The 205,925-nt window shown below is 39.8% G+C and overlaps 2 protein-coding genes across 14 annotated transcripts; both read left to right on the plus strand.

Annotated features, from left to right (window-relative positions):
* Nucleotides 1–17,255: 17,255 nt before the first annotated feature.
* rptor (regulatory associated protein of MTOR, complex 1) lies at nucleotides 17,256–179,318 on the plus strand. Of its 5 annotated transcripts, none has more exons than XM_018678495.2 (36): nucleotides 17,256–18,398; nucleotides 19,872–20,046; nucleotides 34,260–34,362; nucleotides 35,839–35,921; nucleotides 75,165–75,323; nucleotides 77,257–77,403; nucleotides 84,251–84,426; nucleotides 98,598–98,657; nucleotides 111,741–111,841; nucleotides 113,874–114,018; nucleotides 120,628–120,703; nucleotides 122,440–122,541; nucleotides 126,139–126,222; nucleotides 126,957–127,067; nucleotides 128,028–128,102; nucleotides 128,280–128,345; nucleotides 130,705–130,896; nucleotides 134,050–134,190; nucleotides 134,703–134,823; nucleotides 135,595–135,735; nucleotides 138,401–138,556; nucleotides 143,852–143,970; nucleotides 148,366–148,469; nucleotides 148,941–149,118; nucleotides 149,376–149,486; nucleotides 153,710–153,815; nucleotides 157,600–157,714; nucleotides 157,853–157,977; nucleotides 159,029–159,154; nucleotides 162,941–162,988; nucleotides 171,445–171,551; nucleotides 172,770–172,897; nucleotides 174,426–174,512; nucleotides 174,605–174,721; nucleotides 175,111–175,240; nucleotides 176,598–179,318. In XM_018678495.2, exons 2-36 carry the CDS (start codon nucleotides 19,879–19,881, stop codon nucleotides 176,664–176,666), a joined length of 4,077 nt encoding a protein of 1,358 aa, XP_018534011.1. In that variant the 5' UTR covers nucleotides 17,256–18,398; nucleotides 19,872–19,878; the 3' UTR covers nucleotides 176,667–179,318. The 5 variants fall into 5 exon arrangements, with proteins under 5 accessions (XP_018534011.1, XP_018534009.1, XP_018534012.1 ...); XM_018678493.2 differs by having other exon boundaries at nucleotides 17,257–18,421; XM_018678496.2 differs by having other exon boundaries at nucleotides 17,257–18,421; nucleotides 159,029–159,130.
* A 1,604-nt stretch (nucleotides 179,319–180,922) lies between these two features.
* pecam1b (platelet and endothelial cell adhesion molecule 1b) lies at nucleotides 180,923–200,120 on the plus strand. Of its 9 annotated transcripts, XM_018678499.2 has the most exons (14): nucleotides 180,924–181,093; nucleotides 181,201–181,236; nucleotides 185,482–185,778; nucleotides 186,207–186,488; nucleotides 186,571–186,837; nucleotides 188,245–188,511; nucleotides 189,922–190,197; nucleotides 190,535–190,813; nucleotides 191,103–191,204; nucleotides 195,138–195,191; nucleotides 195,403–195,492; nucleotides 196,050–196,106; nucleotides 197,106–197,128; nucleotides 199,884–200,120. In XM_018678499.2, the coding sequence occupies exons 1-14, from the start codon at nucleotides 181,051–181,053 to the stop codon at nucleotides 199,977–199,979; spliced, it is 2,169 nt and encodes a 722-aa protein (XP_018534015.1). In that variant the 5' UTR covers nucleotides 180,924–181,050; the 3' UTR covers nucleotides 199,980–200,120. The 9 variants fall into 9 exon arrangements, 7 of the variants coding, with proteins under 7 accessions (XP_018534016.1, XP_050926828.1, XP_018534015.1 ...); XM_018678500.2 differs by lacking the exon at nucleotides 195,138–195,191 and having other exon boundaries at nucleotides 180,923–181,093; XM_018678501.2 differs by lacking the exon at nucleotides 196,050–196,106.
* Nucleotides 200,121–205,925: the final 5,805 nt, after the last annotated feature.

Here is a 205,925-nt window from a genome sequence, read left to right on the forward strand (position 1 = left end):
TTTTGAGCACTATGTGGCGATGGGATCGGTCCACCTTAAATGAAAGCCGCTCCCCATCCTTCAGAGGAGTCTGTCCCACGGTCGGAGTCCCCCCACCCCACCCCCACCACCTCTCATCTTCTCTCTCACTCTGGCACGCGCTCCCACATCGTAAAACCATCCATCCTCGCGCTGATGGTTGACAATGGTTACAGTGTTTGCCTGTCAGTGAGGTTATAGAACAGCAGGCTCTTCACGTTTCCCAGGATTGCATTTGACTTATTGTGTAGCCTCCTCTATAACGAGAAAAGCTTGTTTTCTGCTTAAGTCAGAGGTGTTTGAATGTTTGAATGTACAGACTTGTCTTCCATACCAAGAGAAACACAAAACGTAAATTTTCAAAGAAGAAGCTCAACAAAATCTCTACAGCAGTGCACATAGCCTGACGGAGATGCTGTGGGCTCCTCTGTGCTGATAGTTATGTTAAATCCCACCACTACAAGACGGAGGCGCTAAAAGGAAAGTGAAATGTTTCCAAATAATTAAACAGACTGTTACGTAACTACCCCCGCGGCCTTGGCATTAATGAATAAGATGCACAGCGAGGGAAGATCCAACACTCTGACACAGATCATGTTGGGATAGCAAATCACCAGCGATGGCAGTGACGTGGGAGGGACACACCAACTGCGTGGAAACAACTTGACCTAAACTGACTTCATCTGAACTTCAGCTAGATCTTTGGCCTTACAGTGCGCATTGTAAGGACGGGACAAAAAACCTGATACATATTAATGGGTAAGCATCTCTAAAATATGTATCCGGGGCCAAAGCTTCCTCTTTAAGCAAGAACATAAGAGTAATAAGAAGGAAATAAACTATTTCTGCAATAAGTTTTTCTCTAATCTTTGCTTGTTTTTGTGAAACACTTTTGCCTGTGTGAGGGGGAATCATTCCTCTCACACATCATACCTCATTACTCATAGTCATGTAACCCTTGTGAAGATGTCGGGGATAGAAAGTGATCACTCAAAGTTGTGAACCACTGCCTTAAACTACAGTGTATGTGCTTTTTCAACCAAGCTCAAATTTGGTGAGAACAGTCATTGTTTCTCACAGAATCAAAATGGGTTAAATGTATGACCAGTGTTAAAATGAAATAGGTCCAGTTCATTTTGAATCTTTATTCTTGTTACTCAGACCTTCATATAAGTGAAAAGTGCAGTGGACTGTAGGATTCAGTCTCAATCTCACATCTAAACGTCCGACATGTTGCCCTTTTCCACCTCTGTGAGTAACAGTAGGTTATACTGCGTGTCCCAGAACGGAGTCTTTGTAGAAAGTCACAGCTTTTCTGCCTGCTGAAAGATTGCTGCCTGCTCTGAAAACAAATGACTTTTCCCCTCCCTGTTGCATCAGCGTGGCAGAGCGCTGCGTAAAACTGTGCCATCAAATGGGGAACAAATGTGCAGTTCAAACGTTTTCACCGAGCCCTTCGTTTTGTTCGCTGTGTTTCAAGAGGGCTTTTAGACTTGTTCGTGACGTCGCGGCAGCCGCTGGCTAAGATGGGATGAAAATTGACCCAGCAGTCCGCTTTAATTTGTTTAATTATCGATCCAGCGCGTTGTAATCAGCAAGGTGCCAAGCTGAAGGCGAGTAACAGCGGATATAACAAATGGTTAATGGCAGAGCCTAATTGCCGGGGCCCAGGACAGGCATGGAACAAATTCTCCTTATCTCAGCACATGCACATTAAAGACCAAGCAATACTTGCCATTAGTAAGTCAGACATTAGCCATAGTCTGAGGGGCTGATCAACAACTAATGCTTCATTCATTTCCAACAGACCAACAAATAGAGAAGCTTTCAGTGCTTGTGGTGTGCAGAATTTAATGATAATGATCAAGCTGAGCAGTGCCTCCCACTGGGAGACAGCCCACCTCTGATACAGCCAGGTTACAGTAAGGGATGAGCAGCTTGCCACATATATCTATTCAATATTCATCTCCTATCCCACGCATAAAAAAGTGCTTCAGCGCCATATGTTCGGCCATGTTTTCTCTCATTCTCACCCTGTGCCTGCCACTAAGTCTGCTGTAACACTGAGAAAAATTGCATTAGATGTCAATCAACATTCCAGAGTGCAACTAATCTAATTTGTTGCCAGGAAATTTGGAAACTGTGGCAGTCTTGCAGGCATATGGTTAAGGTCAACTTTATTTTTACAAACCCATTCTGTCTTTCTGAAAAGCAAAGTATGCTTATGGGACTGAATATTTTGCAGCCAGATTTTGGTGTGTTCTTCTTTCATGTTTGGCTGGGAATACACAGAGTCTCGAATCTGACCCGTTCCCTCTTCCACTCCAGCGTTCAGACCACAAGGTCAGATCTGCGCATGCATCAGCCGGGCAGGCCAAGCTGGACTCCAGGGGTTGTGTGGAAAAGGGCTGAAATCCATAATGATCAGTCTCTCAGGCTCACTGAATAATGCAAAGCTTTATAATAGAACCCACTCTCTAATGGCAGAGATAGATAAGAACCATTTCACACACTGGCAGCAAAATGCTTGCTTATTTATCCAGCATCTGCAATAGCAGAGAAAGAGAGAGAAGATGCAGGGAGTCAGGTGGGGTGGGGGGGTGAGTGACTGTATAACTGACAGTGCAGCACAAACAAAACAAGGAAGCAAAATGGGTTGTAGTGAGGGCAGGGAAGGCCTGTTGAGTTAGGGTTTGTGCAGGTGTATGCACTTCTATACCGTATTTCAAAAGACCTGCTTTTGCTCTGATCACACTCCTCTTTTATTCTCTTTTTACAGCTCAAAGGGACAGCAATTTTAATTGTTAATTCACTCTCTTTGTTTGTTCTGTCCAGGTTCCTCAAAGTAAGCTTTACTTTCCCTCTGTGCACACTTCACTACTTCACTTCTGACTGCTGAGAATTAAGATGTGCTGCCAGTTAACTAAAAGCCTCAGCACAACAGCTCCACTGTCTCTGCTCCACTGACATCTCCATTTCAGCCATCCCACAGAGAGGGAGATGAAGGGGGAGTCAGGAGGGAGTTGTCCAATGGGACGCCTGCACGGTGGAGCAGTCTGCTGCCATGCATGTACTCCCACTGGGACCAGCATGGAAGAAAGGTGGAATGGAGCAGGAGAGAAAAAATGCAGACAGTCTTCCAGTGAGGAGAATTAAGTCACGTACACACACACACACACACACACACACACACACACACACACACACACACAAAGTAAACATAGTAAATAGCTTAATCTACAGGCCCATTATTTCCCTCTCCATGTTCATGTATGTAAATAAGTCACAGAACTGAATGATTTTGCTTTGACCTTCAGCTTCATAACCAATGTCTCATAACTTCTCAGACAGGAACATTGTTTTATTGCTGTCCAGTGAGTCATTCAGTAACTTATTCCCCTCTCATTAAACCCAAAGTGACATAAACAAATATTGGTGGCATTATGTGTTCCACCAGGCGCTAAGCTAACCTCATCATAATTCTCCAAAGCTTACACATTAACGCTTTTGCTACGACAGCGCTGTTCATCAAGCCTGCTAGCGTTGGCCTTGTTGGACTCCCTCCAGAAACAACATTTAGCCCATTAGGCCTTTGCCTCGACAAGTCTGTAGCCAAAATGTGTCCAAAAGAGGAAGTGGGTTTAGTCTGTCTGAGCGACTGAAATGATGGTTCTGTTTTTCAGCAGGCCTGTGTGTGGAAGGTATGTGGGGGAAAAGAGATGTTCTAAGTTGCTGGAAGCATTTGTATTTCTGTGCTGTAAGATTTTGGAAGGAGGAGTGAAAACATGCTGGTCTGTGGTTTTTGATGCAGTTTTAAACAGTATCCACCTCAGAGACAGGTCTGCTTATGATAACTTTGCATTAGTGGGAAGAAACTGAAATAACAGAGTGTAACTGATTAGTAACTTGTAACTGTAACTGTCATTACTGAATTTCAAAGTGTTGTCTTCTATATTACTCATTACTAAAAATTATAATTACATTACAGTAACCATTACTAAGGAATGCTCTACTTTATGGCACTGGTAACTAGGTTATTGGCTTTCTGCAGTAACCTGACATATCAAATATCTTAGACCAGACAAAACCAGTTTTCATAGCTGGGGTAGGGGATTAGAGAAGCCTGATTTCTCTTGGAGAGACCCAAGGGATAGTCTGGATCCAGGACTACCAGTCAACTCAATGGCTCATCTGTGCAGACAGATATGTAAAAGTGTGTAAAATAGTTTCAGTCCATTATTTCATTTAGAGAATCAAATATAACATATTACTTTAGACCTAATAATTCCTTATCACAATTAATTGATGGTATGACAGTAACTTAACCTCAAACACAATTATAGTCCAAACCCACTCATGTATCAATAACTTAACTACTACTGAAACTTCAAATCATAAAGCTGTTTAAGATAGAAATGAATTCCTTCTGAAACTATAAAACAAACTTAAATATAATTTACACAGTCCAAGCTACTGAAGGGTGAGACATCCACATGAGGCCAACCAGGTCTTTTTGCTCACCTCGGGTGAGCTGATTTTCTGTATAGGCCAGGTAGAGGTAGGCTGGAGAGGGTGGGGATTTTCCACATAGGCCATTTATATACCTAACTGGGTTTCTGATTTTCCTTTTACAAGTGCAGGACAAATTCTAAAGACAGGGAAAGTGAGTGGAGAGGCAGCCTGTAGAACTCTAAAGAAGCTGGTTTCCACTGCTGAATATCTAACTGTTTGCAAAAATTAAGACACTTCTGCTAAATTTGCACTGGCAGGAAAAGTTGTATGCATTTACTATAGAGTCGGCCATCTCAAGTTACAATAAGTAAGAAATGCCTTCAAAATAAGATCGGGAACAGGAGAGAAATCTGATATCTGACCTGTCACATGTATACAAGGATTTATAATAACCAGGATACTACAGTGGATGTAAACAAGTTCTCTGATTACCTGTGGTGAATTGATCTCTGTGCATCAGAGGGGAGGTTTCAGATGCCATAAGATAATCCAACAAGCACTCCATGTGAAGCATACTGACTCTGATTGATGACAGATCCATGTACTTTTATTAACGTTTATTATCCTATTAACTCTCTAAACTTTTGATCTGAGGTCTGTTTAGGTCCTCACATGGCTGAGGTTTTCAATATAACAGGGTTTACAGACCTGTTATATGAAAAAAAAAAAAAAAAGAATTTAAAACAGCACCATAGGGAGGTCTCACAGCCATAATGTATGTTTGAGGCAGGGTTGTAACATTATTAGTCTACAACACTGTATTTTGCTTCTGGAAGGTCACTTTTTCTCCAGGTATGAAAATGTCACCATTTGTGTAGACTACATATGACTCAGAAACACACATAGTCTTAAATCTGACCCATTCTGAGTAGTATTACAGCATCATCTTGACAGAAATAAACATTAAGCCTTCTAAAATTTTATACAGTGCTATAATGGAGCAACAGATCCCACAGAGCTTGCAGTCTTAAAGACAAGCCAAAGCACTTAGCATTTAGTGGCAGAGCGAGGCTGTCACGCTGTGGGAGCAGGTGTGTTTTAGGACTCAATAACATTGTGAAGATGAAACCCTGTAAAGCAGAAGGGTCTGGAGTGGAAGTGAGTAATAGGGAGAGTGAGCTCTCTGCACATCCCCTCTCAATTACATCAAGTGACCAAAGCATCTCCTTGTAAAATATAACTTTCTCTGCCGCTGTCCCTCCTTTGTAGTGGGTTATTTTCTCCCGGAAGGAGATTAAATTTTGACTGAGGTTGAAGTGAACCTAGTTTACAGAGAGGAGAAAAGAGGGTAGGATATTTCATCAGCAATTCATGTTTCTCTATTTGCAAGTGACTGCAGTATTATTATAAAATTGTATTCAAGATAAAAGCAGATTAATGTCTCACAGCACTTGTCACAGTCATGTTTTCTGTATTGTATTGAATGTAAGATGTAACATTATCTACACAGTTGATTAAAAAATAGTGTCTTCATAATTCTCATTTGATTTAGGTACATTTATCTATATTATTTATAACGTTGGAGCAAAGCTTAGAGATCTCAGTGTTGTACCACACAGTTTATTTATATGCAACAAATGAGGAGTAGCGATGAACTGCACATGAATAATAAAGAGGCAAGGGTTTCTTGATGTGTGTTGTTGTGAGTTATAGGCACGTTTGGGCTCACAAACCCACCACTTAATAACCAAAATGTCGTTTAATTCTCTGTACTAATAAAGTGAGATCTCCTGATGCTGTTGCTTTTCACTGAACTCACACCTTTAGGGACTGTATATTATTACAATCCCCTTTCGCCAATATGTGCCAGCACTGCTTAAAATTTCTCCCATTTTACACTCGAGTGCAGCATGTCCTGCTGGATCTCTCTGTGTTCAGCTACATTTTCAGCATGTGTGAGCATTTAAGACCCTGAGCAACAACATGTGAGCCTACAATTTGAATTTCAGAAACATCTCCTTTAAATCAGCCCGAGACGTTGCCTTTATCATGTCTCTTTGATGTTACTCACAAGGCCACTTGACAATCTCTCAGTTTCTTTACAAGGAGCTCCCTCTGAAGCCAGTACAGAGTACAACTGATTCTGGATGCTTTGTTACACTCATGTCTCATTAATCTTTACTGGTGTCAAGCAGAGATCACTCCACTGGAATTTAATTTCACTTATTTACACTGTTGTTATTCTTCATGGTATCTGTCCATCTGTGTATATATCTAGCTTGTTAACTGGTTGGCTAGTATGAGAAAAATGTGTTTGAATTATCAGCACGGGGTGAAAAACCAGTGAGTGAATATAAAAGATCTTGTCCTCCACTTGAAGGACATTTCTAGGAGACTATGTCAGTTGTAAAATAGCCTAACTTTTCAGAAAACCTGTCCTCTGCAGCATCTTTCATCTCCAATTTTGTCCTGTTACAGTTCATGTGTGATGGAATAGCAGTCAACGAAACTGCATGTCGAGGTTTTGAGGTACAAGCTGATGATCGTTCTTTTCAGTGTGTGCACATACAACAGAGCCTCAGGGTGCCATCTCCAAATCCTCCCTACAGTGTAAATGTCCAAAAGAGGCAGGGTCAGCGGTCATTGACAAGAATTTGTTGTAAAAATGTTTTCCACTAATAACACAATGTCGAAAATTCAGCTGTCTGTTAGAGAAGGTTTGTTTGTAAAATGTGTAAAAGTTATTACCAAAAGTTTGTGTTTATTATTCTTCATATTTTACTTTTTATCTACTTTTCTTACACCTTAGAATTTGGTCTCATCCTCTCACTCAGTACAGTGGTAGTTTGACATTTTGGGAAATGAAAATTTTCACATTCTTGCCAGGAGTTTGATAATAATATAGGCTAGGTGTTTTATACTAAGCTAAATCCAGCTAACTGGCTGCTAACACCTGTTTACTGTACAGCTAAGGGAGTGGTATCTGCAGGGGCATTGTTATACATTTCTCTCTTTCATTCATTCTTGGCATCATTTTACTTAATGATTTCCAACCCTTTACCATAGTGGCTATGCAAAAAAATAAGACTAAAATAAAGAAATGCATTGAAGGCTATTGCTTTTTCCCCTTTGTTTTATCAGAAATACTCAGTGACAGGGTGCCCCCATAGCTGAATGGTTGGGGCGCATCCCACATGGGCCTTAGTGCCCTGAGCAGCTGGTCCCTGGATCGACTTCCGGTCCGGACCTTTACTGTATGTCATTCCCCTACTCTCTCTCCACTGTCCTGTATAAATAAAGGCAAAAAAGCCACAAAAAATAATCTTAAAAAATAAATAAATAAATACTCAGTGACAATGTATATTCAGGTGCAACAGTTTGCATAAATACACATATTCAATATCAATGAAAAGCCTTTTTCACAGCCGACAGAAGATCTGTCGCTGTAATGTCCACTTTCAGGGCTTTGTTGCATTCATTCTGTTCAGGTGATGATTCAGTGCTGCCTGCCCTTTCATAAAACAAAAACCATCTCAGTCAGCTGAAGTGGTCTGTACTGATTTGCTCTCAGACCCAGGTACTTCACACCGCCCACACCTCTCAGTGTGTTTGGGAAGGTGAGCAGCAGCCCCTATTCAGTATTATGGTAAATGCTCCTTGTGCTTGTAGTGTGCGCTTGTTCAGTTAATGAGTGTAAACATGTGGCTCTCTGGTCTCCTCCAAGGAAAAAAGCCTGAGTGCTGGCCTTATCACTGGCCTGCTTGTGTGTGTGTGTGTGTGTGTGTGTGTGTTGTGTGTGGTGTGTGTGTGTGTGTGTGAATGTCAAAATGGCCTTTTCTATGACTGTGATAAGAGCTGAAGCCTGAAGTGTCAGCGTCTGCTTCATCAAACACAAAGTGACATCAACATTATTGAAGACTTCACTTCAAAACACAAGGTCAAGGTCAATCAGTGCTTTTCTCCCTCCTCTTCCTCTCCCACTCCCTGTCACTGTTGATCTTTCTCTCTCTGTCACATGTGTATGTGTTATCAAGTCTGCCATTCAGTAGAAATGGTGAGACAAAAGCAAGGTTTTTAAAAAAGCACTGAGTAAGCTTCTCATAAAACAATGAGTTCATGAATTAAAAAACATATTTTCCCAAAGTACGGCTTTCCTAACATGCTGACACTGTGGCAGGTAATCTCTCAGTGAGCATCATGCACATTCATTTTCATTCAATTGAGTCTAGTCTCATATGAACTCATTGATCAAGGGTAAATGGAGACATGTCTGGAGGATGTGTGCTCCATGATGCCTGTATGGTCATGAATGAATAGATACCTGTGTAAGTGGCTATCGATTATCTTGTCAGGAGAAGCTGCTGGTGATTACAGAAGAATTGCATGAACACAGAGGCAATTTACATATCTCTCAAAGCTAATTATTGACAAAGTGGTTTGGTAGGTTCTGCTAAGAATGCTGTTGTCAGATACATTTATGATTTAAAACAAATTAAAATTGTGCATGGTCGCCTAACAGGACTCTCAACAGTGTGACAGAAAAATGTAACATGAGGCAAGTAAACATTTTCAAATAAAACATCAATTAAATTTGAATTTTAGACTGTTTAGCATCACTTTTTCAATTTTTAGTAGTCCTGGTTGCATCATTTTCAATGATTTCTGTCACAGAAAAATCTTCAGTGACGATTGTTTTGAACTGACCTCTACCAAAGATCTTCTGACTCCGACAGAACAACTGCATGGAAAATGCAAGATTATAAGGCTTAAAAAGAAAACACGCTTTATTGCCATTTAGGATATCATAGGCCATAAAAATATGCAGCCAACAGTGATATTAAGTAAATATCAGAGCGTTTGACCAAAGTGAACCCTGCAAAAACTGTCTGAACATAGTTTAACAAACAACCTCACATATTTCTGTAGAGCTGGGACATATAAATACAAAATAGTATTACAAAATTATTCAATCCTTTGTCAATATAAATATTTAATTACTTAGAATAAATAACATTTAATAAATACCATAGGCTTTGTCCAAACTAAATATTAGGTCTGTAAAAAATATGTATATTTAGAAATATTTTAGTGCAAGATTTTGACAAATTGAATTAAGTTTATAAAAAAAAATTTTTAACTGAAATACACAATGTAGGCACAATATAAAGCTTTACCTGTGGGCCTTTCAGTTCTAGATGTTAATTTTTCTTATATATATATAAGAATATTAATTATGAAACTGCTAAACTGCTGTCAATAAGACTGATGGACATGTTTTCTATTCGGAATAAATAAACTATAAATAAATAATAAAATAAATAGATTTAAATAAATAGATTTTTGTCAAATAAACACATATTTTAATGATGATAATTATTGTTCCCTCCACTCTTCACAGGTACAAAAGTGGGCGTCCTCGGCCATATAGTCTTCAGCTTGGACGAATGATAAAACAGCGCCTGTGAGAGAAACTGAACCATCCACGAGTCACCATACAAGACAGTAAGGATGGACTCCTGAAAGTAAATGAATCAAATGGAGAAGGAATCTATCCACCATTTATAGACATGGACATCTCTGGTGAACTGGACCCACAGGAGCCCTGTGGGAACAAAGCAAAGCTAAACTAAATGTAGTGACTTTAGTACATGAAATAACTGCAAAGTATATGAAATCATATTGATCAAACAAATTAACTTACACAAAAACTGAAAACAGCTATTAGTTTAGACCATAGAAATCTAATTAGCCAGTAGAACTTCACATCGTGAATTTTAAATCATCCATCTATGGTCCCAGTTTTTCATCAACATCTTCCAGGGGCCAGCCACATCTTCATTTGTTGCCATTACCATCTGCCAGCCAACTCCACCTGCAACCTGCTGTGTCAGACATCCAGCCGTCCCATCTTCATCTGAACCCTGCAGCTGTTGAAGACACCACCACCACCTGTAGTGTCTGTCATCCATCTACAGTCACATTCCCCAATGAGTACCACCCAGTGTGCACATCATTGTCCCAGCAGCCCTCACCTAGTCTGTCCAGTTTTTGCTTCAGTCTCTACCTAAAGCCTCTTGAGCCAGTTTCTGTTGCCATCTGATGTCTAACTACACCTGCAGCCTCCAACATCAGCCCTACTGTGTCTGACATCCAGCTGCCCCATCCTCACCTGAGCCCTGCAGCTTCCACCCTTAAAGACACCACCTGTAGTGTCTACCAGTCAGTCCACAAATTCAATTCAATTCAATTCAATTCAATTCAATTCAATTCAATTCAATTCAATTCAATTCAATTCAATTCAATGTTATTTATCTAGTGCCGAATCACAACAAAAGTTATCTCAAGGCACTTTTCATATAGAGCAGGTCTAGACCATTCTCTTTAAAATAAGTAATTACAGAGAGAGACCCAACAGTTCCCACCATGAGCAGCACTAGGCGACAGGGGCAAGAAAAAACCTTCTTTTAAGAGGCAGAAACCTTGAGCAGAACCAGGGTAGACGGCCATCCACCTCGAACCAATGTAGAGAGGCTAACACAGGAGAAATATGGTCTCTTTTCCTAGTTCCTGTCAGTAATCGTGCTGCAGCATTTAAGAAGTCTTTACCAACAAGCACCACCCAGTGTGTGCATCAGTCCTCCAGCAGCTATCTCTGGATTAAGCTCTCACCTGCTCCGTCCAGTTTCCAGCTTCCACCTAAAGCCTCTTTTTCTGTTCAACTTCCAGACAATATTCAGCATCAAGTAGAAGCCTCCACCTAAAACATCCTGGAGGAGATTGCAGCACTGGTCTGCGACTACATCCTCTGACAGCCAGCCTCAACACAACGCCCTGATTATGCTATTTTATTTGTTGCACTAATACAGTGATGTTTGTTGTTTATAACCTAGCTTTTCTCAGGACCACAGCACCAGCATCCAACTAGAGCTTCTTTTAATAACACGTGTATCTTACACTTTGACTTTCACAGTTCCTCAGCATCAGTGCAGCTCCACTCTCAGCTCACAGCCTCTGTTCTGTCACACATAAACTGCATGCTCCCTCCAACCTCAGCCTCTGACTATAGCTTCCAACAGCACAGCCTCGTCCTCTACTTGATATGATATGAAATGACAAGCAGTAAAATCACATTCAGTAATTCCTACAGCGCAGTCTATGGGAAAACATGGATATGAAAATGTGGTTTTATTAGTTTCATTTACAGTATGTGCTGATTTTTGCCAACTACAAATTTGCTTTTCCCAGGACCTCAGTGCCTGCACCCAGACAATCTAAATCAGCCTTTGCTTCAACTGTCACCAGTTCCTTCTAGTCTCATCCCAAGCCTCTGCCTAAAGCCTCTAACAGCATGCTACAGTCCACTACCTACAGCCATCAGTTTCCAACCTGCAGCTATGGCATGTAAGTTAACATACAATGAGAAGAACATCTTTAAACACAGTAAAAAATAATGAATACTTTGAATTTGATATATGAATACTATAATTGTATTTGTTTAACTTGGTTTCAGAAAAGCCACAAAATACGCCTACATCTTGCATTAGCAAGCTGCAGACTCAGCCACCACCTGTTCCTGCCAGCTCTAGCCACAGCTTTTGCCTTCAGTATCTGACAGCTACCTGCCTCCTGAGCCACAACAGCAATCCCTCAGCTTCAACCTGCAGCTCCTGCCTGTAAGTTACAGCCTAATCCCTCGCCTTTAAGACAAGTTTATTTATGTGTTACCTTCCAACGTGCTTTACATAAGGCATAAGGTATTACAGTGTAAAACACAAGGCATACGTAAAAAGACATATAAATACGATTTAAAAGAGTCAAATAAAATAGAGGATAAAGATAAAGCTAAAATAGAAAAAGACAGATTAAACAGCAAGAATAAAAGTTACAGAGCAGCCACAGTGCAGTGCAAGACATGAACAATGGTTTCTGGCATCCAACTGCAGCTTAATTCTTTGTCTGACTTTATAGGGCTTCCAGTCTCAGCTACAGCCTCTATGTGCAGCTTCAGGACCAGCATTCCTCGGCACCAGCCTGCAGCCAACTGAAATAAAACCAAAAATGTACCTTTCACTCTATAATCTCTCAGGTTAATTATTTATGAAACATTTAATTCTGTTGTGTAGATTATTTGCTTTATGGGTTAAGATTAATTTAATTTCAATTCAATTCAATTCAATTCAATCTTATTTATATAGTGCCATATCACAACAAAAGTCATCTCAAGGCTTGGGGTGGGGGGGGTAGAGAATAGCAACAGAAGAACATAGCATAACACGAGTTCCATATATAAATGTAAGGTGATGCCAGTAATACAGCAGTAGTAATGATAGTAGTGATAATTAAAGTATTAACTACTAACACAGCAATACAACTAATAGCAGTGTAAGTAATTTCTAATTCTAGCAGCAGGTGTTGAGTGGAGTTGTAGGAGCAGCAGGAGACTTGTCATCACAGATCAGACTCTACAGCTCCAGAGGCAGAAATACCTGCAGAAAGAGACAGAAGAGGAGACAGAGACAGACTTTAGTCAGTCTAAGTATTTAAGTATTTAAATATGTTAAATTTACATGTTGTGCATCAAGCACAGTTTTTTTTTTTCAACTTCAGCATGAACAACATCTTCATATGAGAACATATATATATATACTGTACAACAACTGATCTGAGATAATTCTACATTTTTAAATATGGACAAAGCTTCTCAGTGTTTTGGTCGTGGTTTATCTCTAACTCGACACTGAAAACAGGATGTGCATTTTAAAATAATCTTAATGAAATTTTAAATAAAATTCTAAGGAGTTTTAATTAATGAGGAATATGAGCTCTTAATAACTGTTCACAAAATTAACTATTCTGATAATCAATTAGTCATTTCAGTAATTTCTTCAAGAAAAAACATTTAATGGCTCAAGTGTGAGACTTTTGGGACTTTCTTACATTCAGTAAATGATATTTGGAGTTGGACATATGATGACATCACCTTGTGCTCTAGGATATCATTGGTGGTCATGTTTTACAGTTTTCTGTTTTATAAACCAAACGATTCATTGATTAATTAAAAAAAAAAAAAAGCTTATTAGTCAGTAATGAAAATAATGATTAGTTGCAGTTCTACTCCTGACTATAACTCCCAGGGACTGCCACAGCCCCCACCCTAGAATCCAGCTACAGTCTTTGATGGCCAACACCTACTGCCCCCAGCCTCAACTTCAACATGCAGCTATCACAAGTCAGCTGCAGCCCCAGCATCCATCTGCAGCCTCGGTATCTGCCTGCAGCTTCTGGCAGCCAGTAAAATAATATAATGTCTATCTAAATATCTACATCAACCTCCAGTGAATATCATTTAGAGTGCACACTCCAGCAATCATCGGCTTTCAAATTTCAGTTGGGGTCTTGATGGATTTACAATTCACAACCTCAGTCAACCTTGAGTGTGAGTTATGAAGGCTGAGGCTTTCACTGGAGCTGCTCAGAGGGTAAATAATAACCAATATGCAATGGAGTACAAAGCACTAATCAGTGCAGCAGTCTTTAATCAATATACTGTAAACATGGCTTGAAAACAGTAATTGTTGTGATTAAAGTGGACAGAGCATCTCGCCTTTATTGTGGACAAGAAAGTTCTGAGTAACCTTATATCTGTCTGATGTATTTTAGAGGGTTAAGCTTGTATTATCTATCTGTAAAATATTTCAAATCTTGCTGAACTTGATTAATGACACTGGAGAGTGAAAATAAGTTGCTGAGTGGTAAAGTTCCTGTAAAGTGTGTGTCTTAATGAGACATGAGAGCACAAGAAAAGAGGATTAATGCCCCATTGCAGCTCTGGTGTCTCCAGTTTCCCTCTTGAAAGGAATCACTGGTCTGTTTGTGCTGGTCACATGATAGCATGGCTTCCTCTCATGAAACATTTGCGTCCTTGAAGCAGTCCATCCATCATTGTCTTTTCTCTCCTTTCTTTACCTTGCCTTTTTTGCAATCAATCCTTGGGAAGAGGATTTTAGCCTTTTCCCTGCCCCTGTCTTATTTGGCTCCAGCTTCCAGGATCCAGCCCAGTTGGTCATGTCATTCTGTTCCCTACATGACAGAGGGGGCAGATGAGGAGAAAAAAGTAGACTAATCTTCTCTTTCCTCTCCCCTCTGTTAGCTATCAGCTATCCCAGGGTCCCAACCTCTATCACACCTAGGAGATTGGATTGGTTTCACCCCCTGTAGTGGACACTGGGAGCGGAAGGCAAGAGGAACAAATTCAGTCGGATGTACCTGACTTTCTTACACACCAGATTGCTCCTGCGCTGTTAGCACGGCAAAGCCAAGAGCTGAAGAGATGATTGCTACGCTGGCAAATGCACTGAGAGGAATATTTTCATGCTCCATCCATCTGGTGTAGCATTTTCATGTTTTCTGATGAGCTGACAGCCCAAAGAAAGCTGTTAGTCATCTCAGCGCAGCATTGTCCTCTGTGCTCAAGACAGACTGTGTTGTGCTTGATTAAAGTCATCAAGGCCTTAGAGCAAATCTCTTCGTTGACCAAGAACAAACTAGTAAACATGTTGATTGTACTGTCCTAATTAAAGGGCTCTCAGTAATGTCATGGCTGACAGCCTGAGTGCGTACACACAGACTGGTGTTAGATTTTGACTCTGGGACAGATGGGGCAGCTTGTTTTTGCTCTGTGACACTTCTTTCACAAACAAACCTTTAGCTCCTGCTGTTTGAGAAATGAGTGAGAAGCCTGACAGCAGAGGATGCTGAAGAAAAAAATCATGTGTAAATACACTTTGTTCACTTGATTCCAACAGGTGCTGAGAAAAGCAAGGCTGTACACAGCAAACATCACCATACTGTCAAACAAAAAACGAATACAACAAGTATAATTGTATTATCAAATGATTCATTTGCACTGACGAACTGATCACTATGAACCTGAACCTGCAACTTTGCTCAGCTTTATGGAGCTTTATAGTGAATTTCAGCTCAGAAACACAACTCCAACTGAATGATAAAGTTGCTCTGTAACTGATGGATGCCTGAACACAACCCTGACATTCTGTTTCTACACAGCAAAACTGCAACAGCAAATATGTTTTGTAAGAAACATAATTGTGACCAGATTTGCCTTCTATTAATGTAATGAGGATATGCTGTTAATTGATTAAATTTGGAGAAACATGAATACATTGGTACTGAATGTATGAGTAAAATAAACACAGACAATGTATGTGTTTTACACCAAAGTATCTGATCTGGCAGTACAGAATCCTCTACTGGTAACTCCAGCATTATTCAGTTTTTTAATGGTCATGTTTAAGCACTCACAGCACTTGGTTAGGGATCTGGTCTGCATTGTTGCCTACCTCAGACAGGACTGGGGATATGAACTCCTGTCTTTGATGTGATGGTTGTGCACTTTGTGTACCTGCCCTCCAACTCATGGTGACTCTGGATGTAATCTAGACAACAATTACGTTTCCTACAAAACATATTTGGTGTTGCAGTTTAGTGGTATACAAACGTAAACTTGAGTGGACAGCTGGTAAACAAGCAACAGTTTGCTAACAAGTTCACTTTTTTTTTTTTTTCAGAACAGCAGGGGGGCAGCTACTGCTTTACAGCAAACAAGACTAAAAGTCCACAGCCATATGGCTGTGTGAGGCTGTACTTAAACACAGCAAAGATTTGAGTGAAATGGTAGTATGCATGGTAACATGCTCACAATCATAATGTTGAGCGGGTATAATGTTCAGTATGTTCAGGTTAGCATGCAAACATTTTCCAATTATCAGTAAACAAAGTCAGATGAGGAAATATTGAAGGGAAAAGTAAAAGCAAAGGGATCATTAACGCTTCAAAGGAAATTCAGGAGACATAGCTGTCATTGGCATTCACCGCCTGGAGGACAATAATGTCTGTTCTGCTACTAAAGCTGTTGAGATATTTGTATGGACCAAAATGGACTGACAGAATGACCAAAACACCAGCACTGTTATCTCTAGAGCCAATGCCACCAGTATGGCTAAAAACTGTCTGTATACCACCTGCCCAGCACCTGCAGACAGACAGAGAGAAGAGCTGGTTGGTAACTAAAGAGTCCGATAATTCCCAGATTGTCAGAGACCAAAGATCAGATCCAAAACAAGTGTGAGTAAATATTTGATTTACTTTTGCAAAATGGCCTGAGACATGACTCCAAATAATTGTAGCATAATGCTGCTCCATATTTGCAGTACATGCCAATGACCTGTGCTTTATTAAAAGATGATCTGTTACTAACAACCTCAGCAACTGAGTCACCAGTTTGAGGGCACATCTCTGACTTAAAACACAGCACAGGCTACTTCTAAAACACTTCCACATACAGTGAGGTGCTGCTCCCCTGCTATTTTTTGATAGATGCAGCTTTCAGATTAACTGGCCCAGGATACAACACATCACACAGAGGGGAGACATTGTGCACATCTTCACTTGGCTATTAAATCAGCCAAAGTCTATACACCTGACACTAATGATACTGCTATCCCATGATTGGTGGAAAAAAAATGAAATGATAAATGTGGAATACATTCTATATAGTATAAGATTAGAGGAATGTTCAGTGTAATTTTGTATAATGTTTCCTGGTTTCCTCTATGTTTCCTCCCACAGTCTAATGACATGCAGGTTAATTGGTGAACCTAAACTGGCCCCCAGGCTCCCACAACCCTCAAAATATAAGCAGTATAGATAATTGATGGATGGATGGATAATGCTTCCATGAGACTAAACTGTTCTTCCAGACACATTTCATAAAGAGTTTATATGCAGTTCATTGAAATTTCCTTTTAATGAGTGAGAGTATGTGGAACATTTGTTCCCTGTACACAGTCTCTTTTCAGAATCATTGCACATAAAATCACAGACACAAATACTACAGTGTCCTCAAAGATTTTCTTTGTTTCTTCAGCAGCAGCATTAAAAACAGGAAGAACATAAAAGCTGAAGAGGCAAGTCACAATTACATGAACAGACATACAATTAGAATGGTACTCAATAGAGAAGATACCTCTGCCAAGGCCAAACAGTCCTATATATGTCTATATATGATTCCTACCTAAATTCAATGGCTTCTTCCCTCACAAAACAATACATAAGTAAATGAATGAATAAAAGAGTAACATGGTCTTTTAAATTGACATTTGTTTAAAAATAATACTAATTAAGATAATAACATTCACAGTGAAATGAATTATGGAGGCCTTGAATATGCACGTCTTTAAACCAAAAGATATGCATGAATTACTTCTGTTAAATATGGTCTCTATTTAGGAAAGGTAGTATACATCCATAATAACGAAAAGTGACATGAAACCATATATCTTATCTAAACACATCAACCTTTTCTTTAGCTCTCCTCGGAGTTAGTGTGTGTGTGTGTGTGTGTGTGTGTGTGTATGTTTATATGAGTGTGTGACAGAAACAACGGCGGTGACGTTTCACGACAGCCTCGCCGCCCCAACAGTGCATTCTGGGTCCAACCCAAGATGGCTGCGCCCTTGCAGAAGTGCTGAAGAAGTGCTTCTCCGGAGAAATTCTCGGGATTGTGTGCGAGTTCCACGAAAACTATCTCACCAGATCAGCTCCCAGAGTCGCTGGTTCGTAGACGAAGACCATACGACCCCAGTCATCGATAAGTGTGGCCGGTGCTTCGTGTGGCTGTGGCAGACTGTCCGTGTGAAGATGGGCCTCGTCTCCAGCCCCTTCCCATAGCGAAGAGCCGTGGGGAGAGGAGCCGCAGATTCCCCTGCAAACACGCACCCGTCCAACTCGGATTTGACGGGTTTGACATACTGTACAGGCTGTGGACGCTTCCCTACAATTTTCTGACCAGGATTGTTTGTGCGACTGTGTCTGTCATCGTCCGGAGGCGGAGAGGTTCCCCAACCCGGGTAGATAATCCCACAGCACCGAGGTCCGCATCTGCATCTGCACGCTTCGCTGCCACCACCAGCGCCATTTCTTCACATCTGCTCTGTCTCACTTTTCTCTTTGCTTTTAAATAGCACTCGCTTCTCGTGCAGTCTGACGGCCGACCGTAGGAAGAGCTGTCAAATTAGCCGCGCTAGCTTGGCTAAGGGTTAGCTAGCTAGCAGGTGTATTTGTTAACTGTCGTGCCAGGTGCTCGCTGTGAAGTCAGGGGCGACTACAGGTGCACACAACCCATAGCTCCTCACCTGTGGCTCAAGCTGTGTTAATCATGACATCATTAAGGTGTTGCTTTCTGTTAGAATGTGACAACCTGGGTGCCACACGAGGGAAAGTCAGGCAGCTAGTCAGCTAGCAGTGAAGCTGAGTGGACCCAGGTGTGAGTGTGTTTGGTTTCAGTTGTTGTTGTGGTTTTCATTCAAGCACGAGGTTCCACAGTAGATCATCAAACGTGAGTCATAATCGTTATCCCATGACCTGAGGGGAGTTTTTTTTTCTCTAAAGGTCATAAACTTGAAAACTCAGCAGCCATTGATTCTCACATTTCACTTTTGTGTCAAAACACCGATTATGTAATTTTTTCGACAGCCAGCTCAAGTGTATGCACCACTAGCTTGACATTAGTACAAGAAGCAATAACAAAGGTTTCCACGGCAGCAGTTTCCTAGAGAAAGCGTTGCTTGCTTGAAATATTACAGCTGCATGAAAAGCCGGTCAGATGGAAGTTAAGTCATGTTGTTAAAGGTTTATGTTGTTGGACACTTATTGATATTAGGGCCAATAAGATACCAGACCTACATTACTGACCGTTTACTGCAAAGATTAGAAATGTTTCTCTTCAAAAAAGGGAAAAGTTCTTTAATGTTAAACATTGTCACAACACAGGCAAAATAACTTTGTCTACATAAAGCACTCATCTAAAATGAGCAAAATTCTGATTTAAGCCAGGAACTGTTTGATTTGAGAGTGAGTAAATAAGATTATGACAGCCTGACCTTGGATGAGTCTGACCATGTATTGTCATTACTTGACTTTTTTAAAATTTTGTCACAGAGATATTGGTTGGTACCAAAAGACATTGTGATACCCCCTCCCCGTTGTTTACTGTTTGATTTCTTATTTTTGGTCCACCGGCCCATTTACACAACTGTATGTGCATTCATGTCTGTAAAGACTGTTACTGACAATGTTGTGCAATATCAACAATAAAATCAGTTTCTGGTAGTAACTTCAGTGACTAATCTGAATCTGGTGATGACAGATTTTGATCTTTAGGGAAAAACCCAATAGCCATTTTCATTGTTGATATGAAATTAGAGAACCGACCACAGCTAAAACTATCATGTTGTGCGGTGTTATAGTTTCCCATCTGGACTGCACAAGAAGTCACAGAAATTCATCAAATCTTTGTTACTAACATAAGCCTTCCTCTGCAGGGCCCTGATGAAAATGGACTCAGACTTGCTTCATTCGCCGGCCATGGGCCTCGCTGAGGAGGAGGAGGCCGACATGAATGACTGGAAGCTTCCCCTGGCCTTCATGAAGAAACGCCACTCAGAGAAGATTGAGGGCTCCAAGGCTTTAGCGCAGAGCTGGAGGATGAAGGACAGGGTGAGTTTTCTGCTCATCTGCTGTATGTCAGGAGTGATGCAGGATGTTAAGGATGCCCTGTGTTGAGCGGTGGTCTGAGGTTGGAGATGATCCTCCTGTCACTCTAGTGTATAACTCATTCAGATTCATGCATGAGAGATTATTTGACAAATATGCAATTACAAGATGAATCATGATTTAGGAATTTTGAATTCGTTTTGACTGTAAAAAAAAATCTAAAAATGATGATGATGTGATTTTTGCTGGGGTTTCCGGCAAACAACGATATTCCCTTACATCTTGAGAATATAATTTGTAATGTGATGCATCTTTATAACACCAGCACTACATTTATATAAAAAAAAAACAAATAACAAAAAAACAAAAAATGCAGCTGCTGGAATTTGATATTGCACTTGGCCATATAGATATTTTGATGATATTTTGGTGAATTATTCAGCCCTAAATAGGTGCATTTTCATGTTCAAATAGCTCTGGTGGGACCATGTTCATTTTCATGGGCGGAATCAATGACAGAGCTATTTTTATATATTACAAATGAGAAAAACTCCAGAAATTTTCCATTTAGATTTTTTTAATCATATCGCATATAAAAAATAAATAGGTACTTTCTGTTAGTTTTAACAGATCTGTCTGATGTAGGTGTGTAACGATTCTCCAAATCCACAGTTCAATTCAGACCTTGATTTTTTTGTTCTGTTTTCGTGGATTGGATGACTGGACCAATAGTGACGTGACACACTGAGTTGGAAGACAGTAAAATAAGTGTAAAGTGTAATATTTACAGCTTGCCCTAGCTTAAAGATAATAGATAATAATCTTATGATTTACATGTGTTATAGTGTTAGTTGTGAAATAAAAAATGGGTTTTGTTCTGTTAGTAACGTAATGAGAGCTCAGCAGGCTGAACCTGCAGTGGCGGCAGTGGGTTAGGGGATGCATTGTGTCATGGGAAGACGTATCAGTGACGTTTGTGTCACGGTTTTTGTTCCTGGTTTCAGAATGGTTACACCCATCGTTACGCTAGTCTGGTGATATTCTGTAGTTTTCTTATCTTTTAAACCCTCCAAATACAGTAAAATGGCATCATGATAGTTTACAAGGTCATAGCTGTTTTACCTCTGTTTTCAGTCTTTATGCTATAGTAAGGTAGCTGCCTGTAGGTTCATATTTATAGTGCAGGCATGGGAGTGACATCAGTCTTCTCATCAAACAACTCATACAGATGTTGTGCTTAGCTGTCATTGGTGCATTAAAGGAAGGGGCATAAGATTGGTCAGTTAGCCATCTACAGTGCCAGTGCTTAAAATTTCAGTTCATTAAAGAGACAGATCAAATGCGCCCATGCTACACACTGTGCTTTAAGAGGACATCAGTCTTTAAACAGCCAGGACGCAGCAGCAAATCACTGGCTACCCTCGTCTTTATTACAGTGCCAATTCATTTTATTCTGCTGGAGGCTACCCATGCTGCGCTTTGACAGGAGAGCCTCAAAGCTTTCCCTCATGAATGGCCACAGTGTGTTTCAGCTCTCATAAAGCTGTCGTTTGATCCACTGCAGTGCTACCAACCTGATTATTTCATTGCCTCATGGCTACAGAGCACTGCCGCTATAATGATGGTAAATGCCATGTAGTCATACATAATCTTCACAAACTCTGCACCTGTTGTAGAAATTCACCCAAATGAAAATTTAACACCTCACTGTTGTTAGGACATCAGTGGAATTACACCGCAGTGGCCGTTGAGGTGTCAGGCCAAGGGGAAATGTTGAATAAGAAGGCATCATTAAATGTGAGGCTGCTGTTGATTTAAAAGAGGTGATAAGGGCTGTGCTTGAATGGGTATTCCTGTCAGGAAGTCACGCTAAATTGACTGTGTAACATTTTTCATCACTCTGAGCATTTTCAGGCCGTAGCCCCTCATTTGTCCACTTGTGAGAAGAATGTGTCCTTTCACATTTCTGGGCTCGGAGAGCTGGGACTAAAAAGAGCTTTTTGTGTTTTATGCAGGAAGAATTTGGCTTTGAATGTAACTCTGGCTTGGGGTTAAATCAGTAATTGAAAAATGATGGATTTGAATGCTTTTGGTTTTTTCAGTTGTGCATGTGTGATCACATACAGTGCTTGCCTTGCAATTGTGCTGACTGATTTAAGCTGATGGACAGTCTCTGCAGCAGTTAGGATATTGAAGGGTCAGTATGCAAAGTGTTAAGCCTGGCAAGAGAAGCGTGCAACGTGAGGCTCAGAGTGGACTGTAAATGATGTTCTGCACTGTGGGAAATCAGAGAGACATGCAGAGACACGTACTGCAGCATGTGCGCGCACACACACACACACACACACACACACACACACACACACTCACACTCACACTCACACTCTCTCTCTCTCTCTCTCTCTCTCAGTATGAAGACAGGAGAGAAGAGGAGTCTGTACAATTACAAGGCCCACTGGTCAAAATGGTGTGTTTATTCCCCTGTTGGGCCAATGACAGTTATCAAGATGTGTGTGTGTGCTTGTGCACATTTGTGTCCCACTCTATGTGCGTCATGATTGTGTGTACAGTCGCTGCACCTGCCAGTGGAATCACGAAAACAGTTTTCAGATACAGCTGTATGAATGCCTGTCAGCATTGTACAGTAAAGTCCAAGGTCTGGGCTAACTAGATGAAAAATGGCCCTCTGTAGTTAACAAACAGTTAGCTTACTTATCTGGTGATTATAAAACTATTCAACAGTCATAGAGTAATATTTTTTGACATCAATGTTAATTGCAGTAAAAAGAGATAAGATCAGGGTGTGGCTAGACCTGGTCTAAGTTGTTTCCTTACTACTGTCAGATTCATGAATTAGGTTGTAATGATTTCACATGTGTTTAATAGGCTCAAATTAATACAATGAACAGATGTCATGACTTGTTATTTTTCGTTTTATTTTCGTTCACGCCGACAAACTTGAACCTCGACCTGATTAGATAAGTGATTGCAGTACATGCTTTGATCATAAATGATCCACAAGTCGTTCACTTGTTCTTTGCCCGATAGTTCACAAACATCAGCTGAAATCATTACAATTTGTAACACAGTCAAAACTGGAACAAAAATAACAGTAATATTGCTTGAGTAGCCCATATCAATAAGATATTATACTGTCAGTACCTCCGTAATGCATTCTTAACCATAGACTGTAGGACAAAGCTTTATTGATTTTGTATTTTGCCAGAGAGGCTGGGGACCTCAGGAAGTTTTGAGAGTTTTTGGAACCAGTGTGTAGTGACCATTGATGAAATTATAGAGTAGGCACTTCCACATTGGCTTCATTCCTATCCTGTGGTGTTGACAGAGGTAGCAAAATATAAGAACATAGTGAAATGCAGTGGTGTGATTCTGAGCATTGAAATGTATGCCATTTTACTGCATTATGAGGGCTCGTAGCAACTCTAAAGATGCATTATACATTATGGAATACACAGAAAAGAATAAATAAATAAATAAGAATCACTGAATACGTTTAAGTTGACCAAAGCTTGTTTCTTCACTTTTCTTCTGTAGGAAAGATAAAAATGTGTTTGTGTGTCAAGCTTATACTGCCTCAGATGTTGTTTCAACAGTATTTTTCTGTTTCTTTATATTTACTTAAAGAAGTGTGTTTTTTTTGTAATGATGGAATTAACACATTGACACCTTTTGGTGTAAGAGAATTGTCAAAATGGGCAAGATCAGGCTTTTTTTCACAGTAGACTATTTGACTTGTCATTGTAAGAGAAGTGCAGGTGTTACTAATAACAAGTAAGCCATGACAGTGTGACAGTGATCCAGCATGCACAATACTAATACTCTATGCTTAAAATCTAGCCATCATTCATTTCATTATTTACACATGTGCCTTTTCGCCTGTGACATGTCAAAATGTCTTCAGTAAAAAAGCCTGTTTTGAACAGGTTGTTAGATATGTGTTTAAATAATGCTTGTTAGACTTGGGCTCACCATTTGCCATTTTAGCCAAAAGTATGTCACAGCATCAGGGCTTTAACCATATTTTGAATAAATGAACCTGTCAGGGAGCTGGATGTGAGCTGACCTACCTTGCATGCACAGAAACTTTTCTCTCCCCAGTTATTATTATACTTCACAATCCCCTGTGGAGCTGTAAACTGTATGACGTCAGAGTTGCTTGACGCAACAATGATGCAACAACTTTATGTCCATCCCTTCCTAGTCTATCATTGTAGCCTCTTTACAAACCCTGCCAGCGTCCTGTCTCCCTCTGATGCACATTCATCCCGGCCTGATATCCTGTCAGACATAGAAATGCATTGTTGAGGCTTATTTTTAGGACTCTGTGCGTATGGGAGCTGTTCAGCTTGTTGAGCATGAAGATGGATCAGAACCGATTTTACCTGCCAATAATAAATGGACAGGAATTGTGTGGAGACAAAGGGATGATGTGGTATGTTTGTAATAGACAGTAGGTGGGCAGCAAGGTGGCCAGCCAGATGTACAATGTAATCTGTGCTGCACTGGGCCAAAGTACACTAGATCAGAGATCACAGAGATCAGGGCACTAGCCTATACATGTATACACAGTCAGTGAAAGGTTTCTGAACACCATGTTTTTAGCATTTTTGGTCACATGTACAGACCCTGAAATGAGAGAATGTGTGCAGTAAGTATATAAGATGGGAATGTTTGTGACTTTGTTTTTTGGAAATTACTTTGATACTTGAACTTTATCTTGATCACTTTAATGAGGCACCTGTAGCAGACAATACACTAACACACATACTGTAGGGTTACTGACCTCTCTATTGTTCCTGACTTTAATTAAGACTCCCATTAGGATCTGAGAGCAGATTAATTAATAGTTCCTTGCATAAAAAGATTAATGTTGTATAATGAACACACTCAGCAGTCACTGTGGGGAGTAAATGTCAGCTCAAAACACAGAAAACTGCTTATTATTGTCATGAAGAATGACACTAGTGTCTAACAAAGAAATTACAAGAAAAATCAACTTAAAATCCAAAATGTATTCTTTCAGGCTGTTGTCTGCTAAAGGGTCTAGTGAAGCTGGTGAAGGTCTAGAGTAATATCTAACAGAAAAAAAGTCATTTCTGTATTCACCTGTACCTTAATATTGTATTGAAAAGCTTGGAATACACTGTAGACTGAGTCTCTGCTAACAGTGTTTTCATGCTGGTGTTTTGCAGGTTTAATCATTATCCTGGTTATAAGAGTATTTTGTCCATATTTATGTAACTTCATTATAAAATGTGCGTGAAAGCATTTAATGTGGGCAGGTGCTTCCTTAGCTTAAGTTAAATTAGTTGTTAGCAAAACAAAAATGGAAGATGGGAGTGTATGAATGACAAGATAGCACCAGAAACACATTCCACTGATCTTCTGAACTTTATTCATAATTCTTAGACTTAGAAAAAAGTGACAAAAACATACACCATGACTATTTACAGGGAATAATAAAAATGCAAAACACAGACAAGGTCACACCAACAGAAACTTTGACACTATTTGGAATTGTGTGTACAGGGAAAGGAAAAAGCATGTTTCTTCTATTTTCTATGTAACCGTCTTAACCAACATGATCAAACCCAGAATAAGACAAAAAACTGGAACATGTCTGTAAACATACTTATTTCTTCTCACTATCTGACACACAAGCACAACAAGGCTTTACTTCAACTATGAATCACCATATCCTCCTTGAAATTCTATCACAACATTTTAGTATATCCCATTAGTGGCCTAGTTAGTGCCTTCATTTTCCCTGATGCCCACAGCACTGTTGTAATTAACACAGTGACAGCACATTGTTGTTGTGATACTTTAGTACAGCAGAATGTTGAATTGTCAAAACAGTTTGAAGCTGTGTGAAAATAGCCTGTATTTGTCATATACGTGACCTCCATTTTGGGCTTACACAATAACTCAAGCAGTTTTTCTTTTTGAGGACTGGGATTTTTTTTTTTAATTATTAATTATTATCAGGTTGACATCATGGATGATTTTCCACGGAAGCCACTTTGGCTTGTGGTGGTTGCCGTTTCTGGACGGTGGTTGATCACACACACACAGACACACACACACACACACATGCAAGACTCATTTAAATTTGTCTCATATACTTCCCTGCTTGTTTTCACACATGCACTGCCCGTTGTGTTTTTCGATTTAGGAGTAATGAAATCAATAAGTCATCAATACCCAAGCTCATTGTAATCATGTGGAAATGAGACAGGTGGTCTGTGCTGCTCTATCTTCTGCATCATTAGTTGAATTCAATCAATGTATACAGTTCATTAGGCAGCATATAGACTTTCAGCTCCGGAAGTGTGAAAACAAAACTTGTTTGCAAGGCACTAAAAATAATTACATGCTAGTGATTTTATATCTTTGTTGAATTATGGCAGCAAGTTCACTGTGGAGAGTATGTGGGAAATGTGCTTAAATCAGAAAATGTACATTCAATTCTCCCCTGCTGCTGAAGTGTCCTTGAGATAGGTAGATACCTGACATAGACTAAGATGCTTAAACAAAATGCAGTTCTGTCAGTGGCCTTGGTCTGAACTTTGAGGCTGTGTCAAGCTGCAGCTGATCTCTTGTTCATATGCGTTTGACAAAGATTCTTATACCCCCGTGGGATTTTCTGGATTTCCAAGAAATTTCTTGTATCCTCACCAGGGCTGCCCTGAATACCATTTTTGGGGCTTCAAAGGTTCTGTGAGAATACCTGCAAACATCCTGCACCAACATCGGCATGATGAAAAAAAGGACATTTTAGCAGAACAAGATGCTCAGCTGTTATTTTCAGTTTCAGATGTGTATGTATATATATATATATATATATATATATGTATATATATATATATATATATATATATATGTGTGTGTGTGTGTGTTTATCAAGCCCATTAGTTGCAAGGATATGATGCTATCTCACTTTATATTATCTTTCATTTCCTCTCTATATCACTGTAATTAATGGAAGGATAATGCTGATGGTTTTTATTGGGAATGAAGATTAATCTACAATAATGCTCCTTGTCTCCTGGTAGAGATGGATAGTAGAGGCTTCGGGAAGTGAACATTATCATGTAGAAAGCTATCTGAGCTTTTCGTGGTTGTGGGAAGCACCAAAAATTGCAGCCTGTATCACATTGGCCAAAAGTTTTGGAGATTACTGAAGTTATTTTGTGTATTTTAATGTGTGTAACTATATGAGAAAGGAGCAGGGTGTTGCTTGAAAAATAGTTGTCCCTCCCTGGATAAATAAAGGTTACTTGTGCAGACAGACAGCAAATATTGTAAGCATACAGTATGTTTACAGTATATACTTAGTGTCTACTTGTACATTTATATTTTCAGTAAGTCACACACACATCCATTGGTTCTTCTTTTGGGAACTTGACAGCAGTGTGCAGGCTGAAAATGAAGTGCTTGTCAGCATTTCACAGTGTTTTCCTATCAGACAGCAGAATGAGGGGGTAACTTTTCAAAACCAACAATCCGATAATGACACCATCTTTTATAGTCATTGACCAGGTGTGTGGAGGTGAGAAATTAGGCAAGGTTTGCAATTCTTTCTCAAGTTTTCTGTTTTCATTCTTCGCACAGCTACACCTGTCACCTTTTGTGAAACAGCCTAAATGGAACTGAAACTCCCCATTTGTACGATGCATTGTGTGTATTACAAAGACTCATGGAGAAAAGATGGAGGAGGCAGCCAGGAAGATGCTGTGACATTTAGCTTTTGGCCCAAACTTTGACCGAGGACATTTGTTTCAATCACACTGAGCCCTTAGTAAAATACAGCATTTGCCACATCTATTTTTTTTCTTAGGTATCCCAAAAACAATGTTTATATTTCAAGAGTAGGCCAAATGCACAACACTTCTTCTCTGGATTTTTAGCTGGTGTCCAAATTCTGACCTGTTGCTGCTAGCGAGCCATGGCACGCCCACAGGAGATCAATGCTCTCCACCATTTTAATAACCTTCATTTATTGCGGGCCTAACAAATGGGGCCATTGATTGACGCAGTGAGCAGAGCTGGGGGGCTGTATGGCAGTATTAAAAGGGTGCTGAGGGAAAAGGCTGGGAAATCCCCTGGAGTCCCGTGCAGTTGTTAATGAGGGGAAGACAGGCAACCAATTATGGCATGCACACACACTGCATTTCAGTTTATCTTTTTCTTCCTCCTTCCCGCTGTTTTTTTCTGATTCTCTTTGCTGATCTGTCTTGGTTTTTTTTGTTAGTCATAGCAAAGACACTTCCTCATTCTTGAATTGCCATCTCTTTCTCTCCTCCTCATCCCCCTCCCTCCTCCATTCACCTCATACAGAAGAAGACTTTGTGAGATTATTGGAAATCTTTGAGGATCAGAGCATACCTGTATTAAAATCTAATTTTGTTCTGGCTCTCCTGTCAAGTTAATGCTAATAGTCAAATTAACAGGCCGGGGCTGCCCATTTGATAAAGAGCTACTTGTTATGGGTTAGAAGCTTTGTTTGTGGTAGGAATCCTTGCTTATCCCAGCTCTCCCTCTTCCTCCCTAACACAGTGTAATTTTGATTACAGTCTGCTGAGCATTTTTCCTGTTTTACTTAAACTGTATTTCAGATTTTAAATTGAGTATTTTTGGATTGTTTGTCATCCAAAACAAAACATTTGAAGATCTCATTTGAGACTTTCATCATTTTTTTTCACCATTTTTACCAAACCATTTATTAGTTACATACACATTAATTGCTAATGAAAATAATCATTAGTTGCGGCCCTAGATTCAAGTGAGATAGGCAGATGTGTCGAAATCAGACTTTGACATAAAAAGTTAGTGTGTGTGTCAGTTGGTCTCTACACTGACCTGCTTATCTAACAGCTGAAAAAGACTAGTCCTGGCCTGTCTGCTTTCATTAAAGTCCATTTTATCTAAATGGAAACTACACACAACTAAAGCATATTAACAAGGTCTAAGGTCTGACAGTTTTCCGTGGGGCAGGAACTAATTCATTGCTATAAGCTATGCAAATAGCTCAACTCCTGCCCAACAGATTTACAAGCATTTTCAGTAATTTCCAGACTTGGTTGATAAATGGACTACCTGTTTTTGTTTTCACTGAGTGCGTGAGGTAATATGTGGAATAAACAAACAGATAAATCAGCGAGAATAATGTGGACCACATCTGTGTGCCGTCACACTCAAATGCCACGTTGCACCGAGATGATGAGCACTATCCCTCATTCATCTGTATTATTCTCATGCAAATGAATATCAAATGTATTATAAATTGCCTGCGATGGATGCTGGACGGAAACAAATAATTTCATCAGGGCTGTTTATATTAGGATGTTAATTATTGTGCCAACTTGAGCCACTTAATTATAATCGTGATTAACACCAGTGTGATACCATCTCGGTGCCATTGATGTAGTTTCCTGTCCTCACTGTACCTTTGCTGACAAATTTGACTGCTATTTACCCAGGTTCCTACCCAGGTGTCATTTTTTAATGCTGGTCCATGTTGAATTGGAAAAAATGAAATGATAGTTTACCTTCAGCCCCAGAGAGTCAGCAGTTTTCTTTGACATTTTAGCTGCCATGGCAGTAACATCTTTTCTCTCTCTGTGGACTTTGCATTAATAAGTCTCTGAAGTGTGCTGTCATTTCTTCTTTTTTATTTAAAGGGCAAACCTGCCCTGCTTCTTCCCAGTTGAGTCTGTGTCTTTGTAATATGTTTTAGATACAAATGTCTTTTCCCAGCATAATGGCGTAGATATTTATATATACAGCCCCTGAAGAGCTGACAGAGAACAGGCATACTTACATGCATATTAGCAGCAAAATCATCCAGTTGAGGCACTTGAACACATCTCTTTCAGTTTTTTAAAAAAGCACATTTGTATTTATAATGACAGATACACATGTGTATTACATAAGGAGAGCCTTCTGTTCAGAGCTAACTCAGAATAAAATTACTCACAATGAGATGTTCTTTCTGTTGAGGATCTAACTGCATCACCCCTTTTTTTTTACCAAGTATGAAGGAAAAATGCAGTAGTTCAAACAGATACTGGGAAACGCCTCATAGTGCAAAGTAACAGAATATCATTAAGAACTATCAAGCGCCTAATAAGCAGTATGGCCACCCTTTACCTTCCAAACAGCTCGAGTCTTCATTGACTTTTCTGTCATTTAGGTAGGAGCTGTGTCAGGGGACATTGGATCATTCTTGACTGAAAGCCTCCAGTTCTTTGAAGGATGAAGGAGGTGAAAATCTTTACAGTATGTCCCATGAAGCCTCATTGAGTTTTAGATCTTGTGTCTGGGGAGACCAGGATAGACCTTCAGCCTTTTTCCAGTGTTCATGAAAGGATGCTTAAGCTATCATCAGGTTTAAAGGTACCATTACACATCTAAAAGCTGTGAATAGACAAATGTATATTCAAAGTATCCTCTGGCTTTCTTCAGATTTATTGTGGCAAGAAAATATATGAGAACTGAATTTTCAGGGAGAGTAGCCACAGAGCTACGTCTTCTCTGTAACCCTTTCCAGCATTATGGTAATCTTTGAGATTTTTGAGATCTCTTTTTTTGTGAAGCATGGTTCACATCAACAGATGCTTCCTGTGAATAGCAAACTCAGAATGTTTGAGTGTTTTTTTTTTTTTTTTACACAGTGAATGTTTGACTGATGTATTCAATGTAGAACAATACAATACAGTGGTTTGTGCATGATTAGTTTAAATAAATTGTGTTTGTTTGGAATTGTAACTTAAATTAAGACATTTTGAGACAAATTTATACATAAGTAGAGATTTTCTAAAGCGTTGACTTCATGCCTCGGTATGTCAGATTGGCTTCTTAATTTCACCTCTACAATAAATAGAAAAAGTCTTTTCTTTTTTAGCCTTTTTTTGTTTGGGGAGTTGGTCTGCCTGTCCACCACTTTAGTCCAGACTAAAACATCTTAACAAGTCTTGGATGGGTTGCCCTGAAATTTGCTGCACATCCATGTCCTTCTCAGGGTGAAGTGTAATAATTTTGATGAGCCCCATCCAGCTCATTTTCTAGTTTTGCTGTACTGTACTTTATTTTTAGTGCTAATGTTAGCATGCTAACACACGAAGATGGTGAACTTGATCAGTATTATACCTACTGAACAGTAGCATTTTAGCATTTTAACAGACCTGCTAGCATGGCTGTAGTCTCTTAGGGTTGTTTCATTCTTCAGTTTCCTGGGGTGTTGTGTGCATACAGTTGTGTTCCCAAGCAGAAAATGTGTGCATCAGCTCCCACCTGTCAGGAATAAATGGAAAGTTTACCAACTGTGCAAGAGGGAAAAAGGTGAGGGGTGAGGAGGTCAGGTGAAAATGAATGAGGTGATATGCTGCAGTGTGCATGTGTGTGCGCGGATGCATGTACATGTTGAGTCTTGTCCTGCTGCGTCCCACTAGCACACTGACCTTTTACTCTGTCGGTGGGAAAGCAGAGGGCGCCTTAATTACCCTCACAGTAACAGGCTTCCTAACGCTGCTCAGCCATGGGACGTCACATAACCCACTGTACACACACAACACATGCTCTATAGGTCTACGTTGCACACAGAGACTGCATGTAGCGATACCTTCAAAAGGTCACTTGGCGCTATTCCATTGACCTACATGGACGTGTTGTACGTGTATATACTAACAACTACTATAGCTCTTAATGTGTTTTTATACAGCTGTTTCGGTGTTTGACCACACAAACAGAGTGGATGTCAGGGCAGAGAGAACGTGGAGAACGCAACATCAAGTCAAGAGAAACATAGACTAATTATTGGAGTTGACGATAGCTATACTGGTCAATTTGCGTGCAATAAAACCTCACTGAGTGAAAAGCCAACAAGAGTCATTTATCAGAACACCCATTAAACAAGTATAAACCTCAAGAAAATCTATATTTTCTTCTCCCGCAGTCTCCCATCACCCAGCGGTATCCTGTATTTTTGCCATAGCAAGCTTGTTAGGGCAATAGCTAATTGCTATGAACAAGCTAAAATAAACGCTAACTGTATGTACCTTAACTGTTGAACCTTATTTGCCACATATATTAAAACTGACCAAGATATTTTGGCTGAGGCAGCAGCTCCTGTTCCCAAGCCAGCCCATCAGCGACAGTGCTAACCACAATTAATTCTATTAATACTATTAATTCTATTAATACAATTAATACTAATTTGATACTGGATGTCAAAATGTCATCAAAATCCAGACCTATTTACAAAAGACTAAAGTTAATCAGTAGACTCTGTGCTGTTTGTAACTTAGTTCATTCATGAAACACAATGTATCTCAGTCCTTTGTTGTAGTCCCTAGTGCATCTTATGTTTCAGAATTCCTCCACATCCAATTCCTCTAAATCTCCATGTTAAGTCTTATTGCACCTGAGCAGTATGCATACTGCATTTTTTATGTTAAATGTCTACTCTTTAAAAGAGAAATGCACCAACATTACTTCTTAAAATTATCTGCCCCTAGATTGTGTGTAGAGCCCTGCTTGATTTGACCTGACTTAAGCAAAATTGTAGCCAACTAGCTGTAAGAAGGAACTAAGCCCTGTATGATTCAGTAGGTAGCTGACCTACTGTTAATTAAGCCAAGTGAACACACAACGCTTCATGAAGTTCAAGTGCCATCTGTCCCAGAATAAAAGCTATCAGGCTTTGATTCACAAAGTGACATGATGATCAAACAGTGACTCGTCAGTTTGGATCAAGCAGTTCCATTAAATAGACAGTTGTCCTGCTGAGTCCATGGACCAGTAATCCAGTGACTGCACTTTTTCACATCAAACCTTTTAATAACACAACAACAAACTTTAGAACAACACTTTTCTGTCTTTGTAAAGCAGCGTCAATGTTGGCACCAGGCCTACACGAGATATGGTGTCACTAATGTACATTTCTTATTAGAATGCTATATCGATCCAGAGAGTATATTCATGACTAGCTGTGAAATGTTAAAGCTTTTAATGTTATAAAGACATTGATTTGTCAGGAAAAGTTGAGCTAGGTTAAACTTTTTTATTGACAACCCTATGTTATTTGGACAGAGCATTGCTGCATTGACACCTCAGTGACACTGGCTTGATTCAGATAAATGAGGGGCCTGTGTTTTCCACACAGAGCTTAAGTACATGTTTTTTATTCCTCAAGAAGTCACAACTATCATTTACATGATATATTCTGAGCATCTAACAAGATGATGTCAGATTCACAGTGGTTGAAAATGACACAAGTTGAACATGTCGGAAAAGTCAGAGTACTGACTAGTTATTTCCTCTTGTGGAGCTGCACATATGTGTTATTAATCACCCAGCTGTCAAGGCTTGTCTTGTGAGGTGGTGTGTTCAAGTGCAAGTTTTAGGGGGGGGACTTAAGGCGGCTGATCAGATGGCCTTTGTCGGAACAAGTCTTTTGCAGTCAGCTTGTTGTGTCACTGTCCTCATTAATTAGAGCTACAGGTTGGGGCAACAAGATGTCACAGTGGCTGACGTCTGCTGTCCTGTGCAAACAAAAGTGTTTCTGAGGTGTTGACAGTGAAGATGGAGTGTTGGCTTGCTGCAACTTTAATTTGTAAGTTGTAGACCTGTGCTGCCCGGTCAAGTTACCGTGTGCCTGTGTGTGTTTGTGTGTGAGGATTTGGTGCTCAACACACGAAGTAATGGTTGTTCTTTTTCAGTGACCGCTTTTTTCCCCTTCACTTCCTGTTACAGTGGTCTGTTGCGTCAGGGTTTATTACCTGGTGTGACCAGTCTGTTGTTGCAATGCTGCTGTCTCATTTTGCCATTTATTTATCCAAACATGGACCTTTGCTTGATCTGCACAATTCTGCTTTAAATTCATACTTTACAGTTACAGAGTCCTCATTGGGCATGAGGTGAATAAATCTCTTTTGCATTAACTACTGTTGAGTCTCCCTGGGTGAGACTGGATCCTCATTGGCCAGGAACAGCAGAATGCTGTTTACTGGGAAAACTCCTGGAATGGACCTCAAATACAAGCATGCTCAGTCCAGTTTCTCAGATGAATAAAGATTTCATGTGGTTTTGAAAAGCATCATCAGTGAATCCACCAGTCTGTTTTGATTTGAGCACTGATGAGTGAAGTGAGAATAATGCTGTGTCCTGTGTCTGTGCTCTGTGCTCTCTCCCAGATGAAGACTGTGAGTGTAGCGCTGGTGTTGTGTCTCAACGTGGGAGTTGACCCTCCTGATGTGGTAAAGACATCCCCCTGTGCAAGACTGGAGTGCTGGATAGGTGAGTGGGTCCACACAGAGCCCAAACATGATGAATGAACAGGCACCCAAACATAAAACTTTAGTTTTTCCATTAAAACTCCTCTAGAACATTAGTACAACTGACATTCATTTCACAGTACTCCAAAATAGCAGTAAATGTCACATCTAGTTAGGACAAATAGTGCCTATGCCAAAACCCTGTAAATATATCAAAAATAACAAAAAAGCAGAGGTTTCAGAGGGTTATTAAGTAGTGGTAAGCTGTGCAACACTATTGTCAACTTCAACTTGACAGTAAAAGTTTAGCTTTCTCATGGGAGTTCAATTCATAAGACCTCTGTCAGCTAAGGATGAAGCAGTCTGCCCTCACCAGAACCACTTGACGTAACACAGAACAATAACAAAGGAACCATCTTCACTGAATGGGAACCTCAAAACCACTGTTTAGCTCCCCTGGGAGTCCTTCACTCTTAAGGAGTGAGGGAAGCACAAAAAGTGAACACAGTTCTTAAAGTTTCTGAACTTTCAGAGCAGCTTCTGAGGACACTGACACTGTGCGGTCCCAGTGTTTGGGAACACTAAGAGGTAAAGGCAGAGGTGATGTCCTAAAATGCACCATAGTGTTTAATTTGATATATGTGCTTCTCCTACAGCTTGAGGGACTTATATTTGCTATTCAGGGGCCATGGTGTGGATGGTTGTTTTAAAAGTTCTTTTGTAAAGTGAGACCATAACAGGAAATAGTAAAGTTGTGCAGGTAGAGGTCTTACTGTTGAAATAGCCTTTTGCATGATGATAGGTTTCATAAAAGACACTATTGTATCACACAATTTATTAAATAATTCTCCATGTCTATTTTGAGAAAAATAAATGATTCTAGATAATTTGTCAATTTAAAAAATGTATTTTTGTTTATAATACAGACAAACTTCAATTTTTCCTTGAAAATGACGTTCAGTGAAACAGAAGTTATTGTTTGACCCATCAAACACATCATTTTGTCATGATAATGCATAGTAAGAAGGCCTCATTCATCGTTATAGCAGTGGTTTGGTTCTCTGTATAAGTATCAGTATCTCCTGCAAACTTGCCAATACGTTCCTTTCTGCCTGCTGAGCGCAATTTGATCTGTCCTGAATCTATATTCTGCTATTCTTCATGCCATATTGATTTGCTCTCATCAATATTTCAACTTGAGGGGCTGCTCTTATTTTTCCGAACCCTGCTTTTGATTTCATTAGAAAATTTCCTTTGATGCTGAAAGGAGAAACTATAACTTGCCTTTGTAGTCATGGTGTTGGTAGTGCCTGAACCAACATTGTTCTGGAGAAGACTGCCCTGCTAAAAACCTAATACCATCATGTTAATGATTGTGGTGGATCATAACAGTAAGGCTGGTTTGTCACATACGGATTGAGCGAGTATGGTTTCACTTCAGTGTTGTGTGTGCAGGTGTGTGATTGCCGTTGTGTTTAACTCTGTGTTTGCTTGCCAGATCCTCTGTCGATGAGTCCTCAGAAAGCCCTGGAGACCATTGGGGCAAACCTGCAGAAGCAATATGAAAACTGGCAACCCAGGGTGAGTGGGTTCACATGAACCAGCCTCCCTCTTTCGTTCTCTTCGTGTTCTTATGATGATTCTGTGAACACATACACACACTCACAACCCTGAATATTACAGTGCATACACACTTGAAAGAGACACTTTCAATAAATGAAATAAAAGAATCATAGGCAAGATCCAAGACTTGACCTGGGTCATATCATATTATCAGTTGGTTCATCTGGCATCAATTAAGCCATTTATTTTTTTAAAGGTGGTTTAGAAGTCGTTTTGTAGATTTTTGCAGACTGTCCTGACCGTCCAGAGTGGCCTTCAGGTTTTTGCCAATTCTCTGAACCTAACTGATGTAGACAGTAGTTCTGGGTCAGAGGAGGTTTTCTGGATAGTGGCAGCTATTGATCCAACACATTTCCTGTAGCTGCCATGGTGACTCTGCAGCTTCTAATTCACTGTGTTTACATTTAGTGATCATTTGAATGAGGTTGAATGGATTTATTTTAGATAGCTCATTGTGTCAGCTCTAATATTCTTCCTGTATTTACTGTGCCAACAAAACACCCACATGCTCTTGACAGTGATTCATAGTTTTTTTTTTAAACAGATGCATCATGTGTTCTTGTAAATTCAGCTGTTATAAGTTTATACGTGTGTTTACATAAATTTGTATCATTGCCAGCAGCAGTACTTCTCCTTGGTCCTAGTCCTAGCTGTAAGTGAGCTCAGTGTTTTCCCAGAGGCTCTACACACTGTTGTCCTCCTTGAGCATCCCCTTGGCCTCTGAGCATTAGAGCCTTGGTGCTGGAGCAGATGGCAGGGGCAGCCCCTCTATCACTCCTAAGCACACCCCCTCTACATTAAGACAACTGATGATCTAGAAGAAGAGAGAATTTTAGGCTTTCAGGAGGAGCAGTGATGGAGAGTAAATGATAAGAATGGAGGAGAGGAGGAGACAACAGACAATAGCTCTGAAACCTGCTCACACACTATGTGGACATAGAGAGCAGGGAATGAGGATGAGAACCTAACTGTGCTCAGACAACAGGGAATCTGATCTTTGTGATTGACTGTGCACAGTGACCAGTGTTTAGACAGCATTCTGTCATTTGCTGTCATTCCACCATTAGATGTCATTGTAATGGTCCATGCTGACTAGAGGGCAGTCTACACTGCCAGCATTTTTTGAATTGTTTCAGATTTCATTGCTTCCTTATTGCTTCATGTGCGTCATGATTTATTTTATAACTCTGTCTCCATTGTACCCAACCTTTTGTTCTTAGCAATATATCCACTTGCAACTCTGCCAAAAGTTTTTTTGCAATATTTTGACTTTTGTTTTTTCATTTCTACTGAGCTTTCTTAATGCACAAATTAAAAATGCACATGAAAATAGGTGGCTGGAAACACACTTTATATGTTGTGAACATGTTCTTATGTGCTTACTAGTTGCACTGTGTGTGAACAGAGCAATAGATATAAACACTTACAGCCTACTCAAAAGCTGTTTTCATCCATTGAATTTCTGAGATGAGTTTGCCTGAGGAAGACAGTTGTGCTGCTGAAGGGACGTGTGCAGGGTTCCCCCCAGGAAATCATTTAGCCATGTTGTTAAGCCACCCTGATTCTGAAGCTTCTCACCTCGTGATCAGTTTAGCTAGTAGATGACAGCCTAAATAACAAACAGTCATACTCATTAAATAGTGTGGCATTTACTTTGGGAAATGGTGGCCCTGCTCTTTTCCCTGAAAGGTTAATGTTTCATTTCAGCAAATTGTATAAATTTTTTATTATATCAGTGGTGGTGGACAGCCTCTCATAAAGCACTGTGGGGAATTCTGAGCTGGGTCTCAGAACAGTGACAGCTCTAACTGAGATCAGTCTGTGAAGGCTGAATGGATGGATGATTCTTTACTGTTACTGCTGCTGACGTTTTTGCATTTGATGTGAATTTGGGCTAAGAGTAAATCCTCCGACGAACCTGGTAGTAGTAACTAAGCATTATCCAAGAAGACTCTTATTTCAGCTGGTTTTCTGTAAATATCCGCATCGGAGTACAGAATACATTGTGGCATATGACAACAGTGCAGGGTGGTGTTTACCATCTTAGCTGGTGCTGGACTCGCATTTCAACTCTCCTCCATATTTTTTTCTCTCTGTGCTTCTTGCCATGTCAAATATGTGTCTTGTGGAGAGTGATGAAAAAAATAATAAACACTTGAAATCTGATCCGAACAGTTGAGCCACAGTTGCATTTGCAGATATTGGATTTGAACTGCATTTCAAACCACCTGCAAATATGTTTTCAAGGACTGGATTTAATCATGCCCCCTTATTCTGTTGAGACTTTGTAACAAAATGTCTGTTTGGTACTAGATATGTGGGAAAATAATCTGATTTCAGCTGTCTGAACATGGCCTCTGAGGAGCAGGTAGAGGAGGATGGCAAGGAAGGCAAAACTGAAAGACAAAAGGTGAAAAAGAGACAGGTTGGTAATATGCAGGTTAGCTTTAGTGCAGTAGTAGCTTGTGAGTTGCCTCAGCATCAAAATGGACATCATCTTGTCGCCTTGTTACTGAGAGCTGTGGAATCCTATATGGCCACCAAAACATGGCTGTTTGGTAAGACAGTACAAAAGTAACACATACGGTAAGAGGAGGTAGAGGAAGAGACGTCCCAAGAGAGCGCAGCTAAAGGAATGTAGGCTTGGGCTCAGCTGACCTGAGAGGTCAGCAGCAAATGGTGGGAGGAGTGGGAGGGTGAGAAATCGGTTCCTTTTTTTCTCAGCCTGAGGATTCACAGCTCTGCAGCACCACCACTGAGCAGTTCGCCAACACACCTTACATAAACTGTTGACAAAGTGTTCAATTACACCACAGCTATTTACCTGCTTTGTCACTGCAGACAAAAAATCTTGTAATAAGTTTGTTTCGGATGAGAGGAGCTGGTAAATATTAGACCTAAGAGCAAATCTAAAATCAGTTTCCTGCATGTTGCCTGTGGTGTTGGTATGTTAAGAACAGTGTTCATAACATTTGAGCTGCTCAGAGAGTTTAGCTGTGCCAACCTGCGGTCACGAATTCACTTCTCTGTTTGCCTGTACTCTCTTACATTAACCCTCATGGCCAGAAAACACAGAGAGAAAGGCAAATACCGTCTTTGCTGCTGCCCACTCATTTTCTCTACCAACACTCCCTCTCACTCTTTTTTAACATCTATTTCATTCTCTCTCTTTCTATGACCTTTCTCCATCATGTTTTTCTACTACACATCAAGTGATCAAGGCTCTCTTGTGTCCATACTTACTTTACGTGTGCATGTTTGTATCAGGCTTCTTTGCCTGTGGATTTGTTTTTGTGTGTGTCTGCGTATGTTTTGCTCAAGTGAAGAAAAGATGTTATGATACCTCTTTTAGAGCTTAGAGCTAATATAATACATGCTATACAACATTCTGTGCAGTGCTGTCCCACTGCAACCATCGCACCCAACTTGAATTAGCTGTCAGTCAGAACCACCTTATTCATTTATCTCATAACTCGACAGAAAACGACTCAGGCTCCAAGTCCATTCATATATTTTAATGACAAATCAAACCTGTCATATTGTCGTAGACCTTTTACATCACAGATATGCAGGTGTGAGTATGTACCATAAAGATTCAGAGAGCAAGGCAAAATAGATTTGACTAAAATATAACAAATGTTGTCGACAAGCAAAAATAAAGTAAATTGATAAAATAAAACAATGACAACCATAGATTACAAGAAAAACATACACATCATTAGGTCAGCGTGTCTACTTATGAATGACATCATCAAAAAGAAACCACACTCCATTTGAATTTTGTAAGTGATCCATTTAAAGTGAACCCTAGTTTCTCAGCTTGAAGACGGATGCACGGTATAAAAGATCTAATGAGGAATCAGTTGTATTTCTGATGGAGCTGTTATCAGCGATGAAATTAACTGATGCCAAATAAACCAGGACTGAAATCTTCAAGATTCTAAATTTAAAGCAACTTCATTTGATTTATTTTTGTAACTTTCAAAACCCAAAAGCAACCAATCTAAAATGTTGTCAATCATTTTAAACCCTAACATTTGAAAAAGCTTTGTTTCGATAAGCAACTGCAATGATGATCAATTAATCTGTCAGCTATTTCAGCACTAGTATTTAGTGCTTGAGTTTACTTGTCTTCTTTCTGTATAGCTCACCTCACACAGATATTGTTCTCTGTTGTGTGTGTGCTGTCCCTGTAGCATTAGTGTAGCATGCTAGCAGGCAGTCACTGATAAAGAGCCTGATTGAAGGCGATACCTGACAGCTGGCAGTAGGACTGATGTGTGTGTGTTGTCAGCTTTGGGCACACAGACAGTTAATTTTCTCATACTCTTGTCACACTGCCACATAATAGCCTTGTGCCAGTTATGACGCTCAGGTTTGATATATTTAGGCATCGTGGTCTCTTCATGGTGCTTTTTAGCTCATTGACAGTTTGAGCTTGAGTGGGCCTGGATTTGTTTTCCAGTATGGGTGTCATTTAGCCTCATAATGGCAGCCAAATGTAGCCAGTGTTTCATTTATAAACTAGTAATGCCTGTCCTGTTCCATGTTAGAAATAGTGATGTTGTGTATTTGTGTGACCAAGCTGATTGTGGCCACAAATGGATGAGTGCAGAACATCATGTGGAACGCATTGGTCAGCAGGTTGGGAACGTGACACTTGCGATGGCTATAAAGTCAACATGTGGCCACGTGCCAGCATTAAAAAAGTTTTTGTAATTTCAGTGCCCTTACTTCACTTAGAAACCCTCAGCTTTTTTTATTGTTCTATTACAGAGCAGCTCTGCTGTGTCCATTCCTCACCATCATCCTTTAATTTGTCCGCCATCTTTGTTGTTGAGCTTCATCCAAAGACAGCCCTTGCTCTGCTGTCTGTGCTTTTATTGAATGTGCCTGTATTGTGTTACATTAGAGCCCAGATTGGATTCAACTGAGGACTGCTTTTGTTTCATGCAGAGGCATCAAGAAGCTACAAGTTATTGAGATACCTTACTTCGCTTTCAATTTCTCTTTGAGTTTTCCAGCCCAGCATGCCTCCTCTGCTTTTCTATTCTCTTTTAAGCCTCACTTGTTCTTTTTCATTTTCCTTCTCCATGTCACCCCTTTTTCACTTTCTCCCTGTGTCCTCTGTTTGGGAGTGTAGTTTGAAATTCTACCCTTTTGCCTTGTTAGAAGTTTGGTAGTTATTGAGATGAAAAGCAGCACACTTGTCTTGTCAAATGGCCTTTTCAAGGCCAATGCAGTGTGGATTATTTGCTGAACATGTTGCAGCTGCCAAACAGGTTTGCATCATGTCTCTGGCCAGTATAATTGTCATTTCTCCTTTGGTCTGTCTTTCTCTATCTGTGTGCTGTCCTCCATCTCTCCATCTCTTGCTGTATCTTCCTTCCCTGCCTGGCTGCAGCCTGTGAACCCCTGCTGTCCTCTCAGCTAACTGTCTCTGCATTATGTATCGGTGAGCTGCAGCTCAAACACTTCACTACTGATTTGCTTTGAGGTTTTGTCTTATCACCCTGGAAACACCAAACTGCACGGCAGAGGAAGCGTGCCAGTGATGGTAATGATGCAACACACTTTTTAGGCTTGATTAATGTACCATTATACTGAGAGGCCATAACAACACTTTTCACTCTTTTTCAGTAATGACATGATGGACATGAGTGAGTGGGTCATCTGCTGTGCCAAATACATCAACATTTAGAGATGCCACTTATTTACTGTAACAGCAGCAACATGGCAGATCTTATTCTGTATGTAGTCTTTCTGTTTCCAGCCTAAATGGAAAAACAAGAAAGAAGTAACAAGTATTGTTAGGATCTTATCAGTAAGGTTTTAAAGGGGCACTCTAACATGACACTTGTCATGTTATTCTGGCCATTGGAGCCACTTGCTAACTTCATCTGTTTTGCTACAGTTAGCTCACTCTTGAGAACATTTGAACCTGTCCACTTAAGGTGCAGTCCACACAGTGTAAACAGAAGCACAACACAGTAGCATGATGCTGTTTACATCTGTTTACATATTTGATCCATCTGATGCTGTGACTGTGCCTTTTCCGAACTGCTGTCTTACTGTGCTATGATAGAATACACTGTATATATTGACCCATATGCACTTTTTAATTTAATTTTGCTATGTCACTTTGGAGATGCTCAACAGAATCTCAGTAAAGATGGACCAGTTTTCCATCTACCAGATGGCACTGACAGCAATTTACCAAACATTGAATATGTCATGCCATGCTTATGCACTTGAAATAGTAATGTTTACCTATTAGGTTAATAACCAAGACCATAATTAGGGTTATTGTGTGCCAGTTATGGAGACCTGATTTCTATGGAGTGATAGATAAGGTATCCTTTTTGAAAATCTTGTGTTAAAGAATCTGATTGATAAAAAAGGCCCTTGCTCCTACTGTATGGCTAAATGTATTTTGAGCATATATTAACTATTGATGTATTCATATATGATGATACCATAGATCTCTACCCTCAGTACATTGAGCGCTTGTTCAGTGCTGACAGCATAGACCTTTCTCACAGCACACATACATTTGATATGGCATAGCAGGAAGAGCAGAGGTGTACTTGATAACATTAATAACGAGTGAGTTACTGGTACGCTTCATGGAACTGAGGCCTCATCATTACCTGTTAGACTGGTGCCTTTTAGTGTTATGATGAGTCAACATGTCTGCAAAACAAAAGGTCTACTCAGAATATAGCAGCTTCTACATTATGGTATGGTTGTGTTGGCTGAATTTATACTACAAGGAATTTGCTTTCTTTGCCAACAGAAACCAAGACACAAACATGTTGAATTAACAGGGGGATTTCCAGCTGTGCCACACCCATGTGACTCGAGGTAACCCCTGTCCTGTCGAGTTTGTGAAGCGGTAATCATTGTAAGAATTGTAAATGTAATGAGATTATTATCATTTTCAATGAGACATAGTAATTCAACTCACATGTCCTGTGTTTGGTGTAAAGGTGAACAACTTTCCATTCTTGTGCTTGATGAAAAAATAATAGTCAGTGGTTTGAGATAGTATATCAGGTGGAAAAATCATGTGAGATAATAACAACCCAAATCATGTGATGATAACAATGTGGAGTTTTGTGCAGCTATTGCGTGGCTAGCAGTAGGGAAATGTGGTTTGGTTGCATCTCGTGTGCGAGCTTGTGCTGACAAAGCATTCCAGCTCAGTGTAGGAGTGAGTGGCACACGCTGTCACAAAATGGAACCAAATTCAAATGCAGAAAGAAATTGGCAAATAGATGTGGATCATTTTCACACGTTGTGATTTCAATTTTGAATCTTGGACAAGGAAAAAAAATGTCTTGGCTTATCCTGTGAAAATAAGTTGATAATTTCTTGGCTTTGGCGGTTACAGAACATCAGTACTTCCTGTCCACACTTCCAGTGCAACAACCAACAGCACTCTACCCACTACATTATTCCTTTTGAGGACCCCTCACAGCATCCCAAATCAGTTGAATCCCATTTAATTTCAATTGACAACCAGTGTGTGCGGGAAGCTGCAGAGTGAATAACGCGATGCAGAAACTGTCTTAATGATCTTCGCTCGCCTCTCCTCATGCACTCAGTCCAATAGGAGCCACAGAGAAAACCATTAGCCCACTGGAAGACTTATAGACATCCCACCGATACATCTATAAACAATGTGCTTATGAGGAGGGCTACAGTTCACTGTGGCCATTTCCTCGTGGGGAAGAGAGAGAGGGTGAGAGTATTGATCAGTCCTTTCACTGATTTGGATCACCTCATAAACATCCCAGTGAACAACACTTTGGAGACCTCAGGCCAGCTCGTGTCAGTGGTTAGATGCTAAACTAGGCATTGGGACCCAAAATGGGCTTGGGATTTGTGGCAAGTGGGTCCTCGTGTGAGTGAAACAATAATGTTTTACTGATCATTGCTCCCAGGAGAAGAGAGTTAATCTCATTGTTTTTAAATGGTTTGTATCTTGATTTCTCTTTTCTTTTCTGATAAAAGGAAGAAGAGAGCTTTAACATGTTCTGAAACAGCATGGATATTTAGCAGTGTGTGAAATGCACATCATCATGATAGATTCACGACGTCTGCATGACTGAATGTTGGGCGACTAGTCATGAGAGATGAGACAGCACACCGGACACATTACATTTGCATGTGTGCGTCACACAACAGAACGTAATTATAAATGATTGATGTATGTTTGAAAATATGCTCCAGTGCTGCTTGTTGACTGTTACAAGTTATGTCCATTGTGTGCAGCGTGACAAACTCAGAAACGTGAGTGAATGAAGACTGATACAACAGCATTATCTCAAATCATACAGAATAATCAGTTAGTTATTATCTTTTATTGACCACTGTCTGTCGATTGTGTCTGTGCTTTGTGTAGACTGGATGTAGGAAACTAACTTGTGGTCTGATTTTCTCTGCCACTGAGCAGTTGTTAAAGCAAGCTTATGTAACCTTTGTTGAACTGTGGCCACAAATGTTAAAAATCCAATATTCACAATCACTTTAACTCTGTTTTGGTTTTCACCAACTCCCGAGGAAACTATCTGACTGTTAAGCTGCTAAATTCTCCATTATTTGCACCAGCCAGTCACTAACTTTGTCTGTCTGTTTTTTGATGCTGTGCAGGTGGTGTACAGCAAATAGGCTGTGCTGCATTGGCCTTGAAAAGGCTGTTAGACAAGACAAGTGTGTCACTTTTCATCGAAACCCATTGTAATTATTATTATTATTATTATTATTATTATTTATTTTTTGTTACTGAAAACAGTGACTTATTGATAGTGACTTGCATCTGGAAATTAGCTTCATGACAGTGGTGACAAAATCAGGTGGTAATTTAGACATTAGTAATTTCATTATTGCAGCTTTAAACAAATCACAGACAGAAAAGAGGATGAATGCAACTAAGTGTGTTTCCATTAGCTAGGATGAAGGGGACAGAGCAAACACAGGTGAGAAAAACAAAGAATTTTACAAGAATTCAGAACAAGAGCCCAAGGCACACATTGATAACATTAATAATAACTTGGCTGTTAATGGCTGTTATTGTGTATCTCACTGGCATGGCATGCTGGGACATTTTAAAATTGAGCCAATATTGTTGAGCATAAAATAAGTTGTTATATTAACAGAATTTTTATTTCCCACAAAAAGACCAATTAAGTGAAACAGGATGAGACTGTTCTTCAAATTGTAAATGCAGCCTGTCAGTAAACTGTGCAGGTGTTTGTACATATGTGTCTCATCCTGCGTGGTAGTGAATTGCTCTAACATACTGCTGTCTCCACCATGACTCACCTGTCTGTGTCTTCACTTATTAAACTGTGCTCAGAGACAAATGGCGAGTATGTGACTATTATTATTACATCCTGGCTCTTTGTGTGTGTGTAAGCATTGAAGACCTTATTAAATGTGCATCCATGTGTTGGCATGAATCTTCTGGAGAGGATGCAGAGCAGGAGGGAACAACACAGGAGGCCAGGATGTGACTCAGCAGACAGAAATTAAAGATACACCACCCACCTTTCATTCAGCTATTTTTTATTGTAGTGATGTGTTGCATGTGCATGCCAATCTAACAAGCTTCCAGTTGAGCAGTGCAGTTTGGGATCCGGTGCATGGGTGTGTTGAAGGACAATCATACAAATTCAGGGTTGATCCAATCAGCATAGGAACTTTCTGAATTTGAACTGTGGAGGAGCAGAGCAATGACAAAAAAAAACCAAAAAACACCCATCCGTGAATCTGAGTCACTTCACTGCCCTGTCACAGAGCTTTTTCCTCTGCACACTGATCATCCAGAGTCTATGGTACTATCTTTTATTATGAATACAGCACTACTGAAGCTTAGTGCTGTATTCATTTAGCTACTGAAGCTTTAACATTACATTCAGAAGCCCTTCTGTGCTTTTGAGTTCAAGTGCCTCTCAAAATTGGTCAGTCCCCAGGGGAATGGCCAATGAAAATGTAGATTGTTGTGAATGTCCCATTGTCAGTTTCGGACACTTATAAAGCCCCCTACTTTCGACAATGGAATGGTCTGAAGCAATTTGTCCATCTGATAAGCACTTCTAATGTGTATCAACTGCTTTAGACTTGACAGCAAATCTGTGCTGTTTACATATAGAATATCACATTCTAGGGTGGAATTTCAGGGCCAAAGAGTCCAGTAGTCAGGTTATAACCGTGCTTTAAGACAGTATAAACTACTCTGCCAAAGAGGCTTAGTTTTCCGACAGTTGCGACAAAGGGATCAGTGCAGCGAAGACAGAGGAGGGTCACACTCAACAACAAGAGGTCACTTTTTATATCTTCTGTCATTATTAATCCACATGCTGAGGATAACACACCAGTTTTTCTGTGTGCGGTGGAAACTCTGAAATAATGGAGTCAGTGGCACAAATCTGCTAAATAAACCATGTGAACTTACTGTCTGCTCAGCAACAAGTTAACTGTTAGCTAGACAGCTAACTTTGTGTGCTATTGTGACCTACTAGTGCTAGCATTTCCCTGTTTGGCTTGCATGTAGCAGTTAGCTTAGAACTAGAGTAGTTACTATGTTACCAAGCTTTTAGTACCACCTAATTCACAATACATTTCGCTGTGCCACTTTCTGGTTTGATTAGGGCTCTAAGGCATGGACATATAGGATTTTAAAACAGTGAAATTTCACATTAACATAAATTCATTCCAGTGATCAGAAGTCCCACCAGTTACTATGCTAAGGTAACCAACTAACTGCCCCTTAACATGCTTGTTAACTTAGAGAGCTTTCCTTTCCCTCTTTTCTCAGAACAGTTGAGAGAAAATAGAAAGAAGCTCTAAAAGCTATTGTGACCAGTAAGTTAATGGTTAGCTTGTTAGCTTTAGAATTTCATCAACTTGGTGATGAAGTGAGGAGTCACTGGCCTGATTCTCGTCTCACTTTCTGCATCTGGACGAGCAATGTGACTTTGAGATTGTGAAAAGAGCTGCAACTTTTTGTGCCTGCTCTGAGCAAGCTGCAAGTTTTTGGTACTATTTCTTAAATGGTTAAATTTCTGTAGCTCACTTCCTTTTACCTTCTGTCTGACCTGTGCAGCTCTCTAGAAGAATGGCACTGTAGCATTTATCTGAGCCTTTGAATAATGTTTGCTTGCCATTTGTGACACAAGTGAACCTCCTAAAAACCAGATAGTTTTGTACAAAATTCTCCCTTTTGCTGCAACAGTACAATTTGTTCCCCTTGTCAATAAAGCATGCTAATACAGACTAATGTCTTTGCTGCAGTTATACTGACACACAAGAGTCTGTGACACAGACACATTCATTATCAGAGGGTTCCATTGAGTGTACTGCATATATACAGTAATGTAGAGCAGGATATTAGTCAGTCAGTTTTTCCTATTGTTTTTTTTTCTCTTCTTCAATAAGATATATGAGAAAGAACTGAGAAGTAGCTTTAGCCCTCAGTAGCTTGACTAATGCATTATAAATAATGAGCTGTTTGTCAGTCAGCTTGATGTGGATGTGGTGTTTTTACTGCTGTAAACAATAATTGCAGTAGAAACAGAAAATGTACGGAGGGCTCCTTGTTCATTTAACTGTAGTTAAAATTATGAGGCTGCATAGTCCAATAATTATTGCGTCTTTTTTTTTTCTAAAGTAGCTTCAATTAAAGAGTGAGTTCTTCCAATTATGCACTCCACAGATTGTGATATCAGTCTTCACGTCCCCTCTCTCATTAGTGCAGAGTATAAATTCTTCATGTCACAGCATTGAGATGTAGCTGCTCAGTCAGCTGTTACCCAGCATCCTTCACTACAAATTCTCTCCCACTGTCAGTCAACTCCACTGTCCTTCACTCTGGCCCTGATTGCCTCTGAGTGCTAGGACCTGCTCCTCTCACTCTGCATTAATTAGTAGGACAGCTGTCTGTATAGATCATTAGTGTCCCCCTCTACCCGTTAAGTCTTTGGCTAATGGCTCCCCTGTCCCCCCTTCTCTCTCTAATGGCCTACTCTCCTCTCATGGTTTCTGTCTGTCTCAAGGCAGCGTGGGATATTTGTACCATTTGTGACCTGACCACCGGTGGCCTTTTAATGGGCTCATTTTATAACATGATTTTTATCTTGCTGTCCATCTTTAAATGTAATGACACTTAACCCCAAAATAAAAAACAACTTTTTTTTCCAATGGCAGATGGCCATTGCTTGTTGGAAGGATCTGAAGATGATGTGGGGCAGATTTCATTACCTTTTCTATGAGGGTAATCAAACACCCATCTGAGAAATGCTGTCTGCTGTGTAGTGCTGATACTGTAAGTCTGTGTGTATTTTTTAGTTTTACTGCAACAGCAACATACCAGAATAAATGAACATTTTTTTCAGTCTTAATGTAACTAATGTGGATTTGAGGGAAATCTGTTCACTTTTATATGGGTTCTCATCTGTATGCTTTGGGGAAACACTAAGTCTTGCTAATACTTGCACTATTACAGTAAGATAACTTATGGATATTTCAAATTTTAAATCGTCTTGAGTGAAACAGGTAGGTTCAAAGTCACCTAAATTATTGAGCCCAGTAAGGATTTCATAAAGATGTTTGTCTTCTTCACAATTTTATCTGAGAGACAGAAGTTTCAAACTCTTGTGAACCCATAGCGACATTGATAAATAAAAACAGCACATTTTGGAAGCTCTTGAGATCGAAAAGTATTTGGTCAGTGCAAAAATTATATGCAATGGAAAAGATGACAGCAGAGGTGTGATACTATAAAAAAGAAACCAGCTGTAGAAGATGCTCCAAGGGTATCTGGAACTTAGGTTTGATATCAACTCCAGACCAGTGCTGAAAAGAAGCCATCCCCACGCCATCAAATTGCAGGGGATAAATAAGTCGAACCTTTGACTGGATACATATCCACAATGTCTACAGTACCCTGTCGAATGCACAGCCACTGCTTGTGCTGTGGAGGAGCGTTTATATGAGTGACTCCCCAGTTTATTTGTATAGTGTATTGTGTATTGTGGATGCAATAAACATTACTGCTAGAGCGGCCATTTTTTAAAAAGGTCATGGTCAAATGAATTCAAACTAACTTGTAATTCATTAGAATTCATGTGAATACAACCATGTTCTTGCCATTTACCGTGTAGAAATCAAATACTTCCACACATTGCTTCGACATTGTGATTATCTGATTAACACAGCTTTGCTAGCTAGTGTCCACCTCCATTTTAATTATCAGTTTAGTTTACTGATAAATAGTTTACTGGTGAATAGGGCAGCAATAAGTGAAACTGAATTTAAAGAGTGCCCTCTACTAGACCTCAAGGCAAGCTACTTCAAACACCCTGCTGTGCTCTATAGACTGTACATGACATGTGACATCGAACAAGTCATTACAGTTCAAGTATTTGGTTTTTCAAAGAACTGCTTGATTTTGTATAAAAAGTGGCAGCCCTGCTTCCTGCTGAATAGAAGTAGATGAACTTGATGAAATGAAATGAAATGTTGAATAGGCTCTGACTCACTCATCTTTTTTGACTGAATCAAACAGAGCTGTGAAAGGCTCTACTTCAGGGGTGTCAAACTCAATTTCATCTTGGGCCACATCAGCATTGTGGTTGACCTCAAAGAACCAGTTGTAACTGTAAGACATAACATAAATAAAATAGATACATAAATGTGTCTATTCTCTCATTTACATAATAATAATCAATAACTGTGTGGCAGTTGCTTTTTTTCACTTTCACCAGTCAAACCAAGCCAGTTCCCTCACCACACATGGCAGGCTCGCCATCGGTAGCCCCTCCAACTTCTCCCAGGGTAATTTCATTTTACTTATGGACTACTCCGCCTCACTGAAGATGCCCCTTTCCCTTGTCATCCCGTGCATGGTGGTCACATCCAAGAGCTCCTCACTCACGTACAAGTCTGCCTTCACGCCTCTTAGAAATGGCTCTATGCCCTGTTTCAGTATTGTCAGTGCTTTCGTCAATGGCTAATAAAAAACTCAGGGACCTGTGCGCTTCTTCAGCCAGAGTTTCTGCTAGCTCCCCAACTCTGTCTGCCAGAGCGTTTCTCGACTAGCTAACATTGTGAAAAGCCTTTCTCTGGTCACATACCATCAGCAGACACTGGTTCAAAAATGCACCTCCTGAAAAACACTTCTAGGCTTGGGGTGATTTCCTCAGCTACAATAAAGCTAGTTTTCACCGCTACATCGTTTTTTGCTGTAACTTCTGCAAACATATTGTGCTGGGAATGCAGGCTGCTTTTTAATTCTTGGACCCTCTGATGCTTTTCTTGGTGGCTAAGGTTAGCACACGTAGCTCCATGCTTGGTGTCTAAGCGTCGACGCAAATTGTATTTCTTGGACACTGCCACTGCCCCGTAGCAAAGAAGACATACCAGCTTGTCTCCATTAAACACAAGCATGTATTAGCTTTCCCATCTCTCATTAAATTGCCATCCCTCTGCATAAATTATTTTTCTCTTGGACATTTCAGGTCTATTTACTCTTTTCCCACGACCCCATCACTGACTAAAAACCCCTGTAGGAAATGGCTGATATTGAGACACTGCCACCCAGTGACTAGATGCTGTCATTGCACAGGTAACAAAATCGAGATGCATTCACTGTACTTATGTAAAGTGGCATAAGACTGTATTTTATGATAATCATGGTCTTTGAAAGCTCTCGCACATAAAATGAAGTAGCGGGCCAGATTTGGTCCGCGGGCCTTGAGTTTGACACGTCTGCTCTACTTTATTCTTCCATAATACTGTTATGCATGGCCTTGATTCTTTAGCCACTCTATAGGAGCAGATCTAAGCCTCCACCTCTCCAGTGATACCGTGCAAGGTATACGTTTATACCAGGACATTATGCTGATTATACAGAATTACATGCGTTCACACAATAACACCTACTGTACTGACAGAATTTGACCAAAAAAAAAAAAGAGCTCAAACACACAGTCTGTGAAGTATATTACAGCTTGTCCTAGCATAAGAGAGTCAGGGAAATCCTCCAAAAACCATAAAGCCCAACCATGCAGAGTTTGGCAGGGTTTCTTTCTTCTTCCCTGTCCCTCAGCATCGTTAAAAGGAAGGGAGAGTCTTTTCAGGATTAGAGGGGTTTGTGGACTGCCACAGGCTGTGGACAATTGATCATTACACATCTCTGCACTCCACTTCTCCACGTTCCCCTCCCTTCTCTCCTTTTACTCACTGTGCTTTTCTTTTAGGCAATGTCCCGACTAAAATTCATCTCTCTCTCATCCTCCTCTTCCATTCCTGGCCTATTCTCTCTTCTCTCTTTGTCTCCTCATCTCAGAGCAACAGAGCTTTAATTAAAACCGCTTGTGAAGACATACATAAAGCTCCAACATCTCAGGGGGCAAAAGTGTGACTGAAAGAAGAAAGAGGACTTCCTACTTTTTTTAGGACGAGATGATGCACAAAGTATTGTGAGACAGTATTTGGTTTGATCACAAAACACAATTAAGGACCAAATTGGTTCATCACATCAATATAAAATGGAGATAGTAAAGAATGTAATTGAGTTGACTTGTGTCTCAGATTTAGTGAAGCACCAAATCAGTTCAGATTTGGCATCACAGAAGGCAAAATTTCCATTTTCCATGTCATCTGTCCACCATGACCTCCGTGAGAGGTGTCATGATATTTGTGATCTAAATTGGATTGTTAGTTCCTTCTTCATTCAAAACCATACCTCAGTAATCTCTCCTGAACACAAAATGGGAGAACACAACTGACTTGTGGACCAACATCTGTAAGAGTACATTTTGAACAACAAGAAACTCTACCCTCACACAATCTTATAAAGTGATTTATTGGACTTGTGTCACACTGAAAACCAGCTCCAAGGTTTGTCAAAATCAAACACTTGCTCACTTTTCTTTCCTGACACTGTTAATTATTGCTTGCTCACAGTCTGGAGTTGCTCACCCATACAGCTTGTCCGGAAAGAAATCACCAGTGTCTAGAGGTAAAAAGTCAAAGGCAACTGAATTTTCTGTTTGCCTTGAGACTGGTTGACTGAGACTTCTAGATATACTACAGACATAGATACTGCACAATAGGAGAGGCTGTTGGTTCTGGAAGTGTTTTTCCCCATGCTGTATTCCCATTTTAGTTTTTATTTTTAACGATTTAACGACCACAATTACTGAATTCATCTAAAATTGACATAGAAATTAAAGGTGAATTGATTTAAGCTGCAGTTAATAAAATCAGTTTACTCCTCACTGTAAGTGTAGTTTTGACGTGACAGAATTTTAAGCTTGGTGAGTGGATGTTTCTATCCCTAATTCATGTTGGGAATTGCAGTCATAACATTTACCTCAAAATTATTATGTACATAGGCTTTGGCCGTTGACTTTTTATCAAAGTTTGGGATCTTTGATCTAATCCTCTTGCTTATTGAGTGGCTATTCGGTGCTGCCCAGAACTTCTCTTCTGACCTGACGTTGTATGTTTGCATTCTGGACCCTGAATTGGCAACACAACAGAGCATAGAAGCCCAATGAAGCTGCAAGTAAGATTGGACCCTTGTATTCAGTCTTCCCGTTACTTCACCTATATAAAACATGACATGAGTCACACTGGGTAACCAATATGCACATGGCAGGGCTGTTTATGTGTGTATATGTTTATGTATAGGTGTACTCCACTTGAGATATCTGGTGAGATATCTCTATAACGGTTTCACTGCACAGTTTCTTTTAGAAGTAGTAATTTTAGAAGGGGTTGGCTTCTCCAGTAGATATGACACTTTCATTTATATCATGCTGCTGTGTTATTGCAATAATGATTAGATAAGTACTGCGATAATTAAAGCCATTTTCATTAAATTATGAATATATATTATGAACTGTTTGTACAGTTTTAATTTTACATTATGTATTGAAGAGTTATATTTGCGGAATCACAGAAAGGCTCGCTAGTGGCTGTCAGCAGTCACACTGCCTGCTATAACAGTCACAACCAAAGTGGTCTGAAACCAAGCAACTGACCAGCTTTGCCATGCTTTTGGGACAGATGTTCATTTAACTGTCACCTCTAACTGTCACCAGATAGGAGCAGAGCTTAGGTCAAACTGTCAGAATACATATTTGAGAAAGTCTCTTTGCTATACCTCTGTGAGGAGTACAGCCCCTGCTCTTTCCCAAACCATCTGACCGTGACTTGTGCAAGTCTCGTTCGTCAAAAAGACTTGACATTTGCTTCAAGATGGCTCTTGACTGTGTCACAAGCTTCCAACAGTCTCTGTCTTCAATATCTAAATACATTAAAAACCAGAAGAAATAAATTCAAGTTTTAGTTCTTCTAGAGACTTGGAGGTTTGAGAGAAATCTTAAAACAAGCTTGTGTAACCATAAACAAAGTGAGTCTTGTAATATGCTACCATGTGGTCATACTCCTCTTCCAGTGTGCCTGCTGTTCTGGTATTAAGGTGTAAATTACACTCAAGAAATTGGACATGGCTTTGAAATATGTTGCCGTTGGATTTTTTTTTTTTTTTTTTGCCAGGGTTGTTCAAATTCATCAGCACTCATATCTACTGACAGAATGACCCTGTAAACATTTTGTGGATTCGTTATTATGTACAGCTCAAAATATCATATTTTACCAAGAATCACACTGAGTGACTTGTTCTCATTCCATCTGTATGTGACCAAAAGCCTGTACACCTCAGTGGAATGGTCTTGGATTTGGCCATGTGTGTGCACAAATAAAAGGGAACAGAAAGAAAGAGAGAGGAGGTGTACAGAGGAAGCCATTCATCACAGCCAATACAAGCGTAGCCAGCTTCATGAAGACAGATAGTGGCCCTAGCTGTCAGCACAAGAGAAGCTTATCTCTATATTAAGCAGTCCCACCATTAGAAACACACTGGCCACATGTTAGGAGATTGATCTGGAGCATTTAGCGACTGGGTGAACACCCTAATTAGGCTGAGTTTGACACCACTTCTTGTTTTTCTTTCTCTCCTCTCTCCCAGTGGTGGGATGACCTTGTCGCTTCAGTCACAAGAAAAGAAATAGTCCTTTATCTTCTGCGGAAACTTTAGTTTCAAGAAAGGTTCACATCACCTCCTCCCACCTGCACTCAGTCAGTGTTTTCACTGTAAATTGCTCTGAATAAAAGCAGCAGCTGTATACCCAAAACATTTATACTGAGTGCTCGTGTCAGCAAAAATGAAACCCAGCAGCCTTGTCACAGTGGAAAAATGTTAGAAAGCTATTAGAAAGACCGTCCAGTAAGCCATGCTCTCTGACCCTGAGTGTCCTTGGTGTCATGTGACACTGTATTGATCCACATGGAGAAATTCCATTTTGGATTTTCCTCCCTTTCACAGGGGGGTCAGAGGTCAGGGTCAGGTACACAATAGTGTCTCATGAGCTGGCAGGGATTCATCGTCTGCTGCAGATAATAGAACTTGGTGAGACACTTAATTTCTCATCGGCTCAAGGAGATGCACTGTGGTGACCCTTTGTTCAGACCTCTCTGCAGAGGGAAAAATGACTTCCACCCCCTTTGGTTAAAGAGTATATTAAAACAAAAAGTCTTGGTTATTCTCTGTAAATGCCCCACATTACTTCCAGTCCAGTATGTGTACAGGGATCCAGGTTTTGAGTCTTATAGCTTTGCCGCACCAGCATTTAAAACACCAACATTTTGATGTGGATTTGCTCATTTCAGTGGAATCTCCCAAGATTGGCAGATTCACTTACAGGAGTGACCAGGAGTGACACATCAATTTTTGTAAACATTTACATGTGAATTAAAATCGTCTTTACACTTCTGACATTTGGGAGGGCTGCATGTTAACTCTGCTGTGAGCCTCCATGACCTGCAGTTCCCCTAACACCATTCTCTACATAGGTTTGCAGAAGTTTATGTCTATCTTCAGAAAAACATAATCCCAGTTTAGGTGGATTGCAGACTAGCTTGGACACTACCATATTTCTGGCTGGCTAGCATGTTATGAAATCACATGCAAGCTACAGTAGTGTGTCATCAAGCTGTGGGAGTAGTCCCTACTTCACCAAGCTTCTAGCACCAGCTATTTTGCAGCAATGCACAGATTCCTCTTTTTTTGTTTGGCCAGATCTTTCCTCTGGTTTTGACTATATTCTTAACCTTTTCGAGATATACCCTCATACCCTTGTGTACATGATCCCAACATTACCTAGGTTTCAGCCTGTGTGCTGGTGTGTCCTTGACCTCACCACATCTTCACAGTTTGCCATTTCTGTACCAACTGCGTTACCTCATTTCTTGAGGATGAATGCAGTATTACCATTTGGCTTTACGCTTTCAGATCCCCAGTATCTGAAGATAAAAGTACCAAACTGTTTCATACTGCCACAGCATTACTGGTGTCAGATTTCCATTTTTATTACAGTGTTTAGATCAGTATTTCATCGTTTGACGACATATTTTGTATTTTTGTGTTTCTGTCGGAGCACTCCATGTATCTCCAGCATTAAGGTTTCTCAAACCTATATAAGGGTTTATTCGGCTTCTAAACTAGGATATGACGTTCAAATGCAAAATCCTGACAATAACCGGAACACCAGTGTGCACACAAATATAAAATTTGTGATGTAGCTGTCAGAATGAAGGAAACATGTTGTTCTCACTTGGTAAATCTATTGGATATATGATGCTCAGTTAACTTTTAAATGTTCACCTTCCAGCCTCTTCTGTGTTCTTTAAGTTTGCTCTTATGGTATAGAAGGATAGGATAGGATATTTTTTCTTAAAAATGTGTTTGACTAAATAAATGGGTGGCATTCTGTGAGAGTAGTAACACAATAACAGGAGATTATTGTCTAATGAGCTTTTTGTTATCTAATACAGCACTGCCTCTTCTCCATCTCCCTCCTACTCTCCTCTCATACCGGTTAAATACATCACCTCATCCTCACAGACTATCAGCTGTCTCCTTCAGGATGTTCGAAGCAGAGCACAATGATTATTCACTTCCTGTCCCTCCCCTTCATCTTGCTCTTCACCTTGTACTTTGTTTCTTATGTTCCTCAACTTTCTCTTCTTTTGTTTTCACCAACATTTTTTTCAGTCTTAACATTTCTTTCTGCCTGTTGATGTGATCACACACAGAGAAGCAAATCCACACAAAGCTTCACATCACTTGGACCCATTAAGATCAGAGCGTTGACTTGCATATCCCATTTTAATATTTTATAACCTAAAAAGACTATTTGGTGGGCTTCAAGCCAAGGTTATATTTTGTGTGTTAGTTGCTGTGGAGAATACATCTTACTTTTAGAAACTCGCCTCAAGGTTTAGATTTTTATTTTTTTGTCCTTCTAGTGATCACGGTCTTAAAGGACCAGTGTGTAGAGCATCTAGTGGTGAGACCGCAGAGTGCAACCAAGTGAATACCCGTCCATGTCCAAGCATGTCAACGAGTCTGCGGTGGCCGTCACGTGACAAAATGGCGTCAACTACAGCAAAGACTAGTCTGTCAAGTGAAGAGGTTCATTTATATGACTGTATTTAGATATTGTATTTCGTGTTTAGTCTGTAAAACTTGGCAATAGCTGATCTCCTTTCTTCTGTATCCAAGCTGCAACATCAATGGAAAGACGCGAAACGTGTTCGATTTGTCTTTTCTGGGCTATGGTAGAAATATGCCACCGCAAGATGGTGGATTCCATGGAAGAGGACCCACTCCCTATGTAGATATAAATGGCTAATTCTAAGCAAACAAAAACACAGCAATTATTAGTTTTAAGGTAGTATACACTAATGAAAACATACTTATGTATATTACATTTCAATTTTTCCAATAGATCCCTGTAAACGTGCTAATGTTTTGGATACTGCAGCCGTGCACAGCAGTACGTCAGTAGGAGTGAGATAAAGAGAAAATGACAACAGAAAATGTTAATGAGTGACAGTGTTACTGACAATGATGCCCCAGTGGACACAGCCCCAAATGAGAATGATAGGTACAGAGAGCCAGTAGAGATGGACACAGCTGATAAAAACTCTGATATTTGTCTCAGTAGAAAATACAAATACAAATCTGACTTAATGTTAGCTAGTTCATTCTTCTATTTTCTCTCTCTGTCGCATCCTTCTCTCTCTCCCTTGCGGCTCAACCGGTTATTTTGCCACCACTATGAAAGGTATATAGCAGAGACACTGCAGACATAAAGTTGGTGTCTTTGATAAGATTTTTTTCTCATATCGCCCAGCCCTAAATTTACCCTGTTATTCATTTTTTGTTGGAGTAGAGAAGGATGTTTACCTGTTTATTGTTTTGTTTATCATGTAATATAAAGTGAAGGAAACATTCAGGAATGTAGCGATGTTGTCCATCTCCTGAGAAATATCAAACAAATGCACATTATGTGTGCATTAAGTGTTTTTTTTAATGCTGGTGCACTGCCTTTGTTATTATTGATGTTCCATTTCTCCATCTGGTAATTCAGACTCCCAGTAGTTATATATAAATATATTATATATAAAATACCACCAAGTTTTTTCAACCAGATTTCTTATAAGGGCAACATAACAACCCTGCCAATGTGGGAAACCGAACAAGTTGATGTCAAGGATTTTCTGCGAATGCTTTTAGGCTACCTCGTCTTTTCCTTTTCCTGACAAAACACAGTGCCAATCCAATAAAGCCATCTTGAGATTCTTGCTCAATGTCATTAAGGTTTAATGCAATATGAATGGAGCCTCTTGAGCAACCATTATTCCTTTCAACAGGGAGAGATGCTCTCTTACTCACTGCTCATACACCACAGCTACATCATAGCTACATTGAAAAAGGCCATTAGATTTGATGATATGGGAGCTATTTTTAGTGACAGATGGCTTCCTGAGTTTTCCAGGAATGAGGCAGAAAATACACTCCAATGTCCATTTCCCAGAGCTGGTTGGACTGGGGGAAGGAGGAGGAGGAGAATGAGAGGATGGTAGGTGGATGTGTTTTCATCTTGAAGAATATGTATACACAAACACACACACACACACACACACACACACACATGCTGGAAGAAGGTCATTTCCATGCATGCTCAGTGGGTTTTAATGCCCTGAGGGCCTGAGTCACAACTGCACACACACATACACACACACACACACACACATACACATACAAACACACACAACCAATTCATTAATCACAGCAACGAGGGCTCACCTGACATCCACATGCTTACATCTCTCTTTCACGTTTACACATGTACACACACTCATACATTACTCACTAAGCAGACACAAGGGCACCACAATTAGAGGTGTTATTTGAACCCCCATTGAATAAGTAGTTAGTGTGGCCTTGCTGTGAGCTCTACCACACACACTTAATATTACACTGATTGAGCATATGCAGAGGGGCTGTGTTTTTGTCCTGCAAGGTGTTAGAGGGAATCAGATTTTTTGTTATTTTGCTTGTGAGTCTAAAAAAATTAGTCATATGGCGAAAATTGTAATAGAGGGGTTGAAAAAGTGTTATATATGATTATCAACCATTTTATTTATATACTAATGTAGTCTAATACAACAGCCCTGTAATAAAGCCGGCAAACATTTTGTCAGTTACATAGGTGAGGGGAACAGAAAATCAGAAACACTTCTCAGTATAATGCAACCCAATCTAATACCATTATCTACAGCCTTAAGAAATGATGGTGTTCTATGTGTGGTGAGGTTTAAACTGTTCAAATTTAAGTAAATAAATAGCAATTGTTAAGAGTTAAGTATAGGGAAATATATAATTTAAACATGGTATTGTAAAATAATAGAACTATTAAAAATAAAGATTATGAAATGATATTTCATATTAATTGTATTCAGAGTAACAGGTTATTTAAGGTTGTAATTTTTTTTTTTCATTCCAGCAGTTTTTATTTCAAAATGTCTTCCTTCTGAAGTCTGTTTAATTTCACATTGCAGTTTCCTCTACTGGCTATAATTTCATCATAGCACCTTTCATCACAACATCTTCTGTAAATCAAGACAAGTAAGGTAGAGCCTGTTATGTGAGCTGAGATTTAAAGTTTCTTGGAATGTTTCACATTTCACACCAGTATCCCACATTTAAAAATAAATAAAGTCTTATTTATTTACTCTTTGGCACTCAATAGTAAATGACCATTAAGTTAAATCAACAAATCTCTGAAAAAGCTTTCAGAACAGGGACACAACATTACAGCCTTCATCAAGACAGGATTCTTGCAGGGCTGTTATATGTGATTGCACTCAATTGAACAGGTCTATCTAATAAACCTCTGGTGGTAATTTTTGTTGTGCTGAACTGGGCACGTGGCATGTATTTCTGTACACAGATAACACTTTGCAGTGTTGATGCATGCTGCTTGGTTTCTGCTTACAGTAATTGTAGTTTTGTGAAGAAATTGACGCCTTTATTGATTTTATATTTCAGTCCATTAAGCAGAAACATGGAACTGTATAACTCATTTTCATCTTTGGGTAAGAGGATGAAAATACAGAAAATGTGCTGTTGGACTGTAATCAGGCCACTGATTTATTTTAGTAAAAATATATATATATATATTTATATAGAACATAAATACAGGTAAATAAGCACACAAAAAAAGTAACTTATTGGCTCTTGTCCAGCTCTTTTTTCCTTAGCTCATGATGCATGCTGAGCTATTGACACTGAGTCGGACCACTAATGAGGAGACGGGGGAACCACACTGATGCACATGCATGATAAAAAATATGAAAAAAAAAAGAACAAATACACACAAATGGGCACAGATACACACATTTGGATACACACTTACACAGAGAGGTAATGTGTCACATGCAGCTCAGGTGTAGATATAGAGCCATTGATCCAGTTATAAATATGTCTTGTGAAACCCCTCAGCACCCCTGCTGAGTTATAAGAAACTAATGTGGTCGATACAGACTTGGAAATGAGGAGAGAGAGAGATGCTCTGTTGTGTGTTGTCGATCTCTTGTCTCTGCAGTCTTGTTTATGTAGTCTATGTGCAAGTATTAATACCTGTATGTGGGTCATACACCCTACCCCTCTCCAGATGACCTCTGGATTGAGAAAATACTTCCTTTATTGGAGCACAGACATGACCGACATCCTGTGTCAAATAACATGAATATGTTTGTGGTGGATCTGCAGTGTACAGAATTACCAGTTATTTCTGAACTGAAGTGGATAGATTACATCCCATCTGAGCAGGGCTCTGTTTGTGTGTGTCATTCTTCACATTACCCCTACTGCTCCACATTCTAAAATTAACCAAGGAACCCCAAACCCACCTTTTTTTGGAATCTCCTCACTTACATTCACAGGGGTTGTGAGATGTTTCTTTTCCCCGTATCTAGGGCTTGAACTAATGATTATTTTCTATCTATTAATTTGCTAATTTAAAAAAATTGAGACTTTAAAAGACCAAAAAATGGTTATCACTATTTTTCAAAGCCTAAGATGACATTTCAAATAGCTTTTTCTTTGACCCACCATCAGTCAAATACCCAAAGATTTTCAGGTTACGCTGATGAAAAACAGGAAAGCACTGCACTCACTGTTATTGCTAGCTGATTCTTTCAATGACTGATTTTGTGACGACAAATGATTTGAGCTTTTGGACTTAGGAACTAAAGAAAAGAATGGGGAAGTACAGTGAAACAAAATGATAAAACATGGCATGCCATGAAATGTTCAGTTCGGTAGTGGTGTTTAGTTTTGTTTATCTGCTTTCATTGACTTGAGCCTCCAATTGGTCACATTATGCAATTTCAGTGTTAGTACTCCACAGATTTAGCATAGCACTCCTGTGCAGCAGAATTGGAGATACTGGCTTTCATTCCACCCATTCTTCTTCCTTGTCAAACTCTGGTGCCTACATTACCCACAGTGCAGCTCGGGGCAGTGACTGTTCAGTCAGAGGGTCTGGTGTATTTTGCCAGTGGCGTCTAATGTAATCTGAAGCCTCTAGCTTCCAGCAGATATGAGGAGTAGCTACAGAGGTCTTGTAAACTTGCTTGTTTCCAACCTCACAACCCCAGAATTTTTTTTATTTTCAAACTTGTAGTCTTTAGCTCCGACTGACGCCGACTCAAGTGACATCACTTGGAGCAGTTTATCAGACTTCTTGCACCTCCCTCTGCAGCCATAAAAGGCTTGCATCAACTGTTATCAAAGAAACTAATACATATGTGGCCCTTAACATTTGAATTTTCTTTTATGTACTAAGAAGTTAGTAGAAGTTAGAGGAAACATGTATAGAACTTTCATTTGAAAAGGCAGTTGTTGACTGATTGTTGTTTCGTTACTTTTGGTTGTTAAAGAGGCATTAAGCAGGATTCTTCAGCTTCCCACAGCACAAATGACGATAATATGTCTGTGTGGGTTTGTTTGGGTTCCTGATCAATACTAAATAACTCACTACTCTACCTGCTGCAGTCATTTCTAGTAGATGAGCTGTGAGGAAGCATCCAGCATCACAAGACAAATGATTTCTGAGTCATGAAAACAAATGACTAACATTTATTATTTCTGTGTTTTGCATTGTTACATTCTACCTATTCACTAGACTTCTTTTAACTGAATCACTACTCTAGCTCCTAAGCTTACTTATCTCTGTGAGGAAGATGTGACTTTATTATACACATCAGCTACAGCAAGCTGCAGGATGAGCTCTTTGATATCAAGACTCCAGGTGATAATGAAAAGATTTTAATAAAACTTAAATTTGACTTTGAGTAGATTCCCTGACTAAGAGTACATAGACACACACAGTCACGACATCACACAGAGTCAGAGACAGCAGCGGTCCCTGAGCTCTGTCTCCAGGGTAATGGTTTGTGGCACTCTTGCCCGCTCCAATCCCTCCTCAATCACCAACTGGTGTAACTCTCCCTGCAGGTGGCTGGAAATGAGGGCAGCAGTTGATTAGAGCAGTGGAGAGTGCTGTAATAGGTACCTGGCTGCTTGGGATAATGGCTGCTTGAATGTATCTGTTGAACCACAGGTTACTGTGACTTACTGATGCTTTCAGTGTATCCACATGCACATGGCCTTGTTTACAAAGCTTCACAAGTTTAACAGTCTGAATATTCACTAATGTATTACAGTCATTAGATTTTGGATTTTAAGATCACCCTGTCCTCACGTCTTGTTTAGGGACGCTTGTCACCATGGAGGGAATTGAGTCTGTGACTTTCTTGTTATATAGTTATGTCGTGTTAAATATTTTTAAATAGTCGCTGGACCATTAAGACAGTTTATGCATTATGCACAGACAATTTGCTGACTGTACTTCCACCTTATGTTGTTGCCATCTTATTCGGATAGTGAGGCTATTTACTAGTGATGCTGCTTTACCCCAACATATTGGGTTCAAAAAACAAATGGTTTGAAGTGCTGAGACTCAGCTTTAAGTGTGTTTACATTCACATCAGATAAACCATGAACTGTAGCCTTTTAACATTATTAATATTCATTTACTTAAATAAAGTCCTCATATTGAATACTTAGAATGGTTCAGTGAAATTGGTCTTTAAATTGCTACTGTTGTCTACAAGAATCCAAAATGTATTATAATATAAAAGAGAGAAGCAGCAAATCACCACATTTGAGAAAATGAAAGATGAAACTAAACTAAGAAGAAACTAAAATGATTAATCAGTTGTCAAAATAATTGCTGATTCATTTCCTCTAGTCAATTCATCATCTAATTGTTGACTATCTTAAATGTACTTACCACAGACATTAGCACACACTTAGTGTCTTAGCAGTGATCTTCTGTCCAATTTTACTTTATTTCCCACTTGTTTGCCTGTAGTCTGGTCATCAGCAGGTGAAACACTTGTTCAATAAAACTGAGATCAAGTGACTGTCTGGACCAGTCAAGAGCATTCCACTATTTTAGGATCATTGTCGAGCTACATTATGATTCAGAAAGGCACAAATCTTGTAATGTTCACCAAAGTGACAAGAGGAGCCACACTTAAAACTGAAATTTAGAGCTTTAACCTATATTCATTGTTATACTGTTAACTTGTGCAAGAGCAGAGCAAAACGGTAGAAAAGGCATCACTGTGGGAATACACATACACTGCACTCTATTCCATTTATTCTTAATGGCTTGCTCAGTGCTTTTCAGGTTTCAGTTTTCATCACCTCCTGCCCCCACATAAGGTAAAATTACTAAATTAAAAATATGCGCACACACACACAAAGACTTCTAAGAGCAGCTTGGAATTCAGCTTTTAATTGGACTGGTGCTTTAGAGATCTCTGTGCCCCTTCTCTATCAAACACATGTAACTACATACACACACACACACACAAACATACATAACATTGATATTCACCTAGGGTTTTATATAATACACCCTATTAAAGCCTCCTGAATCTGACATATATGTACAGATATGTATGCTCAGTGTGAACATGCATGTGTTCCCCTTGTTATCAGTTTTGGTACATTGGAACCATATTAAGAGTTTTGAATTTAAAGAAGAAAAGAAAAATCTGGCTATAGGAGCCTTAAGAAGAATATGGATGATTACCTGCTACTCACCTTTGGAAGTGTTGATTGTGTGACATAATTCTGCTATGTTCCTCCTGCTCAGGCAGGCTAGAGTAGGACATTGTCTGTCAGTGTGTGTGTCTGTGGTTGAATAAGTTTGGTTGATAATGACCATGTGGTATCTGTAATGACTGAAATGAAAGCTGGGTGAGTTTTTTTTCATTGTCTCTTCCTTGCTTTCTAATAAACACATCAAAAAAAGGAATCAGAACTTAATCTCCAGTGCAGTGAATATTAAGAATGCTGTAAGTTCTGTGGTCACACATGACTCTGACATTGAATATTTCCAAAGCATCTACAAGTTAAGGTGTATGTGGGGAAGAAAAAAATGATAAGGGTATGATTAGATGTGTAAAAGTTGTCAGTAGGGGAAGGGGAAGTTAAAGTGTGCTAAGTAGTAAAAGGTTTCAGGAAGTGAGGTTATGGTCAGAAGAGAGGAAGCATTGATTTCCCAGCTCATGTTCCATAGAGACTTAGTGCCTGAACACTAAAGATGATGACCAAGGCAGGATGTGTTTCAATAATAATTTTCCAAAAGTCACATTAAATAATTTGTTCACTTGTATTTGAAGAGATTTGTGTATGAGATCTGTTTTCTCTTTTACAAACACTTAGTGCATTTGGACCTTCTGCCAGTTACATAACCCATGTCACTTAGTCAGCTGCACCAGCAGTGTTCTGACTCCTGCTGCTTTCTTTTGGCATCAGATTCCTCTTAAACATGAGAAAAGATGAAGGTGAAATGATGAGTGTTGCTGTGCCATCAGTTATTTACCGTTTTGGAACACATAATTCCTTTACAAAGTTATAAGTAACAGGGTGTCAGTCTGTTCCCCTCCTTGAAAACACGCTGAACTTTGGGTGCTTATTTCTCATCTTAAAATGTCTATATGGAGTTTTTGACTACAGCTTTTCAAAAGTGCAGTCGTCCACACCTTTGAAGCTGTAGTTTTGAGACTGAGAAATGGCTGCGTGGGTAATGTAGTCTCAACAGGAGGTGTGTACTGGCAGGATGGGAGGGTGATGTGTCATCTCTCCCTCTGCTCCATCCGACCTGCTGTGAACTGAGTCAGCCCGGACACACTGGCCCCAGCAGGACTGCTGTCACTGGGGAAATGACTACCGCCACACAGGCCTGCTCAACCGAGTGCTCACTGTTATTTATCATACTGGCTGTACTTTCTCAGCTTTACTGCTGGAATCTGTAGTGTTTTGAGTTTTACTTTTCGTACCTTTCCATAAGAAATTGCCAACCCATAAATGTAGCAAGGAACATCGCCATCTCTGACAGTCCTTGCTGATTAAACCCTTTATTTTGATAGACTTTCATGATCACATTTTTGCTTATAAAAGAGGTGATATTAGGACTTGAATATGCTGTAAGTACAATATTCAGGGCAAAACAAAAGGAGATCATCAATATCATTGGAGGTAAATGGGTCCCAAAGGGGCACATCCATTTGTACATTAATTTTCCACCGCTTATCCAGGTCTGGGTCATGGTAGCAGCTGCAGCCAGGCCCATACATTTGTTACCCTAACTATATCCTTCAGCTCTTCTTGGGTGATCCTGGGGTCTTGCCATGGCAGATTGCAAATGTAATCCATCTAGGGTGTTCTGCATCTACCCTACCCTCCCAGTTGGATGCTCCCAGAATACCCCCGCAGGAAGGCATCCAGGAGGCATTTCTGTCAGATGCCTGAGCCACCTCAGCTCGCCCCTTGACATGACAAACTTCTCCTGGATAGATAGATATCTCCTGAGCTCCTCATCCCACTTAAAAGGATGAGCCTATCCATCTTACAAAAGAAATTTTATATTGGAAATCTGTGTCTGCAATCTCATTCTTTCAGTCATTGTCCAAAGTTCATGATAGTAGGTGATGACTGGAAAGTAGATTTCCCTGTTAATCCTAAGTATAAAAAACGTGCAGACTGGATGGACAAACTCCAATGACCCCTTCAGAATCCCTGCAATCATAAACAGCTGGGTAACTGTTACTGTGCAAAACCCAACTAGTCTTCCCCTGAATGTTCACCAGTCTCCTGGAGCATGTGATAATAACATGCGGCAAAGCTGTCTGTCTGCCCACTTGTCATTATCACCACCTGTAGTGTGCTGCTCTTTCCCTTGACTTAGACTGTGACTCACAGTGTCATCCTTGACGTCATGTTATTGACTTTTATACTCTGCGTGTGTGTGTGTAGAGTGAGACCTGTTCATGTAACTCATAATGGCCTTTTCAAAATCTCATTCTGTCTGACACCGTTGTTGAATCACTGTAAGTGTGTGTTCCTGTGTTCTTCACTGCCTGCGTTGGGACTGTTTAGTATTGACAGTGTACAGGTGAGGCTCTGGCTGAGCTCTGTTATAGGTTGTGTGGTATGTTTAGTATGTAGTGTCACAGTAGCCTTGTGAGGATCAATGAGTGATTTGTGGGTGTTAAAACTAGGCATAAAGCTGTGAGAGTTAAAGGTGTCTTATGTAAGATTTCTACACTCAAGGTCATTCATAAGTTAAGGTATCGCTCTTCTCAGTGACACAGTGAGGGTGTCATTAACACAAGTATGTCTTATATTGTTTAAGTACTTTGGAAAAGTTATGTCTCCTGCACTGTCCTGTAGATTTTTGTAAAATATCCATGGAGAGAAGAGTCAAGGTACCTCATCACATTGATTCAAAAATACTGTATATCCACTATTGTCATACAGCAGTCTTCAGTGACTTGCAGCATTACCTGTAATGGCTTCATACAACCAGTGATTGAAGGGATAAATGCCATTATATGACTAGGTGTCTGGCAGTTTACTGATATAAAAATGTGTCCTGTTTGTCTCCTAATCATGGTAGTCATTTCCCCCATTAGGTCTGGAACTCCTTCACTCTGATTCTAAGACTTTCCTTGTTATTTACTGACAGTTGAAGTCCAGTTACAATCTTCACTACTGCTTATTTCTGCTCTTCGTGACTACCACAGAAGATAAGTAAATCCTTCAACTGCAGCAAAGCTCAGCATGATTTACTTCAGTCACCAGAATAAATTCACAGTAGTTTTTTCCCCATATAGGTAAAGTAGTGCTGAATTTGAAGGATCAGTGACTATAATGTCCAGTGACTCAGTTGCCTGTTAGTCCGTGTGACTGCATTTCAACTCTTTTTCTACCTGTAACACATCTGTGTGAACTACAGATGTAAAAATAAAGGCTAAGTGTCTTTTTTGGGGGTATGGACCAAGAGAGCCAAACTACATGTGAACACAGCGTTTGTTTCATTTTCACTGTCCATGGCTTAGGGTTTATGTTTGGTAGAGTTTTATCAAATCCAAATCCAGTAAAGAATCTGGTTATGGAATCCAAATCCTTTTATATCCCTCATCAAATCTAATTAGGTTTAGTTTTTAACAATGGACAGTAGCTAAAGTTCTAAATAACCAAATCTCAGATATTCAGTTTAGGTTTCTAATCCCATTTTGTTAACAGAGAAGGCAGAAACTCCACTGTTTAAAGTGGTAACCTTTAGCTGCAACATGAAAATTAGATGAGCTGAAGGGGATATGAAATGTTGACTGAATACGTATCTGACACATGGAAGTAATGGGCGTAGATTACTTTAAAGCCTTATTTTTTGTCAAGTACCTGCTTCAAATACTAAACACGTGAAAGTCAGACTGGAATATTTTCCTGGAACGGACGTGATGTGATCAACTAATTGCTGCTGTAGAGAAGAGTCATTGCTCAGCTGGTCTTGTTGGACTACAGAAACACAATTTCACCTGTGGAGTGGTGTTACAGAGTGATGTCCGTTTTTCTTCATGTGCAATACCTGGCTAGAGAACACATTAATCATTTATCAATCACAAAATGAACATCAGTTAAAGCTGCAAGCAGCATTGAACGGGCCCTTGCACCCCGCACCTGTCGGGGGACCAGCGGCTGTGGGGTTCCCGCAGGTCGAAGGACTGCGTGAGCACCGGGCACAGAACAAATGAGTCAGAAGTCCCTTACTGCCCCCATCAGGTGGCGCTATGACTGTACCTGAATATTGGCACGTAGATGTGTTCAAGCCATGACACTTAGCATATGTCAAGTTTGGGGTATATTGGACAGTGCATGCAAGAGTTACAACAACTTCCTGTTTAACAGCAAAGGATCGAAATTTGCCATGGCGACACAGCAAGGGCGTCCCGTGAAGACTCACAGTCTTCACAATTTGGCACCATTATGATCTTAATGCTTGTCTGACCACATTTGAGGTCAATCAGATCAACCTACTTAGATAAAACACATCATTTCTTGTTTCCACTAGGTGGCGCTATGATCATATCTGTATATTTGAATGTAAATGTGTTCAGGACAGGTCTGTTGTCAAACCTGTGAAATTTGGGGCAGATCAGACAAAGTATGCATGAGTTACATCAACTTCCTGGTTAATGGCGAAACATTGAACTTTGCCATGCCGGCACAGACACGCCCTTCAGCGGAACATTTAAATTTTCACAATAAGGCATCATGAAGGCCTTAAAGCTTTCCTGCCTGGGTCTGAAGTGGGTCACGTCAACCTGCTAGTAACAGGACGTCAAAGTCTAAAACATGTCATTTCCTGTGGCCAATAGGTGGCGCTATAACTTTTTGTGAATATTGACATGTGGGTGTGTTCATGTCGGGACCCTTATCATCACTGTGAAATTTGGGGCTGATTGAACAAAGTATGGCTGAGTTACAGCAACGAAGTGCTTGGGCCCTAATTAGCGCCAGTTAGAAATGAGAAGCCTGCTAACTTGACATGAATGTTTTTTTCTGATGCTCTTTATTGGTTAAAAAAAAAAAGATAAAAAAGAGAAAGGATAGAAAAACAATTTAGTTAGACAAGTTTGATGTGCCTGACTCTGTGTATTGATTAATGGTGGCAACTGTGTCTCTAGATATTTAGAGGTACAAAACATAAGAACAAAGATTCAAACATCTGATGAAGGTTTTCTTGTGATGTAGCAGCCAGAGGTTACAAGGCTTTGAAAACTTCCTCTAATCCCCCCGCTCCCTTTTTTAATTTTCTTTTTCCCTGCCTTTAGTACACTTCACATCTAAACAAGCCCAGTGTTTCTCACATGTTGATTGGTGACTGAGAGGACAGAGGTTGACTTTGCTCATTTCCTGTCTCTGACAACAAGTGCCTGCTGCTGTCTCAGTCATCCAAGTTGACATCCCCTGGGTTGTATTTTTCTTCACCTGGCAACTTGAAGCTCTTTCACCTGAATAGATGAAAGGCACGCATTTCATTCAGACACACTGTGCATATTTGAATATATCATGTTCAGAAATGTATCTTATAGTTAATGTTCCCATTTGGGGTTTTAACTTTCCATGGGAATCTTCTGTGTGAGTAATGAGAAATTAAATGTATTTACACAGAGTTATTTTATCTTTAAGAATGAGTGCTATATCATGATGGTAATTTGAATGAGACATTCCAACTTGCATCTAGTTGTTTGCCGTCACTACAGACACTACAGCCTTTTTTATTGTCTACAATGCGGCCTGATGTGTGTGACAGCCAAAGAGGCTCCTGCTGCACCTTACAGCTTTAACAGGCTGTATTTTAATTGCATCCTGAATGTTTAGGGTACTTTGAAAAGGTCGCCTGTTCTCAGGAAGTGACATGATGATAAATGGCAACCGAGCCAGCACAGAATACACCTTTAAGAAGAGTTTGTTTCCTGTGGCCTTGATGGGTATATTGGAGTTGTTTTACAGAGGTGGTGTGAGGGGGAGAAAAAAGCAACAGACAGCTGCAGTTGCTGAGAAAGTTGGTCCCCACAGGAGACTGGAGCTCCCCCTCCAGGCCATGGTGGATAATGTTAGGAGATAAGTCAAGTTTTATACACAAACACACGCATCTCCTTCTGCCTGAAAATTCTGATTTGTATATTTAAATGGACTCTCCTAGGTGTCTTCCTCATACATATGAATCTGTCTTAATCTCTCTATGCCACTTGAATTTAATATGCCCCACTGTCATGAATGTAAATGAACAGCTTTGCTAAAGCATCTAAATACAATTGGGAATCATCTGAAATAATAACTACAAGCAGGTAAGTGTAAACACTTGTCCCACCTGCCTGCTTCCCCCTCTCTTTCTCTCTTTCCTCATTTAATTCAGCACTTTTCTTCAAAGTTATACCTCCCCACCACCTCCTCTCCTATACCATCTCTGATTTCAGGCACTATACTTCCATCACTACAGGTCCCTCACTAACGCCATTATGCCATTCAGATACCACTTGATATCATCAGGATGAGCACTGCGCCTCTCGGCATTCAGGCACTCTTATCTGATTATGCCCAAATTGAATCAACTTGTGAGCCCTGCTATCACACTGCAATTCAAACTCATATAGATGCGGGAAGCTGAAATGTGGCATCTTTGATCAAGGTCTGTTTAGTTTGGCCTCTGAAGGAAATGTGGTGATGAACTATGAGCAAGTGATAGTTTTATTCTGCAAATCAGGATTATGAATCACAATAAATAATTAGGATTACAGTATTTAGTATCATTTAAATAATGATTGAAATTACTGTACAGCAAGAGTCATAAATAGAGGTTATATGACAACTACATCATAGATCTGCTGCTTTCATTTTCTCTGCTCGACCAGAGATACTGTTTTTATTTACAAATTATTTTCAGTCACTTCAGCTTTGCAGTTTTATTAAGTGTGGCTTAGTTAATCCTGACCAACAGCTACCTAAGCCAAGACATACTAGATGGTTTGTAAGGACGTTTTTTGTTGAATTTAAGGGAAATATATTTGTCTTTATTGTTCTTTGCTGAAGTTTGAGAGAGTAAGATGAATAAATTTCCCAAATTATATTTAAACAAAAATAGACAGATGCTGGAGGGCTTTTAATGTGACACATCAGTATAGGAAGTGTTTTGTTTCAAGTTTAATAGATGATAGTTTAACAGAGATTGAACGAAATGAAATCAGCCAGAAGCAAGTGGAAATACCTAAAGAATGAAAAGCGTTTTTTCTGTTAGAAAAGAGAAACTCAGAGCTGCAGATGATGGTGAGTTTGACATGACTGTGTTGTATTGATGAATTAGTGCTGTGACTACGTATAACATATTGAAACATTAAGGAACATTAAATATTAAGGGAGTTTTTTGTTTGTGTAAAAGTGCACAGCAGTGTCAGGTTTAAATGGAAAAATCATAAAGGAATATGATAAGGTATACCAAAGTTAAACAGGCAGTTAAACAGGCAGTTAAAAAAATAAAGACCTGCCTCTCACATGAACCTGTTTCAAATACAAGCCTGCTAAGTACAAGTCCGAAGTAAATAGAGACATACAGTGGTGGAAAAAAGTTTTCGGACACCCCATGCATTTGTGAAATATTGCATTAAGAATCACTCTTAGGTCTTTAAGTGCAATTTCTTTTAGTACAGTCACAGTCGAAATACTGAACAAATCCTAAAAAAGCCATTAAAACTTAAAATTGATTGGTTCCATAAAAATACATAAGAAATTTTGAGTATTGGGTCATTTTGGTACCAGTGATCCACTAATGAAGGTCGTGCTTTTTATTAAAAGACACAATTTTTGTCACCGTGCTTCATGTCTATATAAAGCCAGCACATTTGAAAGTTCTTCAGAGACAAAAATGGCTAAAATAAGGAACCTAACGCAGGAAACAGGCCTGAAGATACAGATTCTCAGCCAGGAAGGGTATAGCTGCTGCCAGATAGCCAGGAAGTGCAGATGCAGTCCTTCAGCAGTTGAATACACTCTGCAGAAATACAGACGAACAAACAGCTTGGAAGACAAACCAAGATCTGGGCGTCCAAGGGTTTCTTCAGCAAGAAATGACCACATCCTGATCTGCATGTGCAGGGAAAACCGCCGAATGACATCACAGGAGCTTCAGCAGCAGTGGTCAAACCAAACTGGTGTCCAGTGTTCCACCCGCACTGTACGTGGCCGACTTTTAGATCATGGCTTAAGGTCCTGGTATGGTTTGGGGATGCATGAGTGCTTCTGGTGTTGGTCATCTCACTGCCTGTGATGGAACATTGGACTCTGCCAAGTATTGTGCCATTCTCGAAACTCACATGCTCCCTTCTGCATGTGCACTGTTCCATCGAGGTCAAAACTGGATGTTTCAACAAGATAATGCCCCTCACCACACATCCAGGGCCAGGAGAACTTGGCTGCAGGAGCACTGTATCCAGGTCTTAGAGTGGCCAGCTCAGTCCCCGGACATGATCCCCATTGAAAATCTGCGGTGGATTATCAAAAGGTCCGTTTCAAAGCGTAAACCAAAGAATGTAGAAGAATTAAAAGCAGTAATTCAAGAAGAATGGGACAGGATTACCCCTCAACAGTGTGAAAGGCTCGTGGGGAACATGCCAGCCAGGATTAGAGCTCTACTGTGTACTAATGGCAGGACTACTAAATATTCATTTGATGATGTAATGGTTTATTTATTTTTTGTTCAGTTTTGACTGACAATGTTGAGAACTGACATATTGAAACTGTCAAGAATTTAGTTTTGTTAGTTTTTTGGGTAAACAATAAACAACAAGTATATTTTGTATTTGTTTGTGTCTGTGTAATGCAGCCACACCTTTTGAAACACAAAAAAGATTTTTCCCAAATATTTCATGATAATATTTGATTTAAAATTTTAAGGGTGTCTGAAAACTTCTTTCCACCACTGTATTTCCACCACTGTATTTGTTCTAAGAAGAGGTTCTAATGGTCATTCTCTAAAGGTATGTGTTATTTTTAATTGATTGATATCTCAAATTAGTTTCAAGCTTTCCAGTCCTACCATTCCATTTTGATTTGATGGGTAGGCTCTTCTCCCACTTCTAACATTGTCAGAATTTGTCTTGTTATTTTTCATTAGTTTCAGTAGCTGGAAGTTTTGTAAGGAGTTGAGGTTAGAATATGGCTTCTCCTGTGATTCAAAGCCATTTGAGAGGAGGCAGGCTGTTTGGTAAAAGGCATGTTAGTTATATAACAGAAGGGCCTTGGTGAGTGTGATAATGATTCAGACTGGTCCAACCGGGTGCTTTTCTGTTGCATAACTAGTTGACACCTCTGTGTCCCTTCCATCCATGCACACACAAACACTATTTAATGAACTGAAGAAGCACAAACAATGCACATGTCCTCCGTCTCTTGTTGTTACTGCTTTAAAGTTTCTCACGCAGCTTTCCCACCATGTATATACACATGGGTACAGGCACGAGCATCACATTGACTTCACTCTTACAAAATCACTCAGACTGGTGAAGTGTGATCTTAAGTAAGCAACAGGTGGCAGAGTAAACAAGTTGACAGCAGTAAAGCAGCAGTAAGCAACAGTAGCACCAGTGGTCTGTGTTTTTTATGTTTGTTTATGTGTAGAATATCAGCTACTAGTGTTTCATTGTGAAACAAAAACACTCAAAAAGCACTGCTGTGAAGCCTGTAAAACTGCATTATACAAGAGGTTTGCAGAAGTTGTATTGTATTCTGTTGTATTTTTACCTTTCCTTCCATCAGTTTCACACTGAGAAGTGTAAAACCTTTAAGAAAGCCTCCTTGTTTACCCACCAATTAAATTTAGCTTTTGTGGCATTTGTGTCTCTTCAAATTCAGACCAACTAACAACCTCATGGTTTGACATCTACAAGTTTCCAGTTAAAATCACTATTGTTGGAAAACATGAAAGGGCTTTTAAAGGTTTCACATCTTGTAAAGCAGAATGTCTTTGTCTGAGTCAATATAATATTGGATCATTGGAAACTAAATGTCTCTATCTGATTTGTCAGCTTGTTAGTCACTTCTTAACTGATTCAGAGCCTTATTTTCAGGCTGCTCAAAATTGAAACAATATCTTTCCCCATGCTGGATGTCTAATATTTAATAGGAAAACGTGTATGAGGTTCTGAATTTGTACATCAATATACTTACTAACACATAGTGAACCATTAGGAATGGATGAGACTTCCTAGTTTATAGTAAAATATGTTATATATTTTATATATTTTAACCGCTGCCTGCATGACAAAAACATACAGTTTCTTTTATATAATGATAATCCTCAGGCTGTATGAAACTGGTCATGATGCAGGAGCTCGCAATGTTTCTGTCCCTTTAAAACTGAGAATGTAGCAAATCAAGTCAAGACTAGAGATTTAGCTACAAGATGTAAAATGCATCTACTTTACATATACATCTACAATGCATACACTACTCTGGTAATATTAGAACACAATCCACTTCTACAGTTTATTGTGGATTTTTTGACAGAGGCCATGTAGTACATCAAATCATAACCAGATTTCAGACATGCCAGAAAACCAGGCTATTTCAGAGTGGTTTCAGCTGTTAAATCTTTTGAGGATATAAAGAGTATACACTAAGAGACATTGTCTGATTGTAAGTAATACCAACATGGTTGGTGTTAATATTATCTGAATATTATCTGAAATCTCATGCCATAAGGAGAATTTAAGGCTTCAGCTGATATATTTATTGATTTTTTGCTAGAGGAAAATTGTAATTTAAACCTTCTTCAGTTTTGAACGTTAGCCCACTGCTTTGTATGAGGATTTACTGTTTTGCAGTTTACTCTCTTCTCTATTGTTTGTCATTTCCTTGAAATTTCAGATGTCTTGAACAAGAGCAAGCTCTTCTGTGTCTCTTAGCTGCATGTGGGTCAGCTTGACATGTCAAGCTGTTTACCTCTATGCAGCACTTTACAGACGATTAACGTCAAACTGTACCTCTCAGCTCGAAAATCTATTAGTAATGTGACATGTCAAATATAATACTGTTTGTTTATGTTGTAGAGAAATGTAGAAGCTGTAGTTAAAGTATAAACCATGACCATGACGTAAGGCCCAGAGTGTGTCATTCTCCCTCAAAGAAAGTTGGTTCTTGTGTCTGTTTACTAGTTGTCAGCCACAGACATGTACCTAATTAAGATAAACAGCAGGAAGCTGTGTTTATGTAAGTCACTGTTTTATCAACCTGAGCCCTCAGTTCCTCTCTCATACGAAGGCTTGTGACGCACACAACATAAAAAAATCTGTAAAGAAAACCAGCAGGATCATCCCCCTCATGGCTATCCAACCTAGTTTCTCATAAATGTACGTCTCTGTGTGTTCTTCCATGCGTCTTTCTCTCTCCCAAGGGCATTGTTTGCTGTGTGATATATTAATTTAAACCCCACCAATACCAGCAGATACTGCATCATCTAACATGATAAATAGGGATGTAATGAGTAGTCTACTCTTCTCCTAGCATCTCTTAGGATTTGTAGGCATGATAAGTTGTCAATGTGCAAATGTGATGTGTACCTTTGCTTATATTAAACCTTACACATTTTCACGACACCTTTGTATTTATTTGTGTTGGTTGTTCTGCTACTTTACATGAGCAAAATGGCCAAACATTATTATGGTATGGAAAACACTACTTCAAGCTTGGGAGTTACTGTATAATTGAGTCCCTACTTCTGTCTTAGAGTGCGTAAAATGCCCAAGACATGAATTTCAGATGTAAAACATTTTCCTCTCTCGCCTCCTGTTTTTCAGGCACGTTACAAGCAGAGTCTGGACCCCACAGTGGATGAGGTGAAGAAGCTGTGCACGTCGCTGAGACGCAATGCCAAAGAGGAGCGAGTCCTCTTCCACTACAACGGCCATGGGGTGCCACGACCCACAGTCAACGGGGAGATCTGGGTCTTTAATAAGGTACCACACACAAAGATAGAGTTGTAGACCTTCACTGGAACAAATTTTCAAGATAGATTTATTATATGTTGTTGTGATCTCACAGGCTGTGTTGACTTGTGCAACAAAAACACAATAATCTGAGTAAATCAAAGCCCATGTTAACACCATACACTCATCAGATTAATGCTGCAAAGTCTGTGGTCACAGAGAGAGTCACTGACATGCTCCAGTTTTATTCATATAGTTATACAGTGGTTGCATCAGCTGAGCTAGGCCTAGTTCATTGTCATTCGTGTATGTAGAGGTAAAGATATGGTATGACAGGAATGAGCACTGTTGTTCAGACTGGATTCCTGCTACTCACTCAGAGTATATGAACAAACTTAATATGAGCAGTTAAATTATGGTACCATACTTTAAGACGGAATAGACTGTTGTATATTATTTGGCTTCTGAATTGTATTATGATACACACATTAACATAGCTGCTAAAAGCTTAGCAGCGTCATGTGACACATAAAGCAAATGAAAAGCTAAACACACTGATTTGTTTATTTTGTGAGACATTTATTGTCAGGTTTACATATCCAAAACATTTGCTTTTGCCATGAAATTACATTGTGATGTGTCTTTACTGTTAGTCCATTCTAGAGATTATAGCTGGTAATTCTAAAAAAAATGCTCAGTTACTCAATCCTTAATTTTTACTAGTAAGTTTTGGGAAATAAAGGAGCTAAAGGATTTTACACATCAACATAAGTTTGGGTCTTATACTACTGCTTATATTACTTATACTACTCAGAAGGCCTGTGTTTTAAACTAGAAACATCTGGGCTTATATCAGGCTATTAACAATTAAAGACAGACATTGTCGTTGCATTATGGATCCACAGTTTTTTGGAACCTTTGCCGTTACTGTTCTTTTTTAAATATGATTCTTTTGAGTCCCCCAGCTTTATAGAATTACAATACTACATTGCAGTAACTTATTAATAAATAATTTTGAACATCATTAATAGTAAAAGAAATCCCAGTATCTAGAGCTGATATTGATACCAGTGGAAACTGGTGTTTGCTTGCAGTCTGAATGGTCTGAACAGCTACTTTAGCAGCTTTAACATCTGCTCTCAGTTTGTACTACATACTCAACCATGGCAGTGGCACTGACCATCCTTGTATAGTTAGAACTTCTTGAAGCTTCCTCCCCTGAAATTGGACTTCAGGTCCTGTGATCAAAATCCATGCAAAATATGTGAACACCTGAAAGGTTCCTGAGTTCCACGAAAAAGATCTTGTGGTCAAAATGATTCCACACCCAAACATAACAGCTTACCTACAGGCTCTTATCCAAGGGTCTAGCCCCACTGCGGTGTAGAGAGTCGCTGATTTGCAGATCAGACATAAAATCTTGAGTTGTTCATTGCCTTGTCCTATAAGTAAGCACCCACTCACAATGATGCACCACTGCTGTCTAGGCTTAGCTGTTGGTACCTCGTCTCCAGTACACCCTCGGGTCTTATGTCCTCTTCTCTTTCTCTGTTCTCCTTTCTTTCCCTCCACATTTTACTCCTCATACTTCACTCTGTGTCCTGTGAAATGAAGCTGCTGTGTCACTGGATGCTGAAGCAGGAGATCAGTGGAGATTTGGTGTTGAAACAATGTCAAGGAACCACATTTTCCATGAAGTACAACACCTTTATAAAACCATGGTTATTAGAGTTATGACTGCATGTGTCCCTTCCATCCTCATTTTTCTGTCTTTCTCATTATAATCTTTTCTTTTCTCTCTTTTCAAATGTTTCTCTCCTCTGCTCACACTCTCCATCAAACAGATGACTAGTTAATAATTAAACACAAATCTGTAAAAGTGAGTTAGCAGCAATAATATGACGCGCTATCTCTCCCATTTCTTACTCTGACATCTCTCTCTTTTTTTCTTTTTTTTTTTCAGAACTACACCCAGTACATACCGCTGTCCATCTATGACCTGCAGACGTGGATGGGGAGTCCATCCATTTTCGTCTACGACTGCTCCAACGCGGGAATCATCGTCAAGTCGTTCAAACAGTTTGCCCTGCAGAGAGAGCAGGAGCTGGAGGTGGGCAGCCAAACACACAGACAAACACACTCATACTTTATGGCATGTCACAACACAGAAAGTAATTTGAGAGGAAAAAAACACTTCAAAGATTAAGACGAGTCATACGAACGCACACAGTTGGCATGCAGGCAAACACGGTGAAATGGTGTTTAGGAGTTATTAGTGGCAAAGTGGGTGATTGTCACTTGCATACATGCACACACTACAAAATTATACACAAATATACACTCACTCTCACACACTCTGCTATTAAGTATTTATAAAGGAGATCTAAGTGGTGTCAGTGAGTGTTGAGTCATGATTCTCAGCTTGAATCCTCTATATTAAAATTCCACAATGTCCTCAGTCCTGTGATTCAGCCAATCAGATGGGCAGCTGGCTTTAAATGATTGAGTTTTGGTTTAGTCTTGGGAGTACATAAGCACACCTCCAACACACACACACACACACACTCACAGACATACACAACATGCACACCACTACCAGCCCCAGTCCTTTCACTACTTCATCTTTTTATTACGTTTTCTCTCTCTTTCTCTCTCCCGGCTATGGCATGTTATGTGAATTCCTAATGAGATGGTGCTGTCATTCATCTCAATTATTCATGGGGAGGTTTCAGCCAGACTGTAGATTAGCTGGAAAACTAGAGATAGAGAGAGACAGAGAGAGAGAAAGGTACAGGATGAACAGTACAGAGCAGAGAGGTGGGAGATAGAGCGAGAGTGAAGAAGAGCTGCTGTGAAAGCTTCGTTACCCGTTCAAGTAAAGGTGAAGGCAGCAGGCAAACTGCTGAGTTGCCGCAGTGTTTGACAGAACTCGTCACAAGTGTCTCTCAATCTTCAGTCTCTCCTGCTCTTTCCTGTGGAACTTTGCAGAGGTCATGGCAGGACTGCAACTAAAAATCATAAAAAGAGATTTGATTTTATTTTTATTCTTACCAAGGTCCATATTAACAAAGAGGAATTTCATTGTTTCCTTGACTTTTTTTTTTATTGTCGCACAAACTTTTTGCTGGCCATTGTCTGGGTTAAAATCAAATCATCATTCGTCAAAATCATCATTCTCCAAAAGACAGACCATGGTTTGTCTTTATTAGATGTAGAGCACGTCATGGAGCTGGTGTGTAATTAACTCACACATTTACATTTAGTGTTACATTTAGTGTAAAAAGTGATAGTGAAATTGATATATGCTGTTTTTCTTTTCTTCACAAAGGAAGAGTTTTTGCATGTTAACTTCAAATAGAGCAGAGCTGAAACATCCAGCTAGTTTTATTTTATAGCTAGTTCTCTCAAGGCAACAGCCAAGATAAAGGTGTTAGATACTGTTGTCATTTAAGTGTAATTCTAGTCAGCCTTAAGGCCTGGGAGTAAAGCTTGTGAAGTGGCTGTGGTCATTGTTAGCTGCTGTGTGGCTGAGACAAGAATGGACAAGTCATTTTTGGAGACAATATCGTACTTTTCTCATAGCAGGGCATACCATGTACTCCAAAGGCATTAGCTGCATCGTCGCACAAAGAACATTTATTTAAAGGTGAGAGTTTTGGGGTTACAGCTGGGAAATAGACAGAGGAGGAGACCCGGTTAAATGCTGGGGAAGTTGCATAACTTTCATAAGCAATCTCACTTTTCCACCTGAGTGCCTGGCCTTCTCACCCACTCACACAGGAAGTGTATGGTGGGGAGGGGTAATGGAAGATGAGGAGAGAGGCAGTGATTTCCAGAGACTTTTTAATCATGCAGGAGATGATCCAAGCGGGGAGTCCCCCTCCTCGCCCACGCACTCCTCCACCCGAATCCCTCCGTTGCCACACTCTGCGCATGTGGGATCATGAAATGATAACACACACACACACACACACACACAGTTTGTCATTTTTAAATGCGTACCGTTGACTCACGTTTCACATACACGACAGACCTGATCTCACCAGGGACTGTATTATTTGGAGATGCACTGATAGAGATGAAGGCAAGAGCATGGAGGAGACAAGTGAAAGAAAGATATGAAAAAGAGGAGGAGGTGTTTTATCACTCCTCCACAGCACCATATGAACCTCCCCCTGCAGTGCATTCAGTCAGTCAGTCAGTCAGTCAGTCAGTGTGTGTGTGTGTGTGTGTGTGTGTGTGTGTGTCCGTGTGTCCGTGTCCGTCCTCTGAGTGCTCTATTATAGGGCCACCTGCTTCCTTTTAAATATCTCATCACTTCCTGCGTGCACTCAGCAAACACGGTCATTGCATTAGCTCCAGGGCGGAGGGGGTGTGTGTGTGTGTGTGTGTGTGTGTGTGTGTGTGTGTGTGTGTGTGTGTTGTGGATTAGGTGTTTGTGTTGTCGGGATGCTCGCATTAAGCCTCAACCAGCTCCTTCTATCATTTTAATGAATAATTAACGCATGGCTGTAAAATTTATTGCCTGACAAGAGTTGCTTTTTGGTAGCCCTGTGTGCACGTGTGTGACTGTACTCTTCTGTCATGATTACGTGTTCCATGTGAAATCCCTCTCCCCTGTGGCATTCGTCTCATAAATTAGTGTCACTTTTTTGTCTTTGTTTTTTTTAAAGGAAATTCTCAGCAGTTAAATTGCACCCTGATATACTCTGTGGAAAAGAGAGAAAAGAAAGCTGTCGTGGTTATTTTCATGATAATTTGTGAGATTACAATATGCTAATGTGATAATTACAGTGGATGCTTGGCATTAATCAGCTTCTGCTGGCAATGTTGTCGTATTTACCGTCAGGATTACTGCGGCACACTTTCTCCGAATTTCTTTCAGGAGACAATGTTGTTCTTAGGCTGACACCACGAGAGGCTTTAGAAACACACGCTGCTTTGTTTGTGATGTCTGTCTCTGTGAGCGAGTCGACATTTTCCTCATTAGAGTGAGAGAGATGAGGAATTATGTTACAAGGAGATTGGCACAGCTCCATCCACGCAGCCACAATCAGGCACCCACTCACGCCTGCGAACATTTCAAAGAGAAATGAAATATGCATGTTGATAGGAAAAAAGACACATGAACAGTTATACACATTATCACACTCTCCCCCCCATTAATTAAGATTATTCCTCTGTATTTTTAATATCATGATTTATTCATGTGTGTGTAGAGCCCCTTATAGAGCGGCACTGTAAATACATAATGTCTCATACTGAGATCTGAGCTTCGGATGCTGTTGCCTTTTTTCCACCACTTATTATAGAGTCAACTAATGAGTTATTGGACTAGCAGAGAGCAGAGAGGGTATGTAGTATATACGGGGGGTAGGCAGGCATTACATAAATCTACACTGCCTCATCACAAGCCTTTTTTTGCAGTTTGATTAGCTTAACTGGAAACAGGATTGAGCACGTGAATGAGGCTATGGCAGCTTCATGAATAAAACATTTTTTGTTGCTTGTGCGGCCTACAGCAGAAATGGCACATTTTCTAAATTGTTCCTGTCTTGTTCCTTGTTTTCCTTGTGTTTCCTGGGCAGCCCATGGATCATTTGTTGCATTTGTTTTCCCATCTCATCTGTAATTGGCTCTTCTCATTCTCTGGGTTCAGAAAAATGTGCACGTCCCCCCGTTACTCACCTCAGGTAGTGTGGGTTTACCCCAGTTTGCGTCAGATGCTGAGCCAAAGCACACTGCAAGCTGGGAGGCCTGAGAAGTACTTTTGATTCGGTAGCTCTGGTGCATTACTGCTGTGTTTGTGTTTAGGTTGCTTCGTGGCTTTATTGTACATTGTATGTGCCCATGTGAACATGTATGTTCTCAGATATTATATTCTTGCACACTCACATAATCGTCTGTATTTGTTTGTCACCGTAGATTGATTTCCAGGGCTTTTAGTGTTGGTGCCAGACAGTTTGAGGATTTCTCACACCCACCTCCTGCTCAGCCTCCAAGCCTGTAGCCCCAGCAGTGTTTGCAAACACAGAAAGAGTTTTAGCGCTTAAATCAACATTTTCCGCTGAAGTTAACAGCTGATCAGGGTGTCTACAGCTCTTCTAGAGGCCTTTCAGTATCATTTTGCAATTTATACCAAAATGCATATCTACAGTCAGTACCTTACAGCCTATTTATGCATCTCACACAAATGCCCTAGATTATTGGACACATACTCAGTGTAGGTCTTCCTCTGATTGTTTATACATGTGCATATGAGCTAATATTCAAGATGAATACCAAGTGATCAGAATTAAGGAAAGGCATTCTGTTGCTTTACTATATCAGCACTGTAAACTCTTTGCGCTCAAATTTATTTCAGTAAAGTTACAGAATGAGGTTTCAGTTTTGGTCCCTTTTATTGAAATGCATTAGGACTTTGTTCTCCCCTCTAACTTTAGAAACATACATATCCTTTTAAGGTATTTGATGTCTCTTTTGTTTTGAATATTTGATGCTGCCAAATGTTTATGTGCTTTATACATTATTTATTTAATTCACTACTATGATCAATTTGATTATTAAATTTTAATGTTTGTAATTTATAAACTGCATTAGTTTGTTCTTTATGATCCAATTTAGTGATAATTCTTATAGCTCTTTCTTGTAATATAGTAAGGGGTTTGTATGCATTTCCCAATATTGATTTCAGACTGATCTGTTTAGAAGGCCACAGTAAACGGTGTGTGAGTGTGTCTGTGTGTGTTTGTGTGTTTGTTTTATGCACTGCCAAGCACGGACAATGACATGTCAGACATTTGCTCCAAAGATCTTTGATTCTTAACCTAACTTTGTTCAACTCTACTACTCTAATTCCCTCAGTTGTGATTAGGTTCATTTTCCTTTTCTTTACCTGCCTTTTACTTGTAAATCAGACCCTTTGAAACAACGCCGATGTTAAGCTGTGTAGTCATCTGAGTCTTTTGTCCTCAGGCAGTTTATTGTGGATTTTTGCCGGTGAAACAACCCTGAAAGAAGAGCAGTCTAGACTGTAATCTGACATGTCATCAACACTCTCCACAGCTCCTAACACCAGCAATGACTTAGATTCCTGATCATGGACATTTTCAGGTGCAGAACTGTTGGCAATGTAATGCATCAAAATGTTTTGGTTGAAAAAAACAAACGAAAAACCAACACTGTCAGTGAATTGTTTTTACTGTCTGTTTAGATAAAAGTGTCTGCCAAATGAGTAAATGTAAATGAAGTCAATTTAAATGTTGAGCAGCTGCTGCTTTCTTTCTTGGAATAATAGAGGCTTGGTTTTGCAGAAAAGAGGCAATAATAATAATAATAATGAGTAGATGAATAATAAGAATAATAATCATCATCTCCCTCCCTAATTTCTCAGTAAACTTAGACAGGGCTGCAGAATGAAAGAAACAAGCCACAGCAGTCAGCAGTGATAAAGGGAATTGTTGGATTGCTGCCTCATACTGAACTCCCTGCAAACAAATCAACAGTACAATGAGCACATAAATAGTCAAGACTCCAATTATAATTAAAGTTTTACATCTTATGAAAGCCTCCCCCGTTTTTCACGTTTGCAAGTATTGACTGAGCCATCCCAGAGTGTCGAAACACCAGACTATTTCTGTTCTTAGAATAGACAGGAGGATTGTTTACCACTGAGGACCACCTGCTAAGGCGAAAGCAAGAGGAAAATTTCCTCACTGGGATCAATAAACCATCACTTTATCATTACGTTCTCAAAATGTCCCGGGCAAGGTGTCCATTGTAATGTTTGGCCTTGAAGCACAGGGCAGCAAACCTGGAGACAGCACTTGTATGTATCTTATGCAATCAAATGATCTTCCTGTTTTAATACAGCAGAGGGAAAACAAAACAAAAAAGGACTTTTATGGCTCATCTCATGCTGTCCATAACCAAGCAAAAAGTTGAACTCAGAGGATTTTGGGGTGATTTAGAGATGTATTTATTTTTTCATGTTTCAATTTTAATGTGGTGGTAGATTAGCTTATGAAGATTAAAGTAGCCCACTGATGGACAAGGCTCAGCTGATATTTTTAAAATGAAATGAATTTAGATTTTTCTTTGTAGAGAGGTTTTGCTGGAGCGATTAGAAGATGTCAGATTTGATGAACACTAACAGCTTACAACAACAACAACAACGGCTTTCGCCTGTTGCCACTGCTGGACATTTGCACAAACTCACACTTGGACTTCTAATCAGTTTTTCTACCAGTTTTCATCTTGTCTTCAGTAATGTTATTTCCTCTTTGAGTTGTCTTTCTGTTATTTCACCCTTCCCTGCATATCTATCTACATCAGTCTGGAGCTGCTGCTCTTAAGTCTGTCTCTGACCTTTCATTCCATGGCTTATCTGCTCTCCAGCTTGAGATCGGTGTCTTGTCTGCCTCTGTCATCCTTTCACCTTGCTTCTGTCACTCCATCTAAACTTTAACTACTTCGAATGCTGCCACAATGCCAGCTTTCTGCCTTTGTTACAATGCAAAAATTCAGTTTTCTTCAGCCCAGGCAGCAGCTTTACTCAAACCTTTATTTTCGCTAAATGTGTGTCAACAAATAGAGCTGTCACAAAAGGATGCTCTCTATACCTGTGTCTGCTGACACAGACAGACAGTCTCTGACAGACAGAAACACTAGCCACAAACAAGTTTCACCTCTTTAAAGTCAAGATGTCTGTCACTCAGTTTCCCATTTGTCTCTGTCCCTCTGTTGTTTTTTTCCCCAGACACTAACTCAGGCTGTGGAACAGTTAAATAATTCAGTTTGGGTCTGAAACCCAGATTCCTACTGAGATCATGTCCCTCCTGACTGGATATTTGAAAACAACCTGTTCAGTCTGTTGATGGATTGTATTGGATGTGGCTCAGGTGGTCACTGCATCCAAATGAATGTAAGCAAACACCATCACGTTTTTGTCCGTTCAGGTTGCGGCCATCAATCCCAGCCACCCTCTAGCCCAGATGCCCCTGCCACCCTCCATGAAGAACTGCATCCAGCTGGCAGCCTGTGAGGCCAGCGAACTGCTGCCCATGAACCCCGACCTCCCCGCCGACCTCTTCACCTCCTGCCTCACCACGCCTATCAAGATCGCCCTCCGATGGTAACGTGTCTCTCTCACAATTTCTTTCCCTTCTGTCTGCCACAGTGCAGCTTCTTAGTACACATTAAAAGTCTGAAACATCAAGCTACTCTTAGATATGTGTTCCACATGATACATTCTGAATATGTCCCAAATTCACTCTGGGGGAGTGGGGATTTTTGTCACCTAGATGTTAACATTTAAACAGAGTTTTCCATTAGTGAGGCCAAACAGGCTATAAACAGCAGGAGAGGAAACATTAGATCTGTACACAGGAGCTTTATGGTTATGGTTGTTCTCAGTGGGTAAGAAAAAGTAAAAGGAATTTTTCTACTTTGGAAGAATTTGAGTAACTTTTCTTCTCATGATCTGCTCAGTCTCGCTGTGGCTTTGAATGTTTCAATCAAAAATCAGCACAAACACTCTCAAAAGAATGTTTCAAAGTTGTTATACTTAATGTGAGTTTTGATTAAAATGTTGAAGTAATTTAGAGTTTATTTTAAGATATAGTGGATTAATTCTCTGCTAGGTGATGCTTTATTTTTCTATAATAATCATATAAAGGAACAGACATTTTCACTTTGACCAAGCAGAAGATGGTGTGTCAGTCATTCATTTGTAAAGCCTGTTGACAACAGGTTGGATCAGTGCTTGGACACTTTGAGGACACAATGATGTGTCCTGAGCAGAGAGCAAACATTCCTCTGAGCTCTGACCCTGCTCAGTATTCAGCTATGATGAGAAATACTCAGCTATGATGAAAAATATAAACCAACATCATCCATAGCGATGCAGGGATGATGATCCCTGCAGAGCACGCTTCAGTAAAATAGGTGAAGGATATTCAGGCGAAATGAGTTCATTTGGGAGACTTGGCTGATACAGTGGCCTGATGTAAATGCACCATGATGCATCATTCAGAGGACTGTACTGATGGAGCTTCAAGCTAAACCACAGGAGCACATCAGTTGCATCAGCCAGTCAGCTGTATGTGGAGCGCTCCAAGCGTGTGGGGCTTGCACACCCAGGCAAAGGTGATTGCATCACCTCCGATCCCCTGTCAACACAAAACACACACATACATAGATACGTCATTCCTATTCTACATACACATTTACTGTAACTCCACATCTCTGTATGGCGTGTTAGTTCTGAAACAGAATTCTGAGGCATTCAGAGAATTAGGTCATTGTAAGTGTTAAGTATCAAACTGAAGTATGAAAGAAATTTTTCAATGGCAGTAGTTTTCAAAAATACCAACAGATTGACTTTGAATGCTTGTTCAGATTGTTAGATTCGTAGATTTGTTCATTTGTTCATAATATATTTCCTAATTCCTGAAATCAGGAAGTCCGATCACTCAGCAACTTTCTCTAGATCAAGTTCTTGTGTGGCTATTTGTGTTAAGACAGCTTTGAACACTGCGGTATTAAGAATTTGGCAAATTTTGGTTAGATTACAAAAAGCCCCATTTTTTCCATTGTACAAACATAGGTATTTAAAAAATGATGTTTCATTTCAATACAGAAACATGCAAGATGTAAGCAACAATATTAGAAAAAATTAAAATAGGATTTTAAAAAGATCATAAATCAAAAATAAGGCCTGGTTTGTAATGTGAGGCCACTGCACTTGTGAAAACTTAGGCTAGGCTGCTTTTAATAATGTGTTTAGAGACCATTGGATCGTTTGTGTTGATTTGCCCCAAACAGCCAATGCACCCACGGGATGTTAGCTGTAAGCTAGCAACAGAAGCAGGGACTGTGTGTATGGGAGTGTGTCTGTGTACAACCTGTGTTCAATTTAGCCTCTGACTCTTAGTTTGTTGTTGGTGCACTCCTGGATGAATCCGCATCTGATCGCATCAGTAGGTTTAAATCATGAAAATAAAGATGGCTGAATTCAATTTGTTTCCTGAATAGAAGTCATCATTAATGTTGTTATAGTGTTTTAATCCTACTATGACAGGTGTGTGTTCTAAATAGGACCCACTGGATAAAAGTAAAAGGATAAATTGTGAGTAAGACACCACCACCAACTCAGACATCACTGACTGGATTTAAAGAGATTTCCTGTTATGTGATGTTCAGTAAATGGAGGCGAGCACTTCATTCTCCATGCACTACACTACGCCCAGATACAGTTTCTATCTGCAGTGTACTAAGTCTCTTTGGTGACATAAATCACTACTTGCCTGTATTGTTTTTTGCATTTTAATGATTGAATTCACTTTGCACACATTAAAAGTCACAGGGATGATTTACTAAATTTTCAGCTAAAAATTTGAAAGAGGTGGAGAACTTTTTTTAAAGTGTGTAAGTAAGAATGACAGGTTGCCTTCAGGAGGTGTCATACAGCTGGCAGAGTGTTTCTTCACTGCCGTGAAAGTGTTTCGTTTATCTTCCTCTGCTCTAAATCCACATCCTGCCATGACCTTCAGCATAATGAGGTCTCAGTGTTATTCCATTAATATTGATATCCTTTACCAACATCTCATTTCAGAGAACAAGTTAAGGCTAAAAGCCTGCTGGATAATATTGACTGAACCATTTGTTAATACCCTCTGCCTCCAAAAATGAATGTTGTGGCTTGCATGGGACTGATCTTTCCTTTTACGGACTTAGTACGGTCAACCTTCAGTGGTGTGTATTAATGAATTTAACTGGTTGGTTGGTAATGAACCAGGGGAATTTTAGTCATGTATCATATATGCATTATATATGAAATTTCCTTACTTAGCTCAGTTGAATTTGATAAGCTCATTTAGCATAAATGCTGCATGAACACCAAAGCTTCAAAATAGAAAATCAGCCTTTATTTACGCGTGGAAAGAAAAAAAATATAGAATGATAAAATAACTAGATCCCTCAGAAAAGTATATTATTATTCATGTTAGTAGAAGTAGTAATAGTAGTGGTGGTAGAGGCATTATTTATTTTTGGTCTTCAGTTTTTTAAATGAAAGCACAGCTATGTGACTTTTGGAAGTGTAATTAATACATTCATCCTCAAAAAATAAATAACTTAATTTACAAGGAATAAAATTCACTTTTCCACAATTCATTACACTCAGGGGTAACTTATGTATCTTAGCTTATGTTGGCTAACAGTAGCTAACATTAGATACTTGCTGTGTAAGTGACATTACCTAGTCAGTTTTGACTCTGTGATTCTTCTATACTCATGTTGCTGTTCTTCTACACTATAGAATTTTCTGTTGTCTTATAATTGTTACTTATGGCCACCATGACCACTGCACACAGCAAAAGTTAGAGGCTTGCTTTAAAAAGGCCTTAGAGGAGGTAGTTCTGTGTGCTGCTGGGAGGGACATTACTTATTCTAGACATCGTGTACAGCTGCCATTCAGTATCCGCCTGCCAGGTTTGGTAGAGAATAACAATTTGATTGAGAAGAGACCAGAGTAAACATGTCAGCTGTGGCCTGCATGTCCATCAACCTGCTCTCCATCTTGCACTGAGACACAGAACTCTTCTAAAATCTCCTAAAGTGATGCAGCTCCCTCTCACCACTTCTTCCCTCCTCCCATTCTTTGTAGAGTTAGTTGCTGTCTCTCCTGTTTGCTTATTATTTTCTAAATAAAGACATGCCCAGCTGTCTGCTCCTTAATTTCACACAGCCCCAGAGTGAGAAACTGGGAAGAAAATGAGCAATGGTTGGGGAGGAGTTTGGCATGGTTAGAGTGGGCGGATGGAGGGATTCACTGATGTGCTGGCTTACCTTGGCTTTAAAACTTTAATGAGATGCATTGAGGGATGGATGATGGGGTTTACAGAGAGAGAGGGAGAGAGAGAAAGAGAAAGGGAGAGGGGGAGAAATGGTTGAGTGCCAGGCAGAATGAGTGTATGTGTACCTTTCATTGCTCAGCTGAGCAGAAAATCATTACTGATGGAGCGCCATCTTCAAGGGATTTCCCCACTGCTGCTATGTATGGGGGAGGTGAGCATCTGAAAATAGAGACAGAGGGAAGAGGATGAAATCAGGGAGAACAGAGAGAAAGAAACAACAGATGAAGGAATAAAAGCTCCTGCTGCGTGTCAAATTTTAGCCGTGCTATAGGAGGGGCTCTGGTGATGGCTGTTGGTAGGTCAGTTGTTTTGTTTGATTACCTAAGTCCAGAGTGAAATATCTCAACAACTATAATGTATTGCCATTAAACCATTTTCAAGATCCAAAGAAAATGAATCCTAAGGATTTTAATGATCCCCTAACTTTTAATCTTGCTCAAGCAGGTGAAGATTTTTGACTATCCAGTGTAGTACTGCCACTCCCACTAACTATATGGATCAGGACAAAATTTGGTACTAGACCTGTCACCCCAGCTTTATAAAAAATCAAGTTTGAATGAATAAGAAATAACACTTTAAATAATATAAATGATTTCAAACACAACCCATGTAGCATAATTGTTGTCAGCTGCATCTTTAAAAGGCAGCAAACAGAAAAGAGCACATGCAATAGATAAAAATGCATTATACAAACATTGCCTGCTGCAGAAAACTGTGAATTTGTTACAGTCATTACACACGTAATAGTGATTTTTCTTTCCAATGTTTGAAAGGTATATCTAAATTCACATGAAAAGTGATGGTCTTATTTGGGTAGCTATGATTGGTTTAGGTCCCAAACAATATATTGTAATGTCTTTGGAGAGCCCCTGACTTTTGCTGTTGCGTCACCACAGTGCTGACGTTTTTGGCTCAAAATGAAATGTCTTTACAACTAATGGATCACAATGAAAATTTGTGCAGACATTCATGTTCCTGTCAGGATGAATTGTAATTATTCAGGTGATGCCTTATGGTTTCATTCAAAAATTTCTCCAATTCTTTGGTATATGACTGAATACCCACAGAACTAATGATCCCTGCTAGTCTTAGCTGCACTTTGTGGTTAGTTGTAATCAGCCAACATCAGGATGTTATCATTGTCAGGTTTAACATGTGAGCACACTTACATTAGCATTTAGATCAAAGTACCACTGTGCCAGCAGTAAGCTAAGCCTCCCAGAGCAAGTAGTGTGGTTGTAGACTCTTGTTAAAGAGCTAAATTTGGCCATTCAAGAAGAATAGAAAGATTATCTAGGAGATGTGAGGGTGCATCACCTCTGTCATTCAGCCCTTTAGGGAAGAAGCAGGCAGTAGCAATGAATCTCTGTGGAATGCAAAGCAGGTTGAGCCAACTCCTCAGCAAGTGCCTGCCTCCATCTCTTCAGTATTGCACCAAGACCACCAGTTCTACACATGCTAACCCTTCCCCCAGGGTGCCATGTTTTCCTGCATGTATGTGAATAATCACATATGCACTTATATACAGGAGGTGCATACACGCTGTTAATGTTGATGATGATATATAAGCTATGTAAGTCTTTCAAGCTTGCTGCTCAGCTCTGACAGGTGCGATGGTGAGCTCAAGAAGCATCTCATGTATGTGCTGTAAAATATATATGCACCTTCAAGAACAGGAGCACAGATGAGATTTTAATGGAAATGCAGCAGTGAGGGCGCACGCGCATGCGCATGCGCACACACACACACACACACAAATACAAATGTAGCTGTGTCCGTGTCTTCTCATTTCCAGCTTCTATGGGTGGAATGAGTAGAATTAAGAACAATTGGTATTTATAGCCTAAACACACACCCCTACACATACCACTCTGTTCTTAATCTGAAGCCTTGGCTTTAATAACTGAAATGTAAATTATGTGTAAAAATGTTGACGCATTCATCCTCCCCATCGTGTTTCCTGATGTAGGGTACAGAGGAAACTGTTACATAACACTGCATATGCCTTAGCTGTCTAGTTTCTGGAGACCTTGGTGAATCTAAAGAGAGGCTGCAGGTTTGCCTCAGAAAACCCCATCATACATACATCTGAGAGCTTGGCTCTGTCCTGTTCTAAAGCTTCGAGTGTCAGACCAGCTCACGTCACACCATATTTTTTATAGCAAGTTTAAAAATGTTCCACAGCCTGATCAGGAAGAAGTCTCTCACTGCTGGTACCAGTTGCCAGAACAGTTTGTGCACTTCATGGTAATCAGCAGTCAAAAGTTGATAACAAGTTATTCACTAACTTATTCATCTGCTGTAATACAATCACTGCATTATTATCTTCAGTGCTGCTTGTCATAGATTCTTAATTCTCTAAACTCTACTATTCTACAGAAAGATTTTTAATGAGTAAATGAGTTTGAAAAAATAAGATTTTTTTTTCATTTAATTACTTTTTTGGATTATTATTATTATTTTACAAGAACGCAGAACATAAACATTTTTGGTAGGGAGTCCTAATTTGATCAAAAGAGAACTGTGGAGACTCAGCGGGCACAACATTTCAGAGTTCAGAGAAATAAACTTGTCAGTGCTCTCAGTGAAAAACCTATGTAATGGAGGGGATTTCTATATTACAGTAAATATACTTTTGGCTTTTCTGTACTGCAGTTCTGTGGTTTTTGTTTTTATTTAATTTATTTTTTATTTTTATTTTTTTTTTTGCCCTCTTGTAAGCAGTCACTGAAGATCCACCTCATTAAATAACCTGAGCATATTCAAGTTATTTGAGAGTTACAGTTTTGACAGTTAAATCAGTCTATACAAGCATACACAATAGTCTACCTAAGTAATGATGTCATCAGGTGGCATCTGCTGGTTACTATATGTCCAGATGAGTATAGTCTGAATGTCAGGCTTATTACAGCTGTGACTCAGAAAATCATGCTTCAGTCCTGAAAAATCACCATGGCTGCTGTCATAGTGTCAACAGTTGTTTTAATATTCACTGTGGGAGCTGCTCCAGGATTTGTCTCTGGGTGACATCAGAAGTACGGTCTGTCTCTGTGCTGTTCAGCTGAAACAGAAATTCACAGATTAAAAATGTACCAGTGTGGTGGTATAGGATATAACATATTTCAACATATTTCAACACAGTTCTTTAGGATTAATTTCCATTTAAACTGTTGTGCTGTGGGCTAGGTATATCCTGTATGTTCAGGAAATGTCTTTAATTAGCAGAATACGTCCAGTATACCACTAGCACTACACTTTGATGTTAATTTGAAGTGAAAGCAGTAATGAAGCATGATTCTATGCTGATCAGGCAAGACCTTCTCCATCTTCACATTTGTCTTATTAATGATCAAAAAGAGCATATTAATCATAATGTATCATAATATAAGTGTTGCTTTGGAAAAAAGTAGTTGTATTGGAGCTAAGGAGCCCACTGCCACGTAATGAGCAGTTTGCTGTGAAGCTTATGTAACAATGAGAAATGTGGTGAGAGGCAGTTGGACTGCAAATATTCTTTTTTTCCTCACAGTCTTTTCTTTACATATTCTACTACAAAATGAAATTTACACATACAGGCCATTTACCATTGTGAAGTGAGGACATTGTATTATCCTCATCAGCTGCCAGATTTGCCATGCAATATTAAAGGAACACTTACCAACTGCACAATTGAAGTGTTGCTTGGAAAATTTATCAGCTTTATCCTTTTCTAGCATTGTAGCTTTTTTGGTAGACTGAGAAGGTGTTGTCAACAATTGCAATGAATTCCAGTCGTAACCTTGAGTCATGGCAGATGAAAAGTTTCAGTATAGCCCATGGGCGTTGCCAGACCTCGTGACGTGCCCCAGTATAAATGTCACGATTCATTTTCAGCAACAATAAATGTTTATCATTGCATCAATTATAATATATAATTACATTATATAATTAAATATATAATTACAGTATACTGACTGGAAAAGAATAGATGTATTTCTACTCAAACGTGTAGCAAGAGTGTTGTCTCCAAATAGAAGCTACAGCCCACCAGCAGTGTTTCTCCTACCATTGTCTTGGCAGAGCGGCCCGTGAATGCGTCAGTGCACAGGAGCGGAGGAGCCGCAGAGGAGACAGGTTGACAACTCACCAGGTTAAGAGCAAGCGTTACAAGTCTGTAAAATCATAGATGGACAGACGCCGACCCCAAACGTCGGAAAAGTCCGCAGTAAACTCAGTATAATAAACCCCCCTCTGTCGGACAACCCTGCCCCCCAATTCAGTAATTCAGTTTTTTTATGAAACCAAATGACTTTATACTAATCATTATTGATTAAAAAACATTATTACTAAACATTACTGCATGACTTCTGTAGATGTGTGTTTGTTATTGTTTGGATGTAAGAATCTGATTTTTCTGCCATAGAGCATGTTGATAGAGTTAAAATGTGTTAAGTATGTTCATACACTCATTAATAATACATTTAACCTTTATTAGTAGTCGATTTAGTTGGAGCTGTGACAGTGGGATGAGTGGGTGTGTGATTTTTTTTTTTGGGTGGGGTTGGGGGTGGGGTGCCCCAGTAGAGCTTATATGCTTAGCAACGCCCCTGCTCTAGTCACTAACCACGAACCCTTTAACTCCAAAAGACTTATCGACAAAAATGACAATTTGTACAGACCAGACATACGCACAGGAGGAAAACCTCAGGATATCAGTCACAAAGAGACAAGATATGCTGAGAGAGGATGAAGAAGTTAATTGCAGAGAATGTGATATAAGAACAAGCAAAGACAGAGCAAATGTGAACTTGGCTTAGAGACATCTGGATGAAATATTAACAGAAGTCAACTGACACAAAGTCCTGGGTAAAGGATGCAGACCCAGGACAGAAAGAGAAAGAGAAAGAGGACTTGTTAATGAAAAAGTTGACTATAGCTGCCATCCTCTACAGAGGAGCAAGCTTTTTGAAACTGAAACTGATGCTCAGAAGATTTCTGGTAGAGTATTCAGAAGGCAGACATAGAGTTACTTGTATTCAGACTATTCCTCAACAGGTTGTGAGAGTGTATTTTAAAACAGCGGTTTGAAACCACAGGGTCCTACGGCCAAGATATGAAAAAATGAGAGAACAATAAGAATCAGAAATCTTCTTAATCACAAAAAACACAAATAAGCTGTATTCCTCATATTTACAGGTACCACGGTTTCAGTCAAGCACAAAGTGTGATCTATCTGAGGTATATTGTAGGTCAGTGACAGAGCAGATTTGAGAGCACCCAGCAGCCCCTCCAGCACATGACTGATGGAGATGGTGACTTGGGACAGAGAGGCTGATTGAGGGAGTAATGAGCTGTAGATCCAGGACCTGGGGGGACCAGAGGAGACACTCTGCCCCACCTGCTCCTCCTCCACCACCTCCCACGCTGGGAGCAGTATAGTAGTTTCCTCGCACAAGATCCACTTCATTTCCCTCCTCATAGTTTAATATGTACAAGCCCACTCCTACCCTCTCCTCTCAGCGCCCATACACTCACTCGCTCTCATTCACAGATCCAATTAAAGTTTGGCCACCTTGCTCTCTGTTCGTAATAATCCTCCAATTTCCTCTTCATCTCTGGCCTCCAGCCCTTCTGTACTTCTGTCAACTTATCTGTGTTCTCCTCATCACAGGAACATTTAGTTCACTAGCCGTAGCTGTTGGTGCATCCCAAAGTTCAGCAGCCACTCGGAGTAGATGTCATGACAACAACCAATGTTCTTTTCTTGTTTTGTCTTTATCCCAAAAGACATAACTTCTTACACATATTTCTCATGGTGTTCAAAAATGTTGACTCTATTTTCTATATATTGCCTGTTTAAATTTCAATTTTTAGTCATGCTAGCAATGTGGCTCTGAGGATGGTAAAAATCAGTTGGCTGGTCAGTCCACCACTTTCATCAGGTCATTCCCTGAGTTTTACTGTTGGACCACCAGTGGATCAAAGTTGTATGCAGTGAAATATCTTAACATCTACTACCTGGACTGGCATAAAACATAGCTCTTAGACATTCATTGTTCAACTGGTGCCTCCATTAGGCTGACAATTTTGGTTTTGAGAATTTTTAAATGGATGGACATTGAAATGATGACATTTACATCAGCTTCAGCTGTACTTTTGGCTAATGTATAAATGTTAGCATGCTAATATGCTAAACTGCAACGCTGACAATGGTGGCATGTTAAGATTGTCATTGGGAGTATGTAAGCTTGTTAGCATACTGATCTTAGCATTTAACTTAAAGCATCGCTGGGCTCTACAGAGCCACTGGCATGGCTGTTGACTGGGTTGCTTGAAATCACTCCCTTTTTGCTACATAATGCACTGTATGTATTGTCCAGTCTTGTTTTGAATTTCCAATCTCTATGTCTGAAATCTTTGCACCATATTGTGCACTCAAAAATTACACTGGAAAAAATTATACTACAATGGAAAGTATTGCTAATGATTCTGCCATGAAATGTGTCACAAAATGAACAATCATGCAACATTTTAATGTCGCACAATGATGATGACTTGGATGTGTCTGAAATTACAATTAACTGTTCACCGCCAATTAACTGCTATGTGTCTATGATAAACCATTGGGTGTAATCATTGTGTGAACAGAGGAAGTGATTGCAGACACAAATGTAGTCTTGTTAAAGAGCCAAATGTGGCCATTTGTGAAGAACAGAATTATTAAGGAGGAAACTGTAGCATTACTACCAGGCAAATCTGAGGGTAATTCTGCAATTTAGCCCTTTAGGGAAGAAGCAGGCAGGAGCTATGAATCTCTGTGGAACCAGCTCCTCAGCAAGTGTACGCTCACATCTCTTCAGTATTACTGCCAGCTCTGCACGTGGTAACTGTGCCACTGGGCTATAGTGTTTCCATGTTTCTTGAGTCTCAAGAAATGTTTCTGACTGGAAACCAAAGCAAGCTACCCTCATCACCTCTGGCTGATAGATGCTTTTTAAAATCATTTTCCAAGTTTGTCATGATTGAGATTAATATTTAGTATTATATTTAAAATTATTAATATTTTTGAAAGTGTCCTTTGTGTACTTTGATTCTCTAGCATTTATAATATTTCTGACGTGATATGTTTTTCTTTTGGCTCGTGTTGGTGTGAATGCACCTCTAATTAGCAGATACTAGATTTAATGTGTCATCCAGCTGAAGTGCATTCAGCAGATTTTTAACAAAGACCAGAGAGAGAGGTAAGACCAGAGTGATGAGAGATCTGAAAAAGTACAGTACAAGCCTTGATAAAAGCTCTCTTCACAGACCTCATGGCTCTTCAATCCATTAAGCCTCAGAGAGTGACAGAGTCTTTTCTGTTCAGACTAAAGATTTATTTTTATCTTATAGGAACCTGTTGTCTTCTCTACATTCAGACATGAATGTTCTGTGAATTCAAACATGTATGCTTGTTCTGCTGTTGAACATCTGAACCTCATCTTAACCAATGCTGTGATTGGCAAAGACAATCACACATCATTTCCCAGTATCCATCACTTTAGATTTTAATGGTTTGGATGGGCACTGTAGAGCAGAGCTGCTGGGCTAAAAGCAATAAACTACAAAAGGCTATGCTACGCTGTAGTCACAGGGCTAAAGTTCAGCTGCTTGTCCACACTTTTTAGTAGTGTTTGACTGACATTTGAGATCTGTTGTTGCTAGGAGACACACAGTCAATATCTAAACTACACTACTGACTGAGGAATGTTATAGCCAAATGTTGACAAATTGTATTTCACTTTGAAAGTAGAAGTTAGCCAGCTAGGCTAACTAGGTTTCTGCTGGCTAACTCAGGCACTGATTGCCCACTAGGCTTTACTTTTAGTTGATGTTATTTATGTGTTATATAAATGTTATATAAATCACAAATCACATTTGGGCTAACAGCAAAAAAGGCTAACAATATAAAGTCTTTGGAACTTAAGTGATATTATGAACCATTTTTGGTGCCCACCCACACAGAAATTGGACCAATTATATTATAATACTGACTTTGTCAATCCTAACCAAAAATTCACTTACCCTGGAGACAGTAATGTAGGGGTGCTATCACAACATAAACAAAACTTTTAGTTTTGATCAAATTAGTAAACCAAGTCTAAATAAATGTGCTGATTTCTTTAAAAAAATAGCCATAAATTCCATTTAACTTTAATTATTTACTTTTGGTCCCTGTGTCTCATCGCTAAGCAAACAAAAACATATTCACTTGCAGTGGTAGATTCGTAGTTTTGGTATTCAAAGTAAATAAACAAGCTAGAGGGAAACCACTTAGGGCTCAAGCTCATATATGATGATTATAAGCATAAGCAGAATGGTTTTCTTATATCTCAGTGCATGGTGAGAATATCCTAAGTTTTTTATCACTTGGGAGCACAAACATGGCTTTTTTCTGAGGCAGCTTGTGGAACAAAATTGCCACAGATTCAGGTGTTACCAAATGCCACAAATTCCTCTCATTTCCTCTCCTCCTCTTTTCTTTCTTATTTCTCCCTTCTCCTATCATCCACGCCTGAGGGATCTTACATCTCTCTGCACAGGGGCTGGGTGGAAACACTCTCTCCCTGATGCAACCTCCTGCTATGTCTGTACTCTATTTACTTTGGCCCGTCTGTCTCTTTCTGCCAGATTCCATCTTTAGTTAATCATCTCTGTTTATGTCGGGGGATTCACTGTTTCCCTTTTGCAGCAAACACAGACAAAAGCATGAACAAAATATTTAATTTGTGGTGTAAAGTTAATTTGAGAATGTAAAGTGATCTTGAATGGTACTGTATTGGGGAAAACAATTATATACCTGTGTTCATAGCAAACAGCAAAGATCTGGCACATACCACTGCAGACACTGTGCATCATGGCTTGCATTCAGAAAGCTGCTGATCATTAAGACTTTAGAACAAGTTGTCCTAGCTGCATCCTCCCTACTCTTTGTTTCATGAGTGTCAAGCACACTGAGTGCCTGTGCTGTTCTTAAAAGAGACAGTAAGTCACACTGTTGCCATGTGGGATCTCATTATTATCCAGCAGCGGGAAGAACCTTTGAATTCAAGTGCCATAGCTCATGTCATAGTCAGAGTGGACCAGTTGTTGAATATAAATTCCCCAATTGGTGCATGACTTAGACATGTTTGTCATATTTAAGTCTGGCAAAATGAACCTGTATGAAGATGGGCAACAGCACTGATCCCCAAAAATGAAGCCAAAAAAATCTTGATAGCCCCCTGGTGGATGGCTGCAGTACATAATAGACTCATAAACCCTGAGCAGGACGTGCCAAAATAAAACATTAACATAAGTTTGGTTTTAATTAGGTAATTGATGCTATAAAAAGTGGATGGGTTTGATTGGGATTGGTTGGTCAGGCAGGTTTATGAGCAGGACCTCAAAACCACAGCTCCACCAGTTGATCAATACTTTGCAGACTCTCGATCCAAGTGACATCACCAGTGTAAGGATGGATAGGATAGGATAATTGGATGTTTTGGCTTCATATTCAAGGAGTGGGAGAAGGTGGAGACCCACCTTTTTATACAGTCATTAGTCAGAACCATTTCAGAGCTTACAGTCATGACTAAAAGTCTTAACTAAACGACTAAACTTATAATGATGGGTTAGCTAAACATCCACATCTTCACCAAATTCATTGGACTTAGTCTTTTCTAACACTATTTGCTTATGTATGTTATTATTACTTCCATTATGGACTCTGTTTGGGTTCTGTTTCAAAGCCTTAGAAATGGAGCTAAAAGGAGAGTGAACTTCAAACTTTCACATTCACCAGGTGGAGAAACATGACTCCAAATGAATGCTAATGCTGCTTCATGTCTGCTGGATGTGTAAACTGTTTGCTTAAGTCTTTACTCATTTAATGTTCCCTGCAGTTATGATATGTGACTGATGCGCACACACAAACACAGACAGACACACACTCACACTCACACACCCACACCTGCTCTCTCCCAGGTGTGTGACGACTCGCTGTGAGCTCATTTGCAGAGTCTGTCGAGGCTCTGAACACCGACCTGCTGGGACTTACAGCTGGCTCGCCCCGTCAGAAGTAACCATGCACAGTAAACAATAACCCCCATGCCAGACATTTCAGAAATATGACTCTGTGTTTCCCGCTGCCTGCCCCCTCCCCTTTGGCTGTAACTCAGCCAAAACACACTTATCAAAGTGCTCAGTGGTTGTAATCTTTGAAGCCTTCGTTTTTCATTTGAGTGTTTTATCTGTTGATTGTGTCTCTCATAGGTCATAAAATACGTACTGTAGAGGCCAAATTTTTTTATTGCATTGTCTAGTCTGTGAGCCCTTCTTGTTTTCCTTCCAAACCTGATCTGCAACTGTTCCCGTTTTTTTCTTCCAGGTTTTGTATGCAGAAGAGTGCCAAGTTGGTGCCAGGGGTGACGTTAGACCTCATTGAGAAGTAAGTGGCACTCCACAGCCATCCTAAAAAATACAAAATCTCTCTCTCTCTCTCTCTCTCTCCCTGTCTCTGTTTCAACAGGGTACAGTCTAGAGAGATCATTATCCTGTTTTCTTCATGTCTGTCTCTCTCTATCTGTCTCCCTGTCTGTCTCTCCAGCTCTCTCCTCCTTATTGTCAGCCCTCTCTGTGTTGTTTTCCATCCTGCAGGTATAATTCTTTGCCTTTGTTTCCCCTCACAGCCAAAGCGGCAGTAGTTTGGCAGATTTAAAGCTCCACATTTCTTCAATAAACCTCCAGGTGCCAAGTGGCTGAGCGCAGAACATCTCTTGCTCTTAGGCACACACTCTCAGATTGATATTAGCGCTCAATATGGATGTCATATCCAAAGTTTTAGTAGTTTCACAGAGCAATCAGAGGTGGCTTTTCTTTTTTTCCCACCCTTATGTGCGGGGGAGAGTAAAATGACACCAATAAACTAAGTTGGTTGATGAGACTTGGTTTTAGAAGTAGTAGATAACTTAAAAGCAGACTGTTCTATCTCAACAGAAAAGAAAACATCTAGTTGGAAAGCACCTTGAGGTGTTGAAAAGCATCTCAGCAGTCTTTTAATGACATTTGTTACTCCTCTCAGTCTGTTTTCTAAAAGTGAATAATTGTTTTCTTCACTCTCTTAAGCTGTGATTTCAGCCTGCCACAGACCGCCAGACATTGGTTAGGTACATGTACACGCACATGAACACACGCGTGTGTAGACTTTAATTAGTTTTTGGCTGAAGGTTTGTGCAAAGACACACTGAGCTTTTCCTTTGTCCTGTGTGTCCTCGAGATGGGTTTTTTGTATGTGTGTGTCTGTGGTCCTCCAGCTAGCAGCAGCTGTCCCACAATGACGCACTCTCTCTTTCCTGACCAAATGTAATGTTTCTCCTTCACCTTGACTGAGTAAACAGAAGTGGATTTGATAGTTCTGTAAATTCTCAAATTGTACTTTTTGTTAACCTCAACTGCACAGAGGCCAGGGCTTTGTTTGAAAAGGGCTAATTTGCCTTTATTTTAAATGTTCAGTTTATATATATATAGTTCATCATATTTTCTTTAGAAACCCACCCTGTTTTCTGATTCATTTGAATTAACTGATGATGCATTTTTTTGTTAATGCAGACCAAACAGTTTATCCATTATCTTGATAAATTCAGGCTAATGTACTGTGCTGTGCCTTCCACAGCACTAATGCCATCAGTGCAACATTAGTTATTCCATACTCACCATTCTGCTGCTCCGAGTTTCCCTTTTGAACACAAGTATAGTTTTCTTATTTAACAAGTAATTCCAGTCACTTCTACTTTGCTGTTTTTTCATTTGCTGGAAAGCTACTATCAGTGAGTCCACAGTAAAGCATTTTTACCCAGGTATTGTAAAAAATCCTTAATTTGTTCAATTACTTTTGAGCCTCTGAAAATGGACTTTGTATAAAAGGGTTGTACTTTTGTTAAACTCCTTGATTTAAAGATGAAAGTCTACATTTCGATCACATCTTGATGGCTTCGTTTCAAGTCTGTTGTGGTGATGTACAGAGGCAAAATTATGAAAATTGCGTCACTATCCAAATACCTGTTAACCTGACTGTAACTCCTTCCTTTGTCACCTTTTCTTTTGGAACACCTGCAGGAAGTGTTGAGTTGAGAGAGTAGCTTAAGACTGAAAAACAGCAAAGTAGAAGCCATTTAAATCAATTAATAAATGAAGACCAACATTTCTGTGTTCATGCTTATTTGTCACTGTTCTTCCTTCTTTTACCATGTAATCAACTTTAACTAATAATTTGTTTTACTTGCTTTGTTTTACTTTTCTTTCATCTTTTTTATTTTTACACACCATTTCCCCAGTTCCTCTCCTTCTTCTCTCAAGTGTATGAGTATTACACAGGAAATGCTCTAGTACTGTACGTAAAGCAAGTACTGCCATGTGACTCCCAAGGCAGGATGGGAAACCACTAGAGTGATGACGAACACCTTTGAAGAAATAAGCCCTTTTTCCATTTGTCTTTCACTCTCCTCACATTCTGCCTTCTCAACCACACCAACATCAGTCGGTGCGTTGACAACACTCTCTCAAGCTCTCGTGTCCTCTTTGTCTTTTATCACGTACCTCACTGGAATAAAGAATGGGCTTCTGTGGAGAGGGGAAAAGTAACTTATTACGCAGTTGACGTCAAGAGAGCTTTAGCACCCACAAACGCCACACTAGTTTACGTCAGAGACGATGCAGAGGAAAAGCATTTTCACCTGATCTCATTCCTCTGATAGACAGATGTATAACAGTGAACAGAAACGTCAGTGATGTGAGTTAAACAATGGTCTCTGACTCAGTCTACCTCAAAATGAAATTCAGAATGGGCTCTATCAAAATAAACAAACTGTGGTCCGAATACAAAACTACAGTCACCAACCAGTGTCTTGTGGGGCTTGAACGAATTCAGCTCTAAAGCAACACACGCTAAAGAAACACTCAGTTCAATTCCTGCTATATTGTGGGTTTGACTGGTGTAATGGCCTTTCAGTATGTGCGGCCACGACTTGCAGAAACAAAGACAGTTTCACTTTTCCTTCAAAGACAAAGCCCCCCTCAGGCTGCAGCGTGAACCAGTCATACGCAGGTTGTTAAGCTATGTTTTAGAAGATCCTGTGCTCTGCTCTTTGTGTTAGCTGTCTGCTTCAGACATATACACACCAGGATTGTATACTAATCACAAGTCAGTAAGGTTAAGAGAAAGAGTGCTCACAGCAAAAATGCTGACCTTTTCTGTATTACTCTATATGCTCTGCTGAAATTGGATTTGAGATGTTTTCAGTTCAAAACAATATTGAAAAACAATTGTAAAATAACAAATTCATGAGATACATGACTGACTTGAATTCATGTGTGAGCATGGAAATATCAAGGATGGGACTCTACTTGGGAAGAAATAAATGATAAGATTAGAAATTTCCTTAACTTCAGAAAATGAATAATAAAAACTAATTCACCAAAATGTAAAAAATTGGTTATTAAGAGAAAATTTTATGTAATGGCACAGAAAGGCTTTTCCTCTCAGTCTTGATGTTTCGGCAGCCCTGCACATGACTGAAGAAGGGCTTTTCGTTTTTAATCAGTGGGGAGTTGGTGGCATCCCTGATGCTTAAGTTGCTGGTGTGGTCACTGCATATCCAGCGTATTGTACAGAGGGCTAAATGTTGACTCAGCTGATCCCCTTAGAGTTAAATAATGGATAGAGCTCAGAGCTCATAAAAGAGAAATGGCACTCACCTCTGTGTGATGCTGGGCCAGCAGTCTGACTTAAGTCAAGCACCAAAGTTAAACATATCTCAAGGATGCTTCATCAAAATACAAAACTGTGGTTTTTGTGACTAAAAGTGCACAGTAGTTATTATAATGATCCAATTCTGATGCCATTAGAGCAGCACTAACTCATTATTTTTTGTCATAATCAATGACAATGTATAATATAAAGAATGTTGTTCATAGTGACAAACCCACCAAGGGTAATCAAAAAGCTCTATGTGGCATTAAAGCCTCTTTCAGGTCATTGTTTTCTCTGGGCCACAAACTCTGCTCTCATTAAAGGTTTTATTGTAAATAAGCATTCATTGTTATTCACTTAAATGCACTGATTGATGAGCTCTTACAAATGTATTCAGTGCACCTCTTTCCTCATCAAACAATAAAAGCCCATTTTTAAATTTTAAATCCAGTATTGTTTATACCCTATGTTTACTTATTACTTCTTTTTTGCTGCTCTTTCTGGCACATCGCTGAATATCTGGTTGGTCTTACCACCACCTGTAGTAATGGAAAAGTGTGAAACCTATGGCGCCACTCATGTATAGTGTATGCAGGTTTGCCCTTGTGTGTGAGCACAAGATATACAAAACAGGTACCCACTCACACAAAGCATTTCTATAGTGCTATTAGTACAGGGAACCTTCAGGGGCAACAGGCAGCTGTTGTCAGCATGAGCAACATTAAATGAAGACCTAAACAGAATTAAAGCAGACTGAATACTGAGCTTAAAATTTGTCAGACTGTTAGAAACACAACACAGAGGGAAGTTAAAGTTGCTTTGACACATTAACTATGACTACTTCACAAAGTAATATCAATATCAGAGATGAGTATTATGTTCATAGATTGTTCTACTGCTCCTAAGTGGAAAAAATCTATCAATGCAGGGTTTTTTAAGAGTTAAAAACACTAATTAATGTGATCCAGAAGCATTTCCAGTATAACCTAACTGTAGCTACTGTAGCACAACTAGCACAGTAATTAATTAATTACCATAGTTCTTCTAATCTTTATTATTAGCATGAATGCTGAGTCAGCATTCACACTATTGTTCTTCAAATCTTTATTATTATTCTTCATACGTTTTTGCATCTAAGTACTCCCACATACTTTCAGCTATTAAAACCATTCAACCACCAAAATGTACTTAAAATATTCAGCTTTTTCTGCAATTTTTTTTCTTATTTAAAAGAATGGACGGAATGTTCAAATCCTTGAAAACTTCAGTCTCTTTGAACTTCAACTACTTCAGCATACTTTGTGCTAGAAACTTCATTTAAACTTTTAAACAAGTCCCAATAACTTCAGCTCTTAAGCTCACATTCAACTTGTATTGTGCTGGCTAGAGTGGTGTCACACCATTCAGTCTTTCAACTTTTTCAGAAATGTTTGTGCTTCAACTCTTCTCCTGCCCACACCTTTCACTTCTCACACACAGTTTATACCTCAGAATGTAGATAATTTTGTGCTCTGTCACACAGTGTGACTCCCTAAGCTATAGGATTCACGGTTTTTGAGGTAGCAGCCTCTGATCACCAAGAGGAGCCCTCACCTGCTCCATTGATCTCCATATTATCTGGCTCTCTCTCTGTTCATAAAACAGCCAAACCAGGCCAGTTTTTAAACTGCCATCCTGTGGTCATTTTTCACTTTATCTACACAAATGACACACGTCTGTGTTCATTAAAGTCTCCTGGTGCTGGTAGTCACCTCATTTCATTGATAGCAGCTATGGTTTTTTAATTAATAACACAAATTCCAGAGGTGGGTTGAGCCACCTCTCAGTACTGTGTGACTGTGAATGAGGGCCAGCTTACTGCAGCTGCCTGTACACAGGTGATGGACATTTGGTCATTAAGATCTCCTCTGCTCTCTGTGCTGTTTACACACACACACACCACACACACACACACACACCACACACACACACACACATACACATACACAACTGACACCTGCACATTAACACATTGGTCATTTTGATTGGTGATTTACCCTTACACACACATCCTGCATACTTTCTGCTATAGAAACCATTCAATTATCAAGAGGCTTAAATTACATTTGTGCTTATTCAACTTTCTTCAACTCTTTCTACTTTTTAAAATGTTCAACTTTGCTATTGCAATTTTGCTATTCAACTGAATAGTTCAGCTGTTGGTTTTAACTTTCAGCTTCTGCATCTACCCTCTCTCTCTGCTAATTTCTGCTTTTTCCAATTTTTAACAACTGCTTCATAAATTACTTTTGACTTCCAACTTTTACATTTTTCTTCTGCTTTTCAACAATAATTTCAGTCATTTTCATTATGTAGTGTACTTTAATGAGCGGCTCTGCCCCCAAGTGGTTCAAACCAGTAACCAGCCATTAAACTGCCCAGCCTTCTGCCTCTCTCCCATGTCAAAGAACAATCATCACATCACCGTCTCACCATGTGCTTGCACTATAAAGATGTCTAAACAATTTTCAGCCCTTTGGTGTAGTTAACCTTCACAGATATTTTCTGGGTTATGACCATTTCTAACTAGTAAAATGGTTACCTCCTTTAACCTTCTCATAAAACACACCTTGGTGAAGAACTCACAGACTAATTTGACTTAATTAAGATAATTAAAATGGAAGTTAAACACTTAGATGAATACAATTGAATTTAGATGAATCAAATACTTGCAGGAAATATTGTTTGCTTTTTTTATTTTTATTTTTTTTCCCATGTAATGGTGGGAGGAAACCGGAGCACCCGGAGTAAACCCACAGAAAGATATGGGCGTGACATCAGTTTTAGGGCAGATGGGTGACAAGTGTGACCATTTCATTTGCTTTGTGCTCATCCGTTCCTCCATCTTTTTTTGGTGAAGGACTTCAGTGTAGTAACACTCCGTGTCACACTTATGTTTGTACATTCTGTCTATTCCCTTTGCTAAAAGTTCCTTCTCTCGGAAGGAAGTGTCCAGGGCTTTTCTCAAAGTGTCACTCTCTGCCTTCAGACTCATTCCCTACCTATTAATGTGCATCTGCACTTATGGTCGGAGAGGCTGTGAAGTGGCCCGCTGGCCGCAGATAAGTCCACCTGCTTCCTGTATGAGGGGGGTCTGGGATGTGTCAGTTGGATCATAACAACCATGCAAATGAACATTAATAGGTCATATCGCGTATTATTGGCAATTCATTCAGCAGAAACCTTGAAGATTAACCTTGGAGTAATCTGCCTCCATCCCACTTAAGTGGATTATATTGATTGAACATGTCCATCCACTGCCAAAGAACCATGGAGGGATTCACTATAGCAGCAAGCTGCTTATGTTTACAAGGAGCATGTGCTTTCAGATCAGTCATAACACAGACAGAGCAGGAGCGTGAATAAATGTACTGTGTGGATATAGAAGGATAGATGATTACAGCTCAGTTCTCGTGTGTTACACTGTGAGCACTTCGCCTTTACTTAACATGCTTTATTGTGTTGGCTGATACAGCACAGCGTGATGAAACAAGCAGCAGATTCATCATCTTATCTCCATGACACATATATGTTATATAGCTACAATTATATGTGCAAAAATAATAATCATTCATTTCTCCTCCTTCTCATTTCTGTACAAAAAAGAAATACAGCTAATACATTCACTGCTGTTTTGACATGCATTACTCTGATCAAAGACAGTTGCAGACTTGCTGTGAAGGGTCTATTTTTAAAGATGTATGATATACACCAAAGAGAATCATCTCTCTTTCCTCTCATTGCTACAAAATGCACTCCTGTGTATTCTGTAAAGTTCATTTAGTATGTGTTTTTTACTGTTTACAACTCCAGTATGGAGTCTGATTTTTAGATCATGATCAGATGTGGTTGTTTTTATATTTTGTGAGTTGCTAGTAGATGCTGGAGAAGTGAAAAGCTCTTGTATTTTCATGACACAGTAGTCAGAATGAAAACAGAGCATCCAGCCAGTCCCAAAACATGTCCCGCAAGATGTTCTCTACATTGTTTTCACAATAACATTATTATTTTACTTTTTAATTTGGTTGTTGGGTCCCTATTGAGGCCACTCCCACCCTTTGTGCTTTGTGTTTGTACCCCCCCCCTGAAGCAGTTATCTCTAAAAACCCACTGCCTGTCAGACTTAACTCCTGTAAAAAAAAAAACAACAACCAAGGTCATTATGTCTAAACCTAACCAAACTGTTTTCAGAATTTTTTGTGCTTCAACTCTTCTCCTGCCCACATCTTTCACTTCTCACACACAGTTTATACCTCAGATTGTAGATCATTTTGTGCTCTGTCACACAGTGTGACTCCCTAAGCCATAGGATTTATGGTTTTTGAGGTAGCAGCCTCTGATCACCAAGAGGAGCCCTCACCTGCTCCATTGATCTCCATATTAGCTCTCCTCAGACAAAACCCAAACCAGGTCAGTTTTTAAACTGCCATACTGTGGTCATTTTTCACTTTATCTACACAAATAACACACGTCTGCTTCCAGTAAAGTCTCCTGGCACTGATAGTCAGATTCCACCAACAGGAGTTATGATTTTTGAATTATTATGAGGAGTTCAAGAGGTGCGCAGAGCAAAATCTGACTGTGTAGAGACTCATCAGTTACAGTTGTCATAGTAACCCGTGAGTGCAGTTGGACACAACAGGTGATTGTGATAAAGATCATCTGATATTAATACAAAGATTTTCTTCTCTCACAGTGTTTTTGGGCATTTTATTTCAACATCCAGCTTTGGCTGTGTATTATTTAAAACACATTTGTACTCTTTGGTTTTCTATCGAATGCACTTAAGCTTCCATCACCACTTTTACAATTTAACTTCCAACTTTTGATTCTGCATTTAGCTGTTTTTCCTTTCTGCTTCCACTCCTGTTTGTGTTGTAACTACTCCTGCATACTTTCTGCTACAGAAACCATTCAACTATCAAAAGATTTAAACTTTGTCTGCAATTTTGCTATTCAAATGAATGCTTAAACTATTAGTTTTAACTTTCAGCTTCTGCATCTGCTTTTTCTCTCTGCTAATTTCAGCCATTTTAAGCATTGTTTCAGCGATCCATTCAGCTCTCAGCATTCACACGCATTTTCCACAGGAAGTACATTTTCTAGTTTGCCTGCTGACTTTGTGGTATCCTAGCAACAACATCCATCAAAATCACACCAGGTTGCTTTTTCTATGGAGGCTTCAACAGAGAGAGATGAAGGAAAGCTAAATATTGTTCAGGCTTTAAAATGAGTCTTAAGTGATTGGTCTCAAATCACATTCAAAGCAGGTTTTTTTCCTTTGTCATCATTCTGCTGTGTCCTGATTACACACACGTGAGCATGAGCATGAGCTAGTGGACATTACACTCACTGACCACTCACTGGGCTCGTATTCACATCCTAAAAGGTCACACAGTTGGAAACCACGTGTCCAGCAATCATCATCCTTGAAATATTCTAAACATTTGTGGATTCAACATAATGTCAGCTTTTGATAGTTGCGTGCTGTTGATTTGTTTATTAGTTTGATCATTCCTCTTTCTCTGCTCCATCTGTGCATCCTTCTGTCTCTGCTTCCCACATACATCCAACACACATTCTGGCCGAATCCAATCACAATAGCCTTTCAGATAAAAGAGTCACGACGCCGAGCGCATGTGGATTTCACCTGCTTAAGACACGCTCAGTCTCTCGCTGTTCCCCTCACACTCTATTGCGCGTACTGTCTCTGACGCACACTCATACCTTCTCTTTCATCTCTCATGGGGCTGACACAAGTGTTGTGGGTTGATCCTTATTCACAGCCTCCCACTGAGTCTTTCACAGTGAGCCCCCATCCCCGGTGGGGAGAGTTGAACTGCCTCTCTAGTGTCTGACACTGTCCGAAACCCGGCTACACTCTACTCACTGCGGGGTCTCTGCATTTAGAAACCATTCCCTCTGAAGGAATCCTATCACTGTGGAGGAACCTCAGCTTATGTACTACAGGGGAGATACTTCATTGATCCTCCACATATACATTACATCAGAGAGAAAATTCAGCTTTAGAGGCAGCTGACCCTGCTCACGTCTAACATCTTGTATCTACACATACTTAGACTAGCTCTTGATCTAGCTGAGGATAGGATGGTGTAAATTAGGTGTTAAAAACACATTTACATTTCTTCCCTATTAGTCTCATGGCATCAAACATGACACAAATAATTAACCATGAAAATCAACACCAGTGCCACATCAATGGTAGCAATGGAACCAGCCACAGTACATAAGTTACACATATGCCTGTTCAGTGTCCTACGCAGCATGAAACAGCTCACCTGCAGCACCACAGCTTTTCAAAATTCATCACGTGATGTCATTAAAGGCTTTGTAATTCAGAGGAACTCCACAGCTTTTAGGCATAACACACAATCACATGGTGAGTTTCTGTCACAGTTATTTTTTTCCTCCATTGTAAACTTGTCACTAGTCACTGAGGTCATTTAGAACAGTGTTCAAAATAGATACCAGGAATCACATTCTCCCATTCAGATGTCATATAATATCATCATAGCAATAGTCTAAGTTCACAACTCAATAGCTTTGAGCTGGGACTTTCATTATTGGGGCTAAACTGCTTGTGTTGTGAAAAATAAGAAGAGCCTAACTCTATAAACTGTTTTGGATCAGATCTGCTGTTGCCATGTATATAATTATTGTTACAACACACAACGACCAAAAAAAAAGTAAAAATAATAATAATTCTCAGTATGCACTGAGCAGCTGTATCAGGTCTGACCCAGTACTGCGAGCCCAGAAAACCTCTCTGACCTCTCTGACCTCTCTGACCGCTCTGCTTTGTACCTCTGGTGCTAAAAAGTAACTAGGATGAATTTTATTGTCTTACACAAAAACATTACGTAACACAGATTTCTGTGTTTCTGTGTATAAGGTTTGATATGCAGAATCACCAACACATTTTGGTCAGTGACACAAGTCTAAACATCTCCCAGGGCATTTTCCAACCTTTTTAACAATTCATCCATCCATCCAAACATTGCCTTTTTGTAAATATATTCTCCTGGATCCTGAGATAGGATGAAATGCTGAGTGTTCATCCTTACTGCTGACTTGCCAAACACCTTTGGCAAGCACTCAAAGTGTTCAGGAGTTGGCAGGCCCTCATGGCTATACAGTAAGCTTGTACCTGCCAGGAGCTTCACAGCTGCTATTATTTGTCACTTAGAGGTGGAAATGGGAGGTTTAGGTCAGAAAGAGTTCACACGCTGTGTATAGTTATAGGTCATTTGTTAGTGGGGGCTGATTGACTTAACATCCTAGCTGCCAGACTTTGGTACTGATAACACTGTATTTTGTGAATGTAATTGTAACGTTTTTTTAAAGTTCTTTATAGTTGAACGAGTTAGGTATTATTATTATGTTAGTGATAACTCTCTTTTATACTTCTGTCAGAAGACAAAGACATGCTTTTGGCAGTGCTCCAGTTCACTAACTAATGATTATAAAAACACAGTGGAAATGCAATGTTTGGGAGTGACAGTGGGTGATGGCATTTCTGTAATGAGGAGAAATCAGAAGAAAATATGCCAGAATGGTAATTCTATACAATGCATCTAACTTATTTTTTTTAACAGTCATGCCAAGCCCCTTTTATTTTAATAACATGAAGGTCATTGGTCATAGTTACATGTTGGGTTTTTTTGTGTTTTGTGTTTTTTTTTTCTTTAACTCACTTTACCTCATATTTATTAACTCATAATGTAGATGTTGCATCATAATGACAAGTCAGTTACTATGCTATCTCATGGGCACAAAAAGTGACATGATAATTATCCCATTAGCTCAAAAAATTAATATTGTTTTCTCAAGACAACAGGATAATTATACAGTGCAATACAGCACATGGAAACAGAATGGAATACTTTACATTATCACCATCCTTGTCACAGGTGTAACTGACATTTGTTTACCTGAATTTGGGTTAAACACTGAAGGGTGAGTGGATGTTGTTTGTAGACAGCTGATTGTGACAAGTAAAGAAAGAGACAACAATTGTTTGTTGCTAGAGACATCTTTGATAAGACAATTATCTTGTTATCTGGAGATGTAATGAGATAAGTAACCTGTTAACATTCTTTTTGTTTTGTTTTGTTTTGTTTTTGACATAAGTAAAAAAAAAAAAAAAAAAAAAAGCTGCAGCAAAGCTACAATATCACAAGCTTTTGTGATATTTTGCTGAAGTTGCCATGTAATGTCTTCCAGCATGTGTTCTATGTAATAATAATAATAATGATTATTATTATTATTGTTTTTGTTATAGCTTTTCTGAGTTGACTGGGTGGTTGGTAAATTAGTGTGGAAGTGGACTAAAGTGGAAGTGGTTTGACATAGTTGCTCTTAATAACAGCAATAATAAGACAATAAGACAACAATGGCTTGGTTTTGGCTGCAGTTTACATCAGAATGTTTTAGGTGTCTTGTGTATTGAATGCGTGGTGAATCATGGGGCTTCTGTCATGTGTTGGCACTTTTTTCCTTAGTTGTCATATGGTGCAAAGACCAAACTGTATTGACCATCAGTTAATATGTTTCACAATACAATCTAGGGCCATCTTGTTGGATTGATGACTGAGATTTCACCTTTCTCTAATAATTGTCATCAGCCACAGTGGATTATAAGCAAAGAGAATGAGTGGTCAAGCCATCAGGTTTTCTCTTTTGCTTACATGTATGTAAGTAGGATTTTTAGCTGGAGTTATAAAAGTGCTTTCTTTCATTTATCTTCCATGTCCCCTACATTTTTCTTGTTAATTTAAAACATATTCCTCTCTTTATTCAGACACAAATGACTCACTTCCTCACATTAGCTGTAATATCTGTGAGCCAGTTAGTGTTTGCCCTCAACCCCCTCTCTGCTTTTACATAGTGTTCATTAAAAGACAGACACCTAGGTGTAGTAAAGGTAATTTCCTTAGTTTTGCTACAGTGATTAGTTCCACTTTGTCTTGGGCTCTGTCTGGAAGACACTTCATGGTGCTCCCACTCTCCTGTCATGGAATAACTAGAATGTGGTTTTTAAGTGCCTGACTATAAGCAGAGCAGTTTCTGTGAAATCGAATGTATGCTAGAAACACAGCTCTGTAATGTGTAATGACACATCTTAACAAAACAATAGAAGATAGTACAGATACATTAGAGGGCGTATAGCCACATAGAAATACAACTCTAATATTTTAAAAATATTTTGATATTGTATTCCCTGTATATAAACTGTTTCTCCTGACCTAACATTTCTCAGTAATCAGGTGTATGTGGGAAACACTGAAAATATGTCACTGCTGAGATCTCTGGGTCAAATCAGTGTACAAATGTACTCCTTTGTGCTTAATTCTGCTGATACAGCCCAATGGAAATAGTTTCATTAAATCGGCTGAAATGACTCTATATGTAAATCTGACATATGTTCTAAGCAAAATCTTACATTATTTCTCTGCTGGTGCCTATTAGATATTGTAGATAGATAGATAGATATTGTCTCTGTGTCTCAGGCCTACAGTATCTCTTGTACATGAGTGTATAAGCACACATGAATGTTCAGATTCATTATTAGTCTCTCTGAGTAAGAGCCTAAGTACCTGTAAATATAAATTTCTTCACATGTGTTGTGATAATACTACTGAGCAGTTGCCACTTTGTGCTCTAAGTCTCTATAGATAGTGTGGCTGACACAGTGCCATCTGTGTTATGTTGTGTGTGGTGCAGGATCCCTGGCAGGCTCAACGACAGACGCACTCCCCTTGGAGAGCTCAACTGGATCTTCACAGCCATCACCGACACAATTGCCTGGAATGTGCTGCCTAGAGGTGAGACTGAGACACATGCAGACACACACTTAAGGGGTGCATAGTTAAAATTGTATAATTACACAACAAGATTTTTTCCCCACAACTAATAGAACAATTCCAGTTTACATGCAACTTGGGCCCTGTTTTCAGTCACTTTGTCCCTCATATCCATTGTTTATGACAACACTGACCTCACCAAAGTGATTTATGAAATTTGAATCAGGGTGAGCAGTAAAAAAAGTTCAAAAAAATCAGTGTATTTATCTGCTCTAACATAAAACTAAACTTCCCCTTGTATGGACATCAGTTACTAAATGTTACTGTAGCAGCACCAGTATGCTAGTATCCAACTATACCAGCAGCTCTGTCCTACTTTTTAGTAGATTTGGGGAATTTTACACTCCAGTAACCCTAGCCAAACTTGTTATCTATGTAGCATTAAGGTCACCTTACACATTGGTTAGTCTTGTAACACTAGTAACAGTTAAGCATACTGTTTAAAAATGTGAACAATAAAGCATAAATATAGCCCCTCTGTTATTTAGCTAAGCAGCTCAATAGAGAAATGATAGAATGAAGAACTAGTCTGATCTTACATTTCTTCCTTATCATACTTAGAAACTAGAACTTACTGGCTCTGCATATTTAAAACTTACGAGAATGGAAAGCTTGCACATTACAGTGTTGTCATAACCAAGAGGAACAAGAGCAGGAAACTATGAAAATAAGACTCAAGATGTAATAAACTGGAATTATCCTTTGAAGCAGGAAAGGACACAAACAAGAGCACTTTTCTTACTGGTGCTGAAGATGGAGGAAAGACACCTGAGGCACACTGAAGTTGGGAAATTGTTCCATAACATCTAGGCAATGATGAAAAATGACATGATCCTTGTGTTTCAGCTCAAAGGGAGCCCAAATTAGGGCACCTAATAAAAACAGTACAGTAGTGTCAGCAAAACTAAAACTTTGAGATTATCCTCATTGGTTGAAAGTAGTGAAAATGTTGATATGAAATGCCAAGAGTGCAGTAATCGCAGGTTGGCTCCTGAAATTGAGATGAATTGTGTTTGGAGCATCTAGCACTGTAGTTGGGGACATTATTTTAACCAGAATTTAGTGTATTCACACACATACAGACTGAAGCAACACAACAAGCATACACATGCACTTATGGCCATTATCCCGTAGGCTCACCGAGACAAAAATACACATTGACTCTCATTGACGTTTTTGACATGTATTTATCGTGTGCCTGCAGCACACATACCTTTTCTCATCGCTCACCTGTTTTTTTTTTGTATGCAACCCACATCCGCAGACACACACACACAGAGGCACACTCAGACTCTCCTGAGACAAACTGTATCCCAGCTAGAATAGCAATGTGACAATGCTGATGGCTGCCAAAGCCTTTTAAACCCCCGGGGCTCTGCTGTTAATGAAGCAGCCCACATCAGAGAGAATCCCTGTAATGAAGGCACTGCACACCTAATCCAAATCTCTCTCTTTCTTTTTCTCACACACACACACATACACACACTTGCCTCACACACACACTTACTCAGACACTTCAACATTTAAACAGCTCAACACTAACAGCAGGCATTAGATTTGTCAGACACTGTCTCTCATAAAGTACTCCACACACACACACACACACACACAGACACATGCATATATTTGCTCCCTCACACAAACAGGGGAATCACAATCATAAGCCAGAGAGATTGCCATGGGATTGGCCTGGCCCCATTAAAGTGAATTAGTGAATACATTAATGAGCTGATGAAAATGTGACCACGACACATCACTCTAGCCTGCATCTCACTGTCCTCTGTCAGCATACACACAGACTACCCTGTTTTTCTCCAAAGTAGCCACTTTGCCCTAATTAAACTTCTCTCTCTTTCCCAGTTTGAGTTTCATTCACTCATTCAGCGCCCCATTTTCCTCACATGTAATCCTGTCTTTGTGTTAATTTTATTTATTCAGCACCCCTCTTCTGTCTCTGACTGTGATGGATAATGTCTGTTCTCTCTGTATTCAGATTTGTTCCAGAAGTTGTTTCGTCAGGACCTGTTGGTGGCCAGCTTGTTCCGCAATTTCCTATTAGCCGAGAGGATAATGAGATCGTACAACTGTACACCGGTCAGCAGCCCCCGTCTGCCCCCTACATACATGCACGCCATGTGGTAAGTCATATGTTGATGGAACTACGAGGGCTTGTTTACATACACACAGATACACAGATATTCTTGTCTTTGTAGAGCAGAGTTGGGCAAGAGGAAGAGGAGCAACTACAAAGCTTTGCTGTTTGCTCATACACACATTGTGTGATTAGATGAGACACACAATGTTCTGTTCTTCATGTCACAGTATGCATATTTAACAATTTTAAGAGGTTACCTTAGAGACACAGAGAGATTAAAGATTAAAAGATGCAATCAACCTAGTCACATATGCACAAATGGCAAATCTGGACTCATTTATTAAATGAATACCCCTCAGAAACAGTTTTTTGTTTTTTGTTTTTTTTTTTTGTAGAAATGTTCTGTGTTTTTAGACCATTTTGTTCAGTAATTTTTCTTATTAGTCATTGAAAAAACAGTGCAGGTTTTACAGGTGCCAGCTACTCTACTAGAGGGTTTGCAAAGTTTAAGAGAGAAGTCTTAACATTCATGGAAATATATACTTTCATATATACAGTTAGATCAGAAGACTGATAAATAAATATATGATAAATACATTTCAGCTGTGTGCATTCAGCACAGATGTTTGTTTAAGGTCTGTTTAGCCCAGTGTAGCAGAACAACTGGAAGCAGGGGTTTGTTTCATGAAACTGCTCCAGAGCTAATACACTCACGTCATCTTCTGTCGTACATGTTGTATCTTGTGAACGTAACATGGGTAGACAAAACAAGATCCTGTGGTTTTACCCATTGGAGATAATTACTGACCAACAACAGCTGAGGTTGGTGGCTGCACACAGCATCTCAGTCCGCTGATAGCTTGCTGGCTTTCCACGCACGCACACTGACTTTCAACAACACCCAAGTGAGTCATAGATGTTTTGGTGGCTAGCTGGTGGGCTAACAAATTACAAAACAAGAAACACTTTTCTAACTCTCTCAGTTTCCCCTGCTTACAGTAGTTAAGCTAGGCTAGGCTAAATACACTCTCACACATGTGAAATTGATGTTTATCTTTTCAACAAACTCCCAGTAAGAAAGCAAACAAGTGTTTGCCAAAATGTCAGAGTATTCCTGATGGAGGCACAAGTTGGAAAATAGTGTGAGAGTTGAGCAGAGACAGACTTACACTTACACTAGAAAGAGGTTACAGGTTGCTAATATTGCACTGTTGCTACCTCTTACTGTGTGGTACTAACAGGAAGTTGGCTTTTGTCAGATAGCTGTACAGTTAGCTATAAGTGGTATGTCATGGCTGCACACATAAATGTATCACTCCACTGAATAAAAACTAATGAGAGTTTCCCCACATTTACACTAAAAACAAAAATGAAATGTTAAATTACTTTCACAACTTCTCAAAATAAATATTGTGTGAGGAAGTGTGAGCCAAAGCATGTAGGTGTTTTTATTTGCTTCTGTCCTCTAGCATATGCACACACCTCTCTCATGCTAAGTAGAATTTCCATGATTTGTTTCACAGTTATTTTGTATATTGACTACTGCAAGTGTTGCTGTATCATAAAAAAGTAGATATGGCCATGGCTTCACTGACAGCAGCCTCAGTCGACCTGAGCACAGTGTAGACAGACAAGGTTGTGTAGCGGCATGGCTTTCGCCCTCACATACTGATATGTAACCTGCAGCTGAATATGTCCACCTTTCGATTGAAAGCAGCAAGGTAATGTCTGTTCTCTAGAGAATATGAATAGACTTTGTGGGACATTTTTGACCTGTCTGGCTGTGGTGGACACGGCAGCTTGCTTACTCACACAGCTTGAAACTTGAGCCAAATTGCTGCAGTGTTTTTACAAGTTCCACCATCTTACTGATTTGTCTCATATGTATTCTCATTTCTAGTATTGCGTATAGACATAGAAAGAGGTGCTGAAAAGCCTCCCTGTTGTCCATTGACTTTACATGCTTCTCCATGCTGTGTAAAATCATCATCTATCTCCCTTTAGTTACACAAACACTTCTCCCACTATCTATTGTTTCTCTTCTTGGTCTTCTATAAATGCCTCCCTCCATCTCTCCCACTCATTATCTGGCTCATGTTGGGAAAAAAAAACGCTCTCTCACTCTGTTTGCCTTGAGGAGCGACTTGTTGTGTAACACCCTGGCATCGCTTATTGTAAAGAATACTGCTCCCTCCTCCTTGAACAAGCAGTAGTCTTTCTCTCTCACTCGTACAGGCCCATTACTTTAGGATTGTGGGTATATTGCACTGTTTACGGCCAAAGAAATTGGGAGTTGCACTTTGTTTCACACCAGAATATGCAGTATTAAGCAGGACAGAATAACGACAATGCTTTAAGAGTGCAGGGAAAAAGAGTGAAAGGACAATAAAAAATGGAAGTGCCAAATATAAAAGGCGAGTAGAAAAATAAAAGTTTGGATCAGCATAGATGGGGGGCAGGAGAGGATGGTAAGGGGAAATTAAACAATTTGGGGGCTCGTTGATCGATGCTGGTGTCCCAACAGAAACGGCAATTGTTATTCAAATGGAGCAGAATAAGGGAGAGCAGATAAACACAAGGCTGATTACTCCCTTGTGGACAGTTTCAGTGTGGGAGTGTGTGTGTGTGTCTACTTTGTGTGTGTTTGGGAGTGCACGTCGCTGCACCACTCTCTGCAGGCAACAGGAAAAAAGAGCTTAGTCAGCTGCCAACTGGTTCCCTACACTCCTCTGTTGTCAACTGTCCCCTTGACACACACACACACACACACACACACACACACACACACACACACACAGACAGGTTTGGTGATGAGTTACTCATTTGTATTGGCAGGCATCATCTGAGTTAATGCTGTCATCTCAAGCGGTGCAGCAGCCTCCTGTGATCGTGTCTTCACTGATTAGACTGCTCTATCTGCTTGTTTCCTCTCTGCTGGATTACATTTGTCAGCGATATTTCTACACAGATTCCACTCCCAGTACTTCACGTTATGAAACCTAAAGAAATACCTTGTTGATTCTTCCTGCTTGAAGAAAAGCATTTTGTGTTTGTGTCATATCAATTTTTTTCTGCACAGTAGGACCACACAGTTTATTTTCCTCTCAGATACTTTTCATATCACAGGAAAATGCAGACTGCAAGATTTCTTGACTTAAAGTGCTTTTGTTTATCCCTTAGCCATTTACAGTGGCAAGAAAAAGTATGTGAACCTTTAGGAATTTCATGGTTTTCTGCATTAATTTGTCATAAAATGACATTGGCCACTCCAAAAGGTGGATTTTGTTTTTCTGAAGTCATTCTGTTGTGGACTTGCTCCATTGTTTTGGATCATTGTCCTGTTGTATCACCCAACTTCTACAGAGTTTCAGTTGACATACAGACATTCTCACATTATCCTATAGAATTTTTTGATACACTTGGGAATTCATCTTCCCCTCACTGATTGCAAGCTGGCCAGGCCCTGATGCAGCAAAAGCAGGCCCAAATCATGATGTTTCCTCCACCATACTTTACAGGTTGGGATGATGTTTTCATGTTGATATGCAGTGTCCTTTTTATGCCAGATATAGTGCTGCGTGTTCTTTCCAAATAGTTCAATCTTAGTTTCATCAGTCCACTAAACATTTTGCCAATACCGCTGTTGAGTGTCAATGTGCTCTTTCGCAAACTTCAGGCTGTGCAGCAATGTTCTTTTTAGTAAGCAGCAGCTTCCTTCGTGGTGTCCTGCCATAGACACCCTGCTTGTTCAATGTTTTACGTACTGTAGACTCATGAACACAGATGTTAGTCAGCTGCAATGATGCACATTCAAATCTTTGGCTGTCACTCGGCGTTGTTTCTTTACCTCATTGATCAGTCTTCTTGTGCTCTTGGGGTCATTTTGACTGGGTGCCCACTTCTCAGTAGAGTAGCCACAGTCCCAAAGTGTCTCCATTTGTAGATTGTTTGCCTAACTGTAGACTGGTGAATTTCTAAAGTCTTTGAAATGACTTTATAACCCTTTCCAGCTTTATGTAAATCAACAGTTCTTGATCGTAGATCCTCTGAAAACTCTTTGGACTAAGCATGGCTCACATAAGCGTATTCTTCTTGTGCAGAGCAAACTCAAAAAGTTTGAGTGGTTTTTATCAGTCAATGTAGCTCTAGTCCACACCTCCAAACTCATTTTCTTAACAAGATTCCAGGTATGCTAACACCTGACTCCAATTAGCTTTTTTGAGGTCATTAATTCAAGGGTTCACATACTTTTTCCACTTGCACTATGAGGTTTTTATGGTTGCTCTCAATAAAAACATGAAAGGTCAGAATTTTATGTTATTATTTTAGGCACATTTTATTTGTCAATACCTTTGACTTAGATGAAGATCAGATCAAATTTTAAATTACACAAATTAATGCAGAAAACCATGAAATTCCAAATGGTTCTCATACTTTTTCTTGCCACTGTAGATGGCTTAAAAATCTACCATGACACAATATGAGTAAGAAAGTGATAAGATCATTTTTCAAAACCCAGCTCTAGCCTCAACTGTTAAATTTTTATTGCATATTTAAAAAAACAGTAATAACTGAAATCAAAAGGCACAGAGTAATACAGGATCTCAAAATAGAATCAAATTAAGACAGCATTATGTAGATTCCCTTCAGCAGCAGCCATATACCAGGAGATCACTGAGGCACCAGTGCTTTATCAGGAAGTGTGTAATGGAGAGACAATGAGGAAGTTTCCACTGTGTGGAAATCCTGTTTAGTTAATCAAACTCAATATGATGAGGTCTTGGGCACTCACACTGACAACAGCTAAGACATTTTGAATTGAGACAATGTAGCTTTTGCTAAACATAGTGGTAAATGCTAAACCATAGTGTAACAGTAGCACTAATAGGAAAAGTCATCAAGTCAGTGACCTCACTTTTACATTAGCATCTATAAGCTTATCGTCACACCTGATTATGCTGCAGAGAGCTGCAGCTAGCATTTAAATTTCCACTCAGTTACATCCAAACACACAGATATGATGATATCTCATCAGATATGACACAATATTATTATCACCAGTTTCTATCACAAATAAACATCCATAAATCTGCTTAGAAATCACAGAAAAACGACACTCCCTATAACTCCAGAACTTACCAGACAATCTTGATATTTTTAAGTTTTCCTCAGTATCAAAGTAATCCAGTGATAGCTGCCTACATCCCTGGGGACATTGCAAACAGGAACTACTAGTACCTCCAAGTAGCATACTTTTGATGGTGCCAATTAAACAATTATAAACAATTATAGAGTAAAAATTTGGCTTGGGGGGGGGGCTGTCACCTACCCAGTAAAATGAAGGATCTTGTTCAGTTTCAACTCCAAATTCTACTTTGTGTGAATCCTTCCCCAGAAACCTTGAGTAAGTATCAGAGAGGTTTAACTACCATACCTGTGCATTTCTAAAATTTGTATTCTTATGCAATTAACCTACCAAAAGATTGCTGGTTCCAATCTGTAAATGAATAGTGAAAATATAACAGTCGCATGCCAAGTACTGAACTAGTGTGTTCATCTACAAGTAGAATTCCACTTCTTTTTATGTTATAGCCTTAAATAATTTCAGGATTGTCATATACAGCAGCATGTTTGATAATTGTGCTGTTAGATTCAAGCTGTAAAACCCTTTGCAAAATGAGTACACCTGTTCCTAATAATGCAGTAATGTCTGTTTAACTGCTGCTGGAGGGCTAAATGTTTTTCCTGCCACAGTGGAAGCTAAATTTATAAATTCTCCCATTTAGTCTGAACTTGTACCAGCTGACATGACTGCTGGAATAAATTGCCTTTTTTGTTGAATTTTAATACAATTAAAAAGTGGTGGATGGAGGAGACACACTGTGCCACCTGTTATGATACCTCCCATGTTTCTAATTATACAGCAATGTTTTCAAACTGCATATTGTGTTGTATATTAGCATGTTGCAAATGCATGACAGCAGTGGGTCATGTATCTTGATGTGATAGAGCTGCACTCTATTATACAACTCTCAGCTAATGGGAAAAGCTGTTAGCAGCAGAAAGAGTCCCAGACAGAGTGAACTCAGTGTCACTTGTTCAGCATCACATTACATCGCAGCACATCGACTGGGAACATGACTCAACCCCTAACTCATTCTAACTGAGAGGAAAAAGCCCCATCGAGGCCCTGAGCTCAATTTTGCTGTAAGAAAAAGAAACCAGAAAGTGGAAGGAAAGAGAGACGGGCAGATAGAGAGAATAGAGAAGCTGTGATAAGGTTTGATGTGAGTTACATAACCCCATGAATTAGATATGATGACCATGAGAGAAGAGCTGGTGTTTAGAAAAGGATTAAAGGCTCCTTGCTGCCCTCTCCAGGACCTCGGGCCGGGGATTTAAAGAGTGTATATTCCAGGGGAAGAGAGGGAGGGCGAAAACGTGAGCTGAGGAAAATGAGTGTGAGTGGAAGGGGTGAAAAGAAAAACCCATGGCCACAGACTTAGTGCTGAGATGCATTTTTTTTGCTTCATATCACAATAAGATTCCATTTAAAATGCAACAGATTTGTGTGGACTTTGGGATCTTCCTTATAATGTACGCCATGTCATAATTCTAATGTGTTTTGTGTGTGTGTGTTACCTCTCTGCAGGCAAGCATGGGACCTGGCCGTGGACATCTGCCTCTCTCAGCTGCCTACCATCATCGAGGAGGGCACCGCCTTCAGGGTAAGTTAGTGTGAAAGAAAAACAAACGCTGAGATCTCCTCAGTCTTATTATAAAGGTGCTCCATTTAACTGTGAGTAAGAGTGTGTGTGTGTGTGTGTGTGTGTAGGTTAGTGCTGATGGGACATCTCTGGTTTTGATGGATGTGTCTTATCTTGGATCTGTCCACTACTGACGTCCATAAACCTCACACAGTTCTTGTTTGTACTGCAAGTTCTTCACCACCAGCATCTACAGCATCTCTATTAATCTTTCAAACACACACACACACACACACACACACACACACACACCACACACACACTCCCTCCCAATGGATAACACTGTAAAATGTCATGTCTAATAATTCAAGTGTGGGTTTCAAATATAAAATAGTTGCTGAAACCACTGGTCCTGCACTTTTAGGCAGTGGTGTGTTATTGTTATATTTACTGACGTAGCAGGGAACTGTGATGGAGATTCTGAGTGTAATGGAAACACACTGCAAGAGGCTGATTCAAAATAAGACATTTTTGTGCATGTGTGTGAGACAGAGAGACACAGTCACTAGATGGCTGGACAAACCAGACAGCAGCAACATGTGCTTTGTAATGCAGACTAATTAGAAGTCTAAAAACAGAAAAGTGGGACCGGAGCAGCTTTTCCCGATGTTAGCACTTTTATCTGGGCATTTTTGCTCCTTAACCTGGGCCTCGGAGGTGGGTATCTTCTCCATTGCTCCCCTGGGAGCAGTTTTCCATCCTTGCTGCTCCTCTACTTTCTCCCGCGCTCTGGCCGAAAAACACTTATCGGCACCGTAATTGAGCCTCTGAGGACTACTAAAGGAGATCTTCCCTCTCTGTCTTGCTCCCTCTTTCAAAAGCCTTTAATTCCTCTCTGATGTGCTTCAACTGTTTACCTCATTTTCTTGGACTCGCACCTCAATGTAGAGCTGCAGAAAAAATATTGTGCATAGTAGGTTTTACAAATTCAGCTTTATTTTCTACTCTTGGTAATTAATTAGTCAATATTTTATCTCTCTGTCACGCACTTTTACTACCCTAAACTGCCCTTCCCCCAAGCTTTTTGTTGCCTCAGGGTAACTATGTGCCATATGGGTCTAAAAAACACCACAAAAATCAGATCTTCATTTTCTGATTACAGTATCTATCATTAAGCATCAGGTCTCTGTAAAGGAAACTAGACATGGTTTTAAGTAGGTTAGTGAAGCATATATTCCCACTTCAAAATGCAACACTCTACCCACCAGACCTTTATCCACCATGCACCGTTTTCTGTTCATGTATCAGTGAGTATGTGAGTGTATAGAGTTATTAAGCTTTGATTATGCACAAATTAATTTAGCCATCCAGCCAAGAAGCGTTGATATTTCCCCTCTCCACATCCATCAACAGTCTACACAACGCTGTCGTAATTCCAGCAGCATTATTAACACCCGGCGATCAAAAACTCTGCGGCCAGCAACTAATCAATCAGGCAAAGTGCCATGGCAGCAGAGAGAGAGAGAGAGTGGGGAGAGGGAAGGTGATCATGATAGATCAGGATTTATGTCGTTACTGCAGTGCAGTGTCACTTCTGAGCACATTGTGTCAGGGCTTTTATGAAATTATAGGCTAGTCACTGCAGACTGGCTCATTATGTGTGTGTTAGAGAGAAAGAGAGAGAGAGAAAGAATGAGTAAGGACAGTAATTTCTTCAAAATGGTGATAAACATTATGTGTGTGTTCTGTGTCTACAGCACAGTCCTTTCTTTGCGGAGCAGCTGACGGCATTCCAGGTGTGGCTGACGATGGGTGTGGAGAACAGAAACCCTCCTGAGCAGCTCCCAATTGTATTACAGGTACAAAAACACACACAAGCCCTCACCCTGAACCACAATGTCTCAGTCTCACAAGTTCAAGTCTCCTTTTGTTTTAGTAGTAAATACATTTAGATTTCCAAAGCAACAAAAGAGTGGATATAGAAAAACAACAAAAGAAGACATTGTCTTGTGGAAGCAGGTAAAAACTTTCAGACTAAACACCAACATTCTCACTTCTGTTTAGTTACGTCCTCTGTAAGTGAATGTGTTGAAGTATGTTTCTCTGTGTTGAGAAAAGTTTTCACAGTAAAGACAGTGGAGGTGAAGGAGGTGCATGTCTCAAGTGGTGTTAGTCTCAAGTTTGACTAAGTGCTCAAAAGACTTTTCAGTAAAAGTCACAGGAAGCAGTTTTTACAAGATCAGACCTAAAAACACTTTAGTAACACTTCCAGCATGGCTCAAGTGTGAATTAAATACTGTCACACTAACATGACAGCTACAGTACATGTGCGGCTCTATAAACACACTGCACAATGTACTGCACACACTGCACTTTAATAACTTTGAATTATTTGTTAAATGTTGTTTAATAAACCACAAAATACAGTGAATTAAACATTTACAGCACCAGATTCTTCTTGTATGGAACCTTTGAAAGTGAGGTTCATTCATTCCCATTCCAACCCTATGTCCAGCCAGAAGCATTAATCATTAATCATCAGTTTTACTTAGCTTTTCATTCATGTCAGCTGATTACAGTTTGAATATCCAGTATGGAGTCTCAACCTAACATCAAAGCAGGCAGCAGTAAACCATGATTTATCTAATAAATGATGACACTGATGAGAAAATGTATGGGAGGATCTGGGTGGTTAGAGAGAAGTAGGGGTGAATGTCTCTTTCGCTCATGATAGTCATTAATTAAACCTCATAAATGAATATATTAAGCTGCAAAGTGAGTTTAAAAACCATCACTGGTGCAGTTTGTGAGAACTAAGAACAGTCTCCTCGCTTGATATTTTTTTCAACCCACCAACACTGAGTTATGACTGCACCAGGTGCCAAATATCATGCAGCTATTTGAAGTGAAGAAATGTTTTAATAGAGGAATTGTGGAATATTTATGTAACTGCAAGCTGTGTCTGAATACCAAACTGCCATTACTTTATTAGATAGGTGAAGCCAGGAGTATTGCAGGTTGCACAAACTCAGTGCAACCTGCAATACTGGCTGCAAGAGCATCTTGATTAAACACACGCATCACATGCCAATAGTCCATTAGCATAGAATATTATTACAACTGTGCTTTTTACACCATTACCTGTCACTGGCCCTCTTTTTCTCCCTCCATTCTCCTCCTTTATACTAGACACTCTTTCCTTCAGATCTCCAGCAACAGAAAAGTGCAAAATGCATTACAAAATGTCTCCTGCAAACTGAATTCAACATTTGCAGGCCAATTTTCTTCATTACAACCCTGCAACAAAGGCTGTGACAAGAACAGTGTCTGCTGTGTCCCCTGAAGTGGTGTTAAATTTGTTTGGGATGCTTTAATTGGGATGAAATCTTGCCAAAACCTTGTAGTGTGCGTCAGCTGTTGAGTTACAGCGGTCGGGTTGTTTCTCCCCTCCCTTTTTCCCTTCCCCCCACTGCTACCACCCCCCCACCTGCGGGGTTGTGCAGTTGTGGTGTTGTATTATATCACAGCGTAGTAGTGGTGTGCCGCTGTCCATGTTGAATGGTAATTTCCTGCTGACTCAGCGCGCTGCGAGCCGTTGCCCATCCATACAGCAGTTCTGTCGGGACCCGTTAAAAGCCGAGCTAAAGGCAGACTGATTGGGGGTGCTGGTTGGTGTGTGAGTGTGTGTGTTTGTGTGTGTGTATATGTGTTTGCTGTTGATGTGGACACGAGGGGGAAGAGAGGAAGTAAAGCAGCAGTAGCCTTTAAGATTACGCAACATTATGCAGCTTTACACCATGATGGGGAAGTAATCTCAAGGCCACTTCATGCTCTCTGATGTAATGGATTGTCTCATAAACAGGTTTTATACCCTTTTAACGTACACAGTTGCATAAGAATGAACTTTAAAGACTAGGATATTCTTAGAGGATTTAGGATTTGATGCCAAAATATAAACTGGCTCCATTTGAAAGATGCAAAGAGCGACAAGAAAATGGCAACAGAGAGTAATCCATCAATAATGCTGTTTAATGAAATGAGCAAAGGGAGGACAACAGAGCTCAGGAAGGAGAGACACAGTGCGGCGTTGTCTTGACAACAGCCATTTCATCCAGGAAGGATTAACAGATTTTACAAAGGGATTACAACGTCTCTAAATTGTGATTTTACGGTAACGACAGTGCATTCACATTCACATTCACATTCACATTCACATTCACATACACATACATTTGGCTTTAGGTGTCAGTGAAGTGATTGTCATGCGTGTGCATCATATAATATGATGACAGTGTGTGTCTCACAGCTCATACACGCAACATGATCATAGGAAGTGCTTACTCATCGTGCTAAAGGAGATTGGAGCTGAGGCGTTACGCAAATAAGGAACAGGAGACGAATTTGCACACACGTTCTCATGCATTTTAATATCCAAGCATTACTCAGGGATTGTATTTTCATCCCCTGCTATGATGAAATGACATATGTATGTTAATGTGTTACTTGAATCACATGCATAAAATGTGTTTATGTGTGTGTGACTGTGTGGAAAATACTCAATGGCATCTGTCTCAAATTAGTATTCTCGCTCTGTCTGTATTCTTGCTTGTTGGTTTTTCATATTCCTATAGAGCACACACCTACGTCACACACAGGTCCATGTTCCCACACTCTTCCTGGAGGTGCTGGTGGTAACCCTGGGCTGGTCTTCCCCCGGCCTCCTTCTGTGTGTGTGGTCACGCTCACCAGGTTAAAGTCACAGACGATGTGTTATGTGTTGGTAGAAGTGCGCGCGTGCGTGCGTGCGTGCGTGCGTGTGCGCGTTCGCGTGTGCGTGCGTGCGTGCAGACCAGGGTTCTTCCATATGCCTGTTCCCACACACACTGTGGGACAGTCACATGGGGATGGAGCAATGTCCAGGATTCACACAGGCTTTGTGCTGCACTGTGCTTAATGCTTCATAAACTACACGCACATACACATTATAATTTTTAGCACATAGCATATGCATTCTTAAAATAGTTCTCCTTGGCCAAAACAGCTACATCGTGATCTCATTTGGCATCACTGTTATATTGCACTCATACACGTAAAGCAAATACACACACACACACACACACACACACACACTCACACTCATGTATTGCCCTAAACCAGTATCTCCTTAAGAAGCCAAGTAAAATGGCAGCCAAGAGGACGCACCCAATCACCCACACAGATGCCCACACATCCGTGCACACACACACACACTGTGTGTATGTGTGTGAGTGTGTGTGAGTAAACAAGTGCGATCTGGTGCCAGTGTGTTAGCAGTAGTGGTGGGAGAGCCACCTGTTTCACTCCACCTCCTCACCCTCTCTGCCGTTTCTCCTGCTGTCCTTCCTCTTCCTTTAATCTCAGGCTTCCTCTTGATTCCGAGGCAGCACAGTTGACCTCTGACCTCTGCTCTCTTTCAGGTCCTCCTCAGTCAGGTGCACCGGCTGCGTGCTCTAGACCTGCTCGGGCGGTTCCTGGACTTGGGACCCTGGGCTGTTAGTCTGGTATGTTCACCTCTACATTTACTGTCCCAATTTGATACTGATGGGTTTAATAATTTTAGGTGTATTTTTTGAGAGAGCTAGGCTAGCAGTTTCTGTCTACCTTCACTTTTTGTGCTAAGCTTAATTAAGCTAATCGTGTCCTCGCTCCAGCACACTCACAGACACAGAGTGTGGCATCAATTTTATTGTTTAAATGTAAGAGAGAGCTTGAAACTGAGTGATTCTTATAACGTTGAACTTTTTTTTTAAGGCTTAGGAAGAATGCTGTATATTTTGGTTGCTGCCTGCCAGACCCAGCTCACCTGCTAAGAAAACAAATACAAATAAATTGCTTTGTATTAACATAACAATACCACTAATGTTCATTTCTTTTTATTACTTGAAAGATATACAGTAATAAGTTTATAGTTTATTTGATGTGACTGTGACTCATAGTCCAAGCTAGCAGCATATAGTACTGTATGCTCCAAAAGCTAAACCGCTCTTACTGGCAAAGCTTAAACTGAGCACAGACATTTGACCTGAGAGCAGAAGTCAGACTGTATTGTCATGATTGCCATTAACTATCTCAGCTCATGCTCAGTTCAATTCAATTTTTGTTTACATGTTTACATTTTAGACCACAGGTGTGTCTCGGTGGTCAAACTTGTACAATCACACTCAGCAGCAGGGCTTGGCACATAACTGCAATATCAATACAGCTTTGTAAACACCAGTGTTGTGTGTGTTTGCAGGCCCTGTCTGTAGGGATCTTCCCCTACGTGTTAAAGCTGCTTCAGAGTTCAGCCAGAGAGCTGCGGCCACTGCTGGTTTTCATCTGGGCTAAAATCCTGGCTGTGGACAGTGTAAGTTAGATAAAACACTCACACATTAAAATCTTTCTGCCTCATCTCGTTTAAAACCTTATTGTCTTGAAATGTTATCAGCATTTTCACATCACAGGTTTAATGTAACTTAGGATGAATAAAGGAAGTGTCTGTTGAGTGGCTTGAAATTTAAAAGAAAGATGTTTGAAAGTCAGCTGTATTTGTTGTGAATGTATTCACATTTATGTCAGGAACCTTTTTTCCGCAGATGATTTTCAGTGACAAAAAGAGCAGATCAGGTCAAACATACAGTACAGTATATATTTGTTTTTGGATGTTTTCACTAAAGCAGTTTTGGTCAGAAACGTTTTACATAAATTTACAGTTCTATTTTGACTCTTGAGATTGGTTTGATTAAAAAATCTAATCTGACATTGGTAAAATAGCTTTAGTTTTATCTGTGCAAATGTTTTTATTTTGGTATGATGTAATATTGGTTCATTTTTGAGAGAGACTTTCAGTTATACATTTCAAATGAAATGAAAAAAGAAAAATAGATACTCCCACGCACTCTTTTGTAAATGTTTCAGTCAGACAGTGACTTTGATCTAGAGCAGTTAGCATAGCTGCCATTTAAGTTTCATATAACTAAAATCTGAATAAATCCTAAAACACAATGCAGTATGAGCCTCAAAGTAACCTCTCTAAGAGCTTGTGAGTCATATAAAGTTGTGTCATCTTTTAGAATAAGTGAAATTATTCTGAATCAGAGACACAGTACAGATGTTGATTCTCACAAGCTTCATTTTTATTTTCACACCTACATAAAAACAGTCAATAGTTTGGAGGGGCTCTTTATGACGGAACTGCTGTGAATCTGTCTGAATGGAAAGTGAACTTAAAGCAGCATCTGCAGGGACATAAACCATCATCCTCATTTTCTCTCTCTCTCCCTCTCCTGAACCCCCCCCCACCCCACCCCACCCCACCCCTCTGCAGTCATGTCAAGCTGACCTGGTGAAAGACAATGGACACAAGTACTTCCTGTCAGTTTTGGCCGACAATTACATGCCAGTGAGTATTGACCAATCATGTCAACATGTTTGTGAAGAAAGTGACCTGCATAGGACTTTCTGTAAATTATTATTTTTCTCTTGATTTTGATTCCTAACTCATCACTTGAAACATTTCAGAAAGAAGTATGAAAACATGACATAAAATAAGATCTCAGAGTTCCTTCCTCTGTTTCAGGCTGAGCATCGAACGATGGCTGTCTTCATATTGGCCGTTATCGTCAATAGCTACAACACAGGACAGGTACGAGTGTGTGTATGGACATTTTGGGTGTGTGTGTATCTCCACATTGCTGTCTGTTTGCTTGCCAGAAGCCCAAAGGGAGAACGTAAAAAATTATTCATTTACTTCCCTCACCAGAACCACAGTGGGTTCTTTCGGGGCCAGCCGTCACTTTGAGAGATGACTCTATCGCCTATTGTGTATTTCTGGGAGATATTGGTTATGTGACATTTTTGTCACCAACAGTCCCCTGTATAATCTCCGTCTTCGTCCCAGCCACCTCCATGGTGACACTTTATCACCACAAGTGTCACTTCGGTCTGCTCCTGGCCTCCGGTGTTCAATCCCAGAAGCCTTTTGTGTCTGACGCTGATCAAACGTCCAAGGGTGCGATGTTGGGATGACACACACATACACACACACACACACACACACACACCTACCTACCTCTTGACACACTATTCCACAGAGAAATATTCCTCATCACTCCCTTTCGCTTCTAGTCTCCTGCTCTCTGCAGTTATTTTTCCATCTTGTTGTGAATGTTATTTGACTCATTCATTTCTTTCTTCACTACCTTACGGTACTTCTCTCTCTTGACATTATATAAATTTAACAAATCAGAAAAGCTATATGTGCTCTCAAGCTCAGAAACACCCATTCTTCTTCCATACCACTGTGTACTTAATGCTTCTACCTCTCTCACAGGCCTGTGAATAATAGATGATAGCCAACATTACAGAGAGAGGCTCTGCCTGCTCCACATCTCCATTATTTATCCCTCTTACTTTCAACAACAGTGCTCATTACTGCGGTATCGCTGTTGCAAACATGTCACCGTACACTGCCGTTTTAATATCCCGGCTCTCAGGGTTCAGCTGGGAGCTGCGATCAGAGCCGAGGGAACGACGCAAGAGCGATCTAAAGCCCAGAGACAGCACATGTGTCGCTACTGATAAAAGATTTGTTGTCAGGGCATCTCAGTCTGCAAGAGACAAAACACACTAACAGTGTCCATGTTTTGTGGTTACTAGGTGTTGCTTTAAAGGCTTTTTATGTTCACAAGGAACTTCTGAAGATCATCAGAGTACTGAGCACTGATGCACATAACCATTGTGTCAGTGTCACACAGGAATGACACATTTGTTAACATTTTCAATAATGTGAATTCCCCACAAGCTGTTAGAGGTATTTTCTAAGAAACATCTATGCAAGAAGCATCAACTATAACTTAACTGTATGCCTCTCTTTCCTGCTATGCTTTTTAAGTTTCAGTTTTATCTAGTTGTCTTTTAATGTGAAACATATGTAGGAGGTGTTCAATTTTTGGTGGTGACTTCGACATGACTGTTGTGCTGATGGTAATTGTGCTGTTGAAATATACATTCAATGGCCACTTTATTCAGTGCACTTGTAAAATTGAATGCAGTCTGATACAATAGTTAAGCCCTAAATTCTGCCTTTTGAAGGGGTTTTAATTTAACTGTATGTTCATTATTGAGGCTGCAGTGGTGTTGTTCTGGACTGCATTATGGTAAGGTTCTGTTATTTTTTCCACCCCAGTTGCATCACTTAATTTTTGTGATGCCGGACAAACACATTTCCTTGCTCACACAAAGTACGTTTATCCATTACGTCCAAGTGACGCACCATATTTGTGTCACTTCATGATATGAATAAACACAAAGGCAACTGAAAACAAGAGAGGAGAGTACTTGTTAATGCTCTGCACAAAACAAATCAATAAAAAGGAAAGTTTTTAAAGGATTTTGAATACAGCATACCAGCTTTTTTTGTACTTTAGACTGACTCAAACCTTGATGGACCAATTACCTTTTGTTCACAAAAACTGTTTGAAGGAGGCTGAAGGGGTTCAAAAGAATAAGTCATACTGCTGAAGAGCCTCATAATCTTTTTGTACTTCACACAGTGTGAGGTTACAGGTTAGTGGTGATTAACCGGCTAATGAGTTACAAGTCTGCTTCCAGTCTGAAGCCTCTGTGCTGCTCCGGAGGGTTAGACTGATATATGATGCAGATATTGTCCTTTTATTAAATACTGAACACCGGCAGGTCACTGCTGACTATAATTTGTCCAGGTCTACTGTCTGAGTCTAGTGTCTACTCTACATAGACAATAGAATAAAGTCTGTCAGTAGTTGTAAAAGTTAGTGACTCAAGGGAAATTATGTAACACAAATGACCTTTTCACTGTTATTACTTCATAACTTACAGTCCTTAACTTACATTTCCTGAATGGTTTCCACAGGTATCCCTCCTTTTTAAAAGCTTAAGGTACAAAGGGTAGATCTGAACAACTGAACATCTCTGCTTTACTCCTCCTCATTTCTCCTTCTCTCACTCTCTTCTGCGCCAACCAGGAGGCGTGTCTGCAGGGCAACCTAATAGCCAACTGCTTGGAGCAGCTGTCAGACCCCCACCCCTTGCTCCGCCAGTGGGTGGCCATTTGCCTGGGCCGAATCTGGCAGAACTTCGACCCAGCGCGCTGGTGCGGAGTCCGAGACAGCGCCCACGAGAAGCTCTACACCCTGTTGTCAGATCCCATCCCTGAGGTGAGGGGTTAATATCAATATCTGATACATAGACAAGTAAGCAGGATGTTTCAGTCAAGTTCTGCCAAAGTGCAAATTAAGAAACCATAATATCTTGTTTTACAAAAGCTCACAAATGAAAAGAAGATTGCATGGTTGTCACACTATCACAAACATCTGTTAGGAGAAAAGTAGATTGCTTTCAGACAAAGCATATTTTTTTATTTTCTTTAATTGGTTCAAGACTTCACTACACTTCACTTGTATTAACCTTCATTAGTTTTTAACCAGTAGGATTTTTATGATACTTTCAAGAAATGTTACCAGAACATTGTAGCTCGGCCCATTGGCAATTGTTTTTTGTTTTTTTATGATACAAAATTTTGCCTTGATTATACAATATTTTGCTTATTTGTAACCAAACATTTTCAAAAGAAAATGACATCTGCACCAAAACTAAGGACGTGAGTGCAACTGCATAAAGTGTCTTAAAGCCTGATATCAGTTTTTGAGATATTAAAAATGTTTTGATTATTTTTCTATGAAAGATAATATCAGCTCTGTTTTTACAGAACATGTGTGACCACAAGTGTCCCACTCTCATCCAAGCTAAAAACAGAAACAAGACAAGTTTTCTTAGAATAAGATGAAAAGAAAAAAGAAAACAATTCTGAAAGAAAGTACAAAAGCATAACTCCTGCATGCTCCTCAATGTCCTCAGTGAGCTTCCACCTCATCCTTTCATTTTTTTGTTTTATTTTATTGGCAGTTTTCTTGTTTCATAGTCTTCATAGTAGTCTCTGTTAACTGCCATTATCAGATTAGATTTCTGTTCAGTCAAGATGCATATTTTATAAAGCTGCAGTTTTTATATTTGTCATTAACAGTTATAAGATGTAGAGTGATAAGTCTAAATTGAGAGCTGTAGGTCTTAACCAATACACACACCTCTCACTGAACAACACAACACAGACCAAAAATACACTAAAATCACTGACATAATATGTAGAACTCCTCTGGTATACACACAGACTAACTACAGCCATTTTTGTGGGAGAGAAAATACACACACATCCACACACACAGAGCAGACCCAAACAGCCTGGGCTAGCTGTGTTAAAGCATGATGGTCAACATCTGACTGGGTCGTGTGCGGAGCAGAGGGACAGCGAGACAGAGTGTGCCCTGAAGTTCACCCAGGCGCTTGGTGCCCCTGCTCATACTCACCACACACATTTGCATTCATTCACACACACATGCACACACAAGGAACATCTGTCTCTATCAGAAACTTCATCCTTCCCTCGGACGGACAGATGCTTTGGCCTTAGGGTTAGAACTGAGGTCTGTAGACACATCTGTCTGAGCCCACACACACACACACACACACTTGTATCTTCAGCTGCATTTCCAGGTGGTTAAGGTTACAGGAGACTCAGACTGACTGATCATAACAGCACATTTACAGATAAATGACTGCAATTTAAAGTTGTCCTCGAGTGTTAGATTGAGATAATGTAGTATCTGTGTGTGTGTGTGTGTGTGTGTGTGTGTGTGTGTGTGTGTGTGTGTGCGTGTGTGGTGCGCGCGTGTGCGTGCGTTCTCCTCATGAGCCTTTTGGAGATGAGTGAGGAAAGTGATGAGTAGTTCAGGGGACAGAATGTGAAAGAGTAGCAGAGATCAGCGACTAAGCAGAGAGTTTAATTAAGTTTAAGCAGAAGTCTGAGGGGACTGAACCAGGATGACACTGTCATTTAGCCACAGCTTGTAACTCACTATAGCATACACACACACACACACACACACACACACTGAATGATTTTGTTAACATTCTGTGGGTGAAAACCGGGATATGCATCTGTATATTGCTAATGCTCCTTTGTGCAAAGTGTGACAGTTTTCCTGTTTATTCTGTCTGTAATGTATTTATTGTTGTAACAGTGTTGATGCTGCCCTCTTTGCCAGGGGTTTTAAAATGTGATTTTAATCTAAATGATAGTTTTTATTTTCTGCCTACTCTGACTAGTTTAACAATGTAACAAAATAGATTTTTCTGTAAATATTGACGTTGGCTAGGTCAGTAGTGACAAAACGTTGAACTTTATAGTATTCAGAGCTCATAAAATGGCCCTCACAAAATATACTTGAGTATTCTTACAGTAAATGTTCAGTTATGTTCAGATTTTGTTGGTACTGTGGACACATTTCCATCCACGTTTTCATGCACACATTCTATTTGCATATGTGGGGAAAAAACTATAACAGTGAAATGGTGCAGAAAAAGCAGTACTTTCTTGTACCATTTCTTTAGACAAGTATTCGGGTCCTTGTGTTGGGCACAGTGCTGTAGTGGGTGTGCATGAGTGACTGTTTTATTGGACTGTACAGGTGTTTATGGAATTCTGGCTCTGATATAAAGACGTAAAAATGCCTGAGTGACGAATGCAGATGAAGATGTTTTCCAGTTTTACATTCTAATTAGCCTTCAAGTCACAGTCCTTTCTTTTATTCTGGGTTTTAGAAAGAAAAACAATATGTTCATCTGAAATGTCGCAGCTTATCCTTTTAATTAGAGCAAAACAAACTATATGAAAGCAGCTGTGTGCTGAAGCGTCATTAAAGCTGCAACACAACAGTAAGTAGCGGTGATGATGCATCCTGATGCCTGCAAAAAATGTTCTCTGTTCCCTCAACAAACAATACCACCAAATATTCATTCTTGTGCTGTAATTTGGTTCGGTTTGTGAATTCAGTCCCTCACGGAAAACTCCTTCTGCACAGTGGCAAGCGTGGATTAAACATCCAATGAAGCAGGCTGAGAAAGTAATGAGTTATAGTGACAAAAAGCAGCTCAGCTCGGGGCACACGGCGCTGATAATCTCCTGGGCATTTTATAGTGATACACTGAGAGGAAACTGAATCATAATTATCTCTGAAACTTTCATCCACTGGTCTCACAACAATTTTGAATTAAAGTTTGGCAAGCAAATGTTTGGGTTTTAAGGCACAGGGCCAAAGACTGGCTTCTGACAGCTGAAAAAGATGCATTGATCAGACTGAAAAAATATCCAGCTGTATCAGAAAGTCTTAAACTTTATTTATTTATTTATTTGGACATTATTTTCATACCAAGAGGAGAGTGAGTTGAAAGGGTTTCTGTCTGTGTTGTTGCAGGTGAGGTGTGCGGCTGTCTTTGCTCTAGGGACTTTTGTGGGGAACTCTGCTGAGAGGACAGACCACTCAACCACCATTGATCACAACGTGGCCATGATGCTGGCCCAGCTCATCAATGATGGCAGCCCTGTGGTCCGCAAGGTCACTGCAACACCAACACACACAAAACATTTATATTTGATTATAATATTTGTTGCATGTGATTGTTAGACAAACAAATAAAATGCCATAGGCAAATAGAAACTATGGTTACAGAATATATGACAACAGTGGAAAGGCATGGCCTTTACTTGCTGTCAATTGAGGACTACTATACTGCAGAACTAATCACCCCCTGTTTTCCAGCTCTATACTCAAAGTACAGACATGAGAGTGACACCAATCTCCTCATTTAACCCTTGGCTTCTTTGGGACAAAATAATGCTGGAGGCAAAGTAGTTAAAAGGCTATTTATTTTCATATTGTTTGGCTTTGTCCTTAAATTTCGTCATACTGGTAAAAGCAAGAACACCAGAGACAGACTAAAAATATATGGATTAGAAGTTTATTGTTCCTTTGTCACTTTATACCTGGGAAAATCCCAGCTGTCTTGAAAAGCACACACAGGAACTGAATGACAATGTTTTAAAATTCTCTACATGTGTGTTTGACAGGAGCTGGTAGTAGCACTGAGTCACCTGGTGGTCCAATATGAAAGTAACTTCTGCACAGTTGCCCTTCAGTTTATAGAAGAGGAGAAGAACTACACTGTGCCGTCACCAGCCAACACTGCAGGTATTGTAGGCACACACACAGTTGTATTTACAAACTGACTGGATTTTAGAACATGAATGCAAATTAAGGTATCCTAGGGAAGTAGATTAATATCAATTACTAAATGACCTGCTAGTAGTACATAGTGTAAATCTTGGAGGTGTCTTCACAGAGTTCCTGTGACCACAGATCACGTGCCGGGCATTATTAGCCACCAGTTTTCCATCCCACTGACCATAGAAAGGTGTCCATGTTTACCTGAAATTATCAGATTTTTCACTTATGGTAATTTACTTTTCCTGTAGTTTTTTATAAATCATGACATCAGTCTGGTGAAACAGGATAAGACAATGGACTAAAAATCAGGAAAACTCCATTCCAGTAGCGTTTTATACTGAAAGCACCTGTTAAAGGCTTTGGTTTAATCTGTTGTAAAGCAGATCCATAGCATCACCAAAGCATGTGAATGAGATGATCTGTGATTGACATCTGTCACATGTAAGATCTACATTTTTATATATTTTGAATAAGGTGGCAAATGGACATGATCAACAATCTTAAATTGCATGAGCCCATCCAGTACAGTCTTGTTCCGGTTCAAGTCTCATCAAAAATGAAGTGTCCAGGTCTTGGTCTCGCTGTGCTTTTAATATATCTATAGACTGGGTATTTAGTTCACTGACAAACTCTTATGTGAATAGTTGTTGCCTCCCTTTAGCAAATCCTCTCTGAGTGTCACTCATTCTGGTTTGGGATTATCAAGGTTCTGATCTGATGTGTTTTTGTGACCAGAGCCTGGTAACCTGACTCCAGTGAGGGACAGCCCAGCCATCCCACGCCTGCGATCGGTCAACTCTTACACCAACATCCGAGCTGCTACCACTGCCCGCAACCTGAACAAGAGCCTGCAGAACCTCAACCTCAACGAAGAGGGTAGGAGAGAGTGCACTATAGTAGGAACGAATAAAGACCAAGAAAGGGATTTGGTCATCTTAGTCAAAGCAATTCAGCTGGTTTTCCTCCACAGCATCAGCTGTGGCCTGTGGATGTAACAGCTAACTTCTTCATTCTATCATTGCAAATCCTCAGAGCAACTCTGCAAACATTAATAAGACCACAGTGGAGAGGTTGTGACCAGTTTGTCAAGCAGAGATAGTATTTCAGTTTGTTATGTGTTGATATTAATTCCATTCCAGCTCTCACCTGCACAAGTGAACAGAAAATTATCATCCACTTGTTTCTGTGACTGTGTCTTATAAATGTCCACCCATCCATCCATTATCTGTGCTGCTTATCCACACAGAAAAAACCCCAGCTCAACTAGGCTTCAAACCCGGAACCTTCTTGCTGTAAGGTAACAGTGCTAACCACTGAACCACTGTGCCGCTGCTCCAAATGTGTGTTGTGGAAATATGCCAGAACACACATAGACCATTTATTACAACTGGCGTAGTTTGGCCCTTTCCCAAACCAATCCAAATCCACTATCACTTCAGTATGTTGTATCACTCCACATGAAATCACACTCACAGCTGTGGAAGGCACTTCACATCAGGGGTTGAAGCAGTAATTTGCATCGAAAGCGATTTTGAGTAGTGTAACTTTACCTAAATTAAGGTTTTTGCCAACTGCCGTCTCAGAACCTTTTTAAGTGGCTAATGTCTCCTGAGAATTTTTCAGTGACTAATTGCGGTGGTTTCATCATAGGGTTCAAATTGTCCTGGCTTTGATTTGAGCCTGGCTGAATCCCAGTTTTTTCCTCAGTTTCTTTATCATAGTACTTGAGTGTAATTTCCTATGAAGAAACACACAGGTTTGGTAGATGCTGCACAAACTGTGCCTCTAATCTTCTTCATACTGGCTTGTTGCTCAGTCTAAAGCGTAGTTCATGGTTTGGGCTTCTCATGGATCCATGCCCAAGTTCATGAGGGTCAGCACAGTCCCTTGTGCCAAAGTTGGTATGCAGCCCAAAATCTGACAGACTCTCTGCACTACAAGCAAGCCGACTGTAGTAAAGTAAATGTGGTACTTGTCTTCTTCACTGTGTGTATATACTCTATGTTTCCCATACTTAGTCTTGTTCTTGTTCTTTGTCTGCCTGGTCACTAGTGGGAACTGGGAGCTGTCCATGGTGCTGAACTACAGGCCTGTTATGACATGTTCAAAAAGTTGGAGGGTTTACACTTTGGGACACACTTGCTAGTCTCTACCATGAGCAGAAAATATCCATTACCTTTGATACTAATAGATGCCTAACTCACAGAGCTGATGAAGTATATTATGTTGTTTCCCTGTGGATGTATAACAGGTCTAAAATCAATGACTATTCAATTCAAAAATTGTTAGATAATGAGTGTGAATAGACTCACTCTCAGAGGGTTTTATTGTCCTCTTGCAGTTCCTCAGTGCTGCTTTGGGACAGTCTTTAATATGGCAACACAGGCAGACTTTTTAGAGCTGGTGTGTAATGTCTTACACACACATCACAAACATTTGTTTACCAGTGCACAACAATTATCTCTGCTTCCCAAACATAGTTGCAGCTGCAAGGAAGACCGCTGTCACTCTAGAAAACCTTCACCTGTATTGGCATTCTCTTTGAACATATGAACCCATTTAATTTTACCACATCTTGTGTTGGCATGGCTAGCTTTAGCTTCAGGGGAAGACATAGGAAAGGTCTTTTTTGTCACAGTAAAGTCTTTCACAAATATTTATGTATTTGTTTATTTGGTAAAATGTGAAAGAGAACTACCAAACTGTAATGTTCAACAAACAAAACTATTTGTTCCTAAAATGAATCATAACAAATAACCAGAAGCTTAATATTTAGCAAAATAATCTTGATTAGTGAGGCCATGATCATGCACCCAAACATCTATGTTCACAGTTTTTGGATCACATGACCTGCTGTCCAAATTAAGCCCTTAACCTCCTGTTTGTGTCACTTCTCAGTGATTCAGACAGCTAAAGCTAACTGCCCGCCCTCTGTCCACCGCTGCCAGACTGAGTAATGCATAAGCCCTGAGTGGAGCTAAATCATTGGCACTTGGTAAAGTGCATAACCTACTGCTGACACCATTTCTAATTCACATTCTCAGTGTTTATTCCAATATGCAATGGTGTTTATCATCAATAAGCACAGAGCAGAGTGTATTTCCATTCTCTACCAATCTCCATTTCCACATTTCAGCCTGCAGTCTGTTTAGGGGATGCATGGCGTTTGGGTTTGTATGAGTCCGAGTAATGTTTGGTGATAAGGAGAGTTACAGCAGGAGATGACTGAGCCTGACAGCTAAAATGAAGTTATGAGCAAGTTTGTGTGTTGGAATGTTGCCTCTAAGTATAAGGACTGTTTTCACATCTCACATTTTATTTGTTTATGATTTGGCTATTCCCTTTGCTGTTGTCTTTTTACAACAATAATAACTATAATAAAGTTTATTTATAAAGCCCTTTAACAGCATCTAAAGTGCTTTCTAAACAAAATAAGAACCTCCTCTTCTGCTTCAACTGATATTACATTTATAGCACTCATCTTTTTTTTTGCTGATTGGATCTAAGGCTTTTGTATGAATGTGTGTTTTCTTTCATTCAGGTGGACCAGCAGCCTTCTCCCCTGGTAACCTGAGCACCAGCAGCAGCGCCAGCAGCACCCTGGGGAGCCCTGACAATGACGAGTACATCCTGTCCTTCGAGACCATCGACAAAATGCGACGGGTGTCCTCGTATTCTTCACTCAACTCCCTCATAGGTAACAGTTTGTCAGTAGTGCTGCATCTCGTCTTGGCCTGTGTGTGTGTTTCATACCAAAATACTCTTTTATTGCTGTTAAATAAGTTCATGTGTGAAAACTGCGATACACCAAATGAACACTAATTCTGCTTTGCAAGGGCTAGATGTGAAGAACAAATGAAATTTCAAAACAGGATATTTTTTATTTATTATATCATCATAATATTAAATAAATTGTAATATATTTCACATACAGGGGTTGGTAGCAACATCAGTGATGTAGATGTACCCTTTAGGATCATTACAACAAGCTACAGACAGTCGCTGGGACACTGCTGCATGGCCCAACACACAGAAACTGCCATTCCGTGAATGAACACTCCCAAGAGGAGTGCACTTGAGAGAAAATGGAGGGAAATAAATGACCAAGAGAATGTGATAGCAGCCGAGAGAGAGACCTCAGGCCACCCCTAGAGAGGGAGAAACCCCTCAAATGACGTAAAGGACAGAGAGAAAAGCTCCCAGTCCAAGAATAGAACAAGTGTGAAGAAGGTTTGCAGATGTGTAAAGGACAGCAGAGCGGGGTGGGGGTGGGTTAGACCCTGCGAGAGCCACCTGAGGCTGTTAAAGTGCTTTTCCTGGTACACACTGAAGTCGAACCCGCTCACTTACCACTGCTCTCTGGTGATTGGCGGGCTCCACCATGTGTCCTGACAGCCAGTGTGTGCGAGCAGTAAAACCATTAACTCACTTCCAGCCCCACGGGCAAAAGAGAAAGTGAAACTGGGGATTTCCTTTTTCCCTCTTTTTTAAGGTTGTATTTCAAGCTACAAACCTCTTGTAATCTCCCAGCTGCCCTGACACATCCGAGTTTGTGCTTTTTGCTTGCTTCTTTTTGTTTTGTTTTGTTTTTGGTTTTTTGTAAATTACTCAAAATGGAAAATCAAGTGGAAACTAAACTCTGGAGAACAGTCAATTTGACTCGGTATGAAAGTCAGTTCAGGTTTTAGAATGAAATTATCTTTTCAGCGTTTTCTTTGATTTGTTCCTTAAATGAATTCCATTATTTTAGCCGTACCTGACTCAGTCAACCCCTGATCAGCTTCATATCGGCCCTCTGAGTAAACAGCCCAATTTCCTCTGCTCTTAGATTTAATTTTTAACACAATCAGCTGTGTCAGTCTGGATGGGATTGCACTCATACACATATACACACTTTTCTAAGATGTGTGCACATTTTTGTCTCTCTCACACAGACAAAGTGGTAGCTGATTAACTTGATTAAACATTTTGTGTGTAGTTTTCCCCCTAGAATAGATACATCAGGTCATCCTCTCTTTTGGGATTTATCAACTAATGTAGAGTTAATCAAACTCAAACTAAAACTAGCTGCTTGAGTAGGATTTTTATTCTTAGGGCACACATACCATGGGACATCATGGTTTGATGAAAAAAAAAAAAACCAAAACAACAAATAAAAAGCGCTTGCTCTCCTTTCCCTTTTATCTGACAAATTTAGCATTCGGTCTTCAATTAAACCTTTTTCAAGCTGCTTGTGGGCCCTTAATACTGTCCTGAGGTCCCCATGTAAATAGGTTTAAAGACATCTTGTCCCCCTGCCCACTAAGCCATGCCCCCCTGCCTCCCTGCAACTTTATAACTCCTCTCTCACAGAGCGCTGCATGTATAAACATGCAGGGCAGAGCAGATGAATAGATGTTTGTAGCAATATGCAGGAGCATAAACAAAAGACATATGTACCCGAGTGCAGATGAGTGCTGCATTTGATGTTCTGTTGGCTTTTACGTTACTGATGTCACTTCCTTTCAGCTATCTAAGTCAGCAGAGACTTAGTTGACACTTTGACTTTTTTTGTTGTTTACTCATTTGCCTCTGTCTATTGTGTGGTTTGAAGTTGTTTTCATAAGACCCTTGGAGTTTTGTTTTTCATTGCGCCTCAAAAATGTATTAATTTGTTTCTCTCTTTTTGCTATACAACAGCATCTCAGTTTCATCACATCTGCGTTGCAACACTGCAACCTTACAAAAAGAAATGTTGAGAGGTTAAGTGGCCTGTGTATTATAGTATGAGTAGTTTAGAACAATTGAAACCATAAATGCAAAATGCAGCTGCTGCTGGACACTGGCCTGGAGGAGACCAGGATAACACTGCCCTGACTCCCACACAGTTGTGTGGGAGTTGCAGAAGAGATTTATTGATTTACATTTCTTTTATTTGTTTGTCTTCCCTCTTTTACTATAAGTTGCACAAATCCTACTAAACTGTAACAGTCCCACTAACATCTCTGTGGCTGCAATGGTCATATAGAAAACGTTCTATAAGATGGATAAAAATTGAGGTTCAAAGTTTGTTTTTGATTTTTTCAGTGTTCTCAGAATGATCATTCTAACATATTGATGTTAAGCAGCTGTAGTGTTTATTACATTCACCTTCTTAGTTTAGCGTGTTAGCATACTTACATTTGTCAATTAGTACTAAATACAAAGTACAGCTAAGTCTAAGGCAATGTTAGTATTAGTCTTGTAGGTTTGTGTTTATCAAACAAAGTATTGGAAAGTAATATTTTGACCCAGTGAAGGCACAAGATGAGAAGTGGTTGATTGTACATACCAGTTGTTTTACCAGACCATCTAGATGTTAAGATATTTCGTAGTTTAATTAACATTTTTGACCCGCTGCTTCTGTTAGATGAAAGTTAGTGGATCACCAGTATCATTAGGATTAATCCTGTGAGGCACATGAATGTTAAGTAAACATTTTTATCAGCTGATGCATTGGATGAAAATCCAGATGATCACCATGTCAGCCCAATATTTGGGATGGATCTGCCTTTTTACAAAGTATATGGCCAAGCCAAGTCATTCATCCTCTGATGACCTTACCTGACCGTACCAAATTTCATGGCAATGCATCCAATAGTTATCAAGGTAGTGTAAAGTGTAAGTGTAAACCTCATTGTAGTGGTAGATCATTTAGGGGATCACCAAAGTCTTAAGGATTCATCCTGTGGTGACCATGAATGTCTGTACACGTCACGGCTATGCATCCAAGAGTTGATGAGAGAGAGTTCTGGACTAAAATGATAAAGGTGTTTAAGTTAACACTGTGCCTAACTCAGACATTTTCTCTATCTGCATTGACATTTATATTTTGTCACATCAAGAGCTTCGATTCACTTCTACCTGTGTCAGTATATTTGAGGCGCTCTCCCATTTAAAGTGCATCACAGATATGATTTGGTGCCGCTTACACTGCTGCTTACATCTCCCTGTGAAAGATATTTAAAATACGCCTCACAGAGGAGTTTCCTCTCTGCTTTCAAACGTTCTGATGCATTTTTTATGGCACCAGCCATTTAAAGCTCCAAAAATCGCTATGCAGTGTTAAAAGTATTTTATGTCATCTGCCAGAATTGAGAAGCTATAAAAAAGTGATGCAGTGGTTCATTTAGCCAATAGTTAACATCTTTACTACTGTACATCCATTTCACTCTGCGCAAGTCTTCAAATGACACAAGTGTCAAGTCCTGACAAGGCACTGGTGCAGCCAGTGAGTCATATTTCCTCATGTGGACTACACTGAGGCGGTACAGTGGTAATTTGTGTGCTACCGTAATGTAACATGGCGGTTAAATGGGAGAGGATCTGTATTTCACATTCATCAGCTGGCTGTTTACTGCAGCAGCTAGCACACTGGCATGCTGTCACTAGTCATATCCTGCCCCTCAGGCTACAGCCTGATCACCTCACTTTTTCTCCCTCAGACAGTCTTACCCCCTCTGTCCCTCTCTTTCCTCTTCTCCTGAATTCCCCCCTTTTCTTTCTCTGTGTTCCTCCTCCAACTCTGACCCATCTCAACCATATCTCAGAGGATGCAGGCTTCCGAGACATCTTACCCCTCCCTGTCCTCCTCACCTTCCTCCCCGTCCTGTATGGTGTCCTGCTGTACCCCCTAGCTGTAGTCCTCCATCCTCCTCCTCTCTATCCTTTTTTGATCTCCCATTTTTAAAGCATGGAACTGGTGAATCCCCTTGGCACTCTGGAGAGGAGACTGGGCTGTAAGAAGGTCCAGGCTTCACTCCCTCTCACTGCCCCACAACACCCCAAGGGGTTTGCAGGCGCAGGGTTCATGGAAAGTTGGAAACCAAGGTTGTAGGGAGATGATTAAAAAAGACATGAAATGAGGGGTCATCCTGAGAGGTCAAGTTGTATCTTCTCTGCATAGCTGGAAAGACAGGAGAAAAAGGAAAGAGAGGAGGAAACTGAAATATGGGGACAAAATGATAAAGCGCAACAGTTGGAGACTATTACCGCTCAGTGTCCCCACGGCTGACACCGAGGGAGAAGAGAAAGACGACAGATTGAAACTGACAGACAAAGGGACATTTAGAGGGAGACTCAGTAGAAAAGGCACAGCGGCAGTGATGGAGGCTTGATGCACTGCAGAGGCAACGTGCTAAAGCAAGTAAAAGCCCAAAATTAGGGAGAGTGAGATGTGTGGAGGAGAAGGAGGTTGCTGCTGACTCAAAGAGAAGCACTACTGGCAGGTTGAGACCCAAACAAACCAACGTCCTGAAATGACTCCTGAGAAAATGACAGGAGAGAGATGGAGAAGATGGTAAATGAGCAAACAGGCAGGACGAAGAGGGTTTAAAATCACAAGTTTAAATAATGATCTACAATTGGGGAAACTGTCACCTTTCACTACAAAGGGAATGCTGAGGCTAAGAAGATGAACAAAACCACCTGACAGTTGGAGCAACTTTGTTCATTTGTATTCATGATAAGAGTGACAGTTGACAGCAATGAAGCTCCAGTGGATGAGGAGAGCCAGCTGCTTAGAGAGACAAAGAGAGAGAGAGAGAGAGAGAGTGTGTGTGTGTGTGTGTGTGTGTGTGTGTGTGTGTGTGTGTGTGTGTGTGTGTGTGTGTGTGTGTGTGTGTGTGTTAATTAATGATGTACATTACCTGACACTGGAGGTCATTTTCCCTCTGCCACCTAGGCACATCCAACAACTGCAGAAGAGGAAAATGATTGGGGCAGGTAGCATGATGCTAATGAGATGATATAGCATTAGCACTGAATGCTACCACTCTGCTGTAGTAATGAACTTGGATACAAGTGATGAGAGTTTCACCAGAATGAGGTGCATGTGCTGATGGGTGTATTATGTGTGTATTTGTTTACTGCATATGGGTGTATGATTTGTGATTATTCCCCAACAACTGTGCCTACAGATTCCATTTTATTTCCAGAAATCTGTTTTCTTATTTGCTTTGTGTGCCTTTTCCAGGTGTGTCCTTCAACAGTGTTTACACTCAGATCTGGAGAGTGCTGCTACATCTCGCCGCAGACCCATTTCCTGAGGTGTCAGATCTGGCCATGAAGGTCCTTAACAGCATAGCATACAAGGTGTGTTGTGTTGTAGTCTTTACTGCTGGATCGTGTTTCATGTCTTCACCATACATAAATGTTTAAGGAGCACCTGAGGTGTTAGAGCTGTTATTAGGCTGTTTTACTGATTTCATGGTTGTTTACAATGTTGAGAATCCAAAATTTGAAGCTTGTTTTTTTTAACTGGTGTCCTCATTATAAGTCATTTTGAAGATGAGCATCAACTAATTTCCTAGAGTGTAATGTAATGTGGGGGGGGTATAATAGACTTATTTGTCTCTGTATGCGTATGTCAGTTCCTGTTCACCACATGGTTATGCAGTGAAAAAGATCCATTTCCAGCACACACACACCACACACATCACCCACACACCCCACCCTCCCACTGGCATTTTCTTCCTCCAAAAGGCCATTACTTTTGTGCAAATGCAATTAAGGGCCAATGACTCCCTGAGGCTTGGCAGAGCAGAGCAGAGCAGAGCAAAGAAGCAGCTGTAACTTAAGGAGCCATAATAACCACTGGTCCGCCACCCATCCTAACCCCGAGGCAAAATTTCATATGTTTCCTACCACCAACACCAGTTGTCCCCTCAGTTACCTTCAGATGAGCAGCATCTCTGCAATGAGACTCCCTACTGGACTGCAATAAAAAACAACAGGACTTGATTTACAATATAATGCAATAGACTTCTCCTCTGCCAGCTAATGCACTGCGTTGTCTGTGTGGCACTGCAACACACTTGTGTAGTATTAGTTTCTCTGTACCTGCAGACCTGAAGTCACCCAAGCAAAGAGTGGTGTCATATTTATAAAAATTAGCAGTCTGACAGCCAGCATATGGGAAGAAACAGATTTTCAGCCACAGTATTATCTCGAGGCTGACAACTGAAACAGACACACACTTTAATCAGGCACTGCACCTGCCCCAGACCTTCTGTATTGTCCTCACTTGTCTGTCATTTGTGAAGGGTGTGACTCTTAGAAAAGGTGACACTTGATTCAGCTATGTTGAAAGCAATTTTCAATTTTCAATTTTCAAATGCTGTGTCACTTTATTGGTCAGCATTTAGAGACTTGAAAGTCTCACAGCTGACTTCCATCCATCAATTATCTATGCCACTTGTCCTTAAGGGTTGCAAGGGGCTGGAGCCTATCCCAGCTGACACTGGCCGAGAGGCTGGGTAGGGTACACCCTGTACAGATCGCCAGTCCATCACAGGGCTGACATATAGAGACAAACAACCATTCACACTCACACCTGTGGGCAGTTTAGAGTCACCAATTAACCTGCATGTCTTCGGACTGTGGGAGGAAGCCAGAGTACCCAGAGAGTACCCAGGCAGGAGAGAACATGCAAACTCCACACAGAAAAGCCCTGGGCAGACCAGAGTTTGAACCCAGAACATTCTTGCTGTGGGGCGACAGTGCTAACCACTGCACCACTGTCCTGCCCACTCACATCTGACTTCTCTGACTCTCTTATTAAGACTTGTGACTTGTCTTGGACTTGGCTTGATTTAGTTTACTTTTTTGATTAGCTTGATACTTGACTTGAATTTTTTGCGCTCCTCCTGACTGATTTTGCATTTGACTTGGACTTGTCTCAACTGACTAGATACTTGTCTTGACCTGTACTGATCTCGACTTACTAGAGACTTCGTTTTAACTTTATTGACGTGAGCGTTAACTTGAATTTATCTTGATTGACTTGATAGTTAACTTGGGTTTCTCTCAGTGGACTAGATACTTGGCTTGAACTTGACATGAGACATGGACTGATTGAAGACTTGATTCAGACTTATCTTGATGACTTTAAACCTATTTTCATTTACATATACTAATATGTGATGAAACGTGGAACTAATTAACAGTGTAACAAAGATGTACACAATACACCATGTTAATGTTGCACATAAAGTAATATACTGGCATGAAAATAGTGATAAAGGATTAAGCTCTGCCTGTGTTGTTTGTACACCTGGGGGGAAAAAGAACAGTCTGACATTTAAAAAGAATGACAATCTAAACTCCTTTTAAATGCCTTATTTTCTAAAGTTAATGAGTTATCATAGATGGAGTCTGCATTCTTTTTTTTTTTTTTCATGCCGAAAGCTTTTGAGAGACAGCTTAATCAGAGAACATTCATTCCAGGTTCACAAGTGTTAACATTAGCCTAACTGGGAATTCAGCTCTTTTAATTAGGATTTTAAATGTCAAATGTTATTGATTTGTAACAAAGAGAACAAGGTCAGCAGCTAATTAAAATTTACTTGCTTCTCTGATGATGAACGCTTTAAATGCTTTTATTAGTCCCCTCTTCCTGCATGAAGCTGGGATGAAAGTCATTGGTCTTTTTTTTATTGTGTTATTGTAGTGTGTCCAGTCTTTTGACTATAACCTGCAGTTTGACTAGTAAAGCTGCTTGAAGAAGTTTTCACCTGACAAGGGGTCTGATTTCCAAAAAAAAAAAAAAAAAAAAAAAAAACACCCTTTACTATGAGCAGAGTCCATTGCTTTTTCAGTGGACTCTAGGAAGGCTCTACTCTCCTTCTCACTTAAATGAGTTAAGAGCAGAGATTATGACTTGTCAGGCCAAAATCATCCAGTTTCCTGTTTCACCCGATGGAGCAGATAAATCTTTTCACACACTTACCCCATGACACACCTCTCCAACCACATCTTCCCTCCATCTACCACCGTCTCCGCCTTGGCCTAACCCTCTCTTCTTTACCGCTTCCATGTCATCTTCATACATCAAGGCAGTGCTTTCTCCACCAGCTGAACATTTTAGTTTCTCCTTCAATAATTAAACAGGACCATTCAGAGGCTTTTCTGAGCCGTCATCAGTTTTCACGCCCGTATCCTGCCAGTGTGTACACGCACTAATTTGTTTGCTCAGTTGACTCACTTTCCAGCCAATTAATGATGGAGGAAGTGAAGGAAAGCGGGTTGAAACAGGAGAGCAAGCTGTTTCCCAGCGTGGAGCGGAGCAGCTGGTAGAAACGATTACCCCCATTTCCCGGAGTTTTGCATATCACATTTTCTGGAAAGCTCGTCAGCAGATAAGGCATGTGGCCTCCTGCATTAGCGCGATGTTTGTTTACCACATGTTGACGATCAGCAAACGTTGATGAATAATCCATGAACTTGTTGCATAATTGAGCTGTTTTTAACGATGAGCTTTCAACTTTCTCGCACATTCATACCAGCATCTGGTAAAAGGTATCTAGTGTGATCTCTGTTGACCCAGGGTAGTAAAACACATTTGGTGGAATTTTGTGACCTGCAACACTAAATACATTGTTGTTAATGGACACACACACTGACTTTGAGGGAATAAACCTGTGACCTTTTATTGCAGGACAGGCTTGATAACCTCTTATCCTCCCTACTGCCTCATTTTTTAAAGATCCTTTTGTATCTGCTTTTACGAGTCTATAGCTGCACTTTGCCACAACCCCTTTCTAACTCAAAAGATCTTCAACAGGATTAATGCTGTAGTGTCACACTCAGTTTTTCCATTATAAATGTCTAGTTTCTCTGCATGGACTCTGCTGCCTTCACACACACACCTGTCAACTTCATATGTTCACCTCCCACTTTGTCAGAAATAACTATATCCTTCAGTTATTTATCTTATTTTTTTATGTCCTTCTCATCATATTGATCTTGTGCTTGAGTAGAAAAGGTACTTAGATCAGTGACAGAGCTATTTCCATGATAACCCTCTCAGCTCATTTTACTGCTGTTTGTTTCCAATTGCCTCTTAATGAAGCGCTAGCAGCTAACCTTAGTAACTGATGCCATATCACCATCTCAAATGCAGTAGATTGTATGTGTGTAAACTTTGCATTAAAAAACTTTTCTCCCTCCCTCTCAGCCTTTTAGGCTCACACCACAAACAAAAGATACTTGCTGCAATTTTGTTCTATTAGCATAGAAATCAAATTCAAGGCAATCCCAGGTAGTAAAATGTGTTTGCTCGTGTTAACTAGATTTACCCTGCACAGAGTTTTCTCTCCACCTGGCATGAGTAAACAACAACTCTGCTATTCATCAGTGATGCTTTGCCTCTATTGCCTTTATTAGGTTTACCCCTCCCTTGTGAGCAGCCATTAGACAACTCACAATGAAGAGGTTATATTACCTGCTCCACTTAATGAGATAAAGTTCTGGAAATTTCGTCAAACTTTGTAAAGTGCTGCACTTTTATGTTACAACAGGACGAGTGCACTGATTTTAGCTATTGCCTCTAGTCAGGATCTGTACTCAAGTTTGTCTCTGAAATATCTGAATACCCCATACACCATACACCCCATACACGTCCACATTTTAACCACATAACTCCTCCAAGTTCCAGTGGACTTATTAGATTAAACAATGGTGAACTTAACCCACTTTCTTTCTCCACAGGCGACGATGAACGCTCGGCCTCAGAGGATCCTGGACTCTGGATCTCTCACCCAGTCGGCTCCAGCCAGTCCCACCAGCAAGGGCACACACATTCACCAGGCTGGGTGAGGGAATATGTCTCTCACACACACACACACACACACACGTGAATATTCATATATACAGAAATCTCAGTCACAGTAAAACCCCAAAACATGTGCTTCACACTTACAGCTCACTCAGCTTTCTAGCAAGATACACAATTTCTCTTAGTGAAGTACATTTCACTGCTTAGTGCATAATATGGATGATACATAAACAAGATCAAAAATATAAAGATAATGAGACAAAAGCATTGAACAAAATCCATATCAGCACAGTAAATTGTGCAGATGTGAATCAAGAGCAAAAAGATTATAGTGATAATAAGATTCCTAAGAAAAGTGAAAAATCAAATACATCTCTTGATCTTATGCATCAAGCACGCATGCCACACAAAAATAATATTTGAGATTAAATAAATGTCTAAGCTCTGCCTCTTTTTCTTAATTTATTATTATTATTATTATTATTATTATTGTTTTCTGTTCCTTTAGTGGGTCTCCTCCCATGCCCAGCACCAGCAGCTCCAGTTTGACAAATGAGGTGCCCAAACCCCCCACCAGAGAGCAACCAGCCACACGCCCACCATACACCCCAACACTGGGAGGACAAGCACCCCACTCCCACCAATTCCCCCGCACCCGCAAGATGTTCGACAAGGGACCAGAGCAGGTAAAGGAATATCCAGCTGAATGAGTGTGTGCAGCTTTGTTAGTGTGTGGATATAATAACAAGATATAATAATATACCGCGCTTTTAACTTGAAATTGGCTAGAATAAAATTTGCGTATTTTCTGTTTTATCCACTTTAAGTCTTTGATTCACTACATTTTTTCTGTGTGTGTGTGTGTGTGTGTGTGTGTGTACGTACGTACGTACGTGTACACCTACATACGTGTGTGTGTGTGTGTGTGTGTGTACGTGTACAGGCAGCTGAGGACGGTGATGAGCCAGGTGGTCACAGGAACTACATCAGTCCTGCCCTCCAGACAGGCCTATGTGATTGGAGTGCAAAGTATTTCGCTCAGCCTGTCATGAAGGTAGAGTCCCCCACAGCTTTGTCTCTCCTCTCTTTTCCATGTATTATTCCATTTTACCACATTCACCTGCCAGTCAGTTACAAGATTGTGCTTCACAGTGATATCGGAGCAGACATAAAGCATCATGTCAAATGAATTGCTGCTTTGATAAAATGCAAGTAAAATGTTGAATTAAAAAAGAAAAAGAGTAAATCCATCTTTTTTTAATCAATAATTTAAAAACAACATTTTCATGTTATTCCTTTGCTGTGCAATCTAGTTCTTGAACAGTAGCTTAAAGTGGTTGCTTAGCAACAAAGAGGCCCTGATACTGTATCACAGGTAATTTTCAATTTTCTCATAAATATTAATGTGAAGTGGGAGGTCATAGGTGCACTTTTGTCATGCATTTTACAAAGGCCTCAGTTGTGACTGAGCCATCTGAGGACATGAACTTTGTGTTACTGAGTTTCTTTAAAAAAAATAATGACATCCTATGGAACAGCAGGGAAGGGACCAATCATAGAGTGAGAAAGTACCTGCTGCTTGTACTTCTGAATAATTGAGTTCTCAAAGCTCCATAACATCCTCTTGAGTGAAATTTAAGATTTAAAGAAGCACTTCTTACCAGGCACAGTAGTTGGTGCCAAATTTGATAATATTAAATCAAGCTTCCATCTGTTTAAACACTCTAAACAAGCCAACCTGTCTTGGAAAAAAAAGAAGTTAAAACAAATTGTGTCAGCACATTTTGTCAGAGTTAAACAAAAAAGGAAGGAATCATTAAAAAATAGACAAGCATGGAGGTCAAATAGAGGAGAAAAGAGAAACTTTGTGGAGTGGAGAGAGAAAGATAAGCAAGAAAAGTATTAGATATTGATGTGTGCATGAGAAAAAGTGGCTGGAACAGAAAGAGAATGAAAAAAAGTAGAGTTTTGTCAAATAAAATATTTACAATACAGACGTTTAGGGCAGAAACAGAGGGAAGGTTTGTGTGTGAAGGAGAGGGAGAGTGCACCAAGAAAAAGTAAGAGATGATGAAAGTAAAATATTTAAAAAAGGAGAACAGACATTGAGGGGCAGATAGAGGTGGAAGAAGAATGTGGGAGAAGAGGAAAAACAGAGTAGTTGAAAGTGAAGTAAAATTCAGCAAAAAGAGCACAGTGGTGGGATAAACAGGAAAGGAGCCAGAAGAGGCAACAAAAGGTGACGAAAAGCAGGGAGATGATTGGATGGGAAAAGTGAGTGAAAGAGCAGGCAGAGGAGGAGGACGAGAAGGAGGAGGAGAGGGGTTTTGCCGTAGCGCAAATCAGAATGCTGTGTTGGCAAAATTTTGAGTGCTGCCATAAAACTCCACTCCATTACAAAGCTCTCTGTGTGTGTGAGTGTGCCTCAAAAGTCTGCACACAGGTTATCATATCACTGTGTCAGCAGCATGAGAGCTGTGTGTGCGTGTGTGTGTTGTGTGTGTGTTGTGTGTGTGTGTGTGTGTGTGTGTGTGTGTGTGTGTGTGTGTGTGTGTGTGTGTGTGTGTGTGTGTGTGTGTGTATCTCCATCTAGAATTTTAGGGGAGCAAGGACATTGAAGGCTCTCGTCATGTTAGGGAGACACTGCTGAAAAAGATTTCCACTACTGCTTTAAGAGTGTGTGAGAGAGGGAGCAGGGGTCACACACAGCCAAGGGAAGTAGGGGTGTTGATACAAATATACCTCAGTGCACTGAGAACACCCCAAGAGGAAGCAACCCGACCTCTCAGTCCCAGTTATCCATGATATCTTTTTAAAATCATCATTATTACTTAAATGATTATTGTTATTTCTTTCCAGAGCTTTCCAGATGTATAGGATATAGGAAGTTTCATGGAATGAACTATATCATTCAGCTCTAATTATTGATCAGTTGCAGTCTTAGTGTTCATTGGGCACAATTTCAATTAATTGCTTGTATAACAGATTGTCTTAGTTGATGTAAACATTAAGAAATGTGAAGGTCTTCTAGAGACAACCAAGCACTTCAGCATATACCATATGAATAATGAATTAATGGTATAAATGGAGTAATTCTGTAGTACTATTCAGTTGTCATGACAGTGTGACAATGCGCCAGCATACATATGTCAGAACTTTAAAAATGAAGCAGCTAAATGGAATTGGGTCATTATTCATTTTATTATTGACCCCTGTGCTTTTTCTACCTGCTTTTAAACTCCAACACACACCACACAAAGAAATAGAAAATTGCAAATCATGAAATAAAGTGCTGCTAGGAAATCTTAATGCTACAGTATAGATAGATATTTTAGATATTCTGTGCCTCCAGTGGCAACACTGCTCTGAACAGTCAAAAACAAATGGTTTTCAAAGTTTGGTGTGGAGGAACATGATTGGTCTGCACAGAGCCCTAACTTCAGACACATCCAACACAAGGTCTTTTTGCCAAATTCCAGTACCCAACCTCAAAATGCCACGGAAAGTCCTCTCAGAAGAGTGGAGGCTGTTACAGCAGTATATTTATCTCCATGTTTTGGAATGAGATGAGTAACCATCACATACATATTCATGTTCAGGTGTCCACTTACTTATGGCCATATAGTTTACTAGTAATTCTGCTGTATGCCCACAGTGTGAAGAGTTCTGTGGAGAAAGTATGCAGAAGTCTCACCTTCTCTCTCTCTCTCTCTCTCGCTCTCTCTCTCTCACACACACACACACACACACACACACACACACTTTTTTACCTCAGTGTCTCATTATATGCTACATTAGTAGCTGGCACAGTGTAGGACCACCACCCCAGGAACCACACACACACAAACATGCACTCTCTCTGTCCCTCTCTCTCAGCTGTGGGAATATGTCAAACTCTGTCTGACTGCTAAATCTGCCTCCTCCAGGGCTCATACAGGAGCATAATGCTCTAGAGATGCTTTATGTGATATACAGATAAACCTGACTTACAATACTTGTATAGTCACCTGGCACTGTAGCTGTGTGTGTGAGCGTGTGAGCGTGTGTGTGTGTGTCAGGCTTTTTAGAATTCAGTGGGCATGGTAGGCCTTGCTGTAGAAATGTGCTTAATAAGCACATCCTGGCAATGAGCAAGTAGACACACATACTATTACAGTTTTCCTCTGTTGCTTATGTTCTGCTGTTTATTTATGTATCTATCAAATATGCATGATAATAGCAAAGTCTAAGTTTTTAATTTACAACTTTAATACTTGTAGCAAAAAATTGACGAGTCCACTTTATATTACATTCTGCATATTTAATGTCATGTTTAAAAAGGGAATCAGTCTGTTCTCTTAAAATAAAGCCAGCATAAAATTAGTGGGGGCCATTATGTTACATAAGACTTAATAACACTTTTCATATTGTCGCTCTGCTCAAAAGACATTATTGCCTAAAGTGAACCTGACACCCTGACTCATTATCTGCACATGAGCTTCACTAAACATTCTATCTGGCAAAATAATCCAGACCTGTAAAAGTTGAACATTTTTATATTGTCAATGAGCACTATAGTTTCAAGTGGAACATACTATGACCTGAAAATCAGGGTCTTTAAAGGATTAGTTAAAAATGTTGGGGAATATGCTTTTTTGCTACCTCTCTTTTTTGAACACTAAGAACTGTAATGCTCCCTAAAAACACCTTTTATCTTTTCTGTGTGATCGTACACAAATGTAAAAATGACAGTTTGCAGTTTTAGCAGGAGTTAACTGCAACAACCAACAACAGCCAGACATAGTAAATGTACATGTTATCATGAAGTCTTGTCATCACAGTAAGGTTGCCAGATTTGGTGCCATTGTGGATGTACATTAGCCTGCACTAAAACATATTCTCACTGACTCTGGTTGACTCTAGCAACCAGAGCCATAGCTAAAGATTCTAAACAGAATCAGTGGTTTGGCTGATCAATCTTCTCAGCTAACCTCCAGAAAGAAAGCAAATAAGTGCATTTGCCAAATGAATATGCAATAAACATTCCTGCCTTCTGTCATGTTTACCAAACAAAAGGGGGACTATATGAGCCTGCATCTCAGGCTATTCAAACTGATGGATAGGTGATGGGGGTAACGAGTGCCTGATGTGGTTTTCTCAAAACAGTCGACTTTTGTACTGCCTCTGTGTTTCTGCGCTGTAACTAAGCTGCAAAATATATAAACCATATGCTCATCTTACAAATGTTAGAAATGGAGTGACCTTTTGAATCTCTCCTGTTTTTTTCCACCCTCTCAGATCCCAGAGGAGCATGACCTCGAGAGCCAGGTGAGGATGGAGCGGCAGTGGAGGTTCCTGAGAAATGCTCGCGTGAGAAGGCAGAGCAGAAGTATCACGCAAAGAGGTTAGTAACACACACAAACACAGATGTATTCCCTTACACACATGAATAAAACCAAAACTGAAATTCTTTTAAAAACAAAAAGACATTTACATTTAACAACGCTCTCTGTATTTAAGATCAGTCAATTAATCTCTGAGGGGAAATTCACATGTGAGAAATATGCAGGTATAAAGAACTGTGGACTGCACTATAAATGAAGAATTCATTTGAAGATATTACTTGAAAATTAAATTAAATCAGTTTTCAAAATGTCATCCCAGGTTTTAATCTCATTACCATTAGATGACATGACTGCTCCCATATCTTGTAAAAGGCAGATTTATAAATGGAGCACATTTCATACACAAGGCCATTCAGTGTGATTAACATATGCACGGAACGTCAAAATCACAGAGATAACGGTAGAAAAGCATGAGACAATAATAGTAAAAGGAGGTAAAATACTGTCAATACTGTTCTCAAAAAAGATGAAACATGCATGTTTGAAATGATAACAAAACATCCATAAAATGTAAAGCTCAAAATGGATCAGATGAGTGAGTTTGATATGAAAGGGGGTGACATCCTCCAATTATCAGACAACTCTATTGGTCTGTTTTAGTTTCTTTCAGCTCATTGTTTTTGTTTTATGATATATTCTGTCTTTGGCTTATTTTACCACTCTCAGCAACCATGTTTTCAGCAGCAGCACCATTCAGCTAAAAAAAACAAAAGGACCAAAACACAGATGAACCAAATTTACAGCTATCTGCTCAGCACCAAATGACACCCAGGCTAAGTTACCAATTAGCTGAAAGAAAGAATATATATATATATATATATATATATATGGGGAGAGAGAGAGCGAGAGAGAGAGAGAGAGAGATGCGAATGCAAAAGGCAAAGGAGTCCTCTCTGATCAGTAGCTCTGTTATAAGCAGTATCAGAAACAGTGTTGAGATAACAGTCTGGAATCCAGACGGTCTAAAAAAAAAAAGGTCAAGCTGGGACACACACCAGGTGTACAGCTCTGTTTCAGGCATGTGATTTGCAGTGATGAGAGAGGATTGATTGATCATCAGCTCGTAGTCAGAAGCAACCCTGTTTATGAGTCACAGGACTCCCCTCACACACATACTCAGACACACCAACCTGCACATTAAAGAGCCCAGCGTGCTAGCATATACACAGACTTCCCAAGTGAAGTCAGAGCTTTCTCAAACAGAATAGCTAACACCTCCAACGTCATTGGCAGCCCCCTCCACACATACACACACGTGCGCTCACATACACACACACAGTGTCACGAGGCGATTGGCGTCAGAGCTAAGGCTTGCTCACGCACGTCTCTCCCTCTCTTTCTGACTGCTTGCTAAATCATTGAATTCCCTTCTATCTTCAGTTTTTTGAAAGAAAAGAGAAGTAGTAGGGTTGCCCTCATTCAGTCTCTTCCCTCCAGAGAGAAACGAGACGAGAGGAGAGGAGGAGGGAGGGTGAGATGGAGGGAGAGAAAGACTTGAGGACGAAGGAGGCGAGAAGGAGGCAGCAAAGCTAGGAATAAGAAGATTTTCACTTGGTTTTTCTTCTCTTGTTGATGCAAAATTAACCACATCAGCATGCAGCTCTAAAGTCCTCAGGGTAGTTTCAGATTTTATAGTACTTCCATATCGAAGAAACCATCAGACAACACCAACAAAAGCAAATCAATGATGATCTAGTATGTACTTTTCCCTCCAACTGCATATTTCCATCACAGCTGCATCTGTGATGAATTCTTGATGGATTTTTTCCTCATTTTTCTTCATCTCATCATGGTGGTCTCAAGAGTGTGTTCAGGTAGCCAAGGACAGGCTGGCAAACCGACTTGTGTTGTTGCCATGACAACATATGATGAGCCAGTGAACTTATCAGTTGCACTGGCGCGTTGTTACACTCATATCAAAACTTGCCACAGGGATACACATCTAGTATCTACACCGTTTTTCTCACTGTCTTGAATTTCCAACCATATATCGTGTCACATGTTTACTTCCCTTTTCTTGCTTTGCCTTAAATTCCACCATTGTTATTTCTTAACAACAACTTAGCGTCTGTAATCCTTGCTTTTTTCCCCCCATGCTGAGTAATTAATTCCAGTAAATTGTGTTTAGAAAAGTATATTTCTGTTCTTTTTGTCTTTTTTCTTTTCTGCTCTATTTGCAGCTACATATTAGCCAGTTTCCCCACTGACATGATCTAGTTTCATCTTAATTTAGAAATATATTTTTAACAACAACTTGAATTAGTCATCCTCAATCACCAGAATTTTAAGCCACTGCCTGCCCTCCTACAACCAGTGTATTTAAGATTTGATCTTTGTATAGCTGTCTGAAGTAAGCATACAGATGTACAGACTGAGTTTCAGGACAGCATTAGGGCCCTTGCTATGAATGTTGGGAAATTAAAGTTTTATGCTGTCTAGACCCTCTAGTTATATCAAACATTTAAGGTTTTCAGATTTTCCAGTATAAGGTGTTGCACACATTTTAGATCACAGGAGCTCTACATTTACTTACTGTCGTACCAAAAACAGCAATAATGATTCAGTTATTGCCTGTGTAACCAAAGCCTGACATATTTCATTCCTCTGTGCTGTAAACCTTATTAAAACACATGAACGTTGGCACTGGGGGACATTTTCATTTGTTACCACAAACACACACATTTCATTATTTTGACTGAATCACATGTGCATACACATACAGCCCTGCTGCTTTATAAACTCAAATATAGAACAACAAATGTGTATTAACCCACTGCTGAAAATAGTCTCCAACTATATACTACCTCCTGATTGAGTGATGTTTGATAAAAAATTGCAGTGCCTAGATGTTTTAGGAATTTTTAAAGTCTTTTTTAAAAATGAAATAATATATTCTAAGACATTTAAAATGTTTATGTCTTTAGTAGTAACCAGTGGGTGTGGGCTGAGCCACAGGCAGGGTGGGGAAATCAGAAAGTACTGAGAGACGAGCTAACACCTCTGTATGTTATATGGTGAAGCAGAAGCAGAATTAAAAATTGAACCAGGGATGATCACAGGATTTAAAGCAATAAGCAACACCATGATTGAAGGATAACTCTGGTATTTTTGAACCTGGGCCTTATTTTCCCATGTTTTTGGGTGTAAATGATTGATACGGACAAAATCTTGGTCCTAGCAGAACATGGGAGTTACCACTGTCTTGATCACTTAGTTTGTTAGTGTTACTGACTGACCTTCAGTGGTGGAAGAAGTATTCAGATCCTTTGCATGAAATAAACTTACAACATAACAACACAAGCAAACTAACTATTATGCTCAGTAAAATTAATTGTTTGTTAAATTGTTTTTGACCCTAGCCATCATTTATACCCAAAAACATGGGAAAATAAGATGCAGGTTCAAAAAACTGAGTTACAGTTTACCTACTGTAATGCATCTGTTTTGATCTCTGCCAGACAGCTTGATAATATACAAATGAAGACTAAGCAGAAGATGGTGAGAAGCTTTTGCCTGTTGGACTGTGTGCAAAGCTGCTTCCATGTAATAATATAAAAATATTACATGGGCGTAGTACAGGCCTGTAATGTACCAAACTCCAAAAAGTATCTGTAATGTAACTATGACTATATGTGCAGGAGCTTCCTGCTGTAGAAGAGTGAAAATTTCACAGATTCAGGATTGGTCATTTCAGCTGCAGTGGGAATCAAGAAATTCTCCTCCTTTTTACAAATGGTCCATTTCTGGCTTTACACCCCACCCCCACCCCACCCTCCATTACAGGTGTTTCCCGTCTGGATGATCAAATATTCATCAACCGCAACCCCGGAGTACCGTCTGTTGTGAAGTTTCACCCTTTCAACACCTGCATCGCTGTGGCAGACAAGGACAGCATCTGGTCAGGGACACATAACAAACTCTCGAGCTGAAAACAAAAATCAGTTTTATATCAAAGACAGCCGTTATGTAAATGATTCTGTTTCAAATTTGATGCTTCAAAATTATTGTCTGAAGACTGTGTGTATGTCTACTGTAGTTTCTGGGACTGGGAGAAAGGCGAGAGGTTGGACTACTTCTACAACGGGAACCCTCGTTACACTCGCATCACTGCCATGGAGTACCTGAATGGACATGACTGTTCATTACTTCTCACTGCAACAGGTTTGAAACTCACAAACACAAACACACACACAATGAAAAGTCAAGAAAATGCAGTACTGCGCAGACTAAAAACTCAAGTTAGTAAATTAGTCAAATTTTCCTTGAGTGAGCAGCTCAAGTGTTCACGCCCACCAGCACAGTGGAAATCGCAAAGAGACTCATTTGTAGCAGCAACAAGCCTTAAACACTTGACTCTTACCCCCACAAACACAAATACACAAAACACTTCTGTGTATTCATCATCATTCATCAACAGAGCAAAGCAATTACCCTCCATGGCTTTAACTTCATAACCCAGAGGAACTGTGGAAAACAACTACATTAAAACATACACAGAAACACATTTACATTTGTCTTTGTTTTATCTTAGTGTAACATTAAACTAAGAATGAATGCCATATTTCATTGCACGCCTCCTGAAATTAATACATTTGAATTCCATCTCATCAAAATGTAATGTGCACTTATTCATTGTCTCTCCATCAACCACACTCTGAAGGATATTAGGGAAGACATTAGTTATAAGAGAATATATAGAATTAAAAAGGTAAAACACTGAATGTAAATCAAGTGGAGACTTTTATTATTATTTCACTGAAATAGCTTCCTCATCAGAGCACATGGACGTGTTTTATCTTTTGCTCTGTGTCTTATCTCTGTTTCAGATACATGGTTCAGACAGGTTTTTAGGGTTAGAGACTCCTGCTTCATTTTGTTTCTCACTGATGAGATACTGTCAGGCATTTTTAAGATGCTCCTCTACACTCTCTATTGATTCTTTGAGAAGTGTCTGTTGTGTTCATGGTCAAGTCACGTGTGTGTGTTGCATGTTTTTTAAAGAGTCTGAGAATCAATCTTCTGCACAGTTTAACTTCCCTTCCAACCCATTACGAATACAAACAAGTTTGAGTCTATTCGCTGTACCTCCTTCTGCCTTAGCCTTTGTTCCTCACAGTATCTCTTTATCCACTTTCCTTTCCTGGCTCTCATTCTTCACTTCCTTCTCTGTATCCTTATGTCTCCATCCGCCACCCTTCCTCCTTCTTTTCAGATGATGGAGCGTTACGCATCTGGAAGAACTTTGCTGACCAGAAGAACCCAGAGATGGTGACAGCGTGGCAGGGTCTTTCTGACATGCTGCCCACTACCCGAGGTCAGCCCTCTGCCAGCATTCACAGTAAAGATCAGCGCTCTATTTTACTATGTGATTCCCCACCCACCCATGCTCCCACAGTACAGTATTTCCTGTGATACCTCGCCAACTGCCCCACTGTCCACCCCATCTCAGTATTACTCCCACACCTCCCCACCAACAGAGCACCCAAGTAGGGCAGGAGCTGACTGCATTTTCCAGTTCTGAGTCCTTTGGCTTTTAAACTTTTTGGACCAAATGAACCTTTAACTGAAAAGTAATTTACCCAGTGGGTGTCTTGGTTAACAGTCTGAAATGAGGTATATTGTCGGTAAAACCTGGACTTTGGTATGTATTCTGAGACAAAATAAACATCTCTGTAAAGTCTGCTGCTTTAAAATTGGCCTATGTCACTTTAATTAAACAGCAGCTAACATGGCCACAGTTGACAATTACGACATAATTCTAAATGCTAAAAGGTAGCCAAACATTAGCACAATAATCATCAGTCATAAAGTTAGTGAACTGACTCAGTATTGTCAGTCATAATAGAATTAGCTACCTAATGTTTGCTAACAAAAGCTATTGAAATTGATTAACTTAAGTAAGGTTGCATTTTATGATTGATGACTGTATGATGTTATTTCTAACAGGAGTGTGTTATTTCCCACATTCAGAAGTGACATAGTCACCCTCTAAATTGCCCAACAAAACTAGTTTCTAACAAAAGGCTAACAGTCATATAAACTGAACTACACTAGGTTTGCCTAAAGAGTCTTTTAATTCTAAATAAAAAGTAAGTGTGATAAAAGGTTTTAAGTTAGGGTAGCCTACCATTAGCTTTTTAATAATCTTTTGTCAGTCTCCTTTCTAATAATCTAATATTTCTAATAATCTGTTATATTTGTGCTTTAATGCTGCTAAGCAATGTTAGTTGCAGTGATGAGTTGTGTAAATTAAATCACATAACAAATTGTTAGCCCATGCTTTACACTTCAACTTATTTGTTGTTAGTTGTTCTGACGGTCAGAATTTATTCTCTGAATAAAATGTGACACCAGGATTTTTAAATGACAGAAACTTCAGCACAAGAACTCACCAACCCTGTAAATTCCAGGGAAGTTGAAATACACACCAAATGCAATAGCACAGCATATGCCTTAAAGATATTTTCATTCTGAAGTTTTTAGTGATGCAAAGAAAGTAGCAGATGCTGAACCTTCGACAATGTGCCAGAGCTATTCTGATTACTGAATTTATGGTAGCGCACAGTGGGTTGTCATAAGAAGCAGGTCAGCGTTGTCAGTATGTTATGAGCACATACAGACCAGACCACTACACCTTTAAGACCAGTAGAGTACGTCACATACTGTCCTAACATGAACTGATTTGACCTGATGCAATAAAGTGAAAAATGAACCCAAAGTTCAGCACTAATTCCACACTGTTGTAGCCTGTTTCTGTCACATTGGTGACAGGTTTTGAATCAGGAGTCTGAATTTAGATCCATCACCCAAAGTAAATGTAATGCTAATTTAAAGCCTGTTATCAGCCTCACCTGTCTTACCCTGTCACATTTGTCATATCCATCATATACCTGTCATATCTGACAAAGTTGGAGTTGGTTTAACTTGTTGGGAGGCCTATATACAGTCGGGTTATTTACGAACACAAAATGAATCATGAAGTGCAACAGGTTATTACTCATTCTTTACTTGGAGGGTTGTTTGTCATGCATCAATATAATTGATCATTTTAAACTTAGACTGTGGACATTGGTGGATTTTCTGCTGTTTACCTTCTGTGTTGACACACTTCCATAATTTGTGGAGTTATTTGCAAATATTTGAACTGGGTCTGACACCCACAGTACATACTTGTCAGAGACACCCACCCACATCTGTGTTGCACTGGGTTACTCACTCTCTCACTGTTCCACATTTTTGCCTCAAGCGTTTCTCAGCCACCATTTCTAGGACAGGGACGTTTTTTCTGGGAAACTGTGACAGCTGTAGGAATAATTGAAAGGACTTGATAACCTGTTCAGTAAATGCAATAATTAATAATAATACCACCTTTTGTCTGTTTTAAAAAAGTTTTAAAATGATCTGTGACCTTGCAAATTCACATGAGCACACATAACAACAGTCTTGTGTGTGTGGACAGCTTCCAGATAGTATTTTTAGAATATGTTTCATATAGAATAAGACACATATTTGGTTAATTGGTAGCAACTAGAGCCGAGCTGTCAGGATGGTTGACTCACTGGCTGACTGAGAGGTGTGGACTACACAGTGCGTGCACATATGTGGCTCACATCATTACAAAGCCACAGAGTCACCAGAGCTCTGTGGGGACCCACAGAGGGGTGACACACTTAACTAGTATCACTGTCTGTGTGACTCTCACACACAAATCGCCCTGAGAGAGTCTTCCTCTGTGGAGGACTCTCCCGCAGTGAGCCAAAGCCTTGTTTTCACTAAGACTTTAACATTTAATGGTGTGCTTGTTATCCTGGGTGTGTCATTAGTGACAGTCGCTGTGTGGCTACTGCATTTGGACAGCAGCAGCGGCATCAATTTTAATATAAACAGCCACTCGGCTGACATCTTTCCAGGAGAAGTTTGCTGAAGAGTCCAGCTTCAACTCACTGTGTTCAAATATTTTTTAAAATTTGGCAGGAAACTTCAAAAACATTAGAAATCTCACACACACACAGTTTTCCCAGTTGCATTCACACACACCACCTCCCCTCCTGGCTCACCAATCAGATTAGAGTTATAACCATTACTTGGAATGCCTTTCAGATGGAGCACAATAATTATATGTTTGTGTTTTGAATTTTTAAGATTTTCAGCATTGCCTCAGCTGCATTAATAATGTAAGACCCGATGAAATATTACACAAGTCTGTCTTTGTGCTGGCTAAAACCTGCTCTGCCTCTGAAGGCAGTTACTACAAGATTGTGAACATTTCTCAAGGAGATGCTGGCAGGCACAGACACTCTCACAAACACACCTGCACAACCTGTCCTCCCTCATCCCGTCCCTGTCGTCCAATAACATGCTTGTGTGCTGTTTTTCATCAGTGAACCATCTCTGTAGACTTTGTCTGTCTGGCTTCTTGATACTTTGCTGGTTCTTTGATATTGTTTTGTGTTTGTTCCCCCTCAAGAGCAAGGCTGAACAAGGCAGTAAACAGTTTGCCCCATGATATACATCTCCACAACAACATCTTGCTATGACACATCACAATCATCATGTATTTTAATTTCATGTAATTACAAGTTACATTGTGTAAAATGAATGGATCTAACCACACACAGTTTCATACCCAGTTAAATGATTTCCATATGTCCTTTTCACTGTTGACCAAAGCCTCATTCCCATGGGCACTTATACTCAGAGTCCTCTCTAGTCCTGCAGTAGGTCCGCCCTTCCTGCTTTTTGCCCTGCGGTGAAGGGATTTGGGATTCTGTGTCTTGCAGGCTTAGAGGTTGGGGACTCTGTACAGACTCCACATCCTCTCTTTGTGATGCAGAGGCAGCAGCTCAGCTCATGCCTCAGTCTCGCTCCTTTCATTCTTTGATCCTGGCATATCACTGTTAGCCATCTGGGAGATGACATGCTGGGAAGTAGCAGCCTTGTTCATCCCTCAGCTGTTTGAATGCATGTGGAGTATACTCATGAAGCCCTACTTTTTAAGTGTGTGAATGTGTGGGTCTGCATGCACAGGGGTCCTTGCTAATTTGTTGCTTGCTTTGTTGCATTCCTGCTCTCCTCCTTCCCCCTACCCCCTCCTCCCCCCTTCCATTTGCCCCCCCGCTCGCAGGTCTGGCCAGAAGGGTCTCCATCTATCTTGACAGGAGTAAGCAAGGAGGTGAGTGTCGCCATTCTGTTCTGTACTCCCTCACTCCCAGAGCAAAGGTGCTGCACTAAACAGCCAGCAGCGTGCCTCTTTTTTGTTTTCTTTTCATCCCCCGACTACCACCATCCCTCGTCCTTTCATCTGTCTGGTGATGCTCCATCACTCCATCCCTGGCAGCCGTCCCAAAGGGTAGATTATACACTATGAGGGAGAAAGTTGTAGCAATGTGTTTATGTACTAATGTATCTGCAAGGGCTTACTTGCCCTCTTCAACAAGTTAGCCACACAGTTCTCATAATCAATAAAATGCTATATGCCCTGCTATCTTTACTTCTGTTGTTATGCCTGTCTGGCAACGATAACGGGGCAACTCAAACTGAATTTTTGAAACAGTGCATTCTCCAGATGACTTTCTGGTGTATCCAGTGACTCATTTAAAATGAAAACCCAGTAAAAAGCAGTCATTAATAATTACTCTATGGCTATCTACATGATGTCATGGAAAGGCTAAAGTTGAATACCCCAAGCAAAAAGTCAGCATCCTCACAGGCTGATTCAGCATCGTTCTTGTCTTGCAGTGTGGAGCTAGTTAGCCCCAGTGTTAAGAGTATGATCGTGATACCAGACCTAACTAAGTATGATTAAGAACAACATGAGATCAGACTGTTATTTTATTTTAACATAACTCTTGTTTGGTTGCTGCAGTGTAAGCTTCCCCAAATACACACTAACTGTAGCAGCTTATATTAGAGCAGATAGACATCCTGTCCCTGTACTTTTGATCTTGTCTTTACGGTTTATGGAAAATTCTGAATTCTATTGTTCTTCGTACAGCTCCATGCATGTCACTTCAGCATGTTTAGAAATCCAAACTATGACAGGCCCGCTGTGCCTAGTTACAATGGCTAAGCTGCGATTGGACGATTACTGTTTGAAGGAAAGGTTTATCAAACAGTCAATTACAGAACAAGTTTGCACATGTGTATTTGACTGAAATCCACACATACAAAAAAATATATGCATATTTAAAGAAGAAAAAAGCTTTTGCCTTTGCTAAGGCTAGGTTCTCTCTTCAAACAGGCACTGCCCCCATTACTTATCTTCACCTCAAAATGGCCTCTCTCATGTATAAAAAATACACTAATTTAAGCTGGTCCCAAAGGTGTCAGTGTTTAATTGGGAGGGTGTTGGTGCTGTGTGATTTTAATAGTGCAGAGTCACGCGGTTCGTCTCGCCAGAGGGATCAGCCTGTTAAACTCCAGAGGAACCAGTGAAATGAGGGGACTGTGGCTGGCACAGACTGGAGAAACTACTGGCTTCTGCTGCCACATTAGTATGCAATGTTTGTCACTGGAGATGGAGGTTTGGGCAAAAACAAGAGGGAGAAGGTTTCTAGGTAAAAGTGGGAGAATTGTTATCAGGTAAGGTGGAGGATGGACAGAGGATAGATCAGATGGGAATATAGAGAGGTTAGATGGAGAGAAAATAAGAACCACTAAGGTAGAGTTGGAGACTACGCTTGAAGAAGGTCATAGTCGCATTCATTTCAGGCTGGTAGGAAGCATGCACACACTACAGACCACAAACCCAGATGCTCATTACCCATGTGGAGTTTTCATCAGCATTTGTTACGGAGTCAGAGCAAGTGAAGCACATGGACTTCACATCTCTACAGATTAGATTAAGAGTTGATCTAATTAAGTTCTGATCCACATACTGTTAATAATGTTTCTCCCTCTTCATTTACCTCCCTCCTCTCATTCTTACACCTGCAGGTGCTCAAGATTTTTGTTTATTTTATTTATTATTTTTTTTCAGTGTTATCTCTTCGTCCCTTTTCTTCTGTTCTGACTGCATAAGCAAAGTAGGGCAGCCCTCTTGTCGTTGGCTTTAGGGAGTCAGGCGCTGTGTCCTGCTCTACATTTCCCCTGCACTCCCTGGTGCCTTGTTAACATCAGGGCTCTGGAAGCTTACTAAATCCAGGACCAGGGACTTGATGAGGAGTTGGAGAGAGACACACCTGGAAGTTTTAGGCAGGCTCACTTCTTTTGTCTGCAGCGTTTAGTGGAAAGTCATCTGAAACCACCAGTTTAGAGTTCAGCAACCTGACCTGAACCCGACAGGTCCCAACAACTGGTCATGTGTCAGGTCAGGATGTTTTTCTGTGTAAAACTTCAGGCTCTGGTCAGGCTTGGGTTGGACTATTTTTAAATGTAATTTAAAAAGAAAAACAAAACTTACCAATATTTCTTTCAGTCCCATGTCAAGTTCGGGTCTTATAATTGGCAGTATCTGGCAGGATAAGTCGGCCAGGGTCAGTTACAGGTCTCAGTTACAGGTCTCAGTTTCACGCCGCAATCAAGTCTGTACTAGTTGTAGATTGTTAACCTTAATTGAGGCTTGAATCAAAGAAAACCATAAATATATTTGTGTATACATAAAGGATTTGTTGGATACATATGTGTACACTGCTTTTAAATGTTAAATAGTTTTGCTTCATATTTCAATGATTTTGATTGATTGATTTTCTAAGTTCACCAGAAGCCTGAGTTTTAATTTCCAACTGTTAGTGGGCTCCCTTGTTGTGAATTATGTAAATTTAGTTGAGAACTTAATGTTAGTCTCCTGTCCACAATAATCAGGTCAGCAAGTGCTAATGTCACGTAGATTATGCCTCATTTCACAAGGTCTCTGTCAACCAGGCAGGTCAAAGCTTTTTGCCTCCCTGAATGCCAGGCCTCAGCCTCCAAAGGTTAGACAAATGCCATAACAGGGAAGGCTCCCTGCCAGTCAGAGTACTCCCATGGATAACATCATCTTCTATTAGAGACACATACATGCTGGGTAAGTCCCCACTAATCCTGGAGAAGGTTTATTACTGGAGTCCTGGAGGACCTTTTCAAAGCAAACAGGATGAATGGAAGAGAGGGAAAAATGCTGAGGGAGAGAAGAACCAAGAAGGCAGAGGCACTGGTTTAATGAGCTGCAGTGTGTGGGAGAGCTAGTCCATCACTGGAGATAATGGTGCAGAATAAGAATGGAGAAGGCGGTGGCCTCTCCAGAGAGAAAAGAGAGGACTGAAACAAAAATATTTATGCAAAGAAATAGATAAATATATCACAAATTAGGGATTGTCTCAGCACTCTGGTATGGGAACAAGATGATCTTACCACAACTGCTGGCAGCCCGGCTGTCATTTGGGCTTTTTTCCCCCCCCTTGCCAAAGATTTAACAAGAAAAAAACCCATTCTGCTCACAATATCATTACCATTTTTGATGTCATTATTCAGCATTTGATCTCAAGCGGAGAAGGCAAGAGACAAGGCTTACAGAGAGACTACATTGAAGCTATATATACTTCCACCTCTGCAAGGTGTTAAGATTTACAGCTGAGGAAACATTGCCCACACTCTGTTGCTCCTGCTCTTCCTTCTCACATCTCTGTTCTCCATGTCCTTATTGATTTCTGTGTGGGTAACTAAGACCCGCTCAGGCCTACAAAGGTTCCCTCCCAAGACTGAATTTTTCTCCCGTTTTGATCGGCTGAGCTTTGACCACCAGAGACTTAGCTGATGGGTCAGGTTTAAGGGTTGCAGATCTATGGGCTCTGACCCCCTGAACTGTCAGTAAACTTTTTTGATTGGAGTCAGGGAGAGATTTAGTCGCCCTAAAGTGGAGAACAAAAGATGAGATAACAAGGGAGAGATCTCAGATGAGGTGGCTGGATTGTCAGTTAGGCTAAGCAGGCAACTGTTTGAACTCCAGGGACCCTGAATGCCTTAGGCTTACTGTGTGTCAACTGTTTTGTGCTAATTTAGAATGTTTGAGAATATGCACTGCTATAATGCAATATCTAATTAACATGGGTTTGATCTTCATTACTCACAGGATAATTCTACTTTGTACTTATATTTTAGATCTTATTTTTGTAATTTGACTTAAACCTACATTACTGTTTTTTAGCCACTTAAGGGCAGAGGAACCAAGATGGTGATGTATACGTTGATACAGCAAACATTTGCAATTGCATCTTTACACATCCAGCAAATATAGAACATTAGTATTCATTTTTAGTCATGTTTCTGCCCACCTGATGAATGTAAATCCAATCTTCACTATCCTTTATTGAGACCATGTCTCTTTTGATCTCCACTAACTCCTAAGATGGAGTACAGTGGCTTAATTCAGAACAGTTGCCTTTTGCTGCTGGAAATGATGCTGGTGGGGGCAGTGAGAGTGAAGAAAAAATATAGATGTGGGCCAAGAAACCAAAACGATAAAGTGAAAGATGCAAACTCGTTCTTTAGAGTACAGAGGAATTGTGTGGATTCATCACTATGAGTGACCCCTTGCAGTTTATATGTAGTCATGTAATCCATTATTGATTAGAGAGGCTAACTATTGCCAGACCTACAAAAATATGTTTTAAGAAACCAAAATTATCCTTTTATCTTGAGGCCTTGTTAAAATCTAGTTTTAAGACCATCATTATTTCATTTAAGAAAATCCTCTCACCCCGGGGTCCAGTGTGTAGCTGTTGTGGGGCCTTCAGTCATCACACAGTTATCCTCATCAGATTGAGTGTGCCCATTTGTCAAAGAATTGTAGATGTTCAAATCTTTTTTTCAGAACACTTTGAGATCATGTGATGAGGATCATTTGGGATGGTCAAAGTCAAAGTTTTCTTGACTGCTGTTTTGACAGTCAAGAATGAATTTTGAAGTTGTATTATTAGAGTGTTATCTCCCTAAATCAATGTGTTTAATCAAATAGCCCAACCATTAATTGGTTCGTGTAGTATTCCAGCACAGAAAAACTTTTCAGAGACAGTCAGTGGAACAACCTGGAAGGTTAATTCTAGCCATGGTTAAAATAGAAACCACAATGCAGAGGCAGTTCAGTAATAGCAGTGCTTAGTCCACTGAAGATCCTCTCTCATACACATTGTATTGTATCCCCAGTGGATGTCTCATTATGGAGGAACACAAGAAGATAACAATATAAAACTGAATCTAAACCCTAGAAAGTTTTGGTGATATGCACGTTGCTTATTTTGGATGTAATGCATGTACACGCTGTCATGTGTTGGGGTATCATCCATTCGCCGCCCCTCTCATTGTAACCCAGATTTCCTCACCGCCGAGCTGCCAGCTTCAAAAGGAATGCCGCCTCTCTTCTCACAGCCTCTGAAATGAGCCAGCATCAAACGTGCCCGCATGCAACTGTGAACACGTTGCTGACTGAGCACAGTCCTGTGAAGTGGTTTTCCCTGTGTGCTACCATGCTCCCAACCAAAATGTGCCCACGCTACCGGCAGTGTTACGTTTTGACGCCTGAGTGGGCCAGTTGACGTCACAGTGGAGGATCTGAAGCAGCCACATGGGGCTCGGGTTTTCCTGACAACCCGAGCCAAGTAGAACCTAGTGGAAAGCCCTGTCACAGATGGTTCAGTAGAAGAAAGTTGAGCAAGTCACGACTCATAAAGGAAGCACATGGAGAGACGAGGAGTGGATAACAATGATGCACATGTTTAATATTTTTCTTCAAGGCTGGAGAAGAGCAAAGTAATGATGTCCTTACCCATCTCTACACTTCATAATTGTGTGAAAGGAGCCAATTAGGATGAAAAGATGCAGTGCTAAAGAATGAAGTGAATGTATAACATATAGGTGGGTGACCTAGAGATGGTTATTGATCGCAAAAAAGCAAGAGGGCGAAGTGACTAAGAGAGAAAAAGGAGGAGGAAAGGGAGGAAGTGTGGCATGGTGTGATGAGTTTCAAGAGAAGAGAACAGGATGCTGTTTCTGTAGTATCTGAGGTAAAAGCATTCTTGTGAGAGAGAGATGGAATGTTTTCAGTAGTGCCTGCCTGCCACTTTATGCTTTCTTCTCCACTATATTATCTTTCATTATCAAAAGAGTATTTGCAAGTTGCTCAGAAGAGCATCTCTCAACTCCATGCTCGTGGTAAATGTGGTTTTCCAACTGCTGTTGATGAACTGTATGCGCCTTCAATGCAACTGTCCACTGCACTGGAGACACCCAGTGTAGTGTGCACAAAACTACTGTCCGCATCTGTTTTGGAGTACATCAGGGACTTTTAGACCAGAGTATGCTTGTAAGTACAAAGTGTCATCTGTGCACATCTCAAAGCAAAAGTGTCTCTATCTGAAAGTCAAGTCAAGTCAAGTCAATTTTATTTATATAGCGCCAATTTACAACAGAAGTTATCTGGAGGCACTGCACATATAGAGCACTAGGTGACAGTGGCAAGAAAAAACTTCCTTTTAAGAGGCAGAACCAGACTCAGGGTGGGTGGACCATCTGCCTCTACCAGTTGGGTTTAGACAGAAGAGGGGGGGGGGGGGGGACAGTTAATAGTAATCTCGTCGGCAGGACATCATGGACAACATTTACTAAATATTAATCTTAACTGATGCATTGAGACTGACCCAACCCGCCGAGGGAAAAATGGTATCCTGAAATAGGAACCTAGAATAATGTGCTAGTTAAAAGTTAAGGCATAAAGATGAGTTTTTAGTTTGGATTTAAAGGCCTCAACTGAGTCAGCCTGTCTAATATCAATAGGGAGGTTGTTCCAGAGGAAGGGGGTCTGATAGGTGAAGGCCCTGCAGCCTGCTGACTTCTTTTTGACTCTGGGGACAGACAGCAGCCCTGCACTCTGAGAACGCAGAGCATGGGAGGGAATATAAGGGTTAAGAAGATCAGACGGGAAAGGCCTGTCTCAAAGGCAAAAAGCCTGCTGTCATATTATAAAGAGCCACTGACTACAGTGTGATGCAAAGTTCACCCCTATTTGTTTTCTATGAGATGCAAACATTGCTTTTCAAGACATTTGTGGGATTCCAAGCAACACGGGAATGACCAGTGACATGTTTTTTTTTTTGGTTTTTTTTTTTATTAAATTGAATTGATTTGAAAAACTGCCAAAGAAAAGTGATGCTGTGTTGGCACAAGAAGTTTAGGGAAGATTATTTGTATAATCTGTAGGATCCCTTTTTTTTATTCAAACTAAAACAAAGTGCTGCTTAGTGCAAAATCATGTGCAGTTTTAGATGATGTCATAGGTCGTGTAAGCATAATTCTTGCCAACAACTCAGCTACTCGCTTGAGAGCATTAATGGGCTTCAGCAATGAGCAAAAAGTGAGGAAGACTGTGTCATGCAATATGTTTGCTTGCAGTTGGTCTTTGCTGATAGGTTAGGGCCAGACATGATGAGTCATAAATGGGGATAAAGGTGCACACTTTTAGACAGTCTCTCCTCAAAGGCTTTCGTGGTGTTGGTTATACTTAGACAAAGTGACAGAAGTAGTTGTGAAGAGGGAATAAAGTAAGCTTAAAAGAAAAGTTTAAATTCAGCCTTCTGCCATCATCCCTGACCATTCGCCGTTGAAGCTGACTTCACTCTCAAATTGTCAGTTTAGGAAAGTTACAAAAAAGTCAGGCATCAGAAAAATGCGGGACAAGAGTTTCAGTCGCTGTTCAACAATCTGACAACTGCTTTATTTGAAGCATTCTGATGCCTTTAGGCTGCAGCCAGAGGCCTCTGCCAGGCATCACTGAACCAGCAGGCCAAGTGTAGCTGAGATGGCACTGCTCACTTGCACTTGATTCTTGCTATGACTGCCAACATATGAAGAGTCTTGCTGTCTTCAGCTTCCTCCCTCCTCACTTTCTCATTCGAGTGCCATTTGACTCATCTAAGCCAGAACCTGCTGACAGGCTCAGTTCCAGGGTCAGTGTTTGCATCTCCCATTGCTTTCCTTGTTGGGAAGGATGCAAAATGCAAAACTGCACTTCCATCAGCATGAGGTCTGTATTTATACACTAAAGAATGTGGAACTTCAAACACGCAGATGTGGTGATATTGTGTGATTATTATTATTTTTTAAAGTTATTGTTTGTGCACCCACAGTCTCTGCAGGAGACCAGGTTTTCTGTTCCTGCTAAGTCCTTCGCGGTGTATTTATTAGTAACACAGCAATGCAGGAAGCTGTTGCACTAATCTTTGATTTGACTTGCTACATGTGGCAGCAAGCGCCTTCTGAAACCTCCAACAGATTGTGTGTGTTGTGTATCAGGAGGATCAGCACATGGTCTGTGTATTTAACAGCTGTTTTTGTGTGTGTTAAGTTTCACTTATAAATTAAATTAGCTCTGTTCAAAAACAGTAAATGAAAACTGCAGTCACATATTGTGTACAAATTATTCCCAATAATTTAATATTTGTGCTCATATGCCTGATATTGGGAACCTTTTGAAGCTTTTTTAGGTTTTAATTGTGATAACAAGCCACCTTCTGTTTTGTTTTACTTGAATGAGCTGATATCCATTCAGGTGTATGAATATGAAGTCAATGCCTAATACTGGTGTGAATCTTATGTAAGTGCACGTGTGTGTTTTGAGTACGCTCTGCATTGTAACTGCTCTGTTATCCTGTGATGTAGGTGCAGGTATGGTTGTGGACTGGGAGCAGGAGACGGGTCTCCTCATGACATCTGGAGACGTCCGAGTCATCAGGATCTGGGACACTGACAGGGAGATGAAGGTCCAGGTACTGTACTCACTGCACCTGCTTGTATATTTTTTATGTATGAATAAGCTGATGAGAGACTTGACATTCAGGCCTTGCAAGTCTGTTACCAAAGATCATAGTCTTGACATCTTGTTTTCTGATAATCCTGTGAACTGATCAGAAAATTGTTTAGAGTCTGGGAAGATGGGGAATTGTTGTATGTGCTGGGAAAGTGTTGCTGTTTACCTTCTTTCTCCTTCTTGTTACCTTTCTTTCCTTAAGTTTGATGCATTTCGTTTTCTGTATAGAACATTCTGTTACGTTATTATGGGAAAAGTCCACATCTAAACTGTATTGTCACCTACACAACTCTTTCTAAGAATAACTAAGTGTGGACATTTTTGAAGTTGGGGTTACATGATAAAGCAAAATTAAACATGTCACCTAACTTGTTAAAATCTGTGACATTGTGAATGCATGTAACAAAGTTGCAACTCAATTACTACTATTAAATTTTGAGCCAAGCTAGTGGCCTGTTTTCCTCGGGGCAATCATGGGGCAGAAATAGTCAAACGTGTTTGAGCTTTATGAATTTCACTAAATACATAACAATAAAATCCTTGTAAACAAAGATATTCAATAGACTTGTCAGGTCATTTCAGATCTCAGTGTAAATTAACATTGGTCTAAAAGTGGGGCGGGATCTTGAATCTATATATTTGGGAATTTCAGAGTAAAATGAACATCGTCTGAATTATTTGTCAAAGCTATTCCTAAAACTGTATTATCATCATATTCATCAAAAACGATGCAAAGAACTCTGGTGATACCAAAACACAATCAAATCGTGTCTGTGATCTTCTGGTTTTTCAACATGTCAGCTTCATGCACTCAGTCTACAGGATATTCATGCAGTTGTCTGTTCTGGCAGACTAATGGATATCTGTGGCCAAGCCAGAACACAGAGTGTGGTTTCTTCTTTTTCCTCTTTCTTTGTTTTTACACATCTAATGGTCCATGGTGAGCTAATCGTTGTCTTGATGGATGGACTTAATACAAGTACAAATGGCCCAGCCTAGCCAGTGGCTGCATATTGATGCTGGGTCCAACATCAAATGAGCCAACAGTCAACAGAGCACATGATTGATGATTTCAAAGAAGGTTTATTGTGAAATTAGTGTTGTAACGACAGTGTTACCTTGGCAGGTTTCGTTACATAGCGATTTCTATGTGTATTTGTGCATGTGTGTCCACCAGGACATCCCAACGGGAGCAGACAGCTGTGTGACCAGTCTGTCCTGTGACTCCCAGCGTTCGCTCATCGTTGCCGGTCTGGGTGACGGATCTGTACGCGTCTTCGACAGGAGAATGGGTCCAAATGAATGGTAAAACACACACTGTCTTGCTCTCAAATCAGCCCCTGACCTGACCTGATCTTATCATAGAAAAGGTTCAATTTTTGTTGTTTTTCTACTTTTTTCTACTGTCTCACCATTGTTTAAATACATCCAACAACACACACAGTGTCTGTGGGCATTAACTCCTACAGTGTCCTGCATTATTCACTTCTCTAATCTATATTTATCATATATAGCATGCTGTAAATCTCCCTTTGGGGTTGGCACCTCTTTTAATGGACCCTGGTGGCACTCCATCCCCCCCAGTTGGTTAAACATTATTTTAATTTCAGTCCCAAAGGGGAAAAACAAAGCAGTTAAACCATGAAGTGGCCCATAAATCTTTAAGTAAAGCTAATTTAATAGTTCCCCTTAGGCATGTAGTTACATCTCTCAGCACCTATGTTGCACTCCCTGAGATTCATGCAGGATTTGTAGACTGGTCATGTTTAGAGTATGTTGAAAGACATGTCAAGGGTTTTGTATGGTAAACACACAGCAGTTTACAAGTGTGTTTCTGGCATTAGCCTGTATGTCGGGCAAAAAAGAAATGCTGTTATTTGATGTCCATTCCTGTTGTTTGTACTTTTTGTCTTCAGTGCAAGGGGAAAGAAAAAAAAATGTCACCAAGAGTTAGAGATGCACTTCCTGTCACACCTGTAGTCAGAATGTACAGTGTTAACATGGGATGTGGGTGATTCAGGTACTACAGAGGACTTTCATTTCAGCATCGAAGCCATGTCAGCCACGTGAGGAGGCAGTTATTGCTTCTTTCAGTCATGATCACATGGTGCCACCCAGTGGTTATTCCACTGTATTACATACATAGGGAAACATGCTGTTGTATTTTACACAGTGGTGTTTGTTTTTAATAACCTCCCTCTCACACATCTCACCAGACACTGTTTAATTCAGTTCAAAATACTTTACAGCTTCCCAATTATTCTACTGTTTTTTTAAATGGAATTTTAAAAAGTTAAATCTGCTGCTAATAAGACTTCAGAGCACAGAATTTTCTAAATTGTTAGAAATTATATCCATGTATTGTTTTCTCTTGTCTCTTTCCTCAGCAGTGTTCTGAATATATTGCAATGTTATGTCAGCATTGATACAAGGCTTTTGCAATACTGGATATAACTGAATATGTTCGTGCCATTGAAGCCCTTTGAATTTGATAGTTGATAGTTTGATAATATGGCATGGTCATGTAGCTTACAGCCTGAAGATAGGAGTCAGTCTACATTTTACACTTTGGCATTTTTTCACAACATCATACAAAGAGTGAAAATTACACAGGGAAACCGGGTGGTATTAGATGACATGGTGAGACTGTCTGACAGTCTTGGCCCCATTTTGCTTTATTCACTTGTTGTTACTTTACTTACATGTTTTTCCTGTTGTTATTTGTAATTGTGTTTTTTTTTCTAATGTTCCCATATGTTACAGTCAGCTCACCTGATTAAATATTACCATAACTGACATTTGTTCTGTCTGTCATGGTCCTGTGTCTCTGCAGTCGGGTGATGACCTACAGGGAGCACGGAGCCTGGGTGGTCAAAGCTCATCTACAGAAGGAGACAGATGGACATATTATCAGTGTTAGGTACGCACTCTCTCTCTCTCTACTAAGATGTGAACTCTGCAACTCTGTTTTTTTGTTTGTTTGACCCTGCTGACTTTGATGCTCTCCACCAGTGTTAACGGAGACGTCAGATTCTTTGAACCACGGACACCAGATTCCATCAATGTGCTGCAGACGGTGAAGGGGTTAACTGCTCTGGACATCCACCCGCAGGCTAACCTGTTCGCCTGGTGAGTTTGTTTTGTAGGAAAAAGTTATTAATTGTTCTTCATTTTAGGGTCAGATCCTACAGAGTCATTCTTCCTGTAAGGTTTTCTGTTCTTTGTGTCCTTCATCCAAATAAGTACTAAAAAAATAAAGGGCAGAGATATTGATTCTGTGTTTACCTTCAAACTGACATAGGGAAGATGATTCATGATAGCACTGACCATCTGTAAATGAGTCAGAAAAAAATATATAGCTGAACAATACACCCGACACCCATGAGGTTCAATTTTGCCACAAAAGAAATCCCATGCACCACACACAAGATATGATTTATGTTATGTTTACAGCTGAGACATTCTTCCACAATTCATTCCTTTCTATCTCTCTCTCGGTTTTATCTTTTGCCCTCCAGTGGATCGATGAACCAGTTCATAGCGGTCTACAACGCTAACGGGGATGTGATCAGCAACATAAAGTACTATGACGGCTTCATGGGACAAAGGATTGGGGCCATCAGCTGTTTAGCCTTCCATCCTAACTGGGTAAACAAACACTGATGATCACTGTTGACGACAGAATTCATGTAGTGTTATATGTGGGCTCTATGATAATGTATGATATTTTATAAATTGTAGTGGAGTAAAACATAGCTACTAAACTACTGGAGTTTAAGTATAAGGGAGCAGAAAATAGAAACACTCAAGTGAGGTACCTCACAATTACACTTAAGTATGCGATTTAAAGCTGCTCTCATCGATTTTTTTCATATAAGAAACTATGTGAAAGGGGACTGAGCTTCCCTCAGCTCTACAAAGCTTTTCAGCCTCCTGTAGCTAATTATTTTGGTTTTCTGTGTAACTCCACATTCATCAAACTCGTCTCTGGCCAAAGTAGGTAGCTCTTTCAGTGAAAACCTGATAAACCCACTCTATGCAATCTACCCAGCACCAAGCAACAAACTATTGCTAACTATTAACTAGCTAGCAACTGGAGAACATAATGGAGTATTTAGCAGGAGACAAAACAGAGCTAAAATCATAATGAATATTGAATTTACAGGCAGTGACAAACATCACTCCAGATAAATGCTAATGTTGCTCTATGTCTCTGATGTGGGAGTATGCAAGTGTTTTCTAGAGCTTTGCCATTTCCAATTTCCATTGGCCAAAAGAATCTGTGATTTCAACTTCAAGTAAATATGCCAGGTTACTTTTCACTGCTGTCTAACAAACCCATATGATCGTGTTTAAAAGGTATATTTTAGAGAAAATCATAAACAACTAGCATGTATAATCCCCTTAACATAGATCCACCACTCACTCTGCAGCCATCTCCTTGCAACAGTTAGCTGTTAGCACGCCTCAGCACCACCCGCGTGTTCAGCCTGAGACACAAGTTGTTGGTAACTTTACCTTGCTCCTAATCATAAAAGTATGACTAACATTGTGTCTGTGAGTGTTTTGCCCAGTTTGAACTGATTGATACTCAGAGGTTTGATAACTATAGACCAAGCCTTGGTTGTGTTTTTATTATTTTCAGTAGAATGTTTGCCAACACACACTGTTTTTAAAGTTTGATATGAACTGCCTAATTTGTTCTGGCATTTCATGCAGCAAACACATTAGCCTCTCTGCTCAGAAACTCCTGTCTTTTACTGCCACTGAAGTTAGCATTAGATAACTTTATAATGCTTTATTAGAATTTTAAGCTTTGTTACATTACCACTGCATTAGTTAAGGAACTATAGCATGGATTATACTCCAAATAGGATGCCATCAGCACATTGTGTTTGCTAGAGTTTAGACTTTCTCTTCTGGCTTTGTGTGTGAAGACACACATCATATTTCACGTCATAAGCCATGATTATCTAACATGTCTTTTCTCTTTGTCTCCCTCCAGCCCCACTTGGCAGTAGGCAGCAATGACTACTACATGTCCATCTACTCAGCAGAGAAGAGACTCAGATAACACACCAGCATTCATCACCCCTCCCCCTCCCCACAAAAACCACCATATATGACTTCTGACCCTGAGCCTCAAGCTCCAGGATGTAAATGACTTTTTTGTTGTACATATGCAATTACCACCCTGAATGTTCTAGTGATGGCTGCTGACAAAAACTGCTACAACTATATATATATTATTATTATTATTATTATTCTCATTGTTTAATCATATTCTTATTATGAAGCTAATGATTGTAGACTTGGCTGTGCAGAGGAGTGTGTATATTTAAATAGCATATACAGAAGAAGAGAGGTTCTATTTTAAAGAAGTGGTACCCACAGATCACCAGGGCTCCTCCTCGTCGCACAGTGATAGCATCACTACCTGAACGAACTGTGACCCAAAGCAGACATGGCGAGGGAGGGGCTTCTCACCGGACCACACACAGTGTTAAACACATTCACTGGTGCAGGAAACACGAACTCGCCCTCCGCTGGACCCTGGTGTGTTTATAAATTTATTTTAATGGCCGACTCTCAGCTAAAGGACACAAGAGTTTTGCTACTTTGCTGCACCGCCGGCGAGACATTTGTAAGGATGCGCCCAGTGATGTTGGACTGTGCACATTCTTGCCTGACACATCGACCAGGCAGTCATGATGAGTGTGTGTTTGTGCGTGTGTGTGTGTTAAAATGAATTATAGCACAGATGTGCCCCACAGTGGGTCTTCATAGCCTTGGACTTGATGCCCAAAAACGACGCCTGCTCCCATGTTAGAACTCTCCCTCTTGCTTCCCTGACCCCAGCGTGCCAAACATAGTCATATTTTCCATGCAAGCCCCATTGTTGTGTTTATTTGTTTTTTAACTTATCACCTGTAATAAGGGAAAACGTCTATTGCCTCTAGGATGATACATACCCTTATATCTAGCACAGTGAGAGGAGATCTAGATTTATAAAAACGAAGCATGTGGTCCTACAGGGGAGCCTGCAGTACCTGCCTGCCTGCCCTGCAAAGCAATAAAACCTCCCATGATTTAGCCTCAAGCTTCTCCTCGATAGCAACATTAGCTATCAGCCTCAGTTTGAAGGCGATAGCAGGATGGCATGCCATCTACAGCTGAAGATGGTCAAAACTGCCCAGAACCCTGACCTGCTGTGCCCTGAGGTTCCACACTACAGCAATACAAACATACCCATCTCCATTCACAGCAATGTACTTCTTTCATATGTGTATATACTTGGACCAGATGGGTGCATTTTTACCCCACCTACCTGAAACATCAGTTACAGGAAAGATATCAATTAAATTGATTTTCCTGTAGTTGTCTAAATGTTCTGCTCATCACACAAATCCTCCCCATGGGGAATCAAAAGACAGCAAAAGAAGCTCTGCAAACCTTTTTAACCCACGTCAGACAAGCACACTGGTCCCAAAAACCCATCTTCCGTTTATTTTGGCTCTTGCGTGCTGGTTGAACTTTTTCCGGCTTCTGGAAAATAGGAAGAGGTTGGCCCCGGTCATCCCACATTAAGGGGCAGCTTTCTTATCTTAAGTCAAGACACCATCAGAGCATGCTGCACTGTAGGTTTTAGGTCTCCTGCCACCCCACAGTCTGGACTGTTTTTCATTTGGAAAGAACTTGTTTGGTTTGATTTTCTTAAACAAAGTTAGTGGGAGGCATAAATGCAGCCGAGGCTCTTGACATGCACACGTTTCAGTCAGCATCCTAAGTCTCGCTCAGGTACTTTGTGAGCCACCTCAAACTGCTGTCGAGCAACTGCCCACTTCCCCAGCGTCTGCAGCGCAGTGGATAGGTCAGGTTGGTCACATGACCTGGTTCAGTGCCACTCCAGAGGTCATGGAAGTTGTCGACATAAGTGTCATTGTGGTGCTGATGCCTTTCTTATTTAGGGGGGGTATTTGTTTTTTTGTGCAGTATCACCATGGACGTGCCTCTGGGGATGCAGCTTTGCTTATTTAGCTTTTTTAAATCCTTTTTCTCTTTCTGTTTTGTAATTGTATGTTTTTAATTCTGCTGGCATTTTGTTTGCCATGGCCTCAGTAAGGTGGCAGGAAAAAAACAAGTGGGGACAGCCTTACCCTCACACACACACACATAGACACACACATACTCACACTCACTGCACTTAAGTCTTTCCTGCCATGCCTCTTTCCATCACCAACATACCCCAACAGCCGCCCCCTCCTTTCTTTCCTGCCACACCCACTGTACCCCTCTGCATCAGACATCCCGAGCTTTGCTTTTCCCCCGCAGAAAGAGTGAACTTGTGGACTCAAAGTCAACTGGGAACACACACACCATACAGCCTGTATAAGCGGCTGCAGTCGCAGTCACCACGTTAGTCTCCACCATTGCTTCTGTCGCTGAGCTGTTTAGCACTCTTTGTGGTTTAGCAGGCCTCAGCTGCTTCACTGTCTCAGCCAAAATAGTGCATTTTGGTGTCAGGCCATTGCTCAGACACACATTCATCTCTAAGTATCCTGCTTTGAGTTTTAAGATTTTAGATCTGAAAGAAGAGTCTTTAACAAAGTAGAAAGGAAAAATGAAAACAATCAGGTTTGTCTCTGTGACTTTAGACTGCTTTGCTGACTGTGGTTTATAAGAACAGGAGATAAAATCAGTGAAATAAACCAAATACAACACCAGACTTTGTCTGTGACTGGCATATCCATCCATATCCATCAATACTAATCCATCAATATAATCTAACTTTATGAGGGCTTTTTAAAAAATGAAGATTATGTTTTGAGGGCTAACTAATTAAGAAATTGATTTTAAAGATGATTAAACTGATTTTCCAACCTGCATCAATAAAGAATTGTTTCCTCAAAAACAACATACTGAATTTGATCTTCAGAACACTGTTGGGAGAAATCAAATACACCTTATTTGAGCAATAATTTTTTAAAACCAAAATTTGTGTATGTCCCCAACAACAGAATTAACAACAGACAACAAAATGAAAAGTTCACATGTGAAATGTATTTATTAGATTTTCTGTTTTAAAGATGTTACATGCAAGTTTTTGCTATAGTTGCATAGCCATTGTTAATATTAAAGAGTTGATTACTTCCCAACAGCTTCAGCCACTGTTGCCTTCACAAGACGTCTGGGTAGCGCTACTTCTTCATCCTCTCATGTTGAACTGAGGGCAGACTGGACACTACAGTGAGTAGACCGGGAGGTAGACGGGGTCACCCACTAATCAGAAGGTCAGCGGTTCGATCCCCGGCTTCTCCAGCCCGTGCTGAAGTATCCTTGAGCAAGATATTGAACCCCACATTGCACCCTACGTTGTGTGACTGGGTGTGGATGTTAAAGCGCTTCGTGCTTAGAGCTGTGTGGATGGGGTGGGTGAATGGGTGAATGTGACATGTAATGTGAAGCGCTTTGAGTGGTTGATATGACTAGAAAAGCGCTATATAAGTACAGTACCATTTACCATTTACTGTCACAAAGTGGTATGAAGAGACAGGACCAGACGCTAGCTGGTTAGCGTGCTTGCTTTCCACTGCTAGAGGCAGCTCTTGGCAAGTAAAGAACTGAAGTTTCAACTTTTCTTCTCTCCTCAATCAGCTATAGCAAATACTTACATATCGTTATGTATTTCATGATGTTAGCTGTATTTTTGTAATATTTAACACTTTATCATTAAATAGATGGAGGTCATTTCATTCAGGTTAGGTCTAATATTGAATCATGTCATTGACCAACCACAGAGGTCAAGGTACCGTTCTCAGTGCTCCACCAAGGGTACACCTATCTCATACTGGAAAGTATGTGTAACAGTGAAAATAGTTCCGCCTACATGTGTCCTGTAAGAGCCAGGCTCAGATATCTGTCAGTGAAAACAGTTTTCAGTAGCTGAGCTAAACTATTATCTTCACCTCAGGAAATGTGCTTTGTTACACAAAGAATGTTGTCCCTGTCTTGTTCTCCTCTCTACCTGCTCAGCCCTACCAGCAACAGCAGAGGTCAAAGGCCTGACTACTGCACCCCAAGCAGTACATTATTATTGTGACTACCATTTCACGCAAATGCAGTCACATGCACACACACACACACACACATATATACACAGAGACCAGAGGAGAACATTCCACAACAGCAAAGAGCCGGGCGGCATGAACATCCTGAGGAAACAACACTCACTTCCTGTCAAATTAAGCCAAGCCGACGGCTGCTCGAAGTGATAACCACCACCACTGGCTGAGGTAGAGCACCACATTAGTGTCTGTTCCCACCCATCAGATCCAAATCACCCCCCCACACACACACACATACACGCACACACACCACCTTTCACTCAGCCTCGTCATAAGCCAGTTAACCTCTAGGACAGCCAGCGGCATCAGGAGCCTCAGTGTTTCTCAGACACGATGGGCCTCCTACTACTGCTCACCTCCACACTCCTGTCTAGCTGTAAGACTCCTGACATTTTCTCTTCTTCTATAGGAACTGTGGATTTCTTATTTTTGGGAGATCAGTAGATTTGTATCTAATCTGGTGCTTTCTTATCTTGTTCCAAGACTTCCATCCTGGGATAATGGTGGACGCACAAAGAAGTAAGTAGATTGTGTTCTGCATCAGCATGCATTCATCTCTACAGTGAATGTAGGATTAGATTTGTCTTTACATATAGAGATAATGCACTGAGTATCTTCCATAGAACTGTCATTGGTTGTAGCAGAGGGTGGAGTCTAAAAAGAGCCAGTGGTTATGGAGCGTCATTGCCTTACTTTTCATGTGAGCAAAGATATTGGGTTTTGAGGATATTTTTCAGTCAGCCACTTAAATACACTGAAAAAGCTGAGACAGAGATGTAGTCAGTAAGTGGGAAAAGTCCTGTTTTTATCAGAGCTTTCTCACTGTTGGTCATGGTACGGTGGAAAAGTTGTGAGAGGAAGTGTCACCCGCCTCCCTGTCCTGTCCAGCTTGGTGATGGAAGCCGTGAGTCAGTACAGATCAGCTGGAATAAAGATGGACATCTAGTTTGAGCTGGGGCCAAATTAGCAGGTCCAGGTTTTCAGTGGCTGTATGGATGCCTCTGTTTTTTTCAATAGGTTTCTTAAAGTTGTGGTTGCTTCACACGTGACATTTATAATCTCTTCTCACATTGGTAAATTTGAGGGTTTTTATTTTTCTAATGATCCAGTATCTTAATAGTAACATGATAAAGTACTGAGGTGAGGAAATAGTCAAGTAAAGAGCTTTGAGAGCTTTCTAATTCAGGTGTCAGAAAAGGCCTCTTAATTAAAGACAAAGCATAAAATACACACACTTTTGATATGAGTAACCATTTTTTTGACATTACTCTTTAAAGCAAGGAGCTTTTTTTTTTTTTTTACACCGCTTCATTGGCCCTTAAATCTCCACTCTATTGCTCAAATTTTTAGTTTTGGCCATGTTATATGGATGCACTCCACACAGTGGTGGAAGAAGAAGAAGTACTCAGATCCTTTACTAAAGTAAAAGTATCAATGCAATAATATAAAAATGTACAAGTCCTGCATTTACCTGCAAATACTACTCAAGGACAGATGTCTTATCAGCAAAATATATTTACAGTATCAAAAGTACTTGTGTAGAAAAATGGTTCCTGTGACTGATTTATTATAATATATGATGTTATGAAATCGTTGCTGATGCATCAGTGCATATGAAGCTTTGTATTATTGTGGCTGGTCTACTTTTAATACAGTTAGGTGGAGTACAATGACTCCCAGTCTAGGATCACATATGGAGTGTAAGGGATTACGAGATGATTGGTAGACTATGGGAAAAAAATTCTGCACAAATATGTATTTTTTAATTTTTTTTGATTGCTTCTCTATTTGTCACTTTATAAAATACTGGATCAGACATTACATTTAATACAGCTTTTTATGTAAAGTCTTTATCTGAAAAGTAAGTATTGCTGTCAGGTAAATATAGTAGAGTACATTATTTCCCTCTGAAGTACAGTGGTAAATACTCAGCATGTACCTACCATGACTCACATGTTGTATCCAGAGCCTGTAGCAAATCTCTGCCCCTACACAGCAGATTTTTTCTCATCACCAGCCCTGCCAGGTTCTGTTGAATGATACTGTGTGTGGGCCAGATCCGGCAGGCTCTGAAATCCTGATAGGTCCCCTGAGTGGGCCATTTGTCTAACAAAGTGCTTTCCTGCCTTTTTTTCCCCAAAATTATTTCTCCAGGTTTGTTTACTGCCCCATAACACCTCACTCTGAGTCACAATAGCAGCCTGTTGTCTCTAATACTCAACCATATGGGTGATCTGGTGGGGAGGCTTGACATACATGTGCAGATGCTTTCTGTCTCTAGTTACACTGTGGAAAACTAAACTGCTGTCATTTTTAAAAGTTACTTAAAAGTGCTTTACTCTGTGGAGGCACATGAGACTGGGGTACAGGCTTTTTGCTGAAATGTATCCTAAAAGACAAAATGTTGCTCCTTTAGTCTTGGAGAGTCACGTCTACATTAATGGATATGAAATCTCTCCCGAGAATCACTCATTAGATTTCACCTGTTTATACTTGTGAACCAGCTTTTGGGACTGGTTCAGGTGATTATGAAAGTGTTCACATGTGGCTGTGTGAATGACGCAGTTTGGCTGCCATAATCATTCCAGGGACAATGGGGCTGAGAACATCCCAAAGATAACCACTGTTGTCTTAAGCAGCGACATGGTCAGCTGTCCTTTCCTTTTCCAGGTGAATTTATACCTGTAAGATCAGTGATCACAGAGGCCCATTGATGTCAAGACCCTTTAGGAAGCAGTTCCAGGATGCACAGAGGCCCCGCCGATGACATAGACTCACCTTTTGTGAACATCAGATCACTACCAAAGAATTTTACAGTCATACACACAATCATTTCCTGTATGAGTCTCATACCCAGATAGGATGCTGACAACAGTATGATTCAATTCTGTTGTAACAGACCAGATTCCTGAGTGACAATCCTATGGCAACTGTTAGCACTGAAATTTCAGTGATAGTCATTTCAAATATGCCAGAAGAATGACCATTCAAGAGTGCTGATTTGAATGGGAATGGGAAGTGATTAAAAGGAAATTCTGCTCAGTCTATGCAAACTGTGTGGATGTAAAAGGTCAAAGGAAGGAAGGGAGAACTGCACACTGACTTCACTGCAGTCTTTCTGTATATAAATGTGGGCACTTCTTGCTTTCATCAGGATAAGGGTAGTCATCTTATAGACATATATAATGTATGTGACGGATGTTTCCAATTACTGAGCTCACAGGGAGATCAAGATAAACAGAAACAGAGATATCAAAGAGAGAACTACATGTGTCAAATGACCAAGGACGAAGAGGACTCTAACATCTATATATCCATAATGCTGCAAGTCAGCAAATGGAAAATTCAGAAACACTGTAAAAATAATAATAACAATAATAAAAAATCACAAAGTGGGAAAAAAATATAAAGCAGAAATCACCTATGTTTAGCACCATTTCATACAGAAGTGCTTTACATAAACAAATGGAATAAAACAGCAAAAATGTGCTTACACACAGAAACACACTGAAACATCCATGTAAATACATGCACACATACATACAAGCACACATATTGTATAAGTACAGTGTGTTCGATTAAGGAAAAGCTCACCTGAAAAGCAAGGTGTTTAGTTTGGATTTTAAAAAACAGCAGTGGGGCAAGTTTAAGATCAACGAGCAAACTGATGCTTTCTTTACATGTGTAAATACTGTGACCTGAGAGATCTGCTGGGATGGTATACTGACAGCATATCTTACATATACTGTGGAGTCAGATCATGAAGTGCTTTTGGCCTGTGAAGGTTCCAGAGAAGTGGAGTTTTGTGGTCAGATTTTTATATGCAGCTGGTTTTTAGATGAGTTTTAATCCATGGATTGTTTTGTTTGGTGGACCCATAGAGAGAGAGAACTGCAGCAGACTAGCCTGCCTATGATCAATTTTTGCCTGAGCTTCTGGCAGCAGTTTATGGGTTGGCTGTATGACGGGATTAGAGGCTATGTGTCACTGGCATAGTTATGGTAGCTAATTTGCTAATAATACTGTCAAGAGGAAGCATGTATAAATTTCCAAGTGTGACAACAAAATTTTGATTTTGCAGGAGGGTAGCTATGTAAGGACATAAAGAGATATTTTGTAATCATCCAACCAGAATCCTAAATATTTGTGGCAGATATGCTTTGGTTTTGTTTTGGTTTTTGTTTGTTTGTTTGCCAAGAGTTAGATGGGAGGATTAATACCACTACAGTAACTACAGCCTGGGATTCAATTAGCTTAGCTTAGCATAATGACTGAAAGCAGTAGGAAACTGCTATATTGGCTCTGTTCAAAGTTCAAAAATCCACCTACCAGCATCTCTAAAGCTAAATCATTAACATAATATTGTGTCTCCTTTGTTAAATCTGTATATGTGACCAAAATGTAACAACAGGTTTTGGTTTGACAGGAAGCTAGGTGTTGAAACTACAGTATTTCTCTTGAGTTTCTGTTTATGCAAACGTCTGCTAATCAACTCCCAAATCTAGCTCTGTTGTTAATACACAGACATAAGAGTGGTGTTGATCTTCTCACTTAACCTTCAGCAAGGAAGCTGCTTAGCCATATCCCAAAATGTGGATCAATTTTATTTAAAAAAAACAAACAAAAAAAACATCAGAAAACCATAAATCCTGCCTGTTTATATAGCTAACGCTAATGAACCTGAACACAGTGTAACTTTGCACACATCTTTTAATTGAATTCTGCTTCACAGAAGGTTGTACTGTCTATTTTTGTTCACTCTAGTATTCACGATAAGAGACATCACCCTGTCCATTGAGCCCAGTACTGATGTGGTTCGGGGGACCAATGTGACTGTGAGATGCAAGGCAATTGTCAGCAGCTTCGGGCAGGAGGTGCTGAGTCGTGAGTACACTATATACAAGGGCAACAACAAAGTCTACACCAAGAACTCCAGCACCTCGGAGGATCTTCTGTACCCGCTGCCCGATGCCAGAGTCTCCAATACTGGCAAATATCACTGCAGGATCAACATCAAGGGCGAAGAGATGAACAGCAGGGTTGAAAAACTCACAGTAACAGGTTGGTTTGTTGTGATTTGAGAAGCTCAGGTAAATTTGGATGTGTTCTGATAAAATTAGCAGGCTACATTTGGGAGTCATTTTAAGAGCTCTAAAGAGATACAGTTTTTAAAATGTGTTAAACATCTGTCTGCAGGACACTAAAATGATGGGATCTGGTGGAGTAACAACACAGATCCCTGGATTTTTTTTCTTTATTTTTATTTTATTTTATTTATTTCATTTTCTGCCTTTCTACAATGACCTGTTTCGGCCATAATAATGTAACTAATACATCCATAATTCTAAATCTCATGTTTGCATGATTGAAAATTACTTCAAATTTTACATGAATGATGCTGGGTGCAACAAGCAGGAGGATAGCTCTATTTCAGTGGGGTTTTTTTTCTTTCAAATTCTAAGCACATTTCTGACATGTTGGGTTTCCAGGCTTGTCAAAACCAGTTCTCCATCTTGACAAGGATGTGTTCAGTGAAGGGGAGGAGATAATGGCCACGTGTACAGCACCCGGTGAAACAGGCTCCATTTTCTTCTACTTACATGAGGGCAACAATGTGCTCAGGGAGGGTCTGGTCAACACCAACCACTTTGAAACCAAGTTTCGCTTCAGCAGAGTTGGCATCCACGGAATTCACTGTAAATATACTGTCATCACAATGCCAGACTCATTCATGTCAAATGAAAGCAACATTCTTTCTGTTTCAGTTGAAGGCAAGTATTGTTTTGAAATTCCTACTTTTCAAAGTATTGGACCTCTTTACCCTGCTTACCCTCACTGATCTTGCCTCCTTAGAGCTTTCCATCAAACCAGTTTTGGAGATTTTCCCTCAGACCAAGATCTATGAAGGAGACCCTCTCAACATCCTGTGCACCATCAGAAACTTGGCCAGGCCTGACAATATCCACCTCTACCTGAGCCAGGGGATCAAACTTCTTAGCAGTGGAAACACCAAAGTCAATCACAGCATAGTCGCACTAGCAAGTGAACCTGGGGACTTCGAGTGCAGATTAGAGATGGGAAATGTAGCAAAAGTCGCGGCAAAGACAGTTTTAGTGACTGGTGAGTGTGCACAATGTACATATAAATCCATGCTCTGCTATTCATATGTTTTTCATCTTAAGAATATTGATTGTATGCATTAACTGTGTTCTTATAAAGAGACTATATATATGGAGCAAAAAACAGTAAAAAGTTATCAGACAAGAACAAAAAATGAAATCGAAAACCATAGCATATATGACATTAATACTTTTCCTTGTATCAGTTGGTTTAAGTTTATTTAATTTCAAACTTACATTTATCTTTCATTAGCACATTTTATACAAAGCTAGCTAACTTGTTGTTAGCATTAGCACATCAGCTAAAATGCTGTAGCATTGTTACATGAATTTCAGTGATGCCACAGCAGTATATAATACAGTAAATGGACAAGGGCAAAATCCTCATTTAGATTTTGGAGGGTACCAAGTGTGGAGTGAGTGAGTGAGAGAGAGAGAGAGAGAGAAAGAGGGAGGGAGGGAGGGAGTGGCTTCTGCTCGTAGCTGGAAACCACAGTATTAATGACAGCAGACAACTTTTCTGTTTTACTTTGTCATTATAACAGAAATGTTGATTGCACAGTTTAATGTTTCTAAAATATAAAATCATTCTTCCTTGTGTCCAAAAACAATTGGAGTTTTGTCTTTGTTTAACTGAAGAAAATTCTGGCACATCCAGTCATTGACTTGTTCAATGCACTTACTCAGATCTTGTATTGGATTATAGTCCCCTGGTGATATGGTTACTTAAAGTTGTGTGTCATCTGCATAATTATGGTAACTTATTTTGTTGTTTATCATAATCTGAACTAGTGGGAACATGTAGATGTTAAACAGAAGAGTCCCTAGAATAGAGTCTTGGGGAACTCCACATGTAATTTTTTGTCTGCCAAGATTCTTATTATGTATCATATATAGTTACCTATAGACACTACGTAGTTTCTGTCTATTGATTATGATTCAAGCCAGTTTAGTACTGTGCCAGAAAGTCCTATCCAGTTTTACTCTCAGTCTAGTAATAGTAGTAGTAGTAGCCACTGTCTGTGTTAAGTGAATATGGTAGCTAGTGGTAGCAGGTTAGGTAGGTTGGTGCTCAGTGTGTTTATAGGCGTGTCTTCAGATGAGAACACTAAAATAAATTAAGTCTAACTTACTTTATATAAACTGATAAAGAGAAAAATGAGAAATAATTTTTTTTTTTAAATCAGTTGATTGAAGGTTAAAGGGAAAGTGTGACATTTTTTAAATTTATTTTACACTCCATTTTAAACATTTAAAGTAATTGATTTTTTTGAAATGATCTATTTTTGACTTGTCTGATAATCTTTTACCACACATTGTTTTTGGGTTCCATGCAAATCAGCATTTACTCAATTAAGTGATATCAGTGCAGATGATGACTTGCTGTGTTTTTTAAATGTATCCACAGAGTTGTTTTCAGTGCCCACTCTCACCATGTCTCCTGCTGAAGTCTTTCAAAAGGAACGTATGACACTAACCTGTAAAAGTGAGATTGCCTCTGAAAGACTCAACAGGGGAGAACTGATTTATACCCTTGAGCCTGACAGCCCACTGACCCCTTTGGCCCCTGGAGTATTTTCTGGCAAGGCCCTGCTGTATGATTTCAACTATACCTGTGTAGCTAAAGCCAAGGGCATCGTGAAACGCAGTGAAACCCTGACTGTATGTCCTAAAAGTAAGTTTACTTAATGCCTCTTTCAGATATAAATTTTAATACACAGATTAAGGGTGAACTTAATAGGCACCTTGTTAAATAAATGTGTCAATTTTACATGTCAGTCTTATGTCTTAATGCACCCATATCACTTTTGCACTATTTCTAGGACCTCGTGACCAATGTGGTGCAAATCTGAATTGAATGTCATAGCATGTCTTAGCATTTTGGGAAATATGCTTTGTATGCTCTTGCTAAGAGTTAGATGAGACGATTAATAACCCTCTTATGTCTAGGGTATAGGGTTAGGCTAAATATTACACCAGAGTCAGGACACTGTTAGCTTAGCTTGGCATAAAGCCTGAAAACAACAAACACCCAGCCTGGTAAAAAACAAACAAACAAACAAACAAAACAACTTATCATAACCACTTAAACTCACTTACCATTATATCTAATTTGTTTAGTCCATACAAGATGACACTTCAGGTTAGGGTAATGCTTATGCTAAGATAAGCTAGCCAGCTTCACATTTAGCACACAGGTATGAGAGTGATATCGATCTCCTCAGCAAGTAACCATATTCCCATGTCAAGAGCAATGTAAATGCTTAGCACTAAATTATTATCTCTTATGCATAAAAAAAGAATAAAACGACTAATAAAATCAATAAATCATAAAACACTGTGAAAGAGTTGGTCTTAAATTGCTGAGGTTTCATTCCTCTGTCAGAGGTTGTGTTCTGTTATGTCAGATCACTCTTCACAGAGTGGGAAAAAGAGAAGGTAAAGAACAGGTTTTACACCCACAACAGTATTCAGACCATCTTGTCATATAGTGTTTATTCATTCCAGCTGCATGGATGTATGACTGAATATCCAGCAAAATTATAACAACATGTGACCAAACAGTAATTAAATCACAAATTAAAGCACTAGTTAAAGACTGTCTGTAATATCAAAGGGCTTACTCAAAGTGATAACTCATTACCAGTTCAATCTGCAGTTCCTCTCAGCTCTGTGGAGCGTTATAGCATTTTTCCAATTTTTTTTGATTTCCAGCTCACAACTTTACTGTTTTGGTTCCTTTGAAGTGTTTGTTGTGTTGTTTCCAAAATCTGCTGGTGTGTGTGTGGCCACAGGAGGCAGAGCTCCAGGCCTAGCAGTTTGTGAACAATACAAAACCAGGCACAAATCCTGTGCAAGAATTGTGCCTTTTTCTTTTCTATCCAGTTGCCAAAGAATGGTAACTGAATAAAGCAGTGCATTCACATACTGTAAAATATACCTACATCATGTCTGAATCACAGAAAGCATGAAGTCAGCTTGGTCATGTACTCCATGTCTGAACAGGGCTTTTTTTTTTTTTTTGCTTGAAAGGATTTATCCACAGGGATTCAGTGTGTTTTATTTTCCTGTTTCTCCTCTGTAGTCTCTGTTTCCACTCCAAAGATCTCAGTAGAAGGCAAGGCGGTCCTAGGACAACCCTTCAAGATCCGCTGTCAGTCAGACGTTGGCAGCTTGCCGATCAATTACACCCTGCTGAAGGGATATGACCAGCTAGGTACAATCAGTGTAAGACTGCCTCAGCCAGCTCTCTTCACGGTCACTATCACCAAGCCTGAAGAAATAAAAGAGTACATGTGCGAGGCTAAGAATAATCACAAGAACGCTCCACTCAGTCAAAGACTCAATGCTACTGTTATAGGTAAGGATTGAAAATTCCTTTTTTATGTGAGTAGTGTATTTTAATTTGCCCCATTACCACTGTTCAATAAGTCTAGATTAGTCAGTAGATGTAAGCAATTGTAAATGCTCAAACTTCCTTTTTTCTGATCACTTTAAAAACTTCTCACCCATTTTGGCTTAAAAGTTAAAATTCATTCCTGACCTTTATACGTAACAATAGTTCACTGTAAAATTTAATTCAAATGTCAAACTGCTCCTTTCAATAAATCACTAATGTTGAATGGGTGTTGATAAGGTTTTTATGCTAAAACATCAGACTAATCTTATGTCTTTTCCTCCACATTGTACTCTCTCAGAGCCTCTGATGGGCCTGACTCTGACCGTCACCCCCCACTTACCAGAAATCTCAGAGGGAGATCATCTCTACCTGATATGTGGTACCAAAGGCACACCGCCAGTCACCTTTAAGTGGTACCGTGTTGGCAAAGAACAGCCGCTGCACACCACCACCTCGGAGAAGAACAACACAGATTACCAGGTCCCCAACCTGTCCAAAGCGCATAGTGGCACATACTACTGTGAGGCTGTCAACCACGCCAACAACATTGTCCGCAGTGAGGAAGTCACCATAGAGGGTGAGACTGATGGGTATATATGCATATATATGTTCAGTATGAACAGCCCCCTATCAGAGGGTTAGGGTTACCAAGTGCAGCAGCAGTGCAGCAATACTTGGCATCTATATAATATCTAGTATATCTACTTCTTAATCCCTCACTTTCTTTTTGCTGTTTGACTTTTTTTCACCAGAAGCAGGAAATACATCTAAAGCCCAGATGTTAGCCACTGTGTCTCCTTCTCTCCCCTTGTGTTTCTCTCGTGTCACTGACTTTCCCTACCCTGTGTGTCTCTCTGTTTGTACAGTACGCCTGGCGTTGTGGAAGAAAGCGGTGATCGGAGGGGTTTGTCTGCTGGTGGTGTCGGTGCTGGTGGTGGGGAGTGTGCTGTACTTCAGATCCAAGAGAGGTAGAGAGACCTACAGTCCTCCAGCAACTCAGTCCTCTTATGTCTAACTGTGTATGAAAACCTCCTCTGCCTACTTCCTCCTGCTCCTCTCACCTCTCCTCTCTAATTGTAGGTAAAAGAGAAGCAGCTGCTGAATTGTCAGTGTGAGTTGGCTCGATTACTTCCTCTGACTGTGACAAATACTGTAGAAGTTAGTGACAGCGTATCTAGTTTAATAGCTGGCTTTAATAGATGGCTGATGGTCCATGATAGTTGTGTGTCTGTTATTTATAGCCTTTAAAGAACCATCCTGGTTGTTTTGCATATTTCTACTATAAAAAATACATCAACTTTTTTAAAGATTTCTAGATTGAATTTTCACCTTCCAGGCAGGAATTAGTTGGACATTGGCATGATATTAGGATCACATTTCATAAACATTTACACTTTTTAAAAAAAAAAAATTATTTATTTTGTCACCAATCCTCACTTGGTAATCCTTTTCCAAATGGAGACCTATTGAAAACTCACAATTTCTGGTTTGTTCATGAAAGCTCTGACATCATTGATTTGAGAACTGGCTGTTAAAAATATGTCATTCTTGAGATAGTTGCCTGGCAACCTCTCCTGGACAAAAAAATAGTCACTTCCAAAATCTATAAAATTAAAATTTTTATACTTCACTTTTTGTACAGATTAAACAGACCACAGAACATGTCAGTCAGTGAGCATTTAGAACTGTTGGTAGATGAAGTTTGTCACCTTTGGAGAGCCAGGTTAGCTGTTTAACACCTTTTTCTAATCTGTGCTAAGATAAGCAAACTGTCTCCTGACCCCAGCTTCATATTAGTGAACATACTGTGAGCTGGTACCTAAGTGTTAGGCAGAAAGCAAATGAGCATATTTCCCCAAACTGTTCCTTTAAATTGGACAAAATAATCTGTTAATACCAAGAGGGGAGATTGCAGTGTTACAGCACTGCACCATAGTAGAACAAGTATTAATATGTAATATGCAGGATTGTACTTTGATGTTAATGTAACTGTACATTAATTAATTGTACAGACAAGTCATATAATACAAAAAATAGTTGTTTCGCAGAATTCAAGTGAAAAAGGGAAAGAAAAAACGTGAGGTGGGCCCCCTTTTTGTTTGTATGTCATGCACAACTGGTTTCATGCAATTTCATTAATCCTCACATGGCAATAACCTGCTAAGAAAAGTCAAAAGCCCCAACAAAACACAGGGAAGAAGACTGCAAGCTAGCAAACACGGATGTAAGCAATGCATGTTTTTGTACTTTTGCTTTGCAGATTTTTTGAGGAAGTATATTCAACACATTTGTTAGGCCTCAATGATACATATGATGCGCCTTTATTAAATACAGTCAGTGTAAACATAACTTTGAACTAAGAACACCTGCAAATACGCTGCAGCTAGAGAGGTTCCATGTTAAAAGGCTTCAGTATGGAAAAGTACCAGTATGGTTGTTGAAGTGCATTATTAGCTTATATCATATTTTTATAGTTTTTTGTTTGCTTTGTTTTTATTTTTGGTTGGTTCTTTTTTTGCTTTAGATCGTTTAGTTGATTATTCCTTGATTTCACTGCTCTAGCTGACCGCATTTTCACCATTTCTCAGAAAGCCTTTGAGGGATCTTTAACAGTGACTCTAACACAGTCCAGAGATTTATATCACAGCCACAGGTAGTTTGGTTTTACTCTTCTCCTGTGTGCCACTGACTGTCCTCATTAGTCATTATCTTAACAGCAATTAGTTATTTCTAACACCTCAACCGTCATGGCATGTTTCCTTTTGTAACCACAGTATACATTCTTACTCCCATGATCTATATTCTAATATGCATGCAGAGCTCATGTGGTATTGACCTGGCTACTTTTGTTTATGTAACTGTCTATGCTGCTGTAAATAACCTTGTTTATATGCAGGCATAATGTTTGTATGTGTGAACATGTTGTCTTTGTCTGTCTCTGACTTTTTGGCATGTACATTATGTTTGTGTCTATGTATTGTAAAGATAGGAACAGGATAATTTTTGTTAGAATACAGTTGTTGTAGGGAGTAAACTCTTCAAGGTACCAGCTGCTTCTATATTTCAATCATAGCACATGGCACTGATTGTCAGTCATTGCAAACTGCTTAGAGCGCCCGTTATCATCTTCTTCCAGGCGCAGCGCCACTCTATGATGGCATTGAGGGGAGAGTGACCAAAGGGATACGAGATAGCGTGGCATCGCTTCCCGCTGACGTCAGCAACAGGAGCAGCTACAGTATCCCAGCCACAGTGTAGAGATGCCCTGCAGTAGGAGGGACTTAAATTTTTAACAACTTTCAAAGAAAAGAAAAGAAAATTCTAAGCAAAGACTTTGAGAGCAAAAATGGAAAGAAACAAAAAAAAATTTCCCAGCTTGTGATGCCAACTGTTGTAAGATTTGGACATTTTTTTCGTTGATAAGGAGGGGCATTTTTATGACTAGATACAAACCAGGACCCACTGCTCCCTCTCCCCTCCTCCTGCAATCTAGATGGCCTTTGATTTTATACTTAACATTACTGTCTTAATCCTTTGTTTCTCCGTTCTCTGTCTGTGTGATTGCATGTCCTTTTTTGTTTCCAACTGCTCTATGGGTCTGATGTTCATGTATAAATAGGCTTGATGACAGATCAGTTTGTATATACATTTTATCACAATCACAGGAAATGTGTGTATATATTTTTGGTTGATCCCTTGAGTGACTGAAAGAGACACTGTAGAATAAAGACATTGGTTTTATTTAGAAGTGTGTCAGTACCATTTATTTTGCTCCAGCTATTGCATTGTAGGCTAAATTGATATATGGTAAAAGCTTTCCTAATGTAAAAATATAATGTAAAAATAACATGTTTAATATTATCATGCATTAATTATGTGCAGAATGGTGCAAACATCATAAGCACAGGTTCAAGAAAAAAATACCAACATGAAATTTTCCTAAAAAAGGAATGCACAGCAGAGACTTCCTTGAAAAGTCAAAAAACAATGGAGTCTGCAAGAAACTTCCTCTGCTGGCACTGAGCAGGGTGGGGAGGTCAGTTTTTATAAAACTGGTGGTGTTGGTGAGGGTGGGACTTATTTTGTTTCAGGCAAGACAAGTTTGAATGCATGCAGCAGGTGGAGGATATGAATCCCATGAGCTGTGTGTGAGATTACATTACCAACTGGGAAGTTGTTTTTGACAGAACTTATTGTGCAGCCGTTGCTGAATTAACAACCCATTGTGCACAAGGCAGTGGATTATTTGTGTGTGTGTGTGTGTGATGAAGACTTGAAATGTGCTGATGCTGGTTTTGCTTTAACTAAGGGCCAGATTCTTAAGATGTCCCACAAAAAGTGCCTCTCATCTTTCTGTCATTGCTTTTAGAACAGAATATAATCTTGATATCTGACTTTTGGTCATGTTAGAAATAGTTTGACATTTTGGGAAAAACTGTTGGTCATTTTCTTGCTGAGGTAGTTGAGAAGATTGATACCACTCTCAAGTGTGACTTGAGTTTGAAATGGTTATCTTAGTTTAGCTGAGCATAAAGACCAGTGGCGCAAAACTGTTGCCTGGCTCTGCTCAAAAGTGACTCCCCTGCCATTTTAGACTATGATTTTTGCATGAAGTAACCAAACAAGGTATGACATGCTAATTAGCAAAATTTGGAGATGTTGATTAATGGATTTTTCAAATGTTATTCATTTATTTTTGATGAGTGTCTCAAAAATTGTAACTATTTCTTTAAGAATTACTCAAACACACTACTTAAATGTATACCTGTGGCTCTGTAATGTTCATTATTTTACTATTAAGGTATGTGTCTTTATTCTGATTGGTGCAGAATTTTTAGAACTTTAGCAAAGTCTAGGTTTGGCAGGTTATGACCTGATGACTGTCTTTCTGTGTCTCACAGTGAGGGTGGTCAGAGCTGCAGTCAGTGTGTGGAGTGAGAGGCCACCTGAAGCAGGTGAGCTGAGCTTATAATACCATTAATGATTATTTTACTCATTTAACTAGAGATACAGTCCCTTGAAAGTGTATTGCTAAGACAAGGAAGAGGACTTTTAGGTTGGATTGTTTTTTGTCAGACTTGTACCCTCAGTGTTTATTATGAACATGAAAGTTTAAAAAGGGTTTAGCATTTTTCACAACAAATTTTGATCATATATTTGATGCAGCCAATGACGAGGAGAGCAGTGTGGTGTCCAGCGAGCCCGATGTGGAGTACACAGAGGTGGTGCATCCCCAGCCAGCGGGTACTGCCAGAGGTGAACAGTTTACACACAAACACAAACAAACACAATGATATTATCTTGTTTTGAGTCCATTTCTTGTCTTTTTTCCACCCATTTTTTTCTCACCCACAAACCCTAGTTTTTTACTAACTTTTTGTCCCTCTATTTTTTAACCATGCTGCATATTCTCCCCCTCTTCCAAATCACCTTGCCAGTAGCATTTTTCTCTGCTTTGCCCACATTCCTTTATTGCAGATAAGACAAACCAGCACTTCCTGGGAAGGGCCTAATTGCCAATGATTAATACATCTCCAGGTTGCTGTAACTGCAGGGATAACTGCTGGGATTTCCAGAACCGTTGCAGACCTTATAAACAGGAAGGGTTTAACTAATTGCTGGGCTGGTTTCTGATACCGGCCCCTTCTCCTTTATCATACTGTGCTCAAAGTCCCAGCGGGACAGAGATGGCAGTTACAGAATGTGACATAACCCATCTATTTTTAGGTTTCTCCTAATGACAGACCAAAGAGACAGTATCTACTAAACTTTGATGTTCAAGCAAGCTAATGTGTTGCTTTTTATGTTAACAGTCCCACTGAGAAAAGGCACAGACACAGTGTACAGCGAGCTCAAAAACCCACCACATGGTGAGTGTAACATCTTCAAAGCTGCACTGGTGAATATTTTTATATTAGCAATGGATCAAATGACTGAATACGAATTGCGAAAGGGGTTTTTCTTTGATAAACCCAAGGAGAATTATCACTAATTACTCTGCTGTTCCCCTCAGGCTCATCTTTCAGTTTACTGATCTCTGCTCTTACCAGACTCATTTCTAGTCACATCAGGCAGCTGTTTTCAGGGAGAATGTTCTGATGAACCCACTGTACACTACCTGTCTACAAATTTGACATCTAGCTACTGAACATAGTGAAGCATTTAGCAGCTAGTCATATACTTTCCTTAACAATAGGTGGAGACCACAACAGACCTAAAAAGGAGAGTGAAAAATGGACTTATGTAGGTGGTCAGAAACATGACTCTTAATGTCAGTATTTGCTAACATGTGCACCAGATCAATCCAATAAGATGTTAATATATCACTGTTGTGTTTTCAGCGTGCTGTATTGCCCCCAAGTGGCAAAAAAAACTTTTACCACAACCTGATGGCATTAGAGATACTGTTAGGTCTTATCACATAGAATTTCCAAGATGAGAACTTGTATTACCGATAGAAAGACAGCTTACCCAGGCCAGCCTACAAAACCATGACCATTTTCCTGTTACTGCTCACACGAGCTTCCTGTTATTAGAACAGCAACCAGACACTGGACATGTTTATCAAGCAGTGCATCAGAGTTCTAATGTTTTCCTGTTCAACAGTGACCAAAAAATCCTGGGCTGTTGATAGAAGCATCTCTAAGCGTGAGAGGAAATATTGATATAAATGACAGAGGCAGGATTTATTAGCTGAGGCCATACAGTCTAAGGCTGAAACAAAGGCCTGTAGAGAGGAGGGACAACTGAGTCAGTCAGGTCAGCCACGTCATCTTAACTGTCAAATGACTAATGGATAACTCTGAGGTAAGCCAATGAATGAACATAATACCAACACTCATTTGATTTATGATGTTATTTCCTTTTAGGTGCTGGTGATCATCATGACTATGTGAGTATTTAACTGCACAACCACGGTCATGTTGTTCTTGCCCTTTAGATATCGATATATCTATATATACACAGTATATACAGTCAAGCCAAAATTTGACTTAACGTTACTTTATTCAACCAGTTTTTCTTCATTGGAAATGACACAGGCGTCTCCCAGAAGATAATAAGACGATGCACAAGAGGCATCATTGTGGAGAAAATTATTTCTCAGCTTTTATTTACATTTGAACAAAAAGTGGCATGTACCAAAATTATTCATACCCTTCTCAGTAATCAATTGAAAAGCCTTTATTGGCTACTACAGTAATCAAACGCTTCCTATAATTGCTGACCAGCTTTTTGCATGTCTCCACTGGTATTCTTGCCCATTCATCTTTAGCGATGAGCTCCTGATCTTTAGCTCCCTCCACAGATTCTCAATTGGGTTCAAGTCAGAATTCTGGCTGGGCCACTGCAAAATGTTAATGTTTTTATCCGCTAACCATTTCGTCACCACTTTTGCTGTGTGTTTTTGGTTGTTGTCGTGCTGAAATGTCCACTGGTGCCCAAGGCCTAGTTTCTCTGCAGACTACTCGATGTTGTTATTAACAATCTTGATGTATTGCTCTTTTTTCATGGTGCTGTTTACTGTGATTAGGTTCCCTGGTCCATTGGCTGAAAAACACCCCCAAAGCATTAAGTTCCCACCATCCATGTTTGACAGTGGGGATAGTGTTCTTAGGGTTGAAGGCTTCTCCTTTTTTTCTTTTTCACCTCGCTCACTATCCTTCTGGCCATCACAGGTGTCACTTTTGGCTTCCGACCAAGTCCTCTGAGATTTTCCACAGTGTGGAACATCTTGTATTTTTTAATAATACTTTGCACAGTAGCCACTGGAACTTGAAAACATTTAGATATGGCCTTATAGCCCTTTCCTCACTTGTGAGCAGCCACAATGTGCATCCACAGGTCCTCAGTGAGCTCCTTTGTCTTAGCCATGACTGTCCACAAACCAACTGCAGAGAGCTGCTGTTTTTCACTTGTTGAGTTGATTAAAACAGCTGTTCCCAATAAATCAGGGTAATTAGGATGCTTTAGAACAGCTTGGACTATTTGAAATGGTATAGAACTTTAGATTTTCCCATAGACTGTGACAGTTTGCAAAGGGTATGAATAATTTTGGACATGCCACTTTTTGTTCAAATGTAAATAAAAGCTGAGAAATAGTTTTCTCCACAATGATGCCTCTTGTACATCGTCTTATTATCTTCTGGGAGACGGCTGTGTCATTTCCAATCAAGAAAAAACTGGTTGAATAAAAGTTTTGCCAGAGGTATGAATAATTTCAGGCTTGACTGTACATGTACATACTCAATACTTTTGATTTACATCCTGTCAAATTTCAAAATGCTTGCTATCACTGATCTAATCAACTCTTACTGATTACTGATCTGATCAACTTTAACGTTTGTTATAATGACATGTGCAGTATATAATTATATTATATAGTTATATTTTGCATTTAAGTCTATGGAGGCCCATTCAGCCTAATTGTTAATGCACTTGTATACAGTTCTCCATGGAACTCCAGGTTATGACTTATATAATGTATTAAATCATATGGAGGTTCATTCATTCCCATACTTATAGCACCCATATACAGTACCAACTCCATTCAAAGCCATCACAATTTTTAAATAGTGCCCACTGATAACCTGTGAATATACTCATTATACTGGTGTGTGTAATGGTGTTTATTAGTATAATGCAATGAGAAAGTCTAATGTTGAAGTGTTTTAAAGCATCAGTTTACTAACATTTCATCTATTACTATAATACGCAGATTAGTATGTTTTCATATACCTATACTTTAATTTTGCCTCTGTGTAATATTTAAAGGATATTTAAAGGAAAGTTTCCATTTGACCAGACTCAGCTTTTTGTTGATTTTAGTTGTGGATGAAACAGACAAACTTTTTCTTCCCAATTAATTCGAACAGTAACTTAAATGAAAATGTATATATTTTTTAATAATTTTATGGTAACATTATGTAAGTTACTTGTACTCTGTATTATTGGCTGCCTCCTGGTCAGACTGACCCTCTTCAGGCCAATAATACAGAGTGAGAGGGAAACGGCCGTCAAAGTTTCCAGACAAGAACAAAGGCACGTGGGTCGGGGCTTCCTTCCCTATCACACAGTCAGATCAGCGCTGTGGCCCAGTCAAATTACCTCCAAGCCCATCTCAGCCAGCATTCTGTCCCCCAGCAAGCCCCTCTCGCCTGCACTGTTTGTCCCTTACATGGCATTCCAGGCAGCTAAAGAAAGGAATTTGAAAAAATAAGCTAAGGATGTGTCATCATGATCTAAGTATGTTTGACTCTTTCATCTGTGTATGTTCTTGATGACAGATTATGCTGTTTAGTCGTAGCCTTATCACAGTTTGTCTGCCTCTCAAGAAGCTGATGCTCAGTAGACAATTTGTAGTTTGTGTTATAGGGAAAGAGCATCCTCCAGGATTGAGTCATTATATATTGCACCAGTACAAATGAGGATTATTACTGAGGTAGATGGATGAGAACACAACCTAAAATTAGATTACATTTCATGCAGGTTCCTGCTTATGTACTTCTAAATATCACCTTGGTACTTAGCAACAGCATTGATGTGTGCTTTAGTGTTAACTGCTTTGTGTTGTGTGTCAGTCTTTAAGTATGAGGATCATAAATGATTCAGCACTGACAGTGTTTAATGCCTGTTTTCTGTGTCAGCAGGGCTCGGTTGTGTATGCTGAGCTCAATGGTAAACAACCTGAGATCGGTCACCACCCTCCAGAGGTCAGAAACCACCTGCCAGTGCCAGTGGATTAGTGATTAGTGCCGACCCTTCCCAGTGTCACCTGTCATCTACACTTCATCATCTCTACTAACAGTTCTCAGCCAATCAAATAAAGACTCTTAAATTAGTTGTAAATATCTTTTATCCTAATAAAGGCGTCTCACTTATCCTTACTGTGTTGTTTTGTGGTGTGTTTTTCTTATTGCTACTGGTCACACAAATTATTTTATGGTGGGTCATGATATTAGAGCTACAAAGATGTGTAAGCAGAAATAAATCAGCTATCCTCAACATCAGTGATGGACTTTATTTCCATAGTGCAAAGACACTTGAATTGTTGCACAGTTCTCACAGAGAACATGTGGGCCACACACTGAGTAAAAACTGAGGATGTAAAATAAAATTAGGATCACATAAAAATACATAAATATAATAGCCATACCATTGTTTTTGTCACTGGTTTGTACTGGTTGTACCACCAGGCTTATTACATGTGGATCACTGCGGTCATTCTGTTGAACCAAATTGCATGGTCTGAATTTTATTGTGCCACTGGGTTGATTCTATTTCCTGAGATCATGTAGGTATTTATAGAACAGTATCATGATATATTACATAGTATATGTTTATGGACAATAAAAGCAGTGTGACAATACACAGATTATACAGAACTAAATGTCAACAAAATGTTATGTAACATTATGTAAATATTAAACATAAAGTTAATATTTATGTAAAAAATATTTTTTTACATGCATGGTGAGAATGTGTGAACGTCAGTGCACAGTCATATATTCCAATGTGCAGAGGAGATGGGTTGGAGGTATCATCTCTGTATTACCTCAGAATGACACGGAGACAATTATTCTAAAATGGACAGAGGTTCAAATTTTTACACTTAGTAAACCAAATTAAATGCTGTTTTGGATCCACTGTTTTGGAAGTGAAATGTCATTCTGGGGAATATGGGAGCTCATAAAGAGACAAATAAACAGACAAGGAGGAGGGAAATGGTTAAAAGAGTAATTTGGAGTACTTCATTGCAAAATGACATCCACTGAATATCACAAAATGATAATCAGAAACAAAAGTTTCCAAATTTTAATCAAATGTTTTATTAGTGTAGAATTTCTAAGACCCTCAGTCTGTTCACACAGAAGTGCATGCACGCACATGCACACACAGCAGCTGAACAGTTAAATTATGTTGCATCCTGTCCACCCAGATGTGACAGGGTTCAGAGAAAAATCATTGCTGTGTTGTTGAATCTGGTTTCTAATTAGCAAATACAAACTCAGCAAGTGTTGTATGATGTAGTAATATGTTTATATGAAGTGTTTCACCAGTCACTGTACTGTTTTATATTCATATAGTATGATTTTCCCAATTTTTACCACTAGAGAGTGCCATCGCACCAATAAGGACAGTGCAGTAAATAATTTTCTCCTACATTCACTGTTGTTTCAGTGTTTGTTGTTGGCACATGGATCCATCTTGTGGCAGAACATTTCAGTTCCCCATAGGATGCTGTGATGGAATTACTTTTTAAAATATCACATGAACTTAACATTGAAAATCAGGCAATGAGTGTAGATAGTGGAGATTAATGCCAAAGAGAATAACAGTATCTGAAAGAAAAATATTGTGCCAGACTAAGACAAGGAAACATATATTTTAATTACACCATTGAGACACATTTGCAGCAGAAAAAACACATGGTATTAATATCAGATCAACCACAGGAGCTGTGATATAATACTCCAATTTTGATCTTTTTTTAATAGCTTATTTGAATTTTAACCTTTGATTCAATGATGACCTATTTGTCAAATTTCTGACATTTGTTGAATGGTGTTTTAATGTGGATTTTGGGTCCAGCTCAACCTTAAATAAGAGTGAGGAGTTTACATTCTTTTATTATTGTAAGTCTGTGTGTCAGTCACCTTCAGGTGCTGATGTTTCTGGGAAACTGCATTACTTTTTATCAGGTCCAACTGTATTACATACAATGATATGATTTCCTTTGTCATTTGGTGTTATTATTAGTATTATTAATTTTGCTGGTGGTTTTGAATGACATTCAGGTGCTCTAATATAATACAATATTCTCTATTAATATTGCTCTGTATGTGTGGGATGTGAAAAAAGTGTTGTCTTACAAGTCCAACTTATTGGCAAATAGAAACAGTGCCTATGAACGAGTTGTCAGGACCTCATGACTTTCATGTCACAACTATGCATATCACTGTCCTCAGCCATTCGTCCAGAAGGTCCAAGCCACACCAACTTTTGTTGTTGTTGTTGTTATTACTTTTTCAACAAAACAACACCAAGCAGTCATTCTGTTGCTCAGCTAGTAAGTTACAAAACAGAAAAGTGTCAAGGAAACACTCTACGGATCGCTGGAAGTAAAGAAGCCAATATATTATATCATGTCAAAACATCAAATAACACTGGATAAGTGTAAAAAAAAAAGAAGAGACCTTTAAGTTTGTCCTGCTGCCACCAAGAGGTCAAAAAATATATTAAAATGCAGCTTTAAAGTAGAATTTCCATAGAATTTGGTTCTTCTACTTGAATATAGTATTTAAAACCAGACTATGAGCAAATGCTACTTACTTCACTCTAGTGTCCTTGCTATGTGGGAAGCAGCAAATATTGATTTAATTACATATAATTCTTCATATTTATCTACAATTGTCTCTTTCTCTCTCACACACTCAGTTGTATTTTACTGTGTGTGTGTGTGTGTTTGACTGAGCTTCAAGACAAAACCCCACACTCTATATGTATACCAAACTCTATAGCAGTGATCAGCACAAAAAGCTGATAGTAAGTGGTGCTTACAACAGAAAGTTTTGTGGTAATGTAGCAGAGGGGTGGAATGGCACCAATAGAGGAAGGTAAACCCGTTGTGTCACAGTTACTTTCACGAGGCAAATGAGCAAACAACTTTGCTTGAGCTGAGGAGGAACTGGCTCACAAAATATGACTCTGAGAGTCTGCAGGACTTCTATGGTTGTGTAGGTGGTTTTCACAATTCTAATGGCACTGCATAGGTACTACACACCTATAGTATACTCTTGAAACAGTCTGTTTAATTTGTGAAAGAATACACACCTCTGACATAGTGCATATTAATAACGTCATGTGTTATTCTGACATGTATACATTGGAAGTGAACCAGCTTGCCCATAAGAAATAATACATTGTTTTCTTTGTTTTTATCTTTTTAAAGATAAAGATTTAAATGACATCCTTTCACATAATGTCCATTATGAATGAAACATGCAGGTAATTTTGGCTTTGACATCAGCATCCTCATTGTTGATTATAAACTCACATCATATTCAGAGCTCCCTGTGACTGAATGTCCTTTCTCCAATAACCTCAAGGACACCAGGGGCCTGCACTGGTGGCATTGGCATGGCAACTGCACTTAGACTTTTTTCTTTTTTTGAATAAATGTATTTAAAGGTGGATGTCAGTCCCCTCTCTCTCTGCATCTCTGCCAACATCCTTATTAAAATCCCATTAACTTTAATGGCATGACTTCATCCAAATGGTCAAAACATGAGCTCCAGCACTGTGTGTGTCGATCAGTGTGTCCTCATCTTTCATTCTGTTCTCCTGCTCTGAATTTCATCCTGCTTATTACTGAACTTCCTGGTGCAGTCATCCATATGAACAATTAGATTTGCTCTTTGCCAGTTCTTTACATCCTTCTGGTTCAGTCAATCTCCTGCTGTCCATCTCTACTTGGCCAAAAAACACAGAGTTGATTGATGTTATTTTGAATTTTCAACATTCATAGAATGTCTTTAAATGTCAACACATAAATACTAAATACTTATAATAATTCTGGCAGTGTGATGGAAGGTGGAAGGTTACATTTGTTCAAATACTCCACACAAGTATATGTTTTATGGAATTTCATATTTCAGAGTTAAATATTGTATTTTTTTACTCTACTGCTTTTATCTGAAAGCTGTGGTTAATTTGCAAAGATCTGCAAGATTTTACACACAAAATAAATTTTAAGCAATACATTTTTACAATGCACATCAGTCAACCTCTGAAATATCTTAACTATCAGATGCCAAAATTTCACTTTCTCCAATAATCAATTTGTAACCAAATGCCTGTAGAACTAAAGATATTCCCAGTATTCTCAGCTTTGTTTTTTGTGCTACTTAGCAAGTGTTAACCATGCTAACATCCTAACCAAGATGGTAACCATACCTGCTAAACATCGATATGTTAGCACTTGCACAGTGAAAATGTAAGCATATTGATGGTAGCATTTAGCCCAAAGCACTATCTAATCATGCCTCACGGAATAGGTAGTATGGCTGTACTTATACTTAATGTACATTTTGCTAAACATTGCATATGTTTAGGTAAGTAACATTTTGAATGCAGGACTTTTACTTGTAATAATGTATTTTCTACACTGTATTACCGCTACAATAACTGATTTCTCTGGAAACAAGATGTGAACACCTTTTTAGTTGATATGGTGAACTCGTTAGCAATCAGTTATTTATGCATCCAGCAATTATGGATCAATATTATCATTCATTTGGAGTGGTGCTTCTGGCCACCTGGAGAATGTATGTCACTTTTCACTCTCTCTTAGCTCAGTTTTTGCTCTCTACCAACAAGGAAATATCAATCTCTTTAGCTGCTAAATGCTTCTACATGTTTAACAACTATGGTAGCTGACTATGTCTTCTGTTTGGTGCTCAGCAAGCAGTACAAGAAGTTTTATTTTAATCTTCTTTGAATGACCACCAGCTCTTATCATTATACACAGCAGATTGTTCACTGCTGACCTGCCTGATTACATAAAAGTTAAACAAATAATAAAAAGGAGATGTAATTGCAGAAACGCAGTCGGCAAGGGCAGTATTTGCATTTAAAAACTGCTCTTGATAAAATAACCTGATAACCACTCCCTTTACCAATAAGTTAATTATTTAATGTGTTGCAAAAGCAGTGAGAGTTAACAAGAAAGATATAGCTAAAAAAAAAAAAAAAAAGGGTGTGTGAAGATCACAAATGGTGAAAGCTACTTTAGGGCTGTACTGTGCTCTAAGTGCAGCAAAAAGACCATAAAGAGTGAATTTGTTCTCAAAATCCCAGAATTGCCTGTTGTAATTTGATAGAAGTTTTATTTTGGCACAAAGCTATCTCAGTTTCTCTTGTATGACAGACTGCAGGGTGTAGCCAAACCACGTGCAAAAGTGACAAACTGTCAAACTGTTTCAGCCAATCAGCTCGCACAGCTCACTGCTTTGTCAAACTGAGGAGTGCCAGAAATTCATGACATGTTTGATTTGTATTTAACAAGGAGAGGGAAGGCCTGTGTCTTTTTGTCCTTGCTGGAAACAAAGTGTGAAGTGTGCACTGAGACGTTTGGCCGCTACATTACATTAAGTATATGCTTTACAACCCTATTACTGCATAAACATGCATTGGATGTGGAATGCTAGGTCACATACTGACCCAATCTAAATAAAGCAAACACCAGTCCACGGAGTACGGCAGTCATTTCCTCAACACTTTGTGTACAAAGACTGTATGTAAACATGATACTAGCAAACTTAACTGATTAATAATCCACATGATTCTATGGCAACCATATCATATCACATTTTGTAACAGCTCCAGAGTCAGAGTTGTAAAATTAAAGGAGCTATGGATGAATACTAATTTGCCTTAATACAGCTGCTTCAGGCAGAAGAGCTTGTTGCCAGGAAACTGAACTAACTTTTGATCCTAAATCTCACTCTGTAGCCCATCTACATGAAATCCAACCAAAAACTGCCTGATGTGTTCATTCTGAAATGAGATATCCCTCATATAAAAACATCTTCTCTTGAAATGTAGTTGATTGTTAGTTTACGATCAGTACAGTCAGTTTCCGCCTTTATGCAGAAGGATAGCAATGTTAAGACTTAATTGTATGTATAATA

This window comes from Lates calcarifer, linkage group LG5 (assembly GCF_001640805.2).
Source record: "Lates calcarifer isolate ASB-BC8 linkage group LG5, TLL_Latcal_v3, whole genome shotgun sequence".
Taxonomy (NCBI): domain Eukaryota; kingdom Metazoa; phylum Chordata; class Actinopteri; family Centropomidae; genus Lates; species Lates calcarifer.

Excerpts from the sequence above, each read along its gene's own strand:
- rptor (XM_018678495.2), top strand. The coding sequence starts at position 19,879 with ATGAAAATGGACTCAGACTTGCTTCATTCGCCGGCCATGGGCCTCGCT. Across the intron at positions 138,557-143,851 it reads TTCACTCAACTCCCTCATAG|GTGTGTCCTTCAACAGTGTT; the intron begins GTAACAGTTTGT and ends TGCCTTTTCCAG. Across the intron at positions 174,513-174,604 it reads GGACATATTATCAGTGTTAG|TGTTAACGGAGACGTCAGAT; the intron begins GTACGCACTCTC and ends GCTCTCCACCAG.
- pecam1b (XM_018678499.2), top strand. The coding sequence starts at position 181,051 with ATGGGCCTCCTACTACTGCTCACCTCCACACTCCTGTCTAGCT. Across the intron at positions 188,512-189,921 it reads CCTGACTGTATGTCCTAAAA|TCTCTGTTTCCACTCCAAAG; the intron begins GTAAGTTTACTT and ends TCTCCTCTGTAG. Across the intron at positions 190,198-190,534 it reads ACTCAATGCTACTGTTATAG|AGCCTCTGATGGGCCTGACT; the intron begins GTAAGGATTGAA and ends GTACTCTCTCAG.